The sequence below is a fragment of the Ceratotherium simum genome, chromosome 17 (assembly GCF_057802395.1).
Source record: "Ceratotherium simum simum isolate JZ-2026a chromosome 17, ASM5780239v1, whole genome shotgun sequence".
Taxonomy (NCBI): domain Eukaryota; kingdom Metazoa; phylum Chordata; class Mammalia; order Perissodactyla; family Rhinocerotidae; genus Ceratotherium; species Ceratotherium simum.
In genome coordinates, this window is record NC_141916.1 from 44,816,333 (window position 1) to 45,054,985 (window position 238,653).

The window sequence follows — 238,653 nt, forward strand, 5'->3', positions numbered from 1 at the left end:
TTCTGTGATTTCAGTGGTATGAAAAATTCTGAAAGCATAGAAAAAATAGTTGAAAGAAATTCATTAAAATGTTAACTGTGGTTGTCTCTAGGTGGCAGGGTTATAGATTTTTTCTTCTGTATACTTTTCTGTAGTTTACAAATGTTCTACAGTGGAATGTATTACACTTTTTTTTTTTCATGAGGAACATCAGCCTTGAGCTAACATCTATTGCCAATCCTCCTCCTTTTTTCCCCCTTTTTCTCCCCAAAGCCCCGGTAAATAGTTGTGTGTCATAGTTGCACATCCTTCTAGTTGCTGTATGTGGGACACCGCCTCAGCATGGCTGGAGAAGCGGTGCGTCGGTGTGCGTCCGGGATCCAAACCCGTGCCACCAGTAGCGGAATGCGCACACTTAACCGCTAAGCCACGGGGCAGGCCCCTGTGTTACACTTTTAGACAGAAAAAAATAAAATTTATTGTCAAAATTATTTATGTATTTAAAAATAGCAGATATCTCTCTATATCTGAATCTCTTTGATTCCTGAATTAAGGTAGAAGTGTTTGATTATTAAAATAGGATAGTGAGGGCCGGCCCCGTGGCTTAGTGGTTAAGTGCGCGTGCTCCGCTGCTGGCGGCCCTGGTTCAGATCCCGGGCGCGCACCAACGCGCCGCTTCTCCGGCCATGCTGAGGCCGCGTCCCACATACAGCAACTAGAAGGATGTGCAGCTATGACATACAACTATCTACTGGGGCTTTGTGGGGAAAATAAATAAATAAATAAAATCTTTAAAAATAATAATAATAAAATAAAATAAAATAGGATAGTGAGAAACAGTAACATTTGCTTAAACAAGAGTTTTTCCCCCAGCCCTACACATAAACTACTTTTTCTTTAGCCACTAGATGGCAATCTCTTCACATGTATTGCCCCATATACAGCTTGCTGAAGCATCTTTGTGGGGATTGTGTATGATTTACATAAATATTTTTCTTTTTCAACTGACAAATTATAATACATCGTTTATATTTGGAAGATATTTCAATGTACACTAAGATAATTGTGGGGTTTAGTTATCTAAAACGTAAATCAATTTCCTTATAAGCGTCCCACCAGTTCTATTCTAATTAGCCCCACCTCACTACTTAAAATGTGGCAGAAATTTCCTTCATCCTTGAATTTCCTTTTGCTTTTATTCTTGATTTAGACCTTTTAGGCTTGCAGAAGATATCCACAGGAATTACTTAGCCTAGCTGGTGTTATTCAAAGCTGAGGAGATTGTCACCCTCCTTCTATGTACACCAACTCTGCATTGGCAGAGACCTAAGAATTGGGTCAAATTGAATCAAACTCCCCGAAGTCAGAGAGTGGTAGGAGAAGGGATATTCCTGTGGGGAATGTCCTGATGGCACATATCTGTGTCAGAATGATTTTAAATCTTATCTGAAATAATACATTCGAGGAGATTAATGAATATTCCTAAGATTTTAAAGGATAGTAGATCCTTAGGCAAGATTTAAAAAATTAACTATTGCCCATTTTTCACCACTGTTTGCATGTAGCAGAGTACAGGCATCAAAGAAATCTCAAATCCTCTCTAGTTGTTTTCTTTTTCTCTCTTTCTTTCTTTCCAAAGTCTGATTGCTTGGCAAAAATGCTTCCTCTCTCTGTTTCACTTTAGTTAGATGATGACTTTTCCTCCTGGCATTACACTTTCAGTTTACAATAAACAGTACTCAGAGAATGAGTCAATTTGGTAGACTCAGGGCTGTTTTTCTGCCAAATCAACTGGGTTTTTTGCTTTGAACATGTGAGGTGCATTTCTAATGTCTAAATTTAAGGGCTGAACATTATATTCAAGGGGAATTACTATATATTAAAGAAGAATATTTAAGCACATTGTAATTTCTCATATTTTTTTCTGATTAAAAAATCCATGTTCTTTATAAAAATTTTGAAAGAGTCTAAAAGCTCAAAGAAGAAAAATTAAAATCACTCATCGTTTCCCCACCCAGGGAAAGTATCCTATAAGTGGCTATAAAACCAATTATAAGTGTTTGTATTTAGAGAAGTTTAGTATCTCTGCATTCTTATCATTTTCCCTAGTGAAATTTTATTATTTGAAGTTCTATTATTATTGTGAATGATTTTAAAGACAGTAGCAAAAAATATAGTGGGTTTTGGTCTTAAATTAGATGTCAATCTATATTTAAAAAGAAACCACTTTTGTAAATTCTTTTTTTTAAGATTTTATTTATTTATTTATTTTCCCCCCAAAGCCCCGGTAGATAGTTGTGTGTCACAGCTGCACATCCTTCTAGTTGCTGTATGTGGGACGTGGCCTCAGCATGGCCGGAGAAGCGGCGCGTCGGCGCGCGCCCAGGATCCGAACCCGGGCCACCAGCAGCAGAGCGCACGCACTCAACCACTAAGCCACGGGGCCGGCCCAAAGATATTCCTTTTTTTTAATAATTTTATTTATTTATTTATTTTTCCCACAAAGCCCCAGTAGATAGTTGTATGTTATAGTTGCACATTCTTCTAGTTGCTGTATTTGGGACGTGGTGTCAGCATGGCCGGAGAACCGGCATGTCAGTGCGCACCTGGGATCCAAACCCGGGCCACCAGCAGCGGAGTGCCCACACTTAACCACTAAGCCACGGGGCCGGCCCTATAAATTCTTAACATTGTATTTTCTTTGCATTATGTTTAAGGTTAAGTATTTTTCTTAATTTATGTTAGCACTTAGGGCTACAAATGACCTCTGAGGCATGAACGGTAGCTGTTTGACTGAACTGATCTTTCTTAGGATAACAGAAACTCTGAATGCTGCTCTGGCTCTTCCACAATTTTCTACAGGGCCTCAGCAAGTTAATTATCTTCTTTGTGTGCTTAATCCTCTTAGAGAGCAGCCCTCCTCACTTTTGCATGCTATGCCATTCTGTGAGGATGAATGTTTCTCTTTATCCTCTGCATATAGAAATGGAAAAAAAAAATAAGAGAATAGGATCCTAAGTTTTGCATCAACCTAGGGAAATACGGGTTCAGTGTCTAGAGAATTAAAAATGTCTGCTTCTGTCCTCTGGTACATATCAGAGCAGAATTTGAATTTTAAAATAAGAACATTAGAAGTCAATATTCAAAATGAATATTGGTTGAGTTTCAATTATTTTCCTCGTCTATTCAAATAAACAAACTGAAAAAAACACCATCTGTGCCTGTTAATTGCTATTTGGTGTGATCGTAAAGTGAATTTCAAAATAAATGGAACTATAAATTTCTTTTCAAAACATTTCATATTCATTCATTCAAAGAACATTTGTGGAGCACCGAGATAGATGAGTAAGACAGAGCCTTCACTTAGAGTCTAGTGAAGGAGTCAGACAAATGTAGAATGACAATGTATTATTTACAAAATAATATAAAAAATTATTTATTTAGTGCTACTATGTTCCAGGCAGTGTCTTAAAGATGGAGGATAGAACAGTGAACAACACATACAAACATTCTGCTTTCATAGAGCTTACAGTTAGCAGGGGCATGCAGAAGGTAGATAAATAATTGAATAATGTAGATGATGTGGCACATGATGATGAGAGCTATGGAGAAAAATAATAGGATATAGGGAGTGTCATTGATAAAGTCACATTTTAGCAAAAGTCCTGAAGGAAATAATGGAGTAAGCCGTGTGGATACGTGTGGATATTGTAATAATCCCCAGGAGAGACGATGGAAACTTGTGCCAGTGGTAGCAGTAGAGGTGATAAGAGGTAATCAGATTCTAGATACGTTTTGAAGGAAAAGCTGACAAAATACACTGATGGATGAGACAGAGGCTGTGAGAGAAAGAGTCAAGATTTCTTAATGAGCACGTAATTCACATTTATGTAATGCGTGTATTGTGTTGTGTAAAATACAGCGTCTGTTCTGCTTTGACTACTGCTTGTTCCAGCAACTTCCCAGACGTTGGTTTTTATTTTTCTAAAACCTACTTTGTTATAATTCTACAGGTTTCTTTGTCATCTGTTTTGTCACTTATTTGTCCTGCTAAGTCTTCATTGTACATCAAAACTTCTCAATTCCAATGGAATGCAATTGAGAACATGGGGATCTAGCTTTTGTCAGAAAAGACAATATGATTTAAAATGCCGACTCATCAAATTATCCCTGGAAAGCAAATAAACCAATTCTCTTCTCATTTTATACTCAACATTATATGATAAACATGGAAGGCCCTTCTTTTCAGGCTTATTTCTACAATTTTCACAGAGGAGAACATGCCCCAATACTCCCTTCTTTTATCTTATCACACTAACCCGTTACAACTGAAAATGCATTCCATCCTTCTCCAGTAAGAGACGACCCAGTACTACAATGAATCCTCTGAGAACCATACCATTTTTGTGCTTCTTTCCCTATGAAATAAATGCTTTGCTCAGAGAAAAATTTTGTTACTATTTGGTTGATCCATAGATGGGGATGGCAGCATGTACAAGAACCTGTATTAGTTTCTTTGGGCTGCTGTAACAAAGTGCCACAAACCAGGTAGCTTAAAACAACAAAAATTTATTCTCTTACAGTTCTGGAGGCTAGAAGTCAAAAATCAGGTGTTAGTAGGGCCATGCTCTATCTAAAATTTTTAGGGAAGAATCTGTTTCATGCCTTTTCCTTAGCTTCTGGTGTTGCCAGCAATCCTTGGTATTCCTTGGCTGTAAATGTATCACCCTAATCTCTACCTCTGTTTTCATGTGATATGCTCTCTGTGTGTCTTGTTTTTTAGATTATTGGTTTATTATAAAAGGATATAACTCAGAAACAGCCAGATGGAAGCGATGCTTACGGCAAGGTATGTGGGAAAGGATACAGAGCCTCCATGCCCTCTCTGGGCATGCCGCTCTCCCAGCACCTCCACATGTTCACCAACCTGGAAGCTCTAGAGTCAAGATTTTTGGTTCAAGCAATAATATTTTTAGTTAATGAGAAACTGAGTTGATAATTTTATACTATGACATAGCTCATGTAATTTCTTTAACACCAAGGTCATAGATTTCTGCCAAAAAGGATTTATTTCTTTTCCAAGCCCTAATATATGCCACACTCCATATAATGGGTTAGGACTCCTGTAATCTTCATTCAGAAAAAGAACAAGAAACCCTTGTTCTGTAATAACTATCAGGCTTCAAATCTGTTTCTACCACGGATCCTACCAGATCTTTTGAATCAGTTTTCAAGGCACCAGGTCATTCACTAGACCCTGATACAAATTTGGGAATGAGCCAAGTGGAAGACCATCTCCATCTATTACCTTTAATAAAAGTAATTCAAGAGCCAGCCCTGATGGCCCAATGGTTCAAGTTTGGCACGCTCCGCTTTGGAGGTCTGGGTTCAGTGTCCAGGTGTGGAACCACATCACTTGTCTGTCAGTTGCCATGCTCTGGTGTTGGCTCACCTAGAAGAACTAGAATGACTTACAACTAGAATATACAACCATGCACTGGGGCTTTGGGGAGGACAAAAAAAGGGGGGAGGATTGGCAACAGATGTTAGCTTAGGGCAAATTTTTCCCAGCAAAACAATAATAATAATAATAATAAGTAATTCAAAACTTTGGTTGCATCATTCAAATGGTGGAATGACCTTGCTGATTTCTAGTGAGCCAGAAACAGTCTTCCATTATCTACACTAAGAGGCAGTGCTTGCCTGGGCAGTGATATTCGGCAGACCCTTCCACGTAAGCAAACCTTGTCTAAACCATCCAGGTAGACCGAGGCCTCACTAACTCTGTTTCAGTCATGGCTCCAGCAGCTGCTTAAGGCTTTCTTTCCTCATGCCACGAGTGGTTTGCAAATTCATTTAGGCTTAAGCCTGCAGGTGGGGCTCTCTGTGGGCAGAGGTAGCTGGGATGCAGAGCCACAGGAAGTGAGGCAGGGACTGACACCTTAGTCACAGTTGTTCTGAATATCACTTTTTTAAATATGCAGAAGTCATCACCAATTCACTAGTTCTTTATTTTTTTTTTATAATTTTACTTATTTATTTTTTTCCCCCAAAGCCCCAGCAGATAGTTGCATGTCATAGCTGCACATCCTTCTAGTTGCTGCACATCCTTCTAGTTGCTGTACGTGGGACGTGGCCTCAGCATGGCTGGAGAAGTGGTGCGTCGGTGCGCGCCCGGGATCTGAACCCAGGCCGCCAGCAGCGGAGCGCGCACCCAACCGCTAAGCCAAGGGGCCGGCCCTACTTGTTCTTTAAATGAGGGATGTTGGGACATATTACTTCTACTGCCACTGGCGTAACTGGGCCCTGGGAGGTGTAATGATTCATTTAGGAAATACTTCCTGAGTACTTAAATTGATTCTTACTGTCCTGGGGCTAAGGATTCAGTGGTGAACAAGGGCATCACTATCATGGTGCTCACATTCTGTCAGGAGAGACAAACAATAAACAAGCACACAAGTGAATTAAATAAGTTCCCAAAATAATGAGGACTGTGAAAGAGTAAACGGGGTGCTGTTAATAGAGTTACTTTGGTAGGGGTGGGTAGAATGGGAAGGCTTCTTTAGAATGAGTCAACAGAGAGGTGACATTTGACATGAGACCTGAGGATAAGAAGAAACCTGTCATCTTAACTTAATAAACATTCAAAGTCCTGTGTGTATAAACATGGTATTAGGGATTGAGAAAAGTGTACTGAGACAAAAATATAAAGATAAAGAAGACATGGTCCTTGCCCTCTGAAACCTAATAGCTAATGAGGAAGACGTATATGTTAATAACCATAATTCACAGTAGAAGTGTTGTAAGAGAGATGTAAACAAAATGCCACAGTAGTACAGAAAGAGAGGAACAGTTCTCATTAGGTACTTGGGCAGATTTGAAAGATGGGCTTCACAGATGAGGTGACAGCTGAACTTGGCAATAATAATAATGGCTCATAGTCATCAAGTCCTGTCTATGTGTCAGCACTACGCTAATGGGATTTACAGGCATTCTCTCATTTAATCCTGCTAACCCCAAAGGCAGATACTATTAATTATTCTCATTTCACAATAAATAGATTTACCAGGATTAGAACCCAGTTCATCTAAGTATAGTATACAGATACTATGAGCCTAAATAGGATAATCATTTTGTTAGCTATGTTTTTCTCTTTTCAACTTACTCTTTTGGTTTTGTGTGTCCTCTAAAAACTTTTACCACATAATTCTGATTCATAGTATCATTCCCAAAATATATGCACAAAATAAAAACATTTAAAACTATGAGGGAATTTTTATAGCTCCCCAAAATTAAGAGTGCACAAGTTATTAGGATAAGGTACATCATATGTATCTTGGTTTACTCTTTTCTAAACAATTTAATTTTACTTATTTCACCTGAAATTGATATCAAAAAATAAATGCATGTAGACAAAAAAGGAAAGTGAATCATTTTTTAAAATCTTCCCCCAGACCATCAAGCTACAAACAGCAAGTCTGTAAACTCATAAAACCAACAAATCATCCATAACCTGGGTAGGGTGCTAGCAGAGAGAAGTGTGACTCTTAACTAGAAACTTAATTTGTGAGCAGGCAAATGCTTTCTTGGGAAAACAAGATGATAGTTTATCTAATTTGTATTTGGAAGGAAATAACAAAATAACACTGGCACATAGTATCTCTTTCTTTTCTTTTGTCTTTTATGAAACAGTAATATTTTTGTGACCCTGGAGATATTAGAATGTCATATGTTGATTTATTTGTTATTTTCTGCCTGTGATAGATGATCCTAAAAGTTACATTCTGCTATATTTTAGGTAGTGATGCTGAGTTAAAGATAAGACTATATCAAATTTTGAAAATGAGATATTGAGTATTAATTTTGAGGATATCTGGTTTAAGTTTACCTAGGTGCTGACTGGGATTTTTTACAATCTTTTAAAATTAATATTCTAGCAGAAATAAATCGAGGAGCACAGTTCATATTCTAGGAAATTGATGCCCACTTCTAAAAATTGGCTGTCTCAGCAGAAAAGACATAAGCTGAGTAAGATTGTCTGACTGTCTCTCTTTTGTAACACTTATTCTTTGAAGACATGTTGAGGAGTTTTTGTTTGCTTGTTTTACTTTCTTTGCTCTTCAAAAGGTGGGAAAAAAAGATGATACACTGACAGGGGTATAGATTTGACTTTCAATTAGCATTTACCCTAGATACTGCTGTGGGGTCTAATTTGATATCATAATGCATGAAATTATATACATGATATGCATTATTACATTATGTATATAGGCATTATATAATACATATGTATTGTATATAATAGATTATATACATAGAATACATTATTAATATTATAAGATATTATAATGTGTAATGATTTAATATTATAATATATGAAAGAAATTTCCTACTATTTTTAAACAGTTGGGGAGAGACAGACAAAAAGTTGCACTGATCAGAATTGGAGAGGCATATGAGTTGGCATTTGGATTATGTGGATGATCCAGAATTAACCTGCAGATAGTGACTTGGTACTTTAGTCACTGTAGCAGATTGTGATTTTTAAAGACAATTGCAATGGTGTCTCCTATCCATGTGCTCTTCAAGACCCTTGCCACTACTAGAGACTGGGTCCCTTCCCTTTGAACCTGGGCAGGCCGTTGTGACTGCTTCAAGTAAAGTAAGGTCATAAAATTGTCATTCATATCCACTTGTTTTCTTGGGACATTCACTATTGAAACAATGACTCTGCAATGAAGAAGCCTAAGAAAGCCATGGAGAGACCCATGTGAAGAGAAACTGAGGCCCCTGGCCACAGCCAGAGAAGAGCTCCCAGTTGACAGCCAGCATCAACTTGCCAGGCACATGAGGGAGCCATAATTGAAACTGGATCTTCCAGCCCCCAGTCAAGCCACCCCTGCTTACACTACCTGGAGCAGAGATGAGCCACCCAGCTGAGCCCTGCCCAAACTGCAGATTTGTGAGCAAAAGAATGTATTGTTGGTGTTTTAAGCCACTACGTTTTGGTATGGTTTGTTATGAGGCAATAGATAACTGATGTAGTGACCTGAAAGTTACATTAGAACATGATTTTGGAAAAGAGCTCTGCTTTTATTTATTTATTTATTTTTATTATTATTATTATTTTTTTTATTTATTTTTCCCCGCAAAGTCCCAGTAGATAGTTGTATGTCATAGCTGCACATCCTTCCAGTTGCTGTATGTGGGACGCGGCCTCAGCATGACCGGAGAAGCGGTGCGTAGGTGCGTGCCGGGGATCCGAACTCAGGCCGCCAGCAGCGGAGCGTGCGCACTTAACCGCTAAGCCACAGGGCCGGCCCAAGAGCTCTGCTTTTAGTCCCCGAAAGTGGTAGCCAGGGAATATCAAGGAATTAAGTATTTCCTATGCAGATAATATTATTGGAATTCCAAAATTTTGACAGTGTTAAAGTGGTAAAGAATTTGCAGCCATATTTTAACACCTCCAAATCCTTGGAGAAGATAATGGAAGCTAAAGAAGAAGAGAAATCACCGAAAGTGAGAGGAATATGTGAGAAAAGAAGACCTAGAAAAAATCCCAAGGAATCTTGGTATTTGAGAGATGGATAGAGAAGAAGGAGTCAGCAAAGTTGGCAGCAAAGAAGGGTCTGGGAGGTAGAAGAATGAGCAGAGTTTGTGATAACAAAGAAGCCAAGGGAAGAAAATGTTTTAAGGATGAGGCATCAGTCTGAGTTGATCGTGTTTTATTTTTCTTAGAAGTGAGAATTCAAAATAAAGATGTAAAGCAAAGGTTATATATTACTAGGATCAAGATAAAATCAAATTAATTTTACATATGAGGGATATAAAAAAGTATCATATATACCTGCCTTTTATTTTATTTTTTTTAAGAATTTTATTTTTTTTAAGAATTTTATTTATTTATTTTTTCCCCCAAAGCCCCAGTAGATAGTTGCATGTCATAGCTGCACATCCTTCTAGTTGCTGTATGTGGGACGCGGCCTCAGCATGGCTGGAGAAGCGTTAGAGCCGGTGTGCTCGGTGCGTGCCCAGGATCTGAACCCGGGCCGCCAGCAGTGGAGCGCGCGCACTTAACCGCTAAGCCACGGGGCTGGCCCTATACCTGCTTTTTAAAAGTTTACAAGTATAAGTGAGAAATAAACAGTATGTATAATGGCACAGCAGTAAGACAGAGGAGAATATAATTAGATTTGGGAATATACAATAGTTCAAAAATAATTAAGAATTATTTTAGTAAGGTGGTTGGGGGTGGAACTCGAGATGTAGTAATTAGAATGGTAGAGAGCAGGACAGGGATAGAAGGATTGATGTGCACATGAAATGCGTATAGGTAAATCACAGTTGGATCCAGAGGAGCTAATATTGCCACCAAGGATCGGTATAATAGCATAAGGAATAAAGATTTTCAGGGAATTGAAGAGTCTGTAGGAGATCCTCGAAGACATGGTAGTTTGCTAGTAGAGTAGCTAAAGGATTAAAAAAAAAATACCTGGAAAGAATTGAAAACTGAAATTTACAGAGGTAATGCTCAATATCCAAAAGTAATCTACATTAGTGAGAGATGTGTTATTTCTAGAAACTGTTATTTTAAGCATTTCGATATCAAGTATGTTTACTAATAATTTTATTGCTAATGAACCATCAAGTTTGAGCAATACCAGACCAAATATTTGGGGTTTTATCATAGCAAAGTTTTATATGATCCATATTTTCCAGGTAATCATTCAACCTTTTATTTTAATTGTGCATATATAAGTTTTTTACAACCTTTCTAGCTAGCACTAATCCTAAATTTCCATTCATTTTAACTGTGAAAAAGATCAGAGAATACTAGTTTTTCTAAGTCTAGCATTTTCCCTTGTGTTCCATTCTTTTTCTAGAAGTTGGAACTAATCTTATTGTCCTTAAGTTTAGCTCAGGACTGGGCTGTGATCCCACGACTTGTCTGGCCAAGGAAACTCCAAAATCATTGGCTACCTTTCAAAAGATCAACAGATGTTCCTGCTTACATTGTTTGTTAGTCTCCTGAGTCAAAAGGCATCCAATAAAGACAGAATTAGCAACATACTGGATTTCTAAACCAGAGCCTAATGCAAAAGAGAAAGTAAACAATTCCTAAGAATTTGAAGAGACACAAGTCTTTTGAGTAAAGGCTTATCCATACAATATTTTCTTTAAAGTTAAATTCTAACATTTAAAGAGATATACTACTATGTCTCTAGCAACAAAAACAATAATTCTAAGTTTACATTGGCCTTTAGAATATTCACATCAATAAACCTGAAAACCATAATTGCTTGAATGATTCAGATGCTGGCCTAATTATTATATTGATTAAGCCATTTTGTTTTGATTGATTCTAAACCATACCTTTTTAGAGAACATGGATTTTCTTTTGAAACAATGGTGGGTAAGAGAAACTTTAAATTCTTTGCTGCCTACAATCAAAAAGATCTTCAGTGTTTGCTAAATTTATCATAAAATACTATAATGGATGGTCAGTCAGATAGTTTTTTAATGTATTTATCCACCATATTTATGAAATACATACATTATCAGAATTTATTTTTTAATATTAGAGGCAGTAATGTTGCTCAAAAGTTTTAAAAAGTAACAGAATGGTGCCAAAGAACAATGTAAATGGACCCATATCTTTCTGAGTAGCTGGAAAATAAAAGATATTAATTACCTAGGGTTTTGCATAGCTTCAAACATCACTCATATCTGTGACTCTAACTCAATGATTCATAACTCTGGGACATTCACTGGAGGCTAATATATCCACCCACTAGAACTTCTTATACTGATTCTACCTTTCTATTTAAAATAATCTTTTAAAATATAAGTACAGAACAGCCTCGCTTAAAGATCTAACCTACTAGACATAATTTTATAATTTATGAGTTAAAGTTAATAATTTAATATTGCATTAATGATTCAAGATTTTAGAAAATTTTGTGATCACTATTTTGAACATTAACTCTAATTGTACAAAATGGCATATGGAATATTTATCATCTTTTTTCAAATAACTATTTAATTAATCTAGGTGCTCTGAGAAGCAGATGCCAAGGTAGCATTAAATGGGGAAAGATTTTATGGCTGGAGTAAAATGGCTGTGCTAAAGAAAATGGGGAAAGAGCCAGAGGAGACAGGCTCTGTCTCCAGGCTGGGAGACAGGTCAGACCCCGGTGCAAGTCTTATCTCAAGGGAAGGAGAGAGAAAGAAGATAGAAAAGAAGGAAGTTTGAGTGGGAGCCTTGTAGACTACAACACAGTCAATGAAGGTTCAGCAAGCTGTTACTGAGTCCTTGAGCCGAAGTTGGCTGACAAAGGAATCCTTTGTCTTCTTAGGCTGATCTGCCTTAGTATTTTCACTGCACTTACTCATTGGCTGGGAGCCAGTTGTGCGATGCATGCCCTCAGCTCAAACACTGAGGTGAGTTCAAAGTCCAAGAGCTGGGACCCTCAGTTAATTACTTTCCTTGTAGCAGGAAGTTTACTGGACACATCTCATGGCTGCCAGAACCACCAAATTAGCCTCCCCAAACTTGGCCTCTTTCCTGATTTCTGCTCCTAAATTGGGAAATGCCTATTGGAAATCTCAATCTGAGTGATCTACTGACACCTCAAATTCAGTGATTCAGTGCATCCCAAAATGAACATATTAGTTCTGTCCTAGCTCGTACCACCACTATCTCAGGTACCAAGGGCGATCTTTACCTCTTCTCTCCTTTGCTGTCCAGATCCAAATAACTAATGAATTCTGTTGATCCAATCTCTAGCCCATTTTTTTCCTTCTGTCCCTTCTGCGGGCTCCCAATGTTACTGCTCTGGTTTAGACTGTCATTGCCTTTATGGTACATTATCTGCACTGTTGGCCTCTGCGAGGGTCCCCCACCTCCCAGCTCTTCTCTCTAATCCACTGGCACTTATTGCCAGGTTAATCTTTTTTGAAGGGCAGCCTTGACTGTATTATTTCTGCTCTTAAAAAAAAACCATCAATGGCTCCCAATGTCTTACAAAATGAAGTTCTATATCCATAGCCTGTCATTCAAGGGCTGCCATGATTTGGCTCCAATCTAGCTTCTCAATTTTACCTCCTAAAATTCCTTTTATACACACTGATTGTAGTCTTCCTGAGTTATAGCAGGACCACAATTATGCTCTGAACTTTCCTACCATCATTAAATTTCCTCATAAACTGGCTCTTATTTTCTCAGTCTTGTCTGTGTTGCTTCCAAATCATCCATCACAGCCGAGCTCAAATGTTACCTCCTCCATGGATCTTTCCTCAAATCCCTTAACCAGACATACTCTATTTGCTAACATTTGCTGGAATATAAAATTTACCTCCAGTGTATCATGAAATTTGTTATGGGGGATGGGGATGAATGCACATTATCAAATATGCACTGAAATTATTTTTGTGAGGGAAAATATATTATTTGATTCATGTAAGTACTGAATACTGTAAGGAAGGCATAAATTCTGGGTATGCAGCACTCTTAACCTTTAACTCTGAAAAATAGAAACTACAAATTTCAAAAGAAATGTTTTGATATCATGGAATACTGGCATATAGCAGGCAGTTATATAGCAAATTTACTGGTAATTGGAGATCACATAATGCCACTACAATAGTTCAGTGAGTACTTTAACTAAATATCAAGCCACAATATAAATTAAATGTGGCTGAATTATTGTACAGACAGCCCAAGTACATTTAGGAAAAAAAATTTATTAAGAACCAGAACAAAATATAAAGCACAACAAGAGACCTGAACAGATTTCAATATCGTGTTTGTAAATGAAGTATTTGTTAAATATTAGTATCTATCAAAAAATAGTAAAAAAAAAAAAAAAGTAAATAAATACATTGGCTTGTACAAGATATTATGGCAATACCTTTGTAGCAGTTAGCTATGGTTTATGTCAGTAAAATATTTGAAATGTTTGGGGAATAACTGAAAGACTATATTGGATCAGTTTTGAATTTGTGGTCTGTTGTTTTTAAATTTTTGCTAAGAAAGACACTAACAGGATGCAAATGCAAAAACTAATTTTGTTTCTCTCCTCTGAATCCCCACAGCACAACCCATCCATCTCTTGCTGTACGTACCCACTCCGACCTGCTATTATATCTCCACTGAACCCCACTGGACTACAGGATTCTTGAGAGTGGGCTGTATGTTGATTCAACTTTATATCTTCACAGTTATTTGCACATGGATGAATGAAAGAAGTGAGATCAACTGAATAGGTAATCAGGAGAAATAGAAGGAAAAGTGGAGGTTGATCAGACAGACAAGGGAGAAAAGGGAATTGTAGGCTAAGAGAAGAGCACGTGGGAAAGGCACCAATGTGTGAGTAGTATGTTTTGTTTAAGGAGGACTGTGGGAAAAAACTGAACTAGTAGAAGCCAAATCATGAAAACTTCACAGGTCATGCTAAAGAGTTTGGACTTTATTCTTTAGGTAATGGGAAATCATTCAAGGAAATGAAAAGATAAGACTTGTATTTTAGAAAGATCGTTCTGGCAGAGTAGAGGTTGGCTGGGAGTGTGGGGGAGGGATAGACATTATGACAGTGGGGACAGGGAGACCAATTAGGAGGAGACTGTTACAGTGTTTCAGATAAGACACAATTAGGGTTTGTCCAAAAGCCAAAGCAACAGGAATGAAGCAAAGGGGAGGGATCTGATAAATTTCTGGAAGCTTTAAGCAACAGGACTTGGTGACTGACTGTACACAGGCAGTGAAAGAGAGGGATAAGTCTTAGACATTTGAGTGGTGGTGCCATCCATGACAGCAGTGCTGTAGGAAAGATAGTGAATTCTGTTTTGGGGACCTGAGAAGAAGGAAAATAATGGGGGTCATAAGCAAATAGAAGAAATTAGATGGGAGAGATAGCTGGAGAACCAAGAGAGAGTTGTTTATAATACTGTACTGTACTGTGCTTAATCTTTCCATAGCTGGAGTCATCATTCTTCCCTTCCAATCATTTGTTCAGGCTTTCGGAATCTCTTAATATTCATACTAGATGTAGAAGAGCACATCCAGAATCCTCTCTTTTTTTCCATCTGTAAAGGCCCCTTGATCTGGTGTATGTTCTGTGTCTTTTACTGATCCTTCAGAGCCCATCCCTGCCCCCTGTACCCTAAGTATAAAATTTAGAAAGAGACCTTGTAGGCCACGAGGTCATTCTATCAGAAGGTTATTTTTTCAACATAATGAGAACATCTCGGACATTCCAGAACCCTTGAGGAGTAACACTTTTCTTACATATGTATTTTTTTTTTATCAAAATTTTGAACTAGGCTTTTTGGTGAGCATCAGTATAAAACTTTATAAAATTGAATTTGCAAATTCCTAAGTACCAGTCAGAATCTCTGATGAAAATACTTTCATAAGCAAAAGATGCCATGCCCCTTAAAAGAACAATGAATCTCTATCTCTCTAAAACAGTATATTATCTTTCAAAACAAACAGTTATTTCTAAGGGTGGGACTAGAGGTTTGGCTAGCAAAAGTAGTTGATATTTAAAAGTAAAAAAATAATAACAGAAAACATTTTTATTTAACTAAATATCAAAATTTCTCCATTCAAAAGCAAATGTGGCTGCTAAAAAAAGGAAATATTAAGTGTGATAAACTCACAACCAACATAAAACAGCTCACTGTTTCAAAAAATTTACTTTATCTTATAAAGCATAAATTTATCTCCACGGGGGTTATAAGTAAAATTTTTACATGAGTAGAAATTTTGGAACATCTCACTGCATCCTGCCCCTTACCAGCACAAACTTGAAAAAGTACCTTTGTTCATCATTCAACCATGTTTCTAATGAAAAGAACTCCTTTCTTTACAAGGTACCTTTCTGTAATGCTCAAATGTCAATAGTAACCCTGATGAAATAAATCATCATGTAGCATGCTGAATTTTTCCTTACTGTTAAAAAGTAAATTTTAAATGCATTCATTTCAATCATAATACTTGGGATCCTGAAATGGTCAAGATCTCTTACAAATTTCAAAAACCAATGGGCTAGGGGTGGCCCAGTGGCACAGTGGTTAGGTGCGTGTGCTCCACTTTGGCGGCCCCCGTTTCGCCGGTTCGGATCCCTGGTGTGCATTGATGCGCCACTTGTCAAGCCATACTGTGGCGGCGTCCCATGTAAAGTGGAGAAGGATGGGCACAGCTGTTAGCCCAGGGCCAATCTTCCTCAGCAAAAAAGAGGAGGATTGGCATCAGATGTTAGCTCAGGGCTGATCTTCCTCACACACACAAAAAAAATCAATGGGCTAAAATGGCCAAAAAGCATGCATGTGAGAATAATTTATTTTTACCAATGATACGAAACCACCTCTGCGGCCATTCAAACAAATCTCAAATAGTACCAACTTGATACATAACTTCTCTTAAAGCAGAAAGTGAGAAGTTTTAAACTATAGGAGAATTTCTAAATTTCAAACAACACGCATTTATGTTGGAATGTATCCCAAAACCTTGGAACTGATACTCAAATTATCTGTGACACATAGGCCAGAATTGAAGCATTTGAATTTTCAGCACAGAGATCATCTTATACTACAGATGACAAACAAATTCACAACTGCCAAATTTTATGATTCAGTCAGGAGGCAATTTGTTGTAATCTTTCCCATGATCTCAGTATCCTTGGACTGTAGTAAGTGAAAGGCTTGGAAGTTGGAGAAATAATAAGTCATGGAATAATTTAAAATATAAAAATTCTATCTTTTAAAAGCCAGGATAGTAACTTGAATTTTTTTTTTTTATTGAGGTCACTTTGGTTTATAACATTGTGTAAATTTCAGGTGTACATCATTATATTTCAGGTTCTCTGTAGAGTACATTGTGTTCACCACCAAAAGTCTAGTTTCCATCTGTCACCATACATATGTTCCCCTTTACCCCTTTCGCCCTCTCCCTACCCTCTTCCCCTCTGATAACCACCAATCTGTTCTCCTTATCTATGTGTTTATCTTCCACATATGAGTCAAATCACATGGTATTTGTCTCTCTCTGTCTGACTTATTTCACTTAGCATAATACCCTCAAGTTCCACCCATGTTGTTGCAAATGGGGTGATTTTGTACTTTTTTTTATGGCTGAGTAGCATTCCATTGTGTGTATATATATATATACACCACATCTTCTTTATCCATTCATCCATTGTTGAGTACTTAGGTTGCTTCCTCTCCAATTCTTAGATATGCAGGTAAAGTTTACTGACTTTTATTCTCTTTGTTTTGTTTCCTGGATAATCGTAGATGTCCAAAGGATAGTTTGGCTGTACTGTGTTTCAATAGATTGCTGCATATTTTTCACTTGTCTGAATGGTCAACATTTTTTCTTACAAATGTTACTGATCACTTTGACAATGATGGAAGAAATTCTGTATTTCAGGGGCTCACTAGGAAAAAGTCCCACAAATATTTAGCATCTTCTATATTTCAGGTACTGTACTGAGTAATTTCACTTGTACTTAATTGAAATGACTCAATTTACGTCAATTCCAAATATGAGAAGAGTAATAGTTTTCTATTGCTACGTAATAAATTAAATAAATTACCACAAATTTAGCAGCTTAAAACACCACACATTTGTTAGCTCATTGTTCTGTAGGTCAGAAGTCTGGGCACGATGTGACTAGATTCTCTGCTGAGAGTCTCACATAGCTAAAATCAAAGTGTTAGCCAGGCTGTGTTCTCATCTGGATGGCAGGGTTCTTTTCCAAGCAGAATTCAGTTCCTGCAGCTATAGAAATGAGGCTTGCATGTCCTTGCTGGCTGTCAGCAGGGAGCTGCTCTCAGCTCATAGAGACCTCCTGCGTTCTTTGCCACATGGCCCCTCCACCTTCAAAGCCAGCCATGGAGATACTCCCTTGTGTTGAATACACCTCACACTTCAAATCTCTCAAGGAAGTTCCCTTTTACAAGCTCACCTGATTAAATCAGGACAACCTAGAATAATCTCCCTATCTTAAGGTCAAATGATTTGAGATCTTGACTGCATCTGCAAAATCCCTTTATAGCAGCACCAAGATTAATGTTTGATTGGATAACTGGGAGAAGACGTGTGTACACCAGAGGGCAGGGAATCTTGGGAACAATCTTAGAATTCTGCTCATTGGTCTCACATGTTTGCAAGCAGTGTCAGCTAGGCTGTGTTCTCATCTGGAGGTTTAACTGGGGAAGAATGTGCTTCCATGCTGATTCAAGTTGTTGACAGAATTCATTTCCTTGTGGCTGTGTGACTGAGGACCTTGGATTTTTGTTGGCTGTTGGCTAGGAGCCACTTACTGGTCCTAGAGGTAACCCACAACTCCCTGCCATGTAACCCTCTCCATACGCAGTTCACAACATGGCTGTTTGCTTCTTGAAAGCCAATAAGAGAGTTTCTTTCTCAAGTCTGCTAAGGTAGAAACATAGATTATATAACCTAATCACAGGAGTGACATCCTATTAGCTTTGCCATATTTTCTTGGTTAGAAACAAGTTACAGTTTCCATCTTGCACTCAAAGGGAGGAGATTATGCAAGGGCATGACTCACTGAGAGTCACCTCATGGTGTGTCTGCCACAAAAAGTCTATGCTCAAAGCACTGTGGAAGAAGTTCAGATCAAAGTGGTTTTCAGTTTTTTAGAGCTCAGTCAACAGGGCCTGGGGGTCTGTTGAGTGTACAGTAGTTGCCACTAGGATCAATCCAAATGGTTGAAAGGGTATCCTATCTTCAAACTCCAGATCTGATACCAAATTGTCTCAGTGTGAATCCCAGAACTGTCAGATTAATTGTGCAACTTTACCTCTCTGTGCCTCAGTTGCCTCCTCTGCAAAATGAAGATGATAGTATCCCCCTCAAGGTTTATTGCGAGGATTAAGAAGACATCATTTATGTCTAACATGCAATATGGAGCCTAACATGCAATAAGTGCTTAGTAAGCATTAAATATTATTTTATATTCCTTCTTTCCCTCTTGATGGTCTGACATTCATGAACTTATCTGTTATTCATGAACTTATCAAAATCTATTCTTAAACCTATGTATTTTTCTTGAATTGAAGATTTTGGTCTATTCCATCTAGTCTCCTCAACTTTCAGAGCTCCTCCTTCTTTTCCTGCATTTGGCGAGGTAGTCTACATTTATTTTCTGTTCACAGATTAGGATGCCAATTATGCTTTCTCAAACCCTTTTAATTTCCACACTATTAATAAGTATTTTGAAAGAAGTGAATCTTAAATTTCCTTTAACATACTTTAATTATGTGTCTTGTTCTTTAGCTGAGGTTGAGTAGTAGACTACAGTTAAGGGGTGATAAAATCTGGTGAGTGTTGGTAGTTAAAAAAAAAAAAATATATATATATATATATACATATAGTTTGTAGTGGTAGGTGAAGAGCTATGTGTGGGGGTGATCTTTGATCACATAACCAAACATCCTGGAAATTTACAGTCTGTATGTTAGGGGGAGGCTGAATCAAATTTACTGAATTAAATTGAGTTGCACCAATTCTGTGCTCAGCTCTACACCAAGATCTATGCAGGAACAAGAATGAGATAAGCCTCATTTCCTATTCTGGGGCTTACAGTGTTGCTAAGGAAACAAATCTCATACACAGACAGACATAATATAAGATGGCATAGGATTGCATTAAAATTAGGTAAATGAGTATATGGGTATAAGGGATATAGGAGCTCAAAGGAGGGAGGATGGAGTAGGGAGGGCTTACTTCAGAGGCTTGAGATAGGTTTGGATTATAAGTAGGATTTGGAGAGGTAGAGAGTAATGAAACACACATTCAAGGACGGGAAATATTTTGAACACTAGTTTGCTGTTAGAAGTGATCCTAACCTTTTCACAAGACAGTAGGAGAGCAGAATGAAAGATTTGTGTTAGGGAGAGGGTGGTAGAGCATTTACTCTATCTAACCTTTATGAGGTTATCATTGCTCTCATTTTGCCACAGTAGATCTTAGGGTAATGGAGTTTAACATATCCATTTGAAACATGGAAAAAAAAATGTCAAAATGTAAAGTGACATGATCAATGTCATACTGCAAGGTGTTAACATAGGACCCAGTTGTCTAGTTTTTTTGTTTGTTTGTTTGAAACAGAAAATCCTACCATGATTTTTTCAGTATTATACAACTTAAAAAAAAATTGTGACTGGCCTTTCATGTAATTGCAAATGAATATCAGAGACAACAAAACAGGGAGTTAATTTGTCATCGAATTAAAACATGTCACAAAGTATAAATTGCTTCATCTCGTCTTCTAATTACGTAGGTTGAAAAAGTTCCTTTGGATCCATACTTTCTTTAAATTCTCACTACAAATCTTCGAATAGAATGCATGGTTTATTGGTAGTTACCTTCTACTGAAATAACCTCTCTACAAAGTTATATTTCACTATATGTAATGGGATAATGTATTTTAAGTGGGTATTTATAAGTTGCCTTAAATCATACAGGCAATATTATTAGCTGAGAAAGTGAATAACGGAATGTTATTTTCCAATTGTTTATGACCTTCTCATTTTTCAGAGTCTCTCAGAAATCAATTTTCTACAATAAGCTATTGGAGTGAGTAGAAAGACAGTTAGAAATTCTTATAAGCTGAAATCTACTTCTCCCAGCTATAAATTCTTTATCTAGTAAATACAAGCTCATCTTGTGCTCGTGAAGTAGAGCAGACACTTCTTTTCAGCTATTTTAGTACATCTCAAATGTGTTTCCTCTCTAACTGAAAAAAGAATTGTGCTCATAAATTCTCCCTGAACTTCTGAAAGCCATAGTGAGCACGGCCTACAGAGAATCTATTCCAGTAGATAACCCTGGGATCAATATTGATTGTGACATTGGATAAATGGATTTGATCTTCCCTTTTAAACACTCAAGGCTACAAGTAATGCAATCTCAAGGAAATAGAGGAGGAAAATTAGGTGTGGGGGTGGGGAATCCAGACTTATGTCTCACTGTGCCAGAAAAGAGACTAATTGTCATTTGAAACTTCTATCTATTTTCTGGTCAGACAGGAGAGACGGAGGGAGTCTCCCACATTCAATTTAGGTGGAGCTAGAGCAGGAGGCTTGCCTGCTTTTTTGGTACAGGCTGTGTACCCCAAAGGCACCTGGTTAAGGGTGCAAATGGGATTAAATTCAGCTCTCACTTAGTTTGCCAATCTATGTGCCTACATGAGAATATATCTGCTTGGATGAAGGGGTATCTTTTTCTCATTCACACAAAAGCTCTGTAAGGTCTGGCTGTGGTCCGACTAAATTCCAAACTATTGATCCCCAAAGCAAATGCGTTAACTGTGCCTGGAGAATCTTGAACCATTGTGATAAATGTTTTCCCTCTGCTTATTCTAGTTAAAAGTGTGTCTTCCTTTATCTGTGTGAAGACCATATGAAGAAGCAGAAAATTCTCCACTCATGTTCAAGACAACTCTTAACTCTCTTCACTAGAGAAGAAAAGAGAAAATATTCCAGCCACATAAAAGGCTATTGTTTCTGTTAAGTCTCCCTTTCTGTCATGAAATTAAAAAATATATATATTTAGCTCCAAGACAAAGTATATCGTGACTAGTCCCATACATGTATCCTCATCATCTGCTAAGCAGTTCCACAGCGTGGCTTCCAAACACATTTTGTAGTTCCATAGTTGACATTTTTATTCAAACTCAGAAAACTCTGCTTGATCCTCTCTGCCTTTCAAAATCCCCCTTTCTCCATTTGCCTAAGTTCAGGACAAATTCTACCCTATCCAAGAACCGTTTTATTTTTCTCTCTTCTGTGCTAGACTATTCCTCCACCCTATCTGTTCATCTCCGTAACGCACATTGGGTTGATACAGCCCAGGGCCTAGGCTGTAGCACAAGACCACATAGCTCTGAGCAGATCAGCTTGGGTGTAGTGGGGGCAGCAGCAGCCTCAGTAGGATGAGAGACTGAGAGAAAAGGTGAGGTTGGTGGCAGCAACAGCAAGAGGGCAATGCCATGGAGATGAGGAGATGAGGCATTTTTCATAAGGGACGGCATGGCTTCAGTCTTTAGGCGCCCAGCAAAGACTACTGCCATTAGCGGTGCCAATGGGCCAACATGGAGAGTTCTTGACCCCTCTGATACTGCCTGGGAAGGGAAAGGATCTCAGGGTAACTAGGAGGACGGCTTTTACTTGGTGAGTAGTCATCCAAAGACCCTGTAGAGTATCTACTATTCTGTTATTCTGTTACTCATAACTCCTTCGTTGTGCTGCCTCAGGCTAATGCATGGGGAATCATGGTATACACCACCCAATAACCTTTGTGCAACTCTGCTACCCCCCAAGCTATTTCCTACATATTTACTTCCTTCTCCATCTTCATACTCCCCTTTTTCTGGCATGATATCATTCCTTTTCCCTAATATCAGGATTAGTCCTTGAGTGTGAGGAATACATTGGTCAAATGGTCCTACTTTGCAAGTAGAGGAGTAAATAAGTAGAGGGGAACCAAACAGGCCCAATCACACCAAATTACTCTATCCACTCTTTCTGAATATGCCCTTAGGTTTTCCTTCGTGTCTTTGCTCATATTAGTCCCTCTACCTTAATTAATTTTCCCACTCTCTTGACCTATTAAAATGAAACCCATCCTTTAATATTTAAGTCAAATGCTAATTCTTTCTTAAAGTATTTCCTGAAACAAGAATTTTTACTTCCTTTTAGCATACATCTTACAGATTTAGAAACAACCTTTAGAAGCAGGATGAGAGCATGGAAGGCCAAATGGATGAGAGCTACAACACCAAAGTGTCTGAATAGCAAGAAGGGGTCTAGAGGTTGGAGAGATATATAGGCCACTTCCAGCTGAGATTGAGGAACAAGTGGGAGAGTAGGCCAGGATCCAAGGATTGTAGGCAAAATTTTGGATACAATTAGGGCATTGAGGCCAATGTGAAGAATCAGTGGGTGATCCAGGGGTAAACATGGAGCAAAGCATGTTGGAGAATTTTTTTGAAGCTCATGTCTAGCTCTAGATGAAACTTTCCTGCCTTCTGAAGAATTAGTGCTTGTGAGGTAGTTACAGAATTTTCAGTCCTTAGTTTGTATTTCTGATATAATACTCATCATGCTATACCTTTTTTTATTGAAGTATAGTTGACATACAATATTATATTAGTTTCAGGGTTACAGCGTAGTGATTCAACATTTATATACATTGTGAAGTGATCATCATGATAAGTCTAGTAACCATACAAAGTTATTACAATATTATTGACTATGTTCTGTATATTGTACATTACATTCCCATGACTTATTTTGTAACTAGAAGTTTATACCTCATATTCTCCTCACCTATTTTACCCATCCCCCCACCTCTCTCCCCTCTGGTAACCACTAGTTTGTTCTTTGTATCTGTAAGTTTATTTCTGTTTTGTTTATTCATTAGTTTTGCTTTTAAGTTTCCATATATAAGTGAAATCGTATAGTATTTGTCTTTGTCTACCTGACTTATTTCACTTAGCATAACACCCTCTGGGTCCATCCATGTTGTTGCAAATGGCAAGATTTCGTTCTTTTTTATGGCTGAGTAATAGTCTATCATATATATATATATATATATATATATATACACCACATCTTCTTTATTCATTCCTCCGTTGACGGACACTTAGGTGGCTTCCATATCTTGGCTATTATAAATAATGCTGCAATGAACATAGGGGCACATATATCTTTTTGGTTTTTTATGTTTTTGTTTTTTTTAAAGATTTTATTTATTTATTTTTCCCCCCAAAGCCCCAGTAGATAGTTGTATGTCATAGCTGCACATCCTTCTAGTTGCTGTATGTGGAACGTGGCCTCAGCATGGCCGGAGAAGTGGTGCGTCGGTGCGCACCCGGGATCTGAACCCGGCCGCCAGCTGCAGAGCACGCACACTTAACCGCTAAGCCACGGGGCCGGCCCTATATCTTTTTGAATTAGTTTTGTTTTCTTTGGATAAATACCCAGAAGTGGAATTGCTGGATTGTATGGTAGTTCTATTTTTAAATTATTTATTTAATTATTTTTTTGTGAGGAAGACTGGCCCTGAGCTAACATGTCTTGCCTATCGTCCTCTTTTTTGCTGGGGAAGATTGGCCCTGAGCTAACATCTGTGCCCACCTTCCTGCATTTTGTACCTGGGACACTGCCACAGCATGGCTTGATGAGCGGTGCATCGGTCCGTGCCCGGGATTCGAACTTGTGAACCCCAGGTGCCAAAGTGGAACACGTGAACTTAACCACTATGCCACCAGATCAGCCTCTCTATTTTTAGTTTTTTGAGGAATCTCCATACTTTTTTCTATAGTGGCTGCACTAATTTACCTTCCCATCAAGAGTGCATAATGGTTCCCTTTTCTCTATATCCTCACCAACACTTCCTATTTGTTGTCTTTTTGATAATAGCTATTCTGACAGGTGTGAGGTGATATCTCACTGTGGTTTTCATTTGCATTCCCCTGATGATTAGTGATGTTGAACATCTTTTTGTGTGTCTGTTGGCCTCTGTATGTCTCTTTGGTAAAGTGTCTATTCAAGTCTTCTGCCCATTTTTTAATCAGATTTATTGTTTTTTGATATTGAATTGTATGTGTTCTTTATATATTTTGGATATTAACCCCTTATTGGATATATTAGTTGCAAATATCTTCTCCCATTCAGTAGGTTGCCTTTTTGTTTTGCTGATGGTTTCCTTCACTGTGCAAAAGCTTTTTAGTTTGATATAGTCCCATTTGTTTATTTTTGCTTTTGTTTCCTTTGCCTGAGGAGACATATCCAAAAATATATTGCTAAGACTGATGTCAAAGAGTTTACTGCCTATGTTTTCTTCTAAGAGTTTTATGATTTCAGGTCTTAAATTTAAGTCTTTAATCCACTTTGAGTTTATTTTTGTGTATGGTGTAAGAAAGTGGTCCAGTTTCATTCTTTTGCACCGAGTTGTCCAGTTTTCCTAACACCATTTATTGAAGGCTTTCTTTTCCCCATTGTATATTCTTACCTCCTTTGTCATATATTAATCAACCATATAAGTGTGGATTTATTTCTGGGCTCTCTACTCTGTTCCATTGATCTATGTGTCTGTTTTTGTGCCAGTACCGAACAGTCTTGATTACTCTAGATTCATTGTATGGTCTGAAATTAGAGACTGTGATATCTCCAGCTTTGTTCTTTTTTCTCAGGATTGCTTTGGCTATTCAGGGCCTTTTGTGGTTCCATACAAATTTTAGGATTATATATTCTAGTTCTGTGAAAAGTGCCATTGGTATTTTGATAGGGATTGCATTGAATCTGTAGATTGCTTTGGGTGGTATGGACATTTTAACAATATTAATTCTTCCAATCCATGAGCATTGTATGTCTTTCCATTTGTTTGTGTTGTCTTCAATTTCTTTCATCACTGTCTCATAGTTTTCAGAGTAGAGTCTTTCACTTCCCTGGTTAAGTTTATCCCTAGCTATTTTATTCTTTTTTTTCTCTTTCCCCCAAAGCCCCAGCAGATAGCCGCATGTCATAGTTGCACATCCTTCTAGTTGCTGTATGTGGGACACCGCGTCAGCATGGCCGGAGAAGCGGTGCGCCGGTGCCCGCCAGGTATCCGAACCCGGGCCGCCAGTAGCGGAGCGCACACTTAACCGCTAAGCCACAGGGCCGGCCCTATTCTTTTTTTTTTTTTTTTTAATAATTTTATTTCTTTCTTTCTTTTTCCCCAAAGCCCCAGTAGATAGTTGTATGTAGTAGTTGCACATCCTTCTAGTTGCTGTATGTGGGATGCGGCCTCAGCATGGCTGGAGAAGTGGTGTGTCGGTGCGCGCCCGGGATCCGAACCCAGGCTGCCAGCAGCAGAGCGCAAGAACTTAACTGCTAAGCCACGGGGCCGGCCCTATTCTTTTTGATGCAACCGTAAATTGGATTTTTTAAATTAATTTCTCCTTCTGATAGTTCATTGTTGGTGTATAGAAATGCAACAGATTTATGTAAATTGATTTTGTATCCTGCAATGTTACTGAATTCATTTATTAGTTCTAATATGTTTTGGTGGAGTCTTTAGGGTTTTCTATATAGAGCATCATGCTGTACTTTGAAAGTGCTCCTCTTTCTTACTAGCCTGTAAGCTTCCTGAGGGCAGACACTGTGGTTTCCTCTTGTTTGTCTCACCTGCATTGTCTAGTGCAGTGTTTTTTACATAGGGATGTCAACAAATATCTTTTGAATTGTAGTTTTGAAGATGCATTGAATTTGTGGAAACTATTAAGAATCTAATTTTACATATGTTGAGATTACTGTCTTGCAGGACATTCAGAGGGAAATATCTGGCAACGAGTTGGAGTTGAAAAACTCAAGATCTAGAGGGAGTGGATGGATGGAAGATATATTTGGATGATTTCCATATACAGGTAAAAGCCAAAGAAGTTTGTATACAGATAAAAGAGGCCTAAGTTGAGGATTGAATATAGGGGGATACAAATTTATTTATTCAACCAACATTTATTAACCATTTAGGATGCTCCAAGCACTGAGCTAGGCACAATTATACAAATATACTTATTTGTATAATTGAATATATTATATTAATGGTAGAGAATAAGAAATAGTCTCTACCATCAAGGATCTTCAGTCCTTCGGTGGTGGTGACACGTTAGTGAGGAGATGATTGTACTATATATTAAATGGAGAAAGAAGAATATTCAAGAAAGTGGGTGTGACTAGCAATGGTAAAAAATGCTTAAAAGAAATGAAGACAAAAGAAAGACAATTTTATTTGCCTGTAATGAGGTCATTGATCATCTTTGAAAATTCTGTTTCAGAGCAGAAGTGAGGTAGATCTGCATAATGTTTGTCATACTTGTTATGTGATGGCATAGAAAGTACATATATATTTTAGTAAGTCTTGTATTGTTATTAGGTGCAACACCTTCTAGGGAAATTCACATATCTTTATGTTTCTTTCTCTTCAAAGGGTATTCTTTTTTCAGCTAAATGTGATGATCTGAATAATCTAAATGTTTTATTTGACATTCATTTATGAAGATGGGATTTTAATGGCCATATAAGTCCAAATCCTAAGGCTCCAGAATCCTATGTGAGTGACTTGTTGGGAGAAAGAGTGACAGTAAAGAGTGTAATGAGGTTATCTACAGGGTCCCACTTTATTTTCTCTTTATAATAAAGTAATTTTCATCTTCAATACAGTTTTAGACATCTAGAGAAGATTATTCAGTAAGATCATTTCAAGACAATCACGATTTTTAAAGATTTGGATTAAACATTCATAATCCATTTTGCTCACTGAAATTTTGTTCCCGTGTTATTTGTGCCACTGCTGATAGCTTACAGTTTCACACTGTTCGAAATGAAAAGGAAGTTCTCCATTTCAGCTAAAACAAATTCTATAACCTCTCACCAGGAAAAAAACAGTTGCCTTTCCCATAAATTACTAAGTATTTAGAAAGGTGTGGAGCCTACATGCAAAAAGGATTGCAACATATTGAGAAAAATACAATGAACCAGTTATAAAGACTTAACACTGACCATATGTTGCTAAGAGATTATGTGTCACTGTGTATGTGAAAGTACATAGCACAGAGACTGGTACACAACGCTTGCCCTGCAAATGTTAGCTCAAGGCTAAACTATTTTATTCTTTAGTGTATAAATGGATAAAAATTCTGTTGAAAGGTATCATTAATCAATGGTTATTTATTTTATTGATAAGTCAATTATAGACACAAGTGAGAGGATTATCCCTGAGGTCTTAATGGATAGCCAAAGAGGCTCTGAGACCAATGCCTTCCTTAGGGTGAAGGGGAAAATTAAGTTGCTTATTTTTCCAAGGCTTCCTGATCTGGATCCTTGTCTGGGTACACTGAAAAATTAATGATGAGAGGTCTTTTTTCATTCCTTATTAATTAGTATTCACTATCTTCATAAAATGCATATTTTTATATTAAACACATGAATTTAAAACGTATGACATGAAGACTTTGATGTTTTGTCTCAAATATCTATAGTAACTGATTAGCACATGATTTGACAAATAATCAGAAATTGTTCGCAATTCTTAACGGAAGTCCCACCAACTCCATTTTATTTGAATTTGAGCAGTAAACACCTAGCATGATCTTTTAACCAAGAATAAATAATATGCCATGTGATTTCACAAGTACATATTGACTAATTTAGTGCTCATAAATGAGGTTAATAGTAAGATAAACCAAATTCAAATATTTATTACATAAAGGATTCATTTAATAAGTTGAATGACCCCTCTCCTCTGGGTATTATTCTAGGTGCTGGGAATAGAACAATGAGGAACTGAGAAAGGCCTGTAATTTTACTCTACTTTCAAGCCAATAAGCTAGCCTGTTCCTGTGTCACAGATGCTGGCAAAAGACATGAGACTCTGGAGTCAGAGACAAAGGACTTGATTACTCATGGCACAGCAGGCAGTGGGAGCTTCATGTTTGCTTGTCTCGGTTTCTCATGACACCCAAATTCCACAGGATGACACAGGGGTGCCTATGTGGATAACTACACATGCCTTGGGTTGCATTACAGGAGAGGAACACTGTACTTGGAGAATCTATCACTTTCAGAGTGAACAGTAACAAGCCTGCTCTTTGTCTGGGGGAAGATGGTACCTCTTCCCTCCAAAGTTGCTTGCAACAAACATAACCCTGAAAAATGGCCCAAGTAAAGACCAGTGAGGGCCTTGTATTCTTGCCATTTGTAGCAAGACTGTGTAGGGACTCCTAGGGCCCATTAGCAGATCGCCTCTCCCAACAAAAGCCCTAGACCCTTGCCCTTACTGAGCTTACATTCTGATACTAGAATTCTTACTGGTTTAAGGGATTTCATTCTAGGCTGTTTTACTCCTTCTGAACTGTTCTAGACATTACCTTGAGGCTGGCACTGGTCTCTTCCCCATTTTTAGCTTTTATACTCACTGTTGCTGCATCTTCCTTGTTAAGTCTCATACATTAGTCAAATTTTGCCTATATCCCAGGAGCCGCAGTGCTGTCATAAAGACTGGACTGAGTTTCTTAAGACATTTCCAGGCAGTTTAATCAAAGCCTCACTACCCATTCAGTGTATCTCTCTTGCCTAAAGCAATTGTCCCATGTAGGTCTGAAGACTCAGGTCAGTCAGAGTTTTGCCCAGGCCATTATTTAGCCTGGGTCACCCCGAGTTGGGCCTCAAGACTCGGGGCCTCTGTGTCTGCTATGTCTCAGACCTGTTACGTATTTGTGGTAGGAGAGGGCTGCCTGTCTTGCTTATCCCTTTATTTCTCCCTATCCTCAGCTCTGGTTCTTTATAGCATGATTGTGCAATGAAATTTTGCTTTGAGTGGTGACCAGTATTAGAAAGAGAAAGGTTTGTTTGTCTTATAGTTGCTCTGCTCTGAAGAATTGGAAACACACAAGCCTACTTCGGTGAAGGACTAGAAGGAGCCATAAACTCACCTTTGATCTCTCAAGATAAAGTCAGGGTGTTATGAGGTGGAGGCAACAGTGCCGAGGGGTAGAAAAGAAAAAAAGTGTGAGTTCTTAGGAGAAAAGGGGACTTGAAGCTGCCCATATAAGGTTTATTCTATATCCTCAAATACGATGAGATGACACAAAATAAAGAAATATCTTGCATTATCCTCTGAATTCCAATTGTGTTCATTCTGATTAAGCACTTTATCTGAATGCTGTTCCAGATGGTGTTGGGCACAATAACCAGGTTACCCATCAGTATGCCATGGTCCTGGTGGTGACAAATATGGTTAAGAAGAAGAGAGAGAGAAAGGTTGAAAGAAAATAGAAGTGTAAGAGATTGTGGCTGTGTGGGTAGCCCTGTAGTGTATGTTTAAATCAGCAACAGTTAATTTATATGTGTGACGGTGTGCGTGAATGAATCTGCACATGACTCATGGTTTGAGGATGGTTATGCATTGTATGTGTATCTATGTATATACGCATATATATGACTGAAATAACTAGCCCATAGTATATTAGGTCCAGGACATCATCATGGTTTTAGAAAGCTGAAGCAGTCATTTCCTTACCAGTTTCATTATGTCATACAGTAATGTATGTTCTGTGTGGGAAAGAAAATAATGTTGTATAGGCAAAGGGATTTGTATGAGAAAGATACAGAATATTTGAAAGAGACTTAAACTCTGTGACTAAATGAGAGAAGGAAATGACATTTTGAATACAATGCCCTTGTCAGGATGTATTAGAGAAAATTTACGTCACTGACAAGCTAAAGAAGGAGGCATTTGTATGCTGCTGACAGTTGGTACAATATGTATGTAGAAACGAATTTAAGTGTGGGAAAAAAAAAGAAAGAGACAAAAGAAAAATATAGACTATAGAGAAAGCACAACCAACAGAAAAAAATAAAGGTTTAGCCGTATGTAACAATTCTTATATATTATCCCATTAGATGCTCAGTGATGGATCTGTGCTGACGTGGTGTCTGGGATTTCAGACCATGTAATCAAGTTCACTTTGGATTAAAATCATTACTCCAAACTTGAGCCAAGAGCTCACCCCCCTGGTGGTAACTCAACTGTTACCATCATGGAGTATAGGATTATAAATTGTTCAAGCAGAAGTCCCGGTTTCAGAATAAAATGGCCAAGTTATGAAGCCCCCATGGGGATGATGCTGTAGTCAGAATTGCAAACATTGGCTGAATAGATGGTTTGGACACAGAGTTTCAAGCAAAGAACCTGTCTAGGTGGTCTTATGAGTTAACTAAATTAAGGCGATCTAAAAATGTTTCATCAAGTTGCAGGATGGGAATTAATTTTTTATACTACATTCCACAGATGCCCAGTTTCTTAAGAAATTGCCCTTCTTTTTGGAAAATGAGCTGCCTCTTTGATTCATTCAAGCTGCTGCCTTGCCCACTGGCTGAAGCTGACTGCTCTGGGGATATGGCTGGGACTGCATAGCTTGCACTAAATCAGGCTTGGGACCACTGGTAGGAGGACCACTCCCTCCCAGAATCCAGAGAAATTCAAGAGGGATCAGAGAACTATGAGTCATGTTTGGCGCATACCAGAAACTGCTGCTGGGAAGGTGGGCTTTTGAGGCCAAGAAATGAGGAAGATTAAGTGAGAGTCTACATATTCCAGAATTGGGGGTTATTTGGCTAACATATACTGAGCTCAAGTAGGCTTTTAATAAATACTTGATTGATGAACTCATTGATTAAATCCTCTCTATGTATTTTATATCCCTCATGAATTGTGGAAGCTAAAACTGGATTTGGTATGTTAATGTCATTCCCATTTATGTATTATAACACTGAGCAAACCAGTAAGTAACTTTTGTTGGTAAGCCATAAAACTTTTTCTAAACCATAGGGATAAAAAGAGACATCAGAAATGACCCTGTCATTAAGGGCTTATACCTTGGGAGACAAGACATACCCCTAAAGGAAGGAATACTAATGTAAGATAGTACCAGACTAGTTCTGAACACACCTGCTTCTCTCTTCTCTCCAGAGACTTGAAAGGCAAAGCTTTACCACTTTGAACTAGTTTCTCATTTCCTTTAGCCTCCTTCTGTCATCCCTTTACTATCCTTGATCCTAAGTGTTGAGTTGGAAAATTTAGATCACTTATAAGTTCGCATCATAATTTAATTTGAGAAACACAACATAGGCTGTAATTGTGGAGGAGGAGGCATTGGAGCAGTAATTATGAGGGGTGATAGTTGCTGGGCCTCTTACAGAAAGAAGGGGACTCAGATAAATAGATATATGTGGATGAATGTTGCAGGAAGGATGAAGAGCCTGAGGGGACCATATCTGAGGAATAAATGAGTAGATCTGGTTTGCTGAAGTAGGTAGGGTCTTCTGGGAAAGAAAAAAATTTTGGCGAGATATGGGGCAGTGCACAGACTGTAAAAGATCTTTAATAGGGACTTTTAACCTATAAGCAATGAAAAGTCAATACAAGTTTCTACATAAGAGCAGGTTTTAAGAAGAATTCTGAACTGACATATAGGTTGGATAAGAGGAGATAAGAGGTAGATAGACTATACAGTGGCCCTAACAAGAGCTAGAGATGAGTTAAATAATCATCTTATTCAACTTACTCTTTTTCTGATAACATGAGTGTGTGTGTGTTAGGGTGGAGGGCGAGGAAGTTTGGCACAGAGGTTTCCTCAGGTCACAAGCTAATTAATAGCAGAGACAGACTAGAACTCAGGTATCCTCACTCACAATTGAGGACTACTTCCTCTATATCACCATTAGGAATCTATTGCAACATCCGGAGCTAACAAATGAAGGCCTGAACCGGATACTACCATTTGAAATTGAGATGAAAAAGACATTTGAGAGGTAGTGTAAAGAAAGAACCAATGAAGATGTGATTGGCGATTGGATAGTGTGTTTCCTATTCCCACTCTAACAAATTACCACAAACTTGATGGTTTAGAACAACACAAATTTATTATCTTACCATTCTGGAAGGTCAGAAGTCTGAAATGAGTTCCATGGGCTAAAATCAAGGTGTTGATAGGGCTGCAGTCCTGCTAGAGGCTCTAGGGGAGGACATGTTTTCTTGTCTTTTAGCTTCTAGAGGTTGCCCTCCTTTCTTGGCCTGTGGCTCCTTTCTATCTTCAAATCCAGAAACAGCCAGTCCAGTCTTTCTGAAGCTGCATCACTCTAACACTGACTCTTCTATCTCCCTCTTCAAGACTTAAAGGATCCTTGTGATTACACTGGGGCCACCCATACAAACCAGGATCATTTTCTTGTTTTAGGGTCAGCTGATTAGCAACCTAAATTACATTTGCAACCTTAATCCCCCTCATATTCACAGGTTCCAGGGATTAGGACATGGACCTGTTTTGGTTCGGGGAGGGAGGTGTCATTATTCTGCCTACCATAAATAGATTATACAGAGGTAAAATAAGTCAAAGATAACTCCAAACTTTTGAATCTGAAAAACTGTAAAGACAATGAAACCAATGACAGAAATAAAGAAGCTGAGAGGGGAAACTAATATGTGGGCAAATCATCTTGAGAAATGTTGAGTATTAATTAAGGGTCTTATATTCAGATGAAAAATTTCAACAGGCAATTATCAAGAACCCAGTATTAGAAAAGTTGCTATTTGACTAGTGCTAATTACTACTATGGTAAGACCTTCTCCACATTTTTAATTTTTCTATTTGTATATTTCAGTATATTCACTAATTTTTGCAGTAACACTTAAAGTATCTATGGATGTTTGCTATGCACCGTAGAAACTCATATCATGATTAATACATCTTACTATTCCAGAATTTAGTTATTTTGCCTTTAAAATAATTTTTCCATGCACCCACAGTTTTATATTATATATAAAAAACTGAAAACAAGGCTCTAATGTATTTCTCATAGCACCAGTGTTTTAACGAAGTTCTATGCAACTTCAGATGAAAATCCTTCTATGTAATAGACGCAATGTTCAAAGTCCAGAGGCAATTTCCTTTGTAAATCAAAATCATAACAGTTGGCCATGATTCAGAACATTTTCAGATAGTTGCACATATCACTAACGGGTACCACTGTGAATTATTCCAAATAACATTCCAGAACCAATGCCAACATCTTATCATTTTGAGAAACTTATTTTCCCAAATATTTTGCTTCACAAATTTACTCTGTGATTGGTCAAAGCAATGCTGTTAGGGTACAGAAAAAAATAGCAAGATAGCAAAACTTATATGGTATAGTAATTAAAAAAGTATTGTATTAACACCAGAAAAGACAAATAGACCAAGGGGAAAGAATCAATAATCCAGAAACAGACAAAATATCTATACAGGGAACTTGATGAATAACAGTTATTAATCAGTAGGGAAAGGGTTCTGGGACAAGTAACCGTGTAAGGAAAAGGAGAAAAGTATTTCTCTACTTCACACAATACCAAAAATAAATTTCAGATGGATTAAGATCCATATATGACAAGTGAATCCTTCAAATGTTTAGAAAAAACATAGGAGAATATATTCATGTCACTAAAAGCACCAGCCATTAGGAAATAGATTATTAAACTTAATGATATAAAAATTTAAAAGCTGCATTTGCCAAAGACATTTTTTAAAACCTTAAAATCCAAACCAAAATTGGAAAATATTTTTAAAATACATATAACTAATAGAGGATTACAATCCAGAATACATGAAGAGTCCCTGCAAGTCAGTAAGGATAAAATAAAAAACCCAATCAGAAATAAGCAATAGGTAGGGGAAAAAAAATTGTAGAAACAACACCCAAAAGTCAATAAACACACAAAAAGATGCTCAATCACACCTGAATTCAAGAAAATAAAATTAAAACACAGTGCGATATTATTTCACCACCATCACATTGGCAACAATTTGAAATGATTGATAATACCAAGTGATGGCCATGGTGGGAGGAAATAGTATTCTCAAACACTGTCAGCAAGGATGGAAACTGGCACAAATGCTGTGGAAATTAGCTTATACTTTATTTAAACTGATCATAACCTCTAACCTAGAAACTTTCAACTTCAAGTATATATCTCCAGATAACCGTTTGTAAACAGGCCCATAGAGGATGTTCAAGGAATGTTCTTTCCCGTAGTTTTTGTAGTAGTAGAAGTTTGGAAACAACTTGAATTTTCATCACTAGAATAGTGGATAATTTAATTGTGCTATTTTAACACAGTGGAATATTTTATAGAATTTAAATGGGTGAACTAGGTCTACATATGTTTACAAGGACACATTTTTAAATTTTAAACACCATGTTAAATGTAAAAAGTAAGTTTGAAAGCTATTTTTTATTATATCATTTATGTAAAATGTCAAAAACATTCAAAATGGATTCATATTTTGTTTTTGGCTATACACATATGTAGTAAAAAGATCAAAATATGCATGGGAATGGTGCACGCCAGCTGTATGATAGTGGTTATTTCTAGGCAAGGTGCAAAATGTGAAGACCAGGAATTTCAACTTTTTTGTAGCCTGTTGTTTCTTTAAAAAAAATTGGTGCAAAAATGGCAAAATATGTTTTTAAATCTTGGGGGTATGTTAATGGCTGTCTAGTACATATTCTCTATGTAATATTTAGAGTTTTTTTGATTCTATATATTTTCTAACAGTTTTACTGAAATATAATTCACATACCATATACATTCACCTATTTAAATTGTACAATTCAGTGGTTTTTAGTATATTCACAGAGTTTTGCAGCTATCACCATAATCAAGTTTAGAACATTTCATCACTCCAAAAAGAAACCATGTACCCTTTAGCAGTCATTCTCCCTTTCCTCCAAACCTTCCATAGCCCCAGGCAAGCTCTAATCTCCTTTCTATCTCTATAGATTTGCCTATTCCAGATGTTTCATGTAAATGGAATTATGCAATATATGTTCTTTTGTGATTGGCTTCTTCACTCAGCATAACGTTTTTAAGGTTCATCCATGTTGTAGCATATATCAGTACTTCATTTCTTTTTATGGCCAAATAATATTCCGTTGTTTGGGTATATCACATTTTGTTTATTCATTTGTTGGTTGATGGATATTTGGATTGTTTCCACGTTTTGGACATTGTGAATAATGCTGCTATGGACATTTGGGTACAGATTCTTATGTGGTAGACATATGTTCTTGTTACCTAGGAGCAGACTAGCTAGGTCATATGGTAACTCTGTGTGTAACATTTTGAGGACCTGCCAAACTGTTTTCTAAAGCAGCTTCATCATTTTTACATTCCCCCCGAGTAACGTGTGAGGACGCTAATTTCTTCACATCCTCAGCAACACTTTTTATTGTCTGTCTTTTTGATTATAGCCATCCTATTGAGTGTGAAGTGGTACCTCATTGTGGTTTTGATTTGCATTTCCCTGATGGCTAATGATGTTGAGGATCTTTTCATGTGTTTATTGTCTCTATGCCTTTTCTAATGTATGAAATATTTTATAACTAAATAGAAAAAAATTTAAAACAACCCTTGCAAATTAAATCTTGATAGGGAGCTTTATGGCATATAGAGCCTGTTAACATTGATTTGGGTGAATGTTGAAAAAAGAATTCTATTTTTCATGTTTTTTCAGATACATATTTGGGACAAAACTGCACAGAACATGCAGCAAGAGCAATATTCAATCAGTGTAGAGAGAAAAACTGTTAGTAGAGTGTTAATGTAATTATGTAAAATGTAAAACCTCCATTTCACAATTAGAATTAAGGGTGTCAACCTCATTGATGAGTCATTATCCATATCCCTTTTTATGAAACGAAACACTAGCAAAATAGAGTTGGAACACACTGAGACAGAGAGGCTAGTGGGTGTTCTCCCTTGATAATTTAAAATAGAGAGATCCTAAAATCTGGGAGAGAATCTTCTAGCAAAAACAGTCTGTTCGGTAAAAACATATTAAGTGAAACAGCAAATATTGATCTCTATTACACACTCTTGTAATTCAAATTCATTTAAAAATGTGATGAAATTTGATTATTGGGTCAAGGATTAGATCAATACATTCTTCTACTCCATGAAGAGGATAACAGTGCCAGAAAATTACATGATGGTGAAAGACGTATTTACAAAGAGCTGTGAAGTCGCAGTATGAATTGGGAGATTTAATCTAATCTTTGTTTCCTGAAGTACTCTCATTCATTTCAAATACTGTACCTTGTTTAAGGGAAAATTCTATCTTTTTTTTTTTTTAGTGAGAAAGGAGCATTAGAAAAAAGTGTTCATTGTGAGAAAATCTACTTAGTGAGCACATAAAAAGAAAGATATACCTTCTTTAGCAGCTGTGTTGGAAGCAATATATTTATTTTTTAATCATTTGGATGTGTTCTAAGTATCATCACTTTAATTAATATAATACATGAAAACGTCAGTAATAACTTCAATGAATATAACTAAGGAAGGAAAAAAAATATTGTCAGATTTTCTCACTAAGTTCAGTTTTGGTCAGACTTATTTGCAGATTAAAGGAAGAACCAGCCTCCAGCCTACAGGACTTTCACAAAAGAAAGGGCACATGCAAATCTCTTAGGACTAGAGCAGAAACTATGCATGATTGAGAGAATTACTGGCCATTCATTCACTCAACAAATATTGCATCCTACCATGGGCCAGCCACTCCAGGAGCACATGGTGTAACAAGGAAGCAGATAAGTAAATATATCATAACAATGCAGAATGATAAAATGTAAAGTATAAGTCTCCATAGAGCTTTAAGAGGAAATAGAGAAGGGTACCGAAACTGAATTCTAGGCACGAAAGTCTTCTTAGAGAAGGCCACTCTTGAACTCGGCCCCAAGCAATGAGTTCCAGAGATAGAATCAGGTAAAGAGTTTGGGAAAGCAAATTACACACAGAGACAGTATCACGTGTCCAAATGCAAAAGAGAGAAGCCCACATTTGGAGAAATGCTCATAATTCAGTATATTTGAACTCGAGGGCCTGTGCGTGGTGGCAGAAGGCTAGTAGGAGAGGACATTAGCAATAGGGCTGTTCCTGGATTGCCTTGTTTGTGCCATGCTAAGGAATTTGAGTTTCATTTTGAAGACAGTAGGGAGACACTAAAGATCTTCAAAGAGGGCATTAATATGATTAATGAAATTTAGAAGTCTAGGTCTCAACAGCCTATAATTAAGATAAGATCTATTTACTTTTAATGATCAAATTATGTTGATCATAATGACAAAAATTTATACGCCGTTGTCTGTGTGGCAGTCGCTGTTCTTGGGACACGCCGTTTATTTGTTTGTTTAACCCAGCCTTCTCTATTTTGTGTCTGCAGGGCTGCTCCTGTTGCCCCCGACTCTCTGGAGATACCTGCCTTGCTAGGCACAGCTGCCTTCTCCTGTTCATTGCCTTTGCAACTTTGAGAATTAAGTACAACTTGTACAAATCCCTTTATTGCCCCTTTTCTGATCGGGTAGACACTTCGACTAAATCTATGTGCGAGGGGCAGCTCATCAATTTCCACCAAAACCATTTCATATATTTCCTTTATTGGGATACAAAAATCAACTGCTTTCTAATCCAGTAGATAGGAAAATTCTCTACTCTCCCATCTCCAGCTATCTCCTGCTGTCCAATCCTCAGGTATGGACCTGGGATTTACTTAAGGGTTGATTGACATGGGAAGCATATACCCCCTTCACAGAAAACACCATTCCCACCTGTTAGTCTCATGATCCCAAGAGCATGATCACAAAATTTAGTCTCACCCAGCTATTATAATCAAAATGGAGTTTGGTTCTGATGTGATTCCTAATTTCTCCTCACTATGGGACTGAAGAAACATGGTCAAATATGGGTAAAAAATTCTCTCTCTTTTAGCGTAATAGATAAGAGCTTGGGCTCCCAAGTCAGAATTTAAGACCTGGCTCTGTCACTTACTAGACGATATGACCTTGATAATTTAAGTCAATTAACCTCTATAAGACAGTTTCCTCATCTTTAAAATGGGATAAATAATAATAATAATAATACCTACATCCAAGATCATTGTAAGGATGGAATGTGATAAGGTATATAGAGTTCCAGCACAATACCTGGCATGTAATAAGCAATAAATAATAGCAACTACTATTATTATAATTTTGGTTCTTCCCTTTTGATTTTATGATTTTTCTGATTTTGATTATTTTATGCGTTTCACATCATTCTGCATTACTATTTTCCTAATAAGGTTTTTATACTATAGCAGACACTTAGTCTCTTCTGCTGCTACAATTGTTTGGAATATCAATTATTTTAGCTGCTTTTTTCTAATCATGTTTTCCGCAAATTTCTGGCTTAAGTGTTACGTAGGAAAGCATCTGATACCAATCAAAACCTGACACACTGAATTTTTTTTATTGTGACTGAATTTCAAAGTGACTTCTTCTGGATATTTGATTTTAACCCTTTTCTCTCTTAAAGCAGAGGGTGGTTCTTAATCTCTGTTAATATAATTTCAGAAATTAATAAGCATTCTATATTTATTGTAATTTATCTTCACGTTCTTTCATTCATACTACACAGCTTAATTGATAGGTTTTGTGGAGGGTTCTACAACTAGATGCTGCTGGTAAATAAGTCATGATTCCTACTCTTAGAGAATGCTTCTGCAGAAGAGGGACATGCAAGAGATAATAGAAATACAACCTTGTAAGTGCAATAATAGAGTTATGTTTGGTTTAGGCAAAATTGGTAGCATGATACATTCAGTAATAAATCACCTGCAGCTGAGAAGGAGGGGTGAAGGAAAGCTTCAAAGAGAAGGTTATGCTTACACTAAGTCTTGGCCAACAGAGACGCTCTCTATACCTATGAACAGAGGGAAGACATTCCATTTAGAAAGAGTGCGTACGACTGGTAACTTTTTAGAGATCAAGATGTGTGTTTTAAACTGGATTCGTAGACTGTTTTTTGAAGGATGGGCTATAAACAGATGATCTTCATATCTTTTCATAGCATGTAATAATAATTAAAAAATTATTAATTACTAGGGGAAAGGAGTGTTCGTTCTACCCAGGGTACCACAGTTCCCCACAGTCAAAACCCAAAAGCAAGGAGATGAGTTGAAAGACAGTTTTTCTTTAAGTCATCAGTATGGGATGTCAGCAGAAAAAAATTAAAAAGATTAATTTTCCTTTTGATCTAAAACTTCCTTAGTTTGAGCAGTAGGTGCTACGAAATTATTTACATATCTTAGTATCATAGTTTAATGTGTTTAGGAGAGGAAAACAAAAGATACATTTGCTTTAAATTCATTAAGGAATTTTCAAATTCACTTTGTAGCCCATGCTGATAGAATTGGGCTGTGTTGGTACGTTTGAAACACTGTTTATGTTGCTTGAAACACTTATTTATTTAATCGCAGACGTGATGATGCCTATGGCCGAGATCAAATATAGCTAGATTGGCTAGACTACTTATTTGTTTACTTAAACTATGGGAAGAAGCATATTATTGTGTCATTCTGTTGTGTGTGTATGTGTATATACAATATAAATATATATATATAAAGTTATTTTTTCTTTGGATTAATTTATTATAAATTGTAACACTTGGCTAGTTTCGTTTGTATGTGTCTTAAAATGTTTTCTTATGATATTTAAGTGACAGTTCAAGAGGTATCAAGGTAACTTGTGTAGAACTATTGTTTGATATATTGTCATGTTTGTTGTGAATATTTTTTCTTACTGCACAGTAGAAAAATAAAAACAACTGGGTCTTTATTTTAATGTAATTCAGATTGGGGAAAACAAAACAGAGCTAAGGGAACAAAATGACTGAGGGAGCGTTCTCCCACGTCCAGTGCACTGATCATTTTAGTATGTTTGTGCTTTGTACGGTTATATATTTAAACAAAAACAAAACAAAAAAAATACAAGGGTTCATGCTCTTCCCTGGGTAATAGAAACAGTTACTCGCTATGCATAATCTAGTTGATAGTTAAATTTGCTATTGCTTTTCTTGTCTTGTTATATAAAATCTTTTCAATACAAGTTTAGTCTTAATGGTAATAAAACGTTATGGTTATTTATAAAAAAAAAAAAAAAAAGGGCCGGCCCCGTGGCTTAGCGGTTACGTGCTCGCGCTCAGCTGCTGGCGGCCAGGGTTCAGATCCCGGGCGCGCACCGACACACCACTTCTCCGGCTATGCTGAGGCCGCGTCCCACATACAGCAACTAGAAGGATGTGCAGCTGTGACATACAACTATCTACTGGGGCTTTGGGGGGAAAAAAATAAATAAATAAAATCTTTAAAAAAAAAAAAAAAAAAAAAAAAAAAAAAGAAAGAGTGCGTACGTGTATGTGGGCTTGTGCGTGTGCGTGTCTGTATGAAGGTATGGGGGCATGAAATAACAAGATGGCTGTTTCAGGAAACTATGAATAGTTTGGGGAATCAGTGGAGAAAGAAGATAATACAGAGGGAAGCAAGGGCCGTGTCATGGAGGGTTTATTATATTTGATGACAGAGACTGGACTCTATTCTGTAAGCAATGAAGGAAGATATTTTAAGTATGGCAGTCACATGATCTTATTTGTATTTTGGGGACAGTCTGGCAGCAGTTTGTAGGATGGCTTGGAGTGGAACTGGAGGTGGTTTGACCTGTAAGGAGACCTTTGTAATGACCTAGGAAAGAAACGAAGGCCTGAAATATGTTAGCAGGAATGGGGCTGAGAAGCATCTGGCAAACACGTGTGTGTTTTAAGAAGAAATTGATAGGACCTGTTGACCTAGTGGATGTGGGTGAAGGGGAACAACTGTCAATGGTTTTGGAAGAAGGATGATGATTCTAATTTGGAGCTGATGAGTTTGAGATTCCTGTAGGACGTACGGATAGAAATGTTAGCTTATACGTGTGGAACTCAGTAGAAAAGTTTGGGCCAGGGGTAAAAATATTAGGAGCTGTGATCAGGAAATGTAGAATCACACCAGCAGAGGACCAGGAGCAACACTCTGCAGACACTGACACTCTCCAGGTAGAAAGAAGACATAAAACTGTCAAAGACTGAGAAGAAGCCATGGATAAGTAAAATAAAGCCCATTGGGGGAAGAAAGCAGTATCGGCAAAATTTTCAAGGAGGAAAATTTGGGTCCTCTGACGGATAGTACCGGAATTTCTGAATAGCTTATCTTTGCAAGGAAAGACACTACCAGTGCAAATTCCTGCTCATTTTTTTATTCTCTCACTTGATTGCTTTGACTGCTTGTGCCTAACCTTGCACATTGTTGTTGAACAATAAGTGACAAACAATATTAATGATGCCTGTAAAACCAGAGAACATAGAGTTTTCTCACAATTCAAAGAAATAAAATGGCATCCTCTCCACAGCAAAAAAAATGATAAATAGAAGAAAAACCCATAAGATTTGTCATTTACTGTATCATGAAATTTTTCAATTTCTATAAAATCCAAGCACATCATTCTCATAAAAATAAAAAGTTAATTGAAAGCTATCTCAGTGTGCCTTATATGGAGTTAGCACTATTCTCTCGGAATATGATAATAATTTTCATTTGTTCATCATCAGAAGTAATCTGCCAAGTTCCATTTAACTCTGTATAGAAAAATTTCCTGTTCTAGTTCACTGCCTTATAACTACATATCAAAATACAATTTAAGAATATTTAACAGATTACAGAATTAAAATACTGCTTTTTAAAAGGAAGAAATATCTTATCCAATTAAGAATTATTTAATTAAAACAAAGAAGTATAAGCAGGGAACATTTCTTACTTAGTCACTATTACCACATTAAATAACACACCAATATTGCTTCATGATGAGAATTTGTTCTGACCAATTTTCTGAGTAGAAAAGCATTAGTTGGACACTAAGCTTGAGTCCTGATCCTGTTGCTGATATTTTTAGTAATCTTGAAGAAAAATTAATTAACATAACTAAGCTTTGTTGTTGTCTAAAAAAAAAAGTGTGATAAAAATAACTTTCCCAGTATATGTTTTAAAGGTAGAGTGATACCACAAAAAAAGACTCAGAAAAAAATTGGAGTTCTCTAATTAGAAACTGTTATTACTCTCAGTTCCAAATTAGAAAATATTTCCAAAAAGTTTAAAGAGAAAAAAGGCAAGTTATGACTCTCCAAAGTAGTTATCTAAAATTATATGTAGCATTAGCATAATTTAGAATATATAGAGTACACAATTTAATTTTAGATATCAGAGGATATTCATGTTCCTAGTTAATGTTTTAATCTAGACTATTTTTTATGCCAAAAATTATGGTAGTTTCTATCCTTAAACTCTGCTATACTTTCATTGAGGTTTTTATTATGAAACTGGTAATCTTCAGGGTCCAGCTGTATGATATTATAAAAAATAGACAACTTCCATGGGAATGAACCTTGAAAATAAAACCAAATCCTCTTTACAGTCTATGGAGATTAAAGACGGCCACTTTTTCTTTTTTGACACTCCTCTCATCAAAAGGAGTAATTTATTTCCACCTGCTTTAAATCTGGGTGGGCTTTGTATGACTAATAGAATGGAGCAGCAGTGATGCTGGGACAGTTTCTGGGCCTAAGTCTTGAGATACTGACAGTTTCAACTTCCCGTTGGAATATTAGCTTCTGGAACCCAACTGCCACACTATGAGGAAGCCCAAGCAGTCCTGTGGAGAGATCCACATGGAAAAGCTCATGCACAACGGACCCAAGGTACCCAGCCAATAGGCCCAGCTGAGTTTGTAGCAGAGCTAGTGCCACGTGCTAGCCACATAGGTGAACCATCTTGGAAGTGGATTCTGCCCCAGTCAAGCTGCCTCAACCGATGGTGTGGTGAACAAAACCATACCACTCCAACAAAACCCTGCCCAAATTGCAGACTCACGGGCAACATAAATGATTATTGTTGTTTTAAGTTACTAAGTTTTGGGTGGTTTGTTAAACAGCAATAGATGACTAGAATATTGTCTTAGAAACATCACAGTGTAAGTGAAGAAGAATCCTTAAATAAAATATCTATCTTGCAGTTTCAAAGACATATGATGTTGAAACAAAGTTTTTGTGTTTTTCTTTAACAGTTAAAACACTTCTCTCATACTACACATAGATAATAGTAGAGTTACCACTTTAATGTTCAGACTGAGTAAAGTGGAACTCTGGGTAAGTACAGAGTACTACACTGATGGGTACTATGTTTTCAAATATGCTAGCTAAATCAATTTAATTCCACCAGGCACTTTTCTTTGACACTACAGTAACGGCTTCACATGGGCCAATTTTCATTCTCTAGTTCCTAGCTGGAACCCACTCAGCAAAATTTTAGGATAATAGATTAGGCCAAATGACAATGAAATTAAACATAGTTTACCTTAATCACTATTTCCATCTATACGATACTTGCTGTTTCTTGGCCACTAAAATAAGATTAATATACCTTTATGGGACTAGACAGTGGCCATGGTTGACAAATAGAAAATTATTGTAATAATTCTATTAAAAGCAGTAATTTAAAAATTCTATTATCAATGCAAACATATTGCTTATTTAAATTGAAGTCTTGGGAGATAGTGAGGAGGCGGTATAGGAAGCGGTTACTACATCATGGCAATCCTATTCCCCTTCATCACTGATTGCTCTAGCGGTGGGCATGTGAACCAAGTCTGGCCAAAGAGACATGGGGGAACTTGGCTGGGGACATTTGGAAAAGATTTCATCCCCTATAACAGAGAGAGGCCCTTAGGGAGAATACCTCCTTTCTTACCTCTTTTGAAGTTTTTGTATGACTACACAATGCGAGAGAAAGTACTTTAACCATTTCGCAATCAGAAAATTGGCAGAGGGGAAAGATGGAAAGAACCTGTGTCCTTTACAATATTATTGAAACCCTTCTGCTATTCTTGAACTGTCTACCTCCAGACTTCTTTTTGAGTGAAATAACCAAATGTCTCGCTATTGTTGAAGCAAGTTGTAATGGGTATTTTAATACTTATAGCCAAAAGCAATCCTAATTGATTCAATAGTGCTATAAACTGCCTTCACAGTGCTGAAAAATAGCGTGTGCTTAAAAACTGTGGTTATTACTCCTGTAAGTAAAATATAAAGTAAAATATAAAGATGAATATGTCAAAATCACCACTGATTCCCTTTAGCTACTCATAATCCTTCCCCACTCTGAAATCTCAAAATATTTTGTCCTTTTGTTTTTTTTTAACAACAATCACATTGTTTTAAATTTGAATCATTTATGTACATGATTTGTATTGCCTACTGGATTGTAATCTCTCTTTTATACCACCAATTGCCTTATATCCAGTAGATAATAACTATTTGTTGAATGAACTAATGATTGTCAATGTATTTAAATTACATAAATCTGCAAAAAAGCAGACATTATAATTTCCAAAGAGGACTGTACCCTTGATGTGTATGTATGTGTGTGTGTGTATAATTTAACAGAATGACACAGCAATTAATAAATTTTCTAGTAGTTTCAATTCTGTTTTCACTTTTGGACTCTACCATTGAACATAACTTAATTCTGACTTCAAGATGGAAGTTACATAAGAAAATTTAGAGCCATGTGTATCTCCACTAGGATTCCTCTTAGGAGATAGAGTAGAGGTCAGCCTAGTCCAGTGAAGTTTGATTGGAGGGGGACAACCAGGTTCCTGCCAAAGAGCTGCCGAATTTAAGTTCACTGCTTTTGATTACAGTAATTGCGGAGACATTCTGGCCATAAAATCATGACCAGATAATTCTAGACTCTTCTAGCTTTTCAGTATTAGGGAAGACTACTTACCTAATAAGCAAGTTTTCAATCTCAAAATCTCAAGTATTATGAAGCAATGAGATGCAAGATTTGATGAAGGGAAATCAGACTTTAGTAAGGCTGAGGATAGCTGGGGATACAGATCAAGGCACACAGGCCCTGGATGAGGGAAGGAGTGTTCACAGCAGAAGTTTTTGGGGTTGGTTGGGATGGAGAAGTCAAAGGGTTTGGGCACCAAAAGTTAGGTCTTGAGGGGAAAGGAAAGAAGTACTGAAGATCAATTCTATTTTTAAACTTTTTCTCAGGACTAACCACAAAAGAGGGGAATGGGAAAGAAAGGAATTTGTGTAGGGCATGTTTGTCTTTCATGTTATTCAAAGAGCCTGTCTTGGGAGCTAAATAATTTGCAACTTTCTACCTGTGTAAATTTGGGTAAATTACTTCCCTCCCTCCCTGAGTTTCTTCTTCCTTAATTGTAAAATGGGGATAATAATACTTACACAGTTCTTGAGAAGATTACATGAAATATATATGGGGTGCCTGTGGGTATAAACATATATTTGCATATATATAAATATGTAGAATTAGTTAGCATAGTGCCTGGGACACCGTAACCACTCCCTAGCAAGTATTACCTTTATTCAACAAATGGTAATTAAGCGCCCACCCACTGCTCTGCTTTAGGCACTGGTTAGACAAAGGTGAACAAGGTGAAGCCTGTACTCTAGGGGATGAGTGAAAAATAGCTGTGGTTATTAGAAATTACTGACCAACTGTAGCATATAAAATAATACTCAAAACATAGATTCTTGATGTTTGGAAACTTATGTATAATACAAAATAAAGACACATAAAAAGGTTGGCAAATATTTATAAGGGGAAATACATACTAAATTTTAATACACAATACGTTTGTTCTGTTTTATTTAGAAATTCCTTTTAAAACATTTGCATTTCTGAATTGTAGTGGACATGAGAGTATGATCTCCTGGAGGATTTTGTAAAGAAGGAAGGGGAAAAGTTGAGTAGAACACGTAAACGGAACTAAAACATAGAGGACTTAGATCCAAGCAGGAAAAATAGCACTGAGTGAAGTCAGTAGGTATAATGAGGCAGACAAAGGAAATATTGTGTTGTTTGGCAGTTGATCACAAAAGGACAAAATAAAAATTGTTTCTTTAAATTATGCAAAGATTAAACAAACACACACTAACAAAAGAGTAGCTAGCGGCTAACCGGGAAGAAATCACCAGGATAGAAGCTAAAGAAGGCTGAACATTAGATAATATAAAATGCTTTTCATGTTCATTAGGAGTCCTTAAAAGAAAGGTGAATCAAATATGTGCTGGACAAGCTTATATCCTACTAGGATATCATTTACTGAAAGTCAATGGAAAAGCTGGGAAATGACAGAGGAGCATAAATAGTCTAGCAGTGGCAATTAGTTGCATTGAGAAGAGTGGGAATAATTTTCTATTCACATTCTAATCCCTTGCAAGAGACTATGTGTATATATGTCTGTATATATGTCTTAGAAAGAAAAAAAAATCTACAAAATAACATTAATCTAAGGCCATGTCTAAAATATTTTGGTGCTATGGGTTGGTTAAGAGAAATATTTTTGTTTTCATTTATGTCACAGACCTACTTGTTTTCTTAGGAAATCAAGTTTTGAGCCAGAGCAGATCAGAAAGGCTGCAGTTGTTTAGAGCTTTCGAAACATCTGGAAAGTTATTCTGGCAAGTAGAGTCAAATCCATTAGCAAAACAGATGTTTTCCACTGTGGTGGGAAAACACAACTTTCTTATATGTATTGCATATGGTCCAAATCCATGTCAGAAATGAGATTCCACCTCTTTAATGGTCTTGGGACCACAGTGTTCTCCTGGACTCTGCCAACGAAAGCATAGCCAAGGCCATTTAGGTGTTTGAAAGACAACATTTTATAATGATATTTTTATCTTATGTTTTATAAAACAAGAGAAACAAGTTATAAAAATCGAAGTTGCCTCTCCAAGCCCTCAGTTAAAAAGTTGGAGTTGGATTAAAACCAATTGGTAATCTCTAGCAGGACCCCAGGGAGCAAAGAGTGGGGAAGGACAGGAGGTCACGAGAGAGAATGGCAGCCTGAGAGTTATTTGGGCCTTTCCTCCCAGAGAAAGCAAAGAAAATCTTCTTCTCAGTGACCATTAGGAAAGAGTATGAGAAGCTCTAGGAGATGGGTCTCGTCAAAAAGCCAGAAACTATGGTGCCCCAGGAATACAGGAAATGGGTCCATTCAAAAACTCATTGAGGGAAAATTTTTCCTTTTACAGATGAATCTCACATTTTCACAGACAGATGAATTTTCACTCTCAGATGGCATAAACCACATGTTCTAGTCTTTTTTTAGCCTTTGAAAAAATTGATATGAAGTTTTAATAGACAGGAAGCATTTGCATTGGTCATTTGCCAATTAATTGTTTTAAGCTAAAAATTTCCACCTTCTTAGCCTCATTATAAAGAGATTGAGTTTTAAATTTTCTGGGTTTAAATATTAGGTTTTCAGCTTTCTTTTAACCAAGAAAAAAATCAGAAATGAGAAAAAATAGAGAGAAGAGATTCCTTATTTTTTTGATATCAAATAATGTAAAAATAATTTTTACCAAGAGTAAAATGAAGAAACTCTTGCTGGATTAAGCTGATTAAATTGGTTTAGGATCATAAGGGTTGCCAATATTTGAAAATGTTGCTCAGCTATGAAGAGAAGTACTTGGGTTTCCCACTGCTGAAATAAAATACTGTATAGTTTCAAAAGCACAGCCTGTAAAGATAAAGGATGCAAACCATTATTTGGATTCAGAGATACGCAGATTTCTGCTACTCCTAGAGAAGCGTTGCCTGCTGTCACTGAATGTTTTAGATCTCTTTATAATGAGGTGCTATCATGATATAGGCTGTAGTGCTGACAGAGATTCTTTATTTGTGCTCCGTTCTTCTTCGCTTGGCGCATACGCCTGCTAAAATAACTACAATTGTGAATGATGGGATTTGGATTCATATGTGTCAGGGAAAACGTGAATAGAGTCAATTATTGATACTAGGCAGACACGTCTTATTTTCAACTCCTTATTGACATTAGAACCTGATTCATTTATGATATCATCGCCATCTCTATTTACTCTCATTCCTGTCTGAAGCTAGCTGATTGGGAATTTTAGAGAGAATGCCTTTGAACCTGAAACACTTTAATTATCACTTTGCTCCAGGGAATTGTGAGCTAGAAAGATACCATGCTATGGAGAGGAAAATAAAGATCTTTCTGTGAAGATTATTTGCATTTGTCTATGAGATAATGCTATTCATCCATTGTATGGAAGGGTGCCCAGAATAGAAATGAGCAAGAGCAAAGATTTGCTAAGTAGATAGTTTTCTAATTCCTTTTGAGGCAAGTCTTCCAAGTATAGCTTTACTTTGTTTAAAGTGTTGTGATTTTCCCCAACCGGGTATATCCCAATTTTGGTAAGTGTGAAAACACATCCCAAAGCCAGAAACGAAATGAGTTCTATATTTTCTGCAGCCAATCTTTCCTTCATCTTCCAGCCCTACTAGTGGATAATTGAAAACTGACATTGTGTGGATAAGAAACAGAGCAAGCGACTGGAGACAGAAAAGTTGTGCAAAGGCATGAAAAAAATAGAAATACATGTAAGTGAAGGACGCGTGCTGAGAAGGGGCTTTGTGCTGGGAGTATAGAGGTCAAATGTTTTTCTAGGGTAATTTCTGGGATTGATACGTGTCCACTTGGGTTGCTCCTGGGAGGAAGAGGAAAGGAGAAATTTAGCATAAGAGAAAGATATAAGGTTGGGAGAAAAGCTGAGATGTTTCAAGGGATATTTAGTAGAGAAAGAATTACAGGAAACAACACTAATTAATTTAGGATGTATCATGAAAGAAACATTATGGCTTTTCTATAACTGCCTGCACTTAATTTTTTTTTCCTGTGGAAGGAGGGGTAGATTATGAAAGGGAAAAGGCAATGGAGAAAAAGAATATGAACCGAGATGACCTTGACTCCTTCTTTCCTAGCCTTAGAAAAGACAGCAACAACATGTCATTAGGCCAAATCTAAAGATGATAAAAACTTTAGGTTCCTTAAAATGACAAGAAGGGTCACAGACCAGGCTGGGAAAAAATTAAAATTTCATGAATTATAAGGAAACTAGAATACATAGGGCCTTAGGTTTCTATTTAAATAACTCTTTAAAAGTATGTTAAATGATTTTTCCAACTAATTTTATTGAGTGAAATCTTCCATCTGGCTGCACGGAGAATTTCAAAGTTGTGGAATAGTAGAATCAGAGCTGGGAGTAGCCCGTGTATCTTTGCATCCAACCCCCTCCTTTTTCTTCTAGCAGTTCTAGAGTGTGATGTAAACAGAATCCATCGAGTCCACATGCTCCAGACTTGCTCATTACAAACACAAGACAGCTGCTGCCACTCCTATGTTCCCTGCCAACTACTACTCCATCCCTCTCTCTTCCTGGCTAAGCTCCTTGCAACAGCAGTCCACATTTGCCCTCTCCACTTCCTCACCTTCCTTTCACCTCCCCAGGCCACAGAGCTGCCACTCCATTGAAGCGGCCCTCCCTCAAGTTCCCTCACAAAGCACTCTTCCATCTGTGCCAGCGTGGGCTTTGGAGCCTGATGTTTGGACCTTAAATCTTGCTTTTGTCATCTACTTCCTGTGTAACCCTGGGCAACTTCACCTCTCTGTGCCTCATTTTCTCCTCTATGCAGTGGGGATAATAATAATAGTCCCTACTTCACAAGGTTATTCTGAGAATTGAATGAGTCAAGCCATGTAAACTGCTTGACATGGTCTCTGGCATGTTATAATCACTTCATAAAATGAATTTGAGTTCTTAGCTCTCATTGTCTTTCTTGACACCTTTGTAGTATGACTGTTAACCAGTTCCCTCCTTCCAAGCTCCCTTCCATCCCCCCTTCTTTCCTTCTTTCCCTACTTCCCTTTTTTACAAGTATTTGAGTGTCTCTCCACTCTGGCCAGGACACTGGGGCTTCACGGTAAGCAAGACAGCACATGCTTATTCTCAGGGGGCTCATGCTCCTTGTGTTCCTCTTTCACCCTGTTAGCTGCTTCTCAGTTTTCTGCAGAGACTCCTTTTGTCTTTCTGCCCCTTGACCTCTTAAATTATCCTTACATTTTGTCTTCTTATTCTAATAATTTTTTCTGAAGATGGAGGCATCCATGCTATTCCAAACCTGTCTTCTGTCTTGACTTTACTCCTAGGTCTACACTTTCAACTACCTATTAGTTGTCTCCACCTATTGCAAAGATACTTCAATCTCAAGATGTCCAACACAGAATGGATTATCTCCCCAATGAAGCCTCCTTTCACCAAACCTGATTTTACCTTGTAGTCAATGGCACCACCCCCCATCGGACACCCACATCAGAATCGTCTTCCTTCATCGACTTCCTCCACATTCAATCATATGACAATTCTACTTGCTTCTCAAGTGTGGTATCTCTTCTCTATTCCCAATTTCTTAGTTCTAGCCTTCATTATTTTTCTCTTTATGGAAAACCAGACTTCTAAGTTGTCTCTGCTTCCTATCTTCTGTTCCACCAATCAACGCTCACACATTTTCTAAGCCAAAAACCTAATCATTAATTCAATCACGTACTCACTCACTCATTTATTCACTTACTCACTTATTTACTTAATATTTGATGAAAACCTTTTGTGTGCCAAGCACAGATCCTTTTATTTCCCTCTAAATTCCTTTAAAGGTGCCTTGACTCCTTTTTATTATCCTCGTGCCTGTGTACTTTCTGTGCCTTCTGTGCTCACTCCCCCTCTCCCATGCACACTCCTTGTACCCTTGACAAACTGCTACATGTTCTTCATAACTCAGCTCAAATTTCTGCTCATTCATTCAACTCTGCCCAGCACTGGGAATATAGCAATAAATACAACTGATAGACCCCTGCTCTCACAGAATTTACATGAGGGAAACAGACAACAAATAATTGAACAAGATGATTTCAGGTTGTGATAAGTGCTGTGAAAAAAAGGTAATTTAAGACAATAGGGCGAGAGAACAAGAGGGAGAATGAGAGAGAGAGCTTGTGTGTTTGTGTTGTGGGGGTACAGTTTTTAATAGGGTGATTGTTCAGGGAAGTCTTTTCTGATAAGGTAACATCTGAGCTGAGACCTGAATGAAGTGAGAGGGTGAGCAGTGTAGATATCTGGAAGGAGAGCATTCCAGGACAGGGGAACAGCAAATGCTAAGGTGCTGTGGTGGAAGCGTGCCAGTGTGCTTGAGGAACAGCAAGGAACTTGGAAGGCAGTCAGCAAAAAGCGGCAGAGTGAATCTCCATGATGCCAGGCTGATTTTGCCCTGCAGAGTCGGGCATTCATTTCTCTGTGCTCAGATATTGCCTGGTATTACATCGTGCTGTTACAACACGGCATGTAGTTGTCCCTATTTGTTTATGTCTGTCTAATTGCTAATACTGCAATCCCTCAAAGGTGGGGACCATTTTGTACTCCTTTTTGTATTCCTGGGCCTATCCCTGAGCTTGGCAGGTGCCTGGACCTGTGCTAAATGGATGAACCAGAGCCCGTTAATATGCTTACTTGTGCTTGAGTCGCCTGATTGGGTTCCCACTGCTTTCAATACTCTTCTTTCATCACCGCACTCTCTTGGCACCTGGTATTAATCTTTTACCAGCTTTGGCTACTTCCTCCTGGAGCCTTGAATCATGGACATTCCTGTATCGATTTCCAGTCAGGACTCTCCAATCCTCCCCAGGTTTCTTATTGCACTGCTAAGTGTGGCCTGTGTGGACAATGCCACTCAAGAGCTCTACATATTGGAGCTGTGGGAAGGCTCATTCCAGGAGCACTAATAAATGAATGCACTATTTTGATTATGAGTGCATAATTATGGTACACCCTAAATCAGGAGCACCCTAATGCTTAGGGTGGAGTCAGAATAGGGAAGGACTTGCAAGTTGAGCAAAGAAGAAAAATACAGGCAACTGACTGTGATTATTTAGAAATGTCACCCTGAGATTTTTAAGGTTTTATAGATACTTTAATATTTATTGTCATAACCTATTTTTTGTGCAAGTGTGAATAAACTTTAGAAATTAGCTTATTTTCATATGACCAAAAGGTCATATATGCATATATTAGAATAACATGGTTTCACAAGATGTCAATCCCTGAAAGTGGGTGATATCTATAAACTGAAACTCTGCGTTTCTTTCTTGTTTATTTATTTATTTATTTTATTTTATTTGTGAGGAAGATCGGCCCTGAGCTAACATCCGCCAATCCTCCTCTTTTTTGCTGAGGAAGACTGGCCCTGGGCTAACATCCGAGCTCATCTTCCTCCGACATTATATAGGACGCTGCCACAGCATGGCCTGACAAGCAGTGCGTCTGTGCGTGTTCGGGATCCAAACCGGAGAACCCGGGCCCCGCAGCAGAGTGTGCGCACTTAACCACTTGTACCACCGGGCCGGCCCCTCTTTTTTTTTTTAGAACAGGAAGTTGGAGTTATTTGTTAAAGGATAGCAATCTCAAATATTGTAAACACAGGTGATAATCATTTGCAAACCAAAAGCCTCTAAATTGTTGAAATAAGCGTTATCAAGAATGTGAGCAAAACTTATATATCTTATTATACAATAACTTTGGGGCTCCTTATGTGCAACATACTCAGATTTCATATACAATTATAATAACTTGGTTATCTATTTTTTTTAAGCCACAGCAGATTAAAAGTAATAAATTATCAGGGCAGGAAGGCGGTAGAGGAAGTTACAGCAACAAAATGGATGGAAGGATGCCAGACTGCACAGGGGAGGCAGAAAGACTTAAAGAATCAACCGTCAACCGTTCAAGATGATAGCCATGTAGGGCTGCTAAATCCAGGGCAAACAACGCAGTTACCCTTTTTGGCACCACTACACAGGTGCATAACACTTTATCAGCAATGTCAAATCGAAAGACTCTAATACTAAAAGACTCTAATACAGAAGACTCTAACAAGGTTGCTTGTTTGTTTTTCAAATTTCATTTGGTGTCAAAGCCTGACCTGACTTGCCCTTGTTCGGTAGCAGATCTGATCTGAGCTGATCTGAGGCTACTTAGGAACTCCATTCTAACTTATGTGACTATGTTTTGCTGCAGAAATAATGTGTTAATTACAGAATCTGCTGAGGGGGTGTTGTGACTATGTGGCATAAGCACCACATTACCTTTACAAAATCCCAACAACTGATTGCATGCGTTCTGGGTAATGGGTTGTGCACCTGCGTAGTACATTCATGAATGCACATAATAATAACTACATATGATAAGATATGCTATGCTTAATAAGAAAGTGTGGAAAATGCTTTAAAAGCTTTGCATTTTAAGAAAGTGTTCATTAAAGGAAAGGAGAGTTGTAGTGTATTTGGAAAGTCAACAAGTGTTTATAGTATACTTCAGAGATTTCCTGCGCATGAGTCTGTGTGTGTGTTTCTGAGTCCTTTAAGATAAATTTAGACTTAGAATCTGGGGGATATATTTGCTCTTGCTTTGCCATAACTTAGATTTATGCACTATTATCAGGGAAATTACTTTTAAGGTTGTTGAAGTTTTCTTGAGCACCAAGGATATCTGAGTGAGAAAGCTATTCAGAGCTGTGAATTTGCTTTCTAAAACTTCCAGATTTGTAATAGGAGTTTTATTTTGTTTTATTTGTTTCCCCCTGAGGATTCTGCTGTGAATGAGAAAAAAAAAATTGGGTGCCAACTTAAGGAAACAGAGTTTGTGTTTGCAATGCCAATGAACACACCCAAAGGGAATTGCTAAATAGCCTGAGGGTTATTTGAGCTCAGTAAACCTAAAGACACAAAAATGCAACCTTAGACATTAGGGTTGGAAATTTTAAAACTCTAGCTGAGTTCTAGCAGGAGTAAAGAATTCAGAAACACACAAAACTCACAATAGATAATAAAATACTACTCTTTAAATTTTCTCTGCTACAAAATAACACAGGTACATAGTTAAAAATTCAAGTATTATAGAAATATATTAACTGAAATAGTGAAAGTAACTCCTAGCTACGCTGTTACCCCCCTCTCCATAAAAACACTGTTAAAATTGTGGCTTATATTTCTCTAGCTGTTATTCTTTTTTACATAAATTAATTCATACTACTTAGTGTATTGCAACTGGCCTTTCCCCCTCACTTAACAGCTATATATCTTGATGTCCATCTAAATTAGTAGTTAATGTCACCATCTCGTTCTTTTCAATCAAGAGATAAAATTCCATTTTATGGCTATACTATAATTTAAAATTGATGATTTTTTGAAGGTTTCCTGTTTCCCACAGTTATTTTATTTTTCTTCCTTTGATTCTCAACCGCTTTTTTGCTTAGGCACAAGTAGAAAAATAAAAAGCCTAGATTTGATTAGAAAAAGCTGTAAATAGGGAGATAAGTGCTGTTTCCAAATGGCAAATTTCCAGTGCTGTGGAATGAGCAGTACAATTATATCACAAAGATAAAAAAAAATTATCTCTTTTGCATTTTAAAAAATAGATGTTACCAGTAAATGGATCAATATCTCTCAGATTTGAAAATCAAATTTCCCTCAATTATACAGAAGCATTAGAATTTCAGGAGGAAATAAACCTTGTTGTAAAAATAAACTTTCACATTTAAAATTAGGAACAGAGTATCTCTGGTCCTGCTCAGAAAGGAGCGCTTTATCTACAGAGCTCATCAGTCATTCAAAGGTCAGGGATAATAGGCAATGAGGCGTTCTGATCACCTGTGTCCAGGCAGATACAAGAATGTGACTGGATCACTTTCATCACAAATTAGAGCAACAACTGCCTTGTCCCTCTTCTGTCATTCTATCTCATCTCTTTCAGTCTTTCCCTAGCTACAGCATTTCCCTGCATTAATGTCCTTCCTGCTTCATGCAATTGAACAATCTCTTCTTCCTGCACGAGCAAGGATAGTAGTTAAGGTGAACACGGATGACCCATCTCACAATACTATTGCAATCTGTCTGTGTTTGCCCCTTCCTTCTGTCCTCCTACCTGCTGCTCAGAGGTAACCGTTATGATAATACGAATTTTATGATAAACATTCCTTTGTCTACACACTAGTTTTTAACAAATATATACAAGGTCCTCAATAATATGCCATCTGGTTTTGCTTGTTTCTGAGCTTTGTAAAAAGAGCAACTTACTGTACATAATTCTCTGTGAGCTTCACTCAACTTTGATGTTCCTAAGAGTAATTTATGCTGGGGAACACAGCTGTTGTTTCCCCATGTTCACTGCTGTAGACTATTTCATGATCTGAATATACCACAATTTATTTATTTTTATTTATTTATTTTTTGTGAGGAAGATCAGGCCTGTGCTAACATCTGCCAATCCTCCTCTTTTTTTGCTGAGGAAGACTGGCCCTGGGCTAACATCCGTGCCCATCTTCCTCCACTTTATATGGGACACTGCCACAGCATGGCTTGCCAAGCGGTGCGTCGGGGCGCGCCTGGGATCTGAACTGGTGAACCCTGGGCCGCCACAGGAGAGCGCGCGCACTTAACCATTTGCGCCACCAGGCCGGCCCGATACCACAATTTATGTATCTTTCTTTCACTTCTAAGGATTTAAAAATTTTCGTTTTGATTTCTTCTTTGATCCATTAGTTATTTATGTCTGTTTCAAAATCCCCACTTATTTAAGTTAATCTTTAGAAATTAAAATGTGCTGTTATTTAAAATGTAAGTAAAATTTAAATCTTTGAAAAACTAGTCTGCTATTGATTTCTAAATGTATTGCCTTGTAAGCAGAGATAATGGTCTAGATCAGGGGTCAGCCAACCCAGCCTGACACCTGTTTTTCTACTGCTGGTGAGCTAAGAATGGTTGACACATTTTAAATGGCTGAAAACACAAAAGAAAGATAATATTTTGAGGCATGTGAGAAATCATATAAAATTCAAATCCTCTATGCCTAAATAAGTTTTATTGGAATAAGGCCACAGCCATTTGCTTAATTACTATCCTTGCTGCTGGAGGAGGAAAAGATTGTTGAATTGCATAAGCATGTGGTCCATGGCTGCTTTCAAGCTACAGTGGCAAAGTTGAGTAATTGCAACAGTAGTTGCAACATCGACCTGCAGACCCAATGTATTTACTATCTGTCCATTTACAGAAAAAGTTTTTCAACCCCTGGCCTAGATAATACAAATTCTTTGAAATGTATTAAGGTAGGCACATTAATTTGTGTAAATATTTCTTATGGGTTTGATGAGAATGTGTATTCTCTACTTGTTGTATGCCAACACTATAATCTCTAAATGTTGTGTATCTATATATCCATATCTATATCTCTATATCTATCTATATACATGAAGGTATCAATCACTTATCAATAGATGAGAGGGTGTTGAAATATCTGCACCATGATGGTGGATTTATCAATTTCATCTTGTAGATTTTATCACTATGTGGTGACCCTCTCTATCCTCAATGCTTTTTTATCTTAAGCTCCATTGTGTTTGATATCAACATAGCTACACCAATCTTCTTTTCATTATTATATACCTAATATATCTTATGTTTTATACATCTTTATGTTTGTAAATAGCATATAGCTATATTTTTAAAAACTACTTTGCATCTTTTAACTGGAGAGTTTAGTTCATTTATCTTGTGGTTTCTTACGTATTTGAAAGTTTTTCCCTTCAGCCTTTACTTTCTATCTTCTATTGACCCCCATTTTCTACACTTGTATTTTTTTTTTCTTTGCGCGGGGTAAAGAGGAAGATTGACTGTTATGTTTCTTTATGTCTTATTGCCTTTCCCTCCCTCTACTGGTTTGAAATTTCTACATTCTGTGTCTATTCTTTCAGAGCTTTTAAGATACTGTAGAACATAATCATCAAAGCCATGTTCTCTGGAGGCAGGCTGTCTGAATTCAAATCCCAACTTCATCACATACTAGTTGGATGACTTACAGCTCATGTTTCTGTGCGTGTTATTTTTTTCCCCACCTGTAAAATGGAGATTTTCAGATGATTGTTGTGAGAATTTAAATGTGTTAATGCATAAAAAGCATTTAGACATTGTACATATCACATGAGTATTTTCTCTTGAAATCTTATCATGAATATTTTTCTTAAAGACATTTAAAATTAATATCTTAACCCCCTCAAAACAATATGAGGACCTCAGAACAGTTCAAATCTGATCATCCTCCTCCTGATTTATATGTTATTGCCCAATATTTTAACTGTGTTTTTTAACCCCTCAAATTTGACATTATTATTATTGTTTACGGACCGAGTTTCTTGAGGTTACACCAAATGTTTACCAATTTATTTGCTCACCATTTTTATTTGCTCAGCATTTTCTCTCTCAGCTCAGTATTTCTTATTGGTCACTTCCTTCTTCCAAAATTGCGCTTTAGAAGTTCATCTAATGAAGGTGGTAAAAAGGAAAGTTTTTATTTATCCAAAAATGTATTAATTCCATTTTTGTTCTGGAGATATAATTTTTATGGATGCAAAATTATAGATTGACAGTTACTTTCTTCCAGCATTTACAAGACATTCCATTGTGTTCCGGCTGCCATTACTGCTGTTGAAAATTCTTTGGTCTACTTCTTTTTCCTTTGTAGATAAATTTCTCTTTTCTCTCAATGCTTTGAATATGGCCTTTCCCTCTAGCTTTTTGCGATTTTACTATAGTGTATTTTGGTTTGGTTTTCTTTTCATGTATCTTATTTGATACATGTTTATATTGCACTTTCTCTATTTGGTTTTCTTTGCAGGTATTCAACTTGTTACATGTATATGCCCATACTTCCTCTCTTGGTGCATTCATATCTTATATTAATCTTGAAATATTATCAGCTATAATTTATAATCTAACCTAAGAGACTATAATATAGTTTTCACCTCTTGCCTCTATTCTTTCTAGTTTCTCTGTCTGGGATTCTGATTAAATAAATCTTAAATCTTCACATTCTGTCTTCCATATCTCCTAATCTTTGCTATTTTCCTTTATTCCCCCTCTGTGCTGCATTCTGGATATTTTCTTCACATCTAGCTTACATTTTTCTCTTCAGCTGTGTCTAACCCATTGAGTTTCAAATTTCAACAATTATATATTTCCTTTCCAAAAGTTCTAGTGGATTCTTTTTTATGTCTGCCTAGTCATTTTAAATAGTCTTCTATTTATGATTTTTATTTCTTTAAACAGCTAGATCAGGGTTAGTTTTTTTTTGCCTCATAAATTTAAACATGTTTGTTTATTCTGCTGACTCTCACTTATGGTGATTAATTTTCTTATATGTCTTATGATCTTTGATTATGAATTCCTATTTGGTTGAGGTCAATTTGTGGGAAATTCTGAGACCCTAGCTTGAAGTTATTTTTCTCCAGAGAGGATTTGTATAAACCTATCTTAGGATCCAGGGGCCCGAGGACCTGAGACCACTATGCTTCCCCTCCAGGGTGGTTAGCTAACATGGGGGAGTTTAAAGATCAGCTTGCAGCTGGTTTAAGTTTTATTTAAAAGATTACTGCTCACTCAACCTGTTTCAGTGATTTTGTTTTGCTTTGTTTGATTTTTGTCTTGACTCTTAGAGATTTCCTTCACTTCCTGAGAGTCCAGCAATGCTTATCAAAGTATGTTTTACAGAGGATTCAGTTGTTTTACAGCTGGAGAACTCTTCAGATGATCTAATTCACCTTTCTGTCTGAAGCTTAAATAAATATGCATGCCAACTATGTACAGCCACCCAAGTTATAAGATGAAGAACTCCTTGCCTGAAGGAGCGATAATGTCCTCTGTATTTTATTTTGTTTCCTCCTTTTTCTTAGATTTTCATTAATTTTTCTATGTCTTATGTGGTCTCTTTTCTCAATTTTCCTTCTTTCACTGGTCTCCCTTGATTTGTCCTCTTATCTCAACAGTAATTTTGGATGTAACTAAATTATTATTTTAAATTATAATTAATAGTTGACTCCAAAAGTATTTGTTGAATGAATGACCAATTCACACTTACCAAATTCTTTAAAAGTTTCAAAGCCTTCTTTTTAAATGTTTTTTATCCAAGTAACATTTGGATTTTCTTTCCTTTGTAGAAAACTAATTCTTGATTATCAGGAAAAAAAAAAAGAAAAAGAAAACAATTTCATCCATGTATAAGCAGTGCTGTATATTCATTCATTTACTTATTCATTTACTTTTAATTAAGACTTTATTTTTTTTAGAGAAGTTTTAGGTTCACAGCAAAATTCAGAAGAAGGTATGGAGATTTCCCATATACCCTTTGCCCCTACACATGTATAGCCTCCCCCATTATCAACATCCCCCACAGGAGTGGTATATTTGTTACAATTGATGAACCTACAGTGACACGTCACAGTCACCCAAGTCCATAGTTTACCTTGGTGTTGTACATTCTATGGGTTTGGACAAATTTATAATGACATGTATCCACCATTATGTTATACAGAGTATTTTCACTGCCCTAAAAATCCTCTGTGCTCCACCTATTCATTCCCCCACCCCTACCCCAGCAACCACTGGTCCTTTTACTGTCTCCATAGTTTTGTCTATTCCAGAATATCATATAGTTGAAATCACATAGTATGTAGCCTTTCAGATTGGCTTCCTTCACTTAGTCATATGCATATAAGGTTCTTCCATGTCTTCTCATGACTTTCATTTCTTTTTGCCCTCAATAACCTTCCATTGTCTCGAGGTACTACAGTTTATTTACCCATTCACCTACTGAAGGACATCTTGGTTGCTTCCAAGTTTTGGCAATTATGAATAAAGCTGCTATAAACATACATCTGCAGGTATTTGTGTGGACATATGTATTCAACTTCTCTGGGTAAATATCAAGGAGCACAACTGCTGGATTGTATGGTAAGAATATGTTTTGATTTGTAAGAAACTGTTTTCCAACATGGCTGTACCATTTTGCTTCCCCACTAGCAATGTATGAAAGTTCTTGTTGCTCTGCATCCTCACCAGCATTTAGTGTTGTCAGTGTCCCAGATTTTGGCCATTTTTATAGACGTGTAGTGATTTCTCATTGTTGTTTTAATTTGCATTTCCCTGATGACATATGATGTCGTATGTCATCGTATATCTTCTTTGGTGATGTATCTGTTAAGGTCTTTGGCCCATTTTTTAATCAAATTGTTTGTTTTCTTTCTTTTTTTTTTTTTTTTTAAAGATTTTATTTATTTATTTTTTTCCCCAAAGCCCCATTAGATAGTTGTATGTCATAATTGCACATCCTTCTAGTTGCTGTATGTGGGACGCGGCCTCAGCATGGCCGGAGAAGCGGTGCATTGGTGCGCGCCCGGGATCCGAACCCGGGCCGCCAGCAGTGGAGTGCACGCACTTAACCACCAAGCCACGGGGCCGGCCCAAATTGTTTGTTTTCTGATTGTTGAGTTTTATGAGTTCTTCACGTATTTTGGATAACAGTCAGTTATCAGATGTCTTTTGCAAATATTTTCTCCCAGTCTGTGGCTTGTCTTCTCATTCTCTTCATATTGTCTTCTACATAGCACAAGTTGTTAATTTTAATGAAGTCCAGGTTGTCAATTGTTTCTTCCATTGATCATGCCTTTGGTGTTGTATCTAAAAAGTTATAACCACACCCAAGGTCACCTAGGTTTTCTCCTATGTTATCTTCCAGGAGTTTTATAGTTTTGCATCTTACATTTAAGTCTGTGATCTATTTTGAGTAAATTTTAGAAGGACGTAAGGTCTGTCTCCGGATTCTTTTTTTTTTCGCATTTTGATGTCCGGTTGTTCTAGCACCATTTGTTAAAAAGACTTTCTTTGCTCCATTGTATTGTCTTTGCTCTTTCGTCAAAGATCTATATTTATGTTGGTCTATATTTGACTATATTTATGTGGGTCTATTTCTGGGCTCTTTAGTTTGTTCCGCTGATCTATTTGTTTATTCTTTTGCCAGTACCACACTGTCTTCATTACTGTAGCTTTATAGAAGGTCTTGAGGTTAGGTAGTATCAGTTCTCCAACTTTGTTCTCCTCCTTCAATATTGTGTTTGATATCCTTGGTCTTTTGCATCTCCACACAAACTTTAAAATCAATTTGTCAATATCCACGAAGTAACTTTCTGGGATTTTTATTGCTATTGCATTGAATCTAAAGATCAAGTTGGGGAGAACTGACATCTTGACAATATTGAATCTTCCTATCCACAAACATGGAATACCTTTCCACTCAGTTAGTTCTTCTCTGATTTTGTTAATCAGTTTTGTAGTTTTCCTCATATAGATCTTATACATATTTTGTTAGATTTATACCTAAGTATTTCATTTCTTTGGGTGCTAATGTAAATGGTATTGTGTTTTTAATTGCAAATGCTGCTTTTCATTGCTGGTATATATGAAAACAACTGACTTATGTATATTAACCATGTAATCTGAAATTTAATAGTTCCAGGAGTATTTTTTGTCAACTCTTTTGGGTATGCTACATAGGCAATCATGTCATTTGTGAACGAAGTCAGTTTTCTTCTGTCCCAGTCTGTGTACTTTTAATTTCCTTTTCTTGTCTTGTTGCATTAACTAGATCTTCCAGAACGATGTTGAAAAAGAATAGTGAGAGGGGATATCCTTGCCTTGTACTTGATCTTAGTGGAATGCTTTGAGTTTCTCATCATTATGTATAATGATAGCTGTAGGGTTTTTTGTAGATATTCTTGATCAAGCTGAGGAACTCCCTCTATTCCTAGTTTACTGAGAGTTTTTGTCATGATTAGGTATTGGATTTTATCAAATGCTTTTCATGCATCTAATGACGTGATCATGTTTCTTTGATGAAGATGTGTTGATGAAGCCTGTTATGTGTTCGATTACATTAATGGATTTTCAAAAGTTGAGCCAGCATTGCATACCTGTGTTAAATCCTACTTGGTCATGGTGGATAATTCTTTTTATGTATTGTTGGATTCAATTTGCTAATATTTTGTCGAAGATTTTTCCATCTATGTTCATAAGAGATATTGGTCTGTAGTTTTCTTTTCTTATAATGTTTTTACAACTTTGTTTTATTGTAATATCTTGGCTTGATTTTGGCATTAGGGTAATTCTGGCCTCGTAAAATGAGTTAGGAACTATTGCCACTGCTTCTATCCTCTGAGATAGATTATAGAGAATTGGTGTAATATCTTTCTAAAATGTTTGGTAGAATTCACCAGTGAACCCAGCTGGGCCAGATGCTTTCTGTTTTGGAATGCTATTAATTATTGATTCAATTTCTTTAATAGATAGACCTATTCAAATTGTCTATTTCTTCTTGTGTGAGTTTTGGCAAATTGTGTCCTTCAAGAAATTGGTTTATTTCATCTAGCTTATCAAATTTGTGGACCCAGAGTTGTTTATAGTATTCCTTTAATACTCATTTAATGTCCATAGGATCTGTAGTGATGTCCCCCTTTCATTTCTGATATTAGTAATCTGTGTCCTCTCTCTCTCTCTCTCTCTTTTTGTAGTTAGCCTGGCTAGAGATATTGATTTATTGATCTTTTCAAAGAACCAGATTTTGGTCTCATTGATTTTTCTCTATTGTTTTCCTTTTTTCAATTTCATCAATTTCTGTTCTAATTCTTTTTATTTCTTTTCTTCTGCTTACTTTGGATTTAATTTGCTCTTCTTTTTCCAGTTTCCTAAGGTGGAAACTTAGATTACTGCTTTCAGATCTTTCTTCTTTTCTAATATATGCATTCAATACTATAAATTTCCCTCTAAGTACTGCTTTTGCAAATTTTGATAAGTTGTGTTTTCATTTTCATTTAATTCAAAATATTTTTAAATTTCTCTTGAGATTTCTTCTTTGACTCATGCGTTATTAAGAACTGTGTTGTTTAATCTTCACATATTTTGGGATTTTCCAATTATCTTTCTGTTATTGATTTCTAGTTTAATTCCATTGTGGTCTGACAGCAGACATTATATGATTTCTATTCTTTTAAAATCGTTAAGGTGTGTTTTATGATCCAGAGAGTGGTTTATCTTGGTGAACGTTCCGCATGAGCTTGAGAAAAACGAGTATTCTGCTATTGTTGGATGAAGTAGTCTATAGAAGTCAATTATATCTAGTTCATTGGTGGTGGTGTTGAGTTCAAGTACGCTATACTGATTTTCTATCTGCTGGACTTGTCCATTTCTGATAGAGGGGTGTCATCATTTATTTTTGACTAATAAAGATTCTTGTAGGTGAAGTAGAGGGTACATTTGGAAAATTTCTTTTTAAATAATATTTTACTTCCCTCCATGCTTCACAATTTTCACACATCTAATTATATGGTATATAATAAAATAAAGCACGTTCACATTCAAAGTCTAAACAAAAGTGAATTTGTTAAACCCAATGGATGTAAAGAACCACAACAAACAAGAAATATAAACATCAATTATAAGGTAAGAAGCAAGCCCAAGCAACTCCTAAAGTGAGAGCAAATATAAGAATCCAAGCAATTGCCTTGTTTTTCCAACAATGCTAAATAATAATGATGGTGGTAGCCAAAATGAAACTACTTGTCTATCAAGATATGCTTAGAATACTTAGATTAGATTATAAAAATAATATTCAAAACTACAGTGTACCTTTTCTAGATTTATCCACAGATACATTTTGCACTATTTGGCTTTAAGACTGCCTCCAGGGGCCGGCCCCGTGGCTTAGCAGTTAAGTGCGCGCGCTCCGCTGCTGGCGGCCCTGGTTCGGATCCTGGGCGCGCACCAACGCACCGCTTCTCCGGCCATGCTGAGGCCCCGTCCCACATACAGCAACTAGAAGGATGTGTAGCTATGACATACAACTATCTACTGGGGCTTTGGGGGGGAAAAAAAAAATAAAAGACTGTCTCCAAAGCTATACACAACAGTCCCTAAATGATATTCATACATCAGAGTGGGGGATTGGAGTAGAGAGGAATGTTTGAAGAATACATTTGACTTTTGGGTAGTTCAGATAGAGCTCTCAGTCTTCAGCTTACATTCAGCCATAATAATTTCCTCACATTTTCTGTATCTAGCTTTTACATCCAGCTGTAGAGTATCTGTTCCTCAAGTTTTGCTACTTCACTCCACATTTGGGAGACCCCATTCACTCCATGTATCTATCTTCATTCCATCCTACATCATTTTTATCCCACGTACCAATATTAACAAATGAGATTTTCAAAAAGGAAAAACTTGTATATGGTGGCACTATAAACAGGTAAGTTTGAAATAGATTTTCAGCAAAAGTATAAAACTATTAACAGTGGTTATAAGCACTTAGAAAAGGTAATGGGGATCACTGATACCAGAATGGGTTAATTTGAAAACAGATCCTGTTTCATTAGCTCAGTTTTTTTTTTTTTTAAATAGTCACTTGGACTGGTAGATTTAGGGATGTTAGAGACAGTAAATTTTCATTTTAGCAAAGCATCTAGAACACCTTTCATGAAATCCTTGTTGGTTATAGTATGGTTACATGAACTAAAGTTCGGGATCCGAACCCAGGCTGCCAGCAACGGGCCGCGCGCACCTAACCGCTAAGCCACCAGGCCGGCCCAGGCCTATCTTATTTTAAGGATTAGAAAAAAATATACAAAAGTTGCTTAGTTTCTGGCATAGGTAAATATTCAAATATTCAAATATTCAAATATTCTTGATCTTGAGAAGTGTTGGTTCATAAGTGATTGTTGTCTTGGAGATCATTTTTGGTGGAGGGCTGCAAGGCTCTTTTTTAAGCCTATTTTATATCAGTGTTTTTTATTAGACTTAAGTGGAAACAAAGAAGGCACGTTCATTAAACCTATGAGTTAAAAGTGATTGCTAATAATAACATCTTTAAATCTGAAATTATGTCCTAAAACAAACAAGATAAAATTTAATAAAGATTAAAGGCAAAAATTAGGTTTAAACATATAGAATTGTTGAAGTATAGACTATGTAAAGTGGAAAATATGGTTTAATTCTAGTTCATGTGAAATAGACTTGGATGTTTTATTTGACTCGAGGTAATATGTTTGCTAAAGAAAAACTGAATACAGATTTGGGATGCCTTATTGTCTAGGTATGCTTGGATCAGAGTATCAGTATGCTGCTGATCACTTGGTGACTTAGTTCTCGGCCCACTGTATTTGGATGTGTTCTCTGCTGAGTGCCCAATTTAAGGAGGAAAATGAAAGTCAAAGCACATTCAAAAGAGAGTAAGTAGTGTGGTTATGAGGGCTCATCATTCCTTTTGAGGAACAGTGAAGGGATACCGAGATTTTGAAGAAGAGGAAAGTACTGGAAGATCTTCTTGTAGTACATAATAGTTTGGTTCAAATATTTCAAGGCTTGCAATGTCTATAAGGAATAAGTTTAATTTTGTGTGGTTCTAGGGGCAGAACCAGCACCAGTGGTGTAAGTCAAGGGAAGTTGATTTGATGTTCACAAATCAGATGATACAGACTTAGAGTTAAGCCGACCTGGATTTTAATTCTGGCATCAGCATTGCCTTTGGCAAAAGGAATGAAACTTCTGAGCTTCATTTTCCCGCTAAATAGCTATAATAAGGCCTATCTTATTATTTTTTTTAATAATTTTTATTTATTTTTTTCCCCCAAAGCCCCAGTAGATAGTTGTATGTCATAGCTGCACATCCTTCTAGTTGCTGTATGTGGGACCCGGCGTCAGCATGGCCGGAGAAGCGGTGCGTTGGTGCGCGCCCGGGATCCAAACCCAGGCTGCCAGCAACGGGCCTCGCGCACCTAACCGCTAAGCCACCAGGCCGGCCCAGGCCTATCTTATTTTAAGGATTAGAAAAAAATATACAAAAGTTGCTTAGTTTCTGGAATAGGTAAATATTCAATAAATCATGATTATACATAATATTGATAAAAAGAGATTTCCAATATTGGAAAAATCTCTTTTAAGTGGATGGTGGTGTGGCGAAAACATTGGTGAGAGGATTCCTGTTTAAGATAGAGGACTGGACTTGAGACCTATTCCAACTTTTAGCATAATAGTTTTAATTTCCACCTTGGTCTGAAATCTCACTTTCCCCTGACTGCTCTTTTTCCTTGCTTCATAAAGCGAGCAGGTCCAATCTATTTTAACCAAGTTTATAGTCTGTCGTTGACTTCAGGGAGTCAATTGCCTTTAAAGAATTCAGAATGGGTTTGGAGGCATAGCAATGACCAAGTGTTTTAACAGTAAGAAAATACAATGCTCACAGATGGAAGGACTTCTCATTTAGTGGCTCCGCGAGCTCCTCAGGGAGAAGGCGAAAGTAATGAGAGTTAGTTAAGTTACGAGAGGCATTAAGTGAAGAAGCCTCCGCTCTTTCAAACCACATCAAGCTCTTGGCAAGAGTTACATGCAAAATGGGATCCAAGGCAGGCGCGCGAGCGGGTCTGGGCTTGCTAGCAGGAACTAAGGACCCCCAGTTTGGAGACCCCAGGGACCGAATGGAGACTCTCGGGTGCCACCAGTTTGCGGCATGAGTTGACACAAAAAAGAGGAAAGCTACAAAAGGCGGAAAACAGGTGGGAGGGCCGGAGAAGGACGATGAGGGCTGGCCGGTCCTTGGGTGCGGCTGGCTTACCGCCCGCACAATAGTGGCCGCGAGTTGTGCCCCAGGATCCGGGAGGCTGTAAGTGGAGCGCTCCCTCCGCCCCGGGCATCAACCCTTGCCCAGGGGCGCACCTCTCCACACGCTCTGCTCCCCGTCCGCGTCTCCCAGCGGCTAGTCGGTCCTGCTAGGGCACTTCTGGAAACCTGTCGTTGGCTCGGAACCTTGGTCCCACTTTGATCGCGGCCTTGATAACTTGGCGCGGCGCCCTGCCGCCTCTCCTCGGGCCCCTCTCCCGCCCAGCGCTCCCCGCCGGCGCGTTCGCCTCCAGCGCTGGGGTCGACCAGTTACTCCGCCGCCCGGCTGCCGCCAAGACCCGGAGAGCGGAGTCCGCTCCCGGCCGCGCGGCGCGCGCTCGCCCGCTCGCTCCTCGCGGGGGTACTGGGCATGCGCGGCGCGCGGCTGGCTCTGGCGGCGAGCGGGCGAGCGCGCGGGCAGCTCCAGACTTCGCAGGCGGCGGCGGGCGAGGCGGTGTCGCCCGGCGCGGGGCCGCCGCTGTGCTCGCCCGGGAGATCGCCGCTCCTCAGCTCCGCGCAGACGGCGGCTCGCGGAGCATTGGAGGGCGCGGTCCAGGTCGGGGGCTTTTTCCTGGCCGTCTCCTGCCTCGTCTGGGCTCGAGGCGCCTCCGGGGAAAGCTGCGGCCCCGAGGGCGGATCCGAGGTAAGAGCCCCTCGGCGAAAGGCGCCTGCCGGTGTCCAGCGGCTGGAACTCGCCCTGGATTTTAAAATCCGCCTTTGTGTGCTGGGATGGAGCGGTGCCAGGCGCCGCCGCTGCCTTCATTCACTTTGACTGCTTTCAACTGGTGTTGGGAGCCAGGTGTGCGAGGGCGCGCCCGGTCCTAGTGGACCTCGGGGCAGCTGCTGCCCCGTGGCCCCGCCGCCTCCCCAGCCCCCGCCCGGCCTCCCCGCGCCCCCCGGCTCCGGGAGGGCTGGGCAGAGAAGATCCACAGTGTCCCCGTAATATTTCCTGGTAACCTGAGCTGCTGCAGATACACCTGCGCTTATCTGGTCCGTGGGGCGGCTGCGGAACGAGTATTCTTCTCCCCGCTTATCTTAGACTTGGGGTTTCGAGACCCAAATGGGTGGGTCTTTTGAAATTGACACTTTGGGACAAGGTCCCGCCATCGTATACCCTCTCGAAATGAGATAGCTCATTGTTTTTGAATAGTTGACACTCCTAATTCCTGTTGACTTTTCTTTCTTAGCTTCCGCCACTTTACTCCCTCAGCCTTTTACTTTTGGAAAGACAGCCCTGCTGGTGTCCTTGTCAATTAATGCCTTTGGAGTGGATTTCTCCACCTGTGTAGACGTTGCTCGGTCCTCCCATGCTCACTGTGTTTGCTTTCCTTTCAAGGACTACCTGTCTGCAGAATCTTTGCACGGATTGTTCTCAAATCCTTCCTTTCCCCTGGCACCCACAGTACTGCTGGAATCTCTGTGAGGGTAGGACATTGTAGTGTTAGGATCTGAAATCCGTAGACATCTAGAGCGGTAGAGCATTAGGAACTGGAATCCTCTTTTACAAAGTGTATTTCAAGGAACTGTGTTATTGCTTTTCTTTTAAAGGTTTCAGTTTTGGACTCAGCTAATAAGACGAATAGCTAATATCTTAAGAGTTCAGGTAGGACTTGGTTTCAGAAGCATGTGAATAGTTAGATCTTGGCTTTGTTATTTTAGGGAGAGAGGAGAATTAGGATTCCCAGAAGGCTTCTTTATATATATATATATATATATATATATATATATATATATATATATATATATAATATACACATAACAACAAAGTAACTGTGTTGTGTATTGCTTCTAATTTATTTCCGTTGAAAGGATACTGTTCTTCTGCAGCGACTTGGGTTTTGGAAAGTGTGAGCTAGTAATTTAGATCATATGGTCATTGAAATGAAAGTCAATGTCATCCTTTCTCACCTAGCATAGGTTTTCTATTTGGATTTGGAGTTTTCTGGACCTATTGCTATAGTTCTTAAGTTGCTGGTATGGAAAATTTTTGGTCATGGGTTCACACTTTTATTTACAATTTGAAAAATAATGCACTTCATAGACTTGCCCCTTGAAGTGTAGAGTAGAATGTATCACAAATGTAATAACATTTAGAATGCCTTTAGTGCCAAATTCGTAGATGAAGACTTTTAAGAATTCCCATTCACTTCACAGCAGAAAGAAAAGAAAAGGAAAGAGAACTTGCTTTTAATTCCACTACTCTGAGATAACCACTGTTCACGTGTGGTACATACTCTTGTAATCTTTTTTCCTCCCACTTTCTAATGTCATTGAATAAGATTATATTGTAATTTTCAGCCTTTTATTAATAGTGGGGGAATACTTTAAGTTGTATTTAGGGCAATGTCTTCTTGTTTGTTCCCTATCAAGAATCTAGTTTCTAAACACTTTGCTTGTCTCTAAACAAATGGAAAGATTTCATTTTGTTTTTATTTCTAGCTTTTCCTGCTTTCAATTTTGTATCTATGCTGATACTTTTCAGATATCAGTTTTTTTCTTTTTTATGCTATGATGTAGGCTTACCACTCTCTGCTTTCACTGTTTTGTTTGATACATTTCAAATTCTAGTCCTTTCCATTTCTTACACTGTACTACAGACACATTCTCCCACTGCTTTTTACTCTTTTTCTCCTGACTCTCCTGTTTTCTTCATTTATCTATTTTAATTTTGCAGCAGCTCACTTGAACTATGGTTTGTATAAGAAAACATAGTATCCAGAATAGAAGATGATGGCTTTTCTCAAGTTCTCTCTTTAGATACTTGAAGTTTTGTTAGATGAATATTTTAGCACTGATTTGATTTATGTAAAATTTAGGTTAGCTTTTCTGAGTTGTATTAAACATAGTTGGTAGTTATTTGGATCATTACAAAACAATATAAGTTAATGATAGGTCGCAAACTTGCAGACATTTGCAATGGTACATAAGGGGAAAAAGTGGAATTTTAGTTAAAGTACTCCAGCTATATAGTACATCCCTGCTGGGAATTACTGCGTGAAATTGTTTGCAGCTGTTAGTGGTTGAAAATATTTTCTTAAGAAAAACTCTGTAACAGAATAGTTGCAAACATTTTGAGTTGAATATATGCAGGGATAGTGTGAAGTTCATCAGTGCTTCACTACAATCTCTTCAGTGTTTTCTAGATACATTATTAAATGGGATTTTTTTGTGTGTGTGTGAGGAAGATTGGCCCTGAGCTCACATGTTGCCAATCTTCCTCTTTTTGTTTAAGGAAGATTGGCCCTGAGCTAACATCTGTGCCAGTCGTCCTCTATTTTTTTGTATGTGGGTTGCTGCCACAGCATGGCTTGATGAGTGGTGTAGGTCCGCGCCTGAGATCCGAACCTGTGAACCCGGGCTGCCAAAGCAGAGTACACTGAACTGAACCACTATGCTGCCAGCCCAGCCCCCTTAAATGGGATTTTTAAAAATATGTTTTATTGTTTAGATCAGTTTTAGATTTACAGAAAAAGTGTAAAGATAGTACAATGAATTCTCATATACCCCCATTCCCAATTTCCCCTCTTATTAACATATTAGTATTTGTTGCAATTAATGAAGGAGTATTTGTATGTTATTATTAACAAAAGTTCACACTTTATTTAGATTTCCTTAGTTTTTATCTAATGTCTTTTTTCTGTTCCAGGATCCTACCGTCCAGGATACCACATTACACTTAGTTGTCGTGTCTCCTTAGGCTCCTCTTGACTGTGACAATTTGTTAGACTTTCCTTGTTTTTGATGACCTTCACAGTTTTGAGGAGTACTGGTCAGGTATTTTGTAGAATGCTCCTCTATTGGAATTAGTCTAATGGTTTTTCTCATGATCAGAGTGAGGTTTCAGGTTTTTGGGAGGAAGATCACAGAGGTAAAGTGCGATTTTTATCACATCACATAGAGAGTACACACTATCAACGTGATTTATCACTGTTGATTTTCCTCTTGATCACCTGGCTGAGGTAGTGTTTGTTAGGTTTCTGCACTGAAAAGTTACTCTCTTCTTTCTTTCCATGCTGTGCTCTTAGACGAGTGTCCCTGTGCACAGCCCAGACTTAAGGAGTGGAGACTTGTGTTTCTCTTCCTTGAGGGCGGAGTATCTGTGTAAATTATTTGGACTTCTTCTGCGTGGCAGATTTCTCTCTTCTCCCATTTATTTATTGATTCAATGATTTACTTATGGTGGTCTGGACTCATGGTATATATTTTATACTTTGGGTTATAATCCAGTACTACTTTATTTTGTTGCTCAAATGGTTCCAGCTTTGGCCATTGGGAGCTCTTTCAGTTGGCCCTTGTGTCCCTTTGACTTATCTCCAACAATGTGAGTTTTTTTTAAAAATCACTTCCTTACTTTCTAGCATTAAAAAATGCTTCAGGATCGTCTTGTGTGTTTCCATGTCCTGCCCCAATCCTAGAATCAGCCAGAAAGAATCTGGTTCATTTTCTTCGGAAGTGGTATTGGAAGTCAAGATCTGGGTGCTAGATGTTCTTGTTGCTACTGGGGTGTCATTGCTTCTAGGCCCTCTCATCTGACAGAGCAGGAAATATGTGTGTATATACAAACCTGTGTATACTTATACACTTGTACACCTGTGTACACTTATCTGTACATATTTCTTTGTGTAACCATGTGTATCTGTATTAACCTAAATATGAGTTCATAGGGATGTTTCTTACTCAACCTAATGCATTACCACCTATATCATTCTGGCCTTCTCGCCTTGCTTATCTGTAAACTCATTCCAACAGTGAGAAGGAACCTGGCTTCTACCACCTGCTATCCATTTAGTTAATTGTTCAATTCCATTATATGTGTGTAGCAGTATTGAAATTGTTAACTTGTTCTCTCTTTACAGAGAGTGGGAAACAACTTTATCAACTAGAGTGCAGTGCTTGTGTGCAGTTCCTTTTGCTTTTAGTCTTACAGATTCTGCTCCTTTTCCTCCTATCCCCTTTAGTGAGGTTGTTGCACACTATAAGACAGTTAGATCCTTTTGTCACAATCTGCATTCCATCCCTGGATCCCCTGACCTTCTAAATGATTTTTTAAAAATTTGAATATGTTAAGGTTCACTCTTTGTCCTGTAAAGTTCTGTGGGTTTTGACAAATGTATAATTTCATGTATCCATCATTATGGTGTCAAAGTATCATACAGAGTAATTTCAACACGTTAAAAATCCTCTGTGCTTCACCTGTCACTCCCTTAACCCCCTCTCCGTGGCAACCACTGATGTTTTTATTGTCTCTATAGTTTTACCTTTTCCAGATGTCATATAATTGGAATCATATAGCCTTGTCAGACTTGCTTCTTTCACTCAGCAATATGCATTTAAGGTTCATTCATGTCTTCTTGTGTTTTTTTTAATCACTTAATAATATTGTATTGTATGATGTATCACAGTTTGTGTATCTTTTCATCAATTGAAGGATGTCTTGGTTGCTTTCAGTTTTTGGCAACTATAAATAAAGCTGCTATGAATTTTCACGGGCAAGTTTTTGTGTAGACAAGTTTTCAAATCAGTTGGATAAATACCTAGGAATGTGATTGCTGGATCATATGGTAAGATTTTGGTTAGCTGTGTAAGATAATGCCAAACTGTTTTCCAGAGTGGCTGTACCATTTTGTATTCCCACTAGCAATGAATGCAAGCTCCTGTTGGTCCTTATCCTTGTCAGCATTTGATACTGTCAGTTTTTTGGACTTCATCCATTTTAATAGGTGGGTAGTAATATCTCGTTGCTTTAATTTGCCATTTCCTAATGACATTTGATGTTAAGCATCTTTTCATATGCTGTTTTCCATCTGTATATTTTCTTTGGTGAGATGTCTGTTCTGAACTTTTGCCCATTTTTTAATAGGATCATCTGTTTTCTTATTGTTGAGTTTTAAGAATTCTTTGTATCTTTTTGATATAAGCACTTTATCAGATATGTGTTTTGCACATATTTTCTTCCAGTCTAGCTTATCTTTTTATTCTCTTTACAGTGTCTTTTAAGAGCAAATGTTTTTAATTTTGATAAAGACCAACTTACTAATTTTATGGATAGGCTTTTGGTGTCGTATTTAAAAACTCATTGCCAAATTCAAGGCCACCTAGATTTTATCTTTTTTTTCCCCTAGAAGTTTTATAGTTTTATATTTTACATTTCGATCTGTGATCCATTTTGAGTTAATTTTTGTGAAAGGTGTAAAGTCTGTCTCTAGATTCACTTTTTTGCCTATGGACTTCCAGCTGTACCAGTACCAAGTAAATGTGGTTTTTAAGTCAAGTAGATTATAAATTAGGTTTAGGATTGAAAGGAAAGTGTTTTTAGTTGATTTTTTTTTACATGTTCTGCAAAATTGCTTAAAATAAACAGATGAGAAATGACTTGGAAAATAAAATGTAGTATTACCTAGACTGTGTGCCAAGATTGGTTCCTGGACGTTATACGTAATTTGTTTCCCTCTTCCTCACTAACTCAGAGATTCTTCTTTGTGGAAAATGGAATTGTTAATACAGAGTAACACCTGTCAGTTCTTTTAGATCTAACCACAGGAAATAATTAATAGTTTTATTTTTTACAAAGAGGATCTGAAATAACGGATTTGCAAGGTTCTATGCTGAGAAGAGGCAGATGATGTCTGTACCATCTAGAAACTTGAGACTTCCTCACTGTATAGTCTTCAATCTTATCCCATGCCACTCCTCTTGCCACGAGTGGCTTTTTTCAAGTACCTTTCTTTTGGTAAACACTTTGCATCATTGACGTTGGGGGCAGGAGTATTTATGTTGTTATACTACAGTTAGAACCAGTAGCCTTCAAGAATCATCTGGCTAGATCTGACATAATAAAACTAGTGCCTTTGGTGTGGCAGATATACATTCTCTCTTTTAACTCTTAAAAGAGCTCTTTACAGCAAGTCTCCTTATTTCCAGATTACAGGTAAGAAATAGGCTCAGAAACGTAAAGTGACGTGTCCTGTGGTCCACATGAGGAGAAAGAGACAGAGTTGAAATGGGAACCCTGATCTTTCTGACTCCAAAACCCGTGCTCTTTACACTTGGCTGTGCTGAATCTTATAAAAGAAAAAGTACAAGGACAGTATCTGGGCATCCTTGAGGTTATTCTTTCTTTAACACTGGACACCACTTAAATGACTACTGAGCTAAGTGAGAATGGCTCAGAAGCTTGTGTTTTTGAGATCCGTGGAGATTTTTTTAACTTTTTTTTTTCTGTTGACTCATCCACATCCTACTGACCCAGAAATATGAGGCGTTGGAACATGTTTATAAAGAATGAGTTTCCTTTAAGAGATGAAATTATGGAGGATTAGGAAAAATAAAACAAATAATCGTGGCATTAGCTAGTTGTTGATCCCTTTTCCCCACTGAATTATAAGTTTCTTGAGGGCAGGGAACTGAATGTCAATTATTTTTAAGCACAGCACATCACATATGATACACACTCACTAAATGTTTGTTGAATGAAATTAGCACTTGCTATCATACTTTTGATAGAAGTATGTTTAGAATGTTTAGAAGGGGATGAGTTTTTCCTCATAGAGGAATTTGAGCTTTATTGCATTTCATTTATTCATTCATTCATCATGTTGAGCATTTGTTGAGTATCTGTTCTGTGCCAGACACTGGGAATGCAAAGATGGATAAGATAGGGTCTCGGCTTTCTGTCATCGGGGAACCCAGAGAATGGAGGCAGCCAGGCAATCATTTCAGTGGAGAGTGGAGCTAAAGGGAGTATATATTAGACAAACAAACAAGCAATGGACTTTGAAATCAGAGAGAACTTATCTGCCATAGTTTTCTTATTTAAGAAGTGGAAATGATAATAGTACTTACTTAACGCAGTTGCTGGGGGGTAGGTTAAGTGAAAAAATACATGTGTATATATATATGTATATCCAAGTATATGAAAGAGAGAGACTCACTGTGGTTGAGGAGTCAGAAATGTCTTTGTTGGGGGATGTGACATTTGAGTTTTATAGGATGAATTTTTGAGGCCAAGAATTGAGAGTATGAGGTAGGACTCCAGGACATTCTAGGCAGAAAGATGGATACGTTTGACATGTGCAGAATGGCTGGGCATGATGGGAGTTGGGAAATTCTGTACATTCTTACATACAGAGCCTGCAGGATTATTACAAAGAACTGAATAACCAGTTATTTTTCATTTTTGTAAGTAACACTACAATAGAGTATTCATTACATGGTAGTAGGAGAGAATAAAGATACCAAACCTGTTTTAAGAATTGCATGAATCTCCTTTTCTAATCATATGACTTTCTAAATATAGTCCTTTATGTAGTAGATGAATTCTTGTGTTCTTTTTCAGTCCTGTGATACTCAAGTGATTTTATTAAGAAAGAGGACTTGTGTGTTTTTGGGTGAAATCAAGGCCCTGTCTCAAACCATTGTTATATTTAGTAGCATAGCAACATAAGAATGTAATATCCTGCAAAGGCACGATCTAGTCCTATTTGAGCCAATCCAGAATTCTAAGAACCATGAACAGTTTCTGAACAGAACCAGAAACATAATATTTAGGAATGTGCTAAAATAATTTATTAAGTGAATGAATCATGTGCTTGATAAGAAGTCAGAGTTCTACAGCTGAAAGTGTATTTATAATATAAGGAAAAAAGGAAAGAAAAAATAGAAAAAAATGAAGATCATAGAAGGAAAAGAAGTTTATATTTAAGGAAAGAGAAAAATGTATTTTTTTTTGTGCTATATTTTATTGATTGGTATTCTTCAGTAGGAGGCTCTGTGTGCTTTTTTTTTTTTTTTTTTGTGAGGAAGATCAGCCCTGAGCTAACATCCATGCTAATCCTCCTCTTTTTGCTGAGGAAGACTGGCCCTGAGCTAACATCTATTGCCAGTCCTCCTCCTTTTTTTTCCCTTTTTTCTCCCCAAAGCCCCAATAGGTAGTTGTGTCATAGTTGCACATCCTTCCAGTTGCTGTATGTGGGATGCGGCCTCAGCATGGCCTGACAAGCGGTGTATGGGTGTGCGCCTGGGATCCGAACCCAGGCCGCCAGTAGCAGAGTGCGCGCACTCAATCACTAAGCCACGGGGCTGGCCCCTGAGAAAAACGTATTTTTAAAGTCCTTTCTTGAAAGCTATTGATATGAATTTCATTTTATTTAGAAAATCTTTTATTAGCACCTTTAGAATATTACCTATCACCATTAGAATATTATTCCTTGTTCTAGAAATACATGGATATTATTGATATATTTATTAGTTTAATGCAACAATAGAATGTTTCCAGTGTCTGAAATATATTTGTGATCATTAAACACTCTGTAATTTTTAATTTTGATTCTAATATTTATGTTTTATAATATTGTAATTGTTTCTAATATTTTTCATTAGAAAATAAAACATTTAAAAAAGTGTAAGTGGCAAAACAAATCTGTAAAGAAAAGTATGCATGAAATATGTTGCTTTTGGAAAGATGTTGAATACAATTTGTTTAATTTTCTGCAATAATTTTGACAGTTGAAGTTAATGATAATTTTAGACATGAACATACAATAAGATAGGTTTAAGTATGTTGACTTTTCTATTTGAAGAAAGATATACCTGTGATGATAGAGAGGGAAGATAACATTTAATTTCATATATGGAAGAAAATGGAATGTTATTATAGCTTTGTAGATTATTTTTCCCCATATAAGCATCCTTATCTTGCTTGTGTTTGTGTGTGTGTGTGTAAGTAATCTCCCTTTTCTCTTTTCAATGTGTTTTCAAAACTTGAACTGTTTTATGACCAACTGTATGTTGATATTTAAAAATATTACTCTCTAATCTAGAAATATTGATTTAGAAACCCTATCTTTAGGTTGAGTTGTCTTTATTATTTTAGTGTACTTATCTACATTATCAGAACTTCTGATGTAAAGTCTATATATTTTGTGTACTACAAACTAGTGTTATTTTTTTTTACATCTCAGGATCCTTTTAATCAAGAGAGGACATTAATTTTATTGATAGTTCTTTTATTTAGCTTTTTTGTGGGGCCTTGTTAGATTCTGAATAATTTAGAAGCAGTGGAATTCTTTCTGTGATAAAAATCTAGTAATTGGGCCAAATCTTGTAGCGTTATTCACGTGATACTCATGAATGTAAAGGTGTGGAATTAATATGTATGCCTGAAGAATGTATATTAAAGAGGGTATTTTTATTATTGAGGAAAATAGCCCTCTAAAAGTTTTTAATGTGCATGACATGACAGATTTGCTTGAAGTCTTATCTCTTCTATATTTAAATGAATAATCCATGATAGTCAAGCCTGAACAACAATGTATAAATAATAATATAAAAAAGTTATAATTTCATTTAAGTTTAGGTGGTATATTTGCTATCTTTGTAGAATTACAGAATAAATTGTTTCAAGTATCTTTTCTTTTTATGTTATTTTAATTTTTTGTATGTTTCTTATCCAAATTATTGAAACAAAAAGTTTTAGCACCGTTTACTATAACATCCATGCACTTGGCCATATTTCACGTTTTTCAGCTTTAAAACTTGCTACTTGCCATGGTCTCATGAGGAAAACAGTCTTGTGAAAATCTTGAAGCAGATAAATGACCATGTGGGTTTTCCCTCGACACTCCTTCTCCATCGTGCTTCCCTCCTCCCAGCTTTACGGCATCCTCTAGCCCCAGCGTCAGACAGGTTTTTTCAGTCGTCAGATGACTTTAGTTGAAAAATGTATCTTTCATAACTTTGCTATCTTTCCAGTTACTATTCTAACTCTTTCTCACTGCCTGGTGGGATCTCACCCATGGAGAGTGAAATCCGAATAAAAGAGACATTCATGGTGGTTATGATGGTGAAGGTAAAGTTTAGGCTGCTAGAGAGTTTGAAACAAAGGAGTGATTGAAGCCCTCATCACCTTCATCTAATTTGAGTTGTAAGTAAATCATTTTGGAAGCAGTGAAGTCTCATTATGAAGATAATGAAATCTTGTCCAGAGTAAATACATTAACAGTGACTAACTTTAACTGGAATGCATCTTAACACCATTCAGTTTTTTTACTAATTAGGAAAGATCCACCATAGTGTTTTTTGTGTATTAGAATATATATTTCAGACTATTTTTTACATTTTGTTAGCTGCTTAACACTGTAGGGAGTTTTAGGATTTGAATTCAAATGTGTGCCAAGCGAAGTCATATAGTATAAAACATAATTTTGTGTAGAATCCTCCATGGCCTTCTAAAGGGTCTTCAAACAGGAATAAAATTCTCTTCATCTTACCTCCCCCCTTGACCTATATCCGTTTCCAAAGTTATTTTCATTTTCTCTCTCTGCCAGGAGGTTAATGGAATATTTGAGGTATGATTTTGTGAGCTATCACTGTGCTACAGAATAGAAGACCTGAGAATATGGGATAATTTAACCCAGTGGCTATCAATTGTATTTTATGTTATATTTTTGGTTTTCAAAGGCATTTACATGATCCAACTGACAGATTCCAAACTAATGGATAAAGTGGTAAAGTGATGGGGAAAACTGGTGGTAGTACAATCTGATAGAAATAGTTTGGCAGTAACAAAAGTAGAAACACTAAAATTTCTCAAGAACCTGTAAGCCATTTTCATCACCACTGTGCTTTTGCTGTTCATGAGCTACAAAGGGGAACTTTGATTATATATACTGTAAAGAACAGTGTATTATTTGGTAGAAGTATATATTAAGTATTTATTTAATAAATAAACGCAAAATAAAAGACTTTGGGATCTGAACATGGACATTGCTGTTCTTGCAAGATTTAACAGCCAGATCTTTCTAGCTAACATTGACTTTATTAGGCTAATGTGGACATTAATTAGATTTTTTAGATTATAGGTGTAAGAAATGCTTGCTGTCCGTGGAGGCTGATCTAGTTCCATGTTCCTGAGAGAGCGGATGTGAATTTGGGGGGAAGCCTTTTAGGTGAGGTAGCTGATTCAAGCCTGCTGGGTTTTTCTCTCTTCCAAAGGAGGGGAGGAGTCTGTAGATTTTTGCAAAGGGTTGATTTGAGAATATGGCTTAATTTTTAAGGCAAAAGAAACTAATTCAGCTAAGAGTGTATTTTTTTTTTTTTTTTTTTCCTGAAAGAACTTTTAAAAGGTTCTAGCTGTGGTCATTTCAGCTTCCTATTCCCCCCCCTCTAATTACTAAGGTTTTGTTACTGCTGTCAACCATAGCAATCACTGGGGAGGATAATAGTGGGGTAAAATTTCTTTTAAAAGAAAAATTGTAGAAGAGGAGTGTGTACACAAATGCATATTGAATACAGTAAAGTACATATTGAACTGTCCTTTGTATGTGAGGGCGAATGTTGTTTGCCTACGTGGTGATGAATCTTGTTTGATCCGTTTCAACTTCCTCCAGTGATCCTTGTGATGTGTGTTTATGAGATAGTTATGCAAGATTAGGAATTTGCCTAAACCTTTAGCGTGCTCGTTGGCTTAATTCAACCCAATCTAATTTCTTGATCTAACAGTCCTGGACATATACAGCTTTTTTTAATAGAAAATAATTTTGTTTCAGTTAGTGAAATTTATCTGTCAATAAAAAAATGTTAAGTGCCTATTAAGTGCTAGACATATTACTAAAAATGAAGATACTGTAATTAACAAGGCAGAGAAGGTTGCTATCCTTACTGAATGCACAGTGTCAGAAACCTAGATTAAAAGAAGCATAAAAACTTAAAAGCATAAAATTCTAGATAAATGGTCAAAAATGTGGAAAATAAATAACCTTTCTCTTTTTTTCTTTTGTTTTTTTTTTTGGTGAGGAAGATCAGCCCTGAGCTAACATCCATGCTAATCCTCCTCTTTTTGCTGAGGAAGACCGGCTCTGAGCTAACATGTATTGCCAGTCCTCCTCCTTTTTTTTCCCCCCCAAAGCCCCAGTAGATAGTTGTATGTCATAGTTGCACATCCTTCTAGTTGCTGTATGTGGGACCCAGGCTCAGCATGGCCAGAGAAGTGGTGCGTCGGTGCGCGCCCGGGATCCAAACCCCAGGCCGCCAGTAGCAGAGCGTGCACACTTAACTGCTAAGCCACGGGGCCGGCCGCAGAATAACCTTTCTGATCTCTTCCTTCCTCCATTCCTTCCCCCTCCTGCTTCCCTCCCTCCTTCCTTCCTTCTCTTCAATTTCTAAGAGAGTGAAGATATTCACATTTTGTATTATATTTTTCTAAGTGTACTGATATTGTGGATTTATAAAATAAGTCCATTTCCAAATTATGTATGATTTTACAATAATTCCACAAAGGAGCATTTGTTATTTATGAACAGCTTTGGGAAAAATTATAATATACCAGTACTCCCTTTGAAACATTTTCAACTGTTAAGGCCAATTTTAAGATCAGATCAGACAAGTATGGTTTGTGTTATTTTTATAGACACTATTTAATATTTTTTTCTTGGAAACTTTTGGGAATGAAAAAGCCGTTATTCCTAAAATGAAGTCATACTGAAGACTTCAGGTTGGTTGTAAAGTGCTAATCTTTAGAGATGGGGAAATATCTCTTTTATCTTGAGTTGAGAATATGGGTAACTTTAAGACCGCCATATGAAGCAACATTGCCTTTGCGTTTTACTTACAAGAAAGAAAAATGTGGACTCCTCCTCCTTTAGTGGAGCCTAGCACTTTCTAACACACCTCTCAAATTACACACCATTGAAATGATCCCCACAATGTGTTTGGCTCATGTGTTTCTAGTTAGCTACTATGAATGAAAGATTCATAACTATCTATTTCAAAAAACTTCTTTCTTTGCATTGCAAAGAGCTTGTTCAGTAACAGGGTCAAGAACTGTTTTTAAACCGTTAAGTCAGCACGTATGGGTTGGGCCACGATTGGCACTGAACTTTAAAAAAAAAAATTCCGTGCACAAAGCTTCTGAATAAATATTTATCGAACCATTGATTACTATGTTGACTGTAGAAGGATAAGAGTGTCGGAGTTTTCCCACGTTCTTAGTGATGTGGGTCAAATATTTTTGTAGCTATTATAGAAAGCCCTGCTAAGTTTTCCCTTATCTTGCCTGTTGGGCAGTGTTTAACAGGATCACAGGGAGGAGGAAGTCATACAAACTTGCCAGACAGATGATTGGAGTCCCCGTGGCAACCTTGTGACCTAATTTTCTAAGCTGTGTCTACCTAACTGGAGAGTTATAGCTGTACCCTGTTAGCTTAAGTAACACTAGGCTTGTATACAAATTGGGGAGCTGGAGAGAGAAGGAGGGAGGGGTAGATATATAAATCCATTTCTGCAGTTTTGCCAAATCCATAACAAAGAGGCACTTTTGTTTTAAAAGAAAACTTAATTCATTATTTCCTCATTTTGGCTGTTTCTTTTTATATGTCTCAAACAAATCATTACCAGAGGTTTTTATTTTTATTTTTTTTAAATTGGTGGCATATTAAAATTTAGTTATTTTTGAAGACCTTTTTTTTTTTTAAAGGTAGTATGTAAATATATTGGGAAGAGATAGTGGAATTGTTTACAGGCCTTTTTTCTCCAGTGAATGAGTTTGTGCATTTCTGGTAGCAGTTCCTCAACTATCCAAATAAGATGAGGCTGTTTTTCCTCTCATTAAGCGAGTATTTATGAATACATGTATGTAGTTGATTATGTTTATTAAAGTCATATAAGATTTCCAGCCTTTGTTATAAAGTTTATAAATTGTTACTGCAAAAATAAGAATTTGAGATACCAATATGAATCAGTTTTGTTTGGTTGTACCCTGACTTCTAATTGCCTCTTGCCTCTATATATGCTAGCTAGACATAGGAACTTCTTTCTTCTTCTCACAGTGTGTGTATAGTCCAGGTCATATACTATGTTGAAATATGTTGTACCTAGATTATTTGCTGGAATGATAAAACTGATACAGACTTATGTCAGCTAGACTTAACTTAAATCACACTATTTTTTCTAGTAAGTACTTAGAATACTTACTTGGTTCTGCTGCAACACGTCTCTCTTCCCACCCCCAACCTTTCTTACTTCTCTCCAGTATCTCTTGAAGGGGCTTGTAACCTAGTTCTAAAATATTTCATGCATCTCCCTTTAACAGGTAATTGGTCCCATGCATATCTTTAATACTAAACTGAGTCAAGATCCCTCATTCATTTTCCTTCTTCCTCTGAGGATGACTGGATTTCTTTGGCTTCATGATTGCCTTCTAATTTTCAACTTGATTTAACCAAATTGAAGTCAGAGAATCATTGATAATCAAAATTAATAACACTGGAATGTAATTTTTAATAATTTAGGCCTCTGTCTCTTATAAAATGTATTATGGAGTCAGTTTAAAACATTAGTATTCTCTCTCCCATATGTATGTGTCTGTGTCAAAGCGTTTATATAGTAAGCTCTTGGAGTTCATGTGTCTCTTGGTGTGGTATTATGTATTTACTTGTAAGCTCTTAGAGGAATTGGATTGTGTTTTTTCACTACTGAATTTTTATCACCTGGAGTTTCTAGTTAGGAAGAGAGAACTGGCTACTCATTTCTGAAAAACTGGCCATGAAAACCCTGTGAATAGCAATGGAGCATTGTCTGATATAGTGCTGGAAGGTGAGAGGATGGCACAAAAAGATTGGGCAGGGTGCTGCTCTGCTGTACATAGGGTCCTAGGAATTGGAATCCACTTGGCAGCACTAACAAGAGTTTCTAGTACTTTGTAGATTGTCTGTTTGCTGAATGAATGTTTGTTTTGTAATGATCACTGTTGTTTTTTTTTTTTTTAAGAATGTTCTCTTCCTTTGGCTACCATGATGCTTTGCTTTCCTGGTTTACATCCTGCCTTTCCTTTGTTATCCATCTGCACTCAGGTGTTAATTCAGAGGCTCTGCTCCTTGGAGTCTAATGGGTATCTGAAAGTTGTTCCAAAGTGATAATCTTCGCAAGTGAGCTCTAGCACCATCTGTTGGTAGCAGGGAGAGCCAATGCTTTCTTTTTTGGCTTTAGTTCATGGTTTTGTTTGTAATCTGAACACTCACAAGTTGAGAAGTTTCTGAATTTTCCGGAATTCTTTTCTCAGTCCTTATCTCATTTCATGTTTTATTATCTTCCAAGGTGACTTCAGTCACTCACATTGTTTCAATTAGGACGTTGACTCTCAATTCTTTATCTCCAGCTGATGCTGTTCTCCTGAGCTCTAACCCTTTATTTCTGACTGGACCTGAATGTCACACAGGCCCCAGAGACTTCACATGTCCCCGAATATATGTGTTGCCTTTTTCCTAACCCCCCTCTCTTCTTTTCCTATTCCTCTGGAGCCGCTGTTACTCAAATGATAACATCAGAGATCTGTGAATCTTTCTGGACCCTACGCTCTCCCTTATCCACCACTCTGTCCCACCTTTAAGTGGTCAGATACCAAATCCTGTTGATTCTTATTGCAAAATGGTTGACAGAGCACTCTCCTCTTCCCTGTCCTCACTGCTAATCATATTACTACCTTGCTTAGAATTCTTCAGTAGTTCCTCTTATGCTCATTACAAAGTCCAGTTCCTCCTTATAGTGGCACACAACAAAGGCTCTCTGTGACAAAGCCCCACAGTCCTTTCAGGCCTTATTCTTTGACTCTTATACCCCACAAATGCCATAATAATTGCAATTCCCTGGGTGTATTTAGCTTTGCTCTTCCCTAACTTTGCACGTGCTGTTCCCTCTGCCTGGACTTTCCTCTCTGTCCACCTCATCATCTTGTCTATATTATTTTAGATTTGGCTTAAAGATCACTTTCCCAGAAAAAAATAATCAGTCCCTTCTTTATGTGTAAATGGTATCTTATACTTACTTAAAAGTAGTAATTATATTGCATTATCTGGTTTATTTAATTGTTTTTCTCTCTAACCAGTCTGAACACTTGCAGGTAGAGAAGGTGTCTGAATAATCTTTGTCGTTCTTGTGCCTTAGCACAATGCGGGGTGCACAGTATGTACTCAGTTTTTGTTTTAATACATTTTCAATGAATACATGCTTTAAATGCTTTTTGGTGTTACTGAGATTCCAATCCCTGCTTTACATGTAAACAAAGTTTAATAGAAAAACTGAGCAGGATTCATTTATTCGCTATTTGACCGTTTTACCTGCTCTCTTTCCTAGAGCATTCTGGAGGCAAAATTGTAAGGTAGACACAGTTTCTCTACAGTATCATTCTATTTCCCTGTCTCTTGTCATTCTTCTGTATTTTGCATCTTAGATGCCTCAATGTTGTGCTGCAGCTGCCTAAAACATGTCATGGGCTCATGGGCGGGCTTTCTGATAGAGTTTGCAAAGCTGTTAGTAGGATCCCTATCCCTTTGGTGCATTCCATTTTGAGCCCTGGCTGCTGTTCTCCCAGCCACTCACTGCTGTGTCCGCCCTGCCCCCCCCCCTCCCCGGGCTGTCCTGCAGTTCATGACTCAGTATTCTGGATAGGGTGAGAAAGAAGTGGGTCTTTTTGGCAGAATCCTGCACACTGGGGAAGCTGGGCACTTGCTCACACACTCGCACTTTCCCCCGTGGGAGAAATCATGGGCCACGAAGGTCCCTGTTGGCACTGAGCCTTGCCATCTGGGGGGAGGGGGGATGCAGGTAATGGAAACTGTTCCTGTTAACCTCTTCAATGCATGCAGCCTTGGATATTTTTTGCTCCACTGGTGTGCTGGAATCTCTTCGCTGGACTCCCAGACTTCCACAGGGGCACTACTGTCCATGGGTGATTGTCAAAATCGGTGTCATTTGGGGGCGACGAGGGTGATAGAAAACGATTCTTTCACCATGATGATGATGTCACTCTTCTGAGGCCCACCACTGGTGCTGCTCAGGTTGTGGCCCATAATCATTTCTTGGGGGTTATTTTATGGTTAAACATTTTTAATATCAAGTAGCATAATGTATTATAGTATTTGTAAAGTGTGTTGGGGTGTGAAACGTAATTTTTCCCCTTCATTAAATGGACTTAGTCTGCAATGATTTGGGTTCTTTTGCCTGATATATGTGGTGTAAAAAGCATATAGTATATAATGTGTGTATATGTATTCTTTTCTCTCTCTTCCTTCCCAGCCTGTTAGCTGTCCCTTCACATTATTGTTTATATACCCTCTAGAACCTCATCATCACCTCATATTTTCTTTCTTCTTTTTGCTCTGGGATTGGAAAAATAACTAAGCAAGTTTGTTCTAAAATTTTAATACAGAGATTTTGAATAAAGACCTAAGTATTGTACCTGTGACTTGAGTAGTAGATGGACTGTCATTTATATCATTTTAATAATTTTTTTATGCCTCTCTCACTCCACGATTTAGTCCCAGCCATGGAGGGCCACCTTATTACCGTCTGTATTGCCACTGCCTAGCACTGTATCTACTTTAAAAAAAATAGCTGATACATATTTTGAATAAATGAATTTTCAACTTCCTGAATAAGTAAAGAGAGCATTAGGCATATAATAGTACAGTCCTATGAAGGCTTAGTACGATTAAATTTTTAGGTCTAACTCTGCATGAACTAATTGTGTGACTTAGGACAAATCATTTGATCTGTCTTGGTTTTACTTGGCTCATATCCAGTGTTTCCTTATTGATTTTCTGTGTGGATGACCTATCCATTGTTGAAAGTGGGGTATTAGAGTCCCCTACAACAGGCCCACAGGCACCTCCAACACTCCATGTGCCTCACCCACACACAAACCCCCCAACTCCACCCTGTGGCCGCCTCCCTGTGTGTGCCCCTGAAGCAGCAAGAGTGAACCTTTGCAGATGGCTAATGAACACGTGCAGAAAGCCAGCCTGACTCTGTAGGATTGGGAGTAACCACACAAACCTGAGCCTTCAGTACTGCCCTAGGGAAAGCAAAGAGGAGGCTGTCAGCACTTGACCTGGCTTTGCAGGATCCACAGAAGGCATACAGTCTTAAGAATTACCCCACAAAAGGAAACAAGAAGTGTGGAGTAGGCATATCTCTAGAAAAGACCTAAGAAAGCCTCAGAATCCCTAACAGGGCTGAAGGAAGGTATTCTCTCCTGAAACCAGTCAGTAAAGATGGGAAGAGGTGACTCCTTCTTCAAATGCAAGGACAGCAACACAAGACTTCAAGGAACAGGAAAAATCAAGGAAAAACGACACTACCAAAAGAACACAGTAATTTTCTGGTAACCAACCCCCCCAAAAATGGAGATCTGTGATTTTCCTGATAAAAGAATTCAAAATAGTCATTTTAAGGAAGCTCAGGGACCTACAAGAAAACATAGAAGGACAATTCAGTGAAATCAGGAAACAATAAATGAACAAAATGAGAAGCTTAACAGAGACAGAAATCATAAAAAAAGAACCAAATAGAAATTCTGGAGCTGAAGAATGAATGAACAATGAATAAAATGAAAAATGTAATAAAGAGTGTCAACATCAGACTGGGTGAAGCACAAGAAAGAATCTGTGAAGTAAAAGACAGATTATTTAAAATTATCCAGTCAGAGGGGAACAAAGAAAAAAGAATGAAGAAGTGAACCATGGGATACCATTAAGAGAAACAATCTACACATTATTGAAGTCCGAGAAGGAGAAGAGAGGGAGAAAGGGGCATAAGACTTATTTAGAGAAATATAGCTGAGAACTTACCAAATATGGGGAGAGAATTGGACATCTAAGTTCATGAAGCTCATAATTCCCCCCAAATTTCAACCTAAAATGATTTACTCCAAAACACATTATAATAAAACTGCCTAAAATCAAAGACAAAGAGAATTTTAAAAGCAGCAAGAGAAAAAGAATTCCTTACATACAAGGGAACCTCCATAAAGCCATCAGCAGATTTCTCAGCAGAAATCTTGTAGGCCAGGAGAGAGTGGGATGATATATTCAAAGTGCTGAAAGAAAAAACTGCCAGCCAAGAGTATTTTGCCTGGTAAGGTTGTCCTTCAGAAATGAAGGAGAGAGAAATATTTTTCCAGACAAACAGAAGCTGAGGGAATTCATCACTGCTACACTTGCCTGATGAGAAAGCCTGAAAGGAGTTCTTCAAGCTGAAATGAAAAGACGCTAATTAGGAACAGGAAAACATGAAAATATAAAACACACGGGTAAAGGTAAGTATATAGTCGTATTTAGAATACTCTAAGACTGTAATATAGTGGTGCGTTAATCAGTTAACTCTAGTATACAGTTAACTCTAGTGTACAGGTTAAAGGAAAAAAGTGTTAAAAATGACTATAGCTGCAATAATTTGTTAATAGAAACACAGTATAAAAAGAAGTAAATTGTGACATCAAAAACATGAAATATGTGTGTGGAGGAGTAAAAGGGTAGCATATTTGTATGTGACCAAAATTAAGTTGTTATCAGCTTAAAATACACTGTGATATCTATAAGATGTTTTTTGTAAGCCTCATGGTAACCACAAACAAAAATCTACAGTGGCTACACAAAAGATAAAGAGAAGGGAATCAAAGCATACTATTACTGAAAATCATCAGTTCTCGAAGACAACAAGAGAGTAAGAAAGGAACAAGGTAACTACCAAGCAGGCAGAAGACAATTAATAAGATGGCATTAGTAAGTCCTTACCCATCAATAATTCCTTTAAATGTAAATAGATGAAATTCTCCAATCAAAAGACAATGAATGCCTGAATGGATAAAGAAAAACAATATGCTGCCTATAAGAGACTGACTTCAGCTTTAAGGACACACATAGACTCAAAGTGGAGGGTTGGAAAAAGATATTCTATACAAATGGAAACCAAAAGAGAGCAGGGGTAGCTATACTTATATCCGAAAAAACGAACTGAAAGTCAAAAACTGGAACAAGAGACAAAGTCATTATATAATGATAAAGCTGTCAGTTCCTCAAGAGGATATAAAATTATAAATATGCACCAAACGTTGGAGTACCTAAATGTGTTGAGCAAATACTGACGGATCTGTAGGGAGAAATAGAAACCCATACGGTAGTAGTAGGGGACTTCAGTACCCCAATTGCAACAACGGATGGATCATCCAGACAAAAAGGCAACAAGGAAACATTGGACTTGAACCACATTTTAGACCAAATGCACCTAACAGACATAAAGAAATAGAGAACATTCCACCTGACAGCAGCAGAATGCACATTCTTCCCAAGTGCACATAGAATAGACTTCCAGAGAGACTATATGGTAGGTCACAAAACAAGTTTGAACAACTTTAAGAAGAATAAAATCATACCAAGGATCTTTTCTGACCACAATCGTTTGAAACTAGAAATCAGTAATAGGAGGAAAGTTGGAAAATTCACAAATATGTGGAAATTAAACAACATACTCCTGAATAACCAGTGAGTCAAAGAAGAAATCAAAAGGGAAATTAAATATCTTGAAACAAAAGAAAATGGAAACACGACATACTGAAACTTATGGGATACAACAAAAGAAGTTCTAAAAGGGAAGTTTATAGTGATAAATATCTACAGTCAGGAAAAAAAAAGACCTTAAATCAACAACCTAACTTTATACCTCCGGGAACCAGAAAAAGAGGAATAAACTAAGCCCTAAGTTAACAGAAGGAAGGAAATAACCAAGATCAGAGCAGAAATAAATGAAATGGAGACCAGAAAAACAATAGAAAATATCAGCAATACTAAGCTGGTTTTTGAAAAGATAAACAAAATTGACAAACCTTTAGCTTGACTAAGAAAAAAAGAGGGAAATCTCAAATATATAAATTTGGAAAGAGGAGACATTGCAACTGATGCTGCAGACATAGGATCATCAGAGACTACCATGAACAGTTACACTCCAACAAATTGTATAACTCAGAAGAAATAAGTTCCTAGAAACATACAGCCTGTCAAGACTGAATCAAGAAGAGAGAAAATCTGAACAGACCAATAACAAGTATGGAGATTGAGTCGGTAATCAAAACTTCCCCAAATAGAAAAACTCAGGACCAGATGGTTTCACTGTAGAATTTTACCAAACATTTAAAGAAGAATTAACACTAACCCCCAACTCTTCCAAAAAATTGAATAGGAGGGAATGCTTCCAAAGTCATTTTACAATGCTGACATTAATTACCCTGATACCAAAATGAGATAAGGACACTACAAGAAAAGAAACTACAGGCCAATATCCCTGATGAATATAGGTACAAAAATTCTCAACAAAATACTAGCAGACCTAATTCAACAGCACATTAAAAGGAGCATACACCATGATCAAATGAGGTTTATCCCTGGGATGCAGGAGTGGTTCAACTATGAAAGTCAGTAGCTGTGATACATCGCATTAATATAATGAAAGATAAAAATCATATGATCATCTCAGTAGATGCAGAAAGAGCATTTGAAAAAACTCAACATCCTTTTATAATAAAAATTCTGAACAAATTGTGTATAGAGGGAATTTATTTCAACATAATAAAGGCCATATATGAGGGCCCACAGCTAACATTATAGTCAATGGGAAAGGTTGAAAGCTTTTCCTCTAAGATCCAGAACAAGACAAGGCATCTGCTCTATCACTACAATTCAATATAGTTCTGGAAGTTCTAGCCAGAGCAGTTGGGCAAGAAAAAGAAATAAAAGGGATCCAAATTGGAAAGGAAGGAGTATAATTGTCTCTGTTTGCAGATGACGTGATTTTATATATGGAAAACCCTAAAGACTCCACCAAAAAACTGTTAGAACTAATTAACGAATTTAGTCAAGTTGCAGGATACAAAATCAATGTACAATCAGTTGCATTTCTCTACACTAACAACAAATTATCTGAAAAAGAAATAAACAGTCCTATGCACAATTGCATCAAAAACAATAAAATTCTTAGGAATAAATTTAACCAAGGAGGTGAAAGACCTGTACGCTGAAAACAATAGGACATTGATAAAAGAAATTGAAGACGACACAAATAAATGGAAAGAAATCCTGTGTTCATGGACTGGAAGAATTAATATTGTTAATTTTTCACAGAATTTTCACAGAAATAGAAAAACAGTCGTAAAATCCATATGGAACTACCCAAGACCCAGAATAGCCAAAGCAATCCTCAGAAAGAAGAAAAGCTGGAGGCGTCACACTCCCTGATTTCAAACTATATTACAAAGCTATAGTAATCAAAAAGAATGATTTTGACGTAAAAACAGACACACAGACCAATGGAACAGAATTGAGAGCTCAGAAATAAACTCACACAAATATGGTTAACTAATATTTGACAAGGGAACTGAGAATACTCAATGGAGACAGGATAATCTCTTCTTAATAAATGGTGTTGGGAAAACTGGATGTCCACATGAAAAAGAATAAAACTGGACCCAGGTCTTACACAATTCACAAAAATTAACTTGAAATGGTTTAAAGATTTAAATGGGAGATCTGAAAACATAAAACGCCTGGAAGAAAATATAGGGAAAAAGCTCCTCGGCATTAGTCTTGGTAATCATTTTTTTGCATGGCAACAAAAGCACAAGCAACAAAAGCAAAAACAAACACGTGAGACTCGGTCAAACTAAAAAGCTTCTGCATAGCAAAGGAAACAAGAAAATGAAAAGGCAGCCTAAGGGATCGGAGAAAATATTTTCAAACCATTTATCTGATAAGGGGTTAATATCCAAAATATATAAGAAACTCATACAACTCAGTAGCAAAAACAAAACAAAAAACAATCCGATTACAAAATGGGCAGAGGATCTGAATAGACATTTTTCCAAAGAAGACATATAAATGGCCAACAGGTACATGAAAGGGTGTTCAGCATCACTGATCATCAGGGAAATGCAAATCAAAACCACAATGAGATATCACCTCACATTTGTTAGAATGGCTATCATCAGAAAGACAAGAGATAAGTGTTGGGGAGGGTGTAGAGAAAAGGGAACCCTTGTGCACTATTTCTGGGAATGTAAATTGATACAGCCATTATGGAAAACAGTATGGAATTTCCTTAAAAAATTAAAAATAGAACTACCATACTATCCAGCAATCACACTGCTAAGTATGTAACTGAAGGATATGAAATTAGGATCTTGAAGAGATATCTGCACCCCCATGTTCCCTGTGGCTAATGATTCACAACAGCTAAGACATGGAAACAACCTAAGTGTCCCTTGACAGATGAATGGATAAAGAAAATGTGGTATATATATGGGGCCGGCCCGTGGCGCAAGTGGTTAAGTGCGCGCGCTCCGCTTCGGTGGCCCCGGGTTCGCTGGTTCGGATCCCGGGTGCACACCGACGCACTGCTTGGCAAGCCATGCTGTGGTGGCGTCTCATATAAAGTGGAGGAAGGTGGGCACGGATGTTAGCCCAGGGCCAGTCTTCCTCAGCTAAAAAAGAGGAGGATTGACAGATGTTAGCACAGGGCTGATCTTCCTGACAAAAAAAAAGAAAAAAAGAAAATGTGGTATATATATGTAAAATGGAATATTATTCACCGAATGGAAGGAAGGAAATCCTACCATTTGCTATAACATGGATGGGTTGAGGGCATTATGCTAAGTGAAATAAGTCAGACAGAGAAAGACAAATACTGTATGATCTCACTTATTTGTAGAAACTAAAAAAGTCAAACTCATAGAAACAGAGTAGAATGGTGGTTGTCAGGGGCTTGTGGATGGGGGAAATGGGGAGACATTGGTCAAAGGGTACAAACTCCCAGTTATAAGATGAATAAATTATAGAGATCTAATGTATCGCATTGTGACTATAATTAACAATACAGTATTATATACTTGAAATTTGCTAGGAGAGTAGAGCTTAAATGTTCTCACTATTCAGACAAAGAAAAGGTAGTTATGTGAGGTCATGGAGGTGTAAACTAAAGTTATTGTGGTAATCATTTTGCAATAGATATGTGTATCAAATTATAGTGTTGTACACCTTAAACTTACATAATGTTATATGTCAATTGTATCTTAATAAAGCTGGGAAAAAAGAGAAATAGTTATACTTAAAATTCTCTATGTAGAAAGGTTGGCAAATAGAGGCATTAATAAGATTGTTTCAATGATTAAGTAAGATATATCTTATAAAATACTATACAAATATATAAATCATTACAATAAATATGTATTTTAATTTTGTATACAAATGGCAATAAAAGTAATCAAAATAATTAAGAATCATTTTCTATTAAGAGGTACTCTGTTATCTGGAAAAGTCATTTATGTGGAAAAGCTGCATGTTATGACTGAAATGGATTGAAGAGTGATCTGTTATATCATTTATGATATTGAGAAGCTATTATTTGTTTACTTATATTTATACCTCAGTAGAGGTATATGTATACATTTTTGAGGAGTAGTAACTTTAAAACAACTTTTTGTCCAGTGCCAAAGTTAGGGTCTGGTTTATTGTAGAAACTCTATGAATGTGTTGACTGAGAATTGAAGAAAAGTCTTACGCTTGAAATTATTTTCCCAAAACATTGTAAAAATGTCATGTTCTCGGGAGAGTTTGTAGAAATTTTTTTTAATCCTTAATAGAGCTGAATTCTAGTGACTGAAGTTTTCTATTTTCATAGTAGGAGCAAGAATCGTAAAATCCATCTGGGAACCTGAGAAACATAGCCTACTCTTATTGTTGCCAAAACCTCTTGAATAATATTCTCTATAGCCTTTCTCATGTGCTTAAACAATTTATTTTTTTCCCCATGAGAGGAGTTTTCATCTCTTTTTCCTTTGCTGATTCAGTGGTGGAAGAACTACTCCTTCTCTTGCCAAAAGAAGATACTCTTTTCTGTATGATAAAGTGATTAAGTTGGTTTATCTCATTTCAGCTGTCGTGATCCTAAATTATGTTTATGCCATTTAAGTTTGTGTTGTGTGAATATTTTTTTTAGCATCCTAACTATTCTCCAAAGTCTCTAACATGCTAATAAATTGATTTCTTTTTCAGATCTCCTAAAGTGATATAGCTGAAATTAAGCTGAATTAGAGACTGGTGGTAAAATATTCTAAAATTAAAGCAAGAAGGTAAAAAGCCTGAACGATAAAAGTTTGCTCAGCCGTGTTCTGTGGGATAGTTTTGCTCTTTCTGGTGACAAAGTGTTATTGTGGGTTGCTTGGGCTAGGACTTGTACTTTGGTTGATGTCCAGAAATTGAGCTCCCTTGTTTCGCTCAGGAGTGGATCGGAATTCCCAACTCTCTAGAGAGCAAAGCTTTTCCACTCCAGAGTGCTAACCCTCTGCCTGTTCCAACCCCCACTTGGCATTTGGGCAAAGCTTACTTTTATATTCAGTGGCTTATTTCCGTGAGTTCGAAAAGAAAGATATGATTGGATGACACTTGAGTTTTGTGTTTCCTTTGTACCTTGGAGGACTTGTGTATGACAGGCCTGTTTTCTCTAATTCATTTCCAAAGGTTTTAAAAAAAAGGAAGAAAGAGTGAAGGGTTTTTGAAATAACTTCTTTATGATATCTCATTCGAGTTTATTATTAAATTATACAAAATAAGTTTCTCTTGTATTTTGAAATTAGCTCTCAGTACTGGCACAAATAATCCTTACAATGAGTTAGCTTCAGAAATAGTTCATTGCTAGGGAGAATTTCTAGCCCATTAGAAGAGTACATCTTTGGCCCTTTCTCCTTCACCTATCATATCCAGTTCGTTGCCAACTGCTGCTACTTTCACATTCAAGTTAACCCTTGCCTTTGCCCTATCTGCCCTACGCTCATTATTTTAGGGCCCCATAGCTATTTTCTTAAACTGTTACCTCCTAAATGGTTTCTATATCTGGCTCAATCCTACTTCAATTCATCCTGATTATGTCTTCCAGTTCAGTTTTGCTCAAGCCAAGCTCAGATCATGTCAGTCGATTACTTAAAAAACTGCCGACAGAAAGTTCAGTTTAGGCTCTCCATAACCTGGTTACTTCCTTTCATTTTAACTTTAGCCTCTCTACTCTTTCCTATAAATTGCTGATTAGCCAAAGTGAAGTACTATATACTTCCCCCCCGAATACTTCAGTCTTTCCATTCTCTACCTTTAGTGTCTCTTCTCCCTCTCTTTACTTGGAATGTCTTTTGACCTTATCTGTATATGAAAATCTAATCTGTCATTTGGCAAATTTATTCTGTGCCATCTTGGAATAATCTTTACCTTCCCTGATACTACCCCCGCCCCCCAGCATGTTTTCTCAGGATCTCTTTGGCACTTATTTCTATCATGCACTGTAATTTATATATATGTATATATGCCTTACCTGGCGCCAGGTATTAAGCTTCTCCAAGGTAGGCTCCTTATCTGATTTTTACTTTTGGACAGGCCACAAGGCCTAGAGTGGTGATTTTATGTGTGATAGAAGCTCAATGTATGTTTGTTAAATGATGAAATAAATGAATCTCTGTCTTGTGTATTCCCTCATGAGTTTTGTACTAATAATGCTTCAACTCTGAATCTGAAAAGGAAAATTATAATACTGGCCACAGTTTTTACTAAGCCTAAATTGAAATACTCTCTAAAGTTTAATCATGGAGACAATCAGAGTGTACTCTGTTATTTAGGATAAAACCTCTGGGAAACATGCCTGTTTTTCAAGTTCTTAGTCTTTTAAATGTAAGCTATGATTATTCTCTTTAAAGATCTCACAAATTTAATAAGTAAGCCATTGTTTTAAAGTGTTTTATAATGTACTCCATGAAGAAACTGAACTCTTGAAATAAAAGGCCAGGGAAGTTGAGAGTATTTTGATTTCACACTTTCCTTTTCCATCCATTCCTGTCATTAGAGTACAATTTTTAAGGTTTGTGTAAAACAACCAACCTATGAGGAAGACAATGAGACTTTCTGATACTTTCATTAACCAAACTCTCATGAAAAGGGCCTCAGAAACCATGCTTCAGCACATTGTTTTATCAAGCTCCATGGTGATTATGAACATTTTAAAAGGTATAAATAAAGCTATCTGTTACTTTCCTGGCTTTTTCTAATTTATTTTCTACAAGTTCCTGTGGTAAAGTGAATTGGATTCACTGTTGCTTGTTAGGATATTAATTATTAAGTGATTCCTAATTCAGATTTTTATAATGAATAAAATCCAATTAAAATATGAAAATTACAAATAATTATGTCACTGGAACTATTTTGGGTATTATTCAGCTGTTGAGAGTAAAACAAGTATAACTGCAAAAAAATTTGAAAAATAAACATGGCTTTGGTCAGAATACTAAGGAAATTTTTGTGCTGTGTTCAATTTATTGTGCTCTGTACTCGCTTCTGGCATATGTTAGCGTTAGACAAAGGACTGAATGTGTGGTTACTGTTTAGAGATGTTCATTGTTTGAGAAGAAATTCAACAGAATTTTGAATATTCTCATGATGTGTGAAATAATTTTGTAGAGACTATTTTAATTCATAAATGCATTTTATATGTTAATGTCTTAAAATGTGTGTTGTTTTCCAGATATATACTTAAGATATTTCTGTGGAAATGTTTGATTCTAATTTTTGCCAACAATAGTGTCTTATACCATATATTTGTTTAGATGTTTGAACGTTAATTGATTAACGCTAGGGTGCTTATGTTACTTAAAATTCTGAACGATTCTCTTAAATATTTCCACAAAAATGCATTTTTCATTTATTTCTTCCTTGTTATATGTATACACCAATTGTGACATTTATTTAATGAGTCTGTTGATAAAATTTACAGAAGTAGAGTTGCTATTTTGTGCTAATGATGGAAGCATGACTTGTAACATGTGCCTGATTATATCTCTTATTTTGTGTGCTTTTTGATAAGCACACGTCAATTTCTTTTGCCAACATTATTCTGTAGAAAGAGAACTCTTGTCCTTTTCTGTGAAGTTAGATCATGTAGTCTTGGTTAATGGAACATAAAGTGAGATCTTATGGGATGACAGAGAGAGTTTGGTTTAACTTGGGGGCATATGGAAAAGAACATGGGATATCTCTTTACAAAGAATTTAAATATCTTATAGAGAACTGCTTGCCACTGTAGTTATGCACAACTATAGTTGTCCCTAATTCTTAGTGTATATTTCAAATTCACAGGTGATTTTAATTTCATCTATAAAACGTTAGAAGTATAGTCTGATTAAAATAGTATGCGTCAAGAAATAGTTTTGGTCCCTTTAGTTTTCTTTTTTTCTTTTTCTTTTTCTACTGAATCAAAAGGTATGTAAACCTGGAAGACCTGCAAAGAGTTCTAGACCTTCTCCTCTTGTCTTTTCTCACTATTGTCTCATATTTTCCCTGGTATCATGGTTAATATGACTTCATGAGACAACTGTCAATATGGTTTAATCTTAGCCATCCACCTTCAAGGGCTAGGAAAAACAAGTTTTTTCCTGTATGGATGTGTGTGGATAGCCAAATCACCACTATGATGGAAGGAGACTGCATTTCCTTAATATTGAAAAAACATTTTCTTCCCCTTTTTAAAAAGTGGCTTCTGATAATTTTGTGACCTGAAGTGTCAAGAACCAGCTTTTAAAGTGGTATTCTTTAGTTAATATTTGATAAATACTATACATCCAACTTTGTATAACTTATTGGGAAACTGCTGTTATCTCTGCTCTTTAAATTTGTAAATCCCAACCTTCCCCCATTTTCCCAAGATTATTCAACAATTGATTGTATAATCCAGAATTTACATTATCCAATTTAAGAAAATTGGATATCGCCAAGGCTCCTTCCAGTTCTAACACTCTACAAGTCCTTGATTTTAATTTAAGTCAGTCCTCGACTTCAATGGAAGAGTAGCATGATTCTAATTTTTAAGGTAATATTTACCGTTTCTTTATGTTACTCTAAATTGAGTGTAAAACTTCATTTGTAAAATAACAACCAAAAAATATCCAGCTTTTATTCTCTGGGGACAGATGATTCTATAATATATTTTTCCACTTGATGTGTTCTTAGTTTGGGAAATCCTGTTGGGAAAATAGATTTCCAGACAACTTGAAACTGACAAATGGGTATTTTGACAGGTATTCCTGGAAGGAGAGCTATAGCCTCCAACCATTTTAATTTCCTAATTGTAACAACTGTGTTTAGCAGAGAAGACATAGCACAGTTTGATAGAAGTATTTAGTGTTGGGGGAGGTGGGTGAGTATAAAACTTTTTTAATGTATTAGAAAAATAGGGCATTTAGTTCACTGTTATGAAGAATAGAGAAACTAACAATGTTGGTAGAAAGTACTTTTTTATGGCCTAAAACTGACCTCATACTGTGAACTTCTGTGTCTTCCATTCAGGAGGATGTTCCTAGAGGAGGATTTCATTTGTATGACTCTTCTCTGTATTTAATGGCTTTGTCGTGCATATAACTAGTGGCTTTAGAACAGAAAGCTTCAAAGCAAATTTTATAGCAGAAACAAATTTTGTGTTTTTTTGCAGAAAATATCATTGGTGAGCAGTATTCACCAGACCTCAATAGAACTAATCTGTTTCTATGAAATTCATTTATGAAAAAGGTAGACCTGAACTCTCTTGGTTTTATTTATTTATTTATTTATTTTTATTTTTGTTGAGGAATATTGGCCCTGAGCTAACATCTGTTGCCAGTCTTCCTCTTTTTGCTTGAGGAAGGTTGTCCCTGAGCTAACATCTGTGCCAGTCTTCCTCTATTTTGTATGTGGGACGCTGTCACAGCATGGCTTTGATGAGTGGTGTGTAGGTTCATGCCCGGGATCTGAACCCATGAACCGTGGGGTGCTGAAGCGGAGTGTGTGAACTTAACCACTATGCCACTGGGCTGGCCCTCTTGGTTTTATTTTACATGTCTCATTCTCCTTCCATTTTGTAAACTTCTCATTATCATGGATATATTTTAATCGATATTCTTTAGGTTTTCTTTAACTGTATAAACACAGTTATTTTTTGTGTTGAGTACAGAAGCAATCATGCAATCTCTTGTTCATCACTTCACACAGAATGTTAGCTACTCCAGTTATTTTTCTTAATCATCATCACTGTTGCCCCTGTTGTCTTTGTCATCAATATATTATTAAAAACCAGAGATTGCTATTTGACCAGTTTGTAGAATTTGTGAAAAGTATAAATCTGAGACTCTTAAAATGTGACCTGGTGTTTCAAGTTAGAGGAAATGTTGTGAATAGTTATAGAATTTAAGACTAATTCTTTTTGGTAGTAATGATTTTGCCTGTTGAGAGAATCAAGTCAGATCTATGTCTGAATGACCCTGTGGAGTCTTACTTCATATGCTTAAGCCTGGATGAAAATCAGTTTCATTTAGCTTTTACCTAGGACAAGGGTCTCATTGTCATCATCACATTCTTTTTTTCTTAAGCTTCTTTTTTAAAACACTGAAACAAATCGCTGAAGAGTATTCATTTCTCTATTAAGACTTTTCTCCAAATGTGGATATGTATCTGAAACCAAAATACTGTTGCCTTATAGAAGATGTGTGTTTCCTTTAACTTCATGTAGACATTTTGAAAATCACTTGTTTGTAATACTAATTACCACACTTCTTACTTTTCTGAAGAACTTTGTTTCTCCAGTTTTTATGGGCCTCATGTTGTTTAATTCTCCCTCCCCCACCTCCAATAATTTCAGTGTCTCATATTTTTTTTCTAATAATTAAAAAAAGAAAAACCGCCATTGTTTTTCTTACTGAAAGTTGTTGAAGGATGCAGTTTTCTAATCCTTTCTTCTCTTTCTTTGTTTGGGAGCCTCTGGGTTTTTTCCCCCTTTCCTTTTTTTTTTCATTCTTTTTTTCTTTTCCCCAGCAAGAGACTTTTTCAAACTCTTTTTAACATCTGACTGCTCTAACATCTGTTGGAGCTGGATGTGAAAATCAGCAGTTGACATGGACCTAAGTGCAGTATGGAATCATACCTATGTCCCTGGGAAGTATTTATGCAGGAAACTTTTACTTGTCTATAGTTTATTATATTCTGATCACTTTTCAAGTGAAGCAGTATATTACTGGGCATGATTCTTCAAGGAAAAAGCTTATTTTATTTCATTTAGGTATTCTTTCCAGTTTCTTTTGTTAAGGGAAGCCTGGCTGACATAGGTTTTGATTTGCCAACTGAAAAATCCTCAAAATACTGAAAATCGAATCTGCTTCTCTTTTCTGATTTCTCTGGGAATTCTAAGTTGGCTGTGGCTCCATAACTTAAAGAGCTCCTGAAGTTAATTATAACCTGATAGGTATCATTAAATGTGACTTAACCTCAGTTTATAGAAAAGGATGTTTCTGATTTTCAATATGAAATAATTTAATGGAAAATGATTAATGGTCTCTTTTTAGAGAGTGATATTGTACTTGACATTGATGCTGCTTAGTTATAGTGGTTGTAGATACTACTTAATTTTTACTGAGTTATTTATGTTAGAAACTTATCCCCTAAAAAGTATGAAAGCTTATACCTCAAGATGAAAGCTAAAAGAAAGCAGAGGTCAAGATTTAGTCAAATTATCCAAACCGAACCTCTTCCTTAGGATCTAGCTCCTTAGAATTACTGTCATCATACTTGGGTATTCATTGAAAAGAGATAAATTGATAAAGTATAATTTCTTGATTCTGAGGTTCAGATATTACTTTATTTAGTTGAAGTTTTAACAAGCCCAGAAAATAGAATCTTTATGACTTAGTCATACACTTGTAGAGAGAAAAGTTCTTCAAAGACATGTTGGTTTTACAGTTTACATAAAATCAGTCCTTGGTCCTGATAGCTTTTGTCTGATATTTGGCCTCTCTGCTACTTATCCTGGGATGTTTCTTAATTTGCTTTTGCCTAGAACCTTGTTGAGTTGAACAGATTGTCTCTTGACTTCTTGTCTAGCAACTTCTAACTTTTCTGATAAAATATTTTTTATACTCCAACTTTATACAAATACTATGCTGAGTATTGTTATGAATAAAAAAATGAATGTCATGGTTTGTTTTCACGGTAGCAAGAAATCTGATTGGGAGATAAATAATTTTCCTATAATTTAATAAAAAATTATAGGGACGTAAATTAGTGGAGGAGACATAGGATGGGTATGTCTGGAGTGCGAAATGAGTGTGGAATTCATGACTTTGAAGTCTAAACTAGAATCCTGGCATACGGTATGGAAGAGCTCCACTAAAATTTCATACCAGGCTGAAATGGGATGGAGAAAGGAGTGTGCTATGTGGCATGTGCTTATATATCCTTTTGAGTTTATCTTTCTTCTAATTTTATCATCTAGTTGAGAGCAACATAATTCCCTTTACAAATACCATTTAAAGTTTACAATCTCTGAGTATTTTCCGTTAAGGAACAGAGGTCCCTTGTTGTGAAGCCAGCAGTCACTGGGGTTCAGGGTGGTGGATTGCCTTGCATGTCAGCTCTGCTCTTGCCTCTTATTCTTACGCTGCAAAGATCCGTTGTTGGAAGACTAAGGCGCAACGGTCAGGCTGTTTCTGCATTCTCTCGTCTGTGCGGTCTCACCATTTAGTTTGCAACTGATTGAGCTGTGCCATCCTTTAGGGTTGTTAAATATTGTATTCCATCTTTCATTGCTTTGCCTAGTTTTTATTACCAACTTAGAAAGTTGAGTATGTAAAACCTGTCAGATGTCACTATCAGATATCATTAGCATATATGCCCATTTTTCCTTCTATCCAGGTGTGATTATGATCTGTATTAAAAAAATTCTCTCTCTATTTAAAAATATAACATAAGCCTATATCAAAAACATCTAACCATAATTTTATAGTGAAATCAGTTGGAATTCTGTTTTCCCTCCTGAAATTTAAGAGACTGAGAATTTTGTTTTTTTGTGTATAAAGGTTTAATTTGTTGATGCTGGTATATTTCTTAATTGACAAATATTAAGTGCAGTAGACTTTCATTATAATATTTCTTTACTGCGTAAAATCAGTTCTCTGTTGAATCAGATCAAGATTGTGAAAATATAGCTAATGACTACATTACAAGCATGATATAACTTTATTTGGCAAGAAATAATTCTGCTTCTCAATTGAATTAACAGATGTTCCTTTTGAAACCTAATCAGTTAATCAAAACATGTTTGTTGGGACACTTTTGGTGTATCATAGCACTCTATTGGTTACTATGAAATCCATTGAAAATGTAGGGGATATATAATACCAAGTCATAAAATGTGAAACCATAAACGAATTTTGATAATACAGTTTATATATGAAGTATAATAGGTATTAGAGAAGGAAGAGAATTTAATTCCCTTATGTCTTTTCATTAAAAAGATTTTTAAACTTAGGGAAAGTTGAATGAATAGTATAGTGAACACGTATGTATGCTTCATCCAAATTCACCAATTGTTAGCATTTTACCATAGTTGAATTAATTTTATCGTCTCTACCTTCCCCTACATAAATATTGTGTGTGTGTATATATACATACATATGTTCTCTCTCTCTCTTTATAGATATCCATACATGTATGCTTCTTTTTGCCCTAACCATTTCATAGTAGAGTGTAGACATCAAGGTACTTCATCACTGATTATGGCTCTCCTAAGATCAAGGACATTCTGCTACATAACTACCATACCATTTTTATACTAAAAAATTTTAACACTGATTCAATACTATGATGAACTATATAGTCCATTTTCAAATTTCTCCAGTTGTACTAAAATTGCCTTTCACAGCCTTTTTGTTTGTTTGTTTGAGCTAGGATCTGTCAAGGCAAATGCATTGCATTTGGTTATCCTGTCTCTTCAGGGCAGGCCTCCTCTGATCTGTACCTGTGCTGTCCAGGATGGTAGTCACTAGCTACATGTGACTATTTAAATTTAAATAGATTAAAATAAAAAATTTAGTTCCTCAGTCACACTAGCCACATTTCAAGTGCTCAGTAGCCATATATGGCTAGTGGCTACTCTGTTGGACAGCAGAAATATAGAATATTCCCATCATCACAGAAAGTTCTGTTGGACAGATCTAGGACATGCCCCGCCTCTTTTTGTCGTTCATAGAATTTATTCTTGGAAGAGTTCAAGCCAGCTGTCTTATTGAATGTTCCACATTATGAATTTGTCTTGGTTGTTTCTTAGTGATTAGATTCAGGTTGTGGCAGATTGTTTCTTCCAAAGATAGCTGTACTAATATATTTAGCCCATCCCACATCCTGTTCTTAAAATGTGAGTGACCCTTCTTCAACTGAGGGGCAGAGCCTTTATTCCCTCCCCTTGGGTGTGGGCAAAGATTTGTGACAGCTGACCATTGAAGTAAGGTGGAAGTCATGCTAAATGACTTAAGACTCACTCTTTCTTGGGATGCTTACCTTTGGAACCCAGCCACCACATTGTGAGGAAGCCCAGGCTCTATGAAGATGTTACATAGTACCAGCTAAGGTCTCACCTGACAGCCAGACGTGCGAGTGAATGGGCCTTCAGGTGATTCGGTTCTTCTAGTGGAGGCCCTAGACATAGTGGAGTAGAGACATGTAGTGCCGGCTGTGGTCTGTCTGCATTCCTGATGCACAGAAACTGAGAGAGCTAATAAATTATTATTTTTCTTTCAAGCTGCTAAGTTTTGGGGAATTCATACACAGCACTAGATAATTAATACACAGATTAAACAATTTTGGCAAGAGTGCCGTGTATCGATGGTGTGCATTTCCTACTGCATCACATTAGGAGGCACATGATGTCAGTGTGACTTATTATTGGTGATGTTTGATCACTTGGTCAAGGTGATGTCCATTATATCTTTCTATCATAAATGCCTTTTTCTCTTTGTAATTAATAAGCAACCTGAGGGAAAGTTTAATTTTGCAAAGAATGTAAGCTTCCAACAAGTTCTTGTCAACAACATTTCACTCCACCATTATTTTGAGTGGATTTAAAAATTGAAACAATCCTAGAAATCATTTTACTCAGTCTCTTCATTTTGCAGCCTGATTTAATAAATATTATTAGGTTTCCATTTGAGATACTGCCTTGAAACTAGGGACATAGAAATGCTTGAGATGTGGTTTTACTGCCTTGGAACTTATGGATGAAAACTAACATGATTGGAATTCAAGGGGTTGATTGGGTGATACTGAATTTGTATTCCAAGATGATTCAACGGAGAGGTTTTATTTTCCAAAAGACTAAAATGATGTCATTATGGTAACTGTATATTCTAGTCTAAGACTGGTCAGTAGTGGTTTATGAATTATACTTTTATTAGACAGAATTAAAATTGAAAACAGATTTTTTTAAGTGCACTTTTATGTTAGAAGTTCTATGAGTCCTGTATTTTAGGGATTTGAGTGTATCGTTTTCTGAATGTATAAATGTATGCATTGTATAAATGTATGTATTATAAAGTAAAAATATAGCATGGTCCAAATTTTGTATTGTTAAAAAATTTAGTACATAACTAATACTGAGCTAAATGAATGTTTATGAATTGAAGACTGTATGATACTGTTGTATGATATTTAAAAACAATATATGGGATACAATGGATTAAAGAACCATGGTAGCATGTAAGATAGTGCCCCAAATAGTTGTTGACTAGTTCTATACAGATGAGCCATGCTTTACAGTCCCTCTTCACTTGATTATGAATAGAACATATATAAATTAACTATATAGGGACTTAAAAGTTTGTTCTGCCAATAAGAACCCGTAGTTTTCTTGTTTATTTATTTTGTTCTGGGATGTAAGAATATGGAAGCACTTTTGTTTTTGGTTTGTTTTGGTTTGATAATGGCAAATTCACCTAGATTTTTTTGGTCCCAAATTCTATTTCAAGTTCTTGGAAGGACATATAATTTAAGACAAATAAGAAGGAGTAAATCTTACACTTGAAAATCCTGGAATCATAACTGGTTTTCTAATAGATTAGTAATGTGAAAAAAAGTACTAAATGTGCCAAATTATGTATTGTATAATCCAACAGTTATACATGTGGTTATTGAAATGGTATTAAACTTTCCCCAAAGAATGACTTCATCCCTCTATGTGTTATGGAAACATGTTATGGAAACATATGTTATGTTATGGAAACAAAGAAAGCATTTTAAAACTTTTTCGGCAAAATCTCATTGCAAATCTGTGATGTTGGGATTTCCTCAGTGTAAAAATACTCCTTTGTAAGCCCTGCGATAAGGGTTGATTTCTGCTATTTATTGCTTTAATAGTCTTAATGTATAATTATGGGTCTACTTAGAATATGTCATTGTTGTCTCTTTCTGATGCCACCGTGTTGGTTAGACTATGTTGCTAATGTCATCAAGTTCGTGATATTTAATTCCTTTGTGGACTATACAGTTTCACCTGTTACTTGCTCTCAGACTGAATATTGAGCAACATTTTCTTCCTTGTAACTTTGGTTACAGGAAAAATTCCACAAGAAAGTGAACAGATCAATCAACAATTTAGAGAATTAAATCAGAATACAACTCTTGCTGCCTCAGAATCATATGAAAATATACGAGTAATGCTGTCTAGCTGGGGAAAGAGCAATCAAAATATAAATAAGTTCTGGAAAGTGTAAAATTCTAAGAGGCATGTGGTGATAGGAAGGCCTGTATGTTTAACTCTGGGAGTGGGAGATAAATGTGAAGGAATACGGGACTGTTTAAGAAATGGAGCAAAACTGCGGAGTAGAGTCCACGGAGGGACCGGGCGGGAGCATTGGGGTAGGCTTGAATGCTGGCAGACAGGAAAGGAGGAGGGGGAGAGGAGGCTTATTAAATTTTGAAGTGGAGGTGTGGGTTTGGGTGTTTAGGGAAGAGACTAGTTTAAGGATTTGCTGAGCGGGTAATGCATAGAATGAGACACCACTGCTTTGGGTGGTTTCAAGACGAATATCTTCAAGTGTCCAGGAGGAAGGGCTGGTTTTCCAAAGTCTTGTGACGGAGGGCATCAGCTGACAGACTTTGAAAAGGCTCTGAAAGTGTGCCTACATGTGAGTGATGTCATCTCCATACAGGTGTTCTCCTGACATCTTTAACCACTAGGATCAAGCAGAGTTGACCTCTGGACAGCTCTGGGTCTGTGTGCATCAGGCCAGTGTGGTATTTTGGTAGAGAGGGTAGTGAAGGAGAGAAATTGCAGTCCCAAGGGCTCAGGCCTCAGAGGGAGCAGCAGTCCCTCCCTTCGTCCCTTGGGTAGGTGGAATAGAAGGTGACTGAGGGGCAGGAGTGCCCAGGGAGCTTAATGATTGTCCTGGCCTTGTCACATCACAACATCACATTACACATTGCTCAGCTGGCCTGCATCCCTGTGTCTAACACTCAGGGAAAAAGTAAAGCTAATAGTGTTGCTCACTGAGATTTTTTTGGGGGGATTTCTTTCACATATTTCATTCACATTTTTAGCTAATTCTTATGGACACTTTGCTTGAAATACATGGAGTTGGGTGTTCAGGGAAAGGAGTCATAATTTCCAGTTATGGAAAAGGGTTTGAGAGTTATTTGGATGTCTCTATCTCTGCTAGCATACACGACTGTTAACCTGTTTGCCCAGGATCTAAAGATGAGTACAGTTTCACTTATTCCTCATTTACTACCAAGCCATGCCAACTACTGTATCCTCAGGTCAGCTGCGAAATAAAACAGGAATATGTTATTGTGTGACTCATCCTTCTTGAGTGTTTTTCCCCCTGTATTTCAGATTTATAATGGTGTGGGGTGAAGAGATTCAGGATTTCCATTGCTGCTTTTCCCTTTCCTGCCAAGCTCATGACCCCTGCCAACTCCATCCTTTCCTTCAGCTGCCTGCAATTTTGGTTTGGGTTCTGGACTCTAGGACTTTATAGAACAAGAGTTATTTAGATTCTTTTTTTCCAAATGGGACAAGTATCTTAATTGAGGTCAGACCAACACCTACTGTGACAGAATCTTCCCCTCATCCTCCTGGCACAGGAAGAGAATTCATTCAGTAGAAGAATGGCGTGAAACTGTGTATCCAAACAGCGTCCACTGGGATAAAGCTAATGCCCAGTTGGAGGCTCAACACAGTGACTCCTTTGCCAAGCTCTGTTGTTCTGCTTGGTCACAAGCCAGACGGCAACCTGGTGGGTGAACCATTGGCTCTGGCCTTTCCCCAGCCCCCTCAGCTCTAGGATAAAATGCCCAGCTGTCCCTTCCCTTACAAGACTTACCCTGTGAAAATAGTAACTGCCCTCACTGTTACTTGACATTTACATAATTTTGTTTAAATTTTTAACTATAGTACTATCAATATGGTTTTATTGGTAGTATGAAAGCTTCATATTGCTTGCTAAAATTTAAGAATGGAATCCATTTAACACCAGACTAAGAATTAAAAGATTTGAATTAGATTGAACTTGTGTAGTTCGTGTACTATATATAGTTATTTTAATCACTAGAAATACTTTTACTGTGGTTTACATTAATTAGTTTTACATTTTATTAGTTTAGTTTACATTAATTTAGTTTTATGTGTTAGCCACTTTCTGACATCTGTAAGACAGAAATGAGCATCCAAGGTCTCCCTCAAGTGGAAATATATCCACTGCATCTGATGGTACTTAGGGCTTTTGTACCTGGATTATACTATATATTAAATATGCCTTATCTGAATAATGGTAATAGAATTTATAGCTGTTAATGATTTGTTTGCAAGTCTCAAATGTAGTTGGAGGTATATGAAGAAATCAAGAAGAAATTCTGAAAAGGAAACAAACCTGGGCATTTCACAGAGCTTTATCTGTGTAGGTCCTCCATTTTAACACTAGCTTTGCTTTCTATGATTATGATGCATTACTAGTAGATGATTATTATTATTATTATTTTTTTTTTGAGGAAGATCAGCCCTGAGCTAACATCCATGCCAATCCTCCTCTTTTTGCTGAGGAAGACTGGCCCTGAGCTAACATCTATTGCCAATCCTCCTCCTATTTGTCCCTTTTTCTCCCCAAAGCCCCAGTAGATAGTTGTATGTCATAGTTGCTGCACATCCTTCTAGTTGCTGTATGTGGGATGCGGCCTCAGCATGGCCGGAGAAACGGTGCGTCAGTGCGCGCCCGGGATCCGAACCTGGGCCTCCAGTAGCAAAGCGCGCGCACTTACCCGCTACACCACGGGGCCCGTTCCGTAGCATTCTTACAATTGCATTTTATTTAATTTTTGCTTTTTTTTTTTAAAAAAGTCTTTTTGGAAGTAACAGAAAAAGCTCAAGAACTTTATTCATCATGTTTCTGAGACACATAAATGTTTCTAAACAAAGCTGAATTACTTTGGTAGATTGGGGGGAAAAATACTTTTTCCTGCTAGCCCAGACTAGGGTCTCTTGTTCACCACTGGATTTGCAGCTCAAGAAAATACTCTTCTTAAGGATCCAGTTACAGCCTGAGTCACATTTCTCTAAGACACAATGCTATAAATAAGTGATGGTTATCCTACAGATGCCTCTTCCACCATAATGTAACTGAAATGATGCAATATTGTAGATGTCATTAGAAAAGTAACGATTGCCTTGCCTTCCTCATAGGATTTTATGAAATGAAATGAGATAATAGATTCAAAAGTATTTTTTAAGATGTTAAGTGATCAATAAGTATACAGAGGTGTTATGATTATTACTGTTATTATAATTAACTTTTCTACTATTACTTTTATCACTACCAACATCACCATTATTCACTTTTTCACTGTTGGAGTATAATTTCTCAGACCCATCTCCTTTACTTCCTTACTAACTTATCAGGAAAGAGAAGGGAAATCCTGCCAGTTGGTAATTTGTAATAAGAGACTTTTTCTTAGAGAATCTGAGGCCTCAATATAATAATATTCCTGACTCTGGATCCCTAAATTTCTTTTTTACCCCAAGTTTTATTGAGGTATAATTGACAAATGAAAATTGTATATATTTAAAGTGTACATGAGATGGTATGATACTTGTATACATTGTGAAATGACTGCCACAATCACATTAATTAACACATCCATTACCTCACATAGTTACTTTTTTTTTTTTTTGGTGTGGTATGAACACTTAAGATCTACTCTCTCAGCAAATTCAAGTGTACGATACAGTATTATTAACTCTAGTCACCATGCTGCACATTGGATCCCTAGAACTTATTCATTTTGTGACTGGAAGTTTGTACACTTTGACCAATATCTCCTCATTTTCCACACTCTATAGCCCTTGGCAACCGCCATTCTACTTGCGAATTCTATGAATTTGACTTTTTTAGATTCCACGTATAAGTGAATCCTAGTATTTGCTAGGAGTACTTGACCTCTGCCTAAAATCTCAGCCCAGTCCAGAGGGGCCAGCTCTGTCTTTTGGAAAATTTTTAAGAGCCCTGATTCGTTAGCTTCTTACTTGATATCAAGGAATGTTGCTGCTGGTTCTGTATTAACTTTGTGCCTCACTCTGGTGACTGGGTTTCTGTCTTGCTTGTATGATAAAATCCTCAACTGCACCCCAGGCCTAGTCAATAATTTCCTGTATTGACTCTTTGTCTTGGCCTTAAACCTGCCCAGAATCCCTTAATTCTCTTTGATTTCCTAAATTTAGCTGACCCTCCCCTCCTCCACACACACTCCAGATTTAAGTCTTGCTTGAGTCTCGGTTTCTTCACCAGCGGTCTAGTTAACATCTAACATGTTATCTGAACTACAGTATAAGTGGAATTTGGTAGAAGTGGTACTAAGGAGAAGCGAAGGTATTGGGAGGTACAAAGGAGAGAGGGGAAATTGACATGAACATCAGGTAAAGGTATAAAGAGACAGGTACATTTCTTCATTCACAAATTGTGAACTTTGTAAAGGCGAGTAAGCCTTTGTCTACTGCTGTATCTCTAGTGGCTGAAACTGTGCCCAGCATTTGGCTTATCCAGTAAATATTTATAGAATGAATGTTTGGGGGACACACTGAAATTGAATTTGCTTGGAGGACACTGTAATGTGAAATTTTAAGGATTGGGATCATTGTAGCCTAGTTTATTGCTGTAGCTCCATATATTTTTGCTAAATGACTAAGTATTGGGATTCATGGAGTTGAGGCTAGAATGCTGAAATTGATAATGTAGACTCTTGAATGCTGAGCTAAGGATTTGGTTCTTATTATAGGGAAAGAAGCAGAGTTCTAGATCTTATTGTTTACTTTTACTATCTAACATAAGAGATTTGTTCTCTAAGTATACTCTTATTTGAGCTGAAGTTTTCAGAAAGAAAATCCTTTTGATACTAAGGAAAAGAAGGGATATTTTTACATAAGATGCTCCTCTTTGAGTTAATTTAAGTCCAGTATCTAAATAGGTGGTTAAGTTTCTTCTAAAACATGCTTTGAAAGAATTGGTTGTATGGATAGTCAATATATTTATATACTTCAATACCAGAAGTATATTTCTATGTGTTATCATATGAGTAATAGCTGTGGTTTCAAGTACTCAACGAAGTGATGAAAGGCATCCGCGGTTTTCATTATTGCTGGTCTATTTTGGCATCTTGTGGTATTTAGCTATTATTCACTGCTTGAGGCTCTTTGAATCTGGCTACCAGAGTGAGTGTTTCTAGGTGTCAGATTTACCTCTTCATCTACCTTTATCTCTGCACTCTGACATGGACCATTATAGGCCATAAACACATATACTTTTCAAATACTAGACTAGTATTCCAGGAAAGTGAAACCTATCCAGAGTACAAATCAAATGGTCAAATTGAGAAGAAGAGCTTATCTTGATAGATACATTTAACAACATTTCTTCTGGAGGTGTTATCTTCGTTGACTGCTTATGGGATCAAATCACCCGGATTGTGATGAACATAGTTTCATGCGTAAATGGGAGAATTTTTTTTTTGTTTTTGCTGCATGTGTGTCTGCCATAGGATGGAGTATAGAGTCAGGCTTGCTAATCAAGGACAGTTGCTTCTGCCAGCTAGGAACTAAAACTGGAGTTGGAATTAGGGCAGGGCCATGGCAAACGCACACTGAGCACCGGAGTGGCAGGTGTGTCCTCTACAGGGTGGGAGCTCGTTGTCACACTCGGCTCCCTGCTTTCTCCTTATCTTTATCCAAGCACCCAGCAGGTTCAGAAAGATAGAGTCCAATTCTCCAGGCAGTCGTCCTAAGCAGGAGGAAACAGAGGAGAGAGATCATCTGAAATCGTGGATGTGGGGGGCGAAAGGCAGGAGGCTTGAGCTTTCTGAAATGTAAATATCCTCCAGTAGATTCATTTTTCCTCGATGAATCACTATAGTCAGTCTAGAGTTTGTTTACATGAGGAACTGATTCTTTTTAGGCTTCCTGGAGTATGGGAGCACAACTAAAATCTCCTCACCAATGTTGGAAAACTTAGAAAATAAAGAGGAAAATAACCATCCATAAAATTAACATATAAAGATAATCACTTAATGTTTTTGTATTTTATTTTAATGATGAGCAAGATGCTATACGTTGTTTTGGTGAGAATAATTTGTCTTCCTACCACTACTGCTATCATAATTGTTGTTGTTGTCATCATCATCATCGTCAGATATTTATTAATTCCTTGCTATGAGCAAGGCAAGTTCCAGGAACAGTGGAGAAGATAAATAAATGGAAGATGCGGTTTCTTCTTTTAAGGAGATTATTTTCTATGTAGGACTAAACGTATGTCCTAGAAAAACAAAATTATAGTATATGATTTATTCATTCCACAAATTATTGTTGAGCTCTCTTATGTGCTAGGCACCGTACTCAGTATTTGAGAAATAATGTTGAATAAGATGTAGTTTCTGCCTTTGAACTTATTGTCCAGAGAAGGTGATAGACAAGAAAATAAGAATTTCAATAAATTGTAATATGTGAATTGTCAGTAAAGTACCACAGACAGCAAGTGCTATAGGAAGATATTATATTAAAAATATGTTGAATAACATATATTCGACAGTGTCGGAAACCACAACAAAAACATTCTTTTAAGTATTTATTTCTTATGCTGGCCTTCAATGAGAACCCAAGGCATAACCTTAAATAGTCAAATAATAAATAGTTCTGGTAACAGTGAAAGTAATATAGTTCAGGTACACTACATTCAGCTCTTCCAAAAGAACACAAGGATGGATCTTTAGAAATTTGGTTAAATGGGCCTTAAATTCTCTCTAGTTATCAATTGTCTTAGTACTGTATTTGCTTTTGTCTGGAGTTTTATGTTAACATTTGACAAGTGCATGAAATGCTAATGTTCTGTGATATGGATTGAAGAGAAGACCATTTGTTTTATATTCGAGGTTGGCAGTTGTCCTGGTTAGTATTCCATTATGAAATCTGGGAAACGTGATCTGCGTTTTTTTTCTTTTGCCTAGACAATGGATATTTCCATCTCTGCAAGGAGGGAATTTGAATGAAGGAGAAAAAGCTTAGGTCCATTATACCTTGGCTATTTTGTCTTTACCTCATAAAACTTGTTGCAGAATAGAATTTTATATCCAGTTATTCCATTTTAAACCAACTTGGTATGTTTTATTTTCTTTATATCAGATGAAAGAAATGAGAACTTACTTGTTTATACCTTATTTGAGTTGTTCAGTTCCAGAGTGAAAAATACCAAGAGAGCCGTGGAATTTCTCTCCCTGGAGATCTTTAAGAAAAGGTGTTCAGATACTTAACTGTCTGAAATTGTTTGTGTAGAGTTTTCTGTGTTCTACTTTAAAAAAGCAAGATGTATAAAAACCTAGACTTCGAAGATTGGTATTATTAAGGATGATTTTTCTCTTTCTAATCCTAGTCACTTTAGTTTTCCTATGAGGTGAATTTATTTGGTAGTAAATAAATACTTATAATTGGTGAACATTTACTTATGAATATTGCTTACATAATATCTTAATTTGTATTTGGGAAGCATTTTGCTGTTTTCAGAACACTTTTATGTTATTATATCATTTGAGCCTCGGAGCTCTTATGTAGTAGACAAGGCTAGTTTTATGGTTATCCCCCTTTTGCTGATGAGAAATCTGAGGATAAGAGGTTATGGGACCTGCCTGCGGGTGTGAGTTATTAAGTGTTGGGGTTTGGCACAGGCAATTTGATAGCAAATTCTTCCCTCTTTTTGGTATGTATGAGGCACTAATTTTTTTCTTAAATGAGTATTTGTTCTAAGTCAAAATCAGTTCAGTGTAGATTCTGGCGAACTGGATGATATCTCTGGGCCATTGCTGTCTCCTTTCTGCAAGCTGAATGACCACTGGGGGAAGGGAAAATATGTTTGGGGCTCCCCAAGTTATTATTTCATCAGTTGCTTCTTTCTTACCAATGCAGTGTTATAGATGGTAATTGGGGGTTCTCAGATCAGTTCATAGAAATAATTTAACTTATAAAATTACCAAATTGATATTATTGGAACTAACTTGCTGCTCATAAAATAATATGGTTTGATGTTTAAACATAGGTTGAGTTTCTAGGAAACAGGGAATGAGTTTGTTAATGTACTAAGATTAAGTACTTTCACATAACCATATTAGCTATATACAATATCCACTTCACTTGAGCATTGACAAATTAGACTGGGCACTTAAGAGGACCAAAATAACATCAGTTGATTAACTATTGAGTGCTTTACATTGGAGCCACAGTTTACATAAGTTGAGTTTTGAAGTTAACAGGGCTAAATGTGTACAACAAATAAAATCTCTAGGAAGAAAATGAGGATGTATTATTGAGGGTTACTATGCTAGGCTTCATGTGTTGAAATAATTTTACCCTGTAGTTCTGGTTTAGGAAGTTTATTTTTTTTCTGAAAATTTACTACATACATACTAGATAGTGACTGGAGAAAATTTGCAAATGTCAGAAAAGGGCAAAGAAGAAGATAATCCCTTGTGACCCTTCTGTTTGAGAACGTTTTGGGTAAGAGGAGAAAGATGAAGTCATTTTAGAAGAAAGAGTTAGTGATTACAGCACTGGAATGACTGACATAATTCGGGAGCATGCAGAGAGGAGCTGGGGGTAGGAGGATATGCCTTGGGGGATAGTTGTAGGTAAGTGTGTTTAGCTCAATTATGGTGGACCATGAATTCCAGGATAAGAGAGTTACTGTTATCAAAGGAAGGGATTCCAGAGCTGGTCTAGCCCAGGACTCTTGTTTTACAGGTGAAGAAACCAAATTGAGTTATTCAGATTAGTTAGTGGAGGAATTGGGTCTGGAACCCAGGTTTCTTGATTATTAAGCTAACGTTGCTTCTATTGTGTGATCTCATATGTTGCCATTGTTGGTTCTGTGACAGAGGACAACAGAGTAAAAGGAGGGCTCTTTAAGAGTAAACGTTCAGTCTTAGAAAAAGGATTAGAAGGGGAAGTTATTTGAAATGGGAAGACCAGTTAAGCTTATTTTGATCATCCAGGCGTGAGGTGATACAGAGTGACAGAGATCGAGAAGTCAGTAAGGACCAGAGTTGCATGCTGGGTGATGAGGAGAAAGGAAGTGCCATTAAAATGAATAGGTAAATTTGGAGAGTAAACTCATTTTATGGGGAAGATCAGGTTCAGTTTTGAATAAATTAGGACATCAAGGAGAAATGTTTTATTAAGCAGACAAGAATATGGGGCTGATATTATACATGTTCAATTCTATTTGCAGATAATGAGGATTAACAAGTAGGATAGAGTAGGACTAATGTCTTCACACGGTACAACTGAGGGCAATTTAATTCTAGAAAATCTCCCTCTGACTGTTGCCTTAAGAAAAAATAAGTTATTAGATGTGTCACTGAATGAAACATCTGGTTGATTAACTAGTGTGGGTACACTCACTTCAAAAAGACCTTTACTGGCCTTATTGTATAATTGTATGATGCTTCTTTTTCTCCAGTAAAAGTATTAGTTGCATGTACAACGCCATGTAAAACCTTGTGTGTTACAGAAAATGGTGTGACCCTTCAGCCATCGCCAGAGTGGCTGTGTGAGATTTTATGATGTGATCACATTTTTTGTTATGATTGTAATTCAGTTTAATAATGTTAACTAGTTTCATTTGGATAATGTATTTGCACTAGTCTCTCATCACTTGTTGTTTTTAAACTTATATGTATGGGGGTAAAACCAAATATAACAGCTGTTGACATTTCTAAGAGATGGTGTTGGTGTTAGTGCTGCAGAATTGATTCTGACTCCTGGTGACCCTGTATATAGCAGAGCAGAACCCTGCTCAATCTTTTTTGCGCCATCCTCTCACCTTCCGGCGCTATATCAGACAATACTCTGCTGATATTCATAGGGTTTTCATGGCCAAATTGTTTTGGAAGTGGGTGCCAATTCCTTCTTCCTAGTCTGTCTTAATCTAGAAGCTCCGCTGAAACCTGTCCACCAGAGGTGACCCTGCTGGTATTTGAAATGCTGGTGGTATAGCTTTCAGCATCACAGCAACACACAGCTGCCATGCTATGACAACTGACAGGCAGGTGGTGTGGTTCCCTGACTGAGAAACAAACCTGGGCCACCGGGGTGAGAGCACTGAATCTTAACCACTGGACCACTAGGGCTGGCTAAGAGGTAGTGAACCTGAGCTATTTATATGGCCCATGAAGATTCTCAAGATGGGGCCATTGTCTTTGTTTACCTTCTCTTTGTATATTTCTAAGAATTTCTAAGACTTTTAAACATATTTATTAACTTTATCCATTACTAACCAGTTTACTTAAATTCTGGGTCCTAGATGTTCCCGTAACCTGTGTTCCAGCATTTATGACACTATGTTGTAATTATCTGCCTAGGTTTGAATCCAAGCTTTACTACTTAGTAGCTATTTGAATTTACAAGTTGTTAGAATTCTCCATATTTCAATATTCTCATTTCTAAGACAAGACAGTATTACTACTTATTTCATGGGCTTGTGAGAATTAAATTATTCAATATGTCAAACACTGTGAAAAAGAGCCTGCCCCTAGTTTAAAAGAAACTAACGTTGCTTTCAAAAAGCTTATTAAAAAACAATCTACAGTGACCTCAAGGGGCTTTTAGAGTCTTTTTTGAAAAGCTTTGTTTACTAGTAGCCTTCACTTCAGGGGACTCTGAGAACATAGACTGCAGTTAGACAGACCTGGCTCAGATCCTACCTCTACTTTTTGACCTTGGGACTTAACCTCTAAGCCTCAGTGTCTTTACCTGTAAAATGGGAGTAATACTAATACTTACTCTCAGGTGAGTGTAAAGATCACATGAACTAAGGCATATGCTGTGTTTAGTGTGGTACCGGCACAGAGTGCTGTCAGTAAGTGTTAGCTAGTATGTATACTCATGTGTGAATTCAGCAAACACTGATGAAGCACCTGCTACTGCCAGGCACTAGGCACGTGCTGGTGATACAAAAAGAAAAGAAGTCTGCCTCTGTCTTTTTGGAGCTCATATTCCAACTATGGGGCATATATGTAAACAAATGAGTGACATAACATGCTGTGCTTTAAGGTACATGCAAAGTGCCCTAGGGCATCAGGTGAGTTGGGAGGAAGCCATTCTTTGTTGATACTTTATCTTCAAGGGTAAGAATTTTCTTATAATAGAAGCATTATCAGTAAATCTAATGAATTATTTTGATGTTTTTTAGTGTAGATTGATCTTTCCAATACCAAATGTATTTAGGATGTAACTTAACTTTGGCTATTTAACTGAAAGCATCCTATCTTTAAACTTTTCTAACAATTTTATTTATCTAAAATCTTCACAACTTAGGTAAGTAGAAGTTACCTAATTATAGGCAAAATCTTGTTGTCCTGCTGATTACATAAAGACACTCATAGCTTCAATGTGTAAAAGGGTTTCTTAGCCCATCAGAGTGGATGTGTTTTCCAAATGATCATTTACACCCATGGGAAATACGGTGGCATTTGGCGAGAACCGAGTCTAATATTAGCTAGCATAATGATAATATTAACTAACAGAATAATGATTAGACATTGACAATTAGAATATTAGCTGCTTTGTATTAAACACTGTCTAACAAAAACAATGCTAGGAAATATATATATTTTGTAGTATATATAAAAGATTAAAATATACAATATCTTGTATATATAATAATTCAAATCCATATATCACACCGTTGTATGGAAGAATTTATTTTCCTCATTTTACAGATGAAGGAACTTGAACTTGTTTGAGGTCATATAAAACTACTAAGTGATAGAACCAAAATTGAATTACAGAGCCTTTCTTCTTTTCACCTTTTTGTGTTGAATGTAATGGTTTCTCACTTAACAGGATTCATCATACAGTAATTTAAATTACAAATGTATTATCCAAACTTCAAGAATTTGAGCCAAAAGTCTATGCTACCATTCTAGCTCATCATGAATCTTCCTAGTGCCAGTTGAAATGAACAAAAAACTTTGGAAGTAAAAAAATCTGAAGTCTGGCAATTTGCTTATGTTTTTAAACAGTCATTACTTTTCCAGTTTCAAGGAAATTGCTGTTTTCAATGTACTAGCAGTACTTAATAATAAAGAGATCGGCCATTACTTACAAACGAAACATAACATTTTAGGTAAGCAATTGAGACAAATATCTACTAGTTGAGACGTTAGTTAGTATTATTATCTAGTCAAAACTTTTTTTTTTCTTATAGGAACATGCAGTTAAATGTTAAATTGTTCTTAAAAGTATTTCTATTATAATACTTGAGGTACCTTTTTTCATGTACTGTATTTCTCAGACTTAAAAATATTTTGTATTGTGGAAAATTTGAAATATACAAAGTAGACAGAACAGTATAATGAACCCTTATGTAGCCATCGACTAGCTTCAACAGTTAACTCTTGGCTAATCTTGTTTCATCCATCTCCCCATTTTCTTCCCTCCCTCGTGAAGCAAAGCAGATCTCAGGCATACCATTTCATTTGTAAATATTTCAGTTTATTATTCTAAAAGATAAAAACACTTTTTTAAAAAGACATAACTGTACTTTATCATGCATGAAACTAAAAGTTAATAATTCTTTAATATTATTAAATATTCAGTTAATATTCAATTTGCCAGTGGTTTCATAAAGGTCTTCTTTTTACATTTTGTTTGAATCAGGGTCCAGATAATGCCCATTATGATTGGTTAGTATGTATTTTAATGTCTCTCTTAATATGTAGCTATTCCCCTCCATCTTTTTTTTCTCCTTGCCATGTATTTATTGGAGAAATTGGATCATTTGCCCCGTAGAATTTCCTACAGCTCGATATTGCTGATTATGTCTCTGTGGTATAGTCTAACATGTCCCTTTATCTTGTGTCTGTTTTATAAAGTGGTAGAAGGATCTAGAGGCTTAATCAAATTTAGATTTTTCTCCCTTCTTTGTCCTTTTTTCCTTCCTTCCTTCTGTTCTTCCTCTTCGTCCTCTTTTCCTCCCTTCACTCTCTCCGTTCTCATCACTTCTTGCTATATGGATGGTATTTCTTCTTCCTTCAGGAAACATATAATATGTGGTTGTTTTTCTTTGATGCTAGCAGCTATTATGCCTAAATACTTTACTTTATTAGGAGTTGCAAAGTATGATATTTTAATTGTCATTTTATCTTGATTTATCTGGAATACTTCTATAAAGAAAAACTTCCCCTCATCGACTATTTGTTTAGCTAATTGTACAATTTGTATAAAAAAGTTTGGATAAATGCTTGATTCTTTCTCAGTTTCTGAGTTTTTAATGGTAGGAGTCATTGGGGGAATTTTGATATATTTATGAAAAGCACTTGGAAAATATAGAATAGTTATCAAACCAAATCCTAAACATGTATTGATAAACTAAAAAAAAAGGAAAATAATCAGTTTTGGAGGAATATGGAACAGTTTTAATGATAATAGCTTTTAAAAAAAATCAGTGTGTGATGCTTTGAGAAGTATACTTTCTCTACAAGACAGTACGTCATTAGGCATTTAGTTAATCAGCATGTTAAATCAGGATAGTAATGGATCCCCCTCATAGGGTTGGTGTTGAGGACTGAATGAGTTCATATGTTAGGCACTTAGAACAGAGCCTGGAACATAGTAATCTCTCAGTAAATGTTAACTGTTGCTGTTGTCTGTATTTTTCTTTGCTATTATAGCAGAAAGAAAGGAGGGAGGCAACTTTTGATGCTTATTTTTATCCATATTATAGAATCTTACTTTTGATATATACTTTTTCTCATCCATTTCATATGTTCCAGCCTTTTTAAAGTCACATTTGTAACCCCCACTAAATTAAAGTGTCTAGGCATTGCGCATCAACAGTTGGTAACATCATAAAAAGAGAGACCACCAAACATTTTATGTCCCTGGTTTATATCCCTCTATTATACAACTAAGTAGTCTTAAAGTTTATTTATATATGTGTTTGCTGTTGAACTGTAAGCTTTTGAGTGAAGAGACTTACTTTGTACTATTGTGTCTAATGTAGTGCTTGGTAATAGTTATGTGGCCTGAGCCCTTAATCCTTATATTTATTTCATTAACTATACTAATATTTCATTTATCAGCTTTACTTAGTAATATGCTTTTCAAATTTACAAACAAGTGAATTTCCTCACCTATTTAACTACATGAATTAAAGTATAATCTTTTAAATATTACAACTTTATTTTTTAACTATTAGGATCATAATTTTTCTTACAAGCATCAAGTACTTTCTAGCCTTCTTAAACAGAATATAACTCATTACTATGCATAGTATCTATTTGGGTTGTAATAAAGTGTATCCTTGGAGGCTATTGATATATGCATGATATATGGTTCTATATCAGATATTCTCAGGACATTTTATAAATATTTTTGTTGCACTTTATGTCTTATTTTTCTCGTTACTATAGCCTGCCCATTTATTTCTGCTATCGTTTCTTTCACTACCTCTAGCAACCCTAGCTCCCCACATTCAAATTTAATGCTTCTAAGCAATGCTTCTAACCTGCTGTGGATTAATTTGATTACTGACTTCAATAGAACTTTTTCTAAAATGAGATTTAAAAAGATTTAAAAAGCTTGAAGGCATCTTCTCGGAGTAAAATGCAGAAGTTTAGAACATAAACTGTGTGACATCTACTTAACTAGTCATCTAAATTTTTAAAAAATTTTGTTTTATTGAGGTCACATTGGTTTATAACATTGTGTAAATTACAGGTGTACATCATTATATTTCGACTTCTGTATGGACTACGTTGTGTTCTCCACCAAAAGTCTAGTTTCCGTCTGTCACCATACATATGTGCCCCTTTACCCCTTTGCCCTCCCCCCATTCCCCTTCCCCTCTGGTAACCACCAATCTGTTCTCTGTATCTCTGTGTTTGTTTCTTGGTTTATCTTCCACATGAGTGAAGTCATACGGTAGTTGTCTTTCTCCCTCTGACTTATTTTGCTTAGCATAATACCCTCAAGGTCCATCCGTGTTGTCACAAATGGCACAATTTTATCTTTTTTTAGCCATATAACTTTTTATTTTTTAATTTATTTTTTATTGAGGTAACATTGGTTTGTAAGATTGTATAAATTTCAGGTGTACATCATTATATTTCGATTTCTGTGTAGATTACATCATGTTCACCACCCAAAGCCTAATTACCATCCATCACCATACACGTGTGCAAATAACCCCTTTCACCCTCCTCCCTCCCGCGGTCCCCTCTGATAACCACCAATCCAATCTCTGTCCCTATGTGTTTGTTTGTTGTTGTTGTTAGCTTCTATTTGTGAGTGAGATCATATAGTATTTGACTTTCTCCCTCTGACTTATTCTGCTTAGCATAATACCCTCAAGGTCCACCCATGTTGTTGCAAATGAAAGATTTCATCTTTTTTATGGCTGAGTAGTATTCCATTGTGTATGTATACCACATCATCTTTATCCATTTGTCCCTTGATGGACACCTAGATTGCTTCCAAGTCTTGGCTATTGTGAATAATGCCTCAGTGAACATAGGGGATGTATATATCTTTACACATTTGTGTTTTCTTGTTCTCTGCATAAATACCCAGCAGTGGAATAGCTGGATCTTATGGTAGTTCTATTCTTAATTTTTTGAGGACTCTCCATACTGTTTTCTATAGTGGCTATAACAGTTTGCACTCCCAACAGCAGTGTTATGAGAGTTGCCTTTTCTCTACATCCTCTCCAACACTTGTTATTTCTTGTCTTGTTAATTATGGCCATTCTAACAGGTGTGAGGTGATAGCCCATTGTAGGTTTGATTTGCATTTCCCTAATAATTAGTGATGTTGAACATCTTTTCATGTACCTTTTGGCCATCTGTATATCTTCTTTGGAAAAATGTCTGTTCAGCTCTTTTGCCCATTTTTTAATTGGGTTGTTAGTTTTTTTGTTGTGGAGATATGAGTTCTTTATATATTTTGGAGATTAACCCCTTATCAGATATATGGTTTGCACATATCTTCTCCCAATTGTTAGGTTGTCTTTTCGTTTTGTTGATGGTTTCCTTTGCTGTGCAGAAGCTTTTTAGTTTGACGTAGTCCCTTTGTTTATTTTTTCCATTGTTTCCTTTGCCTGGTCAGACATGGTACTTGAAAATATGCTGCTAAGACAGATGTCAAAAAGCGTACTGCCTATGTTTTCTTCTAGAATTTTTATGGTTTCAGCTCTTCCATTCAAGTCTTTCATCTGTTTTGAGTTAATTTTTGTGTATGGTGTAAGATAATGGTCTACTTTCATTCTTTTGCATGTAGCCGTATAACTTTTTAATTTACTTCATGACTCTGCTCAGGTTGTCATATATGTGTGGCATATATGACACACATATGCAAGTGAGATTTTATCATATTAGGATCTTAACAGAAGAGTGAAATGCTAATCTTCTGTATTTCCATACTGTTAACTTTTAGAGTTGGAATTCAAATTCAGATCGCCTGTACTCCAAAGTCCATTTTCATTTCTGTTAGACTCATGTGACAAAGAAGTTAACACTGTTAATTATTACAGTTCTTTGCGATGATATAGTATTAATGATAGTTTTTGATTTAAAACACAGACTCTTTGTCTTTGTCTTATCGGCATTTTTCTTTATCTTAGCTTCAAAAAATTTTTCAGACGTGTGGATTCTTTAAACATCTAGTGGATAGGCACATATTCAAAATGTATTTTCAACATTGTAAGTAACATAAGTATAGGTCATTTAATAACATGCGCTTTGAATATGGGTCTCCTTTTTAAATACCCTTGTTACTATGTTTGTTTATAGGCCTTGAGCTGAATATACATGTCCAACTACATATAGGAAGTAACTGAATGGGCCTATTTTACTCACAGTTTGTAAAATGCCAGAAAATATTAAAAAGAGACAAAATAAAGTACTTGTGAGGCATTTGCAGTTAGACATGGATTCAAATCCTAGTTTAATTCTTAGAATCTTAGTTTGTCTAATACTTCCCAGAGTTACTGCCAGGATTAAATCAGCTAGCATGCTAATGTGTCTATCACAATGTTTGATCCTTCCTGATCTCTTTCCTCTGTATCTTTTATATCCATGTAATTTTGAATCTAGATAAAAAGAGAACAAAAAGTATAAGTAAAAAAGAACAAAATGTGTTTATTGAGCAAAAGCAACTATTGCCTGCTGACAGTGCTTCAAAATGTATGATTTTTTACCTTTATTCATTTATTTTTATGTGCAGAACTCTCATTGGACTGAAGTGGAAACATAAGAATTAGAGCATATTTTCATTTTTGAGGTGAGTTCATTTGTAGAAAATTAGTGTATTTAAAGCAGTCTGCCGTTTCTTAGGAAATTTTGTTATTTGCATGTACTCAGAGAAATATTACGATTATTCATGAAACGCAGTTCATGTGGAGTGGTGGTGAGAGCCTGAGGCTGACTCTGGAGCTCGCCCCAACACCCAGCTCTGCTGCAGGGGCCCTCGGTGTGGTGGCACTGGTCACTTGGCTTCATTGTGTCACTTTGCTTCTTTTTTAAATGGGATTGATATGGCTGTTGGCTCTGCTTACCTTCCAGGTTACATGTTGTGCGAGTAAATTGAGATCATGGATGTGAAAGTGTTTCATTAAGAAAAATACACAGTAGAGGTATTAATATTGTGTACTGTCACAGTAAATTAAACAAGAATTAACAGTTACACGCAGAGAATCTTTTTAAGTAGGAAATTTTTGAATGCAGTTGTAGCCTAATGCCACTGGAACAGTGCTACAACAGGGCCAGCTTATACTTTGTTTCAGAAAAAACCGGCAAGCAAAAAAGAAGTGGAAGAGGAGGAAGAGGAAGAGGAAGCGGCAGAGGAAAGAAAACAAAAGCAAACCAAGTAGATGGTCTCGAAAGCGTTGACATTTTTAGAACTACAAATTTCTTTACTGACTAAGAAATATTTGAAGATTGTTAAATCTATGGATTACTAAAAATGTATTTTCCGTTAAAAACCTGGTTACGTTATTTTCAGTATTTTTACATTCATTACTTTACATTCTTGCTTTTGGAAAAAAATCTAGTTCTGATTTTTTCCTTCTCTAGGCTTTTAGCCATTCCTGTGGATGCCTTAGTGTATTTCATACGAGGCTTAGTAAAACTGAAGGGTGTTTCTTCTAACTCCATCGGGCTTTTGTTTGTTTGGTTTTCTTTTTAACTTCCTTTATTTCTCTCATTGTTCTTCAGCTCACCCAGCACATGTCATCGTCTTATCTCTGGGCTGAGGTTTTTTCACATCTCCTCCTATTCTTGGTCTCCCAAGTTGTATACCTAGGCTTTTTAAAGGTGCCAGGATACTATTTAGCAAAGGTAATTACTATATTTCTTTCTAGTAACCATGTTTTGGGAGTATTTACCTATATATCTTGGGAAAGCAGTACTGGTCAGATGGTAGTAAAAGGACTATCTTCGCATACTCTGTTGTTTAGATGTTATCCTATTCTAGTATGGTGGTCCTTACTCTGTAACTAGATGATCTGGTCATCTTTTGTCTAATCTTGTAGCTGCTGACTATCTCTGTGTCTTACTCTGGGAGAAAATGTTCTATTTTCCTCACACAGTTTACTTCTTCAGTTCCTTGCTCAGTGACTGAGGGGGCTGTGTCAGGGCCCCTCACAATGATGAGCGAGCTGTCTGTCCTTGGATTTTCAGTGCTGGCTCAACTGTTTTAATCCTCCTGCTGCCACTGTACCCTCTAAGTTACTGCTTGGCTGACTCATCTAGCAGCTGCTTTGGTGTTCTCTTTATACAATGGCAAATCATGTTCTTTTGTATCTTTAAGAAATGTTGTTTCTTACTTAGTAAACAATTGGCTTATTTAGTTTCGCTTATAAGTCATTTCTTTGGTTTCCCGGAAAAGTAATTGACCGGGTCAAAGAAATATAGTTGTGGGAGGCTTTCACTAATTTTTATTTTTTTTTAGATAGTGAGTTTAGGATGTAGCCGAAAGGCCTGGGTTCATAGTCTTCACCATCTAATCCCTGTAAAATTTTGGGCATGCATCCTCTCTGAGCCTCAAACTTCATAGCTGTAAAATGGGTGTGGTGTTACCTGTATCGTAGAATTGTTGGGATTAAATGAGATAGCATATAGAAAGTGCCTAGTACAGTATGGAGCACAAATACGCCCTTAGGTAATTATCATCATTGCTGATTTCTCCTCCTCGTGTTGTCGTTACTGTCATGATAAAGTGGTAAAGCCCAAAGGGGGTTTTGTACCAGTGAGCTCAGAACAGAATGCAATGTTGATGAAGGTCTCCTGTTGTTTTAGTAGATCACCTTGAGAAATTGTGTGTAATCATGGGTTCTCTGATGCACCGTTCATCTGCAAGTCCAGGACTAGAGAAGGGCCAACGTATCCGACTGAGATTGCTACAGGTTTATGGAAATGGGTTAACTGGTCCCTAATGAGCTGTTTCTGGGAATAGTGCTACAGTTTTATGAAATATAAAGTTTAACTTTAGACTTAACTGCCCTCAAAAGTAGTTATTTAAACTGTTTGCCTTTCAAAAACAACAACAAAAATTGTTAACCACTTTAAAAAAATCTGTCTTTTCTGTGTGTGTTTCTGTTTTATGGATAAGATGAAAAAATTCTCACCTGAAATCAGATTTTAAAGAACAGACATATATAGTGATTAATCACCCAGCTTCCTTTTGCCTGCACACAGGCACGCTGTATTTTGTCTTTCCTCTCCGAGTATGAACGTACAGCTGTGGGGATTAGATAACAGCACATCAAGTGGCTTCTTGCTGTCAGTTTGGGGATGATTGAAATTACTGACTCGTATGTGAAAACTGAATGAAATCTTTTTATGTGAGAATACTAGAAAAAATATGATTCTATTCAGAAAATACTCTAGCTCTTTGAATCTTTAGCGTGAAGTTCACATGTAGTGAAAAAAGCCCTGAGTGAAACATTTAAAATGGTGAAAAGCTTATTTTAAAGTTTTGTATTCTGAATTTAACTCTTCAAAATACTTGGAAAAGATAGTAAACATTTCTGAGATGACAAGGCTTCTGTTTAGGAGGTTTGATTAAATCAGTGAAAACCTTGAATAACAGTTGCCCAGAACATTTTGATTATTCTGTCTGAAAAGGATTTATTTCCATATCATATAAAGACGTGCCTTTAAGATACTATAAAATATATTGTTGATTGAACTTTTTGCCTGAGATGCATTTCTGAAATGAGTAAATGGAATTTTAAATGTCATATGGAAACTTGTCATTTGTGAATCCATTTTTAAAGTGGTATGCAACGTCTAATAGATCTTTTGTGATATTGAAGATTTTCTTTTTTTTTTTTTTAATTTTATTTATTTATTTATTTACCCCCTAAAGCCCCAGTAGATAGTTGTATGTCATAGCTGCACATCCTTCTAGTTGCTGTATGTGGGACACGGCCTCAGCATGGCCGGAGAAGCGGTGCTTCGGTGCACGCCCGGGATCCGAACCTGGGCCGCCAACAGCAGAGCGCGTGCACTTAACCGCTAAGCCATGGGGCTGGCTCAAGATTTTCTTATTTACATGTAGATAAGGGAGGTCATGCATTTCTCTATTTTTTTAATTATATGGGAGGTACAATTATTTTCTGAGGAGGGGTGAAGGAAAAGAGGGGCTGTATTATAACTTGAGAATATGGTTATTGTGGGGAATATGATGTGGAACCAACAAAAAAGGAAGTGTTAATCAGCGAAAGTCAGAGACCCAACTAATACTGATAAAATTTGTAGAGTGCCCAATTGTCAAGTTTGTAATTCTCCTTAGTAATACAGGAAGCAAATGTAGAGAAGGCTAGAGTAAAGTTTAAAGGTCCCTACCATCAAAAAGTTCACAGGTTCAGTTACAAATTAGAATTTTTTATCTTAAAGCCCCTTAGTGTCTAAGCTGTCTGCAGACATGAACAGTCTAGTTCCAGTGTATCTCATTGAATCTTTATTTTCAGATTATCTTCAAGTATGTAGCTCAGTGCTTGGAATATATGTTGGTTAAATTAATCATCAGATGGAATCCAGTGCTGAAGGGAAAAGCTGTGGTTCTATTCTTCTTATAGTGATTAACAGCACACCTTTTACCTACGGAGGAATTACATTGGTCTTCTCTTCAGAAACCATGTAAACAAGAAGGGAGTATAGAGTGGAATATTTAAAGTGTTGGAAAACCCAAACCACCAACCTAGAATACTGTATCCAGCAAAATTATCACTCAAAATTGAAGGAGAAATAACTACTTTCTCAGACAAAAAACAACACCACAACTGGGAATTTGTCTCCAGTACACTTGCCTTGAAAGAAATGTGAAAAGAAATATGATTTGTAAATATTCCAGTCTGTGGCTTGTCTTTTTATTTTCTTAGTTGTGTCTTTTAGCACATTTTTATTGGCTTGAATATTTTGCTACCAAAGTTTGATATCAAAATATATTGTGCTTCAAATGTTTCTGGAAATAGTATTCTGAAGTGACTATTTTCAGTTAAACATATTCAGAATCTTAGATGTGTAATGTTCTTTTGTTCAAAGTAATGTTCAAACTAAGTCACAAAGCATAAACATTGGCCTTGTATTTTCATGCAAAAGTATGTGCTCTCCTCAAGTAGATATGGTGGTGTTAGGAGTAATGCCTGACCTTTCAAATTCAGTTAATGACTCAGCACCCAGGAGAATGTTCCTGATTATTGTTGCTGTGTTTTTCTAACATCCTCTAAGGTTCTTTGTTGTAAGGAACAAATTACCTTTCCGTGCATCAGGAATCAATATTATTAAAAGGGCCACTGCTGTAGTTTCTTTAAGCTTCATCTCTTGGGCTGTTATTAGTTTGGCAAAGGTCACTGTGTAAATTATAACATAGGTACACCCCCAAATCACTCCCTGGTTTGAAAACGGAATCTATGAATTGGCTTCTGTGTCTGTTTTGAGAGTTATTACCATGGTGATGAATAGTCTGCTTGGTTTTATGGTTGGCATGATTCTTCCAGGTTAAGTCACCTGTGTTTTCTTACTACCAGTTGCCCACACTGTGGGCAACAGTTAAATTTCCATCACTAAAAAGCAAGTAGTTAGAGCTCAAAACTAGTGATTTAGTAGAATTAGCTACATCAATGTTTTTAACCTTTTGATTATTTCTTTTTAGTGCTATCTAGCAGGAGTTTACTCATTTCACACAGCGTTAAACCTTGCCATTGCAATCAGAATTGGTGGGGAATTGCTATCCTATACTGCAGTTGTAAATTTTTCATGATTTGTTGAAGTATTATGGGAGAGGGAAAAGGAAACTGACAAAAGCATCTTGATAAAAGGAAACTAGACTTATCCATTCTTGATTTTAATGAGTCAACATTTCAAATACTTGGCTTTACTGTACTTACATAGGCTGTGGCAATGGGTCAGCTATCTTAAAGTTAAACCTGTAGGTATCTACAAACATTACAAGAAATGTTAAGGTGTTTCAGTTAGGTTTAAAATATAACACAGGTAAGAGGAGGGATGAACACCAGCAAAACAATGAATTGAGGGTAGTAAAATGAGTTGTTATTTGGAAATATCTACTATATACCAAATGGTCAAACTGGATATAATGAGAGTTTCCTACATGGGGTCAATGCTCCTATAGCAAATCCAGCTGTGTAAAATCCTACGTGTTTTGAAATTAAATCAGCCAGGAAAACAATCAGAACCCCAGATGCCACAGGCCTTGTGAGAAATTTAAACAGAACTGGAGTTACTTGTGCAGGACTCAGACTTAACTAAACAAATTAATAAGATTTCCTGAGTGGAATGGTGGTTTAAGGGAGCTAGTGAATTTCAAACCCTGAAAAAATACAACTTACTGAATTACAGTTGTTCTTATCTATTTAATAATTTAAATCTAAGGAGTCATACGGAACAAAGTTTAAATTAGTTCAGTTCTGGTATAACATGTCTTCTCTAACTTGTAACTCTAAGTAATCAAAGTGGTTTTCCATTTAATTAGTTTGAATTGAAGAGATTTTCCTCTCTCTTATTTCTATGTTATAAAATTGTAATAATCATTCTGCTTCTAGGATGACTATGCGATTTCGTTTATACCTAATTTAGTACACACTGCATAGTAGGTACTCCGTAAGTCTTTGTTTATTTATTCTTTCTTTCTGGGGGCAAAGTAGGGCAGGATAACTGATCACCAACTTAAATTAAATAAATAAAAAAGAGAACTAAAGCTACAGACTGTCACTTCAAAACCTGCATCTTATTGCCATCTCACTATTTTGAGGAATGCCCACTGTATCACTAATGTCTCCAGCAAGAAAGTATTCTGTATGCATGTATGTATGTACATTATGTATGTATGTCTCTTCATTCTTTGCTGTCACTCCGTAGATATCCAGGCCTTTTGACAAAACCTGCCACTGCCCTCTTGACTATTTGTCATAAGCCCACCCAGCATGTATCACTATGGAACTTTTGTTCTATTCTTTTACTTGGACTTTGGTACGTATTTGAACCCTATTCAGTCAGTGCTGCCTTCTCCAGGTGATTTGTTTTAAGATTTTCTGCCCTGCCAACCACGGGGACTGAATTTTATATCCCACAGATGAATTCAAAATTCTCCGCCCCCTCCCCAAATCCCATCACTCTATCATCCTTGACAATAATGATCTCTCTTGTTTCTTGCTGTTTTTCTGCTCGTATTCTTTGTTCCTCAACTTGGCCTTCGTATGAAAGAAACACTTCATCCTTCTTGCTTTATCAGGCTTTTTAATTTCTGTTATGAAATAATCTTCAGATATCAGCTCCAACAAAGCCTTTTTAACGTTACTGGAAAAGAAGAAGCAATTTGCTTCCTGAAACTTTTCTGTTTATTTAGTTTTTATGACTGACTCCTCACTGGCCTTCATATTAAAGTCTTGTGATCCTTTGCTTATATTTAAGTATGATTTTATTAAGTAGACTTACACTGTGTTCAATGTTTGTACATATATCTGTGCTACTTGTATGCTTGTAGTATGTGTATCTATATCTGTAATACAGATTCACCTAAAAGGGGGATTCTACGTCTTATTTATGAACCAATCAGCATACTCATGTGAGACAAATTTCAACACATGTTTAAGACAGACATCCAATAAATATATAATAAATACTTGTTTATTGACAGAGCTTTTGAATTTGAAAATTTCATGTTTATCCTCTCATTCATACATTTTTTCCCTCATGCATCACTCTGTTCTTTGGTGATGAATCAGGGCTGTTGTAAAGAGGTTTTTACAGGTCTCATGTCTAAGGTCAGTACTGAGCAGTGGGTGAGTCACCATATGACTAAGAGTCATTGGTGGAACCCCATTGTATTATTTTAAAAGGGTAATAAAAGTATGAGAATTAAGAATAACGCAAGTGAAAGCGCAGTGTAAACTATATAGTGTGTGTGCACGCTCACACACACTCCGAGGGTGATTTCAGGCAATGCAAATTTAGTGGTATGAGTATGTTGCTGCTGTAATTGCTGACATTTCCCATAAATGAGTAGAAATCGGTTTAGAGATCTAGCAGGTAAGTCTGAGGTCTGCTGGCTTATCCTGATTTATTGGCGTGGATCTATGGGCAGGTGGTATTCTAATGGAATGCAGAATAGTGTTTGCCTTGAGGTAAACAAAGTGGATTTCTTTTTTTTTTTATGTTCCCTAATAGGATACCTAAGAATAAATGATCCTCTGTAGATGTTGAATTTTATTTCATTGTTAAATGAATCAAAATGACATAAAGTGAACTGAAGACTCATTATTTTCATTCATCGTATGCTATTTTAATTTTAGGGAGAGGGAACCTTGAAGATTGATAGGTTTTAAAAATAAAATAATGTCCATTACTTGCAGACACTGAGATGTCTATAAACAGGCCCCCTTACAAAATGGAGCAATGCTAAGAGAATTTGTGTGGGAATATGCGTATGAATGTGTCTTTCTAAAAGATCCATGTAAAAATCTACTTAAAATCCATGTATGTGACTATTTCATATGTACTTCTTATACTGCAGAAGCCAAATTTTAAAATAGAGTTATATTTGATTTCAATTAATTTCTATATTTAAAGATATAGAAAGCTTTTGACAAAATTTATTTATATTCAGAACAACTACCTTGTTCTGTCTGAATCTTAGTCTTCCCTAATATTGAAGTCAATTAATGGAGACTTTTTGGTGGTTTGAAACATACCATATATGTAAAGTGCACAATTTATCCTGGGAGTCTGAGATGAGGAATAGATTTTGACATCAAGTTCTGAAAGTTTGTAAGCCTTGGGGATTGACTGACTGACTCATGGGTGATATTTTGATTTCATATTAAGAAGCCATAGAACTTTTCTGTTTTGTCAGTGAATACTCCAAGTCAGTGAGAAATAAAGAAGAACGACAACAGGCATCCTTACATAACTGAAGCAATGGTTTAGTACCAGCATAGTCAATGTATTGGTTACCTTAAAACTTAATTCTGTGTTCACAGTAAAAATTAAGGTGTACCCTCTTTGGGACGGATGAAGTAGCATTAGGTTAATGTGTAAGCTTTATCTTCTGAGGTATAAAATAACCTTACTTGGGAGTTGGTCAAAACGGTGCTTTTGGTTTTGGATTAGTTAATTATAATTAGAATAATCTAGGCAGATATATAGAAAGGATTACCACATGCTTGAGATTTATAAAAAGATAAACAGATGTGGTTTTTAATTTAGAAATAATGTCTGATAATATTGAGAGTACAGAAAGACCTAATCTACCTTTTTAAAAAATACATATGGATATAAAATAGGTCTTATATTTTCTAAGTTAGAACTTGGCACTGAAAACATAAATTCAAGATGGATGTTTGTTTTGGTCTAGAGGAAAAATCTTATGCACATTTATGCCTTATACACACACAGTAAAAAAAAATCCATGCTGACAACTAACAGAATGAGTCCTCTTGATCTAAAAGAAAAGAAAAAAGGTGAGAAATCAGCAAGAAAATTTTGAAAAAGTTATGGGGAAATGGTTTTAAAGAGAAATCAGTATCACTGCTAAACTAAGAGATGTGTAAAAATTTTTTCTCCATCAAATTGGAATAGGTTTTTAAAACAGGTACTATACAGTGTTTTAGTGAGAGTGTGGGAGAACATAAAACAATCTCCAACACCTGGTGAGAGGGTACGTAGAATGTCTGTGGAGTGAAGGGAGGAAAAAGTTTTCCTCAACCTACTTAGGGTCTTTGGCTGGATCTGCAAATTAAACTGACAAAGACAAACTACCAGGAGAAAAGCATACAAATTTATTTAATAAAAGTTTTACGTTTTAATAAAAGCTTTCGTAAGAAATAGAAGAAACAGACTTGAGTATTTTTATGGGAGGTTTGATGAAGAGTAGGCAGTTGTGGAGGAATGTGATGGGTTATGGAGTATGAGGTACATGTAGTCAGCTGGGGAAACAGCAAGGCCTGTTTGGATTCATCTCAGTGTCACTTGTCCTCAGAGATAAGGTTGTTTCTTTCTTCCTGGAATAGGGAGAGCGCCTCTCACATGAGGGTTTTCTGACTTGTTTGAAGGGAGAAGACTGAGGGGAACGTCAGACCTTCCTGCTTCTGCTGTTTCTCAAACTCCTTCACCTTAAAATATTCAATATGCCAAGGTGCCATATTTTGGGGGTAGTGTGTGTTGAACCCTATCATTCATTCCTCTGTCTGAAACTTCTCCAAGAACTTTCACTGTCCAGAAACTGAGTTAGTAGAATGGCCCATAACCCATTGAACCAGTCTCTCAGTCCTGGACATTTCTATGAAGACAAAAAAAAAAATTAAAAAGTAAAAAAATGCTTGTTAGAACAAACTATAAACTCAGTTTTTGAGTCCAGAGAACACTCAGTCGAGAGTATTCCTGGATGTTGGACTCAAAGCATCTTCAGATGGAGTGAGGGCGGGCAGTGGCGATCTGGCAAATGTTCCTGGTTTGTAGTTTGAAAGTCTGGGGATGTCATCAGGTGTTCTGGTGAACTCTCTGCGTGGCCTGCACAGCCTCAGGCACAAAGGTTGTCCGTGCATGAGCTGTTGTGGTGATGTCTCTGAAGTTTGTGTCAAGTCGTTCAGCTGCAGCTTGCAGGGCCTTGGGAAGGAGGCAGTTTTAATTTTTAGTGATTCCAGGCCAGAAAGGTGGGAGAAAAATGGTAAATATTAGTTTGGCGAGTTGTAGATAGTGGAGGAGACTAGAAGAATTCAGGATCCAATCCAGTTTACAGGTAGATAAAAAAACCTTCAAGACATTGAACAGGACTAGAATTTAATACCTACAAAGTTGTGCTGTAGTTTTCCATTGAAACGTAATTTTTGTCTCTATTGTCACTCCCATTTCTATCAGAGATAATTTAAGTAAGACTAATTTGTTTGCAGAATAAATCTAGTCTCATTAAACTTGGCCTGATTATTTACATAGTACAGCAAGAATAGTGATTGATTATATAGGCTCTTTTTAAGTCTGCTTTGGTAAAACTTCTAATAAGAATCTTAGATTGGACTTTTAAAAACCTCTGGATACTAGGAAGCCAAGCCAATGACTCACCATCAGGCTTTGCTTGCAATACTTATTGACTTGGGTGAATTGCTCTCTTCTTAAGGTCTCCAAAATATTCTGAGGTACCTTTCTTACTCACCTGTTAGGCAGGAACTCTATAAGCAAGATACCAGGTAGTTTTTGAAGGGGAGCTTTGTAAGCATGGGCTCCTAAAACTCAACCTTAGGACACTAAAGTTGTCTGGTCATATCTGATTCTGTGCACATGATTCTCAAGTATGACATTCCAGTCAAAGCCTTGGTAGCATAACCAATGTTTACAATTGTGTTCTGTTACAAGGAGAACAGATTTTTATTGAACTTATGCAAATAACTATATTACCATGAAAATAAGAATACTCACTGAGAGTTTCTGAATTCTGGAGGGATCAGGTAGGGAGAAAAGATAAATGCTTCAATGCTGTTTACAAAGGTGTAATTTACCTAATTGCTGAAAGTGATAAGTAGCTTAAGAGAAAAAAGTTTTCCTTAAATCTGGAAAATAAAGCATTAAAGAACCAGCAATGCTTCAAACAAAAGTCATAAAAATTATAATCATCAACATCAGTTCATTCAGTCTCATATAATTAATTCTTGTTCTGCTTGATCTTTGGTTAGCAGTTTTATGAAACTGTCAGCTTCTTCGTTAGTTCTGGAAATTCCTAATCCAGTGGCTTGGTCTCAGAGTCGTTCAAGAGATGTTATCATGGAGCATTCTCGCAGTAGGTGGTTGTAAATACTTGCAGGGAAGAACCAGAGTAAAACAATAACTGTGAATGACAAAAGACTTCAAAATAGTTATGGCTAAAGTTGTGATGAGAGTTCATTTGATAAGGAAATTTAGTTATTTTTGTGACATACGACGATTTTAAGATAATTGGACAAAGAAGGTATTGACAAATGTCTATGAACTTCATACAGTTTCTAGAATAACTATATTAATAAGATATATCCACACACATATAACCTATGAGGGTTTATTAGCACTTCTTATTTGACAGTACTGCCTATGTAATTTAAATACCAAATAAACCAAATTATTTTAACATCTCTCTTTTACAAGGTGAGAGACAAATCCTTTGAAATTTTCCAGGGGCCCTCTGGGAAACCTTGCAATTAGTTTGAGATCAAAAAAAACTTTATTGAGAATTTGATTTGGGGAATTTTGTCGAAAATATCAAAAAGTTTGGACACTTGATTAATTAGGATCACAGATCATTATGAAGTAATACTTAATTGTCTATTTAACCAAAGTGAAAAAAGATTTTAAAGGCAAATACAGAAAGTTGTTGTGAATGTAACTTAGCTCTTTTAATATTGAGAAGACTCAGTTTTCTTAAGTAATCAGAGACCTGATAAAGACGATGCTAAGCACAGGAAGTTATTCTAAGACACGACATCTTGGTTTCCAAGGTGGATTACTTTCATTACTTAAAAGGTAATGCAAACTTAGAGAAGTAGTGATGTTTTTTAAGCTACCATTTATTACTTACAGTTAATCAGACACTGTGCTGTGCTCTTTACATGCATTATTTCCTTCAGTCTCTATGAAGAAGGTAGCATTATTTTCATTTCAGACAAGCAAATGGACTTAGTGAAGTAACTTGTCCAAAGCCATACAGCTCTAAGTAACAGTGCTGTTATTTGAACCTGTTTTGCATATGAACCTGAGTTCTTTACAGCTATATTCTATTGCCTATATTAATGATTTGTTTAAGGTCATATAATATTAAATTGTAGAGCCAGGGGAAAAAAAATTAAGGTTTTAGGTTTCAAATCCATGGCTCTTTTGATCACAACATGTCACCTCTTGACATAGGTTTATTTAATCTCTTTTCCATAGCCCCATGTCAGGAATACAAGGGAATTAGATACTAGTGTTGGAATTGTCATTAAAAGGTTTTGAAACTGCAGAATAAACAAAGATTGATTTGGGGAATCAACATTTTATTGACTGACAATAAACTTGCAAGTGACCCTTAATATTTTGCCCAACCAAAATATTTTTTAGCCAAAGGCCATAACTAAATACTGTTGCCTGGGCAAACTCTAGTCTAACGGTATTCACTGAAGTTAATCACTGTTTAAACTGATGCAGCCTCTGGCAGTTTCACATCAGTGTATCACTGTGGCGTTCAGCTTCAGATCATCTTCAAGTGTTGCTCTAGCGGCTTCTCTTTATATGAGCACAGTTCTTCTATGTGCCACTGACACAGCTTGTCTGATTTAAGCCCCCTCTGCCACCCGTATTTATTGGTAACGTGCAAGCTTCAAGGATCATTTGATGTGCAAATTTAATTGCAGGTTTTATTTTCGTAGGATGACATAAGCTATATCATTCTAATAGCTATTTACACAGCTTTTTCTAAACTGCTACTCTGAAAACAGGCATTTTGTTCTGTTTATTGTAATGCTTCCTGATTTAACATTTGAAGGCAGCTTGCTCAGTATTGGCTTGTTAAAGTATATATATGACGATTCTTTGCAGTATTTCAGTAGGTCCATACTTTAAAATTAAACTTTTGGGCATTTCTCTTGATTTTTTGACAAGGTACCTTACCAGCATTCACAGTGCATTTTCTGTATTTGCTGGTTTGCCCTCCACCCTTCTTCCTCCCTCACTTCCTTCCCAGTGCTATAGCACAGGATTATAAATAGGAGAGGTTAAGTCGCATTATCTGTCTCATGTGATAATTTTCTGACTTGTATTACAGAGTTAAGGTAAAAATGCTCTAGGAAGAGTTGATACTCATATAAAATGCCTTTTCCTTTCCAAATGGCACTCAAGAATGCAGAAGCACCCATGATTTAATAAGCTAAAGTAGTCCTATCATTTTTTTTTAAAAGCGTTTAACTTTTTGTGGAGGGCACAGGTTTTGGGGATGACATTATAAGTTTTTATAAATGCTATTTTACAAGGAACATCCTGTCAGTTCTTTTGATATGCATTCACGCAGCCAATTACATGGAATGCTAGCACCATCTGAGTCAGGTGAAATGAACAAGCTCTAAGTGAAATCGTAATAATGATGGGAAATATTGGTACTACATGCCAAAAGTTTCCATTTTCCCTGCCTCTCAGAAATTCTTTGTATTTATTGTGTTTCAACAGAGTCTGTATTTAACTGGGAATTTTTCAGCAAAAATTGGAAATTCTATAAAAACTATTCTTTCATAATTTGTGAGGTGAATTTGCAGGTGTCCGTCCTCATAGCAACTAATGCTTTTTCCTCATTTATCATTAGGCTTTCTGACTATTTGGTAAAATGAAAATGAAAATTTACCATTTTATGTTGAAGAGTAAAACGGCCAATTACTGTGTTTTAGCCAAAATCTAAGTAGATTTCCTTTTTAAATTTGAATTAGGAAAATGTTCTACAGATCTTACAGTTCTATCTGAATGAGATCTTACAGTTTTGTCTCATTGATGTCATTTTACAAATGAGGAAACAGAGGCTGAGAGAGGTTAAGTTACTTGCCCAAGGTTACAGAGCTGTGTGGCGTCAGAGTTGGTGCATAAACACAAGCCTTCAGTTTCCTAGTGCTGAGGTTTTTACACTTCACAACTTGTCTTTGGTTATAGGACATGAATAGAAATGAGAAAACACTTTTTTTTTTGCCGCCTTCATTTTTTTCCAAGTCTTGCTGGCTTTTTGATTGAAATTGCCAAATGAGTGTGTGACTTATTGTTAACTGTCTGGTAATTCCTAGATTGAAAATCACATTTAAAATCCATAATCAAATAAGTTTTATGTGGTGTTTCCCTTAGTATATACCTAAACTTTGCCACTTTAAGGTGAAACTACCATTTTGTTCACTTATATGCCTGTTACTTAATTTTGCAGTTCGTCTTTCTCAAATCAGTATTTCCCTAACTTATAACAGACTCGAGCTATCTGTAGACATGAAGATTTAATTATGATCTCACTCTTCTAAATAACTTATGTGAAGAATAAATATTGTTGGTCTTGCTGTTTATATTTATTCACCCCAAGAGTGCCCATTTATATGTTTTTTTGTTTTCTACTTTAATCCAGATTCTATGACCAAACAATAGCTCCAAACCCATAGTGACTCATTTAATCTTTCTTTATATGAACCAATTGGTTCTTCCTCTCATTCGCCTGCAATGCATGTTTTCCCTTTTGTATGCCTATAATATGTTAGTAATTTGATGTGATTCTCCCCCAATATGAATTATATTGCGCTCCTATTCCTTCTCCAGATAAGGTGTCGACCCATTTGTTTGGTCATTCTGCCTACGTGAATTTAGCTGGCTTAGCTTGTATGTAATTGAGATCTGGCAATATGCAGTTTAGAGTTTCTTCTAGAAACCTCTTTTGGATTCTTTCATGCTAGTAGCACGTTAGTTTCTTACTCCCATTAAAGAAAAGTTTCAAAGTTAGAAGAAGAAGGGTTGATTTAGAGAAGACAAAGCAGATGGTGAACTTTAGGAGAGGAAGGAATGAAAGACAGATGAGGAACTGAGGTTCAACTGTAAGGAACTGAGAGTCAAGTTCTGCTTATATTTCAAAGATAAGTGGATTGTGGCATTGTTGACCATTCTGCTTGGCTGTCCTAACAATTGATGTAAATGACTTCATGTCATTTTGGATCTGAAGGTCTTAGTTGATACGTTTTGCTACAGCCTGTCTTGTCTGCCTCTGTATTTGTGTGACAAAGTATGGAATGTAGGGCAAGGTTATCAGTAGAGATGTGTGTGTGTGAAATTTCCAGCTTCCTTCAATAATCATGGAAAAATGTGCAGTAACCAAATGTGTCACCTTCCAAACCTGTAACATTTCTTATGGATACTTCTGATAAACTGTCCTATCTTACAAGGCTGAGGGAATCATGAAATACCCATGAGCCTGGCTTAGGTTTGCCTCATGTCATCAGCATCCTGAGTGTACATGTGAATTATTATGGTTTTAGTCCATGCAGTTTTTTATTAGTATTCTGGATAATGATTAGTCATATACCAGTCTATACCAGATTAGCCTTTTATAAAACTATCATTAACATCTTTACCAATGTTTCAGAACCAAAAGGTATGTCTGAATTCTGTTACTTTAACAGCAGGGTATTAAATGTACCTGTTAGCTTATCCTTAGGAAAGTGACTATCTTAGAAGAATAAATAGTCCTATTTGTAAGAAGCAATATTTTTGGCATTTAAAAGATCCATGGGCCTAAGATATTATTATCACATATTATCTTCAATATGACAGGGGTTGGAATCGGGATACTCTGAAAGATCCCTTTTGGCTCTCAAGTTCAGCGATGCTCTGAAATGTTGGGCTGGAATTCTGCGATTATATTATTCATTTTGAAAAAGGCTTTCTCTTCTACCATCGGTCTCCTCACCAAAGAGATTATATTAGTACTTTCTGCTGTTCTCCCCATCGGTTTCAAAACTTTATTATTCTCTTCTCACTCCCATGATAATACTGCTACATTTCCTGCCCCTTTTTTCCTGATGCTCTTCTGTAGCAGTCTGGGATGCCCAGGACACAGACTCTGAGATGGAAGTTAGTGTGCTGGAAGTTTCTTAGAAAGTGCTCTTGGGATCAAACCCCTGTGGAAGGCAAGGAAGAAACCAGTGTTGAGCAAAGGGGAAGTTAGGCTGCCCTGCAGTCTTAATGGAGATCTGACCCCATGGGGAGCTCTGAAGCTGGGATGGCTTTTCACCGTTGTCTCCAGTTGGGAGAAAGGGCCAGGTCTTTCTATTCCCTGTGTCGGTCAGTCTTTGGATGTGGGCTGACCTGGGAAGGGAGCGTCAGCTTCTGTGAAGAGACTCTTGAGCAGAGGCCATTCTCAAGAGAACTGATAGTTTAGGGCTGTCTGCCAGCAGCACTATAGCAACTGGGGAATAAATCCTTCAGTCTTGAAAGGGGATCTTGGTGGAACATCACAGTTTCCACTCCATCTTTTTTGCAAGGGTGCTGGAGATGGTTCAGAATGGTCTGGAGGGTGGGTCAGAATTTCCAGGAATGAGGAGTTGCAGTGTAGACTGGTCAGGAGCTTGAGAGATGGTAGAGAAGAAAAGTTGGTGTGGAATAGGTTCTGCCAGATAATTGAGTTCTGGCAGTGATTACTGCTTTTCTAAATAAGTTTTTAAAATTCTATCGCTCTCTAGTGTTGCACTTCCCTTTTTAACTTACAGAAACCTGATAAAAAGTCTGGGTGCTCTATGCAGAGAAATGTGCATAACTTTATGCATATAAATTCTCTTTGGTTTTTGTAAAACCTACCTGTTTTTTCAGTTCCCTATCTTCATAGGCTCTTTTTTTCTTTCTCCATCTCTTTAATAATTATGCTTTTTTGTTTTTTGCATCTTCATATTAAAGAATTAGTTGAGTGCTAAATTTTCTGTTTGGTATATCTGTGAGTGCTTAATCACAATAAATCATTTTTTCACATATTTTGTAAATTCTAAATTATAAGCTCATCTTCAGTGAGGATTATTTTTTGTTTTTGTTTTGTTTTTCTAGCTGTAGAAATTCCTTGTGGTCTTGTTTATGGAATGTTCCTTTAAAGTGGTTTTATGTTTGTTTCTTCCATATACTCCAGGGATATTACTAACCCAGGACCCAACTTGATCTTAATTTCTTAGCTTGGAGATTCTCCAAATAAGATTCAAACTTCAAAACTACTGTGATACAGGATTAGGGTTTTAATTTTCTGGTTGTAGCGTTTTCCCCTGCCCTCTCATCCAGATTCTCAGAGACAGTCTAGGAAGACAGTGAAGTCCTGCTAAGACAATGGGTGGATCTGTCCTGTCCCCCTCACCATTTTTCAACTATGATTGCAGTCCTGTGAAGACAGCTCTGGCTTTATGGAAGGACCTCAGTACCAACTTGAAAGCTGTGTGCCCAAGATCTCTTCTTCTGTTCCTTCATGGGCATCAGGGCTGCTACAAACAGTTGGGCAGGTTGTATCCTGTGTTGAAGAAAAGCAGAGCCAGAAATCTAGCCTAACTCTACTCTCTTGAGAGAGCACTTCTTCTGATCTCATTCCTTGAGGGAGCATCTCTTACCAATTTTGATTAGACCTAAGTGCTGAAGGTCTAATTTAGCGTTAGACCCGGTGGCCATAGTTGGCAGTATTTCCTTTTGTGCTTACTACCTTGGCTATTGGTGCTAGCTTTGGTTTGGCACTAGGGGATTTTCTTTATTGCAAGTAAAGCTATGTGTTTAATTTTTAAGTTTTATTATACTCTTTTTTATCTTGTCTACATATTTATAGTGGAAAGTCCTCTTTGTTAGGTCGGTTGACCATATTGCTGTACCTGGAATTTTCACAAGTTACTCATTAACCTTTTTTCTTCAGATTGCACATCTTTAAAATGGGAGTAAGAATAGAGTCTGTCTGTATAGTGTTAGTTTAGAGCAACAGTAGGTTGTCAGTCAGTGTTAGCCATTATCATTTACATCATTTAAAGCTGTATTTTACCACCTTAGGGAAGAGCTGGAAATGTAGTAGTGGCTGTGTTTACTTACTCAACAAAAAGAGGAAGTCTTAGTTAACACCCTAGAGAAACCAAAGGAGCAATTTTGTTCAGTGTGGCACAATGTCAAAACTGAAGCTTCTAGTCACACCCTTTCTGTTGATATGCCAAAGGTCACTTGGCACCCAGGGACTGAGAGGAGTGTCCTCTCAGTGTTGCCTGGAGGATCGCTTAGAGGAGTCTTGCTTGGGTTGTGCGGGTAGGTAAGTTTGAGCTTGTGAATATTTTCTTTGCTAAGGAGGGCTCTCAAAGGCATAATTATTATAGAGGCTATTTGTAGACCTTGAAACATGTAGTAATACTTTTAGTCCCCGTGAGCCCTGTGGCAATATTTTAAATTCCCATTTGGTATTCCAAGTGGATTCTGAACTTGGTGAAATTGGTACCGCAGGTTCCACAGGGCCCTGCCTCCTGGCTTCTTGCTTACGGAGGTAAGGATTTAAAGGATTTCCTTCCCTTAGCTCACGGTGTTTAAGAGAATAATTTTTCCCCCCAAATTGTAGCTAAGAAGAAATCTGTTGACTATGAACAGTTGGAAAAGCACAGACATAATATATCAAGTTTTCTTGAAATTACTTTTAAATTAATCTTATATGCAAAATATTGTGATTATCCTGTAAATATTAACTGCTTTGGGTTGTTGTACAATGTTAGTTGTGCTATGAAAATTTGCTTATTAACCAAGTTCAGCCTTCTTAGGTTATTATTGGCTTTGAGTCCCCAGACTTAATACTGCCAAATTTCTCTGTAAACATTTTGCTTGGGACCTGAAATGTAGTGAATATGTGTGTTTAAAGTTTTTTTTTTTTTTAAACCCATGTATATTAATGGAACTGGTAAATGTTTAAATAGTCAATTAATAGAAGTTTTTAAAGAACAACTCTTTCAAAAAATCCAATTTTATAATTATTGTGTTTTAAATATAAAATTTGAGCTTAGTGACAAATGTATATAATTCTTAATATGTGGAAATCTATTATTTTTGTAGCTCTTATTGACTTATGTTACATTTAATTTTATTCAGGAGGAGCCTTTTTGTTATTGTTCTGTTACTAGTAATTAAGTGCAAGGCTAAGTAAGATTTATACTATTCAAAAGCAAACAAGAGCTAATAATATTGTATCACAACATACTAGATAGAGAACAAAAGTAAACAACTGGTTACATCACTGTTTTGGTGCTGGGAAGTATAATGGATTATTGAGTTCAGGTGCCATGGTTATGGCTGTATTGATCCTTTATTTTCCTGTAATGTGTCTATTATTTATTAAGACTCTCTACCCCATAAGAAGCATTATCAGTTTACACAAATTTTAACTACCCATACCAGCATCGTTTGCAGCTTTTTGTTAGCATAAATAAGTGAGGTTCCTTGAGATGTTTATGGCCTGATTTATTTTTATCCTTGTTGCAAAGCTTTGGTCAGTTTACAGGCCAAATTCCAAGGCAAATGTCAATATCATGATGAGTATAAATCCTATGTATGCTCTGGGAACGTTATATAAAATATTTTGTCCTTTGACCCACCTAGTCTCACCTTAAGGAGGCTATCCCTGCACCTACTGTGCCTGGATTGTTTTAAAAGAGGTTTCTTTTTTTAGCAGCTAGACTTGGAACAGTTTGTTCAGTTTAAGTAAATTGCATATAAGAGGAAATGACTATGGAGAGGATAAGCTGTTTAGACTCATTTTCTGTGTAAATAATTCTGAAATAAGTTCTTTAGGGAAGTCTCCTTTTGGGCCGGCCCCGTGGCTTAGCGGTTAAGTGCAGCCTGGGTTCGGATCCCGGGCGCGCACTGACCCACAGCTTCTCCAGCCATGCTGAGGCCACGTCCCACATACAACAACTAGAAGGATGTGCAGCTATGACATGCAACTATCTACTGGGGCTTTGGGGCAAAAAAAAAAAAGGAGGAGGATTGGCAATAGATGTTAGCTCAGAGCTGGTCATCCTCAGCAAAAAGAGGAGGATTAGCACGGATGTTAGCTCAGGGCTGATCTTCCTCACAAAAAAAAAAAAAAAAAGAGAGAGGTCTCCTTTTTAGTTTATTTTTCAGTAAAATCATGTGTCATTAATTCATCAAGGTTGATACGAAGTTTTCTTAAGGGAACTGCCTTGGAGTTTTAAGGAGACTCCAGGTCAGCTCATTATATTTTAGATTTTTAAATAATAGCTTAGTTGAAGGGTATAAAAATTTTGTACAGATGATATAATGAAGTAGATTATCATATAGACTTTTGATCATTTACCCTATAGGATAGTTCTAATTTAATTAAAAAAGAATTTTTAAAGAATACTTGTTTATTTTAGAGTTGAGGTTTGTGTATGTGTTTAATTTGGCATGTAAGCACTTAAAAATGGACTTTTCAGCTTTATGAGAAAAGTATCCTTATTATTTTAGTTAAAATTTGTGGCATTTGTGTATAGAATCTTGTGTACAGAATATATTAATTAGATTTATGAATTTTATTAGAAGAAACTTGTGGTAGTTTTAATTCTCGATGTATTTTCTGAAATTTTAAGGAAATTTGTGAAATGTTGTCTCTCTGTAGATGGTAATGTAAAGTCTGATCTGAAATGCAGTGTATGTTTCTTAAGCTTGCTGTCAATCTCATATGAACGTTTGTGCAAGGAGGCTTTGCTTTTAGGAACATTGGTATATAGTTTCTTGAGCATTAAAAATACATTGTGTCAGATATTTAGATGTAATTCAGAACCGTATTATTTAACTTTCCTAATTATATAATCCTAATGATCAGATTTAAATATCTTATGATATTATTATTACTGTTAGGTTGCATTGTATTCTTCGTTGTTTCTAAAAAAAATACCCTCATTTTGCAGGTAATTTTTCTTTATTCCACTATTTTATTCAATTGGCCAGACCAAACAACACAGTTAGTATACATTAAGTAGAGCCGTGAATATCAATCTTGGACACAAAGCCTGGGATTCTGGCTGGGGAAAGCCCTCCTGCTGCTCTGGCTTGGCATTCCAAAGACTCTGAATGAAGTCTCTTAACTTATTCAAAGCCTGGATTTGTGAAAGCCAGTTGGGCTCCCTATTACCCATTCATAACTGATGTTGCACTCTTCTGGTTAAAAATTGTCCCTGGCTTTCCCATTTCCCATCATATAAAATTCAAAGTCCAGTATGTAACTTATCTTTTGTAGTTGTGGGTCGTAGTTTATGGCCTAAGCTCCTTGATCTTTATGGTTTACACGTCCCATTTTTTGCCTTTTTCTTTACTCATGACACAATTAGAAAGTTTCTCCCTCATATCCAAAATTTACCTCATCCTTAAGGTCTGCTAATCACCCTCATTAAATTTTTCCTGGTCTCCTCCTCCAACATTGAAAGAAATCTGTTTTGTAGTTTCTGCATTTTCTTAAGGCGCTTCATGCTCTATGTTGTGTTACGGTTATTTTTACATGTGTTATAATGTTTTACACCTCCTTATAACATTGACTGACCTTAAATGATTCACTGAGTTAAGTCTCTCTCACTATGATGAGTTGGATGTGGTTTCATCTTGTATCTACTGTGTTGCCCTCTATTCAGTAGATATTCATTATAAATATTTGAATAAATGAAATGACATGACAGTGAGTTATTGACAACCAGACATTTTACTCCTCTGTTGGAATGGACATTTGGGGACAGGGACTCAACTAGAGGTCTACACAATATGTCATGGCTGTCTGAATCAGAGCTGTCCCCAGGAGGGAAACCTGAAAAAACCATTAAAGATGCAGTTAAGAAGTGTTTTAGATCATGTTTAGTGGCTCAATACTGACAAGAAAAGAACAATTTTTTCTAGGTAAAAGCTTTGGGCTGATAGGAAATTGAAGAGTAACACAGGCTTTGTAAATAGTGACTACGGTTCTGAGTCAGAGAACGTTTTTCATGATTTCATAACTTGGGAATAAATACAGTCATTTCTGCTATCGCGCTTGTTTTGAAAATGAGAATTTATTCCTACATTATTGATATTCCTACATGATTGATATTGGAACAATTTGAGTATGATGTAAATTTCACATTTTTTATGCGTGATTTTATCTGAGAAATAGTAGGTGAACACAGAAAATTTCACCTAGCTGAACGGAGCCACGTAGGAATACACAAAATGCACATGCCATACCTCAAACCTCTTCCGGCTACCTCACTGCACTGTATATTATGAGCCACAGGCATCCATATCTCGTTTCATAACTTTCCCTCCAATTTCAGATCACCCTTCTTCCACCCTTTCACAATAACTCACAACCTGCAACTCTTTGTACACCCAATTCCACAAGCAAATTTCAGGTCTTTTTCAAGGTAAGGTGTTATAGTTATTGTAGTTTTAATTTATTTTTAAACCATTTAACGTATGTAAAACTGTGCTGTGGTCTTTGTTAGGTTCTTTTCTCTTTTATATGTCACTGATGGCAGTTTTCCCCATAAGCCTTGTGGTTTTAATGACATAATTTTGCATAGCGTCATGATTTTTAGGAATGCGTATGTCACATTGTAACAGAACTGACTGTACTAATTGATAACATACAGAATATGAACTGATGGTTCTTTCTCTCTCTTTCCTTCATTTCTGTCCTCCCTTTCCCCTCTCTTTTAATGGTGAGAGACACTAAATAGTCCCTGTAAGGAGGAACACAGTACAACAGAGCAAAATGCCAAAGAACTTGTTTAACCAATATTGTGAAAAAAAGAGCATAACTTTACCAGTGGAAATAGATAGGCTCAATAGCAAGTAGAGACTGAGAAGTTAACATATAAGGCATATGGCCCCCGGAGTAAAAACATATCTTACTTAAAGATTTTATTTATTTATTTATTCTCCCCCCAAAGCCCCAGTAGATAGTTGTATGTCATAGCTGCACATCCTTCTAGTTGCTGTATGTGGGACGCGGCCTCAGCGTGGCTGGAGAAGCCGTGCGTCGGTGCGCGCCCGGGATCCGAACCCGGGCCGCCAGCAGCGGAGCGCGCGCACTTAACCGCTAAGCCACGGGGCCGGCCCATATCTTACTTTTAAATAGTAATAATTATGTTTAAAGTTTTTTGAACCTTTACTATGTGCTAGGCTCTATAAGTGCTTGACATGGACTATGCCATGTAATCCTCACAAAACCGATAAAGTAGGTGTTATTACTCTATTTTACAGGTGAGGAAAATGAGGCTTAGAGGTGTTAATTAACTTGCCCAAGGTCAATAACTCATAAATATGAATGGCAGAGCCAGTTCTTGAATCAAGTCTGACTTCCCAGTCGTGCATCTTAGTGGCCTCTTAGAGTACTTTGTAGATTGTAAAAAAATAACTTCCACATGTGTTATCTCCTCTGCACTTAACTGTGTCTGATTGGCATCACAGGCTGTTTTGATCCCTATGACAGATGAAGAAACAAAGGTATTCAGGCTAAGAAATGCACAGATCGTCAGAGGCAGAACAATAACAGAAACTAATTCTGAGACCTAATTCAGAGTTTTCTCTGTTGGGATTATACATAAAAAGGGAGAAAAATTGGACAAGACTGATAAGGAAGGGAGCTGAACTAAGGAAGAGAAGAGGAAATGATTGCATTGGAAGGAGGCGAGTTTATAACGATACGTCAGAATTGAAAGGAGAGAGCCTAATGGGCGACGGGGAGCCTCTAACTCTGTGATACAAGAAGCCTAATCAGATTCTCATAAAGGAACTCAAACCAAAACCACTTTCAGTACAGGATTATGGTCGGAGAAATCTGAGGTCATGAGCATAAACTGGTTATGCTGTAAATCCGGATTAGTAGCAGGCTCAGAAAAAAGAAAGAGTTGACACTAGAGGAAGCCTTCAAAAGGCTTTATTTGTATTCCTTTTGTAGCATGTGATGTATCTCTTTTTCTTTAGGTAGCCAGTTACCTTACAGGGCCTTACATATAAACAAGTGTTTAATTAGTGTTTGTTAAACTGCAAGTTTGATAAGTAGTAGAATAATTCTTCAGCTGAGTGTTGATTAAGAGCCAAATATTATACAGGTAATAGGATAAGTAAGGTTGGAATGGATGAGTATTTATAAACCTAAAGCAAAGAGTTAGCAATCTGTGGCCAGTGGGCTGTTTTCTTTCTACAAGCCAAGAATGGTTTTTAAATTTTTAACCAGTGTTGTAACAACAACAAAAATAAAAACGAAGAATATCGACAGAGACCATATGTGGCCCACAAACCCCAAATATTTACAACTTGTATATTTATATACATCTTTATAGAAAGTTTGTCAACCCCTAACCTGAAATATAGCCCTTGAAGCAAAAGAAGTTAGACTTGTTCTCTTTTAGGAAATCAGATTAGGTAATGGAAACTGGTATTATATTTCATAGAGGGCTACATTTTCAAACGTGTACCTTTCTACCTTTTTTCCCCCGCATGTAGGAAGGAATTGATATTTATTTAGCATGATATTTTGCCAGGGGCTTTGTGTACTTTATATTTATTTCTCATACCCTTGAAAGATTTTTATAACTACTTTGCAAATGAGGAAACGAAGCTCATGGAAGCTATGTAAGCCTAAAGTTCCACATTTAATAAGTAGTGGCATTCATGTTTGTCTGGGTCTCTCCAGATAAGAATATGGTAGAGAAAATTTGTTTGTAAAAATTGAGTACAGGGGCCGGCCCCGTGGCTTGGCGGTTAAGTGCGCACGCTCTGCTGCTGGCGGCCCGGGTTCGGATCCCGGGCGTGCACCGACGCACCGCTTCTGCGGCCATGCTGGGCCCGCGTCCCACATACAGCAACTAGAAGGCTGTGCAAACATGACATACAACTATCTACTGGGGCTTTGGGGGGAAAAAAAAATTGAGTACAGACTACTGAAAATTCTGGCTTGAAAATCTAGATATCAGATATGGACATTTGTAGTAACCTTAGCTAGTATCCAAAATATAAAAAACCCACTTTAGTTGTACACACAAAAAATAGGAATGGTTAGAGACTTGTGTAATTTTATTATAAAATTTGCATGTGAAGGAAGATCTTTGGATAAATTGTGTAAAGAGTTATAAATAAAATGTAAAGAACAGAAAATTCGTCTCATATTAAAAACCAAAAATAATGTTCCCCTAAAAGAAAGATGAGACTTAAAATGTTTTCAATGTAAAGTGCAACTTAAGAAAGTATGTTCTGCTTCAATAGAAAATATACCAGGTATCAGTTTGTTTTTGAAAAAACAGATATTAAACAAATTTTGGCTCATGTCTGATTGTAAAGTTTTATGAAGAAAATTTCAGAGTGCTATGAAAACGTGTAATGAGGGATCTAATATAGATGGAGGGAGGGGGTCAGGGGAAGATTTCCCAAGAGGGAATTAAGCTGAGATACAGGAGTTAAGCTGGCAAAGACAAAGAGGATAGTTATGCCAGACAGAGAGTAATAGGCCTTGAGGATGGAAGGAGCTTGGCATATTCAAGAGACGATCAAAGAAGGCCATTGTATCTCCTATCAACTCTGAGGACAAGAATTATATCTGTTTGTGCATCATTGTATATCCAGCTTCATACAGTCCTGTTGGCACGTAGTAAGCCCTCAGCAAGATTTATTGAATGGACAAAGAATGGATAGACATTTCACTGGGAAATTCATGGTTTAATTGTGAGTACAGGGATTGCCTGGATGAAGGCTACTACCCTCCTCTCTGAAGCCTACCTAATTACCTTAAACTATCCAGATTGTTGGTAATCCCGGGTTACGCTAGGCCACTTGCAGCCCAGCTTTCCCAAACCTCAACTGCTGTCAGAGTATCCGAATGGAGCTTAACTTGGAGACAGTCTGCACCGAAAAGGCAGGAAAAAGGAATGTAGACTGCTTCAGTTGGATCTGATCTTGAGATGGAAAAGTGAATTTGCGTTATTACAATGTCAGGAATAAATCTGAGCTAGAATGAACATAGCTACTTTTCTAAAAATAACCAGCTGAGGAGGGTGTGTTCTATACTGGCACACACGATCCCAGGTTCTCTGAGTGATCACCGGGTGACCGAATGACACATGATCATCAGGCTTGAGGTTTAACTAAGAAGTTAAATACTCAGATGCTTCCTATTTGTGGAGCTTATTTCTTCAAAATAAAGTTCGAACTTCTAAATTGAGATGATTATACTTACAGGTTTGTGTGCATTGAGGAATTTATGAAGCAGAAAGAAAGAGTGGGGAGAGAGAGGGTTGTATATTTCCCAAGTGTGTGAAATAAAGATGTAATAGACGTGGAAGGACTATTTTACAAGATATTTACCATAAAATGAAGGTGAAATAGAAGTTTACAACAATTAAGGAAAGAGGATAACTTTAGATGGGAAGGCAAATGGGAATTGGAAACAGGAGGAAAGAAAACATTTCAGGGTTATTCTTGAATGTTAGTCTTTGAGTTAAAAAATTAATAATAGGTAATAAGTGGTAAAAACAGCACTTGTACAGCCTGATTATACAGGAAGAATGACACTTGTGGATGCTTTACTTAAGCTTAAACTTTAGTGAACTTTAGTTGAACAGTATCAGATTGTTGGGGGGTTAATGTGAAGTTTGAGGAATTTCTTACTGGACGTCACAAGTCTATTTCCTTACAAAAAGAGTGATAATATTGGCTAGCAGATGAGGTAAGTGCTTGCTAAGAGTTTTAAGTTTTGTTTTGATCAGTGAAAAAAAAAGACACCCCCATCCCCTGAAGATAATATGTTTCTCTGCTTTGGGAGAGGGATTGGTGGCACTGACATGTGGAAAACTCTTAGTTGTTTACTTTAAACGGATTCTTTCTTAAGTATTAAAATTACTGAGTTAGATATTGTCAGTGTCACTTGGTTCATTTCCAGGAACAGAGAATATTCTAACTACTGCAGTTAACAATTGATTTGCTGTAAGACGTCAAGTTAATGATAAGTTTCTTAAAGACAGTTACAGACTTGTTTCTTATATGTTTTAAATGAGCTTTAACTTTTGTTAACATCATTTTGTAATTCCTATTGATATTTGGCATGGAACTTAATAATGGACTAATTAATTGTAAAAGCAAAGTCTAAATCTTTTCTTCTCTTATCACTTTAAAAGTTTGACCTTTGAAGCCGTCTGATTGAACATATGTATATTTGATATATGTATATAATATATATATATTAACCTCTTTACAAATACTGATGTATTTTATTTTGTTCAATGGATGTTTTCCTCAAAGTTTGTATACAAATTAGATTGTTTAAAAGCTCAATTAAAAAGTGAAAAATGCAGAGAAATTTTTAAAAAATCTTTGAGCCATTTCATAAGTCAAATGATCCTTTTGTAAAGGAGCATATCTATTCCAAGTCATTTTATATTTTTAAAGTAATTTTATATATACATTGTCTTATATATATATTTTACTTTTTTCTGAGGAAGATTTGCCCTGAGCTAACATCTGTGCCAGTCTTCCTCTGTTTTGTATGTGGATCACTACCACAGGATGGCCACTGACGAGTGGTGTAGGTCCATGCCTGGGAACCAAACCTGGGCTGCTGAAGCCGAGCGTGCTGAACTTAACCGCTAGGCCACCAGGCCAGCCCCTACATTGTCTTATTTTATCCCCTCAATAAACTGTGACATTGGTATGTATGAGTAGAACGTAGAGCCCTAGTCCATTTGACTAATGAGGAAATGAAGGATCAGTGAGAAATGGCATGTGTAAGAGGCACTGCCACGTAGTGTTGGAGCTGGACTTGAAATCAAGAGTTGGTAAAAACTGGACAGGTGCTCTTTTTTTTTAAAAAAAAAAAAAACAGTTCAGTTTATTGCTTTTGTAAATTAGGGATTATGTCTTTTGATCTTTATTAAAGTGGAGTATATGATAATCTAGTTTAGTTCAAATTAAATAATATAATTACATACATGTATATGTATATATATATGTGTATACACATACATGCAAAATCTTTTTATATCCTCTGTATTCAGCCACACTAAATATCTCACTATTCTCTGAAACTCGCATCCTTCCCTGTACCCTGCTTGGCATGTCTGGAGTGCCCTTCCACGTACCGATTGACACAGTCCTCTGTGTCTTTTATGACCTGATTCTACTGTCTCCTCCTGTAAGAGAACCTACCAACAGCTGCTCTAGGTAGACACTTTCATAGTACATTGTTCATACCACGACAATAGCATTTCCTAAATTATATTGTATTGATCTCTTTGCATCTCTGTCTCACTAAGCTGAGTGCTCCTGAAGGAGAGAAGCCATGTTGTTTATTATATGCCCTTGTGTGAAGCACAACACCTGGTAGGTGTAGACAAAAAATACTGAATGAGGGGCTGGCCCGGTGGCGCAAGCTGTTAAGTGCTCGTGACCCAGGGTTCACCGGTTTGGATCCCGGATGCGCACCACCGCACTGCTTGTTGAGCCATGCTGTGGTGACGTCCCATGTAGAGTAGAGGAAGATGGGCACGGATGTTGGCCCAGGGCCAGTCTTCCTCAGCAAAAAAAGAGGAGGATTGGCAGATGTTAGCTCAAGGCCGATCTTCCTCACACACACAAAAAAATACTGAATGAATTTCTTATGTGGTTTTGCTCACTATGTAGGATGTTTGCCTGTAATAAATAATTATTCCATGTATAAGCTGGAATTCCTTTCATAATTTCAGTAAGTATTAATAACTGGATATATCTGATCGTAGGCAAAAGTATTCTTTTAGGCAAGCAAATTTTTTCTTCAGTAGCGTGCTACTTCTCCATTTCTATGCAGATTTCTTATATTTCTGGGCACACTGACTTCATAGGTGTTCTCCCATTACTCTAGATTCCTCCTCTCCTAGGAGAAAGTATGTGATAATTCATACTTGTGTTAATGACATAATATATTAATACTCCCAGAAGCATTTGTGGTTTAAAAGTGGTTGCTAGGGGTGAAAATGCTTAATTCAAAAGAATAAATTAATTTCCAGTGGTAGAATTTCATTCACTATATCACTTGGGTAGATGATATACTTTAAGGAAGCAGGCTGACTCTGTCTTGACCCTAAAATCACACTGGGCAGGCAGGCTTCCAAAGCACCTCTGAATCTTCAGCACCTCCAGAGTAGTGTTAACGCTGGGGTATTGTATTTCCTTAGGCTGCTGCCTTAAGGGCCTCACCCTTCTGGGATAAATTTGCCCTTCTTATGCTGCTCCTTAATAATCTGAAGGTCAGAGTGGTGTGGCTTGTTTCAAAGTGTTTATTCTGCCTCATTAGCTAACTACGAACTTCTTTTTCAAATGTTTAGAACTAGAAATATGCAGTCATTTAATTTTTAAACGAGTTTCTCTGAATCAGTTATAGATATGACTGAACACGTATTAGCTGACTTTGCATATTAAAAGATGGTCTTTCCACTGAAAGCAGAATACTGTGCGAGCCAGATGTTTTAACTCCTTCCAGGTCTAGATTACTCAAGAGGAAACAAACAGCAAGATGCAGTTTAATTGCTTGTTATTTTGAAGAAGGAAATGTTATGTGTATTTTTCTCCCCTGAGGGCTGTGTCCAGGGCAGTATCGTTTTGGTGTTTTCATAGTTCTGGGAGATGTTTACAGTGTTTTAGAACTGGAAAACAAGTGGGACTGACATCAGTGTGTCTGGACAGTGGAATGTTTCAAAGCTTCTCTAAGTAATTGTTCTTCTAGATTAAAGACTTGGTTTTATTTGTACTCAAATCCTATTGATGTAATAGTCATGTCAGAATTTATAAACAAATGTGTGAGAAGGACATATGTGAATTTCAGCACAGATTATATAAATGTGAAATGTTTATACATATATGTGTAATTACATGTGTGTTGTGTGTCTGTGTGTGCATAAGTGTGTTTAAGTTTTAGCAAGCATTCTAATGGGGGCGGAGAATCATACAAAGACATAGCATAGAAAATGAGAGTTTGGGCTCTTGCATTGGCCTGCTTGGGTTTGAGGCTTTACCATGTACTTATTGTGTGATTTTGGTTAAGGTGCTTCATTGTTCTGTGCCTCTGTTTCCTCATCTGTAGAATAGAGATAGTAGTACCTACCTCTAAGAGGAGTTGTGATTATCAATTGAATTATGTGTAGCAAGGACTTATAATAATGTTTGGCACATGTAAGCACTTAATAAGTGTTATTTATTGTTTTTATAAATTATTATTAAATATTAGCGACACAGTTGATTCAGAGAGGAGAAAATAATTTAGAAAAAAAAAGGTGACTGTTTTGAAGGCAAAGACATTAGTTAATTTTTTGGATTAAAATCATAAAGTTGTTTCTCTATCATTAAGAGATTATGGTGTAAAGAGGGATATATGTAGATAGTCAGTGGTTTATTCATTATAATATACCTTGGATTATCCATTTTTGACCATATTTAAAGTCTTCCCTTTCATGACCAGATAATATATGTTTATGGAATGGTCTTTGAAACCTCTCTAAAACCTGGTTGGCTTTGGAAAATATATATCTTTTGTCCATTTAGTGTTACACTTCAATTTTGTCTAATCAGTGTTTGAAAGAAATGGCACTTATATAGACTTCCTTCCAAGAAAAACATTGGGTGTTTCAGGAAGTGGTCTTGGTGAGTCAGAGGATAATACTTTTTCCTCTGAGTCAGTTCTGAACCTCCTTCATATAAATAGGCGAACTTTTACCAAAAGTTCTGCTTTTCAGGTCAGATGTTAAAATCACCATTGATACATGACCGCCCCAACAGCAGTACTTTCATTGGCGTTTCCACTCAGTTAACACTGAGGGTCTTAGCTAATTTTGACTGTAGAAATTCTGCTAAATAAGTTTTTTTTTTAAATTTCAGTTCAATTCTGTACTTCTGTTTTTTTTGTGTGTGTGAGGAAGATCAGCCCTATGCTAACATCTGCCGATCCTGTTTTTTTTGCTGAGGAAGACTGGCTCTGGGCTAACATACATGCCCATCTTCCTCCATTTTATATGGGACCCCGCCACAGCATGGCTTGCCAGGCGGTGCATCGGTGCACGCCCGGGATCTAAACCAGTGAACCCCAGGCCGCTGCAGCGGAGCGCATGCACTTAGCCACTTGTGCCACCGGGCCGACCCCCAATTCTGTACTTCTAAATTAGTTTCTATTTCGCATCAATTTTGCCCCAGACAGGAGTCAGTTGTTTCCAGTGGTCATTTGTGTAAATCTTAGAGGAAATTTATATTGGTAATAATATCCCCTTTGATCACTAAAATTCTATGACTCTTCCTTTAGCACATGTATATGAAACTCTCTATAGCACAACTTTAGTACAGGAATTATTTTGCCAAAGACTACTAATTTGCCACACCCCGGAGCTGTGTCAGAGATGCAAAGGAATGAGTCAGAGTGGTTCTTCATAACCACATTAAAAAATATTAAACATAAAATAATTGCCAAATGACTAGATGTTGTTAATGTTGAGTTGGTCAGGGAAGACTTTAAAAAGGGGTGGGAATGGAAGAATTGATCAGTTGCTGGATAGGAGGTATAAAGTAGCAGGAAGGGTATTTAGGGTAAGAGCAGAGGCTTGAAGGTGAGTCAATGCAAGATACACTCGGAAGAGAGTGTGGTCATAATGAAGGTTTATAGACGGGAGTGCTAAAGAGAAGACTGGAAGAAATTATTTAGGGCAAAATTGTGGGGCGCCTTGAATGATAAGCTGAGGAATTTTCTTTTTTGTATGTGAGTATGTAATTGGTAACATTCTTTACTCTGATCATCATGTATTTCTCTTGAGTTTTATTAGATTGATTGCAACTGGTTTTTCAGTGAATTTCATTTTTAGAACCAGTATTTAAAGAAAACATCTCTCTTTCTATTTCTCTCCAGTATACAATTCTTCAGGAAAATAAAGGAACTGATAAATACATAGATATAGATAACAGATCTTTTTCTTTTTTTTTTTGTGAGGAAGATCAGCCCTGAGCTAACATCTGATGCCAATCCTCCTCTTTTGCCGAGGAAGACTGGCCCAGAGCTAACATCTGTGCCCATCTTCCTCTACTTTATATGGGACGCCACCACAGCATGACTTGACAAGCGGTGCATCGGTCCGAGCCCGGGATCCGAACCTGTGAACCCTCGCCTGGAAGCGGAGCCTGAGCACTTAACCGCTGCACCACCGGGCCAGCCCCTAGATAACAGATCTTAAGTGATCTACGTGTGTTTTTGCATATAATCTTCATAACAATCTTATTCTCGTTTTACAGATGAGTAAACAGAGGCTGAGAGAGGATAATTTTTGTCCAGGGTCACAGAGAGATGAAAGAGTCAGGATTTACATTCAGAGATGTCTGTCTTCATAGCATGTTCTTTTTACTATCCCATAATACCACAATAAAAGCATGGGAATATACTCAGTAAGTTTTTATTATTTCCAGTAGCTCTGAAAAAGCACCCCAAGAGCATTTTCCTTCTCAGCAGCAATATTATTATTTTTTTTTTAGGAATAGGAAAGTGGTCTTTGGATGCTAGGAAATTGCCTTACGAGTGAGCTTGTGCACCCCTCCTCTCAGGGAGCAGCAGTGAGACTTTGTTTTCTAATGGTAGATTATTGTCGTTTGAGCCCCTGTAAGGTTTGCAAGAGCAGTCACATATGTTTAGGATCATTTGTGGGTAGTGGTGATCAGCGATCCATGCTATGGATCGTCTGTCCTTTGCCCACTTATATTAGTAGATGGATAGTTGGTTATTTTTCATTTTTTTAATCTTAAGCATTTGGGCCTTGATCAGGTGGAGTCTTTGATTTTCTCTTTGGGCACATATAGTCGTTACAAGAGGAGGCCACTTTGTTTCGTCCTATTTCCTTCATGGCAGGGAAGCAGCCATGTGGCTCTTGGCAAAACTGGCCTTCCCTGAGGTGACAGCAGTGGCAGTGGAGATTAAGCACCACTCGTGTAAATACTGAGTCTCGTATCTCATAAAATTCAAGTACTTGTTTCCTACAAAAATGTCCATTTTAGCGTCCCGGAATGGAACAGCTTCCGTCATTGGGAGAGCAGGGAAATTCATCTTATCCTTCCCAGCGTACTAGTTGGAGTGTGCTACTATGTGCTGCTACCTGCTATTCCCAGGGCTTCTTAGCAGCTAAATTGTAAAAAAAAAAAAGGATAAAGTTCCTCATGTCACATGCTTTCTCTGTAGGCAGGCTTGGAGGTTATGAGGGCAACATACAGCCAGTCATCAAAGTTACTTATGTAACTCCTCACCCCCCACCCCCCGCAAGAAAATAGGATACTTTTCTCCTAGCTGTGTTCTGGCAGGTAGTCTCTATAGGTCAACTTCTATGACAGGAAGCAGGTCACTGAGCCAATGTGCTGGCCTTTGTCATGATATCACTGAGCCAATGCACTGGACTTTGGGAGCTGCAAAGAAGTCTTGGAGATACCCTAGTTTCCAGCTTAATCAGTACTTAATGGGAACCCATGAGTTTAAGTGACATGTCCAAGGGCATAGAGTTAGGAAGAGTATTGGCAAAGCAAGGAGTAGTATTGACGTCGATGTTTAGTGTTCTTTCTAATCTCATGACACACTTAAATCAAGTTGACATCTAGGATGTTCCAGTGGCAAGTCTAGGAACGATATTTTCTTTTTTTTTTTAGTTGATTTAATTTTATTTATTTATTTATTTTTTCCCCCAAAGCCCCACTAGACAGTTGTATGTCATAGCTGCACATCCTTCTAGTTGCTGTATGTGGGATGTGGGACGCGGCCTCAGCCTGGCCAGAGAAGCGGTGCGTCGGTGCGCACCCGGGATCCGAACCCGGGCCGCCAGCAGCGGAGCACGCATACTTAACTGCTAAGCCACGGGACCGGCTAGGAACAATATTTTCTCATATTCACAGAAAGTGGTTGGGTTCTGGTAGGGCTGATGCTCACCATTAGGAGGGGACAGAATTGGAGAGGTGAGAGGATATAGTTAGATGGAATTCCTTTTTCTACTCCATTTGGGGAAAATAAGGATTGTGGCTGGCAATAAGAGAGGTCCAGATGGAGAGGCAGGAGGAGGGAGTGGATGGGGGTGACTTACTGGATTTGGGAGTTCAGTTGACACTGCCTGCACTTTTCCTTGAGTGGCTCTTGTTAGAAGCTACTGGTGTTAAATATTTTCTATTTTTAACACTTCAACTAGGTAAAATATTTTCTACTAAGTATTTCTTGCTTTCAGAGCTTTGTTTCATTCTGTCTTTTCTTAATAAGATTTGAAATAAACATCTTAATTTGGTCAAGTAAAAAATAATTACATGCATAGTTTTTTCATTCATTGAATGAGTATTTATTGAGAACTTACTACGTTAGGAGCTATGCTTAGCACTTTGTATTCAATAAAATTATTTAGCTCCTGCCTTCAAGGAACTTACAATCCTATGTACAAACAAGAAAATAAGGAATTACTACAGTGTGATGAGTGCAGCTTAGGGTTAGACTCAAGTGTTATGGGAGTGCATGAGAGAAGCATCTGTCCTACTGTAGAGAAATCAGGGAGGGCCTCTCAACACTGAGATCTGAAATTTGGGTAGGAGCTGGCCAGGTGAAGGTGGCAGAGAGGTTGTTGGGCGAGAGGATATTCCAGATAGAAGATGTAACTTGAAGGCGAGAGTCTGCAAAATAGTTCAGTATGGCTGATGCATAGTGTGCCTATGTGAGCGTGAGGAGTGGGGAGGGTTTGGGAGGGGTAGGCCTGGAATGGAGCAGGAGAGGTGGCAGGAAGGCAGAGGTGGTGAGAGAGAGGAAGCTTTACAGGTATAAGGGGCTGGATCACAAACGAGTACTATGTTATGCAGTCGAATTGGATGTTTTCTGGAGAGTGATGGGGAACCTTTGAACGATTTAAGTAGAAGAATGATAAATAATTTAAGTTTTTGAAGGCGGTAGTATTAGATTGGTTTAAATTCTATCTACAAAAGCTGTTGAAATCATTCCAGTTTAGATCATCAAAAGACCAAAAGATTATTTAAAATGCTGATACTCTTCATTAGTAGATTTTTACTGCTGACATATACAAATATATGGAGTTTGAAAACTACTTTAAGAAATATTACCAAGTATAAGAAAACATATGTCATCAGAAACAATCGTGCATCTCTCTTGGAGTGTAGTATATTGAAACCATTAGAAGAGGTTGCTGAGTTTAAGCTCTGCTGACACTTAGCTTAGCAGCTTGAGGAAAACCGTTAACTCTTTTCCCCATCAAATTCAGTAAAACTAAATAAGATTATGTTAGAAAAAGCCGCACATGTTTCTACGTTGATCTGTTGAAGTTCCTGAGAGAATCTATTTCCCACAGAATTTGGAGGAAAAGTACCCAGTACTATGTATTATTCTGATTAATGGAGGTAAAATGGAATATCCTACAGTTTCATAAAGACTTTTTTTTCCTTTTTGATATATTTCTTTCATAATAAGTCATATGTCCCCATGTTTTAAAAACATATGTTGCCTCAAAGTTGGATATAAAAGTCAATTCTAGTTTATCGATTGCCATTATACAATTGGAAATATGTTCCCGTAGAGAAATACCCTGTAATAGACATGGACTTTGCTGAACAGAAGTCATGGTGGTGCCATGATCTTTTAGAATTTTGTGATCCTTTTGAAACTCTGCAATCCATTTTCTTTATTCAGGTACTGTCTTTGCGTTTATCTTGATACTATTTCTAACAGTCTTGATTATCTACTGCCTGTACTTCATAAACATGCAGAATCCAGTTCCTTTTATTTCTTCTTTATAAATAAAGCTAGACTGTTCTTTTCTATACAGGTGTATGCACTCTCATGTGTAATAAATTTATAGCAAAATAAAAAATATCCTTTTAGTTCTGTTTAGATGCTATGTGACCATATGATTTTTGGGTAAAAAACAAGTCTAACCATTATTTTGCTCTGTCTGGCAAAGTGGTTGGATTTTATTCCATATCTACTACTTATGAACTGTTTGACATTGTGCATGTCATTAAACTCGGTACCTAGCTTAACTCATCTGTAAAGTGAGGATGATAATGGTTCCTACCTCATGAGGTTGTTATGACAATTAAAAGAAAAATGCATGTAAAGCACTTAGAATTGTGCCTGGCACAGAGAGCTATCTGATTGTTAGTTGCTACTGTGGCTCCTCCTCTTCCTCCTCCTCCTCTCACTACTATTAGCAATCATAGTAGGAGTTTAGTTCTCTTAGTGCATTGATTTTATAGTCAGTTGGCTTAAAATGGGGAACAGCGATTATGCTAGCTAAATGATACCTAGTTTATTTAATAAAGAGCTGGAATGAATTTGGGGGGCTATTTGGAAATGTTGAAATAAACTTCTTCTTTTCAGCAACACATTTTAATTATATCAGATCATGCTTCTCTCCCCAGTTTTACCTGCCTCCACCTATAGACCATTTTCCCTGTTGCTTAGGGATGGGAACTATGGGAATGGAAAAAAGAAATGCACATGTGGCGTTACCAGCCCTTGTGATAATTCCCTCTTCCTTCTGACCTCAAGTAGCCTACTTTTCCAAACAAATCCATCTTAACTTCCCAAACAAAAACCCACACAATATGATCCAGGATCTTGAAGGTTTTTGGTGAGTCTCCTTTCTCTGGCTGTTCCCAACACCTTTTTCACTTATTAATTCACTATAGAGAGTTGTATGCTCTGTTTCGATTCCAGGTCCTCAAATCCAGGAACGTAATTTCTGGAAAAAAAATTTTTTTTGGTTTATAGGTTGACACTGGCCTCAAAGTGGACATGTTACTGTAAAAAAAAAGTCCCACTTCTGCCCAAGTGGAATAGTAGTTCAGTTGTTTTTCTCTTATTTCCCAACCCATCAAATCCAGGTTTTTAAACCTGAAGTACCTAAAGTTAGCATTTTGTAGATTTTATTGTTTCAGTTTTTGTGATTCCTCTTCCCTATTCTCTTTCATTTTATTTTGTTTAAATTCAGACTGTTACCTGAAATAGGATAAAAAGAACCACATTCTTGTTCAGAATTATTTTTGCATAGATTTCTTTGCTAACAGAGCACTGTTTCTGTGCATCGGTCTTGAAACATTGAAAGCACTTTCAAAAAATGCATACATTCTTTGTTTCAATGGTTCACTAATTATCCTGGATTTTAGATTAGTAAATCCTGAAATAACATTTTCAGAAAGAATCTCTCAGTCCCATACTTTTTAGAAGTTCATAGCTAGGTTTGACTCAGTCTGAGTTTCTATCCTTATAAATACTATCTTTTCTATTCTTTTTCTTCTAAGCAATTAACAGAAGTTGTAATATTATATTCATTATTTTACTTATTTTGTGCTAGCTCCCACACTAGATCATAAGCTCCATGAAGGTAGGAACCATGTCTGTTTTGTTAACTGTACACTCAGTGTCTAGAGCTATCCTGTCTAGTAAGGTATCCATTAGCATATGTAAATCTGTGGCTATTTACATCTAAATATAAACTAATTTAAACTTAATAAAATTAAAATTTCAGTTCCTCTGTGGCACTAGCCACACTGTAGGGGTTCAGCACTTGTGCTCAGCTACTGTATTGAACAGTGATGATATTGTACATTTTCATCATCGAAGGAAGTTTTGACAGTGCTCACCTAGAGCACTGATGGGCACCTAATGGTTACCTAGTAAATACTTGTTGAATGAATGAATGAATTAGTACTGATATTGGTTGGTGCCAGTTAATAGTGAATAAATCTTGTTTAATCATTTACAAAGGTCATTTTGGCTTTTAATTCATCAGTGTTGACATATCCCCAACGAATTTCAAAATATTGGATTTAATCATTAGTTAAAGGAAAGTATGCAGTAGTGGTTAAAAGCATGGCTTGTGGGCAAACCTTAGCCATGGTTGTAGATGTCGTGGCCAAGTTACCTTTACTTACAACTTTTATAAGCCCCGGATTCTTCATTATAATGGGGATGATAAGGTCTTATAACCTTAGAAGGTGGTAAGAATTAAGTAAGATAATGCATATAGAGTGCTTGGCACACTGGCTGACACACTAAAATGCTTCATAAATCAGCTTTATTTTTTTTTTTATAATAGTGAATAGAGATATGTCTAAATTTACCCCAGTTCATGGATGATTTCAGGGTTATGAGGAGCTTTACTGCTATTTTTGAGGACTTCATTATTATGATTTGGCAGACATTTTTCAAAGGTGGGACTATTCACAATCAAAGCTTATATTTACTATCTTTTAAATATGAAATTTAGTAGCCTTAATTAAAAAAATTTTCCCCATTGGACTTAATTTTTTTGTTCCATTAGTTTATGTGACTATATAATCACCTAACCTCTCAAGAAAAGAAAGTTTTAGATCACTTTTATAGGCAACTTGAATTTTAAGACTAATGCACAGATATCTGACTTTTGTTTTGGGGTAGCTTACAAAGAATTTATTCCCAGCTATATTCATGTAAATGGGCTTCTCGTTGGAAAAAAATATATAAAAAATCTGAATAACTAAGATGAATAAATTAGTGGTTATTTACCTGAGAATGAATTTCAGGTTTCACTTAGGGACCTAACTCTGTTGTGCATTTAGAGCTATGATTTAATTTCTAGAAAAACAATTAAAGCGTTTTTCATTAACAATAATGTCTGACTTAGCTGGGGATATTGCCTCACTTTTACACACTATAATGTCATTTCTCTCCTGGGATTTAAAAACATTTGTTGTTATCATAACAACAGGTAGTTAAACATACGCTACCAAAATATCAGCTGATTGTCGGTGAGGTAACTCCCCTTCATTTTTTGTGTTACTTTCACTGTGGCTCTTATGGTTCTTTTATTTTTAGTATAAACTTGTGGTCATATTTCATAGTCCACCTTAACCTCTCAAGTTCATATTAGAGGTGACTTGAATTTTTCTCCTGAGTTTTTCGTTAACAAATATTTGTCAATGTTTAGACAATGAAAATATGGTACAGAAAAAGGCAGATTAAACACAGACATTTATTCCACTCCCTCCCAAAAAATGACAGTAAAGGGATTTTAAAAATGCAGAAACTCAGTGAGACAAACGGAGTCTGGAAAGCCCATGGATGAGAGTAACTAACTTACACGTCCTGAGAAGCTGAAACCTAAGCTGCTAGGAAGAGATACTGAGAAGCAACCTGATTTTCACTTCAGAACCTCAGAAAGGCTCAACAATGAGGGTGAGGCTAAAAACAGTAGGATTAGGGGCTAGTGTGGTTTTTTTTGTTTTTTAAAGATTTTATTTATTTATTTATTTCCCCCCAAAGCCCCATTAGGTAGTTATATGTCACAGCTGTACATCCTTCTAGTTGCTGCATGTGGGACGCGGCCTCAGCATGGCCGGAGAAGCGGTGTGTCGGTGTGGGCCCGGGATCCGAACCCGGGCCACCAGCAGCGGAGCGCACGCACCCAACCGCTAAGCCACAGGGTCGGCCCAGGGGCTAGTGTGTTTAAAGTGAACTTAGATCCCAGATGCCTCCCCACACTCCAGCAAGACTGGAAGCTTATTCTGTGGAGAATGTGAACTAGAGAACTATTGAGTGGGGGATACTGAGGCACAGATGGAGGGTGGAGGATTAAGTGAAATACTTACTAAACAGTGAGATACCCCCAGTGCACTTCTACTCATCTCCAAAATTTGGACAGTCAGGTATATATTCTCCAGGTGTGAAATTGGAAGATGCTTCTTTGAAGAATCTGATCAAACTGCAAAATACCTATGGATACTGATAGTCGGGGGTCTCCTGATGGATAACCCAGCCAGATTGCTTTGCAGTGAAGCCCACCTGTTGACAACCCCCACCAGTTACACAGACTTTCTAATCAGCTTTTTAGTGCTCCATCTTCAATGTGAGTAGTGACCAAAGATCACCAGACATTTGAAAAAATTCAGAGACCAAAACAAACCTGGAGAAAACAAGGAAATTGACAGAGATAGAGACAATGAACAGAGAAGAAAACTTTAAAATATTATCATTAATATTCTCAGAAAGATCAAAGAATATGCTGCAATCAGGAAATAAGAACAGCGGTTATAAGACAAGGTGCACTTAGGGCACAGAAAAGGACTCCTGGAAATTGAAAATTGATAGATGACATGAAAAAATTAAAATGGTTTTGAAGATAAAATTGCGGAAGCCACTCAGAAAATAGAACAAAAATACCAAGAAATGAAATAAAGAAGAGAAAAGACAAGAAAATTAGAAACTCAGTTCAAGAGGTCCTGTTCTGATCAATAGAATTTTTTAGAAAAAGAAAATTAAAAAAAATACATAGTGAAGAAACTATCAAAGAAGTAACTCAAGAAAATTTCCTAGAATTTAAGGACAGTGATTTTCAACTTTGAAAAGGCCTGTTGAGTTTCTAATATATTGAATTTTTTAAAAAACACCTATACCAATGTGTTCATGAAATTTCAGAACATCAGGGAAGAAAAAAATGAAGATCCCAAAACTCCAGAACTGCAGAAAGAAAAAATAGGCCCTATAAAAAGATTGAGAAACAGAATGGCACCTGACATCTCAGCAGAACCCTGAAAACAGAACAATAGCTTCAAAATTCTGGGGCCAAGATAATTTCCAACATAGAATTTGAAACCAAGACAAACTATTGATCATCTATGACATGAGAATAAAAACATTTTCAGTCATGTAAAGCTTCAAAAATTACCTTTCTTATGCTCTTTCTTAGGAACTTCCTGAAGTATGTGCTTTTCCAAGATAAAGAAGTAAAGATAAGAAAGAGGGAGACAGGATCCAAGAAACAGGGATCTAAGACAGGAGAAGGATGAAAGTGATGAACAGGATAATGTTGAATTTGGATCCCATGATGAAAGTTGTGCAGGAGACTAAGAGAGTAATCAATTCAGACTGTAACAAGAATATATAAGAATTAGGGAAAGATGCCTGCAGAAAGATAAAAATGATAGAGTAGTTAGTGTTTAAATATATTGAAAGGGGACTTTACTTCTGGTGGAGAGTAGAGGGATGAATTTAATGGAAAATTACATAGGAAAACTGAGGGTTGAGGGCAAGATTAACTCTAAAGAAGACAAAAGGTTGTACAAAAAGGGAAATGTAATCTTAGTATACTGTGAATAGCAATTACATAGAGACAATAAGTAAACATTGAATTTTGATCTAACAAAATTTGATCTACATGTAACTTTGCCCTTTCTGATATTGATGTTGATGGTGCCACCCCAAAATGCACCATTCTGGTATGCGGATTAAATCGAGCTGAAGCAAATAAAGACTCAGAAGACTCAGGAAGAACATTTGAGTTTCCCCTCCCAAACTGCCTAAAGAATTTCACATAGGAGATCTGTTTCAGGAAGGAGCCAGTACCATACGATGGCTGTAGTATAATGTAAAAGAAGATGCTGTGATAGGAAAGCTAGGAAAGGCACCAAGCCCATTTTATCAAAATTTCTGTCTCTCCCTGGCCACATTCTCTATAGGTGGCCCTGAAAAGAGTTGTCAGACAAATATTTGCATTTCTATCTCCACGTGAATTGTATTCTTCCCCTCTGAAATCCCAAACCACGACCCTCCCAATACCTTCCACGCCTTTAGCTATAATACTTAAGCAAGCAGCTTAGACAGAATGATGAGCTGCTCATTTCTGAGTTTCTCCCATGTATACAGGTTATTAAACTTGGTATTATTTTCTCCTGCTAATCTGTCTTTTAATTATTTGGCCCGCCATAAGAACCTGCAGGGAAAGGGCAGAGGTGGGGAACTCTCCCTCTTCCCCAGCAATATGCATTCTTGTTTTATCTCTGGCTTCGTTGCTTTTGACCTCTTAAGTTATTCTTTTTTTTTTTTTTTTTTTTTTGTGAGGAAGATCAGCCCTGAGCTACCATCCATGGCAATCCTCCTCTTTTTGCTGAGGAAGACCAGCCCTGAGCTAATGTCTATTGCCAATCCTCCTTCTTTTTTTTTTCCCCCTTTTTCTCCCCAAAGCCCTAGGAGATAGTTGTATGTCATAGCTGCACATCCTTCTAGTTGCTGTATGTGGGATGCCGCCTCAGCATGGCCAGACAAGCGGTGCATAGGTGCGCGCCCGGGATCTGAACCCGGGCTGCCAGTAGCGGAGCGCGCGTGCTTAACTGCTAAGCCATGGGGCCGGCCCCCCTAAGTTATTCTTCAGTAACTGTGCTCCTGATCGTTTCCTAAATGTGCCAAGCGGTCTCTTGTCTTTGCTCTTTTCTTTTCTCTTCTGGCTTTCTCAGCTCATGCATTACAGTCTGCAGGAAGGCTTTTATGAATTGAATGCCCTCACCTTCCGAGCCTGAGGTGCCCACCTCGCATTCTGTCTTTCTACTTGCCACATTGTACTGTAAATGATTCTTTTGATGTCTCTCTCCCTCACTATACTGTACATTTCTAAGGATCTTGTTCTTGCCTTGTTTGATTCAGTCCTTCTTGGAGGGAGGTTTTGTTCTCTAGACGCACCCCTAATCTAGCTTCCCTTGAACTTTATACTCTACTCTCCTTACATTGCCTGTAATGTGCTCTTTTCTTAAATACGCCTTTCCTCCCTTCCTCCCTCCCTCCCTCCTTCTTTCCTTCCTCCCTCCCACCCTCCTTACCTCCCTCCCTGCCTCCCTGCCTCCCTGCCTTCCTGCCTGCCTTCCTTCCTTCCATGTTTTCAGGGAGGGTTTTGTTGGTCCTAGGTCTTCTGTGGGTTGGAGGAAGTGCCAGAGATTTATTTTCTTAGGAGCAGTACCTACTGACAATCAGTTATTTTTGTATTCAGCCAAATGTAGATAATTACTGGAATTGATTTTTTGTTTTGTTTTGACTATTCTCCGTTGTATCACTTTCTAACAGCGTATTAGGACTACTTCTATTTTTGAAGATAAATGAAATACAGTATTTTGAAAGTAGTACATTTTCATCTTTGTCAACAAAATGTTAAGTAGTATAGAATAATAGGAATAAGGAGCAGTTAAGAATGATTTGAGAGTTTTACCTTAGCTGCCCTGACATGAACTTTCCATGGGCTTATAATTATACACGTTGGATTTGATATAGTCTGATAACCTAAAGCAGTACACAAAGTTTTCTATTAGAACAAAGTAGCTGCCCCTGTGTAACCATTGTACTGGCATTTGGGTCTGTTAAACTATATCTTGCTAAAAATAGAACAGACAAATTGGAACAATGAATTATTCTTGATAAGATGTGATACCTCTGTGTCCTCTTATCAAAATAATCAATGTTTGAGTAATATGGCAGACAGGAAGAGACAAGATCAAGATGAGAAGTAGCATCTTTTTACAAAATATCTGAGAAGCAATTTGGGGGTGAGGTAAGCATGTGCATTGCAATATAGTAGAAAGCTTTATTTAACCTTCATTTAAACAGAATTGCATTGCTTAAAAATAGTCCTGCAGACTTTAACAATTAAGTGTTTTTACTTGTAATAATGTTAAGGAGAGGTATTTATGATTTAGAAAAGTAGGATGAATTTAGTACAACAGTTGCTTAAAGGTGATGTTTCTCACTTTGTAGGTCGTTACCATGTATAAAAATATGTTGTACAGGTTTTTAAACCATTGGTCCTCTTAAGGAGCTGTTCTGAAAGTGTGGAGTGAATCACCTGCAGTGTTTTGTTTACTGCTTACCGTCCTTTCTCTAGGTAACACAGACGAAGGTAGTCATGTGGCAATAGGGTAGTTAAATATTAAAATGTTGTATCTTGTCCGTGGGTTAGAACTCGTCTCGCTGTACCTGTAAGGTTTTATGATTTGCTATTTTTAGAGGCCAATTAATACATCATAATGAAATTTGAATTCAACTGTTTGGATTTCACTAAAGATAATTTTAAAACAAAGGTCTCTGTCCTTCCACCCAGCTGGGTTACGTCAGGCCTGGATAACTTTTTATTGGTCTGCCTTTGCAAAGTGTGATAAATTGTACCAATTTAGCATATGACACTACCATGAGAAAAGGATATCTAGCAATAAAAATATATCATATGAGATCCTGATTTCCTCAGTGGCTTTTGTTTTACGCTAGTCAAGAACACAAAGGAACCATTCCACTAAGGTTCATAGAATATCAGTGAATACTAACACTTAAGGCTGATATACAAAAAGTACAGACTTGAAAAAAAATGACTGGGGACTGGGGATGAGGTGGGGTAAGTGGAATGGTTTTCTCTACTTCTCGTTCCAAAATGTTGTTCTCTGAAATCTGTTCAATTGAGAACTGAATTGGCAGAAAAATTTGTATTTTTATTCTTATCCTGGGAGAAAATGCCCAGTGAATATTCTGCTACCTCTTCTGAGAATCCATACTCAGCAACTTTCTGCTTTGGGGAAGAATTGAACTTAGAAAATGTTTACTTGTTAAAATTCTGATCATCTTTTGGTAGTTTTAGCCAAGGTTTCTTATTAAGGGCTGAGATCCCTCTTTTGCCCTGATTTCACTTACTTTCTCTCTCTCTTTTTTCTTTTCTTTTTTTAGCACTATTCTATACTCAGTGCAGAACTGAAGCTTAACTCAGATTTTGTCTGAACTATCTGAAATAGGAATTTTACAGGGGATGAATAATCAGGAGTTTCTATTTGATGAATCTGAATCCTTCTTTTTTGTTTTTCCATCTTATCAGTTCAATAAAAAACAAACAAACCACAGAATAAATAAATAAATGGTGGAGAATATACAAATTGCCCATACAGAAGAATTCCAAATAATTTATGCAGACACTCCCTCCCCAAGGAGGTGGAGAATAACTCTCCACCTCTAAGGTGAGGCCTGCAAGGTGGTGGTGAGGCCTTTATCGTGGAAAAACCTCACAAACACTACCTCAGTCAGTGACGAAGGTTAGCATAAAGGTTAGCATAAGTCATGCTTACAGCACGTACTCTTGATATGATGTGATGAGAAGGGCACATATCTTTGTGGTCTTCCCCTCCAAAAACCTATAACTCCAGTCTAATCATGAGAAAAACATCAGACAAACTCTAACTGAGAGACATGCTACAGAATATCAAAATACAGTATTCCCTAAAAAACTGTCAAGGTCGTTGTTGCAGGTTGCATTGTGTCCCTCGAAAAGATGTGTTCACATCCTACCTCCGTGTATCTATGAATGTGACCTGATTTGGATAGAGTCTTTGCAAGTGAGTCAAGTTAAGATGAGGTCATACTGGATTAGTGTGGACCCTAATCCACTGACTGGTATCTTTATAAGAAGAAAGATATTTGGACACAGATAGACACATAGGAGAGGCCATATGAAGACAAAGGCAGAGATTAGAGTAATACATCTACAAGTCAAGGAAAGCCGAAGGTTACCAACAACCATCCAAAGCTAGAAGAGACAAGGAAGGATTCCTCTAATTTGTTACAGCAGCCTAGGAAACTAATACACTCATCAAAAGCCAGGGGAGTCTGAGAAATGGTCACAGTGTAGAGGAGCCTAATGAGACATGAGGGCTAAATGTAATGTGAAATTGTGGCTAGGATGCTGAAACAGAAAAAACATTAGGTAAAAACCTTAAGGAACTCTGAATAACGTATTGACTTCAGTTAATAATAAAATATTGATATTGGTTCATTAATGGTGACAAATATACCATGCTAATGTAAGATGTTAACAAGAAGGAAATGGGGTGTGGGGTATATAAGAACTTTCTGTACTATATTTACAATTTTTCTGTAAATCTAAAATGATTCAAAAATAAAAAAGTTTATTACAAAAAAATCAAAACCCCCCCCAGAATTTAGCTGCAGTTTTAATTAGACCTCAACGGCATGGGATCGAGTGAATGGCGATCTCTTTAAGGGAGGTGGCGGTGGTGAGGAGGCATTTATACCTGATCAATTAGCTGATCAATTACAACACAGGGTGCTTTCGAATCAAAAATTTCCACTGAGAAAATATATGCCCTTTGAAAAGTCAATTTAGTGTAGCAATCATTATATAAGACTATCTGTAAGTCCACTGTTAATCATAGAAATAAAACAATCAGGGAGATATGCATTTTGATAAAAGGTTCTGTTCAAGCCTGTATAGGCAAAGTATGTGTAAAAAGGAAAATTAATACATAAATAAATATATGGAGATTTCAGTTAAAATTCCTCATATCACTTGTGAAATTTAATGGAAATCTTGCTGAGAAATAGTTAAAGATCTGATCCAATCACCATCTCTCCTCACACCCAACCTCAGGGTATGGTTCAGTGGGACGGGAGGCCTGGTAATAGAGGTTGAGACAATTTCTTCTCTCTCTGAGTTTCTTTTCCTTTCCTACCATATTTTTATTTTTGCTGGAAGATTCCAGCTAAATTGGAGGCTTACTATCCCCCCCCTTAATACATACTTAATTATAATAGAAGAAATGCAGATGATCCGGGTAAATTTATGGGTATCACATGCTATTTACATGGAGATGAAACACTCAAAAGACCTACTTTTATATTTAGAAACTGTCTCAACTTTGAAAAAAATTAACACAAGAAAGTAACACCAAAAAATATTTAGATATTTAACAAGCAAAAAATTGAAATTATTCACAGCTAGATTCAGATTAACTAATGCATTTTCAATATTACAATTAAAAGTAGTTTTTAATATGTGGTTTTTCTAGACCTGTGACATTTTTTTTTCACATTCTTCAGTGAACAGTATGTTTATGAAGCAGTAAAGCCATTCCACAAAATAGTGACACTATTGTCATTATAATATCCCTTTCCATAAAGTAAATCCTCTTCCAAAAACTAACGTTTTTTAGTATCTTATTTTAAGAAAAAATCATTGACTAAAATAAAGAATATCATTGAAACACTCAAGAGTGAAAAGAACTGAAAACTTTTGGAGAGTATACAGTGATGAAACTAACAGTGTAACTTATTGGAAAGAAAATTGGGTATAAGTCAATCAGATCAGAGTTTGATTCAATCAATTCTAACTTCCTGCGTTACCGCTTAGGCAAATAACTTAACTTATTTGAGGCTGTCCTCTCACCTACAACTAATAACTTGCTCAAAAGCTTGTTCTAGGGGTGGAATGAGGTGAGGTTTGTAAAATGTCGTATGGAGTAGGGGCTCATTGAATGTCGTTTTCTTTTCCCCTTTTTGTTCTCTGCCTGTGATTATATCTGCTGTAAAAAAACAAAATGACGTTACTGTTCGGTCATTCGTGGCACTAGATCATTTTAACAAGTTTCAAGGGCCCACCCCTTCGGCGTAGTGGTTCGAGTTCCTCGGGGTCCGCTTTGGTGGCCTGAGATCTCTGGTTTGGATCCCTGGCGCAGACCACTCGTCAGCTGTGCTGTGGCGGTGACCCACATGTGAAATAGAGGAAGACTGGCACAGATGTTAGCTTGGGGCCTATCTTCCTCAACAACAGCAACAACAAATGTTTCAAAATAATGCACAAGTGGCACCTAGTCTCTTGAGCTCAGTTTCTTCATCTACAAAATGAGAATGGCAATACTTCCTTCAAGAATTAATGTGAAGGGTAAATAAGATAATGGATAGAAAACATTTAGCACAATATTTGGTGCAGGGTAAATGGTCATTAAAGAGAGCAATTGTTCTTTTTAAAATTAGCATATTTTCCCAAATCAGTACAGTACTAACAGTGTTTTGAACTATTTGTCATTGCCCATGTATAATGTCCAAGCAGTGTATGTGCGCTGATGATGTCATCATAGCAATAAGAATTCGAGAGAAATACTCAAATAGTAGTAATAGGGTATATTTGGCTCTTCTCTGTATTAGACTTTGCTGTGAAATCTAGCACAATATTGAACATATAATTAGTGCTACAGTGTTTCTTTTTAGTGGCTTATTAAATTTTAGCAACAAGAATTTTTCTTCAGCTCCTTGTTAAGCCAACAACATTCTCCAAAACAGACTTTCCCCAAACTTATGTTCTAACTTATAACAGCCTAAGAATTTTCTCAGAGTTATAAAAAAGAGGAATCAAGATAATTATTTTAAGTGATTACAATGTGATCATTTAAAGGCACAAAATTACTCTTCCTACGTTGATATTGGCCTTGAGAAAATACTGTGCTTCTTATATGGCCTAGAAATTATTGTGATATCTTCACAAGTGTTAGCCACTATTATCATCATTATTATTATTGCTGTTACTATAACAGTTTAATGTTCTTATTAGTTTCCCAAGTTTATTCACACACAAAAATTCTTTATTACTAGATATTAGACCAAATGACAGAGAGAAATAGATGATGACATCTCTACTGACAATACTGGTAAGACATATTGAAAAGTGGTTGCTCTAGAGGACACTGCAGGAGACAGAATATGTGATGATTTGGAAGGTTTAAAGCAGACTCTTGGTCTTTTTATGTTTTAAGCACAATCACTGGTAGACAATGTAACAAAGTATTGGTAAAAATTGAATTTCAGTGGCCTTTTAGTGATGATGATAATCAGCACCCCTCTTGGTTATAAATAAGACCGAGAGACATAAATTAAATTGAAATTGAAGTGTAGATACTTCAGGATATTCTGTCAAACCCCAACAGACAAACAAATAAACAAAAAAACTCTGTGATGTTTTCTGAGAGAACAAGTCATTTTAAGGACAGCTCAATATACGGACAGCTACTGGTTATGTGGTAGCCAGATTGGGTAGGTAGTATTCTGACATTGAGTAATGATTACATACTCATTCATCAATTTGAAAATTGATACCATATGTAAGCGAGAGTAAAGAAAAGAAAAGGGAATCTAAATTTTAATTTATTTATTTATATTTGGGATCTTAAAACTTTCTAATACAAATTGAACTTGCTGGTTTAGCCTTATGATAGCTCATTTACTTCTGCTTACAGTGATTTTCATACAGTCTATTTACTTTCCTTTGAAAATTTCAGTGTTTAACATTTTTGGTGTACTTAACTTAGATCTTAAATTTACCATTTTTATCCTCCTTGTAATTGCTAAAGAATGTTATTTTCTGTAGAAAATAAGAAGACAATTATAGTAACTAAGACGTATAAAAAGTGTTTTCATAGGGAAATTGATGCTTTTATTTCAAATCTGTTGGAGACTCTTATGATGGTTTTACTGTACACTTTTAGTAGAATTAAGTAGTTAATTTAGCAGAGTTAACGGAATTTGTCACCCTTAAAGTGATAAAGAAAAACTTTGACTCTTTAGTTTTTAAGTTGCTTTGTTCAACAGTTAATAAAAATAAAAACACCTAATTTTTCAGTAAGAATTGATGTTTCTTCTAAATTATATATACGATCTGTATAGGTATAAATTGGCTATGTCTTTTAAAAGCCTAAAGGAAAACAAACAAACATTTGTAATTGTTTCCTTTGCAAGGTGTGCACTGTAGTTGCTATATTTAAATATTTGAAAACCTCCATGTTGCTACATGAGCATCTGTGACAAGTGACACTGGGACTGCCAAATGAGAAAAGTTTCTATATTTAAAATTCAGTTTAGCAAATCGACATTTTCTATTCCCTTTTCTAATGTTCTCTTATTCTGACAGATCACTATTTTAAAATAAAACACAAACCTTTTATTTATTTGACTGTGCTGAAGAATTAAACATGAAAAAGGTGAGATGCTGTGGCTATCACTTTTCTGTAAAACCAGCTGCTGTAGTTTTAAAATGCAAACTAGATCCAAATCGGTACAAACCCTGGGGGTTTAATTTATATACTGAATGAACCAGCTTGTTTTGAAACAGTACTTTTTTTTTTTTTAACTTTGGAAGAAACTTGCACATGTATCTCATTTGATCTTTCACTAGCTCTGTGAACTGCAGAAACCAAGAATTATCTCTATTTTACTGATGAGAAAATTGAGACGGGCTTAATTGACTTGTGTAGGCTAGTTAGTGCCAGAAATAGTGTTAATTCTAGGCTTCTAACTGTGAATGCCTGTATCCTAACCTTTAGCTTTAGATCCGTAATTCCAGGCCTCTGTCCTGGCCCAAATTCTAGAATGTAGCAGTAATATTCTCTATCTGGACCTTATAGGTTTATGAGAGCCAGTTGTGAAATAAACTTAGAAATTTTCTAAGCTGCTGTTAGACCACTGATAGCTTGAAATGGGCCGTGGTGAGTATATCCATGGAAATCAGTGAGCACCATGAATCAGAGTTTTATTGGTCCCCAGAGAATTAGTTTACTTGTAAACCACTGATTGTATCTACGTGTAAAATGAAGGAGGGAAACAAACAATGACAATAAAAACAGAAGACAAAATGTAATGCAATTTTATAAATGCAATATTTATCTAGGGTAGAGGTCCATATTTCTTTGTTCCTTAGTTTAGAAATTTTCTTGTAAGCTGTGAAAAAATATGCTCAAGACTGTCAGGAAAGCTTGAATTAAACTTGAGTATTTTGAGGACCTTTATAAATCCTAACCATTCTTTAACAACTAGGTTAAGTCCCAGCCCTTCCAAAACTTGTGGCATTTGGCATGGCTTTTCCCATCTCTGAACGTGTAGTGGATTTACAATAGAGCCACACACATTGGGACTTATTTACTGTGTGTTTCATATGGATTAATTTTTGTCTCCTTAAGAATACAATAAACTCCTTGAAGGGTGGGATATGGACTTCCCTTCCTTCTTTCTTTGCATAAATATGTAATGAACACCTATTCTCTGCCTGGTACTGATCTTACTGGTTTGAGGAATAGCAGTCAACAAACAAAAGTCTCTTCCCTAATGGAGCTTATAGTTTAGTGAAGAGTCAGGAATTAGACAGATGAAAAATTATAACTGTGGTAAGTACTTTGAAAAATTGTTTATAGTGCTGAGAGTATCTGATAGTGGGCTTTTATCTATTCAGGGAGGTCAGTAAAAGCTTCCCTAAGGACATTGTGATTGAACTGAGATCTGAAGAAAGAGAAAGAATTAATTTGAAGTTACCAGAACTCGAATATCATTTCTTTATGGAGGCTTTCTGTGCCCTCTCAATCTGAATTCAGTTCCCTTATTATATGTCCCCCATATCACCTTGAATTTTCTCTTTTTAATAGTAAAAACAATTTTTTTGTTTTTTTTGGTGAGGAACATTGGTCCCTGAGCTAACATCCATTGCCAATCTTCCTCTTTTTGCTAAGGAAGATTAGCCCTGAGCTAACATCTGTGCCCATCTTCCTCTGTTTTGTATGTGGGATGCCACCACAGCATGGCTTGATGAGTGGTGCGTAGGTCCATGCCCAGGATCCAAACCTGCAAACCCCAGGCCGCCACAGTAGAATGCGTGAACTTAACCACCATGCCACTGGGTTGGCCCCCGACAGTTTTTTTATGTTTACTCACTAAGTGTCTGTTTTTCCCACTAGACTATTGGCCCAAAGCTGGGGCGATGTCTATTTTGGTTCCCTTGGTAGTCCCAGTATCTATCCTAGTACCTGATGCGTCATAGTCTCTCAGTTGTTGTTAATGCTTGTATCCCCTTTGCCTTTGTCTTATAATAAAGGTAGGATATGTCTTACCTACCTTTCAGTTATTGAAAAATATGTTAGTAATGTAATGTATACGAAAGTCAGAAAACTAAGACAAGATCCAAAATAGTTTAGTGCTGCAGACCCCAGGGGGGACCAAGTATCCAGGAGTGAATAGAAATGAATCAGGTGTTGCAGTGCTAAGAGAAAAAAGAGAAAAGAGGCCATTGAATTTGGCAGTAAGGATGTTTTGCTTATCTTATTCTCATTCATCTAGTAGGAAGGAAATTTGTTCAATTTGTGAAACAGATTAAAAATGGTTTCTGAAGTTGAATATCTGGTGTTATTTTTAAAAATTGTTTTCTTGTGAGAGGTAAAAAGAACGTGTAAACGAATACCTTCTTGAAAAAAAGGTGTATCCAAGTGTGTGTATATAGGGTGTTGTCAAATGTGCTTGGAAGGAAGAAAGGAGGAAAAGAAAACTAGATGCAGGAAAAAAGACTGGAGGAAACTGACAGGACTGTTACATGGTTGTCATTAACTGATAAGGCTCTGGGAAATATTTTTCCCTTTGTACTTTTCTGTATTTTGTACTTGTCCATATTACTCAGGTTTTTAATTTAATGAGCCTATATTACTTTCAGAATGAAAATATAAACAAAGTAACATTTCATAAAACTGGCAATTGATTATGAGTTTGGGCAGAATATAAAATTATGTCTGTCTACTTAGAGGATTCAAAACTATATTTTAGATTTTTCTTTTACTCTCCTAAATTTGCTTACAATTTTAGTATATTAATGTTAAATGCCAATTAGATCTTTGTTTCTATGTCTGTCTGTACTTCTGGTGCCTGAGCTCTTTGAGAGTGGAGATTGTCTGCTTTGTCACCCTGGTGTCACCCTGGCAGTGACACATATTTGTTGAATGAATAACTTTTGAAACTGGGATGTCTTGAGACTTATATTGCCTTCAGTCTAAGTACCTTTCATTTTTCAGAACCTAGGAGTGAAAGCCACGATGAATGGTCATATTTCTAATCATCCCAGTGGTTTTGGAATGTATTCATCTCAAATGAAGTAAGTTGGAAAGTTTATATTTAATTTGTTGTTTATTTGGATTTGATTTGGTGATTTTAATTGTTTTATATTTTTAATGAAAACATTAGCTTCATTTCTTTATGTAGGTCATTTCTCATTAATATATAATTTCTTTACAACACTAAGATAAATTATCATTAAAAGTTTACTGTGTCTGGTGAGAAAAAGATGGTTAAGTAATATCAGCTCAGGTGATAATGATCTAGTAGAAGACAATTCTTTCCTGTATTTTATGTATTATTGCTTTCCATAGCCGAATATATACTCCACTTCAGAGCTTTTGGTTTCTCTTGAACATTCTGTTATTGTTATTCATAAAATACTGGCCTTTGGGGGCTGGCCCGGTGCCGCAAGTGGTTAGGTGCGCACGCTCTGCTGCGGCGGCCCGGGCTTCGCTGGTTCGGATCCCGGGCGCGCAGTGACGCACAGCTTGTCAGGCCATGCTGTGGCAGCGTCCCACATAACGTGGAGGAAGATGGGCACGGATGTTAGCCCAGGGCCAGTCTTCCTCAGCAGAAAAAAGAGGATTGGCGGATCTTAGCTCAGGGCTGATCTCCTCACAAAAAAAAAAAACCAAAAACTGGCATTTGAGGAGAGTTAAATGTCGTCTAGTCTAGTTTATCAAAATAGTTACCGTTGTGTAAAACAAAAAAGAAGACCGGGCAAACAGCCCCAGGTATGACTTGAAATCACAACCCTGACTTAAGTGGCCATTGCCTTATATATTGTGGTTGATATTGTTGTTATTTTATATTGGCCACTGTGGCATATAGTTCGCTCATCGTTTTTCAGAACCAGGTTATTCACATTGTAACGAGTTATGTATGCTTCACCTTTTCTCTTTACAAAGATTATTGCAAATCTCTTTAGTGTTGGTCGGTAAGAGAAACCAGGAGAATATGTCAAGTGCCATTTTTATCTTGCTTGTCAAGCTAGAAAGTTTGGCCATACCCTCAATTTTTTTTCCTTTTTCTTACAACAAATATCCATGTAATCATGAATTTGTAACAATTTCATCTATTCAAGAACTCTTGTTTATATCCCATCCTATTCCTTCTCTTCTAGCTCTATTTATGGCTTTTATCTCCTACTAGAATTTTTGCAAAACCTTTCTATCTAGTTACCTTGCCATTACTTCCTGGATTATCTTCCTTAAAAATTTTTTGATCACCTCACTTCCTTATATAAAAATATTTACCATATCTAGAGAATAAAAATTTCTTTTTTTTTTAATTTTATTTATTTATTTATTTTTTCCCCCAAAGCCCCAGTAGATAGTTGTATGTCATAGCTGCACATTCTTCTAGTTGCTGTATGTGGGACGCAGCCTCAGCATGGCTGGAGAAGCTGTGTGTTGGTGCGCACCCGGGATCCGAACCCGGGCCGCCAGCAGTGGAGTGCGCGCACTTAACTGCCAAGCCACGGGGCCGGCCCTAAAAATTTAATTCTTAAGCCTTCTATTTGCTTTCTCTACTTCTTGGGCCATTTGTCTATTCTAGGTACATCACATTAGATGCATTTTCCCTCAGACATGGTGCTAGTTCTTGAGCCAGTTCCACACGGCTTTTCCTCACTTAATTCTCCACCTGTGTGTAGAGCTTCTTCCCATTCTTTTAGATTTGTTTAAATGCCAACTTGGCGGTAAAGTCTTCTGGGACATCCTGATAAGATTTAGTCCTTCTTTGATCTTACATGTTATATCTATTAGTTTTATCCAGATATCACATTCTATTGTAAGTATTTTACGTATTTTATTAACAGTACCCTGTCCTCCCTCCCATACCCCTTTTATTCTTCTAGATTTTAGGGCTTGTTAAATGTTTACTGAATAATTAAAAAAATTCAAATAGTATGTTTATTTCACATAATGTATTAGTAACAGAAGGCTAGAAATAGAATATAGTTGGTCAAATTTAATGATAAAATGTTATTTTGGTTAACTGCATTTTAAGTATTTGTGAAAATAGTGTCTATTCCATTATAGCTTGAATCATTGAGAACTTTTTATAACCGGATCACTGCTCAGAACTCAATTCAATACGGCAAACTTAAACTCTTCTAGGATAGTTTCAACCTCATTGTATCTTGGTTATGATCCTGACTTGGCGTTTGAGAGGAGGCTGTGATTTGCACCGACCTCAATCCACACTGGGGTTGTGCGGTTTGTATTCTGTTTCTTGACTGGGGCAGGGTCTGGCTCATTTTGACAAACCCAGTTTCTCTAAGCTCAAGATTTTTTTTAAAACACATGGTGATTGTGGTACATTGGAATTTTTATTTGTAGTTTTGAATTTTTATTGCTTACTTTGGACTTTAACACAGCACAATGACTATTTTTTATTACAGTGGGTACGGATCGTCAGCTGCCTTTCCCCAGATGGACAGAGAGCACGGTTCGAAAACAAGTGCAAAGGAGCTCTATGGTATGTTTATTTGGTGGGGTGTAATTCTGTTTCTCACCACTTTTTACACATTACGTTTTCAAAGTCATAGTTTGAACCCATGCCTTGTTTATATTCTTTGGAGTGAAGTAGTGATAGATAGATAAGGATTGTTTTAAAAAGTGTTTACAAAAGCTACCAAAGCTCTGACCTCTGCCTACTGTCATACAATTTAGAACTACAGGTGGAATGTATTGCAATGCTCTCTAAGGAGTCTTTTTCATGGCACCAACGCCTTAGGTGGATCTTCCCATCTAATTATTTTTGATGTGTTTGTTGATCTTCCTGACTGATCCTGTTGACTGTGGGCTGACAGTTGACAGGACTTCTTCCTTGTAAGTCTTGAACTTTTGGATAGTGTTATAGTGTGACTAACAGCCCTTAGACAGTTTCTTTCTGCACTACAGAATAAGCAAGCTTTCTCCCTGATCCTTCTCTAACTTCCACTGTCCTCTCTAGATTGTCTCACATATAAATAATATTTTTTAAACTTCAAATATAAAATAGAAATCATTACTAAAAAGAAGTTGAGGACTCCCGAAATATATGACATTTGTTTAGGAAGGCATTTGTTTTTACACTGTCTGCATGGCCTTTTATTATTGTACAATAAAGAATCACAATAATTTTGTGGTTAAGAGCAAAGACTCTGGAACCAGACTTCCTGGATTCAAATCGAGTTCTACCATTTATTAGCTGAGTAATCTTGGGCAAATTATTTTACCCCTCTGTACCTCATTTTGCTTATCTATACAATGGGGATATCTCATAGGGTTGATATGAGAATTAAATGAGTTAGTATGTGTAAAATGCTTAGAACAGTGCGTGGCAAGCAGAAAACACTGTGTATATTTGCTATTATTATTATTGACATTATCGTTATTGTTATCATTTACTATAGGCATCAACAGCATTTTCTAAATTTGGAATTCTTTTCTTTTTCCATTATCTAGATCTACAGTGTCTTGGCTCTGATAGGAATGAATAATTCTAAGGTTTTGTGATTCTTTTTCTACCTGTATATTCAGTGACTAGGCTTTAGGAGTCAGATTATACATTCATAAAATGGATTTTATGCCATACATGGATACATTTTCTTATGGCCTTGTCAACGTGATTAATGTTGGTTTCAGTTTTCTTGAGTACTACATTGTGACATTCTTACCCTGGCCTAGTAGTTGTGAATTGTAGATTTAGAGAATATATTTAACAAATACTTATTTTGTGATTGTGCTCAGAACAAGGCCGGTAATATATGGTCCTTGACTTTAAGGGACTTGCAGTCGAGAGAGTGACTTGAAGAAACTGAAAAAGGAAAATTTTCTGTGCAAAAATAAAGAAATTAATTTCCTCAGTCTTTCATTCTTAGAGAGATATTTATTAAGTGCTTCTGTGTGCTAGGCCAGGATCTTCACAGTCTCTGTTTTCATGTCCTTTTATTCATTTCAAAGATGACTAAGAGATGGTCATTGCTCTTGGCACTATTTTGGTGAGGCAGACTAGTACGCACATTGTTATGATAAAGAGCTAGATAAGCTTGAATGGCAATGTGTATGAGGTGAGTGGGGGTGGTCACTTCTTCCACGTGGGTGGGGGAGGTAGTCAGGAGGGATTTCATAGAGGAGTTGAGCCTTGAGCTGAGCTCTGAAATGTAAGTTGTGTTCTCCAGGCATTTGGGGGGCTGGAGAGGGCTGTAAACAGCAGCATGAACCCTTTTAAAGTAGACTCTGAGCTCTGTGAAGGTGGGCCATATTAGCCGTGTTTACTCCAGGATTCGTAAGCTTAGCGCGGTGGCTAATATCTAATTTTTGCTCAGTAAGTACTTATAGAATGAGTACAATGAATTAATGAACTGCAAATAGTTTGGGGTTAACTGGAGGGTGCAAGGTGCATTGGGAAATAAGATTGTAAAAGTAAACATGGACCTATGATTCTTAGGAAGAATCATACTAAGGAATTTGGACATTGTTTACAGGGAATGACTGGCTATAGAAGGGTTTTAATCAGAGGAGTGATAGGTCATATTTGTCTTGGGTCACTCTAGTAGCAGTATTGAGGATGGATTTGGTGAGTATGGATGGAAACAGATGAATCAGGGAGCTAAATAATGTAGGTAAATCAGACATCTAAATTAGAGCCATAAGACTTTTGTTAAGGAGAAAGAATATTAATCATCTCACAAATACCATAGATCCAAAAGTCTATTTTCAGAGAGCTAAGAAAGGAATAAGGGATATAAAGTAGGGCTCACCTGCGAATTTTAATGTTTATTTTGTGTTAGGAGCTACTTCATAAAATCATATATCCAAAGACTGAAAATCTTTAGCTTTTCAGCACTAAGTTTTTATTTTCCCTTTTTTACGTATAAAGCAAACTAAGGCTCCTTTTTAAGGTGAGGTGATTTGTCAAAGTCATATAACTTTAAAAATCTTGATTGTAAGAAAATATGACAACTAATTTGTGTAGTGTGATGAAAATGAACAGTATATAGGTAAAACAGAGGCTCTAAAGAGAGGGATAGAAAGGGGCCAATCCAAGAGGGATCTATAAGGAAGAAAGAAGATGTAACAATGTATTGGGCTTAAAAGTAAGAGGGTTTTAAGTTCCTTGAAGGTGCAGATACTGTTTCATTCCTCTTTTTTTCTAATACTCACCCCTCCCTCCCAGCACACCCTACACAAACACACACCCACAGCGCCTCCTCTCTAACAGGCTCTCAGTAAATGCCAATGGAATGAATGGGTAGATAGATGAATGACTGTGGAGAAATATATTCAGGTTTTGAACTCATCTTTGCAATAAACAAATCCTAGTTGAAGTTTTAACTATATTTACTGAATATTGGAAGTGGTTAGCCTCCCAGTCTGCATAGTTTTAACTTCCTTTTTGTAACTAGAAAGTTGGTAAAAGAGAGATTTGTAACGTAGTTTATTTTGTCACAACGTATGCATTTTCTGTATAATTTTTTGTTTGACAATGATTAAACCAGTTCAATAAATCTTTCAGGAATTAATTTGCCTTCATGGGTGGTACATGAACTTCTTTGGGACCTGAGGATACTGTTTAGTGCACTAGAACATGTATTTCACAGTAATCGCTACTGTTTTTTATGCGCTGACCGCAGGCCAGATACTGTATCAAGAGTTGCACACAGCTTGTCTTTTTCACGAGAACACTTTCCAGGTCTGACACCGAAATGTGCCACCCGGACTGTTTTAGTAACGTGCTCAGAGAGGCAGCATGGATCTTGGAGGCCAAGTGATCCGCGGCTGAATCATGGCACTTGTACCAAAGGGCTGCCATTTTGAGCAAATGATTTAACCTAACGGTGCCAGTTTTCTCATCTATGAAATAGAAATGATAATAATACTATAGTAAGTTTACATGAGAAAATAGAAGTAATGAGCCTATTCTGGCAGTGGGGAAGGGTATAGGAGAGTCACTTATTGTCGTGGGTCCTCGGATTAATCAAAGCCCTCAAATTTAATATTTTACCTCCAAATGATGTTAGACGTCTAATCACAGTTATACTTCGACAGGATCAAGTGGTAATCTTCATCATATATTTTTAAGCTTATGTTCCAGATATCACCAGAAATATTTTTTTTTGTAAATCTGGTGAGTGTATTATAAACTACACAATTGTGACAATAAATTTGTTTCTTTTGGGTATGTGTTAATTTATTCTAGAAAATCCGTTAAAATATACTGAAGTTTAGCCCTATTTTATCATTTTTTCATTATTATACAAAAAATTTCAAAGCCAACATGTGAGAGGCTCTGTATCACTCTAGTCCCTGACAACATAAATAAACAGGAAATAAATATTAATTTCTTTCTCCCCTACCATCTCATGGCAGTAACATTTCATTTGGCTACTGTTAACAGGGAATTGAAGCTTTTATTTTATTTTTCCAGTTAGCCTGCTTGTCAAAGCCTTTAAGCACTAAAATTTAAAATCGTTTTTAAGAGAAATACTTATAAAATGTATTAAACATTTCCTTCTCTCAGGGTGTGGCCCCTGTAATCTCCTGTCAGTGACTCAGAGGTCATCAGTGTGCGCACTGGTGTGTGTACCATGATGTGCTCAGAAGCTGCATTCCTTACCTTTACACCAAATTATTCAGAAGGCTTTCCATTTTCGGTAGTGGAGGCTGCTTTTTCCATGTGGCTGAGTCCCAAGCCTGTCACTTTTCCCTGTTGTTAACATGCCTGCTTCTGGCGTTGCTTCTGATATGTGTGGGCTGAGAAACTAGATAGAAAATTTTGTTAGCAGAGTAAATAGGTTCTGAGTGGGGAATTGAGAGTCTTTTCCATTCGAGTCTATACATTAAAATGTGCAAATTTTAATGTATAGACATTGTGACATCTGTATCTGCCGCTCAAAGGACTTATTTTGTTTGAGTTCTTTGCTGTCTTCTGAATAGCTGAACTTCCTAGAAAAGTAACTTCCCTTTAAATTAGATATTGCTGAATATGGAATATGACCATTTACCATAAATAATCAGCTGTTTAAAGTCATCCTATCTCCAGAAAAGCTCTAGTATCCCAGAATTACCAATTAGTAATACTTTGTTGTCATTACCAACATTTATAGTAACTTTGAGATTTGTATTGTTGGGAGGCCAAGCAGTAATAGATAAATATGATAGGCAGTCTCTCAAGTCTCATTTTAGCCTTCAGTCTGAACTTTTATGTGATGTTAGCAAGTGGGAAAATGTGTTTGTCTTTTGCCTACTTTTCTTTTTTCTTCTCAGGGAAATACTGGTTAGAAGATTATAAGTAATTAATAAACTGTATAGTCAATTTCTGTATAATTGACTTTACTATAAACTTTCCTGTATTTTTATACAGTGCTTGACTCAACTTTCTCATAGCAATATTCTTGAATATACCACTTTTCTTAATAGATACCTACCCCACATATTTTTCTTCTTGTACCTATCTTTGTTTCTCTTTCTGTCCCTCTCTATCTCCTGATCTGGATTTGGAGCTAGTCTGTCTGTCATAATTGAAGCCCGAGCAGTCTCTTGCACATTCAAGTAGCACTCAGACGTTAAAAGGCATTTCTCTTTTCTCCATCCTCATTATTTACAGTGTGTATTTTACTTGGAGAAAACATTTAAATCTTTTTCTTTAAGAAAAAAATTTTTTCTTGAAATTCTTAAGAAGTAAATGGCTCCTGATTTATATATTACCAGGAAGTTGGGCAATGTTAAAAGTCAAAACTCAGCTTTTGTGCCAGCACATGTGACTTAAAAAGACAGTTTGGCAATTTTCCTACCTTATCTGAAAATTTTAAAGCTTCTTTTCTCCTCATGGGATAAGCTATTTTAATGATTTGTTGAACAGGCCAGTAAAATTAATTCTTAAATAATGTAGTTTTGTAAAAGTGGCCTTGTTTGTTTTTAAAAGCAGATTCTTGGTTCAGACACTGATTTGTCAAACTGTGATTGTAGTTCCTGGATAATGAGAGCTTGTACTTAGTACTCCATGCTCCTTACTGATTCCCATTGAGCGCCTCTCCTCTATGGAGACTATATGCTAAAATAGCGTGACAGGAATTCTCCGTGACTGTGGTTGAAAGTTTGTGTCAAGTGTATGTGAGCTGTAGCCCACTGTTTTATTGAGAGAGAAGTACTCAGCAGCTGCTTTCATGTTACATTTTATTTGTCAAATCCTTACTTTCTAAGCTATACTTTATTTTCAGAGAAAGAGAAAATAAAATTTTCTGAATATTAGTTCTTATAAATCTTGTTATATTATATAAACAGCAATACAGACAAAAGAGAATTAAGTTTAAATACTGAGACCTGCATATCGTTATAGGTGTAATTGTACTAATAGAAGAGTTAAATGAAATGTACGTTTTTTAAATTAAGACTTGTAGTTTTAGGTTCATAGCAAAATAGAGGGTGAGGTACAGAAATTTCCCATATAACCCTTCTGCATATGCGTAGCCCTCCACTGTGAACATCCCCCACCAGATTTGTACACTTGTTGCAATTGATGAACCTACATTGATGTATCATAATCACCCAAAGTCCATTGAAACCTGAATTTAAAGTTCCTGATCTGGAAACTGAATATTGATTTTTGCAGCAGCATATCAACTCAATAATGCTAAAATGATATGTAAAGAATTTTCATCATTGGTTGCTGAAGTCGCCTAATTCGATTTCTTTGGGTTTGTATATTCTGGTCTATGAGATAAAAGCTATTAGGAAAAATAGTAAAACACAACCAGTGGTACTATGATCAAGTCAGGTTTATTCTCAGCTCTAATTGATTCAGATTCAGAGAGATGGAGAGACAGAGACTGAGACTTAATCTTATACTGGGAGTTGAGCAACTTATAATATGAGAAACCCAAAACTCTATTGCCAGATTTATTCAGTTATTATTTAATACACTATTTGACCATGCTTTACACTCTGACTTTGCAAAGAAAAATTGTCAACTTAGAGAGATAACATGTGTTGGCATTTGCACAGATTTTGGAGCAGTGGTTTTCAACCTTGGCTGCACATTAGAATTGCCTGGGGAGCCTTTACAAATCCCAGTGCCCAAACTGCCCCCTAGACCAGTTACTACATTAGAATCCCTAGGGGTGGGACCCATGCAATATTTTTTAAAGTTCATTCTAATGTGCAGCCAAGGTTGAGAACCATTGTTTGAGAAAGTGGTGAACGTCATTAGAGGCTTTATTTTGAGCATCATCGAGACTTTATTTAGGCTTTTCACACTGTTTTAAGACTTTTGGTGAGATTTTCAGCTTAGGAGCATAATTACTATTTACAACTGTACTTGAGAGTGCATATGACTCTCATAAAAAAGAGATGTACTATAATTGCCTTTTAGGGACCTTCTTTCAAAATTTCCTATTAAAGTATTAATGTTAACCTTTATTCATTGACTTAAATCACTGGCTCTGTTGGTTTATTTATAAACCCATTTTATAGCATTTATAAATGTTCAGGATCTTAAAAGGTAATTTCTCATAACATACATTTTATTTATTGTGTAGTATTGGAGAGAAAGCAGTTTAGGAATTCCTAAAATGGATTCTTAATTTGGAATATTAGAAATGGCACTGTATGTTCTAGGCAATCAGAGTGATCAGTTAACATCATACTATTTACAAATACTATCAAATAGTGAGTGTTTTTCTATTTCTGTAAAGTATGTTTCCATGGGATTGAGAAACTATATGTTAGGAATTTGGGGGAACACAGTCTTACTACTTCATAATGAGAATCTTTAATTACAAAACATACAGAGTTTTTGCTTTTCAACTGTGGTTGCCAGTCACTTATCTGAAAGATTCAGTCAAGCATTTGAACGTCCTGGGGTTGTCATATCATAACTGGATACCATGGCAACCAGTGCCATTTCTTTTGCAGTCCTCAGATTAGACCACAGGAAACAGAACTCCCGTCATGTTCTGAGTCTGCCATTGAGAGTTGTGTTAGAATATGATAAACCAGTGATTCTGAAATAGTGATTATTTCTAAAAGTGCTTTTGTCAGGTATGTCCCTGAGTTATATATTGTATTTCAAAAGTTATAATGGTTTTTCCGAAGAACAATTATCTATTTGTTAATATCTCACATTGATTAATCCTCAACTAATAATCAGAAAAATATTTTTTTTTAATATGTAGAATACAGTCATGTAAGTGAAGGTTTATGTTTTGTCATATTGGACTAGAAAATTTAAGGTGAAACCAGATCTTTCTTTTTGATCACATTATTTTGGTAGGACCAGATGGATCATACTTCTTCAGGTCATCATCCAAACAAAAAAAAAAAGGTAGCAGATATTGAATTTTGTAGAGTGTCTGTTTTTATTTAGTAACTTGAATGCTGCAAAAGCAAAAATAGAATATATTGGAATAATATCAGAGTGATGTAATATAGGGCATGGATATTTTCCTTGAAGATTTAAGGTAAATGTAAAGGAAAGATGATGACTTTCATATGTATTGTGAAGGAAAAATTTACCGAAGTTTTAAAAAAATTCTGTGTTAACATTCTGAATCTATGTGCTTTATATTTTTGCTCTTGCTTTGCCTTCATGTTTAGCAGAACTTTTCAACTTCAGCTGTTGTAGGAAGATCTAAAAGTTTCTGTATTAATTGAAAGAAACATGTTTATATTTGAAAAAAATTGGGTATTAGGAAAGGTAGGGTGTGTGTGTGTGTGTGTGTGTGTGTGTTGTGTGTGTGAGGCCCAGAGTTAGTGTCTTGCCCAAGTTTAGTGTCTTAGTGACAGAGCCAAAGCTAGAATCAAAAATCTTATTGCCACTTAGAGTTTTTTTTCATCATAGCACTCTGCTTTAGAAAAAATAGAGCAACTCTGAATTTACAAGTAAGCAAGTTACTTGATGAGAAAGTAACAAATACAAAATATTACCTCCACATATTTTATATTTTATTTTGGTTTTGCAGCATTTTACAAAAGGGAAATAAAAGTTTATTTTTGCTTTTTAAATAGTTTGGTGCAGTAACTTTCTACCTAACTTTCTTATTTTTTCTAACAGCTTGTATCTACAATTCTGAGTATCATATTTGTGTGTTCTATAGATGTGTGGAAGTTGTTCAGATTTACTGGCAGTATGATTGACTTGTATTTTGAATCTCCTCTAACTCTCTTCATAGTTTGGATATTGTGAAAGGTGATATTCCTTGTAGTGCCTATTATTTGCATAATGTAGTCTAACTCATATAATACAGTATCTATGACAGCATTTGCAATTCTATTTTATTCTCAGTACATTAAAAGATGAAATTTATAAGCCAGTTTTTATCTTTTTGCCAAACAGTAGGTCCCAGATTAATAAAACCCTTAGACTAAATACCTTTTTTTCTTACAACATTAATAATGCTGTTAACCTTTGGGATTCTGAAAATTTATATTGAGTTAAATTGTTCTTCTATACCATTTAAACTTTCTGGTGGCTTTTCATTTAATGTCAATAATGAGTGTTTTCAGATACACCACACAGTGGTGACTTGTCAAATACTGTATTTATATGTGAGATAGACTAGTTTTAGAGATGGCCACAAGACACTGATATATGAACTTCAGCCTATTAATGGGTGAATAATGGCTTTTTACTTCTTTTTCAGAACAAAGGAAGAATTATGCACGGGACAGTGTCAGCAGTGTGTCAGATATATCCCAGTACCGTGTTGAAGTAAGATGCTTTGATGTCTGCTAAAATTTAGAATGAACCTTGAGGGATGTAAAAACTGGTAGTAAAATCAGAATTATGTTTTATTTCATTCCTATGATATAAATTGTATTGAACTTTTTCTTTTAGATTTTTGTAAAAGTGCAATGTTAAAGTATCTTGTTGGTCTGGGGTCTATATTCATAGAGAATAAATTAAAATAACTACTCATTTCTCATTGTCAGCCTTATTTTGGTTACAAACAGGAGAAAGGCTTCTATTTTGTATTATGGAATCTTCTTGAAATGAAGCCTTTGACAGTTTCAGTGTATGATTTAGTTTTATCTAAAGTCATTACTAGTTCTGTTTAAACAATGGTTTCTTTCTTTAGTTTTTCTCTCTATTATCTTTTAAGATATATCTGCTCTTAATTGGAATCTATTTAGGTGACCTTTGCTTATAATAGAAAATATTTAGGTAAGGGAATAATTTTTAAATTGCTCTTACTTTCGGTTTTCTGCCTATCTCAAGCATACTTAATTAAATTTAAAGTTTTGTTTCAGTAAGTGGTTTCAGGAGAGTGAAAAGTTTGACAGTTGTTACAGACTAACTGCTGTTGCTACTCTCAATTATCAATGTCTGTAATTTTCAAGCTGCCATGTAGATTGCCTGCTATTGTTCAGCACTTAACCAAAATGGAATAAAATGGGGGAGATTGATTTTAAGAGATTGTTATTTAAGCTGTTTAGAATTTGTTTTCATGTCATGTTTCTGTAGTTCAACATGGCTCCGTATTAAGCAGATTTAGATATTTTATGACTCAAGGCATCATTTCCTCTATTCTACAAAAACCTGCTTGACTTTACTATCTCAGTAAGATAACCATGAAGTTCTAGAGTATTTTGTGTTTGTTCCTCACCTCTCTGCTAGCTGACTTCAATTAGGTTAACGTTGCTTTCTTTTGGAAAATGTCTACTAAGAAACTATGTGTGTTATAAATATTTTTCCTTTCTGCCAATCATAAGCACTTGACTACCTTTGTTCTGGACCGGAAGGATGCTATGATAACTGTTGATGATGGAATAAGGAAGCTGAAACTGCTCGATGCCAAGGGCAAAGTATGGACTCAAGATATGATTCTTCAAGTGGATGACAGGGCTGTAAGCCTGATTGATTTAGAATCAAAGGCAAGTTTGTAAAATTTATACTATTTTGTTTTCAAGAAAGTTCCACAAGTATTTATGTTTACCATCAGATCAGATTGTTTGAAATGGGTGAAAGTTTGACAAAATATTTTTGTCAATGACTTTAAAGAAAAAATATAATACTGTATATACGTTATATATGCGAAGTCAGATTTTTGAACTAGAGACACAGGGATTCGTAGTTTTTTTCTTTTCTTTTTTTTTTTTTTTGTGAGGAAGATCAGCTCTGAGCTAACATCCGATGCCAATCCTCTTTTAGCTGAGGAAGCTTGGCCCTGGGCTAACATCCGTGCCCATCTTCCTCTGCTTTATATGGGATGCTGCCACAGCATGGCTTGACAAGCGGTGCGTTGGTGCTCGCTTGGGATCCGAGACTGCGAACCCTTGGGCCACCGAAGGGCAGCGCACACACTAAACCACTGCGCCACCAGGCTGGCCCCTGGGACTGGTGTTTTTTTAAACCACAAATGATGAGATGGAAGAAGTGAGGAAAAAATATGTAGTGCTAAAGTAAGGCTCCAGTGGGGCATTATTCTTTATGATGTATTAATTACATGCTAGGCCAAACCATATCCCAATAAATGAATGAATTGGGATGAAGGCTGTGTGTGTGTGTGTGTGTGTGTGTGTGTGTGTGTGTATTAACTTTTCACCAGCGCTACAGCAGGCACCTTTCTTTCACACAACCATTGGCAGGTAAGATAAGATGCTGGAGCTCTTAAAACAGGACTTTCTGATCCCCATCATCTAATAAGCATTTGAGTTGCTAAGATAAAGAAAACCACCGTTGTAATCATGTAGGACTATTCTGATAGGAGTTGGGGTAAACTTTGCCCTTTCTTGCATCTCATCCATTGTATACTGTGGGAGAATAGCAACCAAGCGCTTCCCTGATCCTCATGGTTTCAAGTGATTATAGAGAAGGGATATTATTTAATTTACTTTAGCAAAAAAAGGAAATTTATTGTCTCGCTCCTGTGGATTGGAAATTACATTCTATTTTAATGGAAGCTGCATGTCCTCTTTCGCCTTTGCTGGGTCCCAGGGAATCGGGATTTAGAATAAATTTATGGTGTGATGCATATGTATATGTGCTGTCTGTAATAAAAGTTGATTTTATGTTCCTGTTATCAGGGATGCTGTATTTTGTGTACTTAAAAAAAATCACAATTTCTCCCATCAATTACATCAGGACATTACTCACTATTTGTGTCAGGCCATTAGTGTAAGGAGAAGCACCTTAAATATGTGTCATTCAATACAGAATTCTAATTGTGAACAGAAAGTTCGTTTGTTTAAGAAGTAATTATTTGGTCTGTCAGTATTTTCTTTGCGTGACTGTATAGGTTAGAAAGTATTCACTTTTATACTACCACATATCTTAATCATTTTAAGAATGTATTTTTTAGTGAGATCCTGCTGACTCTGCTGTTTGACATTTTTCGCTGGAATATTTACAAATATACATACGTGTATATATATATATATGTACACACACACACACACACACACACACACAGTGAATTTTTTCATCTGAGAGTCATTGAAATAAAAAGTGTGCAAATGGTGTATTATTCTTAGCCTAACCCATTTGTGATCACTGGAGGTAGAAACTTAGAAGAGTATGACTATTCAGTGTTCAAGTAAAAAAAAAATTCTGATACTCCATAGCCAGAGGGAAAAGAATACCATGTGAGATGTTGAATAATTTTGGAAAGAGGCCTCAGTTTACTTATTTTGCTCTTAAAGGCATCAGCTCCACTCCATAATCTGAGGAAATCAGTAATGCTGAGTTCGATATTTCTTCTGTTTATTAAGAACATAAGTAGATTCCTCTGCTAAACATTTCCATTTTTGTTGCTCTTTCTCCCGCTCACCATCCAGCCCAACCTTGTTTCTCTGCTGCCGCCTTGTACCCACTCATCCTCCATATCTACTGGGTTTACTGGTATTCATTGTCAATGTGATTTGTACACTTTAAAAATTATTTGTACAATACCTAGAGCTCTTTGTGAAATAAATTTTATATATACAGTAAAAAATAAGGCAAGTTATATTTTTACTTTATTTCAGAATGAACTGGAGAATTTTCCTTTAAACACAATCCAGCACTGCCAAGCTGTGATGCATTCCTGTAACTATGATTCACTTCTTGCCCTGGTGTGCAAAGAGCCAACTCAGAACAAGCCAGATCTTCATCTTTTCCAGTGTGATGAGATCAAGGTAAAAGAATGATGAATTTTCTTTCCCTTTAAGCAGATGTTCTGGCAGCTTTTAGATTTATCTACTTCAACCATATGACTAGTATATTTTTAGTTTATTAGGATTTTGTAAAGAAAAATTAAGTGTCTTCCTGGGGAGTTCCAGGTCAAGTAAATAAAGAGGAGATAGAGTGGTATAAAAAAAAATCAGATGTATTCTATTTATATTAAAAAACAAGGTGTAGATAATATATTAAATTCTTCATTAAGTGACTTGGACTTATAATTAAAAATTGATTCTTCAGAAATCATGCTTCATGGACAATAATTAACCATGCCATCCGATTTTATTCTGCATTAATCACATAGCATGGATTATTGCAGCAAAGCACTTAGACATTTTTCATGATATCGATTTAAAGTTCACAGTTTAATTGTGTGACTTGAATAATTGCTCAAGATTTGTAATCCCCAAGTGATAGTGCAAAAATAGTTGAACATAGTTACCAGTAATAGCACGCTATATCCTGAAAATTTGTGTTTTACAGTACACTGTACTTTTCAAATGATTATAATTTGTGATGCTTTATTGGACATTGGGAGTTATCTTCAACCTTGAATATCTTTATTTCTTGAGTTGATTTCTCTAAAAGGGAAATCATTTTGGGTTGAGTTTATTGGTAGTTTACCAAAGCAGTGATTTGTCACTGTGATTGTATATTATAAAATATACAGGTCATTTCTATCTTATAAAGAAATGCTTGGAAATTAGCATAAAGTGTCGATGTTTTCTGAATTTCTTTGACATTAAAATATGATAGATAAATTAAGATTGGCTATACACAGTGTGTTTTACAATTTTCTTCTTATTTCAGTTTGTCATAGATGACTTTCTAAAGTCTTACTTGAAAAGAACTATGGCATTTAGATAATTTGTATATGTGATGTTCGTCAGATTTTTGTATAGTGCTTTTTGAGAGTCATAAAGTATATTATGAATTTTGCAAGGCTAGATTTGTTAATTCAGTAAGTATTAAAGTGAATATTTTGTTCTGAAAATACAATGAAATTTAAATCATAAATTTTAAAAACAGAGGACTAAGCTAAAAGACGTTTTAAATCTGGTGTTCCCTCAGTGCTCTAACAGCCCCTCTGATAACTGCAAGTTATTGTGCTGAGTGAAGTTTCTGGCTTTCAGTTTTGAGAATAAAGGGCTTGCTGTTTTTGATACGGGATGGTAATTTTGGTGGGTCTGAAATGAATTTACTGAATACTGTTTTGTCCTAATTAAAAGCTCAAGTATCACTCCGTGTCTATATGTGCATTTACTCATTGGTGCTGTATTCCACATATGGGATGTTTTTTTCCTTGCTCCATTGACAAATATAAGGAAATATGATGTGGTTTCTTTTATATGGGTCAATTTGCAACATCACTTTTGAGTTTTAGTTTTTTTATTATGGGACTTTACACAATGCTCCTGCCCACCTCTGTAGTAAAATTTTTTTTAGAAATATGATAGCTCTCCTATAGGAACTCCAGGGTTCCTAGGCATCTTCAGTTTTAATATTCCATATAACAGAAAGCCTTTGACATGACCTTTGTAATGTCTTTCTGAAACTAGGATGTTCTTATGGAAGTAACGCTGGACTGGGGATGCATTAACCCTCTCAGTGAACTAGCAGTGTGACCTTGGCCAAGCCATCATATGAATATTCCTCAGTTTCATTAATTATAAAACAAAGAGACAAGATTAGATAAACTTTAAGTGTCCTTTCAGCTCTAAAATGTTATGATTATCTGTGCTTATGGTAAAAGAATATGTAATATATATATTGGAGAAAAACATAACTACAGAGCACAAGCAGGCACAAAAATAGAAGATGAATACATTCCAGCAAGAATCTAATATACAGTAATAATCCATGGCCATAAATAAACTTCATAACCAAACAGAATAAACTGCATAGCTGCTAATCTCACACTGGTTCCCAAGAAAACTGAATCAAATATTCTTGTTGGAAAAGTATTAGAAAAGTTAATCATTTGGAGAAAGTTAATTTTTACCTAAAACAACAAAATAAAGTGGTTATCAAAAAGGGTCCAACCTTTTGCCATTCCTCCCATGATTATAGTGGATTTGTCCTAAGCTGAGAGTAGATCTGCTGGGACTGATGTGTTTCAGCAGGTTAGTGGGTGCCCAGTGGATCATGAGGATGAGAAGAGAGAAGGAACTCTTCTCTACTCTAATTCCTTCATTTCTTCTCAGGCAGAGATATTGACCCAGTGACCTTTTCAGCATATACTTATTCTTTCAGCATATACAAATCCTTTTTCTTGTTGCTTTTATGCAAAGATAGCTTTTTTTAAACTAAAGGAATCTGGACTAAATAATCTTTAAAAATTGCTTCCGTTTTAAACTGTGAGTCATGTTTTGAAACCAGATTTTAAAAAAAGAAAACTTTTGTTTTGCATCAAGATGCTTATTGATTCAGACAAGGAACGCAATCCCCTTTTCTGTTTTAACCTACATATTAAGACAAAAAGATCTATAACTTCCCAGGTAACTTGTCTTTCATTGCAGGCAAACCTAATTAGTGAAGACATCGAAAGTGCGATCAGTGACAGTAAAGGAGGCAAACAGAAGAGGCGGCCTGATGCCCTGAGGTAAAAACGTTAAAAGAAGTTAAGGGGTAGAGTAGATTTGTTTTTAAATCTTTTTTCCTCTAAAGATTTAGAAAAATTATTTTCAATGAAAGTATATTATTATATTTTATAGGTATATTATTATATTTATTTATTATATATATTTTATTACAACCTGTAATCTCAACTCATTTGCTCTCCCAAGTTGGTCAGTATGTGTGTGTATCTTTTCTCTCCATGTTTCTGGTCTTTCTCTGGTATGGCTTCTCCCTCCTATGTTGTTATAGAGAGTCATGAAAGATGAGTGGCATTTTAAGGGAAGGTAGCCTAGGGGGATGCAAACACATATGAGGAATATAGTTGGTTCATGGGCTTTCCAAATCACAGGATACCCAGAAAAAAATTGAACTTAGTTTTCAGCTGAATTTAAATTTTTCTGTATTTTTGTATTTCGTATATATTTATAAATATGTATAATATGGAATGGTTAGGAAATTCTTATTGTTCTACCCCTTCATACAGTTCTTCTTGAGGCTGAAGAACTAATATCATAAATTGAGAGAATTGATGTGTTATAGAAATAGAGATTAACTATACTTATTATGGTGATCATTTTGCAAAATATACAAATATCGAATCATTAGCATTATCACCCGAAACTAATATAATGTTATATGTCAATTATGCCTCAATTTAAAAAAAAGAACTAATACCATAAATTGAAAGAACTGATGTGTTATAGAAATAAAGATGGTAAAAATTCAATTTGTTTTCCTCTTTTTAAGGATGATTTCCAAAGCAGACCCTGGTATACCGCCTCCACCAAGAGCTCCTGCCCCCGTGCCCCCTGGGACTGTGACCCAGGTGGATGTCAGAAGTCGGGTGGCAGCCTGGTCTGCATGGGCAGCTGACCATGGGGACTGTGAGTATTTCTAGGAATTGATACCTATTGAACATTTACTTTGGGTTGTCACATACTTCTTGTTTTCAAATTCTGATGCTGATTTCTGAGCTGAAGCTTGGGGTTTTACTAAAATTACATCTTCTATAAAGGAGAGTTAAGCCTTGGACACTGTAAGATTATTGTCTATAAGAGTTCAGACCAGTCATTTAATAAATACGGTGTTAGGATTAGAGTCTTTTTTTAAATGTAGTCAAAGGGGGAAAGTTTGACTTTAACAACTAAAAGGATGGTAGTAGAATATATACCAAACAGGAGGCTCAGTTTTGTTTTTTTTAAGATTATACTTCAAATTCTTTCCATTATTATTATCCTACCACTGTTCTCTTTTGGACAAATTTGTTGTGGTTACGTGGACAGGATGTCAGGACAGTGGTTGGGCAGTGGAGAAGGAGTAAAGGCATTTTCCATCTGGCTAAACTTGTCCAGTGGGCCCTGTATATGTACCATCATTTTACCTTGACATTATTTTTTAAAAACAAATAATCATAGCATAGAACTTAGTGTAACTTTTTATATGTCAGAATGTTTTACCAAATCTGAAATTTTTATAACTGGAAAATGCCTTAAAATATGTTTGGTCCAACCTCTTCATTTTAAGGGTGAATAAATTGTGGTCCAGCCAGTTTGAATTTGATGAAGACTAGAGCCTTACCCTCCTGCCTCCTGGTTCAAGGAGACTTCTTAAGTCACTTAGCTTTTATCTAGTAAAGCATTATTCATGCAGGATTAGTAGCAGTGTAGTTAAGCAACAAGACTTGATTGCCAAGATGAGTGACATTGGACTGTACTTTGAGTCTATGAGTCAAAAGTTGGGCTCCGGAGCAAGACCAGGATCTACCTATGTGACCTTGGGCCCTTACGTCTCTGTGCTTCAGGCTCACTTGTAAAATGGGGGTAATAATTCGTGGGTTGCTATGCACCTGAAAACAAACAACATCTATAACGGTACCTAGTATCGTATATTGAGTATAATTGTGGTTGTTATCATGTTTGCCAAGTTGAGTTCATTTTATTTTCTGAATTACTTTCCATTTTATTTAGATTTCTTGTATCTCTAAAGGTATTTTCAGGGGTTTACACGTAAGCCCAGCTACCAAAAGGTGAAAGAAAGAAATCCTTGAAGCATCCATTTTTCAAAACTAAAGTAACAGAATTCTTATTTACTTTAACTTTATAACAGTTTCTGTTTTCAAGAATTGTATAAATTTCTGTTGATCCATTTTGTCTGTAAAATTTTGTTTAAAAACTAATTAGGAGTTTGTAGTGTTTTCTACTTTTTGTGTACATATATTTTTGTTGTTGCTGTTGTTTTGGTGGAGGAGATGTGGTCAAAATGGTCTTCCCTGAAGTTGAGGAAGGATAAGACATCTTAAGTTTACAGACATGCTGAATAAACTTGTCAAAACATCTGTGAAACATAATGTAATTTACAACAAAGAGAAAATTTATCCACAGGGGTTTATGAGCTCTCATTAGATTTTGTCTAAAATATTCTATGCAGTCTCATCTATTTAAATTACAATGAAATAAGGTATTTCAGAACTTCTAATTTGCTACTAGGCCAAACAGAACACAACACTTATCACATGTGGTTCTAGCTGGATCCAATGTTTTAGTTGGAACACCTTCCAAAAAAGAGTATCTTTCTGGTCCCTCTGAAGGCTCTGGCTGACTCAGGCTGAATAGCTCCTTTGAATCCTTGGGGTAGCTCTACCCCTGACTTCAAAAAGTGATCTGTCTGTGTAGAATGGTGGCAGTGGCAGTGGTGTTCCTAGTAGTGCCGCAGACCATGAAAAGGTCCGAGAAATACCACGTCTTTTCCTCAACTCGCCTTCCAGCTGGTATTTTGGGACATATCTGGACTTCCTAATGGCTGTATTCCAAGTTCAACTTACTGCTTTCTGTAGTACACTATAGCCAGAGTAGCAGCTGACCACATGTAAAACAGCAGCTAACTGGCAAGATTTCATACATGTACATTTTAATTATCTCAAAGTACTTAACAGCCACTAATTAAGTTCCAATAAGACCTAGTGATTTCTTCTTTCTTCCCCTGCCCTCCCTTTTTCCTGCAAGTATTCCATTTACGGGTCAAGTTAGGCATAGAGGAGGCATAGCAATAGAGTTTTCCATATTTTTTGCTGTTCTCTGTATTGAACATCGTGAGTTGTGATGATGTATCATGAGTTGTGTTTCCATTAGTGATGATACATTTCTCCTGTTCCATCCCTACATTTTTCTTGCATTTTATCTACTGTGAAATCTTTGTACAACTCTGTGTTTAGTGGTGGTGTTACCTGATTTCTACCAGGAAGGAGTTCATGATAATCACCTCATGATTAACATCATGCCCTAGCCAACTGAGTTAACATCTTGAATGCTCTTAACATATTTATTCTTTAATTTGCAAATTTCTGTAGGTATTTCTACTTTTAAAGCATATGGCTTGAAATTAATAAGCCCAACGTTGTGGGTTTTAAGCTTAATTACAAGTAGAATTTTAAGAAGCACTTTACTATCAGAACCCCCACATTGTGATTGTTGTAATCACTCTGTTAGAATGTATAGAAATTAGGAGCTTCATTGCATTAGAACTTAGTTGGCCACTTTTTAAGAAGTAGATGCTTAAATGTGGGTTTATGTTTCTTGTGTAGGAATTAAAGGGTGCTAAGTTAGAGTTGGTTCCACAGGCAGCTGACGTAGGGAAGAGGGAGAACAGAGGAGAAATTATAGTAAATGGACACCTTACAGGTGGGAAGGCCAGTTCTTCAGCTCTGCCTAAGTGCTTCTGTTAGTGGTGGCAAAGATGCGTGTCATAGATGATGAGCATGATTTTGATTACATATCCGGTGGAGGTGCTCCCTTTGCAAATGGCACTTTTTTCTAGCCAATTTTCATGTTTAATTACCTATGTTGGTATCAGTTAAGCAACAGGTTGAAAGACTTCTGATTCTCCTTTCTGTAGTTGAGAAACCAAGGCAGTATCATGAACAGGAAGAAACACCTGAGATGATGGTAGCCCGAATTGACAGAGATGTGGTAAGTCCAACACTGTTCTTTAGATCATTGGCTTTTTTTTAAAAGAGGAAAAATTATTCACAGGGAAAATGAAATTGATTTAAATAAAGATGTTTTGTGGAAACTATATTTCTCTTTCCAGTGGTGGTTATACCCTTTGAATTATTTTTTTTCTTAACTATTTTTGTCTTTTTGCCAATATTTAACTAGTAGACTCAGGCTGTGATAGAAGAACTAGTATATTAGCCAGTTTACAAAGGAATTTAAACTGAATTATCAGATTTGAGGGGTTTTCTTTTCTCATAGTTTGTAATTCTTAATTGAAATATCTTTTTAGTATGTCCTCCTGGAATTTATTAAAAAGTATTTTATAATGCCTGAAAGATAAAAGTTAAGTGGCATTTTTAAAGGATAGATATGTAAGTTTTAATGCTTTATAAAGGATAAGGCATATTTATTTTTATTTCTCCATAGTAATTTACTTGCAGAATGACAGTGCCCTGTGTTGTAATCATAAAATATGATGTCAATACAATTGCTTTTTATACTATGTAAATGTTCTCGGCTTATTTGGAAATAAATACTTAGAGAAGTTTGAAGTTTGGAATTTAATTTTTACATCACACTATTACTTGTTATACTTAACAGTTTATTTAATCTCCGTATCTGGTCTTTAATTAGAAGAATGTCAGGTTTCACACACATTAGAGAAAGTCAGCTAAGACTACGATATATAAGATAATTGAAATTGATCCTATGATTCCTGAAAGCATAGTGCATCGTTAATTCCATTTTACCATGTAGAAACTCTTATTAATGCCTAGTATTGTAGATCATCTATGTGTTTATTAGGTTATCACTACATTTTGTATTCCCTCCATTCCATGAAATAATATTGTCAGTGCTTTATTGGGACATTTAGTAAAACAAAAATGCTCAGCACTCTTCTAATAAAAGGTTTCTTAGAATTTTTCCCCCTGACTTTGTGTGGGAGAACACTATGAGAAATTAGAGGAATTGAAAATAATTAATAATCTGAATAGATACTGTGAATGCTTTCTTCATGGAATTGAAAATAGAGCAAAATTAAGCTAAAGAAAAATGTAAATGTCAGATTTAGCCACAGGTATATTTACCTCAATTCTTTTTCTTAGAATTAGTGATAAACTTGAAATTTCCATGTGGGAGTGTTTCTTTTGCTTTTTTTCTAACTTTCTGATTTTCCTTTACTGACTAACGGTGTGCAGCCAAGGCAAAAATAGTTTTGTTTTGTTTTATGTTTATTCTGTAATTTCTCATTCCAGCACATCTTAAACCACATTTTGGATGACATTGAGTTTTTTATCACAAAACTCCAAAAAGCAGCTGAAGCATTTTCTGAGCTTTCTAAAAGGAAGAAAACTAAGAAAGGAAAAAAGAAAGGGCCAGGAGGTAAGTTGGATTTTCTTAATCTTCTAAAGACCATTCAGAACCCCAGTGCTTGATAGAGTTTCTGCCCTTGCGAACGGCTCAGCGAAACTCCATTGACGGTGGACCAAGGTCCCTCTTCCAGTGTTGGGATAGCACCAGAGATTTAGGCAGAGACTAAGATGAGCCCAGGGAGAAGTCCAGTCTGGTTCCAAGTTGGCTACAGTAAAGAAAGACTCTAACATGCTTTACCTAACTCCCAGAGACTCTGAGATCCAGCTAGTGACCATCTGTCTATAGTTATCATTAGTGATTGGTAAATTAATGTCTCTTAAAGTCATAGCGCTATTCTCATATTTGGATTTATTTTATTGTAAATATAGAATCTCATTGTTTTGTTCAATAAAAGAATTGACTTTTCTTGTTAAAACAGTTTAAAATGTCAATGGATTTGAATTTTGTTTATTACAGAACTCTAAACAGTACATTCAGGTCACATACAAGCTGTTTTAAGTATGCTGTAGTTCAGCTATTTAAAATGGCCTCAAAATGTGTATAATTATAATTGTGAACAAAATGACATAGATTGAAATATATAAAAGAATAGTAAATAAATATTCCTTCTATTACACATGACTTCCAAATCTTTCTCTAGCTCATATCTACATCATAAGCATATGACCTGTAAACTTCTAGATGTGTATATCTGGATATACCTCGCCTTCATGTATTCTGAAATTAAGTACTATTGCTTCCTGATGTCTCAAACCAATTATTGCTCCTGTATTCTTTATGAAGGATATGCTATGCTGTTGGTCACCCAGATTCAAAACCACAGATTCTTCTATGACTCCATTCTCCAGATTATAGCCAACATTAATTTTATTTTTTCAATGTCTCATATCCAGTTTTTTCCCTTTTTGTTTTTTTCCTAACCAGCATCTGCTTTAAGCTGTTGTCATTTTTCACCCAGCTCTCTAAGTGGTCTTCAAGCCTCCAGTCTTTTATTCTGTGAGGACAGTTGTCTTAAAGCTCTAAGGCAGTCACTTCATGCTTGTGCTGAAAAGCATGTTAATTCCGTGTTCTATTGATTTAAGTCCACTCCTCACCCTGACAGTCAAGGTCATCCACAATCTAACCTTAATTTACTTTTCCATTCTCATGTTTCTCTGCTTTTATGTTTGTTGTTTCATGTACATGTAATTTCCTTTTTCCATGTTTTTGCTTATGCTGTTTTTATCCAGCTATGGTGTTTTTCTGACTAAACTGCCCTGGAACAAACCTTTTGAATCCCTTCTTAAAAGCTAATTTCCCCATGAAACATCTTTAGGTGTACGTTTCCCGGTCTCCCAACCCGGTCCAGTCTCTTTCTAAAGCACTTATCTGATTAATGTCTGCTATTAGATTTTAAGGCCCTTAGGAGCAGGGCTTGTAACTTACACATTTTTGTGTCATTCACAGGGATAAGCACAATGACTGGCACGTAGAAGGGCTACAATATAAATTTATGGAATTGAAGGAGTAATTGGTAGTGCCTAAGGGTAGAGGAATCCATTTCAAATGTTGGATCATCTTAACTTGTTACAGTCAGACATGAGATGTGGTAGAGAAACTAGGTAGCATGATCATCAAACTTTATAGACATAAATGTGGTTTTTAATTTTATCATTTAATAAATTTTCTTGGAACTTTGCTCTCATCCACCCCTCCTCTCATTCATTTCTTTAGAAGGTGTTTTAACGCTGCGGGCAAAACCTCCACCTGTTGATGAATTTGTTGACTGTTTACAAAAGTTTAAACATGGATTTAACCTTCTGGTAAGTGAAATTTATTTATACTTACTTAAAAGAAACAATGAAAGAGAGAAAAGTGTAGCTAGGATGTTCTTGATTAAGAGATAAAATTGTTCTTATGGATTTTTTTGTATGTATGTTTTGATTTGCCTTTAATTAGGACAACAGATTGTAAAACCTCTATATCTAAGACACTTGATCAAAAAAGAATGACTCCTAATATTTTTTTAAACTAAATTCTCCTACTCTGACTCACCCAGGCTTATTAACATAGTAAAAGAGAAACTAGTAGTAAATGGCTCTTCCTCTGAGTCTATGTTGGACCTTTTTGGATGTCTGTCTTTTGTTCAATTACATCATGGTAATGTGTTTGTCTATCTTCTTAATCTTACAGGCAAAATTGAAGTCTCATATCCAGAATCCTAGTGCTTCAGATTTGGTTCACTTTTTATTTACTCCATTAAATATGGTAAGATTTTATTAATTTAAGAAAGTGATCATTCTCAGTACGTTTTTCATCCCCAAGTGTCTGTCTGGATTAAATAGACAGTTTTTCTTCAGCACCTTGTGCAGATACTATTTCTCTTGCCATCTTTGTAAACACTGAGAATGTGAAATTTGAGAATTTAAAAGAACCTTAGAAGTCATCTAGGTCAAACACCTTATTTTATAGCTGAGAAAACTGATGTCTCTGACAGAAGGAGGGAAATGAAAAGAAATGATTTCTTGGATACTAGTGTTTCAGTATATACTAGTATATAATATAAATGGCTTGGATAATATAGAAATTTTTCTCTTTCTCACAAAATGAGCTAGGCATGAGGAGTCCAGTTCTTGATGGATGCTTTCCTCCATGAAGTTATTCAGAGACCCAGATTCTTTTCATTGAGGTGTTCTTCCATCTCCTGAGCATGCAGTCGTTCATTTATTTATTCAGCAGAAATTCACTGAGAGCCTGCTATGTGCTTGGCATTATTAGTAGCTCATCAGGAACAAAACAGACATAAATTCTCACCCTCTCACAACTTGTAGTGTGGAGGGGCAGCCAGTAACCTAAATCAATGTATAAATAATACAGTTCCATGAAAATAAATGCTATGTGAAAAAATACAGCAGGGAAGGAGAACAGGGAGTGTCCCAGGTGTGTGCATGTGTGTGTGTGTTGTGGAGTATTATACTTTCTGAATGGGGTTGGTTAAAGGAACAACTCACTGAGAAGGTGTCATTTGAGCAAGCGAATTGAGGAATGATTCATGTAGATTTCTTAAGGAAGAGAATTCCAGACAGTGAATAGCTAATGTAAATGCTTTGAAATGATGACATGTGAATCACATTCTTGGAATAAACAGGTATTGTGACTTGAACAGAATGAGGGACGAGATCTCGATTAGAAGGAGACGAGGTCCACAAAGTAACAGGAGGACATATCTTGTTGGTCTTTACAGGTGATTGTGAAACCTTTTATGCTATTGGAGAGTTTCCAGCAGAAAGGATTGCTCTGACTGCAATGTTTAGAAATCTCGGGGAGCAGGGACTGGGGTGGCTATTAAAATAATCCAGGTGGGAGATTATGATGTTTCACCAGGCAGCATTGGAGGTATTGAGAAGAACCCTGATTCTGGTTATCAGAGTTAGATTGTGCTATGCAACAGCCTGTGTAGATTGGATGTCCTGTACAAGAGCCAAGGTTATCTCCAAAGGTTTTGGCCTAAGAGTGGAAGGAGTGACTAATTATAACTGAGATGGGGAAGACTGTGGGTAAGAAGAGTTTTTAGAGGAAGATAAGGAATTCAATTTTAGACGTGTCAAAATTGAGTTATAGCCAAATGGAAAAATTTGAATCAGTAGTTGAATATATGAATTTGGAGTTCACTGGAGAAATTAGGCCTAGAGATATAAATTTGAGGATCATCTGCATATAAAAGGCATTTAAAGCCATGAAATTGGATGATGTCACCTAGGGAGTGATTATAAATAAAGAAGAAGACCAAGGACTGGTTGAGCCCTGGGCAGTTCGGTGTTAGGAGAATGAGAAGAACCAGAAAAGAAGATTGAGAAGAAGCAGTAAGTCAGGAGAAGAAAAACAAGAATATGTGGTATTCTGGAAGCCAAATGAGGAAAATGTTTCCAAGAGAAAGACTTGAGCAGCTGTGTCAGATATCTCTATGGTGGAAGCTGGTTTACCTCCATGTCCTTATAACAGCTGTGCAAAGGCAAAGAAAGACAGCTTTGTCTTTAAGGAGGTGACTCTGAACTTAAACAGATAATTTCTGCCATTATCTAGTTGGCCTGAACTTTCTCATATGGCCGCACCCAACACCAAAGGAATATGGTCGGCATCTGAGTGGCTATGTGTTCATCTAAAATGTAGAGGCTTCTCTTTCTAGAAGGAAGAGGAGAATGGACACCAGGGAACAATTAGCAGTCTTTGGCATGCCCACTACGTGCCACGTATAGTGATATGCACATAATACAGTTCTTCTCCCAGAAAACTCCCATCTCATACATGTATATATTTGCATAAGGTATCGTTTTTGAGGCTATCACAATGGTTTTTTGGGAACAATTCTCTTTGTGAAGAGATTTATCCAGCAAAAGGTTATACCGCTGTGTCATAGGCCAGGATCCAATATACATATCATCATTTTCTAGATTTCCAGTATCCAGGTATGCTCTTTCCTTATACATTCAATGAAATCAGTACAGTAATATACGTCCCTTCCTATTTATATTTCTTATATTTGCAAATAGTATAATGATTTTTCCAAGCTGACATTATGTACAACCATCTTGCACTACAGGACAGCTGGGAGAATTAGCTGGAATAATATCTAAGAGTACACACAGGAAAGTGCTGGGGTTTGGGAAAAGCATGGCAACAGAAAGCAGATGGAACAGGTGTTGGCCTTGCATATAGATCCCAAAAGAGACTGGGCTACAAATCACCCTTTTCTACACTTCCACAAATTTGGTATGTCATTCCCCTTTTTGTGGGGATGACAGGTGACAGAGGAGTGGAAAGAAGGCAGAATCTCTTTCTTTTAAATACTTTCAGGAAGAAAGAGTTTCCTATTTTATAGGATAAGGCAGGAATGTGTGGAGTGGTTGTGAATGGTTCACCCTTTCAAAAGAGCAAATTATTACTTTATAGAATGATAATAGCAATAATGGTAATTGTTAGTAATGTGGAATTGCTCTGTGTATCATTTCTGTGATTATTTTTTTTTAAAAAGTAAGAATGGTAACTATATGACACAGGTAAATTTCACTAATTTTGATTTAGAGCATATGAAGACTATGGTCATTGAGTTCTTTAATATTTATCAAAAATAGAACAAATTCAGCATTTCTCCTAGGTTTTATTTGAATATCAGAAAAAATAAAAAAAGAGAATCCAAGTAACAGAAAGGGATGAATCTCATCCTTCTTTCCCCAAGGGTAACTAGACAAGACCTGAACTAGAATATGAAATGAATATTGCTTTATAAACATGGGAAAGTAAGCAACATTTGTCAGCATGAATGTCAGAACTGGGCAATAAGAGACTGGAAGATGAAAGTCTAGGGCTCCATCAATAATTTATGAATGCTTCTATGTGTTGTTGCTATATAGAGTGCAGATTTCTACTTGTCTAGTTATTGAAATAATTTTTGCTTTTTAAGTTCTTTTAAAATTAGATCAAGGCCTTTCATATGCAAAGAAATTGATACTAGCTCATTAACAAAATTTATATTCTTTATTCCTTAACACGTTTGATACTGTCTCAGTTTGAGTATTAGGAAGTTTCGTTTATAAAGCAGTTTTTCCCACCTCCTCTCATTCTTTTCACACTCTGTCACAGATCGTAAGCAGATATCTAGTCATTACACAGAGCAGAACTAAAAAATAATGGAACTGGTTTCCCTAACATACAAAAATTAGTCTTGGTGATCTGGCTGTGTATCTGAAAACATTGCTTTTCTCCAAAATGACTCCTTATTAATGGTTTCCCCAATTATAATACTTCTGTTGCTCCATATAATGCTCTGCCTAGGAGGCCCAGACATTTTACTTGGACAAGAGAGAAATGGGAGGCAGCATTTATTCCAGGCCAACTACTGGCCAGATGAAATCTAGTGGCTTTACACCTTGTGAGTCCCTCCCTCTACCCTTAGCATCTACACACAAGCCTACCCATAGCACACATGCGTGCACACAGGAGTACACCCCTGCCTACTCACATTGTTGAGAGGGAACTATGGCCCAGAGCCTTTTATTTACCTTTCTTCCCTCTGTTAAACCAAAGATTTTAATATTCCTCTACTCCTTTACTCCCTTACTTTTCCCTCTTAGTCATCTCTACATATTTCCTGGAAGTGCTTATAGAGCTTAGAAGTAAAAAATTACTGTGCCAGGCAGTCAGGGTAGGTTTTGTTCTCAAATAAGAGTCAGCCGACTTCCCTTAGCCTTCGTCTTTTCTTTCATTTATTCTCATTCATTCCCCTGACACTATGTGTTCTGCAGTTCAAAATCAGATAAGTCTTGGTCCAAGTCCTCCAGGGAGGGGGAACTGAAAAATGAGCCATAAGTTACAATGTAATGTGTTACTAACCTGCATAAATTGTTTTGAGAACGCAGAGTGCATCAGGGTTACACTGTGGGGTGGTTAAGAAAGGCTTCCCAGAAGAGGTGGTACCTGCGTAGAGTTCTGAATGATGGAGGAAGGCCCTTCTGGGGAACTGGGAAACAGCATGTGCAAATACACAGGGCATACAACAGTGTAGCGTGCTCAGAACACCTGGATGACTGGAGAGAAATGAACTTTGGGTCTGGAGCCATTCACAAAAATTTCTTTCTTCTTGTACCATATCTCTGGGAAGGTGAGACTTTCATAAAGGGGGTCTGGTTTCTGTTCTGGGAGATAAGTACCCTCCTTTAGCCAGGAAATAGCCCCTGAGAAGTAAATTTGGAGCAGTTTTCAGACATCCACTTACCATCATTTTATTTATCAGAGAGTTGCACCTGTTTGCTTCTGCTAGTCATTAAATTATCCATTTTAAATCAGGACAATTTACTAGAATTAAATTCTTGGAAAAAATACCATAGATTCAGAGTACCAGTTCTCATTCTTCTCTCACCTTTCTCTCTGGATCCTTTTATTTTTGTACGTTTAAATAGGCACAGCCCTAGATTGTTAACTTGAGTCTTGTTTCTCTCTGTAGTATTCCTTCCTAGAACCATATTTTTCAAGTTTGGCATAATAGGTTTGTCAGTAGAGATACATATATTAAAGAAAAAAAGCGGAGAGAGTTAAACCACCTGACTTAGAATTCTCTGGATAGCCATTAGTTTTTCCATGGAAAGTACAGTCATATGAGGCCAGTAGACAGATGCTGTGAAAGTTGTTAAACTATTAACTTTTCATTTTAGATGATTAGGCTGTGGGTCTGGACAAGTTGATTTGGCAAGCTGTTTTTCATTCAATAGTGTGTTGTACGACATCAAAATTTAATTTGAATATATAAAAACAGTGCTTGTTTTTGGCATGGGTTTTTGTCTACATGTCTTTAAAATATATAAATAATCGTCATCTTCTTGCTAAAAAATGGTTTATTGTCACTTTAGGTGGTGCAGGCAACAGGAGGTCCCGAACTAGCCAGTTCAGTCCTCAGCCCCCTGTTGACTAAAGACGCAGTTGATTTCTTACATTATACTGTCAATCATGATGAAAGGCAGCTGTGGATGTCATTGGGCGAAGTGTGGATCAAAGTCAGGTAAACATATATGAGTTGAGCATTTAATACCTATAATACTTTAAGTATTGTTCTTTGTTTATTACATGGCTCTAATAAGATATTTATTTAAACTTCTGTGTATGAAGGACTAGGTTTTATAGATGAAAAAGCGTGACCCTTAAAAAGCTAGAAAGCAGTCAAGTGGAGAAGATTAGAAGTGTATGCAATATAAGGCATGATAAGTACCAGGAGTGACTTATAAACAAATGCTGTTACTTGGCAAGATAGAGCAGTCAGGAAGAGGATTTAGAGAGTAGGGTAGTTAGCTTTCAAAGAAGAACTGGCATTTAAAATCAACTATAGTACTAGTAGGTATTGTATATATAACATACATACAGTGTTTGCTAGGCACTTTTCCACGCACTTTACATAGGTACTGTTATTATCTCTATTTTGCAGATGAGGAAAAAGGCATAGAGAAGTTAAGTAATTTTATGAAAGCCACACAACTCGTGCCAGAGCTGAGATTGAACCCAGGCAATCTACCTCTGGAGTCAATGTTCATAATTATTTTGCTAAGTTGCCTTTCAGCAGGATGAGTAGGATTTCCACAAATACATAGCAGGCAAAGGGCCTTCCCAGTAGAGACAGAAGCCTGAGTGAAGGCATAAAGCAGGAAGTCAAGAGGATAGAGTATGAATATGGGTTTAGCTGGAATATAGCCTTTGGGTGGTGGGCGATGTGGAGAACGGGGCCAGAGGAATGGTCTTATATAAGGCATACAGAAATGAGCAGGGCTGGGTTAGGGAGGCTCCCAAAGCCATGCTAGGTAGTCGGAGCATGGTTCTGTAGGCTGTGGAGAACCGATAACTTTATGAGTAGGAGTGTGACATAATGGCATTGTGTTGTAGGAAGAGCAGTCTGGTAGTTGAGTGTAGCAAGGACAAGTACACAAGTAACTAGAGGAAGGAGGCCCCTGGGGGCTATAGCAGAGGTTCCTTATTAATCAGCATTCTCTGGGACTAGAACAGGGGTGGTGGGAATAGACGGGGATAATTTGAAGAATTGTATCTTGTCGATAAAGTGATTGTGGAAGACAAATCATTAACAATTGCAGTGTGAAGGTTTGCTGAGCAAGCCAAGTTATAAAAATATTTCTCGTTTCCTGATATGTGAATGAATAATTTTTGCCTTCCTCATTTATCCAAATCTTTTTGTTTCTCTCACTACTTAGAGTCAGTCATCTGGTATGGCCACCTAGAAGCTTGTCTTCCTGGGCTTTTGAATGGGCTAGCCTAAAAGGAATGGACCAATTCATAACTTTTTTCCTCCTCGTTTTCTTCTGTTGAAACACACAGAAACCATTCCCACTTATATTTTGGACTTTGGCAGCTGCTTGTGTTGGAACGTGGTTTACATATTGAATGGTTTACGTATTGAATGGTTTACATATTGAATGGTTTACATATTGAATGGTTTACGTATTGAATGGTTTACGTATTGAATGGTTTACCAAGCAGAAAATTCTGTAAAAGCACTGCAGTTGTTGCTTTTTTATTAAAAATATTATTTAAATTTATTTATATATTAATAAATTCATATATCATACTATGTAAAAATTGATTAAATAGATTTCTTAACTCTATTAGATATATGTAGATTATGATTGATAAGCCTAGGTGGGATCTTTTAATATTTTCCCATGAAATTTATTATATTTATCAGATCTCGTGGTACAAATATAGCTCAGGCTTTTAAATTTCTCTGTTTTGGGTCCTACCTGAAAACCAGAAAATTAACGACCATGTAGTTTTTCTAACTACATCAAAAGGAAATATATTGTTAGCTCTTGACATGAGAAAATGGTCGTTTCAGATCCTGATTGTTAAGAGTATTAGGAAATGAATACACTGATTTAAAAACTCATAAAATAAAAGAATCATGAAGGCACATAGTAATCTGAATAAAATGGTTCATTTCATCATAGTAGAAATGTAACCTGAAGAATTAAATCACGTGTGAAAGATAAAACAGCATATTACAGCAGAAATGAAGCTATAATTTCTGTCCTAGCCATTCTTGTGGTTCATGAGTGATTAGGAGCTTGTAGAAATAAGTCTCACTCAGAGTCATTAAATAATGAATGGGTGATGATTATTCGATTTACAGGCTAGTTCTGATTTGATTTTACTGATTAAAACCTAGCTGATAATTTAATTTATAAAATCATTATAAATAAATTTAATCAATAAAAAATCAATAAATAAAATTTATTTCATTTTAGGGGACTTCATAACTTAAAAAATCATAAACCTTAAGAACATGCTTTCCTGTTTCTCTTTTGAAAGATATATCTAACATCGGGAGATTTCATAATGATGGGAGAGGAGGGAAGAGAAAGATGAGAATCTGAAACTACTTTAGATCGAGAGAAGTTTGTATTCTAAATAGTTATTACACTTCTAGCTTCACACTCCCTTTCCACGTTTTCAAAAACCTATATCCATGTTAAGAAGCTGAGTTAATGGAGAATTGAGGCAATGTAGTGAAAACGGATCATGAAGCAGAATTCAATCTTTTTTCATTTTATCAGTATTAAATACTAGTACATTTAAATGTGTTTACTGTCCCTTTTTGAGTGGAGGGAGGGTAGATTAGGTATACATTGTTTTTGTTTGTTGTTGTTGGTTTTTTTTTGTAGCTAGCCTTCTTGAAGATAATTTTGAGCACAGATACATTTCTTAATTTTATGTCTTAATGTCCTTTTACAGAGCAGAGTGGCCAAAAGACCAGTTCATTCCACCATATATTCCACGGTTCCGCAACGGTTGGGAGCCCCCAATGCTGAACTCAATGGGAGCACCACTGGAACAGGATTTTTATCATTTGGCTGAGTCTATGGCAAATGTAGCAGAACATCAGCGCAAACAAGAAACAAAAAGATCGTCCTCAGAGGTAAAGTTTTTAAATATCACCTTTTGTAGAAAGTGTAATAGTCCATGCATTCTCTTGCAATTCTGATTGTGAGTTCTCATTTTATTGCTCTGAAGATTGTTCTAGAATCATTGACTAAACGTGGTGCTGCCCTTAATTACCTCTCTGCCGCCTTAGTCACTGTGACAGTTGCTCTGTTTCCCTGTGACGCCCAACCCCAGCCCATATGATCCCTCGAAGCCTGCCAACCCTGCCCCACCATGCCTCCTGGTGTTCCCAAGCCCTGGTGATCCTGTCTTTTTGCATACTTTCTCTCCTGGTCGGGGAATTGCCCTGCTGTTGCTTGGCTTATTCTTTCTATTTTCCTCTCCCATCATTGGACCCTCAACATAGTTCCCTGATCCAGGGTCCTTGAAGCCTGTCCCAAGCAGCTCTTTCCTGAAGGCCCCATTTCTTTCTTTCTTTCTTTTATTTTTTAGCCTAGTTTGAAACCTCCAGAGTCCTATCAGCTTGGCTAGGAGGCCCAAGTTTCTCCTGGGCTCTGGTCCCCAGGCTTAAATGATCATTTATAACACTGTTATATCTTGAGGAGATCTCAAAATTTGTTGTCTTTTAAGTATTTAGTAAGCTTTAGAGTATAACCTATTTGGGGAGCAAATTGAGGGATTGAAATTGGATATGTTATCTCTTTATATGCCGTAAGAATGATTTTTCTGTGACTCTTCTTATTCTGTCAGAAAAGAAAAACATGGTTTAAAGCCTGAACCAAACCGAATAGGATGATCAGAACCTGAGGAATTAGATGAATGAGGTCTAGTTTGAAGAAGAAACAGTAAATGACGACTAGATCCTCCTTGAAGTCCTGTTCATTTCCTTTATTTAATTCCTTAGATTAATTTTCTCAGACTACTGTGGGTATTTATAATGTGGCAAACATGATATGAAGGAATGATTAGAAAACCAAAGTAAATCCTCACATTTAAGGAGAATCATTTATGTTAAGTTTCTTAAAATCATTCCCTTGGATAATAACCACAGTATTATAGAAGATTGGTTAAACAGACATTTTTCTAAAGAAGATATATGGATGGCCAACGGACACGAAAAGATGTTCAACATCACTAATTATTAGGGAAATGCAAATCAAAACCACAATGAGATTTCACCGCACGTCCCTCAGAATGGCTGTTACAAAAAGACGAGAAATAGCAAGTGTTGCAGAGGATGTGGAGCAAAGGGAACCTCGTACCTGCTGGTGGGAATGTAAATTGGTGCAGCCACTATGGAAAAGAGTATGGAGATTTCTCAAAATTAAAAATAGAACTACCATATGATCCAGCTATTCCACTTCTGGGTATTTATCCAAAGAATACAAAAACACTAAGTCAAAAAGATATATGCACCCTTATGTGCATGGCAGCATTGTTTACAATAGCCAAGACATGGAAACAACCTAAGTGCCCATTGACAGATCAATGGATAAAGAAGATGTGACACACACACACACATACATGTGTACGTACATACATACATACATGCTTGCACACAATGGAATACTACTCAGCCATGAAAAAGATGAAATGTTGCCATTTGTGACACCGTGGATGGATCTTGAGGGTAAAAATAAGTGAAATAAGTCAGACAGAGAAAAACAAATACTATATGATTTCACTTGTGGAAGTGGAAGATAAAAAACAACAGCAACACCCAAACACACAAATACAGAGAACAGATTGGTCGTTACCAGAGGGGATGGGGTGGGGAGAGAGGGTGAAATGGGTAAAGGGGGACATTTGTATGGTCACAGATGGAAACTAGACTTTTGGTGGTGAGCACGGTATAGTATATACAGAATTAAAATTATAATGATGTACACCTGAAATCTATATAATGTTATAAACCAATGTTACCTCAATTAAAGAAAAAAATAACTGTATAATGTAATTACTTAATAGATTAGTAATACATGGATGACATTTAATATGTGATTTTGATGATTTTATACACACACAAAAAAATTATACGTTACCTGAGAAAATAAAATTCTGAAAGTGTCAAAGAAAAATAAAGCAAACGTACTGCTTTGAAAATAATTTTTTCTAGTGTAATTGTTTTTCCTCTGGCTGCATATAAGGGTAGAGGTGGATTCTATAATTGCTCTTTCCTCTAAAGGAGTGATTAATGAGGTAACCTCACAGCTCTAGGCATTGGCTGGCGGGCATTCATCCCTGTCTGTAAAGTTTAGACTTCATCACCATGAGTTTTCTTTCCTTGTAAAGGGCAACTTTTCTAGAGGAAAAAAACATGCCATCAGACATGAAGTTATGATACACTTGCTGTTGCTTTAGTTACAGCTGACTATTTTCAAATCGTAGAAATTTCTAGCATACAGTCTTCATATCTTAAATGACAAAATAGATCCATTTAATGGATGCCTCAGAAATTCACTTTCCTGAGCTCTTTTTCAATTTGTCTATTTAAAGAGAGAGTAATGTGTTCTGGGCTTCCAGTGTAAAAGTTTGTCTATTCTCGCTGAATTAGTAATTTTAAAAGAAGAATTATTGAGAATCTTTTCTTGTGATGAGTTATCCTTTTCCTATTGTAAACTATTTTCCATTTTATGGCTTAAGTACTTATTCAGAGGTTTAAAAAAACTAAATGAAAAGCTCTTGCTAGCAGTTTTAGGGAATTTTATGCCTTAAGATTTTGTTGGAAAAGAGGCCAAGTAATAATGATTTAAAATGCATAAAAAAATGCAATCATTCCCAGAATAGAGATTTTATTATACTTTATTGCTACTAAAATAAAAACACTCAGGACAAGACTTGGATGATTCAGGATCTGGTGATTTTCTTTAGAGTCGACAGGCGTAAGTGACATGGAGTGACACATATGGGTGGCAATACTCAGCTTCTTTACTTCCTCTGAACCAGCAGCCGCCCTTAACAAGGTTGTGAGGTCATCACAGTTAGTCATTTGTCATCATTTCGCTCCTCCCTTCTAATAGTCCCAGTCCCTCTCAGGACCCAGTGACTTCATACTGGCTGACCTCACTCTGTTATGGTCAGAGCTAGGCAACAGGTGTGAGTGATTCTAACAGTTTCTTGCACTTGCACACCCCTCTTTATAACAGCCTTTAATAAAAAATCGCCTAATCTTCTAGTGCCTCTACTTTCTCCTCTGGAAATGATAAACTGAGTTAATAAAACCATTTATTTTTTTATTTCAACTTTATTGAGGTATAATTGACAAATACGATTGTAAGATATTTAAGGTGTACATCTGGTGATTTGATACATATATACATTGTAAAAAGATCCCCCCATCTGGTTAATTAACACATCGACGCATCCATCACCTCACATGTTTATCTTTTTTGGGGGGTAAGAACACTTAAGTTCTCTCTTAGCAAATTTTAATTATATAAATTTCAATTGTAGAATAATACAGTGTGATCAACTAGAGTCACCATGATTTACACTAGATCTTCAGACCATATTCATTTATACCTGAAAGTTTGTACCTTTTTACCTACTTCTCCCTGTTTCCCCCAGCCCTTAGCAACCACTTTTCTACTCTCTGTTTCTCTGAGTTTGACTTTTTTGGCTTGTTTTTTTAGATTCCCCATAGAAGTGATACCATGCAATATTTGTCTTTCTCTGGCTTATTTCACTTAGCATAATGCCTTCAGGGTCTATCCATGTTGTCACAAATGACAGGATTTCCTTCTTTCTCATGGCTGAATAATATTCTATTGTGTATATATATATGTACCACATCTTCTTTGTCCATTCATCTGTTGATAGACACTTAGATTGTTTCCATCTCTTGGCTATTGTAGATAATGCTGCAGTGAACGTGGGGGGTGCAGATATCTCTTCAAGATCCTAATTTCGTTTCCTTTGGTAATATACTCAGTAGTGGGCCTGCTGAATTGTATGGTAGTTCTATTTTTAATTTTGGGGGGAACCTCCATACTGTTTTCCATAGTGGCTGCACCAATTTACATTCCTACCAAGAGTGCACAAAGGTTCTCTTTTCTCCACACCCTTGCCAACACTTATTTCTTATCTTTTTGGTGATAACCATCCAAACAGGTGTGAGATGATATCTCATTGTGGTTTTGATTTGCATTTCCCTGATGATTAGTGATGTTGAGCATCTTTTCATGTACCTGTTGGCCATTTGTATGTCTTCTTTGGAAAAATGTCTATTCAGGTCCTCTGCCCATTTTTTAATCAGATTGTTTGAGTTTTTTTTGCTATTGAGTTGTATGAGTTCTTTATATATTTTGGATATTAACTCCTTATCAAATGTATGATTTGCAGATATTTTCTCCCATTCTGTAAGTTGCCTTTTCATTTTGTTGATGGTTTAAGCTAAGGTATTTAAATGGTGAAAATGGTTTATTTGTATTTGTGTGTTAAGTGCAGTGTATTCCAGTGATGTGTATTGCAGAGGAGTAATGTAAAGTGGGTATTTTGACATCAATGCTGGTCCGTTGGAGAAACCTCACCTACTATGTCTGTGGATAAACTCAGCCCTATTCCTGCCAATTTTGTCATTAGAATTAACTAAAGTAAACGTATGTTCAGTACTTTTCTAAAACATTCCCAATTTCAAATATTTTGCCCCAGCGAATCCATAAACAATTGGAATAGCCAAGGAATTCCAGTGCTTCAGGGTCTGTGGTGCAATGTCCATATTTCATTTTACATAAGGAAACAGTATAAAATCTTTAGGTGAATGTTTTTTGTTTGTTTCTTTGTCCCCCATAGCTGTAAAACCATGCTGCTCCCATGGACCTATGGGACCCATAGACCTCAGCTTTCCCTGTTGGTAGCCCAGTAGGCTCCTGTCTGAGCTGTGTTAACTACAAAGAGAAATGACTCCAGCATTGTCTTTTCTGGGACTATTGACTGTGAAGATCAATGTGTTTCTGCCTGTCGGTTTCCTTTAATAGTAAATCTGATAGTAGTGCTGCTGGTTTTTTTTTCCTTTTTTCTCCCCAAAGCCCCACTAGATAGTTGTATGTCATAGTTGCACATCCTTCTAGTTGCTCTATGTGGGACGCCACCTCAGCATGGCTTGATGAGCAGTGTGTAGGTCTGCGCCCGGGATCCAAACTGGCAAACCCCGGATGCCAAAGCGGAGCTTGTGAGCTTAACTGCTATGCCACTGGGTCGTCCTCAGTGCTGCCGTTTTTTAACAAACTGAAAATAGTGTCTGTGTACATTTCAAAAATGAGAAAAATAAGGGGCCGGCCCTGTGGCATAGTGCTTAAGGCCGCGCGCTCCACTGCCGGTGGTCAGGGTTCGGATCCCGGGCGCACACCCACACAGCACTTGTCAGGCCAAGCTGTGGCGGCGTGCCATATAAAGTGGAGGAAGATGGGCACAGATGGTAGCCCAGGGCCAGTCTTCCTCAGCAAAAAAAAAAAGAGGAGGATTGGCATGGATGTTAGCTCAGGGCTGATCTTCCTAACAAAAAAAAAAAGAGAGAGAGAAAAGTGAGAGGGTGGTATAATTTTAACGCATAGAATTTAGATGATTTTCCTGTGACAATATTTCCTTTGCTAGAGTGGTAAAGGTGTGTTTCTTAAACATAGACAGCGAGCGTTAAGGGTTTTATTGTTGTTGCTTTTAAACCAATTTTATTTTATACAAGCTGTTCAAGTCTGCCTAAAACCAAAGTCACCTATTACTGAAATTCCTGAAGAAAGAATGTATTGCTTTTATACCTGGTTATTTCCAGAATTAAGATTGAGCCTTTGCACTAATTCCTTTTCTTGTTATAAGTAGGTCTTTACAAGTAGGTTTACAAAAATGTTTCACCGCCATTTTATAATTTATTAATACAATGGTTGATCACTTGAAAATGCAACTGATCAGAATATAGTGGAGGGTTCTTGTTGGCTGATGTCAGTGCTCATTCGAATAGTATTGCTGATTCTTTGATCCCTCCTCCCTGTCTTTCAGCAGTCCAGTGTATCAGAGTATCCTGTGGTTGATGGGTATGGATTCAATAACGTTTACGGAAGAGGGCCCCATCTGGACCAAGGGGAAGCCGCTGTTGCTGTTAAGCCAACTCCTAATCGCCATGTAGATAGGTAACATTTCATGGGCACCATTTGGAGAGCTGTGGATAACTGTTTCTGATTTAGTGCAAATAGAGGTGACAGTGTCTGCATTGTTCACTACTTCTTTAAACTTTCCATCTCTTAATTATTTGATAGTGTTACATTTGTTCCTTTTTAGAACTGGCTTCGTTGAACAAAAGATGTCTGGACCTACAGTCTGTAATTCTAATTTAGTACAAATGCTTTTAGATGACTTTCCCTTTTTAAGGATATGCTTCTAACAAAATCTGTGAATCAAGAAGAAAGGAGAATTGTTTTGAAACTCAGTTAGTTTGTACCCGATGGTCTGTAAGGGTGTTTCCAGCTCTATAACTTTTAAAGGAAATAATTTCCATCTTTCTCTCCCCGAACAAAAACAAACAAACCTTCCTTTTGATAGAAATATTTAAACTAAATATAGGGTAAATATTTAAGCAGAGTCAATGCCTTATTTGCCATTCTTGCCATTTCCTCTTATTATATTGTATTTTTACTTTCCAGTTTTACATTTCGTTTATTTTCCCATATTTTCACTCTTAAAAGAATTCAGTATAGGCAAAGATGGAGAATTGAGATAGGGAAGAAATAAAAGAACTGAAATAGGTTCACTTTTTCAGTCTTGTTTTCCAGCCACTGCAAGTGGGGTTTACATAGAGACCAACCCATATACCAAACAGAAAGGAAAGGAAGTAAAACATGGGTAACCAGGATACGGGAGGACGATCATTCAGATGAAATAGAGTAGAGAACTTGTCCTGGGACTTTCCTACCTCAGAGCCTCTCTTACCATGGGTGTTGCATGCCCTTTATTTCTTCTCAGTATACTGTTTTCTTAATAGAATCTAAAGAAAGTGAGCTTGAAAATTTTTATTTTTTGTCAGGAATGATGACAGAGGTAATACTTAAGTAACTGATGTGGAAATTATACAGGTATTACTCTAAGGGCACCAGTAACATATTAAATTGGCTATGAAGAAAAGTCAGCAATGAATAATACATTTTGAAAATGCCAACATATGAAATAAGTTTTAATTATAGATTCAATTTTTAGTAGATATAGGTGAAAATCAGTTTTGATATTTAAAAATTAGTGTGTTGAAATTCTTCTTGACTAACTCATTACTCATCCTAGTGTTGTCTTTTTCCTTTTTTCTATCTTAGATGTCAATATTCCAGAAATTATTTCAGATTAGTAATTCTTACCTTTTCTTTTTGTCCCATCACTCCGGTAAATCCAAATGGTTTTTCACAACTAAGTAACTAGAAAACCACTTTGAGTACATTTCTCATGTGTGTTCATAGTTACAGTATGTATTGATATTAGAAAACTTTTGTCATGCTTCTTTTTAAGACCACATCTAGCACATTGTGGCCATTCAGTAAGTGTTTATAGATTTATTTGATTGATTTACTGAATGACTGAACAGGTACGTGATCGTGTATCTAACATTTCAAAGTCACTACCTCTCTGTCCTTCACCTGTGAATCTCTAAGGTATATTGTTACTGATGGAAAAACGTCTGCTGTTTATTTTGGGTAGCTTAGCACAAAGCCTTTTAAAAGTTTACCTTGATCTTTATAGAATATCAGGGGAGTATGTATACCTTTGACTTACTGCTTTAATCATATCTCTGTACCCCATCTACTTCCATAGTGGATTCAGGCAGCTCTCTTAAATGATATGCAGTTAAAGTAATGTTAATATTAAAAATTAAATAATGAAATAAAATATAAAATTAAAAAATCAGAAGTGAGGATAAGAGTTAAATATTTGAGATATAGGTTGACACTGTGATTGAATTTCACATTTGTCTTTGAGGTTCATGGTTGTCTGCAAAAAGAGAAACGTAATCATTTGCTGTCATTAGGAAAAGGAAGAGGTATATATCAACTCATTAGGATAAATGATGTTTATCTTACTATTAAATCCTCAAAAGTATTTGTCTCATGGAACTTTACATAGGATATGAGCAATGATGTAAGGAACATTATTTTTAAAGATATATTTTTTCTCTCATTCAGAGAGTACTGTGGTGAATTTCATAGATTTCTTTTAGTAACCTTTGACAAATAAGAAATTTAAATGGAATTTAGTAAAAAAATTACATGAAGGAATATTGAAGTATATAGATCTTAGGGTTGTCAAAATTTAGCGATACAAAGAATTTTTAAAAAAGTAGATTCAATTGTGGATAGATTGTATATCTCAGTTGATCCTTATGGATCCTCTCTCTCAGCTGGGCTGTTATAATAGGGGCTGGATAGTTGATAGACACCTGGATCATTGATGTTCTATGTTGCTAAGGAAATTTGTCATCAGTATTGCAAAAACCATCTGAAAGTTTTGGTCTCACATGAAATACACAGAGGTTTGGAATTTGTTTTTATAATTATCAACCTTAAACTCTATTACTTGCCAGGAAATGCAGTAAATACCATATGAAATATACAGTCACACATCGCTTCACAACGGGGATACATTCTGAGAATTACGTCGTTAGGCGCTTTTGTCATTGTGTGAACATCATCGAGTGTACTTACACAAACCTAGATGGTATAGCCTACTACACACCTAGGCCATACGGTACTAATCTTATGAGATCACCGTTGTATATGTGGTCCGTCGTTGACCGAAACGTTGTCACGCGAAGCATGACTGTGTTCACTTTTCAGTGAAATTACCGTGTCATTAGATACACCACCTGTTGAATTTAGACCCTCAGATTTATTTTTGCCCTAGCCATAGTTTGTTCATTTTAAGAACTCCAAACTTTCTTTTAGTTCCCATGTTATATGGAATATAATAAAACTAAAAACTAAACTACTGTCTAAATAATTTGTCAAAATGTTTTCTGGTAGGAATTGGCTTACCTTAATGTTTTACTTCTGTTTTCAGCCTTTAGGAAGAGCTAGCAGAATAATCTTTTTTTTTTCTTTTTATAGAAATTATGATCCACTCAAAACACAACCCAAGAAATATGCCAAATCCAAGTATGACTTTGTGGCAAGGAACAACAGTGAGCTCTCGGTTTTAAAGGATGATATTTTAGAGGTAATAGAATTTTACCTTTTTTATACTCTTAATAAAGTGAATTTATTGTATGACTCTTTTGGTATATATCTAAACCTTCCTCAAAGAAGAAATTATTCTTCAGTATTATTTTACTTTACCAAGGATACAGTATATTATAAATACCTATATCTATTTAGGAGAGTTAGCTGCTTCGCTTGTTTTTGATTTGTTTTGGGGAGAATGGAGGTTGGATTTCTTGGCTTACTTTTCTCTTCCTTTTTCTGGGCTTTGTTCATTTTGGAATCCAGGCTACTTATCAATTCAGATATAGATGTACCATAATAATTTAATAAGAGAAAACATTTCCTTCTTTCTCTCCTACTACCCTTGCACAGATGTACCCGGCAGTGAGTGAGCAGGTTCTGAGAATAATCTACCATGACCCCCAAATCTCTTTCTTAGATTATAACTGAGAGTTCATCTTCTTTATTATATTATGTGGGATGGTCACAATAGTTTTGTAAAAAAAATTGTTTTCATATTTTTCCTTTCTATTCCAAAGATGGTGACAATAGACCTTTCCAAGTTAGTCATCTATAAGTACTTCAGATAATGCAAATAGTTAAACATGGTTGGGAGATAATATGGACTTTGGGTAGATTCACGATAGTGGTATCACACCTTTTCTATATTAGTAATTGTAATATTTAGTGTAATTCCTGAGAATCATTCAACCCATAATATGTTGATGCTAAGTCAACCTATTAGAAGTGAAAAAGTTTCTTGGTCTAGGAATAAAACTTGAACTTCCTTCATAGATTGGTTTTGGAACAGAAATTATGCCTTTGCTTTCTTGCATGGTGACAGATCCTTGATGATAGGAAGCAGTGGTGGAAAGTTCGAAATGCAAGTGGAGACTCCGGATTTGTGCCAAATAACATTTTGGATATTGTGAGACCTCCGGAATCTGGCTTAGGGCGTGCTGATCCACCTTACACTCATGCCATACAGGTAATTATGATTTTTTGGCAGAATTTAACTTTTACAGATTTTCAAATTTATCGCTCTTAAATAGAGTTTAAACATCTTTAGTATATTAATAATTTTGAGACTTAATTGGTTGTACAATTTATACGGTTTTTTTCCGGGATTAGTGGTGGGCAGTGGTGAGAGACATAGGGAAAAATTATGCATGTTTTCTGGTTTACTTCTTCAGGAAATTGCTCAAAATGTTTACTTACCATTCAATGACTGTTTATCTGAATGCTATTTTTTTCACCCAATGTATTTCTGACGTTTGGAGAAATAGTATTTCCACCTCTTCACCCTTACCCATAGCTTCCTATCCGGTGGCTTCCTCTTGGTAGATGATGGTACTGAGACAGTGGCTGGAGTGTCCAGCAGTTCATCTTCATCAGCCTTTGCTCTCATTCTCTTAAATGTTCTGCCACTGACCAGCCTTGAACTTACATTCATCTCACCTTACACTAACACATTAGTATTTGTTCAGTTGGACTATAATATTTTTCCTCTATTGATTTTAGGATTCAAATGTACTTATGATATAGGTTAGATGGGTCAGGCTCTCTCTTCTGGATCATTGAATAATTCTTGAGTCCATGCCATATTTTCAGGATTTCAGTGAGCCTGGTTATCTCATGCACCCTAACATCTGAATTCACTTGCTATTAAAATCTTGGGATTTTTGACCTGTGACAGGATCCCTAAAGTCAGATCTGCCAACAGAGACAAAAATGGATGGAGTATCCTCTGTAGAGCCCCTGAACCTGTGGTGGCTTCCTTCTCATGCCCCCAGGAAGAATTCTTTTAATTTTCAGAATCTTGAGCAAAGATCACATCTGACCCCAGAATAATGTCATAAATTTGAGTAGAAGCTGAAGCTATATCGAATATGCAGTGAAGTAGTTAATTTTCATGCCTAGGCTTAGCAAAATGCAGATTGTCCAAACCTAGAATTGTGTCATTTACTGCCATGACCATTCATTTAAGAACTGCTGGCTTCTCATGGCATTCGAGCCTAGTACAGGTCCTGCACTTATCCAGAGTGACTTTTGGCCTTATTAGAATCCAAAGATCAAGCAAGCGTTTAAAGTAAGGCATTAGATATACAATTTATATATCCTGATAACTTAAAGTGATGGCAATGAAAATTCTGTGTGCTGTGCTTATGTGTTGGCTGGCCTGCTGTGCTTATATATTATGTACCTATTTTATGTTCATCATTTGTTATTAGCTATTGATGCCAAAGAAGGAGTTTGAGTTATTCAAGGTATGGTCTACTCCATTTCCCATGGATTTTTGAAGTGAATTTTCTAACTTAGTTTTAATACCTTTTTCTTTCCTAAGTTCTTACTTTTCTTTTTTTGAGATGTGGTTCTGCTACATTGCATAGGCTTCTGTCTGGTTTGTAAATGCCAATTCCTCATGTTCTTTCCTATAGAGGTCTTGACTGAATGCCTTAAACAGTGTTTAGAGTGTTTGCATGAAATGTATGCCTAAAACAGTGATGGAGGATGTACCCTTTCAGCTGTGTGGACTGCTTTTAATATTTAACTCATGATAAACTGTAAGAAACACTGTTCACAAAGGATATCCTTAGTTGCTGTATGTGAACAGAAGCCAAGAGTTTATATTTCAGGTGTTAAAAACAATTAACCAAGTTTGCTTTTATTTCTGTGCATGATTGCTAGGAATGGGCAAACTCCAATAGAATAAGATACCTAAAACTTACAGATAATGTAAATTCTAAGTATTTTCCCCCACCTGCGATTTCCTAAGGAGTTGAACCTGTCTTACCTTTTCCTGTTTACTGTTCAGTCTTGTCTTTTTCTTCAATCCTGATTCCTGGCTTGAGCCATAAGTTGACTTTTCTGTTTAAACGTTGCTTCTGTCTAAAATTGAACCCAAACTATTAATACCTATCATAGGGAGAGCGAGTACTTTTTGAGAACATAAAATCTTTTCCTCCTTTCCTAAACAGAGCCTCATCTTATATTTTTGTCAACTTTGGCACAACCAAGAACTTTTTTAAGTGCTCACAAGTTTCAGGAGTTTGTTTTGCCACTTTGTCTAAATAGAAACTTGTGAGGGTTGCCTGGTTAGGTTATTTCCTTTTAAACTTTTCAACAGTGTCTCACTGTCTTCTGAAAATTTCTGGATGCAACTCTGAATGCAGTGATGTATGTAGAAATGTATATAGAAGCTCTGTGAACATGTGTGTGTGTTTAGGTTGAGGGTGCCACTTTTACAAGGTATTAAAAACAATCTATTTTTTAACACCTCCTGAAAGTTTTGGGCAGAGCCCAACAAAACCACCAAAATTTTGTCAGATTTTAATAAGCAAGCTTGGCAATCTGCTATCTGGCATGCATACTACTCTAAAAAGATTCCTGTTCTCAAAGCGTTTATAACACACACACACACACACACACACACACACACACACAAAATGACTAGATAGAGTAAGATGGGAAAGAAAAAAACATCCTCGGAAATATATGCCTATCATTTTATATCTCTACGACAGTGTTACCAGATACCTTCATCTAAAATATCTAAAGAAGATTCCTGCAGCTTATTTCAGAATGACAATAAAGATACCACCATATTTATGTAGATTCCACTGATCCTAACACCCTAACTTATAGAACTCCACTGGATTACAAACATATCAAAGGCAATTCTATGTCTTATTCATCTTTTCATTCATTCACCCCACAAATATTTATTTAGTGCCTGCATCTTGCGCTTGATAAAAAGAAAGACAGAAAGCCTAGCACTGAGCAGATCCTGCATAAAGCCTGCTGTCCAGAATCTATCTCCAGGCCATCAGCCATGGCTTTGCTCCTCCCTTTGTGCTTGTGTATCAGGAGCAGCAGCCCTCTCTCTCCTCAGAAATGCCCAAAACACTTTTTCCCGTGGCTCTTCCATTCCAATGATGTAAAAGTTTTTGAAGAAATTTAAAGAAACTTCTTACAAAAAACATTTTATTTTTTTTAACTATTTTTTTTGTGAGGAAGATTGTCTCTGGGCTAACATCTGTTGCCAGTCTGCCTCAACTTTGCATGTGGGACGCTGCCACAGTATGGCTTGACAAGCGGTGTGTAGGTCTGCTCCCAGGATCTGAACCCACGAACCCCAGGCTGCTGAAGCGAACGGCACATGAACCTAACCATTACGCCACTGGGCTGGCCCCACAAAAACGTTTTAGATCCCTGTACTGTACTACAGAAAGATGCTCATGGTGTGTACCAGGCATTGTTTAAGGACTTCACAAATACTGATTCATTTAATTCCCACAACAATCTTATGAAGTAGCACATTTTATATTTGAGGAAACTAAGGTACAGAGATGTAACTTGCCCACAATTACACAGCTGCGTGAAGCCAGGGTTGGGACCCAGGAATCAGAGCCCATGCTCTGATGTACTCAACAGGAATAGTGCTTAGAAAATGTTGTCATCTCATTTTGTGTAGACATAGTTTTTCACTATATGAATGCTTAAAGGGGTATTTTCTCAGAGTAGCTTTACCATGCATTGTACTGTGATAAAAGTTGATCTGCTCAGTCACCATCCTTGAAATTGGACTTTTGCTTTATGCATCTATTGTTTGGATTTCATCAATTCTTTCTTTTTTTTTATCATTTAGGAAAATAATCCAAATTATATAATTCACTTAGAAAGTAGACATTTTTTGAATGGTGGGAATAAAGGAATTAGATGTAAACTGTTTCCATGTAGCATCTACAAGTCACCAAATGTTTTAAAAATGCACAGAGCTATGACTTATTTTCATACCCTTATGTTTCCCATATAGAAGAGGTATATATAAATAATGGCAGATCCTGGTTGAAGAGCACAAGAGCAGCCCTTGCCTGTTGTTCACACTTTGGGTTAGAGATTCTCTTCTGATGACAGGGATGTTAGTACCTGGCACCAGCAGTGAGTAGGTGTTGAATTCCCACCCGACATCCCTGAGAGTCCAGGCTATTTAATATCCTCACATTTGGAATGATTTTTAACAGCTCTGTAAAGACAGCCATTCCCACCTAATGTGTTTCCCCCACGGCTTCAGCAAAGATTTAAAAATAAAAGAGAGGGAGGGAGATAATAAAGAATTTATGAAAGATGTGGAACATAAAAAAGGTTGAATGAAACCACAGAGAAAAGGAAGTAAATGCTTAGAGATTATGGAGAAATGAAGACAAATGACATATCTTTTGATAAGAATTTTGTTGTAGAGCGTTCCAGGGCTTTATAGTATTTTAGCTGGGCAGCAGATGGACATCCAGGGTGATTTCTGCCCACCTGGAATCTACTTGCCGTGTAAAGTGTCCTGATATTTCTTTTGACTTGATTCCCAGACCTCCAGCACTGTGGCTCTTCATCTGCTAGAATTACCCTTTGGCCCGTGTAGCTTCTCATGTTATGTGCCGAGGGCAGAAACCAGGCCCACCCCTCTTCCATTCTTGTTTCTAGTGTACTCAAAAGCTTGACTGAAGAAGTCTTTCATTTGTTATTAAGTCTATGTGCTTATTATTATTATAGGTATTGTTCCTCTACCAACATGCAAATAATTATGAATGTCTAGTCATTATGGTCCTATAAATTCAACAGAAAGTTTCCCGTCTTCTCTATATCCTAGCAACTCCTAAGACATTGTGGGAAAAACCCCAATCTGGGTATTGGTGGATGAGCATTCTAGTCCTGCTTCTGCCACTAACCGGCTGTGTGACCTTCAAGGAAGCATTTTAGTGTTCTGTGCTCCAGTTGATTCATCTGTGAAATAGAAGGAGACATGTTTCGTGATCTCCACAATCCAGTCTGGATATAAAATCTTATTATTTTCTATATGCATTGTTTAGATAGCCCTAAAAGTGGAAATACTTGCTACAGGTGACTGCTAAACCACTAGCACCACTAATTTCAGCCTGTGTTATGAATGCTCTGTTTTTCAAGCTCAATCCAGAAATTCAGAGACTGCTGGACAGAGAGTGACCGATTTACTAAAGATGCCTTCACACCCATTATAACAGACTAACTTCCTGGTGATATTCAGTTCTTTAAAATTTTCCAAGATTTTTTAAAATTTAGTTTAGTTTTTTAAGATTAATCTCAGAATTCTATTCATCTATTAATTAGAGGCATGGTTTTTAGATAAGGGTGGTTACTTTTTATTCTGCCTCATGTGTGGACATTTTCCCAAATATTTATTGCAATAATTTGAACAATACCCACTCTCTCTCTTCATGTATATATACATATATAAAGTTACTCTCCAACATGCACACGTGCAGAATTATAAAATTTCCTGTATTTGTTTAGACTGCTTGTAAGTTCAAAACTAAAGCTCACTAAAACACACCATGATAAATATTTCCTTTTGTGAAAAGAATTAGTCTTACATTTAATGAGCTCTAATTGTATTCTTTATAAGCTATAAGAATAAGATGAACCTATATCTTAATATTTTAAAAACACAGTACTCTAATACACAAACAGTTACTGAAATGCTCTACACTGTTTATACTATATTGTGAGTCCGTATAATTAGTTTTCCATGGCTAGATAAGGGTGATGGAAATTAATTATATATTTAGAAGCTTACAAGCTCCTTCACTGGTTGATTTGTGGGCAGGTAATTTTACTGTCAGAAACTAATTTGCTCATGGTTTTCTGATATTTGATGTGAAGTATAATTGATATTATTTTATTTCCGTCTCGTCTATTAATTTTCTCATTTGATGTGATTTGCCCCATTTTCCTAATAGCAATTACTTGGCGAGCTGTCAGAGGTAACCGGCATTTGTTCCCTCATGGCACTTCTTTTTAATATAATTTTTTGGATTCAATCTCTGGACTTAACACCCTCCAAATGTTCCAGCTGTGCCTAGTTTTCACTTGCAGAATTCCAAAGAGACTAAATTTAGAGGAAAAACATGTAGGTTAAATTTTTAAGAACAGTTCAATTTTAATGGCTTTGTTGGGCTTGCTTGCATAATTTCCCCTCTGAAACCGTATCTTATGAATCAGGAGCTTAATCTCTAAATAACTTTCTTTAATCCTTGAGAATTTCTACTCAGCTTTAATGAGTAAAGAAAAATGACTCATTCCAACTTAATTATCATTAGGAAAGTACATTTTCCGTGGGGTCTAGTAATTCTGACTTTTTTCAGGGAAAGAGAAAAAGAAAGAGAGATTTTGTTTTAAACAGAACTTTAAATATATTTGTGGGAGATAAAAGGGGAAGGTTAGGAAGTGACAGTTATGGTATGAAAGTAGGTCCACACCAAGGTGACCAATCGTTCCAGTTTGCTCACAACCGAGGGGTTTGGAGGGACATTCAGTGCTAGTACTGGGAGTCCTGGGCAAACCACGGAGAGTTGCTCAAGATTTCGTTATTGGATTTGGAGCTTCAGCACCCTTGGTTCAGGAGAAGAAAGTTCAGGGTGTGGTTCTGCTCTCCAAGATTTTCCATAAGTTGAGGGTACGTGGGAGTCATCAGTTCTCTACCTCCAACCGAAAACAGCCAAGAGACAGAAATAATGAAGGGAAGAGCAGTGATTGGGTGGTAGGTAAAGGAGAGTGGGGAAGATGGGGAGGGACATAGAAAAGTGATGTCAAGAGTCAGTACTGATTCTGTTTCCTCCACACCAAGAATGACATCGGTTTCCACGGAAAAGCTGTCTTGGTTTCCGTTTCGGAACAGGTTGTAATGATTTGAGGAAGGCGCTTTTCCCCTTTTCATTCCAGGGGTCGAAAGCATGAGGCAGGAAGAGAGGGTCAAGAAAAAGGGAAAATATGCAAGTAAATAAAATGTATGACATAGCTTATGAAATATTTTCATATGACTTCTCTTTAATCATATATATATCTAAGCCTATTATTCTCTTAGGTTATATTGATAAAGTTGCATTGTATAGCAATGACAGATGAGTGAAATGAGGCACAGAAGATTTGGTGAGCCTGTCTTCAGGCTTGATTGTGACAATAACACAAGTGTATTCAGTTTTTCCCTTTCTTATTTGATGGATAGCCGAACACTCGCTGTTTGTGTTTTTATGAAAGCCGAAAATATGAATCATATCATGGAATGCAGGGCTGATAGCATTTTTTGTTTGTTTGTTTAAGCTTTAAAAACAATAAACTGACACTTTTGAAATCCTAATGTGAGAATTCGCTAACCCTTCATGAAATTATGTGCGAAGGGCATTCTTTTCAAGGGAACATTGCATATACTTGAATCAGATGACTTTGATGTGTGCTAAGTATTTCATTTTGGTGATGTTTGCTGTATTTTGATTGCTTTAAATATTTTATTGGCCCAAATATAGGAACATTGTTTTGTGAGGAATAATAATAATAATAATAGTAAACTCTATTATTGAATATATTAGAAATGTTTCTAGGTCTTGGATGCTCAGGGATTCAGCTCTCTCTGCTTGTCTCCCATCCAACTCCATGGCTTGCTCTGTGAATCTTAACCTCCTACTCCTTCCCCCCTCCCTGCCTCTCTCCTTCTCCCTTCCAGCCCCATCCTTCCAATATCTGGCAGCATTATAAACACTTCTTTCAGTTCTACTTCCATCGTTGCTTTATACCCTTCCCACCCTGTCCCCCCCACTGGCTGGTGAGCAGTCGCTTTTAAAAAGACAGCAGAAAAGATCTAGGGCTCCCTCCCATGCAGGTTTCCACAGGTGTTGTTCATTTGCTGTGAAGGCCACTGTGATGATGGTTGGCGTGTTGTTTTTTGAGTAATAATTTAATTAAAAAGTGATGTGTGTGTGGTATGTACTTTTATATAAGTTTTTGATCTCTGTGGAAATTGGGGAGGCCTCTTTTAAAATCAATATTACCTTATATTTGGGCCAATTTAGAAATGAAAAGTAAACATTGTTCGAACCAAAAGACCAGATTACCAAAAGGCCTGCTTTTTGCGTTTTATCTGCTAATCCTGAATATTAGAATAGTTAAAATCGTGCCAGTGCAGTATCTAAACTTTACCTAAATTATAAGTCATTGCTCTGTATCTTTGATTCTACCAAAAAAAAAGTGCCTTTTGAGAATTTGGAACTTGTTATAATGCGGTTTTCTAGTAATTAAAATTATTGTGTTTAAAGTTTTAACTATTGTGTTCAGTTTAATAAAGAATGTACAAAAATACTGTTTTATAATAGCCTAACAATCATGATTAAAAAATTACTGCAAGTTATCGTGTATTCTATTACGTCCACCTTTTTTAATATGAATCCCCACATGGACTTTTTTCTAATATATGCTTTTGAGTTGCAATCATAAACAATTAATTAAAGACCATACCATAACTGTCACCATCATCCACCCCAAACATTCCCATTTTAACAGGGAAGATTTCTAATTTTAATAAATTAGCCAAGATGATGGCAGAGGGCTGGCCCCGTGGCCTAGCGGTTACTGCTGCTGGCGGCCTGGGTTCAGATCCCGGGCGTGCACCGATGCACCGCTTGTCAGGCCATGCTGTGGCAGCGTCCCACATAAAGTGGAGGAAGATGGGCACGGATGTTAGCTCAGGGCTAGTCTTCCTCAGCAAAAAGAGGACGATTGGCATAGATGTTAGCTCAGGGCTGATCTTCCTCACACACACAAAAAAAGATGATGGCAGAAAGGGTTATGAATTGAAAAAATTAACGACATTTTACAATTGCTTGTATATTTTAAAGCATAGTTCTTTTATCCACTGAAATATTGCACCTCTTCTTTACAAATTACTTGGAAACAGCATAGTTAAAAACACTTTTGAATATAGCATACGTTTAAAATAAGGAGTAAGTAATGCTTTATGTTATTGATATTTAGACTTCCAATGCAATTAGAAGATATTATTAATGGAAATTATAAAATAATCAAATCTCTTGACCTACTCTGGTCTTGTGCGATTCCAGGTTCAAATCTAGTGTTTTTGACATTTATTACTGTTATTAATACTACTATTTGCTATTGGTATATCCTTTTGACTCTTAATTTACATTTTGATTTTGAACAAATATGTGGAATATTTAAAAGATGATTTTTAATGATCATTATACCATATAGGATTGGAGAGGTGTGTGTGTGTGTGTGTGTGTGTGTACACACACAAGTTTGCTATGGATCTGCAAGTAAGTTTACAAATAAATAGCTAATAATGTCCTCTCAAAGTATAATTTGTTTTCCTAGCCTGGGTTTATGTTTTTACAATTTCAAATTAATTATTTGTCTTTTATAGAAACAAAGGATGGAGTATGGCCCGAGACCGACCGATACTCCCTCTGCTCCCTCGCCTCCTCCAACACCAGCTCCCGTTGCTGTCCCCCTTCCACCTTCTACTCCAGCACCTGTTCCTGTGTCAAAGGTCCCAGCAAATGTCACCCGGCAGAACAGCAGCTCCAGTGACAGTGCTGGCAGCATCGTGCGAGATAGCCAGAGACACAAGCAACTTCCTGTCGACCGTGAGTTTCCCAGGGAGGCCAAAAATATACGGTTTCTCCTGTGAATTAACAGCACTTCTAAGTAAAATATTGTTCATTATTGGTTCTACTGGCATTAAATATTATTAGATAGAAATAACAGTCCGTTATACTCGCATGGTACTTCTTAGATTGCAAAGATCTTTCACCTAGGTTCTCATCCTCCAGGTAATCCTGGGAAACAGGAGATTCTCTCTGCTCTCTAATGTGTATATTTCTACAAATATTCCAGTACATTATGGTGGTTGAATGCAGACCCTGGAGCCAGACATACTTGAGTTTGTATATATAGTGAAACATCACTTTCTGGCTGTGTGACCTTCAACAATTTTGTAATTGTCTCTATATTTCAATATCTGAGAAGTGGAGGAAAATAATGGTATCTACTTCATAGCATAATTGTGAGGATTTAATGAGATAATGTGCATAAGCATTTAGATCAGTCGTTCGCAGCCAGGGGTGACCTTACCCCAGCTCCCAGGGTCATTTGCTATTGTCTGGAGACATATTTTGATCACAATTGGATGGATGCTACTGGCATCTAATAGTTAGTAAAAGCCAGGATGTTTAGCAATGTCCTACAATGAACAGGACAGCCCCACCGCCCCCAGCAACAGAATTACCTGGCCCCAAATGTCAATGGTGCTAAGGTTGAAAACCCGTGATTGATTTTGACCAATATGACACAATATAAGCAATCAGTAAATATTTGCTGCTATCATCATCAGTATAATCATCATCATAGTTTTCCTGGTGCTCTTCCTCATGTTTGCTATTCTCATATATATGTATATATATATATATATATATATACATATATATGAGATGTATATACAGAGAATGTGTATACAGAGAATATACACACACACACATATATATACACACAGTCACACTAACTTAGTATAATCAACATGCCAATAGCAGTTTCAAATTTGCCCTCCAGATTCAGTTTTCATGTGATTTTAGACTTCAACTTCATATTTGCTTAAACTTAAATTTTACTTTTCATATGAATGGTTTCTGTGAAAACCAGATTTAAATAAACTAAACGAAAAGATGTTATGGCCAACTTTGGATTATACTTGTTAGTACTGGGGAACCGCAGTGTAGATAATTTGAAAACTGAAGGTAACTCGAAGATAATTTTTATTCTGTTTTGCCTTATAGAATATGGCTTGTCTGTTTGTCAAATTATGGGTTCTTTTAAGTATTTTAAAATTACTTTGCTATACCTATACTTGATATCTAAAAATTCTTGGAAAACTAGAGCAAGGAAGATATTTCCTTAATATGATAAAAGTGTATAAAGGGTGTGTGTGTGTGGGCGTGTATATGTGTCTGTGTAAAGGGTGTCTTTCATTCTCTCATTATGGCCTCTCCTAGGGCTCAGTTCTGGGTTCTTTTTTCCATATAAGCATACTTTTACTGCAAATGATCAATGTATTTCCATTTTCTTTCAATACTGTGTATATTGTTGGAAAAGGGATGACTCCCACATTTGTCTTCATATCAGGTCTCATCTCTGATATCCAGATATATGTATTGAACTATTAACTTTATAGCTGAGATTGGATGCTTGAGATTCAAGTTCAAAACCAAAGTATTCAATCTTTCACTCCCATTTGCACCCTACTGTTTTTCTCATCTCAGTAAATCACAGCCACGTCTATTCGGTTGTGGTCATTCTTGATAAGTTAAAAAAATTAAAAAAGAAGACACGGAAGCTATTGCTATTTAATTTTTCTAGAAATTCTGGTTAAATGCATAAGTGTAAGTCTACTTTTTGCATTACTTACTCTCCAAAGGTGTAGCCAGTTTAATTCACCTTCTTATCCAGATCTTGACCTTACCAAAAAACTAATGAACAATGAAGTTTTGGAAAAGTGATTACTCTTTCTGTGTAGCAAGAACAATTGTGTGTGTGTGTATGATAATGTGTGTGTGTGTTTAAATATAATATGCTACTAAATTTTGTAAAATTTTGTGTATTTTTTTAAAAGATGCTTTTATTTTTTTCAAAGACACTAAAGACATAGTTTTGAGATGAGAAAGTTCTATAAATGTTTTTATTGATTTCCCTAAGGAAAATTTTCCTCTTAGAAATAACTATTCTTTCTTCATTCTTACCACAAGTTTATAACATTTCCCTCCTTTGATACGTCAGCGCAGTAATCTTTGACACTGTGGCGCTATTTTTCCAGGCCTAGGATCAGAGTTCATGGGCATCCAGTCCCCGTTTGGAACATATCTGTGGGTTGGAACAGTTTGTTCTTTGTCCTAGTCTAAGAAACTAAGAATAACCTAATGGGAAAAAGGCATAGTTAGAATACTTTAAAGATAGAGAACTCTCCTGATAATTATGACTCATCATTTTCAAGTCTGTTTTTCATAAGTAAAAGGGTGACATTGGTATATAAAATATAAACATCTCTCCCAAAATTGACACTTGTACTTGTTTCCTTAAAATAGTAAAATTTTGCATTTACTTATATAAAGTTCCTTTTAAAGTTCCTCAAAAATATAGTTTGACATTAAATAAATATATTTCTTTTTATAAAACAAGTATTTTCCTTCTTTTTTTTTAATTAATTTTTTATTGAGGTAACATTGGTTTCTGACAAGTATTTTTTCTTGATAGCTTTTTCTTGAGCACTTTTTTGAGAACATTTTTTCTGAATGAATGTTAGGGCTTCTTAACAGTCTTTTAGAACCAAATAGACATGTTTGTTTAATTGATAGCCAGATTTCTTTTAAAATGTGCCTATTATGCTACCTACATTCTCTGCTTACTGGCTAGACTTCTGATAAAAATAAAATGGAAGGCATTGTAAAGTGAATACTCACTCATAAAAATGTTACGAAATAGCTGTAAACAAGGAAAAAAGTTAACATGCCTGTTTTTAAAATGTAACAAATAGCAAAAGCCAGACGCCTTTAAGTGCTGAAGTGCAACTGTGCATTGCCTATTCAAACTGGCTGCTTGGAGCCCTGTGTTATATAAGCTATTCAGATTGACTTGTGGCGGGATTCAAAAAGGTTCTCTCTTATCACTTTTGAAGATCCCAATGCTTTAGTTGTTTTGCATTTCTTCCATTTCCTTTGAAATGTTAGTCGTTTTTGTTTGAGTTGAGTCTTTTGTAATCAGAAGTGTTACTTTAGAAAGAGGTGTGAAATTAGTCTGGTTTGTTGTCCTGTGCTAGAACTTCGCAAATGGAAACCAAAAGCCAGGAGCACATTAGAAGAGGTTTTTGTACTCCCTGGAAGAAGATTATGCTGTGGACTGGAGATGGTCATGCAGTGGCTAAGTCAGTAGATGAGAAAACAAATCTTTCAGTGTGGTGATACTTTTTCTTTTTTATTCCTTTGAGATGTGCTCATATGCTATATGGCGTATCACGTAGTGATTTAAAAGAGTTAACTAATGAAATGCATGTAGTGTATTACTTAAATGTAATAATCAATAGTATTCCCTCTCACTCTCTCTAGCCCCCTTATTCTTTCTCCCTCTCTCTTTTTCTCCCTCCATTCCTCCCTTCCTTTCTCCTATTTCTCTTTCTTTTGACTTCTTCAAACAGTCTAAACACTGAGGCATTAAAAAGTTAGACTGAAGTAACACTATCTGATTATTTCACACTTTCACTTATTTCCCAGGGGTACCAAATGCCTTCTAAAACACTCTCCCTGGAAAAAAAAAAAAAAAGATCATAGAACAATGGTCACAAAAAGCTCCCTTAGTGATCAGATCATTGCCTCTTGTCAAGTTAAGTAGTAATTGGATTACTATATCAGTTCTCTTTACTTAGTCCTTGAAGATGATATACAAATAACGTATCTGTGTATGTGTGTACATATGTATATTTTTAAATACACATTATTCCCTTTCCCATACATTCGTTTCTTTCCCATTTTTCTCATAAAGTTATGTGCATAAGCATAAAATGGATAGGGGAGAAGGGATACTGGATAAGTTAATCAAAGGTAGTTTTAATGACTTTGGCCATAAAACAGCCATGAGCTGAAAGTCAGAAAACCCAGTTCTAGCTAAATTCTGCTACTAATTAACAATGTGATTTTGACAGATCATGTCTCCTCTTTTGCTCTCCATTTTCTTACCTAGTTATTTTACTGGTTGGTACTTGATGCTTTTCGAAGTCTATCTTAGTGAAAAAATCAGAATGCCTCATTCATTCATTTATTCAATGAATATTGATTGAATCCCTGCACTGTTTCAGGTGTTTCAGATAAAGCAAACAAAACAGGTAAAAATCCCTTTTATCCTCAGGCGTATTGTAATGAAAGGAGATAGATAAATAAAAATTAAGTTGGTAGAGAATATTAGAAGGAGGTAAGTAGTTTGGAGAATAATAAAGCCATGTGGGAGGAGTGCTGTTGGGGAGGGGGTTGTAATTTCAAATAGGGGAAATCTAAATGAGGGGAAGAGTGAACGCTGTGGCTATGTAGGGGAAAGCATTCCAGGCAAAAGCTCTTAAATTTGAAGAGCACCAAGGAAGCCATTATGAACTAGAATAGAGGGATGCAGGAGGGCAGTGGAATTGCCTAAGAGAGGTGGAGGTCATCTAGGAGGAACTTGGATTGTGTAGGAAGGTTTTGAGCAAGAGAGTTGCACTATCTGACTTACATTTTAAAACGATCATTTTAGCTGTTGTATTGAGAAAAGAATGAAGAGCAGGGTGGGAGAGTGGAGAGTAGAAGTAGGGAGACCTATGAATAGGCTGGTGGCTTAGATCAAGCTGCTAACAGAAAAATGGAGTGAAGTGGTTGGATTTTTGGTATATTTTGATGATAAGACTAACAGGATTTGCCGATGAATTGAATGTAATCGAAGATAAAGGGGAATCAATCGTAGCTCCATGGTGTTTTGCCAGAGGACGTGGAAAAACAGAATACCATTAACTAAATTGGGAAGTCTAGCATAGAGGCAAGCTTCAGGAAGAAGATAAGCAGTTCAGACTGGGACATATTATATTTGAGACATCTAATAGACCTCCAAATGAATATATCAGGTAGACAGTTGGCATATATGGGTCTAGAGTTCTGAGGAACAGTCTGGACTGGAGAAATAATTTTAATAGTCATCAGCTTTTAAATGGCATTTAAAGCCATGAGACCAGTGATCATTGATGGAGTGAATGCAGTCAGAGAAGAGGTCCAAGGATTGTCCTCCTTGGACCTTTAATGTTACTTGGTTGGGAAGAGCACTTTAATGTTACTTGGTTGGGAAGATGAGAAGATTCAGAAAAGGATACTGAGAAGGAGAGGCCAATGAGACAAGAGAGTGTGGTGTCCTGGAGGCCACAAGAAAGAAAGTGTTTCAAGGAGGGATCATCTTCTTCACATGTTGCTGATGGGTTAAATGAGACAATGACTGGGAACTGACCACAGGAGTTTAGCAAAATGTAGTGGAGGGATGGGGCCAAAAGCCTAATTGCAATGAATTTAAGAGAAAATTGGAGAGCAGGAATTGGAGTCAGCTAGGATAGGCAGCTTTCACAGAGTTTTGCTGAAAGGGAAGCAGAGAAATGGGCAGGAGTGAGGAGGGGACATGGAGTCAAGAAAGGGCTTATTTAAAGGTGAGAGAAATAATAAAACAATAGCATGTTCGTATGCCAATGAAATGATTCAGTAAAAGAGAAAAACTGATAACACAGGATAAGTAGGGGAGAAATTACTGTCCAAGTATTTAAATAGGCAGAGAACATGAGATCTAGTGCACATGTAGAGCATGGAAACAGGTCATCTGTAATGTACTGGGAAGGCTGGAAGGCAGAGTGTATGGGGAAAGTGAGGAGAACTGCTAGGGGAACTTATGAAGGTTCTCTTATTTTATTCAGAAATTAGGAAAGTGAGATCATCAGCTCATGGTGAGGATTGGGGAACGGGTGTTGGAGGTTTGCAGAGAAAGAAGATATTAAATACTTGTCTAGGACAGTGAGCAATTATACGGTCTAGGGCAAGATCTCTCAACCTGATTCCTGTTGACATTTGGGGCTGGGTAATTATTATAGGAGACTGATGTGTGCATTGTAGAATATTCTGTGCATCCCAGGCCTCTACTCACTATGTGATAGTAGCATCCTTTCACCTCTGCCCCCCACCAACTTGTGACATCAAAAGTGTCTCCAGCCATTGCCAGATGTCCCCTGGGGTCAAAATTTCCCCCAGTTGAGAACCGCTGGCCTAAGGAAATGTAGTATGATTGTCAGGGAGCACTAACAGCGTAGTTGAGGTTCATATTCATGAATTTAACATGAGATCATTCAGCATTGTCGTGTTATATTCAGCGTGCAGGTGCAGGCACAGAATAAGCACCAAGTTAGGTTTAACAAGGGTTGGGGTTTTGCCAAATGAGTACAATGAAGAGAGAGGAGAAAAGCCAGGGAGTGATTTTAATAATTGATCATAGAATTTATATTGGATGAGGCTGAAAGTGAAGAAAGATGGTAGGAACACTAGATTATAAGTCCCATTGGGGTCAAAGGATTATTGGCTTTGGGGTTCTAGAGAGAGTGACATAATGTTAGGGGTTTTCAAAAATAACCTACTCCATGTTGGTGTCTAGGAAGGAAATCTCAGATGGAGGAAGTGCAGGATGAGCTCATCCACAGACTGACCATTGGTCGGGGTGCCGCGCAGAAGAAGTTCCCCGTGCCACGGCAGAATGTGCCAGTTGTCAATATCACTTATGACTCGACTCCAGAGGATGTGAAGACATGGTTACAGTCGAAGGGGTTCAACCCTGTGTAAGTCTCTCTGGAAATACTTTACAATTCTGTGTGTTAATTGTGCGTTGTTTTCAATTTGGTCACTAAGATGTCACAAATGCCTCTTAAAAAATGTAAGAGCCCAAACTGCATTTGTTCATGCTCGGGAAATGACTAGAGCTATTTGCCACTAAAAAGGAATTAGAAGAAGCAGAAATAACTATCATTTGATGGCACTGCATTTTCCAGGTGGTAGTGTCTGTTCATCATTGTCCCTTAAGCAAACTATCAGCAGCTTTGAGGCCTGATAGCTTTTTTCTCCCCCATCAGGTTACCCAGGGTGGGAGTATGGTCTCAGCTAGACTCCTCAGACCATATAGGACATATAGCAGAATCTTTCCTTCTGCTGCAGGATATAGATTCTCAGGCAAATAAAAAATAGACAACATTACCTATTATAGATTATCATCTAATGGAGCTTTTCCTTTAGTAAACCCACGGTAAAGATTCTATTTATCTATAATCTAAAAATTTGTAAACATTTTTTGTGTATTTGATATAATGAGTTATTTGAATAGTACACATTCAAGAGAACTTGATGTATTATAAACTCTCTTACCCAGCATGACTGAAAAATGAGGTACACTGGTTAGTCGATTGTCTGGTTACTAGAGAGTTATCTGTTCTTTCTATGAAACACCAAATTTCAAGGAATTGGTACTAAACAGTAATGATACAAAACCCAAGTGGCTCGTTTTTGAGCCTTCATAATCAATCATCTTATATAGCCTCAGGGTCATCATCATTAAAGTCCATTGTCATTGCCCTAAGTATTATAGTATCATTTTATGAGTTCCAGTGTATGGAGCACCTAGAAAAGAGAAGTTATAGCAGGACTAAAAATTTTTCTCTTTTGTTTTTTGTAGACAGTATTTTTAATGCTCTGTTTCTTTTTTCTTCTTTTGTTTTTTCAGGACTGTCAATAGTCTTGGAGTATTAAATGGTGCACAACTTTTCTCTCTCAATAAAGATGAACTGAAGACAGTCTGCCCTGAAGGGGCCAGAGTCTTTAGCCAAATCACTGTACAAAAGGCTGCATTAGAGGTATGACTTGTCAACCTAAGGTGGTGTTTTTCTGTGTTAGTCAAGAGTGTGGACTGCAAATTGAAAGCTCTGGAAAGTGTTTATGTCCATATCGGTGAATTTCCCTTTCATACAGAGCTGAATTCAATTTGACTCAGTTTTTGTAATTTGTCACTGAAGACCATCAATGACCATTTGTGGGAAGATTCCTTGGTTGTAAATGCTCATGTAACATGAAGCTTGAGCTTCCTACACTTTTGAACATTGAATGAAAAATCTAATGTTCTTATTTTATATGCATTAACTACTTCTGTAGGAATTTGATTTTTGATACAATAATGGACATTCATTTCTGAGTGAATCAATGCCTTAACAGGCCAGAACTCTTTTGCCTGTCCTTAATATTTAGCTGGAGATTCTCATGAGTTAGAGGTTATAAGGTCTTAAAAGTCTGGCTGTGTGTCTTAGGCCTGGTTATACATCTAAATCAGAGGGAAAATATTAGGTAGGTAACATTGGACATAGGGAGCCCTGGAGAGGAATTCTGTAGTCATAGTTGTCTGTACGAAAGCCGGAGAGTAAGTGTTTTCTGGATTGGATATACTTCAGCTTCCAAGAACCTACTTGACTTAAAATGGGCCATGTAAGGGTAGTAGTTTCCACCTGTCACATCTCACAGCTCTTAATAGCTTTCATGAAAATTATTGGACTCAAATGAAAGGATATGGGCTTTGGTGTGAAATTGATACATAATTATCTCTAGCAGGTATATTATATAAACTCAGCAGTTAAATAACTCAGTAAAATAGCTTCATGCATACAACCCTGTAACTGTTCTCAGTCAGGAGAAATTACATTTCCCTTGGAAATTTTTCCTGCGACATTGATCTTGGGGATTCTATATTAGGCTTTCTGTATATTGAATATGAAGAAGGATTATGTCTTTTCTGAGGCACTTTGTTACCGTTATACCTTCTAATTTTAGTGAGGGTGTATAAATTACTTCTTAAGGATATGATTGCAAGTTCCATATTCCTAACATTTTTTAATTCCTTCAGTCCAGACTCCCTATAATTGTCATTTGCCCTCACTGCCCACTTCCTCCAGGTCTCTTGTCCTGTTGCTCTGGATGTGAACTGAGGCAGGGGCTGCTACCTGAGGTTCTTCATCTTCCACGGCTGCCTTCCCACCATGCCCTTCTCTTGCATCTGGTTCATCTTTCAGATTACTCACCTGTTTTGCCAGACTCCCATTGATGGGAGTGGAATAAGGAGGGTGCACAGGGATTGTAGACAGGGCTTGGAAAGGAGAAAAGCCGAGAAAAGTGCTGTCAGAGGGTCAGAACTGTGTGAGGGAAACTTAGTGTATTCTGAGCCCAGTATTTGGGCCTGATTTAGAATCCCATAAAGGCAGATACATATCTTGCTTGACCTAAAGAGGGTTCTTTGATGATTTACCATCTTACTGTGCTTATTGGACACATATCTGCTTTCTCCCAGGGAGTCTAGAGCACTCCATATGCATTGTCGATTTATCTTTCTCATGTTTAAATGAAAGGCATGATGAATGAATTGCCTTAATAATTTTTTCATTTGTAAAGTATCTTAATGTGATATGTTAGTGAAGTCCAGAAGCATCATTTATTAGATATTAGAAGAAAAACACAAAGGATGTTTACCCTGAGCCATTTCATTACATTTCATTGCAGCCCGCACAAACCAGTAACCATCTTGTCCCAACCGTGTTTATTTTACAGGACAGCAGTGGCAGCTCTGAGTTGCAGGAAATCATGCGAAGACGACAGGAAAAGATCAGCGCTGCTGCTAGTGATTCAGGAGTGGAATCTTTTGATGAGGGAAGCAGTCACTAATTTGTTTATTTGTTTTTAAACTCCATTATTCTTGGCATTATTCCAACGTGCTTTGTTTTAAGAAGCCATGAAGGGAATGTCAGGTTCTTATTTCTTGGTATACTTAATTTATTGCCATAAGAAAATGATGCTAACATAAGTAAGCAGAGGACTTGCTTCCAGGCCCATTATTTTTATTAAAATTGAAAAATTTTAAATAGAATTTTTTGACCTTGGGAAATATTTTGTCTACTTTGCTAAGGTGAAGTTTCCTTTATTGGATTAAATATTTCCTCCCCATCTCAGTGCATAGTCAGGCATTTTTTGACAGTGGTGAATTTATTTATTGCAACAGAACAAAGATATTGGCCATGATTTAAAATCTAAACAATTTCAGTTTTGCCTGTGACTATGGTTTCTGTCATTCAGGGTGTAGCTTCCTTTAGGCTGCCTCTGTTTACTTAGGTTTCTTCTTTGACATACTCCATGATAGAATATTTAGATTTATTTAAAGTTCTTAATGCCAACAGCTTAAAAAATTAGAACATTTAATGAACTGTAAAATAGAACAAGGCCTTGGACATGAAAATATAAACCTAGGGAGCATTCCCAAGACATTTTGTTTGTCATGGCTCCATTGATCACAATTCCTTGTATAGCTTGTATTTTGATTTAGTTTATATTCTGCTTATTATCTATACTGTGTTCTTATATATGAGAAAGCACAAGTGGAAAAGAGGTCATATACATTCAAAATCTGTCACAAGAAGTAGCCTGCATTGATGTGTGTTACAGTATTTTGCTTAATGAAGGCCTCAGTTCTGAATATTGATATAAGTAGTTAAAAGGAAATTGAGGCCATTTTGTGTGTTTATCTGTGTCAAGTTTTTCTGGTAATAAGAAGCACTTAATTTACACATATTTTAATCCTGTGAAAGATTCTAGGTAGAGATAAGAAAGATACTTAACCTTCAACAAATGTTATTTTTGGAAACACGACTTTTGTCATTAAATGTTATATTATTTCACATATATAAAACAGATGTTATGTAAGAATGTTGTATATTTTAACATAAATCCATTTAGAGAGATTATCTAGATTCATTAATTTTCATAGTGCCTTTTTCACATGAGTCAGCTGGAAAGTCTGCAATAAACAGTATTTGCTGTATGTTCATAAATGGCTTCTGTCTCATTGGCAAAAAGGATCTTGGGTATGTAGACTGGGGATCAAGAGTGGAATGGGAAAAACAGAGGCTGACTCTTTTTTTTTTTTAACTGATTTCCAGTATATTCCTGAGTGGGTAGAAACCACTTTAGAACACTTTCTTCAATTGTTTCTCTTCTTTCCACCTCTCTTATTTCGTCATCTTTTCCTTCTACCCTCTGATCACAGTAGTAAAAACAAATTTACACAGCACTTATGATTACTAAGTGCTTCCACATAAATGCTTTATTAGATATCTACAATAAGTCTATGAGTTGTATTTTGTAGATGAGGATACTTAGCTTTTTAGAGCCTAATTCTCCCCAAAGCATGAGCGATATGGGAGTCTCTTGTCTTCCATTTCCCAGTCTGTCTTTAACATTGCCCCTCAGACAAAGTGAAGCAAACATGAGAGTCATAAAGAATTATTGTAGATCTTTTCTGCTTCATAAGCATTGACACACATTTATAACTTAGCCCTTATTGAAAACCTCTGAAAAATGTAGGGATAAGACAAAAGAAAATAAGATAAAAAAGTTAAAATAACTTGTATGTAATGTAGCATGTCTGATAGTAAAAGAATTTGTATAGTTTATGTATGTCTTTATGCTACAAAATTCCAAAGGAAAATGTCACAGAGATAGTAATTACAGAAAGCAGTTACCTCCCTTAGGGCTGTGGGGACCAAGAGAAGAGTTGGGATTAATGGAATTGAAAAGCTTGAGAGAGAGTTACTGCAGAGTTTAGCTCTAGACATCTGAGGAGTTTGGTCACTGATACCTGAGAAGTTTGGATGAAAGACCCCATAGCTAGTAAACAAACCTTTGAGGAGGGGGCACAGCCTAACTGATGCTGTTGCCTGAGGAATTCAGAAAAGAATTCAGCTGAGAAAATAGTTCAGCAAATCCATGGAGCTAAGAGTCAGA

The 238,653-nt window shown here is 36.6% G+C and overlaps 1 protein-coding gene across 3 annotated transcripts; it reads left to right on the forward strand.

The window, feature by feature from the left end:
• The first annotated feature begins 67,439 nt into the window (after positions 1–67,439).
• EPS8 (EGFR pathway substrate 8, signaling adaptor) lies at positions 67,440–237,695 on the forward strand. Of its 3 annotated transcripts, none has more exons than XM_014791344.2 (22): positions 67,473–67,609; positions 121,411–121,467; positions 173,631–173,710; positions 176,078–176,154; positions 185,303–185,370; positions 186,372–186,533; positions 188,625–188,774; positions 191,337–191,419; positions 192,184–192,320; positions 195,328–195,401; positions 196,685–196,811; positions 198,516–198,604; positions 198,975–199,049; positions 204,185–204,333; positions 207,066–207,249; positions 213,207–213,337; positions 216,290–216,398; positions 217,227–217,370; positions 226,626–226,848; positions 233,447–233,627; positions 234,563–234,692; positions 236,428–237,695. In XM_014791344.2, the coding sequence occupies exons 3-22, from the start codon at positions 173,652–173,654 to the stop codon at positions 236,539–236,541; spliced, it is 2,466 nt and encodes an 821-aa protein (XP_014646830.1). In that variant the 5' UTR covers positions 67,473–67,609; positions 121,411–121,467; positions 173,631–173,651; the 3' UTR covers positions 236,542–237,695. The 3 variants fall into 3 exon arrangements, with proteins under 3 accessions (XP_087298830.1, XP_014646830.1, XP_087298829.1); XM_087442703.1 differs by having other exon boundaries at positions 213,210–213,337; XM_087442704.1 differs by lacking the exon at positions 121,411–121,467 and having other exon boundaries at positions 67,440–67,609.
• Positions 237,696–238,653: the final 958 nt, after the last annotated feature.

Bases quoted from the DNA above. Each gene is read 5' to 3' on its own strand.
- EPS8 (XM_087442704.1), top strand. From the start codon at position 173,652: ATGAATGGTCATATTTCTAATCATCCCAGTGGTTTTGGAATGTATTCA. The intron at 176,155-185,302 runs GTATGTTTATTT...CTTCTTTTTCAG, and splicing joins AAGTGCAAAGGAGCTCTATG to AACAAAGGAAGAATTATGCA. The intron at 207,250-213,206 runs GTAAAGTTTTTA...CCTGTCTTTCAG, and splicing joins CAAAAAGATCGTCCTCAGAG to CAGTCCAGTGTATCAGAGTA.